The 266,825-nt window shown below is 39.5% G+C and overlaps 3 protein-coding genes across 6 annotated transcripts; all 3 read left to right on the forward strand.

The window, feature by feature from the left end:
* The first annotated feature begins 16,456 nt into the window (after nucleotides 1-16,456).
* NUP93 (nucleoporin 93) lies at nucleotides 16,457-149,282 on the forward strand. Of its 2 annotated transcripts, XM_036750817.1 has the most exons (23): nucleotides 16,457-16,565; nucleotides 36,423-36,641; nucleotides 45,640-45,757; nucleotides 108,564-108,626; nucleotides 114,758-114,886; nucleotides 119,662-119,700; nucleotides 121,198-121,272; nucleotides 123,268-123,357; nucleotides 124,792-124,931; nucleotides 127,553-127,685; nucleotides 130,002-130,159; nucleotides 131,595-131,760; nucleotides 132,193-132,286; nucleotides 133,021-133,212; nucleotides 134,357-134,483; nucleotides 134,603-134,675; nucleotides 135,049-135,093; nucleotides 136,186-136,302; nucleotides 136,953-137,071; nucleotides 143,720-143,837; nucleotides 144,320-144,403; nucleotides 145,959-146,087; nucleotides 149,053-149,282. In XM_036750817.1, the coding sequence occupies exons 2-23, from the start codon at nucleotides 36,463-36,465 to the stop codon at nucleotides 149,161-149,163; spliced, it is 2,499 nt and encodes an 832-aa protein (XP_036606712.1). In that variant the 5' UTR covers nucleotides 16,457-16,565; nucleotides 36,423-36,462; the 3' UTR covers nucleotides 149,164-149,282. The 2 variants fall into 2 exon arrangements, with proteins under 2 accessions (XP_036606712.1, XP_036606713.1); XM_036750818.1 differs by lacking the exon at nucleotides 119,662-119,700.
* Nucleotides 149,283-162,787: 13,505 nt separating this feature from the next.
* Nucleotides 162,788-208,167, forward strand: SLC12A3 (solute carrier family 12 member 3). Of its 3 annotated transcripts, none has more exons than XM_036750934.1 (26): nucleotides 162,788-163,078; nucleotides 164,237-164,383; nucleotides 169,491-169,566; nucleotides 170,157-170,252; nucleotides 171,608-171,747; nucleotides 172,203-172,313; nucleotides 173,209-173,320; nucleotides 173,828-173,958; nucleotides 181,073-181,157; nucleotides 181,747-181,901; nucleotides 182,386-182,493; nucleotides 182,944-183,067; nucleotides 183,778-183,879; nucleotides 184,242-184,397; nucleotides 186,416-186,515; nucleotides 187,867-187,978; nucleotides 188,702-188,842; nucleotides 189,738-189,844; nucleotides 192,504-192,586; nucleotides 192,673-192,750; nucleotides 193,128-193,229; nucleotides 194,404-194,515; nucleotides 197,161-197,247; nucleotides 200,293-200,428; nucleotides 201,626-201,693; nucleotides 207,562-208,167. In XM_036750934.1, the coding sequence occupies exons 1-26, from the start codon at nucleotides 162,788-162,790 to the stop codon at nucleotides 207,701-207,703; spliced, it is 3,102 nt and encodes a 1,033-aa protein (XP_036606829.1). In that variant the 3' UTR covers nucleotides 207,704-208,167. The 3 variants fall into 3 exon arrangements, with proteins under 3 accessions (XP_036606829.1, XP_036606831.1, XP_036606830.1); XM_036750936.1 differs by having other exon boundaries at nucleotides 192,673-192,744; XM_036750935.1 differs by having other exon boundaries at nucleotides 164,240-164,383.
* Nucleotides 208,168-229,356: 21,189 nt separating this feature from the next.
* On the forward strand, nucleotides 229,357-241,895 carry HERPUD1 (homocysteine inducible ER protein with ubiquitin like domain 1). Its single transcript, XM_036753141.1, has 8 exons — nucleotides 229,357-229,669; nucleotides 233,527-233,604; nucleotides 233,704-233,769; nucleotides 234,832-234,965; nucleotides 236,850-236,972; nucleotides 238,291-238,641; nucleotides 239,691-239,796; nucleotides 241,106-241,895. Exons 1-8 carry the CDS (start codon nucleotides 229,535-229,537, stop codon nucleotides 241,268-241,270), a joined length of 1,158 nt encoding a protein of 385 aa, XP_036609036.1. The 5' UTR covers nucleotides 229,357-229,534; the 3' UTR covers nucleotides 241,271-241,895.
* The last annotated feature ends 24,930 nt before the right edge of the window (nucleotides 241,896-266,825 follow it).

The raw sequence follows: 266,825 nt of genomic DNA on the forward strand, positions 1-266,825 counted from the left end.
AGATGATTAAGGGAAGCCTTGGGGAACAGGTAGGATTGAGGTAAGTAGAGAGTAGAGGAGTGGATATTATAGTTGGGTAAACAATTGGATCATAGGCTTTGATATCTGAATGAGCATGGGGCATAGGGAGGAATTTTGAGGGCACCTTTGCAGTTCTTGAGAAGGAAGATGAAAAACTGAGAGGAAGAAAAGAGAAAGAGGAAGGTAACAAAAGAAAGAAGAGGAAGGAAGCTCAAGAGGATGAGAAAGAGGTAGAAAGGTACTTTGAAGTAAGAGAGCAGGCAAAAGCTGTCAACAAAATTGGTATGCCCTTTCCAATAGCTTCCTCAGCTCATCTCCATCCTTGTCAAAATCTTCAGTTCGGATTTATTAACTCTTCATCTTGAAGTCCCTAGCATGTTCCAGAACATTCATTCTGAGGATTTTATCCAATCTCAGGGTGGTATGTTGGTCAGTTTCATTTGTGGTGCCACAGACAACTCATCAGACAAGATCAAGGTGGCACATATTCAGAATGACTTGAGGTCTACTAGGAAGGCCTCCCTGTTTCTAAATACATCCCTAACTCAGGTACCATTATGCTGAAATTCCTCTATTTGAGATCCATTCCTCTGGGCTAAGTATTGCCCTCTGAGTGGATCCTCTTATGCATACCATTAAACCAATAACATAATGATATGTGTAGGAACTTCCATTTGCATAGTGTTTTGCAAACAAAACATTTATCACAAATCACAATAACTTTCTGAAGTGTGTAGTGAAAGCATTATTATCTCCATTTTATTGACAAGGAAACTAAAGCTCTGAGATATTAAGTGACTTGCCCATGGTCACAAAATATTGAGTCAAAAGACCTGTATTCAAATCCCTCCTTTGCTATTGTGTGACCTTAGGCATGTCACTTCTCCTCCTCTGCTTTAGACAAAATGATTTTGAAAATTGCTTCCAGTTCTAAGTTCTTATGATCCTACCACAATCTTTTGACCTGGGAGAGCAGGAGAACCGTGGTTGCCACTACAGGGAGAAGGTGTTCAGAACGGGAGGAAAGAATAGAAAAAGGCACTGAAGAACATCGAAGGCAAACATGACCAACTGTGCAGTTTCCTGATAGCCACTTCTTCAGATAAGTCAAAAAACTGATCATGATTTCATATGGCATCAGTGAAAAATCACTTGGAGGAGAGCCAGGCTGGTGGACCGGTCATTAGGGGTTGTTTCATTGTGACCTTCCAACTCATCTTTGGAGAGGAAGCAGGACAGACTCTGGATTTGCCAGCTGTATAAAGATGAGTGTTGAGAAACAGAGTGATTTCCTTCCTGGCAGACAGGCATAAGTGACTTTGGCAGCCCACATAGGAGCCTTGGAAACTGCTCAATGTCTATTGCTTATTCATGTCAGATCTTGCAGACGCAGAGAAGCTCAGTCTGGACAGCTGTTGGCTAAAGGGGAAGGAGAGGAAAAGAAAGAAGGATACAAAAGAAAGAAACAAATGCAGGATCATTGAGATTGAGTTACAGGTGACATTTAGGGGAGGGCTGGTGAGAGAGAAGGGAAATTAGGATACCTCCTTATTCATCTTTTGGTTCCCTCAACTCAATCATGTAATGATGATGATGACGACAACAACAACAAGAAGAACTCATCTAATAAACTATATTGTAGCCAGGATCACAGGCCAAACTATTGCCTGTAATTATCTGGACGTGATAATGGTTTATAACAACTTAAGGACATTTTAAATAGATGTTGCCATATCAAATACTCATAATCTCTGATCTGGTAGAATGAAAAAATTTCAAAATGTAGAGACCTAGAGAAAGAAATCAAAATAATGTGAAATAGAATTAGTTTCATGTCATTCCTATTGATCTGCTACTGGAGTTGTACCAAGAATGCTTTAAATGAGACTACAGAAGAGGAGATTACATCCTAACAATTTCATTCAACTCTGAAAAGCCATTATTCTTGTAATAGTTTATAGAGCATAAAATGTAAAAAAGCCAAAGAGCAATTTATCCCAAGACCATTTCTTCCTGAACGTCATTAAACAGGATGATTTTTTTAAATATTAATAGTAATAATACATTAATAAAAACAGCACTGACAACTCCCATTCCTACAGAAATGTAAGGTTTGCAATTGATTTTATTCAAAACAATCCCACAAGGTAGATAGTCCAATAATTGTTATCCGCATTTTAAAAATGAGGAAACTGAAAAAAAGAGTGGTCATGTGCCCAGGGTCATAAGAGTTGAGCCTCAAACCCAGGTCTTCTGACTCCATGTCAATTAATTAATTAACTTAAAAATATGTATAATTATTAAGATAGCTTGGAGTTTAAGCCCTCCTTTTGACACACACTGACTGAATGATCTGCCTTAAGTCATTTAACTTCTCAGTACCTCAGGCAACTCTCTAAGATTTTAAAATTGCAGAACATGAGCTATTCTATATTAGCAGAGGGAGTTTTTTTTTTCATCAGGTATTCCCTAGAGCAATGAAATCATAAGTCTGGTCCCCTCAAAGAAAAAAAAATGATTGAGAAATTACTACATGTTCAGTGCTGTGGCAGATGCAAGAGAAATGGAGACATGTAAACTCCTCAAGGAGTTTACATTCTAGTTGGAGAAATGAAACAAACACCTGTTAATTAGTGAACATTTACCACATCATTCTGGAATTCAGTGCCTAGGTAAGATACCCATGTGGTACCACCAAAAAAGGAGATGAGTCCTAGCACCAAGCAGAGGATACTCAACCATAGTCCTATGAGACTACCTTTCTGATTCAGCTTTATACCTTGAACAAGGATTAGATTATATTTAAGTATCCTCTAATGCGCTAAGTTTGAATCTTAGAATCAGATCTATGAGGCAATTTGCTTTTGTGTGACTTTTAAAATATACATACAACACAGGAAAGTTCTTTCAGTTCTGCAGGAACTGGACATGAAAGAGAGCAAATATACAGTTGCTCTGTAGTGCTTAGTACAGAATCCTGTAAAGAAAAGTAAATGGGCATGCATCTTTCCTTCTCCAAACTCATAGATCTTTTTGTGTTCTATGTTGGTTTACAGTTTTTGAATTTAGGTGGTTTGTTCTGGTGGTGGTAGTTGGGATGTTTGAGAGTGGGAAGGAATTTAAGAGTAGTTCAAAAGTCATTCTTGCTTGATAAAAAAAAAATTAACTGCAAATAGTTCTGATAGCAGCATACCTTGCTAGTATATAGAATAGTTAACATTTAGAACAGAAAAGTATTTGGATTATTGTAGAAAGGTCAGTGAAGTGAAATCTCTGGTTCAGAACCCCAAGCTCTGAGTTTCCACAGAGAAGGTTCAATCTTGGGAGCTTATTTGTCTAACTCCTCTACCTAGGCTTTTCCCTGGAAACATCAGATTATAGCTCAAGTCTAGGGTTTTATAAATGCAGACAAAAGGGTCTTCAATGCAAGCAGTTAAGATAGTAATATATTTCAAAGCTAGCAATATATTTCAAAACTTTTATTTCATGTCATAGAAAGAACACAAAAAGTGCAGAAGACTCAAAGGACATCATAAGGGCTCAAGACAATTATCCTTCACTCTCTCGTGAGTCTCACCATCCCTCAGGTAAAACTTACTAGTTGTATGACCATTGGCAAATCACTTAACATCTCAGAATCTGTTTCCTCATTGAAAAAATGGGGGTAATAATACTTATATGACCTACATCATAGAGTTGTGTGGAAAATGTTTTAGTAATGTCTGAAGTGAGATATTATTGTTAAGCCCACATATTTATAAGAGCAGTTATAAATCCATTTTCATGTTCACTACTAAAGACAAGTTTCTTATTTTTCAGATTTTCCTGAATATCCAGCTGTATGTATATTTAATAATCACTCCCAACATATGAGGCTTCAGAACAGATGGTTTCTTTGGAAATTTAGCAATTAAAAATGGAGGGCATTTGGAGAAAACAACCAAATTCGGTCTTTCAGAGGCAAACTTTCAGCAGATACCAAAACTACAGACTACCATCTCTTTTTAATTTTTCAATAAGTCTTTTTGGGGATAGGGCCAACTTCTGTCAACATCTGAATCACCAAGAAAGAATACAGATAAACCCCAGGGCATTGTCAATCAAGTTGAGTTTTTCTTTTGGCTAATTCTTCGCCAGCAGCAATTTGTACAATTTGACATAAACAAAGTTGATAGACGTCTGCAGAGCTGTTTTGAAACAACAGCAATGAAGTGATGAATGAGATGCTTTCTCCCCCTCTCAACAGACAGTATGTTTAATAACAAATCAACTAAACAAACAGATGTTTCAAAAAAAAAAAACCCTTCAAAATGTCATTAGAAAGTTAGCTGCCTGGGATGATGACTAATTAAAATGTAGGATTCAGTCCTAATGTTACTTCAAAGATTTGGCACTAACCTCCACTGATGGAAGAATAAACATTTTTTACACCAGAGTGGGCCAATAGACAGCTCATTATTATGGCCACTTAACAGGTTCCAAACAGAGGGCCGGTTAATCTTACAGATCACATGGTACAGAGGAAAGAGTACCTGATTGAGAGATGGAAAACCTAAGTCCTGGCTCTATCGTTTGCAAACAGCTATTGTGATTTGGGGTAAATCACTTGTCCTTTTTGAATCTCTGTTTCTTCATCTGCAAGGAGATATTAATACTTGCAATTATTGTTCAAACAAGTCTGCTATGAGGATCAAATAAAAATCATAGATGTTTGGTAAAATGCTTTGTTAACTGTAAGGTGCAATGCAAGTGTGAGCTATTGTAAATCTCCTGCAATTTCTTCGAGGCAACTAGGAGGTGCAGTAGAAGGGGTGCAGGCCTTGGCAGAAGACCAGAAATCAAATCCAGCCTCACTTACTAGCTTTGTAACACTAGGCAAGTCACTTACTCTCTCTCAGACTCAGTTTTCTTATCTATAAAATGGGGATATTCATTGCACCTGCATCCCAGCGTTGTTGTAAGGATGATATGAGATTTTTGTAAAGAGCTTTGCAAATCTTAACAGGCTTTATAAATGATAATACTAAAATAGTATTCACACAGTGCCTACTATGTGTCAAGCACTGTGCTAAGTGCTTTACAGATATTATTTCATTTTATCCTCACAATAACCTTGTGAGGTACATGCCATTATTATTCCTATTCATAAATTAAGACAATTAATTTATATTAATATAAATATATATTTAAATATATATAAATTTATAAATTAAGACAGAGTTTAAATATATATAAATTTACAATTTAAGATGATTAATTTATATTAATATATATATACATATATATATATATATATAAATTTATAAATTAAGACAGACAGAGTTTAAGTGATTTGCTCAGGGTCAAATAGGTAGGAAGTTCTGAGGCAGAATTTGAATTCACATCTTCCTGACTTCAGGCTCAGCATTTTATCCACTGGGCCACCTAATCACTTTGTTGCTGTTGTTTGTTGTTGTCGTTACCTAGGACTTTGTTGATATTAGAGTGTCCCTTTGATTAAATTAGATACTCATGACAATAACCTCTTGCTAATTCTGAGAAAAGTGGGAGAGATTGAGCCTAATTCTCCCTAAATTAGTAACAATTTCAAATTGTAGGATATTTTAACAATGAACTACTACATTCATGTCTTCTCAGGTACTTTACCTCATATAATCTAAGAAACAGAAGCTTAGGGTTTAGGGCTGGAGGTTACCTTAGAGATCCTCTTATTCAATGCCCTTCTCTACCCTCCCCACTTCCCATTTTAAAAGAAGGAAGGTGAGGCCGAAGAAAGGGAGTAACACAATTAGGAGATGGCAGAGTAGGGATTGAACCCTGAATCTAGCTGATAGGACTTAGAGCTAGAAGAGATCTTTTAGAGATCAACTAGGTCAACTTACTCATTTTATAGATAAATGCCGAGGTCCATAGAGGTTAAATGATTTATCTAAGGTCACACATGTCCCCAGACTCCCAGAATTTTCTGGCAGCAAAAAAACTGAATTTTAAATGAAAAATTGTAATTCATAACAAGCATGCATTACATAATAAACTATTATAAACCAGAGGCCTTTAACTTGCTAGAATTAACTGCTTAATTAAGTACTTAAGTATCTTTTTACTCAATAAAAACCAAGTACATTGTGTCCATATTATCGCAAATTTCAAATTAGTGGGATTAAAGTAATTGTCATTTCCGGATCACTACAAATCATCTGTGAGCCCTGGTCCCTGAGAAATTAGCAAAAGAAATGTACTAATCAGTATTGGATTCAGTTGAAACCGAAGGCATAATCTAGAGAAGTGGATATAAATCATTAAACTGGTAATTTGACTTACTCGGCTGATGAGCACATTAACTCTGCTGCTGTAAAAAGACCACAGGATCACTGTCAGCAAGAAGAAAATTATCAAAAGCCCTGAATAAACAACAATTTATTTGGATTTCTAGATTACATTTTACCTGAAGAGCTACTTCAAAGACTGATTTTTAGTAGATTTCCAAATGCTTTGTTATCAGGTAATATTTTCATTTTGTAAAGGGGTAGCGTCTGTTAAGAATTCTGCTTTTTTGGCTTCCCCATTCTATCCCAAGTGTAGGTTATGTTTCTTTCTAAAATAATATTCTAAATCTTTGCTATTTTATTTTGAATAACTACTTTTATTGTTCAGTCATTTAGGTCATTCCCGACTCTTTGTTACCCCATTTGGGGTTTTCTTGGCAATGATACTCAAGTGGTTAACAATTTCCTTCTCTGGTTCATTTTATAGGTGACGAAACCAAGGCAAACTGGATTAAGTGACTTCCCTAGGGTCACACAGTAAGCATCTGAGTACAGATTTGAATTCAGGAAACCTGAATTCAGTGGCCTGACTCTAGGCCTGGCACTCTATACACTGCACCACCTTGCTGGAGACCCAGATAGAAATGTGCTGATAAATGTTTAACAACCAGTTTTCAGGGTGGGGTACGAAGGACCCATTTCTTCAGTTTAATCTACAGCATTAACATTTTCTCTATCACTTGCTTAAGTCTAAACATAACAAAAAAAAATTAATTAATCAAGCCCTGATTTGTAGCATTTGCTCATTTTCATGGCGTAAATACTCACATTGAATACTCACCGGCTTTAAAACACATTACTTTATCAAAAGAAAAAATCTACCATTCAGAATATATTCAATCAGTCAATTAACCAGCATTTATTTAGTGCCTACTAGGTGTCAGACACTGTACTAGGCCCTAGGGATTCAAAGAAATGTTATTCCTAACATTCCTCCAGTTGATTGACTAATTCTGCTTTAAATAAGTGGTTCATTACTTTCCAACAAATGTATTATCAGTTCTGGACATAAAAGTCCCTAATAAGTTATCAGACACTCCTATGTGTCCCCTTCAAGCTTTTTCTGTTTGTCCATTTATCTTCTGTAAAATTTTCTTTTTGCATAGTTACAGCTGGCATAGACTACTTTTGTTTCACATTTTATACTTTGTATTGTTTCAAGTCATCTTAAGAAACTTGAAAATAGAATATAATCAAGCCAGAATGTAAATCAAATTAGGAAGAAGAGAAGAGCTGTCAAAGGAGGTATGAAAAAGAGGGTTTCCCCCTTAATCAGAGATTTCAGAAAGCCTGACTTTTTTCAAGGGCAGATGATGCATCAGTGTTCCTTTCATTTTCAGTGTCAATGAAAAAGAATTATGAAATGGGGGTGGTGGTAAAGATACTAAGATCCACCAAAAGCCCTCAGTTTCCTCCACTCTAAAAGGAAGGGGTTAGATTTCACCTCAATGGTCTTTTCCAGTTCTAAAATCCTATGATTCCTCCCTGTAAGCTTCAGTACATCATCAAGAACACACACTCACAAGCCAGGTCGCTGTATCTCCAGTGTCCTTGAAAGTTACCACCATGAGATGGTAGCATTATGAATGTCAGACACCAGACAATCACGCAGCTACATGTCACCAATGGGGCAGTCTGAATGAAACATATCCAGATGGCAAGGTAAGAAAAGACCACACAGGATTGGGAGATGGGGGAGGGAGGAACTGGAGGAAACATGGATAGATTTGATGCTCTCTGAATGCCTTTTTAAGAGTATTGTAAATCCCTTCAGTTACAGCACAGGAAGGATTATTAAGAATTGCTTTCCACATGTTTCCCTGAAAGCCCCACACCTGGCATGGAAGCAGCTTAACATAGTCAGGAATTATCAGTTCTTGCTCACAAGGACTTTTACGAAGTGCAAGTGATATGATGACAGCATTCAGACAAATGGTATTTCTAAGCTCTTTCATAGAGAAGCGGCGTTTCTCCATTGTTTCATGCAGGCCGAATCAGCATTAATAATGGCAATGCACCGTGCAGGGAAGATTTCCAGTCATAACATCCTAGGTTTAAAATGCTCATACAGAATGGAAAAAAAAAACCCATGGCATTCAGAAGGTTGGCCAACCCGCTCGAGCTTTCAGATCCGCTGTGTAGTTTATTTATTGACATTGAGACATTTCAGTTCAATTCAGTAAGTATTTATCAGGTGCCTAACATGTGCAAGGCATTATGTCAGGAGCTGGGGATACAAAGACAGTCTCTACCCTCAGGAACCTTGCTTTCTCCTGGGAGAGCATGACATGCGCATAAATAAATATAAAAATACATAATGTAATACAGTGTAGTTTTAAGGGGACAAGTTCCAATAATTGGGGAGGAAGGGGACACTAAGGAAGAGAAGAGAAGGTTGTCAAGAAATGCCTCTGAGAGGAGCTAGTGCTTGAGGGATCCCATGAGAGGGTAGGACTGAGGATGGAGTACATTCCAGGGGGCACCATTTGTGCAAATAGATGGATATTGAAGAGGGACTGTTGTGTGTGGGGATTACCTTTCTGGACAAAAAATGAAGCAGAACAAAAAGGAGAGGGAGAGAGAGAGAAAGAGAGAGAGAGAGAGAGAGAGAGAGAGAGAGAGAGAGAGAGAGAGAGAGAGAGAGAGAGAGAGAGAGAGAGAACTGTTCTCCAGTTCTTCTGGGGCATAAAGTCTTTTGCACATGTCCCCTCCTCTTCACTCACATAGTCACTTCCACAGGTTAGGTCCTTAGCTCTCCTTGACTGAACTACTGCAATAGCATCTTCTCTGGCCTGTTTGCTTCTAGTTCCTCTCTTCTCCAAGTCATCCTTTGCAGAGATGTCAGAAATGATTCTGTTAAAGCACATGTCCTGCCCCAAACAAGAATGTTTAGGGGCTCCCTGTAGTCTATAGGATAAAATGCAAACACCATCACTTAGCATTTAAGGCCCTCCATCATCTGCCTCAAACCTGAATTCCTTGCCTCATTTCTCATTACTCCCTTTAATGTATTCTATGTTTTGGCTAAATAGGTCAACTAGCTATTTTTCAAGCTTGACCTGGGTCTCCTGTCTCCATGTATTCTCAGAGCCCTGTAAAGATGCAAAATCTGTGCTGCCTTGATTATACCAATTGTAGGGTGGCAGACCCTCCAAGACAATACTGAGATCCCTGAAGAAAGAAGGACATTCCTTGCCAGCATGGGTATTTATATCTGTATATATAAATGCATGGAAGATATATATATATGTGTACATATATATGAAAACACACACATATATATACACATATGTGTGTATATTTATACACACATGCATATGTATATACACACATGTATATATGTACACATGTGTGTATATATGTATAGCTTTATTAAGGTTTATTGGGGGAGTTTAGGAAGCTTACTCATGAGACCTGTCCTTGGCACCAGGAAAACTGAATAGTGGCTCCCCACTCCTGCCCTTAGGCCTGGTCAGATATTATACAGAAATAGAACAAAGAAGGCATAGTGCCAGGGATGGCTCAGGGTCATGTGCAGTTTTTCCCATGATATAGTTAGAACTTCTTTTGCCATTTACGTTCATTCAAAGTAACTGACATTAACTATGGAGTCATAGGTCATTTCTTACACTTTAGCTCCCACCATACAAGGCCAAGAATGCCTCCCATTTTATTTTTGCCCGTTTGAAATATTTCTTTTCCTTTAAGACTCAGCTTAGGCTCTGTCTCCTCTGTAAAGCCTTCTCTGATCCATCCAGCTGAAAGTGTTCTCTCCCTCCTTAAATTTTCTTAGCATATTTTTCTGTGGCTCCTTCCCTTGCTTTTATCATATTCTATAAAGCAGGATACCTATTTCTGAGTCATATGACCTTCCCTCAATAGATAGTAAATTCCTTGAATGCAAGGGCTGTGCTATTTCTCATCTTTGTACCTTGAAGGTGTGGCGTAGTACCTGTATATAATAACTACTTAATAAATGTCTGTTGAGAGAAGCATGGGAAGACTTATATAAGCTGGTGCAGAGTGAAGTAAGCAGAACCAGAAAAAAATATACACAATGACTAAAAGAATATGAATTTAAAGAACAGCAATAATAATAATAATAACAATAATAAATCCACTTGAATTCCGTGTAATTATAATGACCAAGCTTATCCCCAAGGAAAAGATGTACCTCACTCCATCCCCTTTAAGGACAGGGGAATTAAAAAGAGATGGAACGAATTGTCAGACCTGGTTGATGTATTGCTTTGTTTTGCTAAACTGCTATTTTTTTTTCCTTTTCCTTTTACTATTTTGTAATAAAAGGGATGGATTGCTGGGTATGGTAATGGAGAAGGATTCATGCAGAAATGGAGATGTTATGAAATTAAAATACAGGAATGGAAATACAATTATTCTAAAAATAAAAGTGTTGGATTGAATTCTACAGAGTATTCTTCTAGAGACTGTAGAAGATACCAACTACTTTTCATCCTATGTCATTTGATCTTTACAACATTCTGATATAAGTATTAAAAGTATTATTAGTCCTATTTTACAAATATGAGGAAAATGAGACCTCGAGGAATAAAGAAACTTATCCATCATCATGGAGATAGCAGGTGGAAAACCAGGACATAAACATAGTGCTATGATCTTTCTACCACATCATCTTGGCATTCAGTCAACATGAAAAAATTAAATAATGATACAAAATAGTTTTCTCTCCCTTATTCAACTTAATACTTATTAAGCATCTATTATGAGCAAAGCCTCCACTAAAGTCTCCCTCCAAGTTCTTATGGGTAATCCCTGGGTTCTTTAAGGCATTGACATCTGAAAGCTTAAGCAATTCCTAACAATCTAGAAAGGCTTCAGATAGTAGCTGAGCTAACTTTTTATATTTTAAAAACCATTTTTATTGATTTTTTTCCAGCACCTTGATTTTATTTTTTTTAATCAGCAAAAATCAGCCCACAGTATTTCCCTCCTTCCCAAATGAAAATGAAAGAAAAACAAAACCTAAAAGCCAAATATTTTTAAATGTATTTTAAATATATATATTTATTTAATATTTTTCCCAATTACATGTATAAAGTATGTTTAACATTTATTTTTTAAATTTTTGAATTCCAAATTCTCTCTTTTCTTCCCTTCCCTCCACCCTCATTAAGAGGACAAGCAATTTTATATAGGTTATACATGTGCAGTCATGTAAAACATATTTCCATATTAGCCATGTAATAAATATAATCAAACAAATCAAATTTCTGCACTGGCCACATCTAAAAGAAATATATATATGCCTATTTATGTGTATGGATGTATATATATGTATAACTCTGCACTCTTGATTCTTTCACCTCTATCAAGAGATGGATAGTATGTTTCATCATTATTCCTTTGGAATCATGGCTGATTGTTGTGCTGATCAGAGTTTCTAAGTCTTTCAAAGTTGTTTGTCTTTATAATATTGTTGCCACGGTATGAATTTTTCTTCTGGTTCTTTTCACTTCACTCTATATCAGTTCATATAAATCTCCTCAGGTTTCTCCCCTGTCATCATATCTGACAGCACAATAGTGTTCCATCACACAATTTGTTCAGCCATTCCCCATTTGATGGGTACTCCCTTAGGTTTCCATTTTTCATACCTCAAATAAAAGAATTAGAAATATTTTTGGATATCTTTAGAGTTTGTTTTGCTTCAGACTAATCCCTCCCTTAATCTACTCTCTCTAATTCCTCCTTCTCCCTTCTTCCCTTTTCTCTCTATTTCCCAGTTGAGTGAAATGTATTTCTGTTCTCAATTGTATACATTCTTCCTTCCTTTGACCAGTTCAATGAGAATGAGGTTCAAGTGCCAGCTGCTTTCCTCCTTGTTTGTGTAGACCAAATATGTGAGATAGTTTCCCCTAATCTTCCTTTCCCTTCCTCATCCTAATATCATTCTCCCTTCCTTTTCCATTCTTCTTTTAAGATAATCAGAACATAACATAACAATATCATTTCCAGACCTTCTGTTTAATTAGACTCCTTCTATGAACCCTGATAGGGTACGGTTCAGAGAAAACACCAGTCTCATCTCTCCATATTAGAATGTAAGCAGAGACAAATGGTTGAGATGTATGAGTTAATAGGTCTTACAGCCATCTGAAGGGCCCTTTCATATGTAAGCTTGGCAAAGATTTTATGTCTTACCAAGAAAAAAAAATGGAAATTACTTATATAACCCAGAGGACCCGAGGATCTCATTCTGGGAGAGCTTTATCACTTTCCTGGGAAGAGATACCAAGAAGTGGATGACAGGTGGAAGCAGAATGGCAATAGAATCTGGATGTCTTAATAGGACTAAGAGACGGGAGTGATGCTGAGCATTACTGTGTGGAGCTGGAGGCAGCAGTAATAGAGTGAATATTGCAGAATTCAAGTGTTAAGCAGGGAACCTCAGAATCAAGAACTGGAGGAGGGACCAATTGCAACGAGAGCTACACTGGGAAGAAGCAAATCTGGACCTTTCCTTTCACTGGTATTGTGAGTCATAAGGACAGTGCAGTGCCAGGTGGAGGGAGTGTGTGTGTGTGTGTGTGTGTGTGTGTGTGTGTGTGTGTGACAGAGAGAGAGAGGGAGAGAGAGAGAGAGAGACAGAGAGAGAGAAAGAGAGAGAGAGAGAGAGAGACTGTCAGCTACCTAAATTTTTTCCCTACTTGAGGTAGCTCTATATCAGAGTAATTGTATAGAACTCTTGGGGAAGATGGGAAAGTGGGGCCTAGCTTAGAAGAAACTTTCCTAGACTGGGCTTGAGTATGAATTCTTCTTGCATTTGTCATTGTGAAAATTAACTTTTTCTGGATTCTATACCTTGCTAGCCTGGGACCTTGTAGGAAAACTGAATGTCCCTAAAAGCGAGGTAGAAATGAATCCAATCCAGATGGTCTGAAGGTTTCCCTGGGTGGGCACATGGACCAAAAAAATTGCTGAAAAGCTACTGAAAAGCTTCCAAGATTGAACTCAGTCTCTTTAAGCCCAGAGGTGTGGGTTCTGGACTATAGGTTACAAATAATAAAGATCACTATATTTTACAACTATTTGGTATTTTATATTTTCCAAAACTCATTATCATACTATGTAGTCAGGTTGAGTCAAGTTTGGGGGTAGAAGAGAGTAGGAAAGGAAGAGAAATGGAGATAGTCAAATACCTTTTCTATGCAAATCCTAGGAAGAACACTAACATAACTTCTGCATATGTACAGGGCTATGTGCAGATATAAATGGCTATTTCTCATAATGCCTGGGATACAGGGTTTGCTGGAAAAAAGAGAGGCTATACTCAGGGCTGGAAGAGCATTTTAGGGGATACAGTGAAGATTAGGATCACAGAATTGACTGGACAAGGAGATAAGTTACTCAACGTAGTGACAAAGAACAGCTGAGCCAGATACAGCATGGGTATTGCGACAATCTGTTTGTGCTGTGCAGAAACTCTAGGGCAGAACTGGCATCTGAGATAGGTGTAGACTGGAAACATGAATGCCAGAGAAAATGAGGAACAGAGCCAAGATTCCAAGCAGGCCACAAGAAGAAACACAATTGTTGCATTTCGGAGGTTCCCAACTCTGCTCACACTACTAGAATTTCCTCTATGGATGTACTGAATTTTGTTTCTGTGGTTATAGACAAATCTTTTGAAAGAGGAAAAACAGACCTGTTCTTTTGCCATCCAGACTCCGAAATGAATCCTGTTTCTGTTTTCTACATGTTTTGTAAGAAACTATTCATATTTATATATTTATTAAAAGGGTTTTTTTTTTTGTTTTTTTTTTGCTGGTAGGGAGGGTGAAAGTCGGGGCTGGGAAAGGAAGATCTGAGTATCCCAAGTAGAGAGCTTGAAATGAGTCAATTTCAGATGTTGGCAGAGAGACCTCTTGGTGGAACAAACACAAGGCATATTAATTTTTAATAGAGAGAACTTCCTCAAGATTGAACCTAATTTGCCTGTTAATAGGAAGAGAGTAGTAAGGAGCCCCACTAGGGGCCCTAGAAACCCTGATTTTGCTTCATGGGTTATATAGATAAAAGGCTTATAGATAAAAGGTTATAGATAAAAGGGATATTAAAGCTGTTTAACCGTTTTCTTAACTAAAGGAGACACCAAGAAACAAGTGACATTCATAACCTTGATCCAGGGTTTTATTGTCACCATATTTTTCTCTAAGGCCAATCTTTAATTTTTATTCATTCATTACTTTAAAACAAACTGAGGTTTCTATATAATTAGGGATAATCTCACTAATAGTGAGGAAGACCCTTGTTGGCACAGGCTCTACTCTGTTCCTCTAAATTCAGGGAAATGCTATAGACATATTTTATCTAAATTTCACAAAATTTTTAACAAAGACTCCTACCTTCTCCTTGTGAAAGAAAGATAAGGGCTAGACCAGGGGTGGGGAACCTGCAGCCTCCAGGCCACATGTAGCCTTCTAGGTCCTTGGGTGCAGCCTTTTGACTGAGTACAAGTTTTATGGAACAAATCCTTTTAATAAGGGGATTTGTTCTGTGAAGTTTGGATTCAGTCAAAAAGGCCTCACTTGAGGACCTCGAGGACCACAAGTGGCCTTGAAGTGCAGGTTCCCCACTCTTGGGCTAGATGATAGTTATGTTGGGGATTTAGAACTAGGTGAATGACTGGACCCAAAGAATAGCCATCAAATGAGTTGATGTTTACCTAGAGGGAGGTTTCTAGTGGACTGCCAAAGGCAAAGAGTTTTTCCAGTCTGTATTACTCGACATTTCTATCAATTACTTGGAAAAATGCATAGGGAAGAAAGAAAACAAGAATATATTAAGAGCCTATTATGTGCCAGGTACAGTGCTAAGAGCTTTACAAATATTATTTCATTTGATCTTCACAACAACCCTGGGAGGTAGGTGCCGTTATTGGCTCCAATTTTACCATCGAAAAAACTGAGGCAGACAGAGGTTAAGTGATTTGCCCAGGATCACACAGCTAATAAGTGACTGAGTCCAAATTCGAACACAGGTATTCATGACTCCAGTCCCAGCGCTCTAGCCACTGCTCCACCTAGTCGTTCTAATAAGCAACAATAGGATGCTTATCAAATTTGCAGATGACACAAAGCTGGGAGGGATAGCTAACGCATTTGATGATAGCCAAGAGCCAAAAAGATGGGTCTCGATGGTCCAGAATGTTAGGCTGAATCTAATAATTTGAAACATCATAGGAATGTAAAATACAGTGCAAAATTGCTTTAAAGGCACCTAGCTAGATGCGGGGTACACAGGGTGCTGAACTTGTGATCAGGAAGAATTGAGTTTAAGCTTCTCTTCAGACATTTACTATATGACCCCAAGTAAGCCATTTCATACCTTTCTGTCTCAATTCTGTCATCTGTAAAATGGGGATATTAATGGTGCCTTCCTTTCAGAGTTAAGACTATTAATTCCAGTGCCTTCCTTCTGTTATTTCCTATTAATCCTGCATATAGCTTACTCTGTACCTATTTGTTTGCATGTCATCTCCCCTACCCCCTATCCTACTCTAACTGTAAGCTCCATGAGAGCAGGGACCTCTTTTTGTATCCCCAGAGCTTAGCACAGGAGCTGGCGCATGGTAGGCACTTAATGTTTATTGAATTGAACTATTATGAAGATACAAAGAGATAACACACGTAAAGCACTTTGCAAACCTTGAAATACTGTGTAAATGCTAGCTGTTAGAATTAGTTATTTCATTATTGTTCATTAACATAGATTGTCTACATAATAGTAAAAGATCCTGGGACCTTGGGTGGACTGCAAGCTCAGGGTAAGTCAACAGCAGGGCATGACAGCCAAAAAATGCCAATGTGATCTTTGGTCGTATGGACGGGCACAAGGGCCAGACACAGATTCTCAAGAGTTAGGAGGAGTTATCTGGGCCATCCCGTCCCTGAAGGGGAGGTACCTCTACAACCGACCGGTGGCTTGGCCTTCACGAGGAGACCAGCAGGCTCGGGGCCTGTTTGCCTGCGCCTGTTCCTTGTCCCTGGGCGCCTCTTCCAATAAAGTTAATTTGGCGGAGAGTGCCGCGCGGAGGCTGCTGGGGGAGGCCCCTCTCCGCCAATCAGGAAGCTCCGGCCAGCGGCGCGAGAAGCGGCGGCTCCCTCAGGCCTCGTTCCTGCTCCTCCTCCGAGCCGGCTCCGGCGGCAGCGGCGGTGGTGGCAGCTTCAGGGCCAGGTAAGGAAGCCCTCGCCGGCCCGCCCTCCATCGCGGACTGCCCCCGGCTCCTGCCCCGGGCCGTGCCCGCCTTTACGCCCCACCGGAAATAGCGCTCCTGAGGTGTTCCACCGCCCCCGGCCCTCTTCGGGGCAGCTCCCGCTCGCGCTCTGACCTCCCCGCCCAGCCGCCCGGGGCCGGGGTCGCGCCCCACGATTCCCTCCCCCTCAGTCTCCTTTAGGGCTGCCTGTGCTTAGCTGGGGTCGCGTGCCAGCGCCCTCCCCACCCGAGGCTTGACTAGGTCCCCCGCAGAGCGCCCCAGGAGAGCGCCCGTCGCCCCAGTAAGGTGGCTCGTTGGCCCCCTCTTGTCATCCAGGCCTCAGCTGCCTGGAAGCCCCTGCCCCCTGTGCTCCTTGAGGGCTGCCTTGCCTTCCCTCCCCTACAGAGAAAGGCTCGAACACAGGAGGCTTCCAGGCTGCCAGCGACTTTGCCATCCCGTCTCTCTTCCCCCCAGACGCCTGGGTGCAAAGGCTGGGCAGCTGCTATCTGAAATGTGAACTGTTCATTCCAGGAATCATAGAAACTAAATTTGGAAACTACTTTAGAGGCAATCTAGGCATTGGGTCATAGGGCTGAAAGGGGCCTCTGAGGTCATCCAGGCTAACCACTTCATTTTACAAATGAGAACTTTGAAGCGGGGGTTCCTTGATCACACGGGGAATAAGAGGCAAGGCTGAGATTCAAAACCAATTTCCCCAGCTACAAATATGAGACTCTTTCCACTGAACCAAACTGCCTCCCCAGCACCTTTATTTTGTGGATGGAAATGCAGACTTAGTGGAGGGAAATTTTTTTGCCCATGATCTCCTAGTTAGTGGAAAGATCGTTCAGTCAGTGAAGAAGCATTTATTAAGTCCTTATGCTACAGTCAATCAGTCAGTAAACATTCGTTAAGCGTCTGCTCAGCGAAAGGCACTGGGCTGAGCCCTAGGGATGCAGTTCTTGCCCTTGAAAAGTTTATAACCTAAGGAAGGAGACAACGTACAAATACAAAGCAAACTATATACAGGATAAACAGGAAATAGGTAATAGAGGGAAGGCGCTAGAATTAAGATGAGTTGGGGGACGGCTTTCGGTAGAAGGTGGGATTTTATTCGCAACTTGAAGCCAGGGAGGTCAGTAGTTGGACAGGAGGAGGGAAAGTGTTTCAGGCATGGAGGACAGCCGGAGAAAATACCTGAAGTCAAGAGTTGCAGTGACTTTTTCATGGAATAGCCAGGAGTTCAGTGGCAATGGATCAACGAGTATGTGTAGGGGAGTACGTATAGTTGTTCTTCCTGCTTGAAGTGGACCAAAGCGACATCACAGTGTCAGGGTCAAGATACAATGTGTGGGACTATAGCCGATTAGACCAGTAGGAGCTTGGAAGGCTGTACCACAGATTGGACACAAATATTCCAGTCCATACGAACATTTGTAGTGGAGATGCCCCTAAATTTGTGCATCTCTCCTGTCTTTTGAGCTTCCGAAATTCTTCATTGCGAGCATGCTATGCTGGGCGGTCCTATGCCAGGGTCTCCCAAGCATAAGCAGGCTGAAAAGGTAGGAGAAGTCTAGTCAGGAGTGGGGAACCTGTGACTTCGAGGCCATATGTGACCCTCTAGGTCCTCAAGTGAGGCCTTTTGACTGAATCCAAACTTCACAGAACAAATCCCCTTATTAATTTGTTCTGTAAAACTTGGACTCAGTCAAAAGGCCGCAGCCAAGGACCTAGAAGGCCACAAGTTCCCCACTTGTTTAATGAATGTCAAACAGCATTTTTTTATTTGATGTTGGAGGCAAGAAGGGAGCCACTGGAGTTTATTGAGTGGGGTTGGGGGTGTGACATGATTGGACCTGTGCTTTAAGAAAATCAGTTTAGTCCTTGAATGGAGGATGGATTGGCGTGGAGAGAGACTTGAGACAGCTAAACCTACCAGCAGGCTATTGCAGTAATCCAGTCAATCCAACTGTACCAAAGTGGTGGCAGTGTTAGAACAGGGATAGAGATATTGGAATAGAGAATACGGATAGAGATAGAGATACTGGATAGATGTCGATAGGCCTTGGCGACAGATTGGTTATAGGAGGTGGGAGATAGTGATACACTGTACTAAGCACTGGGAATATATTGCAAAAACATGGTTTCTGCTTTCACAAAACTTAGATTCTAATGGGGAAAACAATTTGTAAACAACTGTAATACGTCAAGGCTCGCACTAAAAATGAAATGTAATCTCAAAAGGAAAGCAGTAGTGATGAGGGGGAACTAGAACTAGGAAAGGCCTCCTGTAGAAGTTGGGATTTGAGCTGAATCTTGAAGGAAGCCAGTAATAGGAAGTGAGGAGGAAGAACATTGCGGGCCGGGGGGTCAGCCAGTGCAAATGCATGGAGCTGAGAGAGAGAATGTCATGTGCGAAGAACAGTTAAGTAGTAACTCGATTGGATGTGAATAAAGGGTAAGAAGATTGGACAGGTAGGAAAGAAACAGACTGTGAAGGACTTTAAATACCAAACTGGATTTTATATTTTATTCACAAGGTAACAGGTTGCCATTGGCATTTATTGAGCAAAAGAGTAACACAATCAAACCTGTGTTTTAGGAAAATCACTTTGGAAACTAGAGGATGGATTAGAGTGAGGAGGCACTTGATGTAGGGATTACCAATTTGAAGGCTATTACAGTAGTCCAGTTGTAAAGTGATAAAATGCCTTCATTAGGGTGGTGGCAGTGCCAGTGGAGAGAAGAGGACATATGAGGGAAGTTATGAAAGTAGAGTCAACAGGCCTTGATGGACAGATTGGATTTGGGGAATGAGAGTGAGGAGTCACAGATGACACCTGTGTTGCAAGCCTGGGTGACTGGGAGGGGAGTGGTACCCTTGACAGTAATAGGAAGTTGGGAAGAGGGGAGGATTTTAGAGGGAAGATAATAGTTTTGTTTTAGGATCCACAGGCTTTATCAGACTGTCAAAGGGATCCCCCAAAAGTTAACATATTAACAATATTGTATTATTACTTCTTTTCCCTTACTCCTATGTCTTCCCTGACCTAGCCACACTTCTTATTGACTGTATATTGTGGTCTTAGCATCATTAGGCACTTGGAGTAGGAAGGAATACAGTTGAAATATAACAAACTCATGGTTCCTAAACTCAGATTACATCTTTTTTTAAAACGTTTAGTAGTGAGAAACTTTCATGTTCTTCTTTTAAATATACTTGTGTGCTATAAGCTCCACACAGTAAAAATCTAGATTTCCGAGGAACTAATAGTCAGTTTCATTAAATAACAAGTTCTCTTGAATTGCTGAAAACATGATTTAGCTTATAAAAATAACATTCACAGAAAACTTTTAGGAAATATCTGAGTAAAATAAAGTTCACCCATATCATTCTGGATATCAAAGAGTCAGATTAAATATCATTATATTTTACAAAAATTATATTATCTACTTAGTTTACAGTTAGAAATTTAGGTGCACCAACAATTCAGAAGGAATCACAAGCCCAGGGGGTACCTTGCAATCTTGATATTTATCAATCAATCGGTATTTTTTTTTAATCAGCCCTATCCAAAAATGACACCATGCAAAGCAATGAATATCTTGTCCTTTTTTCCCTACTTAATAGTAATTTATATTTTCCAATTACATATAAAGATAACTTTCAACATTCATTTTTATAAGATTTTGAGTTCCAATTTTTTTTCTTCCTCTCCAAGATGGCAAGCAGTCTGATACAGGCTATACATGTACATCAGATTACATCATAAGGAGACGAGACATATTCATTCGACAAATATTTATCAGTTTATTTGTGATGTAGTATTAGGTGTCATGGAGAATGCAAATAAAAAGGTAGCTCAAAGTACAAGGCAGTCGCTCAATGGGACACAGTGTAAGTGCTGTAGGTGTTTAGAAGAGGGAAAATTGTGAAGTGGCGTGGTCAAGGAAAGCTAGGTGGAGGAAACGCAACTTGAGATGGATTTTGGAAGATGTTCTTGTGTCAGAGTAGAGGTGTAGATGTGTTAGGTTCCCAAAGGGTAGATGTGAACAAAGAAGCAGAGACTGTACCAGGGGTGAGGCCTCAAAGCCTCAGGTTCTCCTCTGAATATCTTGCACCTTTTTACTGGTTGTGCTGTATGCCCAGAGTGCTTTCCTTCTTTGCCCCCTAGCTTCCCTCAAGAGTTAGCTCAAATCCCATCTTTTGCAGTATGTCTTTCCTCATACTGTTCCCTGCTCTGGTCTCTCTGCCCAGTATATATCTTGTTTGGGCAGCTAGATGGGGCAGTGGATAGAGCACTGGGCTTGGAATCAGGAAGAGTCATCTTCGTGAGATTGAGTCCAGTTTCAGACACTTACTAGCTGTGTGACCCTGGGCAAGTCACTTAACCTTCTTTGTCTCAGTTCCTCATCTGTAAAATGAGCTGGAGAAGGAAATAGCAAATCACTCCAGTACCTCGCCCAAGGAATGTCCAGTATGGGGTTAGGAAGAGTCAGACAAGACTGAAACCACTGAACAGCAGCATGTCTTGTATGTATACTTTTTTGCACATTGACTTCCCCATTAAAATGTGAATTTCTTGAGAGCAGGGACTGTGTTTTTGTATACCTATCATTTAGTACAGTGCCTGGTACGCAATAAGTGTTTAAAAGCTTATTGACTGACTGGTTAAACAGCAGTTCTGAGAACTACCTGGAACTGGTAGTCTACATCTTTCCCTCTCTCACTCCATATATTTAGTCAATTATTAAATCTTTTCTACATCTGCAGTATCTCTTATATCCATCCCTTTCTCCCCATCCTCCACTCCCTATTAGAGCCCTAATTAAGGCTGTCTTCATCTCTGTCCTAAACTATTTTAATGGCCTCCTAATTTTTCTCCCTTAGGTCTCAGCCTGCTCTAGGAGCTAATAGTACAATTCCATATCTGAGGAAAGTCAGGGTCTAGTGCCCATAGCCCAACTTTCCAATTAAATGTCTTACCTTTCTAACCTACTTCCTATTAAACAATCAACAGACGTTTATTAAACACCTACTATGTGTCAGGCATTGTGCTGGATACTTGGAACACAGAGACAAAACTAAAACAGCCCCTGCCCTCAAGGAGCTTATATTCTATCAGGGGAGATACTATGTATGTGTGTATATACACACAAAATAAATACAACGCGTATTCAGGAGGAAGTCACTCTGGGGGAACTTGGAGACATCATGGAGAAGATGGCATTTGGTTTGAATTTCTAAGAGATGGAAGTGAAGGGAGAACTCATTCCAGATGTGGGGGAGAGCCAATAGGAAGGCATCTAGACAGGGGATGGAATGTTGTGTGAGGAACAGCACAAAAGCCAATCTGGCTAGACTTTTGAGGGCAGAATGGAGAGTAATGTATACAGGAAGTCTGGAAAAGTAGATTGAGGACCAAGTTGTTTAAAAGCCAGAGGAATTCACATTTGATTCTAAAGGGAGCCACTGCAATTGTGAGCAGTTGAATCACATTCTTAAACCCATACTTGAGGAAAATGACTTTAGCTATTGGGACAGGAGCGTAGGAAAGAGACATAGGTTGGAGATATAGATTTGGGAGGTCTTTACCTAGAGTTGATAGCTGAAGCGGTGAGGATAGATGAGATCTCCTAGTGAGAGAATTAGAGAAAAGAATGGAAGGTTAAGAATTTATGCTTTATGATATTAGGGACCAGGATGTAGAAAAGGAGATATAGGCAATCAGTTAAACTATCAATCATTTATTATGTCCCAGACATTGTGCTATGTGTAAGTGAATTAGATAGAGGAGAAATTAGCCATAGGACCATAGGTTTAGAGATGAAAGGGGCCTGGGAGGGCATCAAGTCCAGTGGTTCTTTGCCTTTTTTTGTATCATAAACCCCGTTGGTTGTCTGTTGAAGTCTATGGACTCCTCAGAATGATATTTTTAATACATAAACTAGGATGCAATGGATTACAAAGGAAACTGGTTATCAGAATGTTGGGTTGTTTTTTTTTTTAATTCAGATTAAGAACCTCTGGTCTATTCCAGTGCCATCATTTTACAGCTAAGAAAACTCTGGTGCAGAGAGTTTAAATGACTTACACAGATTGACACAAATTTACATGTCAGAGCCAGGATTTGATGCCATATCCTCAGACTCCAGATTCAGTGTTCTTTCCATTATACTATACCACGCTTGTTGGATTGAATTGGAGTCAGTAAGGCTGTTGTGGAAAGAGGCTGGTTTAAACCAAGTTTCAGTTGTTAAGGATCTAGACTGAGGATTTTCAGAGATCTTTTGAAGAAAAAAAAATGGATAAGACTTAGTCATAGACTGTGTATGGGGAATGACATATAGGTCAGATCCTTATTATTACCTCCTAAGCCTATTGCAATAACCTCCTAATAGGTCTTCTCACCTCTGTTGTCTTGCTTCTAATCCATCTTATATTTTGCTCTTACGATAATCTTTCTTATTTAAAGATTGCTCAAAAATCCAAGGTAGCTTTACATCGTCCCTTGAATAAAATTTAAACTTCTGAAGTTTAGCATTCAGAGTCCTCTGTAATCTTGGAGAGTCTGCTTGGGGATCCATATACTTCAAGTTAAGAACCTCTGCTCTAAGATAAAATATAGCTTTCCCTCTTTGGCATTTGAAGTCCTTCACAATATGTCTCCATCCTGTTTTCCCAGGCTGATTACACATTGCTTTCCTTCCCTAGTCTACATTCTAACCAAACTGTCCTCTTTGCTGTTATTTACACATGACATTCCACATACCGTCAGAAGGCCTTTGAATAGGTTGTTCTCCATGCCTGGAATACTCTTTTCTCAGTTCTGCCTCTTGGAGGTCCTGGTTCCCTTCAGGCCTCAGCTTAGATGCTGTGTTGTACAGGAGGACTTTTCTGACTCTACCAGTTGTTAGTGTCTCCTCTCTCCCTCTCTTCCATTATTTTGTGTTTACTTACTTGTGTGTGTATTCCCCACCCCCAAAGAAGGGTAGGCATATTTGTTTTTTGTCTTTGTGTCCCCAGCATTACCCTAGTACCCAGCATATAATAAAAGCTTCTTGAATTGAGTTGTTCCGTGTGTCTGGAATGTTTTTCCCCCTCCTCTTCTGTTGAATTCCTATCTGACTTTTAAACGCAATCAAAACATGTGCCTCTCCTGGTTCCACCCTCCTCCCTCCCCAAAAACAACATTCCCCACCAGACCTGGCACTTAGTTTTGCAACTCCATAATGCACTTATGTAAAGTACTCAATATACATTTACTAAGTGCCTCCTATGTGCCAGGCACTGTGCTAAGTGCTGAGATTTTTAAAAAGTAGAAAAAGAAAGAGATTCCCTGCCCTAAAGAAGCTTACAATTTAATGGGGAAAGACAGCACACAAAAGGAAGCTAAAAGGGATGAAGAGAGGACCATACCCTGTGCTGGGGTCATGATGGTGACGTCTAGAAGAGGAATACAGAGGAATGTTGAAGCCAGGTGGGAAATGAAGAAATGGCTGACTTGGTGCCTTCCTTAAACAGAGATTCATTCCTTCTCCATTCTCTCTAATCAGAGGGAGGGTCATCAAGGGGCTGAGGCTACTGATGAGGTGTAAATTCCAGGGCTGAGGTGATTGTGCAGGATGCCTGAGTTTCTTGGGCGTGATGGTGAGGTGCAGAGGAATGGAGTTGGGTGGGGAAATATTGTATATTTTGTCTTTGATTTATTCCCCTCCTGGACTGTAAGCTCCTTGAAGGCATAGACTATGTCATATTAAATCCTCCAGGACTTAGCTTAGGATCTTTCAACTAATATGTCCTTAATAAATATGCCATACAAATATGCCAAAGGCAGTAAAGGAGTTAAAAATTGTTACTAAGGCTTCTTAACTTTTTTTGTGTCATGGATCCCTTTGACAGTCTGATGAACCCTACAGATTTCTTTTCAGAATGTTTTTAAATGCATACATATGTGGGTTTACAAAGGAAACCAATTACATTGAAATACATTTAAAATATTTTTAAAAGCTGGAAACTAGTTATTAAAATTATTAAGATATTAAAAACCCCACAGTTCATGGATTTCAAGTTAAGAACTCTTGTTCCAAGATGATCAAGAAGAATATGTGATTAATATAGGATCCTAGGATTCAGAATTGAAACAGGCCTTACAGCCCATGTAGTCCAAAAGAGAAGAGGACCAGGAGAAAGGGGAACTGATTTTAGTAGAAGAGAAATTTGGCTTGGGGCATGTTGAGTTGGAGGTGATACCAGGGAAGACTAGAAATACAGATTTTTTCATTATCAGCCTAGCATTTACAATGAAGGCATTGGAAAGGACAATATCTCTTATGGAGAAAGTATTACAGAACAGAACAATAGGTGAACCTTTTAAAAATACAGGATTCCAGAGGAGGTAGAAATTTATATTTATTCATATACTTATATTAGTCTGTTATAAACTGTGACCACAAAGAATCATAGAACTTACTATAGTTCTTACAACATGTTCTATAGTATACATTATTTATATATTATTATAGTTCTTTGTTTTCTTTAGACATCTACATACTGAACAATGATCAGAGCCAATTTTCTTTTGCTTTGTGTCTTAGACCATAAAGAACTGTCCAGCAGCACTTGTAATATACTGTATGGCAATAGACACTTGCAGTAGGTTGGGATCATAAAGATTATCAGATAGAATTTCCAAAGTGGGCAATACTGCCTGCTGGGGAGTGCTGGAACAATCCAGGGGAGTCAATAGTAGCCTTGAATGCAGTTTGGGGAATTGAATGAAAATAAGGAGGCGTGGAAGCATAAAGAAAGAAGAGAAGAAAATTTTGAAAAACTGTTTGCACGTGTTACATGTCTGTCATGTAACAGTTAAAGTTGTAGGGATTACATTATTTTACAAATAAACACACAAAATACAGAGTATAACCGATCAGTGGTCAAGTCTGCCCACAGGTCTTAACAAGCAAGAGTTGACAGGTGAGTGTGTCACCCATTATTGGGAAGGCCAGCATGCATCAGCAGGAATATGTGTGTGTAATGACTTCTTTTTTTTTTTAAGAATAATTTATTCATTTAATATTTTTAGTTTTCAACATTGTTTTCCACAAGATTTTTAGTTACAGATTTTCTCCCCATTTCAACCCTCCCCTCCACCCCAAGATGGCATATATTCTGATTGCCCTGTTCCCCAGTCAGCCCTCCCTTCTGTCACCCCACTCCCGTTTCTCCTTACTTCCTTGTAGGGCAAGACAGATTTCTATACCCCATTGACTGTATATCTTATTTCCCAGTTGCATGCAAAAACAACTTTTATTTTGAGCATTTGATTTTAGAACTTTGAGTTCCAAATTCTCTCCCTTCTTCCCTCCCTATCCATCTTCCCTAAAGAAGGCAAGCAATTCAACATAGGTCACACACGTATCAATATGCAAAACACTTCCAGTCCTGTCCCCCTATCTGCCCTCCCTTCTATCATCCCCCCCTTTCTTATCCCCTTCCCCCTACTTTCCTGTGGGGTAAGATACCCAACTGTGTGTGTATGTTATTCCCTCCTCAAGTCAAATCCAATGAGAGCAATATTCACTCATTCCCCCTCACCTGCCCCATCTTCCCTTCCAACAGAACTGCTTTTTCTTGCCACTTTTCTGTGAGATAATTTACTCCATTCTATCTCTCCCTTTCTCCCTCTCTCCCCCCTTAATTTTGATTTTATTTTTTAGATATCACCCCTTCAATTCAACTCACCCTGTGCCCTCTGTCTATATGTATGTATATTCCCTTCAGCTACTCAAATGCTGAGAAAGGTCTCATGAATTATACACATCATCTTTCCATGTAGGAATGTAAACAAAACAGTTCAACTTTAGTAAGACCCTTATGATTTCTCTTTCTTGTTTACCTTTTCATGCTTCTCTTGATTCTTGTATTTGAAAATCAATTTTCTTTTCGTCGAGAAAGCTTAAAAGTCCTCTATTTTATTAAAAGTCCTCTGTTTTATTGAAAGTCCATATTTTGCCTTGGAGCATGATACTCAGTTTTGCTGGGATTCTTGGTTTTAATCCTAGCTCCTTTGACCTCTGGAATATCATATTCTAAGCCCTTCTATCCCTTAATATAGAAGCTGCTAGATCTTGTGTTATCCTGATTGTGTTTCCACAATACTCAAATTGTTTCTTTCTGGCTGCTTGCAGTATTTTCTCCTTGATCTGGGAGCTCTGGAATTTGGCAACAATATTCCTAGGAGTTTCCTTTTGGGGATCTTTTTCAAGAGGGGATCAGTGGATTCTTTCAATTTCTATTTTACCCTCTGGTTGTAGAATATCAGGGCAGTTCTCCTTGACAACTTCTTGAAAGATGATGTCTAGGCTCTTTTTTGATCATGGCTTTCAGGTAGTCCAATATATTATCTCTCCTGGATCTGTTCTCCAGGTCAGTGGTTTTTCCAGTGAGATATTTCACATTGTCTTCCATTTTTTCCTTCCTTTGGTTCTGTTTTATAATATCTTGATTTCTCATAAAATCACTAGCCTCCACTTGCTCCAATCTAGTTTTTAAGGTGGTATTTTCTTCAGTGGTCTTTTGGACCTCATTTTCCATTTGGCTAATTCTGCCTTTCAAGGCATTCTTCTCTCCTCATTGGCTTTTTGGAGCTCTTTTGCCATTTGAGTTAGTCTATTTTTTAAGGTGTTGTTTTCTTCAGTATTTTTTCCTTTAGCAAGTCATTGACTTGTTTTTCATGGTTTTCTCGCATCACTCTCATTTCTCTTCCCAATTTTTCCTCTACTCCTCTTACTTGCTTTTCCAAATCCTTTTTGAGCTCTTCCATGGCCTGAGACTAGTGCATACTTTTCTCGAAGGCTTTTGATGTAGGCACTATGACTTTGTTGACTTCTTCTGGCTGTATGTTTTGGTCTTCTTTGTCACCAAAAACAGATTCTAAAGTCTTAGTCTGAATCTGCGTCCTTTTGCACTGCCTGGCCATGTTCCCAGTCAATTACTTGACCTTTGAGCTTTTTGTCAGGGTATGACTGCTTATAGAGTAGAGAGTGCTTTGTCCCAAACTTTAGGGGCTGTGCTGCTGTTTTCAGAGCTACTTCTACTCCAACATCACGGCAAGCTCTGCCACAGCAGTGCTCCTCCTCCCCCAAGAACCTCCAACCAGGACTTCGACTCAGATCCAAGCAGGACAAAGCAAGAGAACCCTGCCTCTGTGCCAGCAAAGCGCTCCCTGCACGCCTGCTCTGATCTGCTGCTTGATTCCTCCCACATGCCAGGGACTCTGGAAGCAGCCACAGGAGCTTCCTCCTGTTGCCACCACCACCACACTACCTCTGCTGCCCCAAGGGCTGGGGCTGGACCAATCTCGCCCCAATCCAGCAGTTTTCCCACTAACCTGCTCCATGGTGTTTGACGTTTGTGGGTTGAGAAGTCTGGTAACTGCTACAGCTCAGTGATTCATGGCCTGCTGTGGCCGACTCCTGGTCTGGTCTGTCTTGGCGGGGCCCATGCTGGGCTGCGCTCTGCTCCCAGCATGGTGTGATAGACCCTTCCCAGCGACCATCCAGGCTCTCCTGGGCTGGAGACCTACTTCCCTCTGTTATTTCATGGGTTCCACAGCTCTAGAATTTGTTCAGAGCCATTTTTACAGGTGTTTGCAGGGATTTGGGAAAGAGCTTAAGTGAGTCCTTGCTTTCCAGCTGCCATCTTGGCTCATTGATTATGACTTCTTTACAATATGATGCTATGTGGTTGCATGATGCAATGTTGCATCATCAAAATTTCAATGCAGAAAAAAACTACACATGTATAATAAATTATTAAATTTAAGATGCGTCATTTCAAAAATATGTATTTTTTAAATGATGCACATTTAAAAAAAACTGTTAGAGGGTTAAAGAAAGATTTCCAGGGGGACACTGAATAATTTCTTTTTGAAAAGGGGGTGGTAGGCTAAATAAGTTTGAGAACCTCTGATCTGTCCCATGTAGATATGCCAGATAACTTACCTGACTTCTAAAATTGGACTGTTTGGATGTGAATAGACATGGTTCTTTAGTTTCATAGAAATGGAATTTCCCTTATTCATAAAATGTTAGAGCCTAGCAATTAGCTAGTTCAACCCCTCTCATTTTACAAATGGGGAAATAGCCCCAAGAGAGATGATATGAATTTGATCAAGGTTCCACAGTTAGTCAGTGGTAGAACTGAGGCTAGAACCTAGGTTTCCTGACTTTTTGTCCAGTGCCCTTTTCTACTACATCGTGAACTGAAAGCATAGTATGAACTTTGGTAGGCCAGGTTTTTTTTTGTTCTGTATGATGCCACCTTTCTTGTCGTAATAGAAAAATAATTATTTGAGTTGGATTTTATGAAAGTTTAGAGTCATTTTTATCAGATATTTACTAGCGATAAGAGTTTTGAAATACCAGGTAGATCTATAAGATAGAAATTAGGGTAGTCGTGAAGCTCAGATGAGATGATAGATGCAAGCTGCTTTGCAAATCTTAAAGTGCTATTACTACTATTACTATTATATAAAAACGTTAATTGTTGTTAAATTGGCAGTTTTGTAATGACAACTAAAATATTTGCATGTGATTTTCACATTTAGAACATTTTTTAAACTGAGCAAGGGAAGAATTTTGTGAAGAAGATGAAATAGGATTTTTAGATGATATATAAAATTTACTTTTCTACTGACAGCATCCCAAACATACTGCAGATACCTATTGTGCATTTGTTGGGATGTGAAGGAGATGATTTTGGGCTGATGGAGGTGGGAAATAAGATATGGAGTAAATCCAAACAGCTAATAATAAAGCATGGTTTTTGGATATATAGGAATCCCTCAGCAAGAGGATTCTTATAGTTCACTCAATTGAGAGCAGTCTGTTCTCTTCACATACAAAAAAGAAAGATGGTCTTTTTCCTAATTTTTGATCTCTTTCTTTAGATCCTTTGCATTTCTTGAGTGATCATGTCATTTTTACTGTAGGGAGTAAGAAGGAAAAGAAATAATTATTGTGTTGCTGAAGTGCTTTCATACAATCTTAGGAACCACTTTCAGTACTTTATTATTGGAATAAAAGAAATGCCTCACCCTCTTAAACAGAAAACATTCCCTATAACAATCTACTGAATTAGGTAAGTAGATCATTTACATAACTAGTATCCAGTGAAGCCCACCTTCAAATAAATCCCATAAGTCCTCACTTTAAATACCTTTTTTTTTTTTAAAGCAAAGTAAAAAGGTAGGTTACTATTAGTATGGACGGCTGTGAAGCTCTTTAATAGTTTCTTTTGCTTTATTTCCAGGCACTGTGGTGACTGGTAACTTTCAGCGCCACCGTCTTTCTGTTAGATATAATGTGGAGAATTGCAACCTTTAGTAGTCAGGTACTGTAATCATTTATGGGTTGACATAAACCATAGTGTATTGAAAGCCTTAATTTTCAAGCTTTGGAGATCACCTGCTTGAACCTGCTTTTGTTGGCTGGGGGCTGGGCCCGAAGACTTGAACAGAATAAATCCTTTGTGCAGCTTTCCTTTAAAATAATAAAACACCAGTGAGAAGTATCCTAATTAAGTTATGAGTACAAAATATAGAAAAATTAAACTTTTTATTTAATTGCTATAAAAGACTAGCCCTCATACCACCTTGGATACCAGAGTTTTGCTAAGAATTACACTTTGGTAACTACTGATTTAAAAGATAACTGGGTGTGCTCAGCAATTTGAATATTTAAGTTTCAAGTCTATTGGCCTGATTAAATGCTGAGCATAGTTCTTTTCAGAAAGTGGAAATGATTACAGTTTTCATAATTAAATCTTGTTAATACCAAGTAATGATTTCAAATAATTTCTGATAAAGGAATTTGTCCTTTTTGTACTTTTATTTTTAATTCTGTTTATCTCACACATGAAATACGGGAATTTCTTCTATAAAAATATTGGAGTCCAGTAAAATATTGGAGTTTTGTTGGACGTGGAATGTTAACATGAAGTAGCAACCAGTGGTCTTGGTGTCATTCAACAAGGCTGGTCCCAGTGTAAAATTAGTTATGTAGAAGTCAGCATAAATTTTCTTGTATTCATCTTTACTTATCAGCTCAGAGTCTTCTAAGACAAATTCAGAAATTTAGAAACCTCAAATGCTTACCCTGCTGTTCAAAATACCCACTTTGAACAGTAACAACCTTGTACTAGTCTCTAATTCAATTTGACAAATTTTTTTTAATTGGGCTCTTGCCATGTGCAAAGCACTGTAGCTACAAAGACAAAAATGAAACAGTCCCTGCCCTCAGTATGCATAGTTGTCTTTCATGTTTGAAGATGATGCTACTGATTCTTTATAATTTTTATGTACCAGAGCACCTGAAAAGGTCAGTATAACCTGGAGTACATAGGAAATTTGCCTTTGAGCCCCTTCCTTGTCATCTCTGGTCCAACTTATTTCTCAATTTGGACAGACATAGCAATGATTTTTTTTTTTTGAAAAGCCAGAGTTTAATTTATTGGTCAAAATTGACTTTGTTTAGTCCTTGCATTTTGTTCGACTTCTTTTCCGTTTCTTATTTCATGAAGTAAATTAAAATTGTGCTTTGAATCATAGACAGGCAAGACAGCTTTGAAAGTAACAGCTTGAATTTATTTTATAATTAAAAAGAAAAGCAAGCTGTACATAATAGAGGCCTGCAGTTTCATGTGCAGTTCCTTTTTTTGTTCTACTGTGTATATGTTAATGCCCATTTTGTTCAGTATTTAAGTGCAGAATAAATTTTTTTTAATTGCCCTTCGCTAATTAATAGAATCAACTTTACCTATAGCAATGCTGGTGTTAATGCTGCAGCTTAAATGTAGATTTGGGAACTCTAATAAAATCTTCTCCCAAAGCTTTCAAAACCTCAGATTCAACTATAGTGTAGGCCAAATCATATTTTTCCTATACATAGTATTTTATAGAACTTTTTCCTCTCCGACCCCAATGCATGTTGTATCCCCAAGTGGCATGCAAGCTCATTGAGGGTAATAAGTCAGTGCCTGGCAAATAGTGGGCATTTAATAGATGCTTGTTGAATTCTAACATGGAAACAATTAATTAGTAGTTGTTATATTTTTTTATATTTTTCTCCATCACCACAGTTATGGCACAGTTCTGAACTACTTTCTCATTCTGGCCATTCATCCTTTTGGTTTTAGATTTTTTTGCAGTCTGAGAAACAAAGTATTATTTATGCAGTATGTTTATATAAATAATGTGATTAAAACTATATAGCTGTGCTATATTTATATAGTACATTTATCTAGACAATCTAAATATTTAGAAGGCGAAGAGTTGGATTCACTAGTTTGATATTGAATTCATACCCTCCAAAGAGCCAGTGCCTCAGAAATATTCAAGATGAGTTGTTCTACATGGCAAGGCAGTGGTGTATGTGTAGGGAGCCTTTGATAAAGGAAGACAGCTGATAAATAAAAGTGGAAGCTGTCCTGTGCAATGTTTTATTTTCAGTGTCCTGTTATGGTCAGAATACATCCATGATTAATTTTCCTATGATTCATTCGTATTAAATCAACTAATTACTTTTACTCAATTAAGCCAAAGTGAAGGTTTGCATAGGCTGGCTAGTTGAAAGTTTCTGGCAACTTTATGATATGAGTCTAATACAATTACCTTTTTTAGCAAAATATATTTGAAAAGTAGAATATTTTAACTTATGTTCTTCAACTTGTATATTCATGAAAACAAATGCTCCACTGTCTAGACTTTTATTATTCATTCTGGTAGTAGGAGTTAGAGACAGTTGTATAACTAAGTGTACATGCTGTTTCCTCAGAACTTTCCCTACAAAATGGAATAAATGGTACTGATATTTGCTGCATTTCTTCCCCTTTCTAAGTAAAACTTCATGCTTTTACTTTTCACTATTGAAGTTAGTAGAATATGTGTGTTGATGATGAGAATATATATATATAACTTTGCAAACCTAGCCATTACTATTGTTATTATGAAAGTGGAAATGATGACATATCCGTTAGTTACTGTTTTGTTGATTCTTTTTCCACAACATCTCTAGCATCTGTCCTCCTTTTATCCGATCACAGGGTCATCACCCTAGTTCAGACTCTTATCACCTTTTGTTTGTTCTATTGCACTTGCCTGATAATTGGTTTCTGTGCTGCAGGTTTCTCCCTTCTCCAATATGTCCTCCACACTGTTGTGGAAGTGAATTTACTAAAGCACAAGTTGGATCATGTCAGTCCTCTAAGGCCTCAGCAAACTCTAATGGCTCTATTAGTTTTAGAATCAAATGCAGACTCCTCAGAAAGCATTTAAAGGCCATTATGATAAGGCTCCAACCTACTTTTCTGGCCTTATTATACACATTACTTCCATTTCCACATGCCAAACTGGCTTTGTTGCAGTTCCTCACCCATGACACTCCATATCACATCTCATTGCCTTTGTACCAGCTTTGTCCCAGCTTATGGCCAGAGCACATTCCAGCCTTGTCTTTGCTCAGCTCAAGCTCCACTTCTACATTAGACACCTCTACATCAGGCCTTTCCTCGTCCTCCCTCCTGCTAGTGCCTCTCCCGCCCCCCGCCCCCAACTTACCTCATGTTTATGTTGAACATACTTACTTACACGTACACTTGCTCTCCTGATAGAATCTAAGCTCCTTGAGGTGGATGTAGTTTGTGTTTGGGTTTGTATTCCCAATGCATGGCATATAGTAGGCACTTAATAAGAGCTTATTGCTTGATTGATGCTGAATATCACAAAATTATGTAAGGAAAAAAATAGTTCCTTTTTCAGTCAGTAACATATATTGGGAAACTAATGGAGAGCATCATTTACTCTTGTATTTCCTTCTTTAGCTCCTCTTTCTCCTGGCCCCAGTCTTCCCCAGAACCCTACCCAGGATGGCTATGTTGCAGGAAGACTCACAGGCTTCTAGGCTGCCCGCTTTCCTCTGTAATCCAGGCTGCCTAAGTGTTCACAGGGATTAGATGAGGTGGGAGTCGACAACTCCATCACTTCTGATGAATTGGGAAGGCCTTCAAATCCTGTCCTGCCACTGCTTCTAAGGTCCTTCAGTCCATACCATCTGCCCTGCTAACATATACCCTGCAGTGTCAGCTGTGTGCCCCTTCTTTTTACCTCCTCCTTCCCTCTCATTTTTCTTTCCGGGTGGACCCAGTGGGCACTTTTATTGGGTCTATACATGTGATCTACTGCTCTAACCTGTTCACCTTTGATACTTTCAGGATTTTGCATCTACCCTGCAGCTATACTTTCTTTTACTTATGTATCCTCCAATAGGAGTGAGCTCCATAAGAGCAAGAATGGTCTCACTTTTCAGTCTGTATTGGTAACGCTTTTAGAGATGTGCTTGGCACATAGTAAACCCTTAATAAATGCTTTTTTCTTTTCATTCGTTCTGTCCCGGGAATGCTTTACTTTTGAAATCTCCCATTTTTCCATAGATACAGACTGTTTGGTCAAACATTTGAAATGATCGTTATTTAATGTTACATAGAAAATAAGTGTTTATTTGAGACTCAGTCTAGGATTAAAGTCCAACTTGGACATAAAGAACATTTTAAAGCTTCTGCTCATTTACTTTAGCTGTCTCTGAGTAGCTGTTGCTTTGCTTTGAATCATACTTCTTTACCTTCGTGCCTTTTAAGTTAATCTTTTAAAAAATCTTAACTTTTCTGCTGTGAATTTATGGCATTAAGAGTGGCTTTTTATTTTTTTTAGCATTAGTCTGTCCATATCAGAAAAATTATTACATTGCCACTAAAGATTATACCTATTCTAATCCAGTAGGACATTAATAGCAGGGGAGAAGGTAGGAAGTGAAGTAAGAAAAATAGTATGACAAAGCTCTTCTATTTAAACTATCTTGTTTGTTCACTATCTTCTAATAGGGTAATACTTAACTATATCAATGAGCTTTTTATTCTGCATGACTTAAGTGCAGTAATTGTCAAAAATAGGGTTATATGAAAAATTTTTTTTTCCAAAAACATCTTTATTGATAAATTTTGTTTCAGCATATCATACAAGTCCCCAGCATACTCTCAGATCCCTCACAGTGTACACTCTCTGAAAATGGCTAAGTAAAATAATACATAATACAGAACAGTGATTTAGAGTGATAGTACATGCTTCCTTGCACATTAGTAATTTTATGCTTGTTAAAAGAAAGTTCAGGTATTTGCTTTACTAGTAAGTTTCCATATTATTCACTATTTTTGATCTAAGATTTATTGCCACCTAAAAGGTTTCTTAATTTAAATAATTGTAGTAATTATGTATATTGTCCTTTTGGTTCTGCTTTGTTCACTCTGCGTCCTTTCATATATGTGTTTTCATATTCCTTTATATTCTCCATATTCATTGTTCCTTGTGGTTCATTAATATTCTATAATGTTTGTAAACCACAGTTTATTCGACCGTTTCCACATTTGTTACTGGAATAGGTTGTCAGATTTTTGCTTTTGGAAATAGTGCTGCTATTGATATTTTCTTGCATATTGTTCTTTTATTATTTTGCCATCATTATTATGCCATAGAATATAAACCTAATAGTGGGACAATTGGGTTAGAAGGTATGAGCAATTTCGTAAATTTTCTTGCATAATTCCAACTTTTCAGAATGGTTGGATCAGTTCACAGTTCCATCAGCAATGTATCAGTGTGTCTTTTCCTACAAGATTCAGAATTTTGCAGAGGTGGTGGTCACAAGGTCTAAAATTTCATCATAATTTGTTCGATACTGATATCAGCTTTTCTTAATCAATTGTATTTTAAAGCAAGTATTCCTGCTATCATTTGTGATCTGGAAGCCCTTCAGGATTATTACTATTATTGTTAGTAGTAGTAGTAGTAGCAGCAGCAGCAGCAGCAGTAAAAGCAATAACAACACTTACTAAGCCCTCATTGCCCTGAATGAACTTAATGTATATAGGTAGAAAATGGCTCAGGAGGCATTTATTCTAAAAGCATGATAGAGTAGTAATATCTGGATCCACATACGAGAATGGAGCTTTTGTGCTGATGAAAGAAAGACAAGATGGTACATTGCAGAGAACCTTGCTCTAACTTCTTGTCCTTACTACCACTTGGGTACCAGTTATTATGAGTCTCAACTGAGAAAATTCTTTGTAAATGGTAATGTACCATACAAGATATTCCCTTTGGACATTTTTAGAAGAATGGGGGAGCTCCCTGAGGTTGGTGCCAGAATTTCTACTACCTGTGCTATTTTAGGTCTAGGGTGGCTAGGGCAGGGGTTCTATGAACTTGGATGACCAAAGATTTGCATCTTTATTTTCACCAACCTCTACCTAAAATTTAATGTTTCCTTCGGTTATTTAAAAACATGATTCTAAGAAGAACATGATTTGCCAGACTACTAAAGGGGGGCAAGACACAGAAAAGGTAAAAAATCCTGGTCTGGGGAGAGAGGCAGGAATTCAGGTCTGCTTAATCATATCTTTGCATTTGATCTAGTTTATACATGCGCGCGCGCACACACACACACATGTTATATATGCATATATATACATAATACATGTATACATATATAATATTTTAAATGGACTTGAGTCCTCATTGTGCACACACATCCCACATATATCTACTTTTCCATTGTCTGACTCATTTCCTCTATCACTATTGTTCCTGTGCTGTGCATATAAGGGGCCCTAATACCATTTGGTGCCAGTCTCTGTTGCTTCTTTTGTTTATAAAAAACCCTAGTGATTTCTTAAGCTTTGCTGAAAACCTGCACAGTATATGAAGTTTCTCTTTTTCTTTTCTTAGGCTCCCTGTTTTCTCTTTCTGCATAATATCTGCATCAGAAATGGATACTGAAGGTTTTGGTGAGCTTCTTCAACAGGCTGAACAGCTTGCTGCTGAGACTGAGGGCATCTCCGAGCTTCCTCATGTAGAACGTAACTTACAAGAAATCCAGCAGGCAGGTGAGCGGCTGCGCTCTCGCACATTGACACGTACGTCTCAGGAGACAGCGGATGTCAAGGCGTAAGTACTTTATTGTGAAGATGTTGTTGGGCTATGTGAGTTGGGAAATAGAATACATTTTTTCTCTTACTAGTTTGATATATATTCTGTAAAAGAAGGGGAAAACCATAAATAATCATCCTAAGAACTTAAGATAGTTTTTGAAATATATAAAAAATCTTAAAATTTTGCCTACTTTACCTGTTCAAGCTGCAAGGAGATGCTGCATACAGAGATGTTCAAGGCATAGTGGAAGTAAGAGGAAAGCCACTTGGTGCTATAGTATTATAGCATTTGATGCTGTAAAATGATGTGATATTTGTAATGTGCTTTGCAAACCTTAAAGCATTATAGAAATACTAGCTATTACTATGATTACTGTTAGCCTTGTATTATGTCTTTGACTGCTGACTCAGAAATGCCTGCTGCTACAGGTTAACAAATGTGAGTCATTTGGGCAAATCATGTATTCAGAGCCCAGGAAGTACATCACAAAGGGCAATGTTTTGGAGACTACGAGGGAGAGCTTATGCTCAGTCAGTAGTAAGATAAATCATTAAAACATGATGTGATCCTGATCTGCTTAGAGTCAGTGACTGCAGAGGCCAAGACGGAAGGAAAGGAAAAGCATTGGAAGTATGGCTTCGCCTTAGGGATAGTAGAGCAGTAAAGCCAGAAAGCCCTGAAAGGGATGGAAATTGCTGACTGGCAGCTGTCCACTGTGATAATAATGTTTTACAGGTCATGGATGTGTCTACATTCAGGATTCAGTGTAAGAACAAGTAGGAAATGGTTATTGCATCTTTCCTCATTCTTCCAACCTGAGAAAAACATTTGTTTGTGTTTGATTTTGGGGACCAGCATATATGGTGCATTCAACAAATATATACTCAGTGTTAATCGTCTGGACCAAACAATACTACCCTAGGTAGTAGTAGTTTCTAGACTTGCTGAATGTCTTGACTCCAGAATAGAATCAGTAGGTACAGAATAGAGGTTTTTAAGGTAATTCCTTTTTCTTATATGTTTTAAACTCATGTTGGCTCTATCTACTTGTGCTTCTAAGCACATGCTTTTTGTCCATTTTAAAGAGAAGCTAAAGGAGCTCTGGAAAGGACCTTACCTGGGTCTTCTGAAGCCCCCTGCAAAAAAAAATATCAGCCTCAGACATTGTTGTCAAGCTTGTGTTTTCTGGATGGTACTCAGCTCGTGTTTGCAAGACTATTAGTCTGTTCTGCTAGAAAATTGTTATATAGTTCCTGAGCACGTAGGCTTTATGCCTGTAGTTATAATTTCATTTTATAAGTTCTAGAACTTAAGACCTAAAAAAATGTTTTATTAGTAACTCATGTTCTCCTTTCCTTATCTTGTTAATTCTGTTCTTCTTTCTCTACGTTACTTTAGGGAAGAGTAATCAATGCATTGAAGGAATGGGAGTATGGTAGAGTAGGGTAGGTACATATATAAAAAATAATATAAATTGATAACAGTCTTTGTGCATTGTTTTTCTGGTAGGTAGAGAAATACACCATAATTTGAATAGAATGTTCGATATAAGATGAGGCAAGAAAATGACAAGTTGAATGGGAAATTTTCTTTCTTCTTCAGATGGATAAGGAAAATCCAGGCTCTAAGATTTCAGTTTAGAGATGGGACTTAAGCTTGACATTTTCTTGATTAGGTGTAGTAGGAATAATGTTGTAGGGTTTAACTTTAAGATGTAGACTAATATGTATTTTACTACTGAGTTATCCAAAACAACCTTAAAATTTAAGCAGAAATAAAACCCCTAGCTGCCAAATTGTATTTGGGATATTCCTGAATTAACAACATAATGTAGTGTTTTAATAGTTGGAAAGTTTGAGTAATTCTTTGCTACTGCTAACGTGATTGATTAGAGTAGTGAATGAATTGAGCAAAAGAAATCTTTTCACTTCTTAACTAAATATGTGCTTTTAGGAAAAATGACTTTTAAGTATGACTAGAATGTACTCATTCCTGTCTTTGCTTCCCTGTGCTAGGGTCAAAAGTTGGTATGTTAGGCTACATTGTGTGCTAGGCTTTAGGAGGAAGATCCCACAAAAAATAAAAAGGAAGTATGACTGAATGAAAGAGCACCGGATTAGATGTTGAGAGACCTGGATTCTGATCTGCGCATCCTCAATCCTGGATCAAGCAAACTATCTTCCTTCTCTGAGGAAGTTAGAATTTATATTCAGTCTGCAGTTAATTCATGTTATCTAATCTCACCTGGACCCTTACCACTGTTTGACAGTTTAAAAAATTCATTACTGATTGATTCATTTATTATATTTCTCACATCTGTTGTTACACACTTCTCTGTGCTTAAGCCATCATCCGTTCTCACACTCTCCCCCTCTCAGCAGATGACCCCACCTTCTACTTTACTGAGCATGATTGAGGCCATCTGTTGTCAACTCCCTCATCTTTCCTCCCTCAGTCATCAGAATACCTCCATCTTCATCCATCCTCTCCTTTCTCTAGTCTCCAGGGGTAAACTCACCGTCTTTGCCAAGCCTGGCTCTTCTGTTTGTGGTCTCGACCCTACCCCTCATTCCTTCTAGCACTTGCTCTGTTGATTATTCATTCCCCTTTTCTCTCAATTTTCCCCTATCTGCTTGTTCTTTCTTTGCTTTTTAGAAGTACACTTGTATTTCTCCTATTTTAAAGTCTCTCCTATCCCCATCACCCCTTTAACCCCTTGTCTCATGGCTACTTTTCCATTCACTGCTAACTTCCTAGAAAGAGTAGTTTACAGATGCTTCTTCGCCTTCTTCTTGTTCCTACCTCCATCTCTTGCAGTACGGCTTCTGACTATCATTTCATAAATCACAATAATAATAATGACAATAAGGGTAATAGCTAGCATTCATATAGCATCTACTTTGTATCAAGCATTATACAAATATTAATCCCATTTGATCCTCACAACAACCTTAGAAAGTAGGTTCTGTTATCCACATTTTACAGGTGAGGAAACTGAGGCAAAACAGTTAAATGACTTGCCCAGGATCACATAGCTAGTAAGAGCCTGAGGTTGGATTCAAAGTCAGGCCTTTCTGACTCCAGGCCTGGCAGTCTACTGGGCCACAGCTGCTTCTACTGAAACTGCTTTCTAAGTTGGAATTGAATTAAAACTGCTTTCTAAGTTGGTTGACTTTTTCTCAAACTTCATCTGCCTTGACCTTTCTTTAGTATTTTATGCAAGCAAGCAGGCAGGCAACAAGCATTTAAGTACTTAGTATGTGCCAGGTACTCTAAGTTCTGGGGACACATAAAGCAAAACAAAAACCCAAAACCAGGCAAGGAGCTAGAAGGTCAGGGGTGGGGTATCTGCAAACATAGCCCATCACACTTACATACGGTAACATGTTCAGCCATCCCCTAATTGATTGGCACCCTCTCACACTCCCATTCTTTGCCACCTCCAGAAGAGTCATAAATACAAGTACAGCCTTAGAGTTTGTTTTGTTTAGTATCAATCTCTCCTTTAATCTACTTTGTCTAATTCTCCCTCCCCTTCCTATTTCCCTGTTGAGTGAAATGTATTTCTGTACCCAGTCCTGTGGGTGGGTGGATGTGTTTGTATATATGTATTCTTCTCTCCTTCGCCTAGTTCAAATGAGAGTTGTATTCCAGTGTCTGTCACTCCACCCCACCCCTCCTTCATTTGTATAGCTATCTGTTTGTGCACTTTGATTATGTGAGATAATTTTCCCTAACCATCCTTTTCCTTCTACGCTCTGTATTCTTCTTCCCATCTCTTTCCTTTCTTCTGTTAAGATCATCAAGAACTAACAGAGCCACTCCCAAACCTGTATAATTAGAATCCCTCTACCCTCTGAAGATTGGTTCTGAGGGGACATGAATCATCTCTCTTTATTGGAATGTAAGCGATTTATCTTTGTTTAGTCCCTTATGACTATTCATACTCACTTTTTTATATTTCTCTTAACTTCTTTATTCAAACTTCAGAATTTGAATGCATTTCTGGTCTTTTTATCAGTTGTGCTTGGGAATTCTATTTCGTTAAAGGTTTATTTTTCACTTTGTAGTATTGTAGTCAGTTTTGCCGGTAAGTTATTCTTGGTTGCAAGCCTATATCCTTTGCCTTCTGGAATATTATATTCCAAGCTCTCTATTCCTTTATTATGGTGTGTGCTTCTGATTGTGGTTCCTTGGTACTTGAATTCTTTCTTTCTGAGTGCTTGTAGTATTTTTTCTTTGCCCTGGAAGCTCTGAGTTTTGGCTATAATGTTGTCAGGAGCCTTCATTTTGGTGTTTCTTTCCAGAGGTGAGCAGGTGATTGTTTCTGTTTCTACTTTACCTTCTGGTTCTAAGAGATCTGGGAAGTTTTTCTAAGATTTCTTGAAATATGATACCCAGGCTTGTTTTTTGGGAGGGTCATAACATTCAAGTAATCCAGTGATTCTTAAATTTTTTTCTCCTTGATCTGTTTTCTAGGCCATTTGTTTTTACTGTGAGATAGCTTACATTTTCTAATATTGTTTTTATAACCAGTCTTTTGACTTTGTTTTAATATTTCTTGTTGTCTCATGGAATTATTGACTGATACTTTGTCCATTCTAATTTTCGGGGAGTTTCTTGCATGGCAAGATTTTGTACCTCTTCATAGCTCTCATTTCTTTTCCATTTTTTCCTCTATTGCTCTCATTTCAGTCACAAAAAACTAAACATTTTTACCCTTTTAAAAAAAGAATCCCCTTGCTTTGTCTGTTCCAGGAATTCTCGTTGAGTTTGTGCCCAAGCCCTAGTTTTCTTGGAGGCTTGTTTATAGATGCTTTGGAATCACTCTCTTCTCCTAGGTTTGTGTCTTGAGCATCCCTGGCACTGTAATCTTTTGTGGTGGGATTTTTTTTTCTTTGCTCATTCTTCCAGACTGCTTCCTGACTCTGAACTTTATGTTTGAGCACATTTCTGCTTACTTTTGGAGGGAAGGTCTGGGCAAGTTCTTTTGCTGCTTTCTTGTTTCTTGTGAACATTGAGTGTTATGTTCTTCCAAGATCTCAGGAACGGCTCAGTAAAGGGACGAGCAAGCTTTCAGTACTCCTAGAGTGGTCTGATCCAGGGCAAAGTAACATTGCTGCCCCTCTGGTCTGTGCTCTGCAAGTTTTTTACCTCAGCTTGGGTCTGAACAACGGTAGACTGCTGCTTGGCTTCTCTGCCAGGTGAGAAGTTCTGCTGATTCATAGTGACAGAATTGCAGGTTCCCTTTTGGTCTGGGATTCTTGCCTGGTTGTTACTTTGCTGGCTTCAGTTGGAATTAAGACCCATCGCTGTTCCTGAGGTTGGAGTCACACTGCTGCTTCTTGCTTTCTGCTCCAGAACACCACCCCTGGAAACAGGTATCCTTCTGCAGCCCGCTCTGTGACCCTGATGCTCTAGTTTGGGTTTGGGACATCCACGTGCCCTGTCACTGAAGTGCCAGTATGAGGCTCCTCCTGGACAGACCCAGTCCCCAGTGTCTATAGACTGTGTCACTGTGCTGACCTGGGCTGCAAAAATGACTCATTAATCATTTAATTTAATTAGATATATTTACATATTTGGGTCTAATGGTAGCCATCTTTAAGGTGGAGGGAGGAGGGAAGAAAAAAAATTTACATGATAACTTTTTGTATGTTTAAATGGAATAGTAAGTTGTAATAATAGATTTGCAGTTTCATGTGCAATCTTTTTCTTACTATGCTAAGTTATGGGAATGCTTGTTTTATCCCATAAATTAAAAATAAATAAAAAATTTTAAAAATAACTCACTGACTTTTTCTTGGACTTTCCCACCAATTTTCAGTCTGGTGTGTTTTTTAGATTTATTTGGAGGAGTTTTGGGGAGCAGCTCCCTGTATTGCTTTCTGCTGGTCACTCTTGGTTCTGTCCCTTATCTTGTCTTTTAAAATCTTCCTTGAAGGTTTAACTGAGTTACTACATCCTCCATGAAGTCTTTTACAAATCTCCTCTATCTCCATGTGTACATTGTTTCTCTCCTATGATTTTCCTAAAGTACTTTATCTGGATTTCTCCTTTTCCTTACCCTGATTGACACTGTGCCATACACATCTGTGCATTTGTTACACCTTCTTTGGCAGAGTGGGAGCTCCTTGAGGATGGGCACTGAGACATTCCTTAATCTTTGTGCCACCAGAATCTAGCATAGCACCTTGCACATAATCAGTACTTAATAAATATTTGTTAAATTAGCCTAACTCTGCCACTAACTAGTTGTGTGACTTTAGTCAAACTGTTTATCTCTTGGGATCTTGCGTTTCCTCATCTCTAGATGTGGGTTTTGGAATGGATGAAGTTTAAGATCTCTTCCTAGCCCTTAAAAAGTTGTCATTCTAAATCTCTACCCGTAAACTGCTTATTGGTTTGTTGGAGACAAGACTTTGGTCTTTGAAACAGCTAGAGAACAGTACCCAAAGGTGTATCATCAGGTGCTAAATTTTGGAGTACTACCTGTGAGTAGTCAAAAACAGTCCTTCCCCAAATTATTGTGGATTGGAGGTAAATACTGTCTGGCTGGAAACTTCTGGCAGAAAAACTGAATTAGAACAGAGAGGCTGATGACTATGCCAGTGTTTGTGAGGAAACAGTGACCTGGAAATGTGACTCCCTTAGAGGGAGTCTTTGGTTAAATGTTGATGCTATGGATATTAGGGCTGGATTTTAGATTAAGACAGAATGGAAGGCACAGATGAGAGAGACTGGGGTAAATATTGAAAACAGGAGCATATAGAAAAAGGAAGAGAATTATGAAAGCAGAAACTAAGGGGAGCAGAACAAGTTATCGTATATTCATGATAGATGGCAAGCTGGTTCTGGGAGTTTCATTGGGCACTGGTGGAATTGGGGTTTGGGTGTCTTCAAAGAAAATGGTTTGGATCAGAATTCAAGAGGATGGACCAGATAGAAAAAAAACATTGCTTTACCAGAGGTAAAGGAAGTTGAGAATAGCTCTGACATTTGCCTAGGAGGTGGAAATAGAGTGAATAAGAAAGGACAGTGACCCCAAAGGATTGGGGCTAGAGGAAGAATCTATGGATTGAAAGGGAGGGGTAAAATAGAGTGTCTGAACAAGATGAGTCAATGCTTTGAATGTGTTCCAAGCTAATTGAATAATGTGAGGCTTTATAACTGTAACTTACCTAATAGATGTATCATTTGTATTCTGAGATTTCACTTTACTGTTGGGAAAAAAAAAAGCAGCATACATTTGTTGTACTGTAGTAGAAGCTGTAGGAGAAGGGCTGTCATAAGAGAAGGGGAAAAGGAAGAATTTTGAATCTTTGAAAAATTTGAATGTAGTTCTTTGGAGGATCAATCTCTCCTCTATGCCACTGTGTATTGAAACTAGGAAATGACCTAAACGTGGTAGGAACCTGCTTTGAAGAGCTTTCTGCTTTTGGTTTATTTTTTTAAGGGTTTCTGTGTGTTTATGCGATTTTTTTTTTATCACAAGCATATAGGAATTCAGTGAAGGAAAAGATCCTTCACAGAGGAGATAAGACTTGAGTTGTGAAGGGCAAGAAAGAATTTATTAAAATTTTTTATGAGGATGACTCTTCTAGGTGCTATATTGTTAGCATAGTTATTAGAGCATGGTGTCATTGAGATCATGTTGGGAGTTCCATCTCATATGGGCTAGATAGTATTTATCTGTTCCACAGACTATAGACTATGGACTTTCTCCTTAATCCTTAACTGCCAACTACCTTATAAGTTTTCCATAAGAGGACTGGGAAGAGTGTACCAAACAATTCAAAATATATCCCTTGCTGGTGGTGCCTTAGTTATGCTATTTTTGTATAGGAAAGAAAGCACATCACTGAACTATTTAAATATACAAAGTTCCTGTCCTCTAATTTCATACTATGAGTCAGTGACAGCTGGAATCCTCTCTCTTAAAGTCTAATGCACTGGAATGTGCATTAATCCAGGGCTTTAGACTAAAGGGCAACAAAATTCAAGTCCATTACAAGGAACAATGTTGGTACCAAACTTTAAGTTAATAATTAAGTGAAAGGTCATGAGGCAGAATGGGTAGAGAACTGGCCTTAAAGCAAGGAAAACCTGGGTTCCAGCTTTGCCTCTAATATATACTGGCTGTGTATCTTTGGGAAAGTCACTTAAACTCTCAGTGCTCTAAGAAACTCTAAGTAAGTTGCAGAGAAAGTTGTGATCTTCATTGGCAGAGGAAATTTCCTCACCAAGAGTTTACTTTGCCAGTGAAATCAGAGATCTAGTCCTTAAGCCCCAATGAATAGTTCGCATTTATATAATGATTAAGGGTTTGCAAAACACTTTACATATATTATTTTCTTTGATCCTTACAACTTGTGAAGGAGGTGCTGTTATTATCTCTGTTTTATAGATGAGGAAACTGAGACTCAGCTTAAATGCATTCCTCAGGGTCATGAAGCTAGGAAGTGCCCTAGAAGGGATTAAAATTGGGGGTGGGGGGTGGGGTATGACTGTTAGTCAAAACAATATAACAGTACTATATACATATTCATAAACATGAGGCAGCTAGTTGGTGCGGTGGATAGAGTGCTGCATCTGGAATCAGGAAGACTAATCTTCCTGATTTCAAATATGCCCTCAGACACTATCTGTGTGAACCTGGACAAATCACTTAACCCTTTTGTCCCAGTTTCCTCATCTGTAAGATGAGATGGAAAAAGAAATGACAAACTACTCCAATGTTTCTGCCAAGAAAACCACAAATGGGGTTGCAAAGTGTCAGACATGACTAATCTACCAAAAAACAAACCCATAATATAATAAAAATAATCTAGATATTTATAAGAAGACAAGAATAGTTCATATATATGTATATATGTGTATATATATATATATATATGAAGTCTTGAATATAGAAAAAAATATTCATATTCATAATGCAGTGATCCAATTTTTTTCTCTCATTTGTGTCTTCCTACTCTTTCTCTCTTTCTCTTCTCCCTCTACAAAAAACCAGGTCAGTTCTTCTCGGGTCTAGAGGACTTGACATATCACACATCTCACAGAGGTTGGAGAGTTTGAGTGCTGCAACTACATTTGAACCTCTTGAGCCTGTTAAAGATACAGATATTCAGGTAAGAGTACTCTGGTTTATTGAAATGAAAATAAAATCCTTGGCAAATAGTTGATTGTCTGTTTCACAACAATTGGTATTCGACCAGCTATCCAAAAAACAGTATTATTATTGTTTTTCTGCTTCCTGATTAAATGAAACATCTGACACACACACAAAAAAATCCCTTCTGGTTGGGAGTATGGTGGTAGTGGTGGTGGTGGTGAAGGACAGACTTGGATATATTTAGTTACTTTTAGGGATTTTTTGCAAGACTAAATTGTGGAAAACAAGCAATTTCCATCTTAACTTGAACATTTTCATTTCTTTACATTTCCTTTTTTTTTGACTTCAGTCCAAAGGACAGCAGTCATTGCTGCAAGATCATATTTCAGAGTAGTCATGCTTTGTCTATTGAAACTCAAGTGGTGTTATGTTCCCTTTCATGTTGCTGGTTCTGAGTTGGCAAAAGTTAACAAAAAATTTGACTACTTATTAAAATGTTTTCTTTGTTGATTTCTTTTTTTCCTTGAACTTAACAAACATCTGTAAACATGAATATTTCAACATACAAAGATTGGAAAAGAGTAGACATTCTTGTGAACCTCTGTTACGTAGTGGTTTTTTTTTTAAAGGTATATATTATATTTAGCACAGTAAATTTAAAACTGCTCTGCTTGTTACCTTCTGAACTTTGCTCTCTTCTACACATTTAAATGTTTCATTGACATTTTAGTGCTAACTTCCTTCCCTAGTTTCTTCCCTCTAATACAGGCCTTCTCTTATAGCAAATAAGTATAGTTGAGCAAAAGAGATCAACAACATATTGAACAGGTCTGAAATTGTGTGTCTCATTTTACATCTATGGTCCGTCATGTCTCTGACAAGAGCTGAGAAAAATGCTTCATCGTCATTCAGTCTTCTGAAGTCATAATTGGCTGCTATATTAATCAGAGGTCTTAAACCTTTGAAGGATATTTTCATTTACATTATTCTAGACATTGTACAAATTATTCTCCTAGTTCTGTTCACTTCACTCTGTGTCAGTTCATACAAGTCTTCTCAAGTTTTTCTGAATCTGGTCCTTTAGTAATGTCTTGCAGCACAATAAAATTTCATTGCTTTTTTGCCATAATTTTCAACACTTTCACCAATTGATGGGCAGCCACTTTGTTTCTGGTTCTTTGCTACTTCTTGATTTCTAAGGAGTTTTTTTATTGCCTTTGTATTAGGCACAAAGAAATAATGTAAAAATGCTTCAACACTAGTGTATTGTTGGTAGAGTTGTGAACTGATACAACCATTCTGGAGAGCAATTTGGAACTATGCCCAAAAGGTTACAAAATTGTGCATACCCTTTGACCCAGCAATACCACTTCTAGATCTGTATCCCAAAAAGATCATAAAAAAGGGAAAAGGACCCACATGTACATAAATATTAATAGCTGTTCTTTTTGTTGTAGCCAAGAATTGGAAATTGAGGGGATGCCCATCAATTGGGAAATGGCTGAACAAGTTGTGATATATGAATGTAGTGGAATACTATTGTGCTATAAGAAATGATGAGCAGGCAGACTTCAGAAAAGCCTGGAAAGACTTATATAAACTGATGCTGAGTGAAGTAAGCAGAACTAGAACAACATGGTACACAGTAACAGCCACATTGTGTCAGGACTAACTTTGCTAGACTTAGCTCTTCTCCGCAGTGCAAGGATCTAAGACAACTCCAAAATGCCATCCACATCCAGAGAAAGAACTTTGGAGTTTGAATGCGGATGGAAGCATATTACCTGCTCTCTTTTTTTTTTTTGTTTTTGTTTTGTTTCTTCTTTTTTCATAGTTCCTCCCATTGGTTCTAATTCTTCTTCACACCATGAATAATGTGAAAATATGTTTAATATGAATATATATGTAGCTAAACACTGAGGATACAAAGAAAGGTATAAGACGGTTCTTGTTCTCAAGGATCTCATAGTGTAACGAGGAACACATTATACTCAACTATCTACAAACAAGCTATGTACGAGATAAACTGGAAATAGGCACAGAGGGAAGGAATAAGGAAATCTTCCTATAGATTTTAGCTTCTTGGATTTTAGCTGGGACTTGAAGCTAGGGAATTTAGGTTATGGAGATAAGGAAAAAGAGGTATGGGTGACAGCCAATGAAAATGCAAAGAACTGAGAAATAGAATGTCTTGTGGAGGGAACAATATATGGATCAAATGATATAGGTGGAGGGGGAATAAGGTGTAAAACTGGAAAGGGAGGCAGGGGCCAGGTTAAGAAGGCATTCAGTACTAGTGAATTTTATATTTGATTCTGGAGGTGATAGGGAGTTGATTGAATAGGGGGTGGTAGTGATACAGTCAGATCTGTGGTTTTGGAAGATTTGACAGTTGAGTGGAAGACAGATTAGAGTGGTAAAAGACTTGGTACAGGAAAACCAACCAGCGGGCTATTTAGTAGTCCAGGCATGAACTGATGAGTACCTGTACTAGGTTAGTGGCAGTGTCACAGGAGAGAAGGAGGCATATATCTGAGATGTTGGGAAAGTAGAGTCAGTAGGCCGTGGTAATGGATTGGAATTGAGGGGTAAGAGTGAGGAGTCAAAGAAGACACCTAGGTTGCAAATAGTGGGTGACTGGGAGGTTAGTGGTGCCCTCGGTAGTAATAGAGAAGTTAGCAAGAAGGGAAGGTTTGAGAAGGAAGATAATGAGTTCAGTTTGTGCCATGTTGAATTTATGATGTCTACAAGCTATAAAGTTAGTGGGCATGACCTGGTTGAAGCTCCAGCAAAGGAGATTGAGAAGGAACAGTCAGGAGAAGAGAACCATGAGAGAAGAGTGTCATAAAAACTTGGAAGAGATATCAAGGAGAAGGAGGCTGATTGACAATGTCAGAGGGTTACAGAAAGTCAAGAAAAATGAGGATTTCAAAAAGGCCATGAGATTTGGCAGCTAAGATAGTCATTGTTCATGACTAATGTAGAAATAGTGTTTAACATGATTGTACATGTATGACCAGTATCAAACTGCTTGCTGTCTTGGGGAAGAAAAATTTGGAACTCAAATTTTACGAAAATGAATGTTGAAAACTATCTTTACATGTAATTGGAAAAAAAATAAAATACTATTAAGGAAAAAAAAAGATACAATAGTTAACTTTGGAGACAGCAATTTCAGTTGAATGAAGTCAGAAGTCAGACTACAGAGTTGCAAAGGAGAGGAGAGGAAGTGGAGGGACCAGTTGTATATGGCTTTCTCAAGGAGTTTAGCCAGAAGAGGGCGAAGAAATATAGGATGATAGCTAGTGGGGAGGGGCAGCACAGTGGTTAGAATGTTGGACCTGAAGTCAGAAAGACTCATCTTCCTGAGCTCAGATCTGGCCTCAGACACTTACTAACTGTGTGACCTTGGGATCATTGTAAAATGAGCCAGAGAAGGAAATTACAAACCACTCCAAGTATCTCTGCCAAGAACGTGACTGAAAAACCACCCAACAACAACAACAAAGCTAGTGGGACTATATGGATCAAGTGAAGGTTTTTTGAGGATGGAGGAGATGTGGGCATGTTTGTAGATAGTAAAAGAAGCAGCCAGTAGATAAGGACATGTTGAAGATTAATGAGAGAGTGGAGTTGATAGATGGCACAATATGCTGGAGAAGACAGAATGGAATGGTATCATTTGTACATGTGGAGGATTAGCCTTAGCAAGGAGAAGGGCTACCTTTTTATTTGAGACAGAAGTGTAGGAGGAGATAGTGGTATAAGGCATCTTAGTGATGTGAGATGAAGATGAATAGAGGAGGGACCTCCTGGTAAATTACTTCAATTCTTAAAGTAAAATATGAGGCAAAGTTCTCAGCTGAGAGAGTAATGGGAAAGGGAGCCATGGTAGATTTAAGAAGGGATGAAAAGGTTTGGAAAAACACTAAGGCGAATGGGCTATAGTGAATTGATTTGGATGACATAAAAGGATTGCCTTGCTGCAGTGAGGGTCCATTTGAGATTATTTAATATAACTTTGTAGCAGACCTAGTCAGCATGGTATTGTGGTTTTCTCCAGGTTTGTTTAGCAGCACGTTGAGTTGGAGAGAAGGCAGTGGATGGTGGGAGTAATCTAGGGCTGAGGCTTGGCAGGGCAAGATCTTTGATAGGATGAAGGGGCAAAGGATTAAAGGTAAGAGGACTGTGAAGAGTTGAATTGGTTCACCAAGGAGTCAGAAGGGAGGAGGGTGTAGCTTGTGGAGAGGTTTTGGCCTGGGAAAGAAATGAGAGGAGAGGGATAGTTTGCATGAAGACAGTAGGATTTGGGGTTGCAAGGCAGAAAGGGAACTGCCATGACAACAGATTGTTATCAGATAAGGGAATTTTAGAGTTCATGGACATGGAAATAGAACATGTGGGGATGCTGGCAAGATCAATATGTGTAGGAGAGGTAAGGTGGAGGAGGAAATCAATTACTTAAGGAAATTATTTAGTTGGGGTGTATGTTGAAATCCCCTTCTGAAGGCAAGAATTTGGAGGAAAGAAAGACCAAGCCAGACACTGAATTCGTTGAGGAAAAGAGAATAGTCACTGGATAACAGCTACTAGAATTTTGACCAAATGATAAGTATGATTGAATGAACCTCAGAGGAACAGAGATGATGGTGGTAGAGGGAGAGTGTGGAAGTGACTTATTTTAATTCCCATTGTTTCTTTGTCTTCTTTGGCTTTAATTCTCTTGAAGTGAAACAAGAAAACATCAAGAGCTAAGCAATATTTCTTTAACTGTGATCACCTACTTTAGATTATTTTGTCTTTCATTTTACTTTTCAGTCTTAATCCAAGGCTGAGGTTTTGTAGTTAGTGATGTTTATTCTTCAACATCAAAGTGAACTCTTTTCTTATGTATTAGAGCAATTCAATGCCTCTAGTACTCTATTGGGAAACTTCAAACTTTGAGACTAAGGATGCTTCAGTTTTGAATTGATGAAATTACTTCTCTTGGTTGTATTTTTCCACAAGTAGCCTTAACAATGCAAAATATTTTCTTTTTCTTCCAGTTAGACTCAGGCTGGCTTTAAAAACAATACCACACATTTGATATTTGAAACCATAAGAAGAGAATATCACCTTCTAATTTAGATTGCCAGTAATCTAAGTCCCAAGAAATGATTAAGAGGGAATATTAATATTGAAATAAGACCTTAGTGGAATTTATTTTTCTTACAAAGATCTAAAGGAAGAAAACTTAGAGATGACAACCTTCTTTGCAGGGATTGTCATTATTTTTACTTAACAATTTGAGGCTGTAGGTTTTGACCAAACTTAAAATTTCTTTTTTCTCATTTTACTGGTTCCTAAACTGATTACATGTGCTGTAACATTATGTCTGTCAAAAATGAAGTTTTTCACACTTTTTATGCCATTGAGTTTAGCAGCTAGCCATTATTACTAGAGATAGGGCCTGAGATAGCCCTCAACTTTCAATCGTTTAAAAATGTTGTAGTAGTTAAATTTATATAATCAATTATATATTAAATCAGAAGTTATTTTACTTTCAAGTTTTTATTTTCTAGAATTATAAAGACAGCTGTGTCACTTGATGGACTTATTGTGTGTGAAATGATATTTTCCAGACAGTGCATTTTTTTTAAGATAAGGGGTATAGCAAAATTCTCTGTGCTGAACATAAGTCAGAGTGAATTTATGTCAATTTATAATACTCTTAAAGCATAGTTTATAAGTGGAAATGCTGATGCATACTTAAAAGGATGCTGCCAAGTACTTTGCAAACCCTAGCCATTGTTTGCACTACTTACAAGCTTGAAAAGGCATTTTTCCTTGCACAGATCGCCCTTTTCTATCTGGTAAACATTGATTGTTGTTTTTTCTCTGTTTCTAATGGAGCTTGAAATTAATATGTTTATTCTTGTTTGTTTCCTTGTTTGTCATAATCAGTGATGTTGGCATGTTTTGGAACCACATTTCTGAAAGTTGCCATGACTAGTAAAGGTAACATTTTAAAAAAAATTCATTTATACATGTATGAATGGTGTGAGTGAATTTTTTAAAAATGTTAGTTAATTGCTTTTTAAGAAAAACATAGCTATGAGAAGTCACTGCAAAATTGTAACAGAAGCTGAGCAATAGCTGTTAACTAGACATGATAATAAAGAGCTTGTTTTGAGGCACCTGTGACTGAATTGTTGCGGGAACTAAAATCCCTCTATAGTTTTAATATGTGGTTGAAAAGAAAGTGTAAGTCAGAGTTGTATAGGGCTTTAAATGCTAAACAAAGGAATTCATATTTTTTTCTGGAGACCATAGGAAGACACTACAGTTAATTGAGTGGGGGGATCACATCTTCAGATTCCTAGTGTATAGCGTGGCCTGGAATGGGGAGAGTCTTTTGAGGTGGTGAGATCAGTTAGGAGACTGTTGTCATTAATAGTCTAGGAAAGAAGTGATGGCAACCTAAACTAAAGTAGTAAATGTTTGAATGGAGAGAGGGGGTAAATGTAAGAGATATTGTGGAGGTAGAAACAGGAAATTTTGGCATATGATTGTATATGTGGGAGGAGGGAAAATCAGGTTATTGAGATTAAATGATCTAGACTGTTAACAAACCATTCAGCCATTTGAAGTCCTGGCAAAGTATCTGATGCTACATCTTGATCTCTGAAGTAGCTGTGATATAATGAACAAGAGCACAGGATTTGAAAGGAGAGGACTTGGGATTCACATCCCAGATCTGCTACTTATTAACAGTGTGACCTTGGGCAATTTAGTTAACTTCTCTAGGCCTCTTATGAGAGCTCACTTTTTAAAAATGTTTGCATAATCTGCCTTCGTCTCTGAATTAGAATCCAGCCTGTTAATGAAGGGGGTTGGGGTGGTCCATGGGCGAGAAGCATTTTTAAGCAATTAGGGTAAGGAAAATCTGAGTGTCATTTATAAGAATAGATCCTCAATAATTGATTTTTACTTCACTATACAGTAACTATAATGAAATATTCATGATTTCCTTCCCTTTTCTGCTCATAGGCTTGTAAATGAAAAAGAACATACTCAGACCTCTTTTTAGCCTATCTTTTAAATAGTTATAAGAAGCTAAAAGGCATTGACAGTCATAAAACTAATTCAGTAGTGAAGTAATTCCATATACTTCTTTAAAAAGACAAGTCAGTAACTTTAAAATAGCAAAAAGCTACACAGTACAACGAATTCTATTTTAGGAAAACTTAAATTTCTGCTTTTTTGCCATTGGCTTTGTCTTTATTATTAATGATATATTTGCATGGTTAAAGTTTCCAAATTTTTTTTCCTTTGTTTTCCTTCTAATTTTATACCTTCAAATTAAATCAGCAGATTTTTAAATAAATAAAGATAAGGAGAAAGATGATTTCTAAGTGTAAAATACCCTAGTGCTGTTAATTACCTTTTATCATCTTCATATCATTTCCATTGTTTAACAAGAGCTTAACTGGTATTTAGTATGGGATTTTTTTCAGGCCAGTAAAATAGAAAATTGAATTAGACATAAGTAGTTTGGAGAATTTATGTTGTTTCTTTGCTTCCTTTTGAGTAAATCCCACTGGATAAACATCCTATCCCTCCTCTTTCTTTGAAGTTCTTTGTTGTCTATACCTGCCTCAGTGTCATCATTTATTTATCTTATTTTCTGAGGTCAGTATCTACATGAATTCTTTGCCCAAAATAATAATTTTATACAGAACTTTAAGGTTTGTAAAGTGCTTTACCTATTCAGTTTTCTTTACTTCCTCCCTCAATCCTTTCTTTCTCTCCTACAGCCCCTCTCCCAACCCCTATCCAGTGACACTGACCTCCTTACTGTTCTTCATGCACCACATTCTGTCTCCCAACTCTGGATGTTTTCACTGGCTTGTCCCTATTCCTGAACTCTCCGTTCTCATCTCTGCCCCTTGGCTTCCCTGGTTTCTTTCAGATCTCCCTTAAAGTCTGAGGTTTGCTTCTCCTTAATCTTAGCATCTTCCCTCTGAGATTATCTCCAATTTACTCTGAATATATCCTGGATAGATATCGTGGAGGTTGAAATGACAAATTTTGGCAATTGATTGGATATATGGGAGAAGAAGGAGAGTGAGGAGTTGAGGATAATGCTGAACTTTGGAGCCTAGAAGGATGGTGGTGAAACATAAAATAGGTGAAACTTGGAAGGGAGGGAGGATGATAATGAGTTCAGTAGTTCAATTTGGGACATGTTGAATTTGAGGTTTCTTCAGGACATCCAGTTTGTGCAAGTCTAGCTCTCTTTATACTGTGCCTTGCTTGCTTCTCTACATTGTAATAATGGTGCCTATTTTGGGGGAGAATTTTATCATTTGGGCTGTGTTTGTATGTTTATATAGCATGTTTATGTAGCACTTCAAAATTTACACATTCCTTTTTTCACCACAGTCTTACGAAGACAGTAGTGCAAATATTATCATCTCTATTTTACAGGTGAGGAAACCAAAGCTCAGAGAAGTAACCTGATTTGCTTTCATGGCTAGTGTCAGAGCAGAATTTGAACCTAGGAATCTTAAGACTAGTGTTGTTGTTTTTTTAAATTTCACTGTATTGTCTATGTTAAAAGTAAAAAGGAAGGTGAGGAAGCTAAAGTTTGTTGCTGATGACAGAACTGTATCATTCTTTTTCTTTTGAAGAGATCCAATTTGTTCTTACCTTGGACCTGAAGGACAAACATCAAGTTGAGACAGATTGAGGTGTATTCCTCAGTGATTGTTGGAATTACAGTATTATAATGTGCCTGGGATGTTTTAAAGACTGACATTTTACCAAAAAAAAAAAATAGCATTCAGATCTCTGTAGAGCAAATACAAGTGGCAAGATTATAGTCCTTTGTGGCTTTTTTCCAACCACATCATCTTCACATTGTCATTTAGACGAAACATGATTGTCAGCAACTGCATGCTTATGGGTCTTACCAAAATGATATCATTAGATATTCTTATCTTGGCTATGATGAGGAATATGGCTTATTTCAGTAAATAAATTGTTTTCTGCCCTAGGACAATTTTGTTTTGTAAGTAAGAACATCTATTTCGCTTGCTTTCATTTACCACTTTAAAAATCTACTTTGGATAAGATATTTTTGAAGACTATAACAAGTAAAATTTTTCTATCAGGAAAAAATTACAGTCAGTTTGGTTTGGGAGGCTGTGTTAGTCTGGTTAAGACTTTCAAAGAATAAAAACACAGCCATGCCTGCCTCTGACTACAAAGTTTAATGATTACGTACTGACAACACACACACACACACACACACACACGCACACGCACACGCACACGCACACGCACATGCACATAGATAAGGAGACAAAGGCTTCCACCTCACTTTTACCCTTAGGTCTCATTGTTGACCTCGTTCTAGGAAATGAAGCCCACAGGTAAGTGCACTCCAGGGAGTTAGTAATATCCAGACTGTAGACTAGTACAGAGTGGCCTGAGGCAGGGAAAGTCTGTATAGTTTTATGTTGAGGTAGATAGGAACCTGGCGTCTTTTACAGATGTACCAATCTAAGGTAAGGAAACCCTAAGCATACGCTACTTTGAATACACCACTCATGAATAGACTAGATATGGATAAATACAAGGATTGTTAGCATTCCTTTTGTTTGATGTCTGGGCTTAACTTAATGGTTCAAAATCAGTTATTACAACTGTTTCTATTTACCTGTTTCCCCCTTCCTTTGAGAGAAAGCACCCAAGTCTGATCAGCTTGTTAAAGGAAGACGAATCAGAAATATTGATGAGACTATAATAAATGCAGCTTTGCTATTTTCATATAATCAAGATGAACATCTACTTGGCCACAAGTTCAGTATGGACCAATAGTGTGACAATACAGCCAAAAAAAAGCAAGCAAAATATGGAATCATATTTAGTAGAAGAATAGTATCTCAGTTATAAGATGTAATAGTTCTGCTATAATCCAATTGTAGTGTGACCACAATGACTATAGTATTTATTTCTGGGTGCAAAATATTGCAGGACACCGATAGATCATAGCACATAAAGAAGAGGGTGGCCAGAATAGTGAGAGGTCTGAAAGCTATGTTGTTTAAAGAACAGTTAAGGACCTAAGGATATGAATCTAGAAGATAGATGATTAAGGGAGATATGATAGAGAGCTATCTTTATACATTGAAGGGCTGTCATGTGAATTATAGACATAATCTATGTAATACCAGAGACCAGAACATACACCAAACAGGTGGAAATTATAGGAAGATATATTTCAGCTTAATATTATCAAGAACTTGATAATTAGAACAGTTGAGCAGTGGAAAGGCTTGCTTCAAGTAGTACTGAGCTCCCCATTTCTGGAAATACTTAAACAACTTAAGAATGAAAACTGAGTGTCAGAGATGCTATGGAAGGGATTCCTGTTGGAGAAAAAGGGGCCTCTAAAGTCCCTTCTTACTCATGAGAAATCTGTAACTCAGGCTAGGTACCAAGTAGAAGTCCTATCTAAGCAGGATTCTTGTGAAACAAATGAATTTCATCTATAAGTGCTTACATACACAAACAATTCGTTCAGGTTCTCAAAAGTTTTTTTTAAAGTAGGTGAAGAGTTTGCACTTACATTAGAAACCACTTTTGTAAATTGTGCTGTCCTCTTATCCTGAAGTAGAATAGTAGTTAAGTTCATGGTAGTCTTTGTGTTGTAACTTTGCATATTTGATCTTTTGGCATTTGCATGGTTAAGTGAGTTGTTGTGGCCTTTCCTTTATGACAACCTACATTCTTTTTTCTCCTGTGTTCATAGACAGACACCAGTGTTTTTCTCAGTGGGTCTTAAACTCTGCTTAATTCAACACAACTGGTTTGGGAGAAGCCCTTTCCTAGCTTATAGCAGGTTTATTTTAGGTCAAAATTTAGCTATATAGACTGAGCTACATCTGGAAAATTCACAAACACTATTTACCTGCCCTGTATATTCTATTTTCATACTACATGGTAAATAGAGAAACAGAGACCCCTAGAGCTGGAAGTGAACTTGGAGAATATTAGTTTTGTGGGCATCTTTGTCCCTTGCAAAAAAAAAAAAATCGCAGAGTTCACACTCTATACTTGTAAATGTTTTTGCTGTTCATTGTCATTGAACCCTGACATGGTGTGAAACTCAAAACCAGTAAACCTGAGATAAAATATTTACATAGATTTGCTTATGGCAGTCTGCTAGACTGGAAGCCCCTTAAAGATGGGACCATTTCTTATCTAAGCTTTGTGTCTGTCTCTGTGAGTACCTAGCACAAGTCTCTAAAGAGAGGTGGAGTTTATTGAATATTACTGGTCAGGTTAATGGACTGACCTGTTTTGTTTCCACAGCTAACCTAATGATGATTGTTTTGGTCTGCATTGCATTGATTTACTTTCCCTGTTTTACTGTGATAAGAAAAGGTAGATTAGGTGCTACGTTCAGTCTAATGACAAAGGAGGCAATTAACCATAGGTATGCTGTGAATCAAATTAAAAACAGTAATTTTATTTATTTTTAAAATTTTTTTTTATTTTAGATAAATACTAAAACTTAAATATATAATAAGAAAAGAAAAAGAAACATTAAATATAAATGAGGAAAAAACATGTCATGTGCACAGCAGAACATAGGAGAGGATTCAGAATATATAGCAATAACTTATCATTTCAAGAAAGCCTATATAGTAAATACTGTGCCTTATGTTGAAAGTTGTCCATCTTATCTTTGCTTCTTTATAGGTTTTTTTTTGTTCTCTGCTGTATACTTTTTACTTTGTTCTTTTTTCCTTCTTCTTCCCCCTTGCCTACCACCCCAAGGCTATAATTGAGCATGGATATATTTATATATAGGTTGAAAAACAGTAATTTTAGAATAACAATGGATATTGCAGGCATCTTTTAAGAAGAATTTTGAAAAACTGCATTTATGGTAAGCCAAGAATATAAGATTTCAGTTCTCTTCATCCATTCACAGTTTCTTTCTGAAGGCCGTGCATTCTAAACAAGCAAGTAAATGGATGTTGAATGCATTTTGAACAAGCAGGAAATGACAGGCCTTTTTGTTTTCTCAGAGGTTTCTTATATCCTGTAGTGAGCAAGGGAATATCAATTACTGACTTAAAAAAGAAGTAAGTTGAAGTAGGTTCAGTGAGAGTATTTTGGAATAACCCTTAACTAAAATATTTACCTCACATTTTAGCATTACCCTTTAAATATCAGCTAGCCAGTGGTGTCTTTGAACTGGAGCCCAAGTAGAACCTGCATTTAGCTTGCAGTTCTCTTAACCTGCCAATATCTGTTGATATCTACACCCCTTTGAATCATAGATCATCATATTCTAGTTTATTGAATTCTACTACTTTAAGCTGCTTGTTTTCAGGAACTGAAAATGCGCATACAGTTTTATCTTTTAGAATGTTTGACATACAAGTGGGTAGGATTTAAAATAAAAATAACCTTACAGAATAATAAATGTATTTGTCCATTGTCGTAGAGCTGTGATAACACATGTGGCTTTTTCGTGTTAAACCTGCAGCTCTTTGAGACAACTAATTTCAGTACGTGGGTGGTAATATCATACTGATTTTGGACTCCCAAGTTTCCTTTCACTGCCAACATTCTGGTTCTTGACTCTATAGGACAAGAGTCCTGGAATAAGGGTCTTCATTAATAATGATTGTAGATGTGGCTTCAGACTTACAGAAACTATGAGAGTTACTGTTATAGGACAGCATCTGATAAATCACATGAAGACAATGAAAGGAGTTCTTAAGTAGTATGTTCATAGTATCTTACCTCAGGTTTTGTTCATGGTTTTCTTAAAAATCTATTTTGTTGTTTTTTGTTGTGTGTGTGTGGACAAGAGAAAAGGGGTTGGGTGGGAGTACCTTTGTGGGGTTGTTGGGGGAGGAGAAAGCCATCACTCCTCACTCCCCAGTGTATTGTGATTTTATTGCTTTTTGTTTAAATGCTTTTTGCTCATGTTTCCATTTTGTATTTTGGCTATAGAGAGGTTAAGTGATTTCCTCAAAGCAGAGAGAGTTGGTGACAGAGCTGGGACCAAGTTCTCAATACCGTCGTCCACTAGTCTGAAACAGTAGTGATTAGACTTTGCAGACCCACTCCAATTATGTTGGATGACAGCAGGGTGAGTCCTTTCTCTTAATGGAGTGACTGTGAAGCTGAGACGTGATAAAGAAAACCTTGCCTGTGCCTTCTTGAGACTGCAGCTTTTTAAGCACTGCAGCAGATTCCTCTGAGAGTAGCTGGGTGTAACACAGTTTCCAAGAAACTATATAAAAAGAGCCCTCATCTTGTAAAAATATACTTCCGACTAGGCATAATTCATTCGTTTTCTGAAACAAAGGGGCAGATTGTACCAATGGCTCGGCAGTATGTAGGTGGGAGTTCAGAATTTACACTCTCAGTTAAAATGATTTGGCTTATTTCTTTACTTTTGTGGTGTGAGATGGAGGATTCTGAGATAGGCAGTCCTCTCACCTTTTTCATTTGTTTATTTTTAAATGCTACTGCTTCCTTGGAAGCTGCTATAGGACTCTTCATATCTATAAACTGTTTTTTGCTCTTGGTGCCTATTGTCTAGATGATAAAGGTTTCTGTGGATGTTGTATACTCTTTGCGGCGGTGGGGTGGGGTATTCCTATTTGATTATCTCTTATTCCAAGATACAGTTTAGACTAGTAAAAAACTTGTGGTTTGTTCGTAGCAGATGGACGTCAGCCAAATTATGGATACTTTGCCTGGACATAGTCTATAAATGATGACTTCCCATAGTAAGCATTCTTCTAAAGAGTAGGGAACACCTGAAGGTTTAAAAGTATTTCAAGGAATGGTGTTGATAGCATTCTCTATTTCTCCAGATGTCATACATAGAGCAGAGCAAATGGAATGTACTTACCCCATCACTAGAGGTGTTATGCACAGAATGGATAGCTACACCATGGGTCTTGAAAGCTCTTTCTTTGTTTTTGATAACTTTAGTGTATATTCCCTACGATGGAATTAATGGGTCAAAAAGTATATTTTCTGTGGTAATAATGATGATAACTGACATTCATATAGTGCTTTATGTACATTTTCTGCACGTAGCCACATTGCTCTCCAAAAGAATTCTGCAAATTTTCAATTTCACTAGCAATGAATGGTTGTGCCTATTTCTATACGTTCCTATCATCACTGAATTTCGTTGCATTATCTTTTCCTTTTGGTGAATTTGATGGATGTGAGGTGATGCCTCAAAATAGTTTTTATTTGTATCTTTGGTTATTAATAAAATTGAATGTTATTTTAAATTATTTTGTTTTTTCTTCTTTTGAAAATTATCTCTTCCTCTTACCATTTATCTGCCATAATTTATAGATATATGGGAGGCTACCTAGTCTAACTCTAATTTTTTTCCCCTTTAGATTAGAGATTGCTTTTGAAGGGAATTTTTTTTCTTTTTTTGCACTTAATAGTATTTTATCTTTTTCCAATTACATGTAAAAATAGTTTTCAACATTCATTTTTGTAAGATTTTGAGTTCCAAATTTTTCTACCTCCCTCCCTTCTTTCTCCCCTCTGTATTAGGAGGGCAGAGTTTATAATCTCAAAGAGGATCATAAACATGTCTGAAACGTTCGGAACCGCCGGATATAAGAAACTCTCAAAGTAGAAGGCAGAAGAATCAAAACATTTATTTAGGCTCCACAGTAACCAACCCATGAACCAGCAACCCCATTTTGATATATTGATCAAAAGCTTCCAGGCCCAATAAGTACGCCTTGAAAGAGTAACCAGGAGGCTACAGAGAAGCATGATTGCGTAAAGCAAAATCATGTTTCCCCCTCTATGGTAATAAGATTACCCACTGGCCTGAAGTCTTTGTTCAGCTTTCTCCCGTAGGTCAGCTCTGCTACTGGCAGCTCCTGCTTCAGCTGTGTCTGTGGCTGTGGCTGTGACTGCAACTGTAACTGTCGCTGTAACTGTCGCTGTAACTGTCTCTGGCTCCAACCGGAAAAGGAAAAGAGGATCTTCAAGCTGTCCTCTCCCCTCTTATAGAGTTTTTGACATCATCAAGCACCGCCTGAACGACCAGGGCCGATTGGTTCTTGACTTGGCCCCTCCCCCTAGCGTAGCCGTTAACACCTCCCCTCAGCCAGCCCCATGACTCATCACACAGGAAGTTGTCTGCTTCCTGGAATGCTCTTTGGGCTTCCTGCCCCGGAAGAGCAAGCCACAGTGTCCAGAGGCTCAATGAGGTAAGCTGAGTCATTCAAAGAAAACAAAGGCCATTCTGGCTACACTCCACCCCTTGTTATAGGATACATAATCTAATCAGCCATGTATCCTAGAACATACATTGTGATCCAATTACAAAGGAAACTAAAACATATCATTCATTATAAAGCAAAACATATCATTTGGTGACATTCCTAAATATTGGTTTACGATTCAAATGTGATCCACCCCTAGGTCCCAGCAAGATAATCTCTTCAATCAATTATCCCCAAAATAATTATTAATAATTCAAATGTCCACCCCTAAATCCTTGTATCCATTACATAGGATCAATAATATCATAACAATAAAACAACACAGCAAGGATAACACAAAATAAGTAAACAGAACACTATCATTATTTCCACCCCCCTTGAACGATTGGGGCTCAAAATCTTGGGATGAGGGGTGAAGGTCTCATTTTCCATAGCTTCTTCATGCTGAAATTGGATGTAGAGATGGCCCTGCCCCCAAAAAGTCCCATTCCAGAGGTCATTTCTTTAACAAGCTGGCAGGAATTCCAAGAATGCTACATGCTTAGGCAGTCACCGGAAAGTGCAGGGTGCTTAAGCCTGAAGGAAACAAAACTAGCAACAAGGTTAGCCAAAACAAAGGACAAAAAGAATAGACAAGTATGGACTATAATTCTTCAAATAAAATCATCTCAAGTTTGGTTGAGATTTCAGTTATGCAAAGATCCAACATCAGAGCCAAACTCAGGTGGGAAATGTTTCTTTTCAAAAGGAACATAATGAGGAAGCCAAGAGGATCCCACCCTAGATAGAGACTAAGATTGTCCTCCCATCCTTTCCCCAAATGTACAAGTTTTCATCCATTAATCACACAAAGTTACCTTTCCTCTGAGTGGCTTATGGCATTTACCAGCATCAGCCATACCTGTGGAGTCTATGAATCTATTATTATAACCTATTCACGGTAAAATATATGGTTCAGGGGTACGATTTGGTAATTATTTTCCCCTGAATAGACAACTGTTACAGTGTTGTCCTTCCCATGGGCTATAACTTCTGCAGCCTTTGGAATATCATCTGGCTTCTGTTTTACCCATACCTTAGCTCCTGACTTTATTCTATCAATGGAGCAAGACCCTTTTGCCCCTCTAGTAGTTATTTTGGGAGGAGGGTCAGTTTTCACAAAGGGTATTTTTTCACAGGGGATAATAATGACTTGAACCATCCTATCATTTCTACAAAATTGTACAGGTTTTTTACCCATATTCTGGAGTGTCACAACAATTTCTTTTTGATAATTAGAATCTATCACTCCAGCCAATACATGTATTCCTTGAGCCGCTAATCCTGGTTTAGGTAATATCCGTCCAAGATGATTCTTGGGGATTCTCATACATACTCCAGTAGGGGTTTTTCTTATCTCTTTCCTATTTAACCTAAAATTCTCTATACAATGTAAATCATATCCTGCTGAACCAGGTGTTCCTGGACTTGGTAGTGGGACATCTTCCCTCACAGTCCAAAATTCAATGTTTTGGATCTCACATGTTTGCTGTTCTCTGATCTGCAGATTTGGGGTCATCATTCTGGCTAGAGGTGTACTCCCCCCTAAGGGCCTATTATTCAAATTACGTAAGGCAATAGACAAATTATCCTTCCAATGTCGATATGAATTATTTGAGCTTAATTTTCTCAGCTGTTCTTTCAACAATCCATTCATTCTTTCAATTAGCCCAGATGCTTGTGGGTAATATGGAATATGATATATCCATTCTATATTATTCAACACACAATATCTTTTCACTTCTTTGCCCTTGAAATGTGACCCATTGTCACTTTGAATCTGCATTGGGGTTCCATAATATAAACTTACAATATCTAAAGTTTTACAGGTGTTTTTCTGAGTTGCGTCTTTATAAGGACAAGCCACTAGTACACCTGAATAGGTGTCAACACACGTACATACATATTTACATCCTTTATCCTGGGGTAGTGGGCCAATATAATCTATCTGCCAAATTTGGGCTGGAACTTTTCCCCTTGCTATTTCTCCAGTAACTATCCTAGGAAGAGTTCGTTCTTTTTCTAATTGGCATATACAACACTCCTCTGTTATTTGTTTTAACAACGCATGAGAAATACTGATACCTCGATCCTGTGCCCATCGATGGGTGGCCTGGACCCCTAAATGGCCAGCAGTCTGGTGGACCCATCTTGCTAAGGCTGGGTCATCAGTTGGAGTCGGAGTAGGGACAATACATTCAGTAGCAATCTTTGCTAGTCGATCCGCATGTGCATTGTACTCACGTTCTGGTGTGGTCAGGGTTGCATGAGCATCAACATGAAAAACTGACAGATCTGTAACCAAAGACATGTCCCATATATTTTCCCATAACTCTTTACCCCAAACTTGTTTGCCATGAATCTCCCAATTCTGATTCCTCCATATAGGCATCCACGTAGCTAATCCATTAGCTACCGCCCACGAGTCAGTAAATATATGACACTGTCCTCCTTTCTCTGCTCTGATGGCCTGATGCACTGCCATCAGTTCAGCATATTGGCTACTTCCACCTATCCCAGAACTTTCCAGAGTTCTCCTTGTACAGGGGTTATAGGCTACTGCTTTCCAATGTCTCTTCTGTCCTAAATATTTTGCTGTCCCATCAGTAAACCAAGCATGTTTCTTCTGTTCTTCATTTAGTCCGTCATATCCATTATTCCATTTCACTAAGGATGGTACCATCTGTTGCTTAGATTCAAGGGGCTTTTCATTGCTCTCAGTATCAATGTTCGCCACAGATTCATGTAGAGCAGAAACTCCATTTTTGCCTGCTCTGGACCTATTCTGAATATACCACTTCCATTTGATTATGCTTGCCTCTTGTGCATGTCCAATTCTGTGAGAAGCTGGGGTACTCATTACCCAAGTCATAATTGGAATTCCAGGCCTTAATACCACTTCATGACCCAGAGTTAGTTGCTCAGTTTCTACTAAAGCCCAATATGCAGCTAACAGCTGCTTCTCAAAAGGTGTATATTGCACTCCAGATGAGGGCAGTTTCCTTGACCAAAAGCCTAAAGGTACACTTCGGCTTTGTTGTTTTTGCCACAGACTCCAATTTGCATAGTCATCTTGTACAGTCACTTGTAACTCCACTGGCCCATTTTGCATAGGCCATAAGTCTAGAGCTAATTGAATAGCAGCCTTTGCTTCCTCAAAAGCTCTACTTTGTTCAAGTCCCCAGTCAAATTCATATTTCTTTCTGGTGACTTTATACAAGGGTTTTAAAATCTGTCCCAAATGTGGGATGTGGTGTCTCCAATAACCAAAGAGCCCTATGAACTTTTGGGCCTCTTTCTTATTGGTAGGGGTGGGAAAATCCTGGATTTTTTGTCGAGCTTGTGGGAGAATTTCTCGCAGTCCTCTATTCCACTGTATCCCCAAGAATTTTACAGTTTGAGCTGGCCCTTGAACCTTTGCGGGGTTGATTTCCCATCCTTTGCTTTTCATATGGTCAATTAATAATGCTAAACTCTCCTCCACCTCCTTTATATTCTTTCCCTGTATCATGATGTCATCTATGTAATGTGTAAGCTGTACACCAGGTAACTTTAATTCATCCAAATGTTCAGCTACAATCCTGTGGCAAATAGTTGGGCTATGAATATATCCTTGCGGCAGGCGTGTAAATGTATACTGTCGGCCTTGCCAAGTAAAAGCAAACTGATTCCATTGCTTGGGGTCTATTGGGATTGTAAAGAAGGCATTGGCCAAATCAATAACTGCATACCAAGTCCCTTCACGTTTTTGTATTCTCTCTATTAAAGTAACCGTGTCTGGGACAGCAGCATACAAGGGAGGAGTCACTTTGTTCAGCTGTCTATAATCTACTGTCATCCTCCATGTTCCATCTGACTTTCGGACTGGCCAGACAGGGTTGTTCCATTGAGTAGTTGTAGGGACTAACACTCCTGCCTCAACACATTCTCTTATAGTGTTGGCAATTTCATCTTGCCCACCTGGCACACGATATTGCCTCAAAGTAATTATTTTAGAAGGTTCGGGCAAAGTGATTGGATCCATCTTGATTTTCCCCACTAAGACTGCATTAATGCCCATTTTCCTCACAGCAAATTGGTATTTCCCTTCGGGTAAATTTAAGGTCATACCCTTCAATATGTCTATTCCAATGATGTATTCGGGAATAGGCACAATAACCACACTATATTCTTTCTTGGGCAACTGTCCAATTTTCATCATTAATTTAACTTGCCTGGCTGATATTTCAGTCCCTCCTAGTCCTGTAATGGTAATAGGAGTTCCATGGCTGAACTTGTCTGGATTTCCATAAATAAGGGTGGCCTCGGCCCCAGTATCTATTAATGCCTCAGTTACCGTACTTGACCCATTTTTCCAATATATGGTCAAGTTAATGTGAGGTCTACAATCCAGCCTGTGTATTTCCTTAATTTGGACTGGGGCTCGGCCTGTTCCCTAGTATTCCCTTTCATATGATTCACTTGGGTTTGAAGGTTCAACATCTGTAGTATTTGCAGGAGCAGTTCTTATTTCCCTATCTCTCCTGTTATCAAGGCCTTTATCTCTGTACATTCTATATAATTCATTGGTTGGAATTCCATCTATCATTTCAAAACCTACCCCTGCTCTCAATAAAGCAGTAAACATTTCTTTCCTTGTTACTCTCCTTTGGCGCCAAGTTTGCTGGTTATTCACCCTTCTCTCTCGAGGAGATCTATCCCTTCCCCAGTCACCTAAGTCATGTAACTGTAAAATCTTATTTATCACTGTTGTAAGACGGCTCCCTACTTCTCCAAGTAATAAATTCAAAATTAGTTGTTTATAAGCAGGGGGAGCTGTCCTAATTATTAAATTCCTATGAGGCAGTCCCATTGGATCGTTGTAATATTTGTCTGCAGTTCCTATCATAATGGCAGTCTTCATTACCTCCTCCTTTAGTCTCATGATACAATCTCTAAGTGAATACCAGGGTCTGTGCTCAGTGGGCCACATAGAATCAGTAGCATATCTCTTATTGCATCCCACAGCGGCTAATGCCAACAGAGTAGTCCTGCTATCACCATCTCCTTGCTGATGATGTTCCCTAAAAGCTTGTTGAACTAGAGGATCATGGCTGATACCTATGAATCTCATGCAGTCTGTCCTATCTACTGATATTCCACTGGCCCCTTGATCACTGAGTCTTACCATCCAAGATATCAATGGTTCTCCTATTCTTTGGCTGAATCTACTCAAAATATCTGTGACCTCTTGCGGTGAGAAATCTTCCTGAATTTCCCTTGTAACTGAATCTTCACCTCGGGTTTCTGTCTTCCTCCTTTGTATGGGTCGAGCCCTTGTCTGATCATTTAACCATCTCCTATTCTCTGTGTGAGGCACATCCTGAACCCCAGTAGTGTTTTGTGCCTCAGCCCCTAACATTGTCTCATTCTCTCCCCACTCACTTCCTCTGCCACCATGGCTAGGACGAAGCAGGCAGTCAGGCTCTTTCTGGGCTGGGTTGAAATGCACTCTGGGCTTTTTTGGTCTCCTGTTGCTCTTAGCCACATTAATAGAAAAGTTCTCATTTGAGTCAGTTTGGTCTCCTGCTATCTGAGATTCCCCTTCTTCCTGTGGGGTAGGAGTGCCCCCATGTCTTTCACTTAATCTCAATCTTTCGTATACTAGCCGGTAGGCTGATAACACCATCCAGCTTTGCCTAGATAGTGATGCCCCTGACTGAATCCCAACTTCTCGTAAACACTTTTCCAAATCCCTAGGATCTCCTCTCCGTAGCCTTGGTTCCCAGTTTTCACAGGGTCCAGCTTTTTTAGCCAATTCTTTTGCTAGGGAGGAATAAAATGGATCCTCCCATCCTGGGATATTCATCTCTTCCTCTGGAATTGTTCTGCTTCTAAATAGAGATCTTATACCTAGCGATCCCATCCTGGTCGCCAAATGTATTAGGAGGGCAGAGTTTATAATCTCAAAGAGGATCATAAACATGTCTGAAACGTTCGGAACCGCCGGATATAAGAAACTCTCAAGTAGAAGGCAGAAGAATCAAAACATTTATTTAGGCTCCACAGTAACCAACCCATGAACCAGCAACCCCATTTTGATATATTGATCAAAAGCTTCCAGGCCCAATAAGTACGCCTTGAAAGAGTAACCAGGAGGCTACAGAGAAGCATGATTGCGTAAAGCAAAATCATGTTTCCCCCTCTATGGTAATAAGATTACCCACTGGCCTGAAGTCTTTGTTCAGCTTTCTCCCGTAGGTCAGCTCTGCTACTGGCAGCTCCTGCTTCAGCTGTGTCTGTGGCTGTGGCTGTGACTGCAACTGTAACTGCAGCTGTAACTGTCGCTGTAACTGTCGCTGTAACTGTCTCTGGCTCCAACCGGAAAAGGAAAAGAGGATCTTCAAGCTGTCCTCTCCCCTCTTATAGAGTTTTTGACATCATCAAGCACCGCCTGAACGACCAGGGCCGATTGGTTCTTGACTTGGCCCCTCCCCCTAGCGTAGCCGTTAACACCTCCCCTCAGCCAGCCCCATGACTCATCACACAGGAAGTTGTCTGCTTCCTGGAATGCTCTTTGGGCTTCCTGCCCCGGAAGAGCAAGCCACAGTGTCCAGAGGCTCAATGAGGTAAGCTGAGTCATTCAAAGAAAACAAAGGCCATTCTGGCTACACCCTCCCCAAGACAGCAAGCAATCTGGTATAGGTTATACATGTATAATCATGTTAAACATATTTCCACATTAGTTATGTTGTGAAAGAAGAATAAGAACAAAAGGGAAAAACCATGAGAAAGAAAAAAAACAGAAAACAAAAAGAAGGTGAAAATAGTATGCTTCTGTCTGCATTCAGACTCCATATTTCTTTCTTTGGATGTAGATAGCATTTTTTATCACTAGCCTTTTGGATTTGTCTTGAATCATTGTATTGCTGAGAAGGGCTAAGTCTATCATAGTTGATCATTGCACAGTGTTGTTGTTACTGTGTAAAATGCACTGGTTTTCCTCACTTTACTCAGCATCCTAACTCTCTCATTTTACAATTGAGGTTAAGAGACTTGCCTAAAGTCATACAGCAAGCAAGCATCAGGGGCAGGATTTGGACACAGGTACTCTTATTGCATAGTCAGTATTCCTTCCCTTGAACCATATTCCTTCCCCAGTTGTACCATGTTGCCTCTCATATTTACCATCAATAATTTCCCAATACACTTTTTCTTTTATACACACACACACATCATATATTTGTACATATATATTTGTACTTTTAAAATGTGGCGCATTTAATATTAGATTTTCTAAAGGATGATTGATGATTGCTGTTCCAGGTAGGAGTTGGACTACATTATCTCTAAGGTCCTCTCCGATTCTAACATTCTTTGGTTCTGTACCTTATGGAAGGCTAATAGATTTTGACTTGAAAAGGTACTTAAAAGTATTTGAAGATCAAAAAGCTTTTTTTCTCTCTCTAGTATAAAAAATGATATCAAAGAAGAGATAGTAAAGGCCCAATTTGCATCTTCCTTTTTCCTGTTCCTAACGTTGGAAAAATTCCAGTTGCAGCCTAGACTGTTTTAGAAAAGTAGTAAATTATGAGGAATTATTTGAAACTTAAAAGTTAACAGTAAAATAAAGGCAGAGTGACTCAGTAAGCCAGTGAAATAACATGGGGAATGGGAAGGAAGTAAATCTGGAAAAATTCTGGCACAGATAAAATCTTTGAGGCCACAAAAGGTTTGGAACTGGTTGTGGAAGGTATAGTATCCATACTTATGTACTTAGTAGTAAAATGGTTTAATTCATGGAGAAACTATAATGTACCTTTATAAACATTGATGCAAACTTCTTTCCTGGGGAGATGAGTTCTCCAGGAAGATCAAGCATAGTTTAGCCTTTAATCTTCAGGTGCTTGCTTCTTGACCAGTTTGTACTTCCCTGAGCTGTCAGCTAAATTTACAACCTGAAGCTTAGCCTATTATTTCTTGGTGTTTGCTGCCCTACAGGTACAGTGTAAAAGATTTCTGTAAAATCTTGGAGCAGTATTTGGCTTAGAAACACTAAAAGTCCTGTGCTTGTGAAAATAGGTTGTATTTCAACCTCTGCTTGATTATCTTCATTTTGTTTTGCTTCTGAAGCTGAATCTGAACATCTGACAAAGAGAAGGATGATGCTAGAAGCAATTTTAAAGGGCACATCACGTTTTACTGTAAAACTGAACTATTGATTGTTGACTTATTTGTAGGCTTAATGCAGACCCATTTCCTTCCTTAGTGTCTCAATGGCCATTAAGATTCTGGCATTGCGCCGGAATGTTGAAATCTGACATTATATAATATGATTTGGCTCTCCAACAGTATTAATGTGGATTTGTTTTTAAAGACATAGACAAGGCCTAACTTCCTTTCTAGTTATTTGTGTGCTTTCAAATTTTGGAAGGAACTTCTATAAAATAAAATTATTCTCATTTTCCAGAGGTGATTTTAAAAGTGCAAACCTGGCATTCAGTGTAGCAGTGACACACACACACACACACACACACACACACACCCCATATATGAAAGCATCTTTGAGTTATAAACTTGAACATAGATACATACATACATTCAAATTTGTACCAACTGGGCTCCCTGGTACTTTATATTAGATTGTTGTAATGACAGGGGAGAATTGAAATACAGGTTCTGTCACACTAGAGAGAACAGTAATAAGTATGGTAGTTCTGAATAGTATAAGCTTACCTATAATTATCCTAAAATACCTGTCTGGAAAGGATATGTATTTGAGCCACATGTTAGGTTTTATAGCACAGATTTGAAACCACTATTTCTGGACTTTGGTTCTGTTTCTTGGGAGACCAGTACCACAAATTAGAGAGGAAAAACAGGTACTAGTTATCATAGATAATAACATAATTTTTCCTCCCTTTGCCTTCATACTGCTGACCTCAGTGTTTGTCACTGTAACTAAAGATGACTTGGGTGACAAGGGAGCATTAAAGTCCATGATTAGAAGTTTTTAAGTGAGTGAGTGGTACCAAGGTGATTGGGTTGTGATGGTGTCCCAAGTTTAGGGCTCTAAAGGAGGTATTAGACAAAGGCAAGCTTATTTTTAGACAAAAATAAAAGTCTTGGGATATAAACTTGAACCTTTAGACTTTGAATAAGAAAATAAGCACTGATTTCTTGTTCCAAATAGCATCCTATGTAAAAAATCTGACAAGATAGCCACCATTTTTTTTCCCCAAGGATATTAAACTGGTTTGACAGTAAGGGAATACTTGAGAAAATGTACCATTACCTATCTTAACAAAGAAAGTGTATAACATGGAAATGCAGGTATCATCTCCAGAATAAAAGGACTATGATAGTGATTAAGATATAGTAGAGGTAGCATGATATAGTAGGAAGAAGATTCTTGGACTTGAAGTCAGAGGGCCTAGGTTCCATTTCCAGCACTAACACTTAATACCTGTTCGACATTGAGGAAATCATGACTCCTCTGAGCCTCAGTTTCTTCATTAATAATAAGAGGATAATGTTATCTGAGCAACTTGCCTTATTGGAGTGATTTCAGGAAAAGTCTTATGTAACCTTTAAAACATTATGAGTATGGACTCCTGTTATTATTGCAAGCTATTATCTAGAAATAGTTAATCTTTCAAAATTAATCAACTCTTAAAATGTTGGGAAGCTTTTTCCAAATGAAAATAATTACTTAATTTTAGAAAGAATTTTGATATTTAAATTTATTTAGCAATCATAGACTGTTTAAAAATCAATAATTATTTTTATCATGCTATTTATCATCATTTTTAACTTTTTAACGGCTGAACATGGAGCATAAAATTACTTTTACATTATTTTTTTTGGAGGTGGAAAGGCAGGGCAATTGGAGTTAAGTGACTTTGCCCAAGGTCACACAGCTAGTAAGTGTGTCAAGTGTCTAAGGCTGGATTTGAACTCAGTTCCTCCTGATTCCAGGGGTGGTACTCTACTCACTGCACCACCTAGCTGCCCCACTCTTACGTTACTTAGAATGAAATAATAGGTCAAAAATTATCATCTAGCCCTACATAGATATGAAATGATAATACCCTTTTATATCACTTTATCTTTTCATTGTTCTTTCACACTTGATTATCACAGCAGCTGGGCCCCCCATTTTATAGATGAGAAAAATGAAACACCATTCTTTGTCTTCAGATCACACTGCTAGTTAAGCTGGAACCCTGGATTTCTTGACTCCACTTTTCCACCAACACTGCTAAAGTTCTTACATTTCTAAGGGAGGCAGCAAAGCTTAGAATACCTGGGTAGCTTGTCCAGTATCTAGGACTTTACTACACTTTATTCTTGGTTCTTTGAAGAAACCCAAAGCTCATTCTATTGCTGGATAAATTACTTAACTTTGTAGTCTTTCCTTAAATTTGCTTTCTCTAGAAAACTTTTTTGACCTGCCTCTTTCTCTGTAATGGTGTTTTCTATTTCCCCAGCTCATTGAGAAGAAAAAGACCAAAAAAAAAAAAAAAACCAGGCTTATTTTGATGCCTCTTATGGTACAGAAGTATCCTAGAATTCTAAACTGGAAGCTTTTCCTGTTGGACCCCAGAAACACATTATTTGTCACTTCACTCAAGGACCGCCTCCCTAAATTTAGAGAGGTTCATCAGGAGATGGTAGTTTAACCAAATGGTAATTTTCTTTCAAAAACAGCATCTCAGAAAGATTATTTACTGAGGTGGATAAGGGTTACAGTTTATGTCAGTGGAGAGAGTTTGGTCACCAGCAAAATAGTGGATCCTTGAAGGTGTTGAAGTAGCATCATGACTGTTAATACAATTAATGGCAGAAATACTGCTATTTATTATTGCTGTCCTGGTTTACATATGAACTAGTTCGACTGTATTTGACAAGATTTGTATGCTTTTGCTAGTTTCCTGAATCGCATGCCCTCTTTCCTCCCTACCTTTCTTTCCTCTGAGAGAAATTTTCTTTACCTTAAATTGTGAGAATCTATCCTTTTTGAATCATGCTACCTAAAATGATTTTGGAGACAATACTTAGTACTTTTCACTGAAATTCTTCTATTTAAAAAACTTTCGGGGACAGCGAGGTGGCACAGTGGATAAAGCACAGGCCCTGGAGTCAGGAGGACCTGAGTTCAAATCTTGCCTCAGACACTAATCCTGATTCCCCAATCCCTCCCTGACAGCTGCCAAAAAACAAAACAAAAAAACTTGCACATCTGCTTGCCCCACATTACATTTTGAAGGTTTGTACCTTGGATTTAAGTTTCCTTCTGTTCTTGTAATTCCTTCAAATTTGCAGATTCCAGTGGAGTGGCTGGTTTTTAATAGAACATCCCTGCTAATTGAATGCTGGATCCAAACCATAACATATTTCGTACTTTCAGCGTGAGTAACATCCTCCTACCCAGGATTTTAGAGTATGTTTCTTTTGTCCACGTTAGAGATTGACTGTCAGAGGCATTAGAATTGTCTCATAGGCAGACCTTTGTATGCTATTATTGTTGGCTTTCTTAGTGGAAGATAACCAATTTATATATTGGAATCAGAGGGACCTAGGTGCTTACTACTCTTTTGGACATGCCACTTCACCTTTCTCGGCCTCATTTTCCATGTCTGTAAAGGAAGGTATTTGGACTAGATCTCTGCAGTCCCCTCTAGCTCTAAGTTCTCTGAGAATATACTCACACTCATTTAGTTTACCTTGGACTAGTGTTGATAGATCCCAGTTGACAGAATTCTTTTGACTTGTTTCATCACTTTTCTAAACCTTATATGTTGTCTACTAGTATTTGAAAGATGAAATTAATAGAATTTGGTTCCCCATTTAGCAACCTTGTTCTTATTTAGCTATTTGAATGATTACTCATAAGTGAATTTCCTTTGTCATTTTTGTGGCTCTTGTCCAAATGCTCAGAAAATTTTTTGTATCTTATTCTGAGCAGCTAGACTCAGATTGTCAGTAAAGGTAGATAAGCATTCTATGGAGTGGTACATTGAGTTCGCAATCTAAAAGTTAGATTACATACTTTTTTAAATTTAAAAAAGGAGATATTTACTTTGGATAAAATAACTTTTTTCTTAATGTTTATCATGCTATTAAACTTAAAAGTTGCTCATCGCAAATCAGATACATCTACCTATTAGCTACTCTTCACTATCACAGAAAATTTGCACTAGAACAGACCTCAAAAGCAGCCTAGTCCAGTATTTCAGTGGGACTCATTCCTACAACAACCTCAGCAAGTGATCATCCAACCTTCTCTTGAAGACTGTGAGGGAAAAACCACTACCCGTAGAGGCAACTCAATCCACATTTAGACAGCTCTAATTGTCAGGAAGTATTTGTTTTTAACGTTTCATTACTGGCTTTTGCTTTATCACATTCTTCCCCTCACCTATCTAACAAGCCTTCTCTTGTAACAAAGATTTTTAAAAAACCCAATAACTCAACAAAATTAAATGGCATCCTCTGACACTATATAACATTCCACACCCATAATCCCTCACCCCTATAATGAAAGGAAGAAGGTACATTTTAGGAAGATTTCCTTACATTGTGCCTAAATTTTCCTCTCTGCAACTGCTGGCTGTTGCTTCCAGTTCTGTACCCCTGAAAACAAGCATAGTAAATTTAATCTCTCTTCTGTACAGCAGCCCTTGAAATATTTGAAGACAGCTCTCATGTCTTCTCTCCCTCCCACCCCCACCTCCAGGTCTTCTCTAAACATTCTAAACTAGTATTTTTAAGTATATTTAGTATATTTCCTTCAACTAATCCTCATATATGTTCCTTCTTCTACCTACCAGCTCCTGTTAATTGAGGAAAAATTGTAGTCTGGCAAGGTTTGGTGAGGAGAAGCAAATATATATAATTTAAAACTTGGGCATTCTTTTGGACTTTTATATTTTGGTAAATAAGGAAACATGAAGATACTGGCCTTTTCTATTGAGGCTGCTTCTGTCATATAAGCATGTTGGAAAACACTGCACTATATGTCAAGAAAAAGTAAGTTATAGGCATCTTGGTCTCTTGTATTACTTTGCTAATTTAAGTTGAATTGAATTTAAGTTAATTCGTATTTTCTTTACTTAATGACAGTTGAAACCTAAAGGAAGTTTTGGTCCTTTTTTAAGTGGTTATAGGAATTAAGTGTGAGTAACTGCTTTACTGGGGAGGTAGGGAGAGAGGAGGCAATAAGCATTTATATAGTTTCTAATATGTACCAGGCACTAGGCTAAGCGCTTTATGCAAATATTATTACATTTGGGGAGCCTTCTGACTTTGGAATCCATCCTCAGGCCAACACTTCTGTGAACTTTCAATATACAAATTCTAGGCCTTTTCTAAGAAGCAAGGTATTTTCTGAAATGTTAGACTAGACTGCAAAGAATCTCCAACCACTCCACTTTTGAAATATATTTAATTGTATAAGTGAATGGTAACATTTGTATTTTTAAGCCTCTGAATTTTGAAGTGTGCTTTTTAGCTATTGATATATTCCTGATGCTTGGGCAGGGACATAGGGGAAGGAAGCATTCAAGAGAGGAGGGAGACAGAGAGAAATAGGAAGCAAGTGGATTCATAATCCGTTTTAGTTAATCATTATTATCTTCTATGATTACTAGTAACTGATATGCTAATACTACCACAAAAGTTAGTAATTTATAGCTGGACTATGCCAAGGGGAGGCCTGAAATCTTGTTCCTCAGCAGTTTTAAATTTGCTAGTATTCTATCACTAGGAGTTGGTAGAGATTAAAGATTGTTTTTAGTCATTTACCTATTTTTTCTGGGTTTCCTTTTTTCTCTCACTGATACCTTTTTTGTTATTATTTTATTGATGCCTTTTATACATAAAAACCACAGTCATTTCTCTTATCTCTCCCCTTTGAGTTCTTTCTCAACAACAAAAAAAAACCAGTTGAGCAAAACTGACAGCACATGGGCCATCTGACATCAGTAGTCCTCCACTTTTTTTTTAATCAGGAAATATTTAATTTTATAGAAAATATATTACAAATAAATCCATTGACCAATCAGTTTAAAACAGAATTTTACTAATCACCTAACTAAAATAGGGAGATACAAGTAGAAAAAAATCAGTATTCAAAAGTTATATCAGAGGTAAGATTTCCTATCCCTACCCCCTAGACTCCATGGAGCCAGCAGCAACTTCCCATAGGTACATAAAAGATTAAATATTACGAAGGCTACAGGTGGAGCAGACCCTCTACTTTTCTACTAAGAAGAAGGAAGTATGTTTCTTTTTTTTTTTTTTAGGAAGTATGTTTCAATTATCATTTTATTAGATTGTACCTCTCTGCATTTCTCTCTATTCCCCTTTCTTCTCTTTCTCAGTCAAGGTCTGTGGTGCTTTGACACATTGTAATATTAGACATTAGTTTTAATGAACTATAATAGTTGCAGTAGTGATAGAACTCAGATTAGTGGATTGAGCTTTTCAAAAAATTTTGATAGCTTTTATTTTTATATCACTTTAATTTTTGAATTTCCCTCTCTTCTCTGTTCTTCAGAGAATCTTTCTCTTCTAACAGGGATAGGGAGAGGGAAATTTGGAAATGTGATATAAAACAAAGAAAAAAAGAAAGAAAAGTAATTTAATAAAACTCATAACATATATGATCATAGCTCTATAGCTGGAAAAGCCCTTAGAGGTCATCTAGTCTAACATCCTCATTTTACAGTTAAGAGAACTGAGGCCTAGAGAGGTAAATGACTTAACCAAAGTCACCCAGGCAGTAAGTGGTATTCATAGAGTCCAACTGTATGTGCATGTTCCATACCCTTGGTTTCCCATCTCTGCAAAGGAGAGAAGCAGTGCTCTTTTCTTCATGGCCTAACTTATTCATTATAATTGCACAGCGTTCAGTTTTGTCGTTCTTTTCATTTATATTGTTGTAGTCATTGTATATATATTTTTTTCTGATTCTGCTTGACTTTACATTAGGTGAATTAAATAATTATGTAAATTAAAACTTTCTTTACTTTTTCCCCTTTTTGTATTCGTTGTTCAGATGCCTGAAACATAGTAGATGTTTAATAAATATTTGATTTTAGCTAGCAATAAAATCTCTGGGTTAAAGGGTGTGTGGGCATTTTAGTCACTTTCTTAGCCTAATTCCACTTTGGAAATGTACAAATCTAGTCTGAATACATATAAAACTTTAAGTGATCTGTTTTAGAAATTCAACTTTAAATGAGTTCTCCTCATTTCAGAAATAGTGTTTAGAGGGCTTCAGATGAAAGTTTCAGATGAAAATCTCATTTTGGTTGTACTAAAATGTGTCATTTGAAAAGACAGTTAATTTATAGTTTTAGACCCTGAAGCTTTAACATTACTAAAATAGTACAAGGGGCTAACCTTCCTTTTCTAGAATGTAGCCTTTTTGAGATATGCAAGGAAAATTCTGCTAACCTTGGGATAGTCACATATTGGGATTAGAAAAACTATGAACATGGATACTTATTTTTGACAGTTTGTTTTGCTCTTGGAAGCTGTGTAGCTCATGAGTTTGACTTTTAACTGCTAGCAAAATTATTCTACTTTCTAAAAAATTTTCTTTAAAATTTTTATTTTCAGTTCTGAATTTCTCTCCCTCCAGTCCCTTCCCTATCTATTGAGAAGGCAAGAAATGTGATACATATTTCCACATTAGCCATGTTGTGGAAAGGAAGGGGTGGGGGGAGCAAGAAAAATAAGGTGAAAGAAAATATGCTTCACTCAGCACTTAGAATTCATCAGTTCTCACTCTGGAGTTGGATAACATTTTCATCATGAGTCCTTTGGAATTGTTGTGGATCATTGTATTGATCTGAGTAGTTAAGTCTTTTACAATTTGTTCGGTTATTTCCTAATTGATAGGCATCCCCTCAGTTTCCAATTCTTTGCATCACAAAAAGAGCTGCAATAAATATGGGGGGGGGCGCGGAATAGAAAGATAGATCCTTTTCCTTTTTCTTTGATCTCTTTAGGATACAGACTTAATAGTGGTTTTTTTTTTTAAGTTTTGATTTTTAAAAAACCCTCATTTATTATTTTTAGCATTCTTTTCTTTTTTTAAATTTTGAGTCCCAAATTCCCTCCCTCCCTCCCAACCCTTTTCTCACCCACTGGGAAGGCAAACAATATGATATCAAACATACATATGAAATCATGCAAAACATTTCTTTATTAGCCATGTTTTTTAAAGGCAAGAAAAATAAAGTGAAAAATTTTAGCCATCAATTTGCACTCAGAGTTCATCAATTCTGTCTCTAGAAGTAAGATAGCATTTTTTCAACATGAATCTTTTAGAATTGTATTAGATCATTGTATTGATCAGAGTAGCCAAGTCTTTCACAGTTGATCATCATTATAACATGGCTGTTACTGTGCACAATGATTTCCCTGTTCTCATTTCACTTTGAATCAGTTCATATAGCTTTTGCCATGCTTTTCTGAAAGTATCCCCCTTGTCATTTCTTATAGCACAATAGTACTCCATCACAATCATATACCACAATTTGTTCAGCTGTTCCCTAACTCCTCTTGACTTCCAATTCTTTACCGCCACAAAAAGAGCTGCTATAAATATTTTTGTACATATAGGTCCTTTTCCTTTTCCTTTGATCTCTTTAGGATATAGACTTGGTAGAGGTATTGCTGGATCAAAGAATATACCCAGTGTTATAGCCCTTTTGACATAGTTCCAACTTGTTCTCCAGAATAATTGGACCAGTTCACAGCTTCACCAGTAGTACATATGTCCCTACTTTTACACATCCTCTCTAGCATTTGTCATTTTCCTTTTCTGTCATCTTAGTCAATTTGATAGGTGTGAAGTGGTTCCTTAGAGTTTTTTTAAATTTGTATTTTTTTAGTAATTAATGATTTAGAGCATTTTTTTCATATGACTGTTGATAACTTTGATTTCTTCTTCTGAAAACTGCCTGTTCATGTCCCTTGACCATTTATCATTTGGAGAAATTTTTTTTTTAAATGATTTGGCATAGTTCCACATATAGTTGGGAAATGAGGCTTCAGAGAAACTTGTTGTAAATCCACCCCCAGCTTCTTGCTTTCCTTCTAATTTTGGCTGCATTGCTTTTGTTTTGTGCAAAAACTTTTAAATTTTATTAATCAAAAATATAAGTTTTACCTCCCACGTTCCTTTCTGTTCACGAACTCTTCCCTACTCCATATATCTTACAGGTAATTTTTTTTCATGCTTCCCTAATTTGCTTAGGGTATCTATCACCCTTAATGTCTAAATCATGAACTCATTTTGAGCTTATCTTAGGATATGGTGGGAGTATATTGGTAAGTTTCTGTCAAACAGTTTTCCCAGCAATTTTTGTTAACTAGTGAGTTCTTGCCCCAGTAGCTTGGATATTTGGGTTTATCAAACATTAGGTAACTATGGTCATTTACTTCTGTATATTGTGTGCTTAATCTCTTCAAAAGATCAGCCATTCTATTTCTTATCCAGCACCAGATTGCTTTGATGATTACCACTTTGTAGTATGGTTTGAGATTTGGTAGTTCTAGGCTACCTTCCCTTAACTTTTTTTTTTCATTGATTCCCTTGATGTTCTTGACCTTTTGTCTGCCAGATGAATTTTGTTATTATTTTCTAGCTCTATAAAATAATTTTTAGTAGTTTGATTGGTATGGCACTGAATAAATTAATTTAGGTAATGATATGGTTTTGAAGGGTTCAGGAACCCCTCAAGGACCAGGGAGGAGGACAGGATCATTAGGAAAGAATTCATGGACTCAAGGGATCTTCAAGTTAAGTTGGCAAAGGTTTATTTTTACTTTATCCGGAGGGCAAAAGTTTTTAAGGAACCTGTGACCTAAGAGGGGTACAGTTAAAATTTACATAGGAAAAGTTATTGTAAAACATGTACTGAGTATACTAATTAGGTAGTTCAGGGTGAGATTAGGGAATGGTTAAGGAGTGGTCAGTTTTTAAAGGAATATGTATTCTTTGTATCTACTATGCAGGTGTTTTTTTCCCAGAGTTTATCAGGAAAAGCCCATGGAGGAGGCCACAGAGAGGTGTGGTTTTTACATCTGCTACATTACTAAGTTAAGTAGTGGTCAGAGTCAACTGAGGATTGTCCGGTCTGCTACCAGTCAAAGTCTTGTTTGACAAGATGGATGTCGGGAATGTATATATGTCTTAAGTCTAGGCTACACATAATGAGGAGTCCAGGATGCATATAATAAGGTAGGGAGTTGGTATAGATCGTTCAGTGGGTACGAATATCTTTATGAGCCAGTACAAACCAGTAATTCCTACAGATGTGGTTTGTTGCTGTACCAGGAAGAGAGAGAAGTGTTTTGCTGAGGCCCACTCGAGTAATTGCTAGGCATAATGTACCTGGACTGGGGAGAAACTACCAGGGATAGTGTTTTTGAGGCTAAAGAGAAATATGGCGTTGGAATTGGGGTCCAAGTGCAAGCACCCGATCAGGTAATAGTGACATTTTTTGTTATTATCGTTAATCTAGAAATGAGCAATTAATATTTCTCCAGTTGTTTAGCTCTGTCTCTGTTTATGTGAAAAATGTTTTGTAATTGTGTTTATGTAGTTCCTGTGTGTATCTTGGCAGGTAGACTCCCAAGTATTTTTTACTGTCTACAGTTATTTTTAAATGGGGTTTCTCTTTCTGTTTCTTCCTGGTATGTTTTGTTGGTAATATATAGAAATACTAATGATTTGTGTGGGTCTGTCTTATATCCTGCAACTTTTCTAAAGTTGTTCATTGATTCTCTTGGGTTCGTTCTCTAAGTATAAAGTCATATCATCTATAAAAGGTGATAAAATTTTGTTTCCTCTTTGCCTATCCTTGTTCCTTCCATTCTTTTTTCTTATTTTATTACGTATAGCTAATTGATGGCAAAATTCTAGAATATATGATTAAAATGACAGTTGTTAATACTTAGAAAGGGAAGTGATAGTCCCTAAGAACCAGCATGGGTCTTATCAAGGTCCAGGCCCAGCTAACCTCATTTCCACTGATAGACCAGGGGAATTGAAATGGGAAGAAAGAAGGAGGGAGGGTATATCATTAAGGCAGAATTCATGACTTCAGAGATAACCATGAATATGCCTGAATGGTCCAGAATCCCAGGATATAAGGAATTCTCTAAGTAGAAGGCAGAGGAGTTAAAGCATTTATTGAAACTCAAAAGTAGCAGACCCACAGACCAGTGTCCCCAGTCCTGGCAAGAACCTTCCAAAACCAGTATGCCCATCTTACAATAGTGACCAGGAGGCCACAGAAAAACATTATGGCAGCAAGCCAAGCCATACTGGTGCTTCTCCCCCAATGCCAGGGCCCTCCAGCAAGAAGACCACCCACCGGCCTCAAGCCCCTGCTCAGCACTCTCTGGTCTCCACGAGGGTCAGTCCTGCTTTTTTGTAGCACCTGCCGCCACTTCCACTGCAATCTCCAAGCTGTGTTCCAGCTAGTTGACTGCTTCCTCTCTCCTTCAACTCTTAACTGCTCTCACCAGCTGCCTCTTAGCCCTGCTCCAACCATTCAGCAAGCTCTTCCCACCACAGGCTTCATGTCATCATGTGGACCAGAACTCAGGCACCTACCATTGGCTCCAGTCCTGGCCACTCCCCCCAGGACCCTGAGAGCCCCACCCCCAAAGCCCACTCAAATGGACGGGAAAGATCTTCCCATTCACTGATTGCCTTTACAGAGGGGTAGCAAATATGCTCATTGCAAGACTTTGGGGTTAAGTAAAAGCTCAGGGCACTGTAAAGAGAGAGTCTAAACTAATAAAATTATGCTTAATATGGACATATGTGAAGTCCTGCATTGGTTTTCATTAAATCATGTAGGATGATATAGGGAAGGTTTAGTTGGACAACAGTTGGTGGGGAAATAACATTCCCTTTGGGCAGGGCCCTAGCAGGTAAGAGTGTGATGCCGAATGTGGAGAGAGAAGAAAAAGAGAAAGAAAAGAAAGTCGCGTTGCCCAACTAGAAGTTTGGTCCCTAGTGAGCAGTGACTTCTCTATTCACAGAGGTTGCTGTTTATGCTTCATTCTGGAAGAGAACCATGACATCAGGAAGGTGATGCCATGACATGCAAGTGAATAGGATTTAAGTGAGGGAGGGCTGTGCAAAGCCACCAGCAGGTGGGGAAATACGATGTTCTAGTGGACTATAAGCTCAATGAGAGTCACACATGTGGAATAGGCTTAAAAGCTAATTTGATTTTAGGCTCATTAATGGAAGCTTAGTGTTGTGAACTTCACAAGGCAGGTGAAAACACCACCACACTCACTCTGCCCTAACCAGCCATATCTGGAGCATTCTGTCCAGTTTAGGTAGTCTATTTTAGGAAAGACTTGAATAAGCTAGAATAGGTCCATAAAAGAATTGGAGATGTTTAGCCTGGAGAAGGAAAGACTTAGAAGAGAATGTGATAACTGTCTTCAAAGATTAGAAATGCTTTTGTGGGAAAGAGGGATTAGGTTCATTTTTCTTAACTCTATTAGCCAAACTGGATAAAACTGGGAGCAGTGAGTAGAAGTTGGAAAGAGGGAGATTTAGACTTTCAACATGAGGAAAAATTGGCAAATAATTAGAACTGTCCAAAAATATAATGAGCTAGCTTATAAGGTTCTAATTAATATAGGTCTTCAAGCAAAGAGCAGGATAACTCTTTCTTGGCGATATTGTAGAGGAGATTCCTCTTCAAGTATGAATTAAACTAGGTGACCTTCAAGGCTCCTTCTGACTCTTAAGATTCCATTAAGTGCTGACAGTAGATTCTTTACTTTGGAAGTAGAGTCAAATATGAAATAGAGGTATATTTTTCCCTCATTACTTAAGATAAAAACCAACCTAAAATACCATAGATCAGAACTGTCCAAAATGCGGCCCGCAGTGTGATTTTATGCAGCCCGCCTGTGGGTTTTAATTTTCATGAGTGAAAAAGTAAAATAATAATTTGCATGGAATGTGTATTAGATTTTTTAATTCCATCACTAATAAATATATCATTGATGTTAATTTTCATTGGTGTTTTTCAGCAGTATTATCGATGGAACATATTACATGGAATTTTCAATCGATCTGTGGGATGTGTTCCATCTATATGATGCAGACTAGTCAGTATGCACCTACCTTTATATTGTTGTGTTGTTGCTTTGTTGTTTTGTGTTTGCTTTCGCGCTTTTGCCTGTCATATTGATGACGCACCTTCCCCCACTTTCTATTAGTGTACTGTATTTTTTATTCTGGGTGTGGCCCTCAAATAATTATTTCATTTTAATGTGGCTCTAAGATAACCTAAGGTTAGACAGCCCTGCCCTAAATCAAACATGGAGTTCATTAGATGAATGATTGCTTGTGCCTGTACAGTTGATTTAAGCATACTGTACAGTATCAGTTTGAGAGGCATGTAGGGGTATACAAGAATGTTATCCTTGAAATTAGGAGAATCTGAGTTGTGGCCTTGGCTTTGATATTAACCTCAGGCAGGCACCTCAGTTTCTAAGCTGTTAAATGAAAAGCTTGGGCTAGATTTTGTTTTAGGCCCTTCTGGCTCTAGAGTTGCAAGATTGTATGAAACTGCCAATTCATTCCAAATATTTTTGAAAACTGTTTGCCAAAAAGTTGCACTACTTCTTTCTTCCCATTCTGTCCTAAAGAAGAACAGATTTGTCTTTGTAGAGGCTTAATGTCCGCTATCTGTGCACCCAGGCATGAGTGTGTGTGTAAACTAGACAAAGACAATAGACTCACTAAAATTTGGAGAACTTTTTTTAAAATTTATTTTTTATTTTTAGTTTACAACACTAAGTTCGACAAGTTTTTGAGTTCAAAATTTTCTCGCCTTCCCTCCCCAAGATGGCATGTAATCTGACATAGGTTCTACATATACCTTCACATTAAACTTATTTACACAGTAGTCAAGTTGTAAAGAAAAATTATAATCAATGGAATGAATGATGAGAAAGAAGAAACAAAACCAAAAAAGAAGGGGGAAAAAAGAGCAAGTAGTTTGCCTCAATCTGCATTCAGACTCCATAATTCTTTGTCTGGATGTGGACAGCTTTTTCCATCATGAGTCTTTTGGAGCTGTCTTTGACCCTTGTATTGCTGAGAAGCGCCAAGTCTATCAAAGTTAGTCATCCCAGATACTGTGTGTCTGCAATCATGTATAATGTTCTCCTGGTTCTGCTTCTCTCACTCAGCATCAGCCCATATAAGTCTTTCCAGGTTATTATGAAGTCCATCTGCTCCTCATTTCTTATAGCACAATAGTATTCCATTACATTCATGTACCACAACTTGTTTAGCCATTCTCCAATTGATGGGCATCACTTTGATTTCTAATTCTTTGCCACCACAGAAAGAGCCGCTATGAATATTTTTGTACTTGCAGGTTGGAGAACTTCTTAAAGAGCATTGTATTACACTGCAGAAATATTTAGAGGACAGATGCTACCTACTGTTTTTTAACTTACTACCATCAACAGCTGCTTTTATTGGAGATCACTTATTGATAATGTATTTAATTCGAAAAGAACACTTATAAAATCTCATTTCATCCCCTTGAATTAATTGTCTTGTTCATCTCAAACCCTGTTTCTGTCCTCATTCTGTTATAAGCCTCTCAAAGGAAGCTGTTTCTTTCTTTTGCTGAGGGAATGATTTCTTCTCTGTAGTCTGGCATCTAGATATAGAAAGATCTTCTCTCAGTTGTGTCCAGACCCCTCAGCAAATAAACAGGTCGGCACATAAATTAAAGAAGCAACTGAAATTGCACAATAATTTATTTTGCTGCCAAGTAAAGAACTGCAAAAATCATTTCTATGTTATCAACTGCTCAAACCTGGAATCACCTTCTTAAAAATATTTTTTTAAAGTACACCAGGTATAACTTCATTGGCAAATCATCACATTACTTTCATTTTCCAGTAATTTGTCCACATATCACCAACATTATCATCATTGTCGTCATCGTTGTCATCACTAATGTAGTGCTTTAAAATTTGCAAGTTGCTTAATATATGTTCTCTATTTATCTTTACCACCGCTCCATAAAGTAGGTACTACAGACTTTATCATCCCTATCCTATAGAAGAGGAAACAGATTCAGAGAGAATAAGTGACTTGCCTGTGGTTACAAAATTTGCTAGTTTGCCTGTTTCCAACTCAGCTCTCACTGGACCTCAAGCACAGTGTTCTTTTCACTCTGTGGTATTGTCTTGCTGCCTTTTCTTGTTGGCCCTGAATTCATTTCTGCTAAATTTGTTTGCCATTATGTGTCTGTCATCACTTGAGAGGACATTGGTCTGGTGAGTGGAAGCCATTGTTAACCACAAAGAAGTGCTAGGTAACTGTGTATGCTAACAAATAACCTAGCTGCAGAATCTTCTCTGGAAAATAGAAATGTCAGACACATTTGCCAACTTTTGAGTATATTTGGTTCCATATTAAGTAATATGAAATCTACTTAGGCTATGCCTGGTGAGTGACAATCGGTCATTCTGTGTTCTCTAGGTTGCTACTCTTTCCCTTCCCTCCCCCAAAGAGAAAATGGTCTTCTTTTGGCTAACATTCCATCTGTTCACCTTTATAGTTTAGCTAGACTGATCCATCACTAGTGCCACACTCAGAGCTTGTGAGGACATGACAATTTTTTTCACTAGCACCTACAAAAAGGCTGGCAAGGGAAAGAATGCTGGAGTTGGAGTCAGAGGACTTGGGTTTGAATGTCAGTTCTGCTCCTTACTACCTGTGTGACCTTGGGCAAGTTGCTTAAGCTCTCTGGGCCTCAGTTTACTCATCTGCAAAACATAGGGGTTGGATGAATTAATCTCAGAGATCTCTTAGCTCACAATCTATGTTCCTTGAAGAACTCAGTCATCAGAGAAAGACTTTAATGTAATAATGACTAATTTTTTCTTAGGTGTTTAGCACTATGTTATACACTATGGATATGTGAAAGAGGGAAGTAGATGTAGTGGAGGCAGGGTTGAAGATAGAGCACATGGAAACAGGGAAAATTCAAGAAGAGAGAATATTCACATCACTGTTAAAGGGAACAGCATGCAAAAGCCCACAATAGAGCAGCAAGTACTTGGTCTGTAAAGATCTCCCTTCGATCTCACATAGTACTTCTGTTTTTATAATTTCTAATATGCTAACAATGTCATTTGTATTTTAATTATCTAGGGTTATGTCTTTCCCTTTCTAGACTTATGCTCCATGAGGATAGGTACCAATCATGTTTTATCTAAACTTTGTTTAGTTTCATTTTGGTTCAGTAGGATATATAGGTTTTTGACCAGGGGAATGACATGATAAAACTGAGTATTTAAGTACTATTACTCTGTCAGCAGTGTGCAGGATATATTAGAAGGCAGAGAGACTGGCATCAAGAAACTCAGCTGTTGGCTTTTGTGGTAATCAAAGTGTAAATTGATGAGGACTTGGACTAGTTAGGATGATGGCAGTGGGAATGGAAGAAGGGATGAATTACAAGATATTTTGAAGAAAAAAATCTCTAGGACTTGATGAGTGACTAGAGATAGGTGATGAAAGGTGGGGATAAGTAAGAGGTAACAGTGTTTTGAGCATGCATGGGAAATAGTAGTGCCATTGATGGCATCTGTGAAGTTTGGTTGGATAGCTGTTTGCGGAATGGGATGATGATTTCTGTTTGAATATGTTGGGTTTGAGATAACACAGAAACATGTAAGAATAAATGTCCGGTAAGCACTTGGAGGTACGGTATTGAACCTTAAATGTAAGAACAGGACTGCAGATAGAGATTTCAGTCATCGGTGTAGAGATGATGATTAGTTGAAGCAAAGCGAATAGGTGAGCTCTCTGAAGGAGAAAATGACGAGAAAAGAGCAGTGAGCCAAGGACTTTGTCTGCCTATAATAGGAAAGAGAAGGCGGGGAAGGGAGCATGGAGAGTAGTCATCCAAGAAAACAGTAGCACAAGAATCAAGTGTGCTACTACCAAGTTGAAGGAAGAGTGAGTTATAGTAATATACTTCATATTGGTGTAGTGCTTTTAACTCTAACATCTGTTATCTCATTTGGTCCTCACAACAATGCTGTAAGGCAGGTCAAATGCAGAGCATGACTTAGGAGACTGCCTAAAAGCTTTGATTTATGGTGAGGTTCAGTATATATGCCAGCTGTAAGCTTCAGGATTTGTAAGCCTGAATATTATTTCAATTGAACATCGTCATTTCAATAGTTTCCCTACTCCTTTTACTTTTTTGCCCCTACCATAGTCCTAGTATTAATTAAGGGCAAATGGGGAAAATAAAGTAGCAGTAATACTAGCTAACATTTATGTAGTGCTTACTATGTGCCAGACACTATGCAAAGCACTTTACAGTTATATCATTTGATAAAAGTTGGTATCTTACCCTGAAAATTGCTCCCTAGTGTTCTAAATTTTGAGTTGTACCCTGTCTCTCATTTTCTTCCATTTAGTGGTTATATCTGTATTAAAAACATGGTATAAACTTAAATAGTGAGTCTCCCTGAACAAAAAAATAAGCATGAGCCTCCTTACCTTAAATTAATTACAACATAAATTTCTCTCCAGTAGAAATAGGGCATTCATTGTAAGTGGGTTGCTTGGATGGTGTTTATAAATGTGTACATATTTAAGTGTTTATATGACCTTGGATAAGTGAGTTAACTTCTGGGTAGTTTTCTCTTTTGCAAAATGAGGGCATTGAACTAAATGATCTAAGGTCTTTTTCAGCTCTGATGTATAATTCCAAACAGATTATTGATTTTATTTCCTTGGTATTCTTTGAGATGGGAGCAAATCTGAGTTTTCCTAGTATATTTTCATGGCACAGAAAATATTTCCTCTTTGATAACAATGAGGGAGAAAATATCTGAACAAGGCTATGTGTGCATCTGAATAATTGTGTATCTTATTCCTTCTCTCTCAGTTGTGGACTCTTTCAGGGATAGCTTGTAATCATCAGTGTTTCTAACCATCAGTGTTTGACTTTAATTACACTTGGGTGATAGGGCCTATTTTTGTCACAATTCAATTCCGCTTTTCATACTTAGACTCCTATTGCTACATACCTGCTATCTTTCAATACTTTATTTTTTGGTCAAAAACAAAAACAAGTTTGCTTCTTGCACTGGTACAGAGAAAGGTTCCCTAGGATGACCTTTTGTCTTAGTAATTGGAGCATAAGCTGAAGTTGGTTAGTGTCAAAGCATGGTTACACACACAGAGGCGCACACATGTACATGCACTCTTATGCTTGTGCTTTCTTGCTCTCGCTCTCTCTCTCTCTCCCCCTCCCTCTCTCTCCCTCCCTCACTCCCACCCTCTCCCTCCCACCCCATCTCTCTCTCTTCCCCTCTCACTCTCTCTCTCCCTTTCTTTCTCCCTCTATCACTTGCGAAGCTTCCCCAGTCTTCAGTAATGTCTAATATTGGGTCTGAAACCAGTAAACTTGATTTCTTGAATGCTTTTACAGATAGGTTGACATCTGCTATAGCACCACGTAGAACTGTTGGTAAGGTTAATTTTAAACAGCAAATTAAAGTAAAAAGCAAAACAAAACTAGAAGCTCTTTAGTTTTACAGTGCTTGTTAACACATGCTTCAGTATTAAACATTTAGTGCTATCACAATGAATAAAACAATAGAAATAATGAATTGATTTTATGTTGCTAACAAATATTTGGCATTTAGACACATTCATGTGCTGCTCTGTTCATTCTTTAAGAGTTTGGTTTTTTTTTTTTAAATGAAACACAAACACCTGAAATAGTAGGCACTAATTGGTAAATGTTCTGGTCCATAAAATCTGAGTTAATGGAGTTACTTTAAAAGATTTTTTTCCTTACTTAAAAAAAATCAAAATCCGTAAATCAGTTTTGCCTTGTTAGATAGGAAATTGATAAAGACAGAAAGAAAAACACCTATTTTAAATACAGCATTTCTATATGTTAGACATGTAGCTTAATATTTCAGTGGGACTAAATTATGGAATTAGTTGTAAAATAACCATCTTTACAATAGTCTTCAAAGTAATGTTTATTTGACATATGTGAAAACTTATTCTATATTCTTTTAGAGTTTCTGGTTTTTCTTTTTGAAGATGAGGTGGTCTGTTTCTCGATTTTTCTCTAGCTTTCTGCACTGTAATGATGGCACCATCACCTGACTGCTGGAATATACTGGCCTGACTTTAATCACAGGGTGACTGGCTCTTACCATGGTTTCATCTCTGCTGTTTTACATCCCTTCCTGTAATTGCACGATTGTTTACTGCATTGAATTTCTATTGGTGATAATGAAAAACACAAGTTGGTATTTTAATGTAATCTTAAGTTTTCAGATGTATGTGTAACCCTTTTTTAAAAGTCCATTTCTAAGGAACAAATTTTTAATCATTGAGAGAGAATAGGAATATTCATGACTTACACATCATATATTTTTGCCTAAATGTCATACAGGGAAGTGGCAGTTGAGCGGAGCATATGTTAATAAAGAGTCTGCATTTTCATGTGTCACTGACAGTTTCATTGGCTGTATATTCCTGAAATGCAAATAACCTCTGTTCAAAGCTATAATTAATCTGAGTAGTTATTTAAACAGTATCTAAATCTTTTAACCACTAAGAAGCCAAACATTTAAAATATCAAATTAAGTGCTTTCTTTTAAGAACAGTGAAACTGACACAAACACTGTGATGAGTGATTGTTCTATATGTTACATCTATGCTTTCTGTAAGTCTAAAATGGCAGGATCTGTCTGCTGCTGCTGCTGCTGTATAAAATCTTTTAACTACCATTTATTTTAGCACCATGGCATGTGCAAATTCCTGCTGCTCAGTTAAGGGAATAGCTTCACAACTGGTGTTACAATCTGTGGCCATAGCATTGCATCACAATGCACCAAATGCATTTTCCACATTAACCAAACATGACAGCTGAAACGATTATTAACCATGCAAGATGTCGGAAGTCATCAAAAATTCACATCAGAGTAATTGCAGTGGCTTGGGGTGGGGGGAAGTAGCATATCTTTCCTTGCCTACATGTTGTCTCTCCCCCTCTTAAATCTTAACTTGGTACAGTCCGTTAACAATAAAATACCCTTCTGTAACCTATAAACTGTTACTCCCATCAGTTACTGCTTTCAAACTGATGGTTGACTTCTCAGAATTTGTATACAGCAACCTGAAAAATGATCAAAATCCTTCATAAGCAGTAGTGGTCAGCTTTTCAAGGGGGATCCTGCAATCTCATTGTCTTTCTAGACTCTTCACTGCCTCAGCCACATCCAGACTTGCAGGGTATTTTTCTTTTCCTTTTCTTCCTGTTCTCCTCTCTTTTCCATCCTCTTCTTTCCTTTTCCTTCCTTCTCCTCTTTTTCTTTCCTTCTTTTCTCTCTCTTTCTCTTTCTTCTTCAATTAAGGGGGGAGGGGGGACAGACTTGAGCACTGATAAGAGCTTTATAAGCCCAGAGAGAAGGCTCCGAAGAGTTGCAGTGACAAACAGCATCGACAGGTTTGTAACTCCTCAATTTTGTTATCTACAGGTAGGATTGTCTTCATTTTGTAAAGAAATTCATATAAATTCTCCCTGGTAAATAGGTTGACAGTTTTATTATTGTATCTACTCTCAAAGACAAGGTCGTGCTTGAATTTATAAGATAAATTCTGGTAACAGTTGGCTCATTTGATAGTAGAAGCACTTAGCTCTCTAGAGAAATGTTCAGATTTGTGTCTTTCAATTCTAATATTCTTTTATTTTTGAATCATTATAGGGTGGGGCAATATGGTGTATGCTTTAGGATTATAACATTTTTTTTAAAAAAAATCCATTGATTTCATCTTTGAGTTTTAATTATGAACAGTATGAACTTTATTTAGGCTTTTAGTTGTATATGTGGAAATGTACAAAATTCTTGCATGAGGTGAAACATGAAATTAAATTTTCTTCTTGGCCAAAACCAGATACTTCTTTAAGATACAATATCTGCATCATGTAGATTTTTTCCCAAGAAACCCTGTTATTTATAATTATGATTTTATTGTGGTGATTCTAAGAAAATAAAAGTGTTAAAGAGGTTAAGCATTATTTCTCAGTAAACATTTTAGTATCAGCCTTTAAATGATTTATGAATAACAGGAGACGTGTATCTTAATTGTTATTGAATTTAACAAAACTCAGATGATTACTTTTCATTTAGTTAAATATCAAGAGAAAATGAGATGAGTTCTTTAAGTATAGTTTATGTCTTTGATTTAGAGAGTGTGATTATTATAAATAAATTGAAAACTTTTAAAGTCATGCAAGCGTCAATGAGTATTAATATAATAAATATAAAGTTCTGAATCACATTAAATAGCACAATCCATAGCTTACATGAAATAAATTGACATGAAATGAACCTTATAATAGGCAGTAGAAGTATAGCTTTTTATCCTGATGAATGTATTTGTAATTTGGAGACTTGTGGGTGTGGACTTTTTACTCTTTCAAAAGTATGGACTACAGAATCACTAACCTAGTTTAGAGATTCATTCAACTCTCAGTTCATAGGTGTGACTTTGCCTACTAATAACAATAGAAAGTCTGGAGGAGATGTCAAGTGGGAAATGGATGAACCGAACAGGAAACAGAGTAACTGTTGAGCCTTTGGCTTATCTTGATACTCTAGTTCATATTTGAACAGCAGTAAGGTTCTTTAAAAAACTCTCACCCAGCACAGCTTTGAAAAGAATTGATTTCCTGGAGGAGACAATGAGCTGTGGTTTACATTTGTGTAAAGATGGAGGAAACCTCTAACACTGACCCTGTGTGGGAGATAGCTCAATTATCCATGCGTTGGTACAGTTGCAAATTATTTTCCTTTGTCTGAAGTGGGTGGATGCCAGAGCCTTCTACTGAGCTCTCTAATTTAATGTATGGAAAATGTCTAAGCCACCATTTTTAACAATTAGCTGTACCACTGTCACAGTAAGATGGTTACTGAAAGCAGCTGTGGTGCCATTTCATTTACATTAAGTCCTTTGGCACAAGAGCTTTGTTACTGTAAAAGTCAGAAAATGGAATTCTACTCTAGAAAGAGTTCCTTAGTAGGGTGGAGTACATTCACAGGAAGAAAATGGAATCCTTTTGTCTACAGTAAGTATTTATCATAGTAGTATAGCGGTGAAACTGTATAAGTTTAAAATCTCTTGGTTTTTTGTTTTGTTTTGTTTTTTGCAATAGACAGGATAAGATTTTTAAATGGACTGTGCAAATATTAATGATATGATATAGGAGCTATCAAATGCATTTGTGTTACAAAGCATCATGTATGTTAAGAAGTCTGAATTACATGTTTGTACTATAAATTTAAGTAAATAATTTCCATACTTTTAAATTTAATCAATTATTCATTAATAATTTTAGTAATGAAATGGATGGATTTATCACCCACTGATTTAGCTGTAGCAGGGGAAAATATGAGTATTTAAAGGTGTCCAATCTTTTTACCACCACTTTTATGTTTTCTCTTTCTGAAAGGAATTTCTCTATGTCCTTAGAAAAAGCTGCCATATTAGAGATGCACAATCGGTTGCTAAAATATACATGAAAATTATTTTGAGAAATATGTTGAGGTAGAGAGCAACAGATCCGGGCTTTTTCCTCCCACTTCTGGGGGTGATTATCAGTGTCTTGTGTTTAATTAATAGTATGCAACTTCAAAGCTACTTGTTTAAAACTCTTATTTGTGATCATGTGCTTATAAATCTTGTTATTCTTAAAAATAATTGGATTTGACACTTGCTGTTCCTTTGTTCTCTTATGAAAAAACTCATTGGAGAGAACAAATGGATTTCCATTTTTGATTTGTGTGTTTATCTTTTAAAGGGACTGAATTACTGAAATTACTGTGAATAAATTTTATAGTAAGCCATGTCATAAAGAATTTACTGTCAAAAGCATTGTAGTACTGCTTCAGTAGTTCTTGTCTCCCACTGCATTAGTTGCCTGTGAATTCTGGCTTAACTTGATCTCTAGTTTAAAATACCAGCTATCATTCTCTCCTTCCTTATATCATCCATTGCCCATCTTAGTTGTTAGATGTTGCTTAGTCTGATTGATGAGGATTTAAAAATGAGAAGGTGGGAAGATTTTACACATCTACTTTTATAGCATCCCTCGTATTGTTTAGGTTAAGAAATACAACTATTAACATGGCCCTGAAAGTACCTTAGACCTTAACTAGCAAAATATACAACTTGCCAGATAGACTATCTAATCATAAAGACGTTGTTTCTTGTAATTTTTGCAAGGCAAATTTATTTTGCCTGTAAAAACATAATAGGTCAAGTATTAAAATTATTTGACAAATTAGAAGTAGATACAAGATCTTAGATTTTAAATGTAGTTATTTTCTTTAATAATGTGCATTCTTTGGTTTGGCAGCTTGTTAATATGAATGTAAAGTGATATGAAACTACTTTTGAAATTTTCTTGTGAAACTTTAAGGTTGTATTTATTATATTTCTTTTTTTTAAATACTCATGCTATAATAAGTTTTTTAATGCTACTTTTACAAATACTTGGAAAAGTAGAAATAAATACTATATATATATATATGTGTGTATACACACACACACACACACACACACACACACACACACACTTTCTTCCCTTCTTCCTTTCTCCTTGGCTTTTACCCTTTATCCTCTCTCCTCTCCCTATTTTGTGATGCACTGAGCCTTTTTGTCAGCTTCGGTGCTATGAAGCTCTTCAGCAGACTTGTTCCAGTATTCTCCCAACATTACTGATCTGCATGTTAGTGTGAAGAGCCAAGGTGCTTCTCATCACTGAGCAAACGAATTATACTTTTGTGCTACCAAAGTGTCACAGCATCAGGCTGACAAGGAAGACTTTACTTTGCCATAATTTAGATACCCACTAGCTTATTAGCCAGTGTGCTACTAAGATGGCAGTAGAGACGTAATGAAATGGCGTCATCAGTAGAATTGAGTTAGGAAGTTGATCTCATGATCTTTCTTGAAGAGTTGGAAGATAGCATTACTCTGCCACTCTGTAATGCCTTTTTTTTTCCTGCTGTAGAATTGATATTTTACTGAGAAGAGAAAATAATTTAAAGTTTTAAACAAGATATTTCTAGTGTCTCACTAAAGGCATTAGAGTTGAATATGGCTAGACTACTAGGTTACCATAAGAATAGTATTTAGTTTAGTACTTACCACAATATCTGCTTTGTGCTTTTTAACTTAGATTGCCTTTTGTTCAGTGTCCATTGCTTTCCATAGTTGTTCTATGCATAGTATAAGCTTTCCCTCTGTTAAATTAAAATGAAGATTCCTCAATCAACAAAGGGTTCTTTGATGCTAGATTTCTCTCTAGTTTATTGTGATTTGGTCTTACATAATAATAAAGACTTTTAAAAAACAAAACAATATTTATATTCCTGTTTGGTTTCAAGGTGTGGGTGATTTAAGAAACATCAAAAAGGCAGTCTCTGATTGAGTATTAAATAGAAATCTATAACCATGAAAGCCCTAATTTCTTGATATACAAAAGCAGACCAGTTCCCGCTTCATCTGGATCTGAATTTTGTTCAGTTTCTATTTCCTTGGTTTAAGTTTCTTGGTTATTAATGAAGAGAAAAGGCAACAGCTCACTTATGGTTTGAAGAATCTGAGCAGCCCAACTTCATGAGTCATTCCTTATCAAACTCTGTTTAACCAGTTATCTTTATTAAGCCATGCTTGGCCTTATGTTATAATCAGTGTTACTGCTATTGTTTGTATTTAGTACATTAAGATTTTTCAGATTGTGTGTTCTCTCTGGTGCGTTACCAGCTCAGGGAGGAAGCTAGATCTGCCCTGGCAAAGAATAAGGGTGTTAACCATTTGGTATAAGGAGGGCCAGGAATGAGAATTCGTAGGCCTTATCACTGTTCCACAGAACCCTAAGAGGTCCCCAAATCTATCATTTCCATTTCTACTGCTGGTTAGAGCAGTGTCAAAAGATTTCAAGCCCCAGCTCACCTCCCACCCTCCATCTCTAATAGCTTGTACTAGAAAAGCAGCCTTGGCCCTTTGCTTACGTTACTTGTAATTGTCACTCTGGTTAAGCAGTGTTTTACGTGATCTGTACCTGTGGTGAATTGTACCTTCTGCAGCATTTCCTCAGCTCAGACAGGGTAAAGTTAAAATGTTTTCTAACTTAATTAGGGCTAAGAAAAGGGGAAGAACATTGTAACCAGTTCTGTTTGGGGAAAGTGCCCTTAGAAGGATTAATCTAAAATAATACAAAAATATAAAAGGGAAGATGTTGCTTTTTTTTTTTTAAAAGAAAGAAAACTGCCAGGAAAAAACCAAACATGAACATATATGAAACTAATACTGAATTAGAGGAAACCCAAATCAAGCTGGGGCTCACTTTTCTGTGACAACAGTAATGATCTTCTGCTTGCACACTATCAGCATGAGCATTGCTGCATAGCAGGAAGAGTTGTATTTTTTGACTGCGGTGTAAATGACTGACACCGTGCACCGGCAGGGAATAAATATGAGAAGTAGTTCCTAAATAGTATCTTGGATAATAAAGCTGGTTTTACCATTTCTTGTGCTTGGTAAATAACACTACAAGATCTGATTAGGCTCCCTCCAGAAGCCAGCCTGGCACACCTGATGCAAATGGGAACTTTCTTGACACTTCTATTTACTTTCTTTCCTTCCTTATCACCTCCCCTTTCTTCTATTCCTCTTTTCCACTGGAAGAGAGGTACAGTTGATCAGACATTTTTTTTTTAAATGTAAAGTCGCTTTGGTTAAGGAAAGAGTTATGGAAGGGGTACTTCTTTTTGATATAATGCCATTTTAAACTGCAGTGCTGATGATTTTAATGCTCATATGTTATAGAGTTGGACTAATCCATCTTAAAACTGGGAAACATTTCTGTTAAAAGGTCCTTGAATTTATAGTAGTTTAATTGTTCTACTTGCCTACCATTACATTGCTTATCTTACTAATATATTTAGTAATAATCATATTAGTAGAGCTAGGCCAATTCATTCTTGTTTACTGAGGAATCCTTTCTGGTCCCTTCTGAATTGGAACACAGAACAATTCACCACTGTATTTTATTTCCAAAGCCAGGTTGGAACTTTTTTTCCTTTTCTCTCCATAACCTTCTCTTTCTATTGTCTCTGAAAACTGATCCTAGTAAAGCATGCTTGCTTTTTTTCTTTCCCTTCCCTTTTCTAAAGACATTCTCATTAACATAGACGTAGGAATAGATTGACTAAAATTCCCTGAGTTGCTGTCCTAAGTTTTTCTTTTGGGGCCACATCAGCAGTCTTAAACCAGTTGGCAGGTTGCTGCCTCTTCCTAAGCTTCCTCATCTCCTACTTTCCTTACTCATTGGTGTGACAAAGGAAGATGGATAGCAAATTTCTTGAACACTGCAGTGTGTACGGGAATAATATGTCCTTCTATTCAAAGATGATGCCATTGATCTGCCATTAGTAGGCTGGGAGATTGGTAGTGGGTGATAGAATTGCATGACCAATCCATTTACATTCTCATCTGATTCTGATCCTGAGACCAGTAGCATGAATTTGTCACCATATCTCACTAGGGTTGGAACAGGAAGAGTTTTATTTAAGTGAAATTATGAGGAATTACAAAATGGCTTCATTAAAAAAATGTATTTCCTATTGATGTCTAAAATTCTGTGATCAAGTTGTTCATTTGGTTTACTCAATTACTCCCTAGTGTCATTTTAAAATATAGACACTTGTGAAAGCTAACACATTAAGTTCCTAATCTAAACATAAATTGCTTGAATGGGTGGTGAAGCAGCAGAGAAGGAAGCAATGAGACTATTCCAGAATTTCGGTTTAAGGGGTTGTTAAAGACAGGCTTCATCTGTACTATATTTTATGTTTGCCAAAAGTTGACCCTCATTAGGTGTGCAGTCTGTTGCCTTGGAACAGAGCAGAACTAAATGGCCCATGCAAGGATTGAACCCATTACCTTGGCCTTGTTACCAAAGTGTTCTAATTAACTAAGGCAATCAACCACAGTTCTAGTCCTTGCTGTGGGGGTAAGTGGAAGTCAGATGGTCATCTTCTTATAAGTTATCAAAGAGAGAGATGCCAGGTGCTCTGTGGGGTTGCTTTACATTGATGACACTTCCCCTGCTTTGACAATAAGTTTTCCCAGGTACCTCTTAGCAAAACACACAGCTTTGCAATCTGTACTAAGGTGATTCTCACCTCTTATTTCTTTATTCAGTACTAAAAGACATGGAAGCCATAGGGAGGAAAAACTTGCAGAAATGGTAAGTAAAACTATATTAGCACCCCTCTGGAGGTATTGTGCTTTTTATGCAAGAAATAAAGCTGGATCATGGTGATGAAAAGGTGATGCTGAAGCTCTCTTATAGATATTAAATAAGCCAAAATGCTCTTAGCAAGAACCACTGTAGGATGGAAGCACTGGATTGATGTTTGTTTTTATCTTGTGTATGTAGCCATCTAGACCCTTGCGAAGAGGCTGTGTTTTGTAAAGGTGTCCAGTGAATCTGAGATTATCCTAACAACCAGCCTACCCAGTTGGCTCCTTCAGGTCAATTGGGTCTAGTCACAAGAATCCCTAAGCTGAAAGAGACATGAGAAGGGTACTCTCTGAGGTCTGAACTCCAGAGATAGCCTGGACCATTTTGGGACAGTTCTCATTAAAAAGGGGTTCCCTCCCTTCTATCAAACCTAAATATAGCCTCCAAGAAAATCTGGAACTCAAAATTATGTAGAACTGAGTGTTGTAAACTAAAAATTAAAAAAAATAAAAATTATAAATAAAAATAAATAAATGTAGCCTCCATATGTTGAATTCAATTCAGCAGATACTGGTTAGGTCTCTGCTATGTGCTAGGACACTGCAAGGCACAGATGGACTTGTATGGCCATCCTCAATAAGTTCAATCCTTCTTCCACGTGACAAATACTTGAAGACAGTTTTCATATTTCCCCTTCCCATTACTCATCCCATCTTTACTCTTCATCCCTAATACCTTTGTACAAGTTATGACCTGTTCTGTGTCATCTACCCCTTTGGCAATCCAGTGCAGCCCATCAGTCCCTTCCTAGAATAATATTTTTTAATGCATAAGATATAATACAGAATATTACAAAGGAAACCAGTTGTATTGAAATATAGTTATAAATTTTTTCCCAAGTTCATAGACCCCAGATTAAGAATCCTTGTTCTATACAATCCTTTTGGGGCATTGTGTTCACTCCCCTCACTGTCTTAGTCACTTTCTTCTAGACCATTTATTTATTGTTTTGTTTATTTGAATTTCAGAACTTCATCTAAAATAGAGTGTAATACACTCATTATAGTAGAATGGTGGTATTTCCTGGTCTAGATCAGCACCATACTGTAACATAACAAAAGGCCTATAACCTGTGGCTCCAAAGCTGCCTGCAGTGATGATAGATTTGCCGAGCAAGCAAATGGCGGAACACCACATTGATTCTTGCCGTGTCTGCTGCCACCTGCTGAAGAGGAGCTGTTAGGTTTCTGCATATCTGCACAGCAAGAAACCATACCACAACATTAAAAATATATTATATTTGGCACATGTCACCTTAACTAGCATAGCACTGATTAATGTAGGGATTTTAAAAAACATTTTCTAAAATTAATTAGGAACAAATTAATAGAATTTTTAAAGATTTTTTTTTGAAAAATAGGCCATTGGGGGCAGAGATACACAATAAAATATTTTAAATATCTGAGAAAAGTGTAGGTAAAATAGTCTGATGATTAATATCATATGTTTCACTTGAAGAAAGGATTTCTGATTACTGTTATATGAAAGGTAACTGCCAGCAGTAAGGCAGTAGAACATTTTGACTTGATATATTTCACATAATCTACTTTTATTTTTGTTTTTAAAGCATTAAACTTTAATGGACTTGCATAATTAATATTCTTTAAAGCCAACCAGGGGAAACTCCAGAAACCTTAGAAATATTCATAGTTTTTAGCTTCTTCTGATATCTTTCAGTTTTTATCAGTAATGAGAATCTCTTTGCACTTGAAAAGTTCCAAGAGGATTTACAGTGTTAATACAACAAAAGAGGCTAATGAAAACTGGATCTATGATCTCCGATAAACCCAGTAACCTTTCTTGTTCCTGACCAGATTTCCATTGTGCTTATCTGAAAACAGTATCTTACTTCATTTTCTTTACTTTCTCCTTGAATAGGAATTTTTCCTTTTCAGATTCCACCAAAGTTAAGGTTTTGGACTAAGCTATGCATTCAGACCTTATGCTCTCATGCCTGGGGCTGAACAATAGGTAGGGAAAGGAGATATTTTCCGCAATGACCAGGTTTGTAGGATGACCTGTACTCACATCATGAATTCAGTTCTCTCTACTATCTTTATAGAAATCAACCCATTCCACATTTCTTCTCTCTCTCTGAACTAATAAGTTCCAGTAAGTATTTAGAGCTTTTTGAAACACTATTCAGATTAAGACCCTAAAGTTCTTATTTCAGTTCTTTTCAATTTAACCACTTTTGTTTTCCTTTTATTATACAAAGGAGATCCTTCTTAGCCATAACTAAAGTTGAAGAAATTTTTTTCCTATTCTAATCATTTTACTCAACATTAGTATAGTAACTGGCACTCACTTTGTATTGACTTGAATATGTTTTTCTTAGTGGTTGTAAGGTCTGTATCCTAAACTAGATTGCTAGCTTCTAGAAGATGAGGATTCTGTCTTTGTCATCAAGTGTGCTTATTGTGGGTGCTTGGCAAATATTGCAGATGGATTGATTGCCATTAATCAGGCCGAGAAAACACTTATTTCATGATAAAGGGAAGAGAGTGTAGATGTCAATCATTGTAGGTTCTTTCTTGCCTTTTTTCTTGCCTGGGTTAAAAATAAGCTTATTATAGAGGTGTGCTTTGGGCTATGACTATAATTTGTTTTCATTTACTTCTTTTGCCAGCATATAATCTGAATTTTTTATTGTTAAATATTAAAGGAAGAGATAGTCTTAGCAAATAGAAGTTAACTATCTAATGATGATTACATATGTTTCCTTCCTACCCCCACCACCTTCATGCCATGCCCAAAGTATTGGGTTGCTTCATCTTTTCTGAGATTTGAATACACCTTTTCCAGCCAGTTTGCTTTTTTACCCTAATTAGTGTCCAACATGTTGGACAAACATCCATAGTTTTCTGACTAGATGAAAACAAACAAAGTATAGACCTTGGAGAAGATAAATGTTGTGTGTATAGAAATAGAAAATCCACAAACGGATATCTCCATTTGTTTTGTTGTGTTATGTGTATTGTTTTCCTGACACTGCTTACACAGTTCACATAAATCTTTCCATTCTTGTTGGCATTCATCATATTTGTTTCTTGCTGTTGTTGTTCAGTTACGTCTAATTCTTTGTGACCCCTTGGACCATCACAACACTAATTCTGTCCATGGGGTTTTCTTGGCAAAGATGTGGGAGTGGTTTGTCATTTCCTTCTCCAGTGGATTAAACAGATCAAACAGAGGTTAAGTGACTAACCCAGGATCACACAGCTAGTATCTAAGGCCACTTTGAACTCGGGTCTTCCCAACTCCTGGCCCTAGCCACCTCGCTGTGCCTCCTGTTTGTTTCTTACAACAATGTAATATTCCATTACATTCATATACAATAGTTTGTTTGACTATTCCCCAATTGATGGGCATCTACTTTGTTTCCAGTTTTTGCTGGAAACACAAAAAGTTTAGGTCTTCTTCTAAAGAGTAATGTTAACCTTTAATTTAGAGTCAGAGCACATCAGAATGAGTCATGTCTTCAGTCCGTAACATTTAGATGGGGGGAAAAGGAAAACTAGGATCTGTTTAACTATGTTCATGGTAGTTGAATAACTAAGGCCAAAGACCTTCCAAACATACTTCCTGAAAAGCTCCTCTCATGTGTGATATTTCAGGGTTCTTGCCTACAGCTCATTCCTTCAGGTGTGCTTCCTTAAGTTGTTATTAGAGGGATACCAACTACCAAATATGTTTATTATATGTGGTGTTTTTAAGTCAGTAAGCCCGTTTTAGGAGTCTGAAATATGCAAGGCACTGAAGATGGAAAAGCAAAGCCTAAAAACTATGCTTCAAGGCACCGACTTTCTATTGATACTCCATTTACATAGATAAGTAAACTGGAAATATTTTTGAGGCACCAAGAGAGCATTAACATCTAAGGGAATTGGGAAATCCCAGATAGGAAAGAAATCAAGGTTTCTGTTAGGCAGGAGTGAGGAGGGACTTCATTCCAGGCAGAGGAGTAGATTGTGAATGGAGGTAAGAGATAGAAGTCAAGGGAGATCCAATTTAACTTATTAGCTAGGTAACACTGGGCAAGTTACTGCTCTGAGCCCATTCCTTCTTCTGTAAAATGAGGATAATATGCTTAGTTTGCTGGGTAAGAGCCTCATGAGACCTTTATGTATGCAAAAAAACCTTTCAAACTTTAAGCACTATGAAAATGCCAGCTATTATTGTTGTTGTTGTTGTAGATAACAATAATCGCAAACATTTATATGGCACTTACTGTGTGCCAGGCACTGTGCTAAGCACTTTACAGTTATTTTCTCATTTGATCCTCACAACAATCCTGAGAGGCAGATGCTGTTATTATCCTTGTTTACAGATAGGAAACTGAGGCAAACAGAGGTTGTTAATTGCCCAGGGTTACAAAACTTAGTGTCTGAGGCCATATTTGAACTCAGGTCATCCTGATTCTGGCCCTGGCTCTCTGAATCCACTGTGCCACCTCGCTTCCTTATTATTGATTAGGTAAATATAATTAATTGTTATCAAGTAGGTAAATTGCCTTTTTAAAAAAATCTTTATTTTAGTTCTATAAACATTAGTTGCCTTGTCCACTGGTTAGGTGAGGCATGGTAGTAGCAATAATCCAGGATCAGATGGCCTTGCTCTCAGTCTTCATACTTCTTTACCTCTCTGGAGTACTAGATACTGTTGACCACTGAATACTTTCTCTTCTCTTGGTTTTCATCCTAGCTGTCAAACTATTCTTCAGTGTCTTTTGCTGGATCATTATTATTATTCTTATCCTACTCTTTTAACTGTAGGTGTTTGTCCTGAGCCCTCTTTTCAGTTCTCACTCTCTCTTGATAGCCTTTTTTTCCCTGAGAATATTTTATTTTTATTTATTTAATTTTAGTTTTCAACATTCACTTTTATAAGATTTTGAGTTCTAAATTTCCAACTTTCCCTCATCTCCCCCCTCCCCAAGACAGCATGCAATCTGATACAGGCTATACACGTATGATCATATTAAACACATTTCCACATTAGTCATGTTATGAAAGAAGAATCAAAACAAAAAGGAAAAACCATGAGAAAGAAAAAAAAAACAACAGAAGAAAGAGAAAATCAATGAATCTGTATTCAGACTCCATAGTTCTTTCTCTGGATGTGGATAGCATTCGCCATCTTGAATCTTTTGGAATTGTCTTAGATCATTGCATTGCTCAGAAGAGTTGAGTCTAACAAAGTCAGTCATCGCACACTGTTGCTGTTACTGGTTCTGCTCACTCAGCATCAGTCCATGCAAGTCTTTCCAGGTTTTTCTGAAGTCCACCTGCTCACCATTTCTTATGGAACAATAGTGTTCCATTCCATTCTTATACCACAACTTGTTCAGCCATTCCTCAGTTGATAGGCATCTCCTCAATTTCCAGTTCTTTGCCACCACAAAAAGAGCTGCTATAAGTATTTCTGTATACATGGGTCCTTTTCCCTTTTTTATGATCTCTTTGGGATATAGACCTAGTAGTGGCATTGTTGGATCAAAGGGTATGCACAGTTTTATAGCCCTTTGGGCATAGTTCCAAATTGTTCTCCAGAATGGTTGGCTCAGTTCACAACTCCACCAACAATGCATTAGTCTTCCAATTTTCCCACATCTTCTCCAACATTTATCGTTTGCCTGTTTTGTCATGCTAGCCAATCTGATAGGTGTGATGTGGTTGGTAACCTTCTTAGTTCCCATGAGTTTAATGATTATTTCTGCACAGATTACTTTCAGATCTATATATTCATCTCTAAGCTCTCTCCTGAGCCTCAACTGCTTCTTGGATGTTTCAAAGTTAACATCCTAGGAACATCTCAAACTTTGCATGTCACAATGCAGAATTCATTACCTTTCTCCCCAAATGCATGCCTCTTCCTAATTTTTCTTTCTTTCAAAGGTACCATCATTCTTCTAGTAACCCAGGTTTACAGCCTCTGCTTTTCGTTCTGCCTTACTTCACATATCTAATCAGTTGCAAAGTGCTTTTTCATTACTACCTCTACATCTCTCAAATCTGTCCCCAATTTGACCATGTCACATTCCCCTCTCAACCCTCCCTTCCCAACTAAACTCCATTAACTTCCTATTTACCTCCAGGAACAATACTAACTCCTGTTAAAGCCCTTCGTAACCTGGCCCCTGCTTACTTTTCTAGCTTTTCCATTTGTCCCTTCTGTAATATAAAGTCTAGCCGAATTCATCTTCTTGCTGTTAATCTGACACCACCTTCCATCTCTCCTATCTCTGTGCTACCTGTGTTCCAGTGCATGGAATGTGCTCTCTCCTTCTCCTTTTTAGAATCCCTAGCGTCCTTCAAAGCTCACCTCAGGTATCGTCTTCGTGAAGCCTTTGTTGATTTCCACAGCTCCTAGAGTACAAATTATTTTCCATTGTTATTGTTGTTCAGTCATTCAGTCATGTTTGACTCTTTGTGACCCTGTGGACCATTCTGTCTATGATGGGTTTTTTTTTGGCAAAGATACTGGAATGGTTTGTCATTTCCTTCTCTAGTGGATTAAGGCAAACAGAGGTTAAATGATTTGCCCAAGGTCACACAGTTAGTAAGTATCCAAAGCCAGATTGAACTCGGGTCTTCCTAACTCCAGGCCCAGAGATCTATCCACTGAGCTGTCTAGCTGCCTCTCTTATTTTGCATATATTTTGTATATACTTATAAAAGAGAGACAAGATGGTAATGGATAGAAAGCTGGTGTTGGAGCCTGGAAGTCTTGCCTCCTCCACATGTTATCCGTGTGTCCTTGGGCAAGTCACTCAACCTCAGTGTTCTAAGCAGTTCTTCTCTAGGCAGCAGAAAAAGTGCCAACTCATATTGCTGGAAGAAGTTTTCTGTATTAATGAAATCATAAGACTAGCCCCTATCTCAATCTTTTTCCTCCCCAGTTGTAAGCTCCTTAAGGACAGGGGATTTTTTTCATTTTTGCCTTTGTATTCCCAGCGCCTATCACAGTAGCTGACATGTAGGAGGCATTTGATAAATGCTTGTTGATTGTTTGATAGCAGAAGCCTTCTTCCTAGTTTTAAAGATGACATTCAGAACTTGTGTTTATATACCTATACATGTGTATAAAACCATCCCTGCCACTCCACTTCAGCCATCTTGTTTGAAATGAGTTCAACATGAGCAGCAAAAGGAAGGGCACCAAGTATGTGGGTGAATAGAAGCATTAGTAATATTGGAAACAGCTCATTTCAAAAAAGGGTTCATATTGTATGGTAAGGCAATAAGCCTTCCCTGCTCAAAATGGTAACATTTGGTAGTTATCACTTCCCTGACTATGTATACTATGTTTCTTAATTACAGTAATACCTTAGAGTTATATGTAGCCTTTGTTCTAAGGAATTCTAGTCATTTTTCACATTGTCCTCAACTCCCAAAAGTTTATAAATTTCGGGAGTAGTATACAAAAGCACAATAATTCACTTGTCCCACCTTGGGATATAGTGTTATTAATTCAATCAGTAATTAAAGTAATTCTTGCACTGCACCTGGACTTTGTTCTTTTTGACAGAAGAGGAGTTCTTCTTGACTTCTTTGCTGTCACCTAAGCATTTAGAACTTCAGTAGAACCTTCTGAACTAGAAAGAAAGGGAAGGAAACTGCTTCCATTGACCATTAGTATAGATGAAAATGGTAACTAGAACAAGGCATTTTGTGAACTAGTCATAGACCTAGAAAAGTGAGAATAATGAAAAATGAATTTTTTTAGAGTTGACATTAGAATAATAGTGACAAGAGATAGGAGGTATTGAAATTAGGAGTTTTAAGAGTGAAAACCAGTCAGTGACTACTGAAAAGGATGAATTAAGTGATGTGGGAGGAAAATATTTTATGGAACTGTTCATGGCCTAGCCTTATCGGCAGTCATACATTTGGCCTCAGATGAGCTAAGTGATTTAAGACAGGAAGTTGCTGTGCAGTGCTGGAGATGTGAATCCTGCCGCAGTCACATGTTGCCTTGTTGATCTCACTTCTGTGCGTATAAAGTTGCTTGTATAGACTTATTGTGGCACCTACATGATTTACAATTATTTTCTTTCTACTGAGAAATCGCGTGGCATAATAGGAAGGGTGCTAAGGTTCAAATCCTAGATTTAATCCTGACTTTGGGAAACTTACTCATATGACTGAAAACAAGTAACTCTCTCTGTTTCCTTATCTATAAATTGGGAATGATAATACTCTATTTCCTTAGTGGGTGTTTATAACTTAAAGTGCTATGTAAATATGACTTTTGGGGAAAAAAACAACTAGGAATTCTAAGAGGCAGAGATGAGAAGGGAGTGTTGTCTCACCTCAGGGGCCAGCCAGTACAGAGGCAGATGGAGGATGGAATGTTGGAGTATGAAAAGGCAGAAGACCAATTGGCTGGACTGCGGAGTACATGAATGGGAGTCAGAGAGAATAAGGTTCAGTTTATTGAACTGAAGAGTGTGCTCTAGGAGAGTGACTAGTAGCTTTGTGGAGGATGGGTTGGAGGAAAAAAATAGATGAGGAAAGGAAAGGGAAAAGGAAAAAGTTGAGAAAGAAAATGGAAGGAAAGAAATTCATAAGGAAGGGTAGGGGGAGCAAAGACTAAATGAAGTCTAGGCAGAGAATATGCCCAAACCATTTACTTTGGCCAAGTTTTTTTTTTAAATTGAATTCTTAATTTCATTTGTGGTAGCAGTGATTTTTCTCAAAAGCAATTTTTGTGATTTGTACAGAAATTATTGTTTGTATGTATGCTTAAAAAGAAGCCTGTAGGTGGCACAGTGTCTTATCTTAAATTCCAACTATTACAGTTCTATTACATGCATGCAAAAAATACTTTTGGAAGAACAGTTTGCTAGCATGTGGTTTTAAAAATACATATACAAAATGTGAATTGTAATCTGTTACACCAGAATACAAGGTAGGAGAAAGGAAAGGAAAGAAACAAAACTCAATATGTGCATTTTCACACTTTGGACCCTTGAAAAAACTGGGTGTTATGATGCACAATGGTAAATGGACCTATTTACATTGTGGATGAGACAGAATATTTGTTTCTCATACACAAATGTCTCATTTGGTTGATTTTTATATCTTTTTGAACTGAGAAGTACTTTTTAAAGCTATTTTTATGATGAAGTTAACAAACATCAACAAATGTTTTAAAATAATGAATAGAAAGAGAAGTGCATGTACGAAACTGAACTTTTGTTGCATATTAACATGCTAGTAATGAAAGCATCTTGCCCATCTGTATCCTTTTTTAAACTTTCTTTTGCTGTCTTCTGTATAATTATTTTTTTTAATTTTGACTAAAAGCTATTCTAAAGAGAGGAATACTCTGCCCAAAGTTGGAAACTATATTAGCAGTAATTATTTCTGAGCGTGTACAATTTTTCCTTTAAGAAATTTGAAAACTGGGGCAGCTAGGTGGCGCAGTGAGTAGAGCACTGGCCCTGGAGTCAGGAGGACCTGAGTTCAAATATGGCCTCAGACACTTGACACATGTACTAGCTGTGTGACCTTGGGCAAGTCACTTAATCCCAATTGCCCTGCCAAAAACAAAAAAAAAAATTGAAAACTGCTTAAGTGATGCAGAATATTGGGCTGCTTTTAGATGAGTACCTCAAAACCTCATTTTCAGACTTTGTGTCTCAATTTTGCTTGTTTGGGGGTATTTTCTACATTGAGTTTAGATTAACAATGCTAGTAATTGGCCAAGGGTCTGGCTGAAGGTCTGGGTTAGGGGGTGAGTTGTGTATAGCATGTATAATGGGATTATATACACATAAACAGAGAAATGTGCAAGTTAGTCTCATCTAACTCAGATACATCTAACTGAAATCTGGAGTGACAATAGCTCTCATCCTTTACTTTCAGCGAAGGTCAGACTAGGTATCAAATACAAAGTTCACCATGTCAACCATGTACACATCCACTATCTGAAGGGCTTGTTTAGATCATCATCTTCTAGTGGCAGAGCCAGGAAAGTGTGCCCTGAGCTGCCAAATAAAGTATCTGCCTGCATTTTGTTTATAAATAGCAATTAATGATAATAGTTTATTAGCTTTACTAATGAGCTGGCCTCTGTGGTACTAACTTCCTTGGTTTTGGGTAATTGGATACCTGTCTCATCAGAGTTACAAAGATGATACCGAATTCATGCTTGAATAAAAACTTAGTTGGACGTAATCATTGGTTTTGAAGAGTATAAATGAACGCTATTAGATTTTTTTCCATTGTTCCAATTCTAGCTCATATAGTACCAAGCACCTGTTATTTAAATTACGCATATGCGGTAGTTGTGATTTTATTTGCTGTCTTGAGTTTTTGAGGTAATTTTGTTATTGTAAGTCAGCACTATTTAAAAAAACAAAACCACACATATTCTTTATTCCCCAGGTGTTCTTCTCCATGCCCCCATTAATTTATGTTTATTTTTTCTTTTACTTTTTGCTTCTCTGTGGACATGTTATATATCACCACCATCACCACTACCACCTCCTCGCAGTGGAATGTAAAGTCCTTGAGGGCAAGAACAGTCTCTTTTTTTTTTTAATGCCTGTATCTACAACTATTGGCACAGTGCAAGGTACATACCTTGGGCTTAATAACTGTTTGCTGATTGATTGAGTGTGTGAAAAGCATTCCATCACACACTGAAGTCTGAACCTTTCATCTCCCTCCTCCCCTTCCACTTCTCCTTTGATAAATTCATGGGAGCTTTATTGTCCTCAGGGTTCATGTTATGAGACTGCTTTATAGGAGAAACCACCTTTTTATGAAGTCCTTTGATTTGGCAACATCTAAGCTCATTTAAGAACCAGAATGGATCTCCTTGCATTAAATTCCCTCCAATGTCAAATCGTGTCATGTGGTGTTTTAGTGTAGAACTTGATTGATGTGGTGATTGTTAAAAATGCCTTTTGTATGTAAACAAGGTACACAGGCAATTTCTTAAGGTAGGTGAAAGTTGAATAAACTTTTTAGGATTTTTTTTAAGAGCAGAGATGTGCCTGGAAACTGTTCTAACAAAGGATATACTAAAATATTTCATTAAAAAATACACTGAATGACTTAATTCTCAGATAAGTGTAGGAAACTTTTTAAAAAAGACATCTTTTGATTTAACACGACCATTTTAAAACACTTCAGCCTAGGGCTACTTTACCTGTGTGTAATGTTCCATGGCAAAAAGTTTTTGCTTTGGGGTTGTTTTTTTCCAAGTTAAGGTTTCAGGAAACATGGATGTATGTTATTGTTCTTCACATTTCTTGATGTATCTATGATATCCTTAACAGATACATATACTTTATGTATTTTGCAATATGCCACCTCCATTTTAAAGTCCTAACTGAATTTTTCTCTATCAGCTTTCAATCTATAGTCGATCTATAGCAGGAATTCTTAACCTTGGGATTCCAGGAGTCCACAAACTTGGAAGGGAGGAAAAAATATATTTTATTTTCACTAACCTTTGGTTTCTTTTGTAATCCTATGTGTTTTATGCATTTTAAAACATTATTCTAAGAAAGATTCATAAGTTTCATCAGACTGTCGAAGGAGTCTGTGATGGTTAAGGTTAAGGTTAAGGACCCCTGTTCTATAAACTGGTCTTTTTCCCCTTACTGTTTCTTATTAACCCAATAGCAGCTGCATAGGCTTTTGTTGGACAGGAACAGCTCTGCTCCTAGAACAATCAGGATAGAGACAGTTCTTTGCTGGTGTATCCATCAAATAAGTCAACAAGAATTTCGCTGAAGATTTTTAGAAAGTGTATGCTATATAGTGAACCTTTACAATTACGGAAATTATCCATCCTTCTTTGTTACTAAGTCTAACCTAATCAGTTCTAATAAGCTTTATAGGGGCTTTCTACTCTACCAATGTCCTTTCCAGTTTCTTAGTAAATATTTGTTAGGGTATAAAAAGGAATGAAAGGTTTCAAAACATATTTTGAAGATTTAGTACTTTTTAAAGAAAAAGTGGGCAAGTGTGTCAAAGGTTTTACGAGGTGCTGTGATATAGTTTTTGATCAGACTCATTTCAATATATACAGTTTGTCCCCTTTTTAGGGCTTTCTGAAGAATGAAAAGGACAATGCATTGCTGTCTGCCATTGAGGAGTCCAGAAAGCGGGTAAGTAAAAAAGCAGAACCTCAAATGGAAGCTGTTTTGAGAGACTCAGCATATACTGTCAGTAAAGGAATTTGGGGAGTCAGTGACCTTCAACTCAGTTATTTTCTGCTAATGGAATTTGATCCAACCACAAAAGTTCTGTGTATGTAAGGAAGCATGTTGATTCCACCATGGTTTGGATAAATTTTGTTAGTTAACTAGCTGTAGATAATGACTGAAATGGAAATAAAGCCCTGTTAAATTATTTGCTAATTGAAAAAAAATAAGTAAATTATTTGCTAATTGGAAAGACCAAAAAGACCTTTGAATTAAATATCTACTACTGGCTATATTTCTATAGTCAAGGGAATGATTGAATTCCTGTTAAAACTCTAGCTCCTGAAAAGGTCTAGTACTATTTAAGGGGTTCTTTATCTTTATCTGTTTGGTGTCATGGACCTCTTTTGCAGAATAAATGCATGAAATTAAATGCTTAGAATTTCAAAGGAAGACAATTATAGTGAAGTACAGATATCAAAATATTTTTTAAAAACAAGTACATGGACCTCAGGTTAAGAACCCCTGATTTAAAGGGTTTTCTTAGGATCTCTTCCTATTAAACAATTTATTTTTTTTATTACCACTTTTTAAACTTCAAGTACTTCAGAAATAGGCTTGGTACTGAATTCAGTGTAACTCACAATAGACAGTTATGACTATTAAAATTATCTAATGAAAGTGGGGAAGAGAGAATATTTATCACATGTGAGTTATCTCTAGTTATTTCCAATACACATATTATTTGTATCTGTTAGGGATCAAAGCAAGATGAGTGGAGGAATGTCACATATCACTTCTGAACATTATATTTACAAGTAAAATGATACTTAAAGATTCCCAATAAAGTATCCCTTGTTTCTTTCTTAGTGGCCTGTCTTCCTTTTTTCCTAAATGTAAATGTATTTGGTTTGAAAAGTCCATATTAAGATGATTTTTGTGGTGCTGAAAATACGTTGTATTGCAGCATTAACAGATAATATTTATTTGAGGTGGCTCTACATAGACCTATAGCTGGGTTTAGTTTTAAATCATAGTTTCTAAAAAGTGTCATAAAATATTAACTTAATAACAAAATTAATTACCAACAAGTTCTTTAAAACTTTGTACTTTGTTATTGCTAGAATGTAGATTCTAACTGGATTCGTGCATGCCTCCAAAATAGGAAAAATAATTCATACTTTGAATCAGATTTCACCAGAATCTGATAGAATTAAATTATGATTGTTAAATGCCACCAAGCCTTATTAATTCATTTACCCTGCTGAATGTTTTTTCTGCGTTTGGCAGTCTCCAAACATTGTGCCATACTGAGACTAAATGTGCAGCCAACCAAAACATTTAGTGACATGCTACAGTGCATAACATGTGCATATGTGTTTGTGTGAGACACATTCCAGTGTTGTAAGTTGGCCTTGAGGGAGAACTTTTGACTTGTGTAGAAGATATTAAGATGCTGAAAAGCAAAAATTCTGTCCAAACCAGAGGTGAATATATGTCTGGCATTGCAGCAAGTGGGTAGAGGGGAATTTCATGCTACAGTAACTTGCCAATATCATGTTGAAATGCCAAGAAAGCAGACACACAAATTACAGAAATGTACTGTATCTTTTTCCATTTGATGTATCCCAGCAAAAACAGAACAACATTACCAGAACATATGCAAAGTTCCCAGAAGTCAGCAATATCATAATAATAATTTGGCATTAAGCCAAAACAGGTTACCCTTTTCCTTGAGAAAAATGGGGGCCTAAGTACCTACCACTTGTTCTTTACTAAGTTGTCCAATATGCCAGATCTCTTTCTTTACTGTATGTAACATAAAATTCTTTTTTTTTAATCAAAACTTGAAAGCATCCTGTTTCCCTTAACTTTAGTTCAGCTTACATGTTCAGCTTAAAATTTTTTATAATTCCCTTTGCTTCTTTTTATCTGTGGCACCTTATTTTCCTACTCTTACGTTACTTCCCTCATCCCTTTTAATTTGTATTCCTATGGCAGCTTTCCAATTTCTCTTTCTCTCTTCTGTCCTGGGCTTTTTTTCCACTTGTTTCTGCTAGTCCAACCCTCCTCCACCTCATGCTTGTGTTTCCCCCATCTCCTCTCCTGTTAATGATGTTATCAGTGAAACTTCTCGAGCTCTCTCATTATCACCTCTTGTTGATATTCTTCTTTATACGTAATAAGGATTCACAGAGGCTATAAAAGATAGGTTAGATTAAGGCACGTATGTGAGTGATCTTCCGTGGTTATCCCCTGAATTATATATACTATTATCTTTTGATGTAACTAGAATTAGGGGGTTGGGAAAAACATGGACAGGCAGGGAAGCAAAAGATAATAGAATTTATTTTATTGATAGTTGAAAGTTTCTTGTCGTTTTCACAGAAATTGCTTAGTGGAACATTGCATCTAAGTTGTAAGATTCTATAACAAACCGTCTTTCTTAGTCATGCATTAAGGATCTGGAAAGTTCAGTGACCTGTTTTTGAAATTTTAGGGAATTTTAGTTGTTTTAGGAAAAGCAAAAGATTTTGACGTTTGGGGTCAGTTTTCCACAGCCTCTGTCCCTTATATGACCTAAGGTTTCTCATTTTCTTCTAGGTAGATTTCTCTTTGGACTAGTAGATTCCCTTCATTATCAATGTGTGTTTTCTACTTAATCAAGATTCACAGTTTGGATACAAAAGAAATTGCTTAAATTAGATAACTTTGGCATTTTTTTAATTAGCCAAAAAGCTTTTACTTTAATAATCTCTTAAATTGCCTTTTCTGCTCTCTCCTGGCTCTCCTCCAACCAATCCAATTGTTCCTTCTCAGTTTCTTTTGCTGAATCTTCATCGAGATTATGCTCCCTAAAGGTAGTTGTCTCCCACCTTCTCCCTCTTCTCTTCTCCCTCTAAACTGTTTTGTGTGGTGATCTCATCAGCGCCTGTGCGTTTAATTATCATCTCTATGCTGATGATTCTCAGATTTACTTTTCTAGTCCTAACCTCCAGTCTTTAATCTCCAAATTGTTTATTTATTAGACATCTCAAACTAGATGTTTTCTACATATCTCAACTTAAGCTTGCCTAAGATAGAATTCACTATCTTCCCCACCCCCACCCCCCAACCCTCCTCTCTTCTCAGTTTCCCTTTTACAGTATAGGGCTCTCCCATTTTTCCATTCACCTAGACTTAAAACCTAGGTGTTATCCTCAGCTCCTTGCCTTTTGTCATTTCTCCCTTCACAACAGCTCTCATCCATGTCCCTTCTCTCTTCTCATGTCGCTGCCCCAAGTGTAGGCCCTCATCCACTCACACCTGAACTGTTACAATAGCCTACTGTGGGGTGTGGGAGGTGGTGCCCCTGCCTTAAAGCTCACCCCACTTGGGTCTTTCTCCCCTCCGTTGTCAAGTTAATCTTCCTGATGCTCAGGTTTGATCATATGTTTCTCTCGCTCTTGCGTAGTCAATAAATTCCATTGGCTCCCTATTTTCTCCAGGATCAAATATAAATCTTATGGGTTTTGTCTTTTAAAGCCCTTCATAACCTGGTCCTTTCCAGAGCTTTCCAGTCTCTTTTGTTTTAATCCCTTCCATGTCCTCTACAAAGCAGTGACACTGACTGTTCCTCATATAGCACACTCCAGCTCCTAACTCTGTACCTTTTCATTGGTTGCTCTTCATTCCCAAAATATTCTCCCTCCTCACCTCCGCCTCCTAGCTAGGTGTCCCAAGGATAGAGTGCTGGGCCTGGAATCAGGAAGATCTAAGTTCAGATCCTGCCCCAAACACTTACTAGATATATGACTCTGGACAGGTCACTTAACCTCTGTCTACCTCAGTTTCCTCAACTGTAAAAAGAGTATAATAATAACAACCTTATCTCCCAGGGTTGTTGTGAGATCCAAATGAGATATATCCGTAAAGTGCTTAGCACATAGCAGGCACTTAAAGAATGTGTGCTTCCTTCACCTCTTTCTACGTTTTCTGATATCCTTTAAGACTTAGCTAAAATCCTACAAATTTTTAAGAGGACTTTATCTTGTCCTCCCTCCTTCGTACTGCACTGCTAGTGCCTTCACCATGAGATGGCTTCCCATTTACACTGTATATAGCTTATGTGTACATATTTATTTATAAATTGTCTCCCCCGTTAGAATGACAGCTTCTTGAGGGCAGGGACTGTGTTTTTGCTCTTTTTTTTTTTTTACTCCTCTGGCACATGGTAAGCACTTAATAAACTCTTATTGACTGGCTAATTGAAGAATTCTTGTTGACCAGCAGACTTTTAATGAGCTGGATATCCACCCAAGCCCAGAAGTGCCACATCATTAGCTATTTTTTGCGAATGCTAATAACAGGTTTCAAAAACTGTATAGCATGCTTCCTCCTGTTAAGGCACACCCAACACCACTCCAACACCACTCCACTTTACTGGAGATCTGCTCAAATTGAGGTTCAGAGTCAGGGATGCTTTGGGCTTGGTTCCTACATTGATTGACAGGGACCTCCTATGAATCAAGTGGGAATTGTCCAGTCTTACAGACTGAATCCAGGACAAATGCTCATGCTTCAAAAGTCTCTCCATTCAAACTACTGTGCTTCCTCACTAGCTGTACTCGTTTGGGCAAAAATCCTGATGGGGAATGTTCAGTATTTGGAATGATTCCATTCTGTCTTTCTCTTAGTGTACAAACAACTAAATAGGAGCCTGATTTTTCAGTTTGTGATGATAGTTTTTTCTTTGTCCGTAGCAGACTGATTTGAAGTCATATTCACTATTTCTTACATAAGTAGATCAAAATCAAACTTGCAACATCCCCCAAGCTTCCTCTTCTTTAGTTTTGGTTGTCTTTCTCCTTTTCACATTTTGACAAATATTGAACCAAAACTAAACTTCATAGTAAAGGTAGGACAATCAGTATGCCTGATAGCCTCACAAAAGCTCATGTATAAATATATTATCAGTATAAATTATCTATGTTGCCAAAAATTAAAGCAGGCGTTACTAACAATCATTCCCTTGGTGCTGCCTAATTAGATGCCAATCTGATTCTAAATGAAATAGCTTTTTGAAAAGTGTATTTAAGCTGATAGGAAACCTGGTCTGCCAATTAGAAAATAATAGGTTGAATGCTCATGGTACAGTATGTTTCTCTATAAGTGCTTTAATTTCCCCTTAGTGTTTATGTTTTCCTTCTGTGTGCCTGTGCTTTTTGGCAGGAGAGTTTGCAGTGACACCAACATACAGAGGTATGGTTTGCCAGACACACAGTAGTGAATCTGAGTAGAACATTTAGTAACCTAATTACAGAATAGTCTTTATTTTCTGTCATGGGTTCACTTCTTCCTATGAAAATGTTACAATGTGCCTTAGAAAATCACTATAAATTTTTTTAGGTTCAGGTTTTACCACCTGGCATTCTTAGAATTAGAGGTTATCTAGCTCAGCATCTTCATTTTACAGATGAAGAATTGAGGCACAGAGAGGTAAAGTAACTTACTTCTTCGTGGACACATAGGGACCAAGGGGCAGAGTTGAGATTTAAACCTAGATCATCTGTGATCTAGCTGCGTAGGATATAAATGGATGGAATGGATAGTGAAGGAAGGAAGGAGGGAAGGAAGAAAAGGAGAGAGGGAGGGAAAAAAGGAAAACAGTTGAGAAAACAGAGAGAAATGTTAAGGTCAGGTGAAACATGCCTTCCCATCTTTTGGCAGAACAGTGGTGAACTATGGTTGTGGAACAAGGCATATGTTTTCTGATACAGTGTGTGTGTTATGTTCACTTAGTGGCAAAACTAGAACTATATTATGGCTTCCAGCCCAGTGCTTCTAATGATTTTCATATCATACAACTGCCTTCATTGCTAATTATGTAAATATGATTATATCCTTCCATTTCATTTGAATTTTTTCTCTTAAAACCTTCCTTTATGATCATATTTGAAAGCAAATCCTTTTAAGATTTTTTAAAAGGAGGTTATCTTCCCTTTACTCATGGAGAGACAGTAGCCTGTTTCTGTTTTTTTAATTTCTTTTGTGCTTTAGAGAAAATTCTTTTGTTCTTTGTATGCCAGTTTCATTAGCATCTGTTTCTTTTATAGACCTTTGGTATGGCTGAAGAATATCATCGAGAATCAATGTTGGTGGAATGGGAACAGGTTAAGCAAAGGATTCTCCATACACTGCTTGCTTCAGGAGAAGATCCTCTTGACTTTACGCAAGAGAATGAAGTAAGTCTAGTCCACAAGAAATGTGTATGATAGCATCTTATATCAACAACATTATAGCTAAAATCAAAGGAATATTTAGTTCAAGGTCATTTAGCATTTAGTTGCTGTGTGTGTGTGTGTGTGTGTGTGTGTGTGTGTGTGTGTGTGTGTGTGTGTGTAAGTGAATGCACCTCAGGAGTTTTGAATAATAGCTAAAAATTATTACAGAAGTTTTCATTTTAGGCCTTTAAGAGTTCCTTGTTTATCTATTTCAAACAGACTTGTGGGAAGACCAGTGTTCTTATCTGCACATTTTTGGGGAAGCAGATACATAGTAGAGGCTGTATAGTCAGTATGACTCAGAAATGCTGACTTCCATTTTGTAATTCTGACCACTAGAGTCTAGGTCAGGGATGCCCAAATGACAGGTCATTTCATGGTAACTAGCTTGCAGAGTAATTTTGTGCAGCAAATAAAGACAAGTAATATTTACAAATTCCTTCCTATTTAAAATTTTTTACTTTCATATGAACCAGTCTCTCAGTAAAAAGACGAAAAAGCTAAGGACATTAGAGAATGGTCCATATACAATCTTAGACCTTGTTTCCTTGTCAAATGATGTTCCAGCCAGAACCTTCAAGGAGAAAAAAAAAATGTATTAAGTTCTACACCAGCCCAATTTTTCAGTTTTAACTTCTTCATGAAGCTGGGCAAATAACTAGAGCAGTTTACTGCATCATGGACTTCATTTTTAAAAATGGTGTTAATAGGCTGTGGTCTGTAGTGGGATTTGGAAATAATTAAAAGTTGTTAATGAGATGTTCTTTTCTGGTAGCTGATCTCTTAAAAATAGACTAGTCTACTTAGCAGACTGTTCTTTAACAACTTAAGGAGTCCCCTTGGACAGTAGTTTATTGATGCTGGTGATATACTATATTGTGACCTTCCAGCACAGTGGATAACATTGCTGTCATCCTAGCACATCACACAAAGTGGTACTTATTCCAGACTAGCCAAAATAATAACACTTTCTGCCAACATGGACCTCTGGTCACTCTGCTAATGTAATGAAATCCTTCTGGATTGTAAGAAGGGTAATGTAGCATATAAGCAAAATGTTGTATAGGCCTTCTTTACAGCAACATTTTCCATCTTATTTAAAAAGTCTAGCTGTAGACCCACTTGGAGACACAGATGCTGTTTGCCCCTTTATGTTTAAAATATCATTAGGCACAGAGAGAAAAAAGAAAGCAAACATAATTTGATAGCTGAAATAATTCTTCCTCAGTCACATTGTTCTTAGGAAAGGGGTAACTGAGATAAGAGCAGTTTTCAATCAGAAACAGAAATTATTCTTATTTGGGACGGACCTGATCATTGAAGGAAAATATCAAAATTTGAGTACTTTAATAAAAGAGGATGGTGTATACAAAAAGTGGGAGAGGGGGAGGAAGAGATATGTGATAGAATTTGAAACATCCCTCCCTACTAAGCTATTGTATAATTGAAGAGCAAGAAGCCATTCAGTCATATCAGAGGCTGGCAAGTTTTAATAAAGGAAGCTTCAGTAGCATAACGTTAATTTGGGAAATTAATTTCCTCAGGATGTCATCAAGAAAAATGGTATAATATGATTGTTAAAGGAAGTTCAGTAATTTTACTCTCATTAACAACTTTTATAGGGTGGTCTGAATAAAAATCCCATGCTTCAGAATTAAAAAAAGATAGCACCTGGTTAAGCACCTCATATGCTTCTTGATTTCAGTATTTGATAATGACAAACTGATTATCTGGAGTGAGCAAAGAAGGGGCATGTCAGACATCACATTGGCTAGCTGACTCTATCTAAATTGTTTTTATCGTATATAATATATGTCTTTTTTTCTTGAACACCCAGTTAATTAGCTCTTCTCGATTTAGGTTCATTCCTATAGCTCAGCATTTGCTTTTGCTTTTATAGTCAATGATGAAGACAATAAAATTCCTTCCTCTTCCAAGTTATGAAAAAGCCAAAGAGCAGGTTTCTTACTATTATCCTATGATAGACCTCTTTTAAATCCTTAAATAATATCAGTGTATCTTTTCAAGAATGTTTTAGATCCTTGAGATATTTTTTCTAACCTTCCAAAGTACATTAATTGTTAAAATGTTCTTTACCTAATCTTAGGCCTGTAGGTGATTCTCTAGAAATCTGTTTCATTTAAATGGCATGTACACTATGAATTGGAGAAAGAATCACAGAGCCTTGGATTTGGGAAGGACCACAGAGACCATCTAGTCTAACCTATACCAAAAATGACTTCTACCACAATATGTTTGAGACGTGGTCATCCAACCTTTCTTTATAGAACAGATACTCCTTGTTCCTGAAGTAGTCAGTTCCACTTTGAGATAGCTAATTGTTAAAAAAAATTTCATTATATATAATGAATTTCATTATATATAATGTAGTAACACTGGACTTTGAGGCAGAGGACCTGGGTTAAATACTAGCTCTTTTACTGTCTGTGGGACTTCAGGCAAGACATTTAACTTCTCTGTGCCTCAGTTTTTTTAATATGTAAAATTAAGTGGTTGGACTAGATGACCTCTAAGTCCTCTTCCAGCTCCAGACTTGTGTTCCTATGATCCACTACTGCTCATACTTTTGCCCTTTGGGACTAGATAGAACAAAATTAAGCCCTTATCCATATTACAGCCCTTCAAATATTTGGAAACCACTATCTTCAGACTAAAGAGCAAAATTGGTTCATAAAGCCAGTCCTTATATGGCATAATCTCAGTTAGAAGCCAAATCCCCTGATTCCCAGTCCAAAATGGCATTGTAAAAATGGTATTGCTAAGATTTTTTTAAAGGAAGCTGTCTCCTATAGGTTTTATAGATAATTATCTCTTACAACTTAACCTGTCTTATTTTGTTTCCTATTTTGTTTATTAGTATTTTGTTTCTTGGGGGATAGGAGGTAGAAAAGGATAAAAAAAAAAAGACTACTCTCTCCGACTACTCTCTCCCACCTTCAATTCCTCACTATATTCTGTATATTTCTGAGCTCTTTCTTCCTTAAGTTAGATGTTTTGGTAATTAGGTCAGCTTTGATAGTTTATACCCATTTTTATATAACCTGAAGATTCCATTTTCAGCTTTGACCTCAAGCTTTCCATTTATCTCATAGTTTGCCATTTTCCTTCTATCTTCACTAAATAATATAGCCTCTGCCTGTCATTTCTAGTATATGTCTCCCTTCTCCTATCATTCTCTTCTGTGCCTCATTCAGGCACCACTGCCATGAAATCCAACATCACTGATGGTGTTTGGAGCCATTATTTCTGGGCAGTATGTTAGCACTCACCACCAAAGCACCAAGCAGCCCCTTTCTTTGGAATTCTGACAAAAGTTTGCCCCGTTCCACTGCTCAGGAATATTCTTCTACGTGTCCTGTGGATGAATAATGCATTTTATGTGTATGGAGCCTGGTACACAAGTGGAAAGGAAAGCTTATCTAAGGGCAAATGAAGGAGAAATACTTTGGAAAACAAGAACATTAGGCAAAATTAATTTAAATGGAAATGTGAAGCCAGAAACACAACTACTTTTTTTAAATGAGTAATTTCTTAAATTAGATTTTTTTTTTAGTACCAGAAAACGTTTTTCATTGCTATTCAGCAATATTTAACTAAAATAGACACATATGTTTTAGCAGATAATAATCACAAACCAAATAAATACCATTCTCTTTGCATGCTTCCCTCCCACCCTCCAACCTCCATCCCATTTTGTTTTTTGCTAGCACTCACTACTTTGGGAGATGCTATCACCTTTTGAGTATAACTCTCAGATACTTTTTCACATTCCGTTTTGTAGCAGAGCATCTGGCCTTGATCTAACATACATTACATTTGTCTTTGACCCCTTTTTCCTCTACCCCCCACCATGTTTTAGTCTTGTTTATGTAATATGTAGTTAATACCAGTTGTTCAAAGCATCCATCCCCCATTGTTATTGAATTGCAAACATTATCAACAGATTCCTCAGTTGAAATTCATAATCTCTAGATTCTAACAGATTGGGACTAACCTAGAAAATTTCACATTGTTTATAGAACAATTTTGAAAATCAGTGTAACTTAAAATTACTCAAGGTAGACATGAAATTGAATTCCAGAGAGAGTAAAAAATGTAGGGACCAAGTTTTCTGTTATTGGGCATTTTTGTGGTGGGAAAATGAGGTAAGATGGACATTTCTAGCATGTAAAGGTCATAAGGCTGTGTAGGCCATGTCTTTACAATATTATTCTCTCCATTTTTCAGTGCAAGACTCATTTCTAAGGAACATTTTTTTTTCTACTCTAAATTTTTTTTCAGTTTTCGGTGCCCTGTGATAATATTTCTTGGACACTTACCATATATGATTATCATCTTGAAACATCTTGAATTTTATCTCAAATGAATCCTCATTCTGTAAAATAAATAATTTAAAATTCTACGATTTGCTAGAATTAGAGGATTTTAGAGTTGGAAGGGGAAATAAAGGTTTAGAGGGATGCACTGACCATGGTCACACAGCTAGTTAGGGGAAAAGCCAGGCCTAGAACATAGATTTCCATTACATAATGTTGCCTTTGAATTTAATCTTTTTGTGACCCCAGAGTCATATGTTCACCCTTGTTTTCTTTAAGTAAAATTACCATGGTTTTTGGGTTTTTAAAAAAAATAATTTTTCATGAGGCCATTCTTTCCACAATAAAATCATTATTAATCATTTTCTTCAAATCTCTTAATTGTATTTTCGTTCTTAGTTTGCCTTTGAGGTACTTCCTTCAGTCAGCACTTCTATGGTAGGTCTGGGTTTTTAACTGCATAGCAAATTGCATATAAATTAATGTCCACTATGACTCTTCCATCTCATGTATTTGTTTCTCAGCATTAAATTCTACTTAATTTTTTACTCCATTTTCTGACTTTTCGTTTATCTGTTTCTTTACTCTATTAGCAAAGATAATTTACTTGAAGTATTTACTGTCTATGTGTTCTTGGTTGTAGCACGACCTTGCTGAAATAATTTTCAATATAAAAACAGTCCAATTCAGGTGGGGGTGGGGGTGGGAAAGGGAGGAAGAATTGTATAGTGCAGGAGTTTTTTGTTTGTCTGTTTGCCAGAAATATACTTTTTAATTACAGATTCTAGTATGTACTTTTCAACTAGTCAGACACTCATTATTACCACGGTGACATTTTAAAAATCCTTAAAATGGCAAAGGGGAAAAATATTGTGATTCACAGATGGAAGCTTTGTTTATTTAACAATCTCAAATCACACAACTTCCTGTGACTTCCGTGTCCAAGTAAAACTCCAGTAAACGATGATAGTTGTCTAAATCTAGAATTACCTGGGATAGCGGTGTAGTTTGTCTACAGCAGTCCAGGGAGAGGTTTCGTAGTAGTAGTTCTTCCTTCACATCTGTTTCCCAGGAAACCTGCCTCAGCAGCTGCTTTGTTCTCAAGAACAAAGCATTTGTCATTTTTGAAGAGGGCTCAAGGAATTTTGCTTTTGCTTTTGCTTTTGCTTTTGCTTTTTGTTCACTGTGGAAATTATTATATTTAAAATATATAAATAGCAATTCTAATAGGCATCATTTTGATAATGGTTCATATGAAGAGTCATATATAATGTTTAATAAATTAAGCTTTTTATAGTTAAGAAAAATGACTTCTATGTGTTTAACTTTTCACACGTCTTAGTCTCCTGTCTGACTAGTTTGTAAGATTCCTGAAGGCAATTTCTTTGTGTTCCCCACAATGACCAACACAGTGCTGTGGATATATAGTAGATATTCAGTACCCAAATTGGAAATCGATCATAATTTTTTTAATCATCTGAGTGCCAAAAAATGAACCAGCAACTGCTGTCTTATGTAGTGCATAGATTAAAAATATGTCTGTGAACATTGCTGTTTCATAAACCTTATTTGCCAGACTATCTTGACATGATTAATGATGTTAGCATATACAGAAAGACTTAAGCTTTATTATAGTCACAAGTGAAAAGATGGCTACTGAGGGAAGATTGCTTGAGGTCTAAACAGAAAGTTTGAAATAGTCTTATTTCAGAAATACCAGTGGAGATAAGGCTGACAGAGCTTTCTGTCCTTTTCAAGACAATCAAGTGCCATATAACTTTATAATGTAGGCAAGAAGAGTTATCTTTTATCTAAACTCCTTAAAGCCATCTTTGGGGAGAAGGAGGGAACCAAAAAAAACACAAATATGTACTTTTTAATGTCATATTTTAACTTGGTGTCCTTAACTGATTATTAATGTGTTTTGACCTATAGCCAAGTTACATCAGTGATTTGGGACCCCCGGGCCGAAGCTCTCTAGATAGCATTGAGATGGCTTATGCCCGACAGGTAAGTCTGATGGCAGTTGTTTTCATTGGCAAACAAATTATTTTAAAATATCATATCTGGGAAAGGTAGGCTGGAATAGGGAGCTGGCTTTGTGTGAGGATGCTAACTATCCAGCTGGCTGGGGTGACCCTGCTTGGTGCCACACATAACATAGCAGGTGCCAGCATACATTGGTGAGTGGTTTTCTTCACCGAATGTTTTACCAGTTAAAAAATAGTTCTAGGTCCCTCCCAGCCCCCCAATTTTTTTTAAATCCAGGAAAACAAAGTTTGAAACCTAAGGGGTGTGTAAAAGATGATGTTACATGTTAAATACATTGGAGAAATACAGGGAGAAAATAGAGTTAAGAAAAATGACTCTGGCTGTTGTTTTTTGTTTTTAAATCAGAAAATGGCCTTTTATTAAATAATTGAGAATCTTACCAAACTTTCAAGGTCTAGCTCAGATAATAATAGTAATAATAGCTAACATTTATATAGCTCCTACTATCTCCTAGGCATTGTGTTAAGGGCTTTACAAATATTATTTCCTTTGCTCCTTACAACCTTGGAAGATAGATGCTATTATTATCCCCATTTTGCACTTGAAGAAATTGAGGTAAACAGGTTAAGTTGCCAACAGTCATTTGGCTAGTAAGTGTCTGAGGCTAAATTTGAATTTAGGTCTTCCTGACTTCAGACTCGACACTGTACTGCTCAACCACCTAGCTGCCCATTAAGTCCTTCTTGCCTATTATAGGTCACAGTGATCTCTCCTTCTGCTGAACTCATAGCCATTCATTTAGCTAAATAATTATATCAAATATAGTTTTAAAAGAATGTCTTGATTTTCATTGCCCAGAAAGTTAGATTGATGATGTAAACTTGACAAAGTGAATGTGGTTACTAAGTCTATATTCAATAAAAATATTAATTAGCCAAGATGCTTGAGGAATTTGGGGGCTTTGCTTAATAGAATTTTCTGAACAGATAACCAGAAATTCTCTTTTATTTCAGTAAAGGCTGTCAGTAAATATTTGTGTAACTTGCTATTCAAAATGAAAACTTTCCCAAAATTCTGGTTACGGTCAAGAGAATAGATTCAGTTACTTGATTATCATCGCTGACTTGGAAAAACCTCTAAATCAACGGTGGCATTGTTATATTTTAAAATTTTTTCATTAGTTGTTTGATTTACCTTCCATTTTTTTCACTTCCAAGTTTATTTCCAAGAACATGTAAAAACGATTTTTGAAGAATTAAGAAAACATTCAAAGAATATTTTTTTAAAGATAATCCTTGTCATTGTTGCTTGAGATCTCTGGTCTTTTTGATGACGTCCCTAGGAACCAAGTTCTCACACTTACTCAGCATGAGATATTCTCCATTCCCAGACAGTTTCATTTTAAAACATAAGGATTGCCTGCAGAATAAGTCTGTGTTCCAAGTTTAGAGCAATGATCACTGTAACATAACAGGATGGTCCGTGTCACATTGCCCATTTGGCTTGGGCTTGTTAACAACATTACGTATCTCTGGCCTAGGAGAAAGCTAAAAGATTTTTGCTGCTGCTTTCTGGATAAGCCTCCCTTCTGGTTAGCAGATGGTAGCAGTAGGACACATTTCTCCGATCCCTATCCTCTCCTTTGATTCCTATCATCTGGGACCAAAGGATGGCTGAGCACAGGAGCCATGGGGTTGTCCATTATACTCCTGTCCCTTATTTCCTCTTTCCTCTGTGCTCCCACTGTTCAGTTGGTGGGTGGTGGCGTGATGTCAGGTGGCCTTGGTGTGTCTCAGTGCTGCTGCTTATCAGCTCAGACATGAAGCTGGGAAACTGGCCATGAGAAACCCTTCTTTAAGCTGTATTTAACTTGGCTGCCCTGAATTAGAAAACTTGAATGAAGCTTCCTTTGGCCATTATTTGAAAACTAACTATAGATTTGGTTTGGAAGATTTTTTTAACAAGCAAAAAATATAGAAATGGTTCTGCTTACTTTGCTTTTGATAATTTCAGATTTATATTTATAATGAGAAGATAGTGAATGGACATCTGCAGCCTAACCTGGTAGACCTCTGTGCTGCTGTTGCAGAAATGGATGATAAGGTACTGACAAAGTGTTAGCATAAGTAGAAATGTATAATCTTGGTTTTTAGATATGATTAGTAACTTGCCGACTTGGCTGAAATCTACTGATGATACATTATATTTCTTGGGTTTGAAAATAGCTTTCAGAGGTTTTCTTTAGCATTTCATAGTGAAGATTAGTTTGTGTGGTTCTGTTTTTGCTTTTCTTTTAAGCAGTTTAGAGATAACCTGCATGGATTCTCCACTGCAATTGTTGCATTTTTTCTTGAAGTCAGCTAGTACTTTCTGTTTTGCCTTATAGCTTCCTGACACTTGTATTAGGCTATTTGACGTGGAGATATCACGGTTCTTAGTTTTTGGTTGTTTTACTGAACTTGATTCAAGTGATAGATGGCCTGGTAAACGTTTTCTCAGCTTAATGATCATTTCTCTCTGCCTTTATTCTCCTCTGTATTCTACCTTCCTTTCCCTACCTACCTTAACCCTTCCCTTTTCTCTCAGGCATCTCCTTCATCCCCTTCTTTGTGCCCCCTCTTTCTTCTCTCCCCTCCACAAAAAAAAGACTGGGGGATCAGCTCAAACCAAATATACATCTACAGTATTTATATATATATACACACACTTAAAGATGAAATGTGATTTCCTCTTTCTTTCCTTCCTTTGAAACAAAGTGTTTGATTTTATCATAAAGTATGTATCCTTAACTTTAAAATTCCACTAAACTTTTTTACAGTGGAAATTTGCCAAATGCTGAAGGAGATGTTTTAAGGAAAGGCTTAAAGACTCAGGGAGAAGGAATGTGTGGGTAGCACAAAGGAAAGAATGACAGGCCTCTTTTAATTGTAGGTCGTCAGGGGAAGAATCTTTGGGAAGGGGGTGACTGAGTAGGGGGAAGAGGTTGCTCTGTAGTCCAAAAAGTGTAGTTAGAGCAACAGCCCATGGTGACTCCCTAGGAGGACAAAATACATATCATTTAAGTTAAACTCTTATTTTAGCCCTTGCAAAATCTAAATGACCTTGTAAGGACTGAATCGTAGCTACCTGAATTTTCAAACTCCTAGAGCTTTGAACAATTAAAAATTTATTCACACTCTCTTAATAAATAACCCACTGAGATTCAGTGTTCTTGTTTCTTTTAAGGCCTCTTAATTATGGAGGTGGGCATGTCAGATAAGGAGAATAATTGATCCCAAAACTAGTTCTATTTGTTAGCTCATTGGAGAATTGAGCCCAAAAGCCCTTAAAACCGGACAAAGGTGAATGTTACCCATTAGAACAAGCCAGGATAAGAACCTGTGGCTCTTCAGCAGCCTAAATTAACCTCTATATTTCTCATTTCTTTAAAATTATATTCAAGTAATTTTTTTCTAAGACAAAAAAAATGCCATTTAAACCTTAATGAGTTCTTTAGTACTTGCAGCATTTCCTTCTGATTTTGTTGTTTTTGTGTAGAATATTTCAGATATGTGGGCAATGGTGAAACAAATGACAGATGTGTTGTTGGCCCCTGCAACAGATGCACTGAAAAGTCGAAGAAGCATGGAGGTACGAATGGAATTTGTAAGACAGGCTTTACGTTACCTCGAGCAAAGGTAAGCTGGAGCCAACCAAATGAGCTAAAAGGCTCATTTGATCCTTTGTAATTGAAAGTTTTAAATGTAAATGTAATCTTCATATGGAATGCTTTATAGATGTGACTGGTTGTAATTTGGAGTAAATGAGACTGAAAGACATTATGTTGTTGTCAGAAGTGGCTATTTACTTGGGCATCACTCCATGGTATGAAATTGCACTAGTAAAATCATATGGTAAACAGAGAAGCTGTTGGAACACACCTGTTTCTTTCTCATTTCTTTTCTTTGCCTTTGCTTTTCTCTCTCTCTCAATCCTCCGCCCCTCTCACCCCCCCCCCCCCCGCCCCCACCCACCCACCCCCACCCCCACAGTAGAGAGATACTACAATTGTTAGATTGTAATGCCTTGGATCAAAGTCCCATTTCCTAGTATGGTTCCACCTGCCCTCTTTATGCCTGCTTGTGCTCTTACAGCATTTTAATTAGACTGCTAACCCCAGCAATTTTACTGCCTTCAAACCATCGACAGGCCTGTGTACCCCTATTAAATCCCTTTTTAATCTTAATTTTCCTTTTGGCTACATCCAGTTAATCCCTGTGAGTCCACGCTCCACATTTGATGTGCTGATTTCTTCCCTGCTGTTAATGCCAGTGGTTTGCACTAAGGTTCCTGTGCCACCTCCACAGCAACTTGAGTCAGTCATTTAGGGGGATTACGGTTGTGCTTTTGTCCCTTTACAATTGTCCACTCCATTAATAGGAGGTTGTGCCATTCATCCTTCATTGAGGACATTCAATTCAGCTCTGAATTAGCCAGCAGGGGTTGCCATAAGTGTTGCAACAAATCCTCTTTATTTCAGAGAGAGAGAGCACTGTGCCTCTCCCTGCTGGCTCAAGAAGAGAAGGCTGCTGAGTTGAATATCCTTGCAAAATTGCAACACTTTGCCACCAGGCCATGTAAGCTGGTGGCTGCTGCCTTATAATATTGTTTTCAGTGCATCCACTCTGTATAAAATGATATCCTATTAAGAAGTCATAATATTTTCCTGTGTAGAGCTGTGCATTAATTCAGAGCCATTATAGCATCATACTGGTTTTTAAAACTAATAATTTATTTGTTAATGCCATAGATAAATAAGATAAGCACATCCAGTGCATTTGAAAAAAATAGCTATATTATGGAGTAGCAAATTCATCTAAAATTCCATATGGCTTTTTGTGTTACAAAGGGTTTATACTTCAGTCCGAAATCCTTCATTAAGTTGTAGTTGAATTTTTTTTTGAAATATCAGTTTGTTCTATGTGTATTTTTTCTCTTTTCCCCTACAATGCTCAGCACAGTAATAATGGCTAATGATTGTTTAGATTTCATACCAATTTCCTACCTAAAATGTGTAACTATTGAAATACTCTTTCCATAGTGACAGATTCAATAATAAGCAAGGTTTTGAATGGGGGCCGGGGGATTAAGTTAAATTTCAAATGCTGCAATATATTTGTCCTTGAGTCGTATATCTTAATGAGTGCTCATAGTATTTGTTTTCTGTGAACTTACAAAAGATAGTACTAAAGGATTTTACACCAGGCTTATGTACAAAGCCTGAAAACTTCTTTCAGGGAGTCTCTCAGTGTGTTTGGTGAAGCATCTGGCCAGTTGGTCTCTGCCTTTTTACATAGAACCCAAGCTCTATACTAGGATTCTCTCATCACATCTCTTCTATTTGCTTAAAAGCTTCTAAAATGGTACCAGTCTGTTTATGTAACTTTAAATAATGAGATCAGTTCCTTTGCTTGTTTCCCCCCTTTGCTTTATTAATCTCTTTAATTGAACTTCTCGAGGATACCTGGGAACTGTCCATTCACAATTTCTTTTAAAACCATACCTTGTTTTACCTAGTAGTTGTTTGATTGTGATCTTGTAAGGAATTTATTCTTATTTCATTATAACCTTTGCACGACTAATCAAGGCCAAATGAAATATTTAGGATGATTGTACTTTAAAATCAAATACCTAAAAGAAAATAGTATGAGTATAATTTTTTGAAATTTTTTTTTTCAGTAAATGGCAAAGTATTTGATTTTTTTGGTCAGGTGTCTTCCAGTAACTAGCTATATGCTGTTTATTACCCCTACAGAAATTAAGCATTTTCTTCAACATTGGTCCTCTGCAAAGCATTTGGGGGTATCCTAGAATTTCAGCATAAGAAGGAATCCTAGAAATCATCCAGTTAAACTTTCTACCCAGAACAGAAACCTCTTCTATAACATTGCTAACAAAAGTGGCCTTTCAGCCTTTATCTAGGTATTTTCAGTGGTTGGAGGAGGGAGAGTTAATTATTTTATAATGCAGCCCATTTCATGTTGCACAGTTCTAATTTTAGAAATTCTTCCTTATTTTGAGCCAGAATCTATCTTCTTATTATAATTTGTCCTAGTTCTACCCTTTGGAGCAATATAGAACAATTCTATTCTGTCTTTAAGCATTTAAAGGCAGCAGTTGCATCATTCGCTTCTCCCCCCTTCCCGGCGTGATCCATTGTCCTTGATAGTGCCGTATCTTCAGTGACATTTCATTATTTAACATATTTTTTAAAAGGAGTATCTTTAACTTTGGTCTATTTCTAATGACTTTTTCCTAGTTACAAAAATTATACACTTGTTACTGTTTTCGGCAATCTTCATCAAGCCCAGTTGGGTGGTGTGCCTGGAACTTACCAGCTGGTTCGAAGTTTTCTTAATATCAAACTCCCAGCACCTCTTCCAGGACTTCAGGTACCTTAAATTTATTTTATTCCTTTATTCCTTCCCCACTGTATTATGTAGTGACCTGTTTTTATCTTTTCTGTTGTTACCTTAGTAAGACTGAAGGGGAAAACAAGAGAATACCTGCTGAGAGAAGTTTTTTTAAAAACGTGTCTTAAAGTTCACAAAATAGATTTTAACATATTTAACTTTTTCATAAAGTTATTCATTTAAGTTTATTTTCTTAAAAAGTTAATTTAGATGTTAGACCTCCTAAACACCCAAGAAATTCATGCCTCTCTCTATCTTACACATTTCAACCAAGTTTGGAATTTTAGATTTGACATGGACCTAAGATATTCCACAAAATGCTCATATTTCACCATGCTACCCCAGATCCAAAAAGAAACAGTTTAGCTCAGAATGCTTTGGTTTCCAAGTAGGTGATTGTAATCCCCACTGTAGTTCAGCATAAGATTTTAGAACTGGAAAGAAGATTAAGGGCATTTAACCTAAGCTCTTCCCCTTTCCCCACCTCCCGTGTTACCGTTGAAGAAAATGAGGCCTTAAAAAATTAGACAATAGTTTGTGCAGAATGCCAGTAGTAGAATGTAGCCAGAAGCACATGCAGTGATAGAGGTTACCAGTGTGATTTAACCAGCCACCCATTCCACTTTTTCGTGATTCACCCAGTAGTACTTCTTGTCAGTGCCCCTCACCTAATAGCCGTGCACTTGCCTGTTAGCACATACCAGATCTCTCCCCCTGATCATCAGTTACCAAATCTAGATCTACAGGTATTGTAATTTACCAGTTCTCTTTCTCTCTCTCTCTTTCTCTCTCTCTCTCTCTCTCTCTCTCCATATATATATATATATATATATATATATATATATATATATATCTCTATCTCTCTCTCTCTTTTTCCCTTCCTCTTCCTCTTCTACTGCTATCCTCCCTCAGTTTAGTTCTCAGCCTGGTTTTCCCAAATGTTGTAGTTATATAACTCTGGGATGACATTTATAATAACCACTATCCAAAAGAGCAAACAAATACTTTTTTCCAGCCTTACATAATATCAGACCATTTGAAGAACCACTGGATATTAATTTGCAATTATACACCCAAAGTGATTAAACTGTACATAGCCTTTGACTCAGTGATCCCACTGAGTATTTCTCCCCAAGGAGGCCAAACATAGAAGTATAGGTTTAATATATACCAAAATATTCATAGCAGCACCCTTTGTAGTAATGAAGAACTAGAAGCAAAATGAATGTCCATTAATTGGAGAATGGCCCAAAAACATTTAGTAGATGAATGTAATGAAATATTTTAGTGCAGTAAAAATGATGAGTATGAGTAATTCAGAAAAGCATGGGAAGATTTGTGTGGACTGATGTAGAGGGTAATAACAGAACCAAAAGAACAACATACTTAATGACTGCTGCAGTGTAAATGGAAAGATTCCTGAGTCACTGAAATACCAGGGATGGTCTAAAGAACACTGTTCCTCCTTGTCACGACAGAGAGGTGGGGAACTTTAAAGGCAGAACGTTTTATGCATTGGCAGATCTTGCTATATTGGGCCTTTTGGTTTAATTGCTTTATTGTATTAGGGGATGGGGGGTAGTTCAGTCTGAAGATGGGTGAGGGGATTTCTAGGAATGACAGTGAGAGAAAAACAAATGACATCAATAAATGTTTTGTAAAGAAAGAAATAATCCATGGGCTGTTGGTATAGGGTTATCTGCCTCATGGATTTAAATAATGCTGTAAGAGTAATCTTTACTAACCACTCACACGGGCACTGTGCTTTAAAAAGCCTGTTGCTCGAATCTACCCATTGAATTGGCAGTGCAAGTAGTGCATCTTCATTTTAGAGATGAGGAAACTGAGGCTGAAACAAGTAGCCTGTGGTCACAAACCTTGGATATTTAAGTCAGAACTCAAACCCAGGTCTTTTGAATCATTGGTCAGTGGACTTTAGAGATTTTGTTTGTTCTGCATTTAACACAGGGAAAAATTTTCATTTCCAGTTAACGTAGTTATATTTATAAATAGAAAGATGTTAAGATTGGATATCCCCAATTAGACTATATCGTATATAGATATATAGACTATCTATCTTTCCATCTATCTATATATCTATGTACGTGTGCATGCATGTGTGTGTGTACATATCACATATGAGGTTATATCCCTCATTAGGATGTTAGCTCCTTGAGAGCAGAGATTGTTTCTACCTTTTTTGTATGTCCAGCACATGGTAAGTACATAAGAAATGCTTTTTAACCAACTAGATGCTTTGTGAGTTTCTGTTTTTAAAATATTTTCCTTCATTAGGACGGAGAAGTGGAAGGACATCCTGTTTGGGCATTAATTTATTACTGCATGCGCTGTGGGGATTTAGTTGCAGCTTCACAAGTGGTTAATCGAGCCCAGCATCAGCTGGGAGAATTTAAAACTTGGTTCCAAGAGTATATGCACAGCAAGGATAGAAGGTATGTTGAGCAAGATAAAGGGTATCCAGAAGGAATTAGGTTGTAGAAATACAAAGTCCTAGCTGTGACTGGAGCCTCCTTTGCCTTTATGTGACTAGAAATAAGCTTCTGGTTTGTTTTTTTTTTTTAATTTTGAATGTATTAAAAAAAATAAAAATTTTTAATTTGTATAAAATAGCAATTGAGAATGTTAAATCTGGTTATAACATTAATGTTGAAGAACAGACTCTACTCCAATCCCCTGCTACTGATTGTGGCTTGGAGGTGACACCCTGGTTCTCAGACTGTACCAGTAGAGAGCTTTGGCAGGTCCTGCAGAGTCTCTGTGTGCCTAGCACCAGCCTGTATATTTGTGATCCTGGGATCAGTCTAGTTAAATTCATTAGGTGATTGGCTCCCAGGTGCTAAATTTTTTTTTAACCTTAGCAGTTCTTGAGGACCAACTTCCAACGCATGCAGGCCTTGTGATTCTGCATCATTATGGGGGAATACCTCCTTTCTGTAGGCTTTGTGTATGGTAGTGGAAGAGATGTTGCAGAGGAGCATGGTTCACTCTCACCATTAACCCATGGTTAAAAAAGGCACTTTACAAAGAAATTTGTATTCTATCAAATTTTATTGATTGTCTAGTCTCCTGCTACATTGTTTGCTACATTGGTAAGTTGGAGACTAGATAATAAATGATGTTCAATAGTGCAGTCAAATCAGTTCAATAGTTAATTGATAAATTCTGGTATTTTGCTAAATTTTGGTATTTATGTTGGTTTTATTAGTGTTTGGTATATTATTAGTACCTACCTACCAAAGAATGTTGCCTCTGTGAGAGCAAGAAGTTTGATTTTTTCCCTTTGTTTCCCTATCAGCTAGCTCAGAGCCTGCTGTAACATAGATTCTTAATAAAGGCTTGTTCAACTGAATACTGCAGGCCTTCAAGGATTTGTGATTTATGGTCTGAGTACTCAGTAGACTAATGCAGATTACACCCCCTCCCTGACTTGGAAGACCATTTAATGAGTTGCTGTGATTTTTGTTGTTGTTATTGTCAGATGTGTTACATCATGGCCAGCCTTCTAGTGAGAGCCAACTTTAGCAAGGCTGGTCCCGGGACAGTAAATATGCACACCATCACCAGTCCCATAATTGAAACTGTTTCCACTTTGAAAAGATGAACAAGAAATTGTGCTTCCCTAGTGTAGAATTAGACACCCTTCTAGGACTCCATGTGCTTGTACATTTGTGGGAGCCTAAAAGCACTTTCTCAGAGGTTTTCATTAGCTGGCCATGTAAAAAGTTGTTCAAACATTCTTTTAGATTCTCAAAAGCCCCACTTTATTCTTATTAAAGTACTCAAGTTGGATTAATTTAGGGTGTTCTCAAATACTCTCAGGTATTTTCTCATGAGTTTATATGAATTTGTCCATTTTTAAATCTTTAGATTGTCCCCTGCCACTGAAAATAAGCTTCGTCTCCATTATCGACGTGCCCTTAGAAACAACACTGACCCTTACAAAAGAGCTGTTTATTGCATCCTTGGCAGATGTGATGTCACTGATAATCAGAGTGAAGTGGCTGATAAAACAGAAGATTACCTTTGGTTAAAGGTAGGTTGCTACATTTGGTGGGGGGAGAGGGAGGGTGCCTGCGTGCATGTGCACAAAAATATGCAGACGAGACTACAAGCACACATTATGGCCCTAGGAAACTACTTAAAAGCTGGAGGTCATTTAATTTGTTGTGTCTACTTTGTGCCTCTTTTTGAGACAGTTAGCTCATTGATGGGGGGGGGGGGGGGGCAGGGTAGAGGAAGGGACAGGGTGGTGAGATAATCAGAAAGCTGTGGTGTGCATGCTCAGCAGGGACAGCAAATCTGTCTCTTGGTCCATTTTTTGTTGCATAACTCCTGACCAACCACAACCATCAGAGCAATGGCCAGTTTTTCAATATAGACATAATTGCATAACATCCATTTTCATGGTATGCCCTGGTTTGAGAAGAAGTTTATAAAAATGTGTGTGTTTCTTTTGGGGATTTAGTTGAATCAAGTGTGTTTTGAGGATGATGGCACCAGCTCTCCACAAGACAGGCTCACTTTATCACAGTTCCAGAAGCAGTTGTTAGAAGACTATGGTAAGAGTCTTTGAACCCAAACCTTTGAACTGCCTTCCTGGGCATTTTCCATATTTTCTGTAGCTCAGCTTTTGAAGTCTAAAAAAATTTTTCCTCCAAGTTCAGTAGCCTTCCCAGTCACTTTCATAGGCCTCAAGGACTTAACTCTGTAATTACAATATGAGTGACATCGTTGTTCTATAGACTTGTAGCCAAATAGTAAGAATCTTACATCCTGAATGATTATTTCTTTGAGCTACATTGGTCATGGTGTTACTTATAGGACACGATATAGAGTACACTTAGGTGGTCCTCTCTCCTACATCTCACTCACAACTTGAGAGAGAGAGATCTGCCCTGAATGAGTCTAAAGGTAACACTGGGGCCTCTTTGAACCTTCGTCTTCCCTCTTTGCTAAACAAGTCTTGTTGGGCGAGAAAACACTCCTGATTCCTTTTGGGGGCATTTGGAAGGCATATCAGGAGGGGAAGTTTTTTCTCTGTGCTCATTCATGGATAGTTTCTGTGACTCTAATGCCAGCCCCATGTGCTTGTCACTTCCCAAGGTACAAAAAACACTGTTAATATCCCAGCTCTCATCAACTCATTGTAGCAAGGCCATCTTGTTAAGTGAGGTATTCTCCAGCAAACTGAATTAGAAAGAACACTTTGTCATAATTATTTGCAGTTACGTGGGGTAAAATTCTTTGAATAAGCAACTTCTTTAAGACTGGTTCTAACTCCATGTCTTTCCAGGGGAATCCCACTTTGCTGTCAACCAGCAGCCTTTTCTCTACTTCCAAGTGCTCTTCCTGACAGCACAGTTTGAAGCTGCAATTGCTTTTCTCTTCCGTGTGGAGCGCCTGCGCTGCCATGCTGTTCATGTAGCACTGGTGCTCTTTGAGCTAAAGCTTCTCTTGAAATCATCTGGCCAGAGTGCACAGCTCTGTAAGTACCATTGCATTGGGATGTGAAGGGAAGAGAAGCAGTTTCTGGATCATTGTTAACCCCCATTGGTGTCACTAATTAGAATATCACTGTACCCACCCTCTCTTTTTTATGGGAATGGGAAATAAAAGTCACTTTGAAGTGACTGTATTCCCAGTGGGTCCCTTGAATGATTTTAATTTGATTGTTTCCCCTAGCATTCATATAACATTTTATTCTTACAAACTTTTTTACGTATTAATACCACTAAACATGGGAGTTTATGCTCCTCTTATTCATGTACCACATTATGATATAAATTGTTCATCTGTTTATACCTTATCTTACCTTCTAGTGTACAAGCCCTTTGAGAGCAAGGGCCATATCTGAGGTATCTTTGTAGGTTCCTGAGTAACTGTCAGCTGTGGCACATTGCACATAATAGACATCATATGTTTGAGTGGACAAATTCTGTGCTAGCCAGTTAGGGCACGGTGCTAATGAGGTCATGAACTTCTTCCTTTATGAGCCAGCCACTTTTTCAGTGACTTCAGACTGCTAACCAGACCCTGGTTAGACATATCTTATCCATGCTATCTGTGTCCAGAGTGTTGAGTGTGGAGATGAAGGACTCTAGGTAGTTCATACAGCCTCTTACACTGTTGGAAAAGTAAATTAACACTTGGGTCATCTTCATATATGAAGTATAGCTCATCATGATTTTTATTACCAAAATAGTCTTTGTTATCCCTGTTTTATACCAGAAAAAACTGGAATCCTTGCTCCTCTTTTTAAAACTTCATGTCACTTTATTTTCTAAAAAATCTCTTGTGATCAAGCAGTACATTTTTTTCTTGCCACCTAAAAGAAAGAAAACACAGAATTAAGTAGACACATAGAAAAGCCATTCATTCACTTAGCTTCTAGTATTCAAATTTGCCAAGGTATCGAACAAGGAATTAAGATCACCGAGGAGCAAGTTCAGTAACAGGGTAAAGATAAGGCCCCAAAATGATGACTGACTTTGAAGTCGAGCATCTTTTTATTGAATTTTGTTTCATAAAATACGTGATCCATTGAGTTTTTAGTTTCCATTTATGTGACTCAGTGGTTCTGTATAGATATTCATTAAGGAATATGGTTTGACCTGTTTTATTTCTTATAGTAAGTCATGAGGCTGGCGACCCTCCCTGTGTAAGGCGTCTTAATTTTGTTCGCCTTTTAATGCTCTATACCCGGAAATTTGAGTCAACAGACCCAAGAGAAGCGTTACAGTACTTTTACTTTCTCAGGTAAGAAATTGAAGTTATTTTGAGTGGCTTTCATTCCATAGTTCTTCGAATAACAATGAAAGGCTTCAAATTCATGAAGCATGAATTTAAGAATATTGTTTGTATTTGTTCTCTTACAGGGATGAAAAAGATAGTCAAGGAGAAAACATGTTTTTGCGCTGTGTTAGTGAACTTGTAATAGAAAGTCGAGAGGTATGAGCCTTTTTTATCCCATTATGCTCAAAAACATGTTAGCATGTGTGTATTTTATATTTCCATATGATTGACATTTACATTTGATGTACACTAAGTAATTTTTTTGTATATATTTCATTTGAATCGTAGAATCTGAGAGTTAGAAAGGACCTTGGGGTCATCTAATCAAACCCTATATGAATTCCCTCCAGAATATCTTTGACAGTGGAATATTTACTGTTGCCTTCAAATAGTAATGACATAGAATTTAGTTGTGGTGTTTTGGACATTTTCCCCTACTTTCCTCTCATTTTTACCTATTTTTGTTCTTCACATAATGATATTATTATTAAGTGGATTGAATCGTTTACATTATTTTTTGTTTCTCTAGTTTGATATGATTCTTGGGAAACTGGAGAATGATGGAAGTAGAAAGGTGAGTGAGTAAAAAAAAAAATCCTTCTGATTTTTAAAAAATTGTCAGAGATATACATTTGAAAGACAGTTTCTAAACCTACTCAGGCATCTCAGATGTCAAGCAGAAGCAAAGAAAAGGATTAAGCAAAAAGTAACCAGCTCAAAATGATGACCTTGATATTCATACTTTTATATCAAATATACAGATTCACCTTTATAATATTCTTTTGAAGTGAGTAGGATACTTTTAATCTCTTCACGCCTGCAATTTTTTGAGATGACAAGACTTTGACTAGGACATATGCTGGAAGAAGAGATTGGATATATCAATACCTGCTCTTCTAAATGGAAAAGTTTAGCTTTCTTCTTAAAATTAACTTTCATAAAGAGATCTTAGAAGGCCCAAAAATTCATTCTTGTCCAGAAAAAATTAGATCGATAAGCTTTATAGATTCCTAAGTCATTTATTCAGATATCAAGACCTAGCATAATATTGTACAGATAAACAAACTGTATTTATCCAGAGTAAATAGAGGAACAAAGCTTTTTGATGTAATCTTTAATAAAACACTAACATTGATTTGGAATCAACCTGAATTTTCTAGAAAAGAAAAATCTCTTCTAGAAAAAATTTATGGAGTACCTTTCCTGAGGTCTTTTCTATAATCATATTTGGTTGTTTATGTGAAGGCACTGATTTTTCAGCACCAAATTTCATTTGCCATTTGTTTTGTAAAAGCAGATTCAAAATCCTTGAGAGATCGCTCTCCTAAATGTTTTGATTTCCTTTGTTCCCCAGGGTCCTGGCATCAGCAGGTACTTCTTACCTGCTATCTGGGTCATTTTGAAATACTAGAAACCACTAATATTTTTCTGCTGATTTCTGCATGCTATTTAGGTTACAGCAGTTTTCATAAACATCTTTCATATTTTTAACGTGGCCTCCAGCATATATTCCTGTAGAAATCTATACTCTTCAGTGTAACCAAACTGTATTCATTGCCATGGGTAAAACATTTTTAGTTTAACTCTTTCCTCATCCTAGATGCCTCTCTATGTTGAAAACAATAGCTCTGTGTGTGCTCTTCCTCTCCCCTGTTTTTCTTGTCAGCCTGGAGTTATAGATAAGTTTACTAGTGACACAAAGCCCATTATCAACAAAGTTGCTTCAGTGGCAGAAAATAAAGGATTATTTGAAGAAGCTGCAAAACTTTATGACCTTGCAAAGGTAAAATGTGTTCTTTTCTTTTCACTTAATACATCTGTTGCCCTTTTCGAATAAGATGCACAGACATTTTCACTAGGCTTTCATCTTGATCTTTTAGGAATTGTACCACCACCAGAGTGTTAATGCTGTCTCCCCATTGAGCTGTTTTCTCATAGTACTTAGGCAGTTAATGATCCCAGTCACGGTGAAATTCCCATTTTACAGAATTGTTTTTGCCCATAAGATGTTTCCAGTTGACAAAGCAAGTTATTGAAAGTATGTCCTTCAAGCATCTAATGGTAGTATCATTTGACAGCAAGTTAAATATTTGTCATATTTAGACCGTGAAGTTTCTCAGTGAGAAATATAGCAAGCTCTTACATTCTCTGTAGCAACTAACATGGTACTCAATGCATGTTATATAATAACAAGAAGAGGCTTTGGAGGAATGTGTGAGAAATATTTCCATGTGAAAACATATGATGACTCAATGGTTAAGTGTAAATTTTAGGAATTAAATTCTATCTTTAAGGTAATTCAAGAAGGGATGAATGAGGGTGGGGGTAGTAGCATACTGAGTCATTTGGCAGATTCTTATAAATCCATTATGTGCATTTTTGGTTATACAGCATACTTTTGGGGGTCTCTTTTTAAAAATGTGTATTTGACAGAATGCAGACAAGGTTCTAGAGCTGATGAACAAGTTGCTCAGTCCAGTCGTTCCCCAGATCAGTACTCCTCAGTCCAATAAAGAGAGGCTGAAGAACATGGCACTTTCCATCGCAGAACGGTAATACAATAACAAAAATAATGATGGTGATGATGATGATGATGATGATGATGATGATGATGATGATGATGATGATAGCAACTTTTGATATCACTTTATATTATCCAAAGCACTTTCCTCACAGGAGACGAATAAAAAAAATAATAATAGTTCACTTTTACATACTATACAACTAGTGTTTGTGTGGGATTCAAACCCAGGTCTTCCTGATTCCAGATGCAATTTTCTCTCCACTTTTCCCTGCTGTCTTTCTGATAGGTAGTACAACTGTTATTATCCTTATTTCACAAGTGAGGCAATGTAGGCTTTCAGAGATGAAATGACTTGTTCAAGATAACCTGGCAGCTGATAGCTGACGTGGGACTTGAAACTGACTTCTAGTCTATCACTCTCTCTACTATAATTCTAGGCTTTCTAAGTTCTAAATAAACGACTAGAAGAGTTCTACTCTTCTAGCCCAAGTCTTTGAAGCTCGATGACCTTGCATAGATCGGTTTGGGACAACAGAAATGTAATTAGCTCTAATCTGGGTAAAATCTTTGCTGTTTCACAAAGGGCACCAAGTCTGTGCAAGTTAAAATTTGGCACAGGTAAGAACCAGATCTGCAGGACCTTTTTTATTTGTTTTTTGTTTGTTTTTGGCAGGGCAATTGGGGTTAAGTGGTTTGCCCAAGGTCACACAGTTAGTACATGTGTCAAGTGTCTGAGGCTGGATTTGAACTCAGGACCTCCTGACTCCAGGGCCGGTGCTCTACTCACTGCACCACCTAGCTGCCCCTTTATGTTCTTTTAAAGACAGGTTTTTTTTCCTTCAGTTGACACCTATCATCAAATCACAGAATTTTAAACTTGGTAAAGGGATTTTGGCAGAATTCTAGTCCAGTCCTCATCTGAAAGGAATCTCTACATAATATGCCGGACCAATGGCCATCCAACCGCTACTTGAAGACCTCTAATGAAACAGAACCCACTACCTTTCAAGGGAGCTCATTCCATTTTTGAGCAGCTCTAATTAAGAAATTTTTTTCTAACAGCAAGCCCAGATTTGCCTCTTTGTAACTTCTCTCTATTGCTTCTGGTTCTAGTATCCAACAGAACTTCTCCATTATAGGCTTTCAGATAGTTAATAACAGTTATGTCTCTTCTGAGTATTCTCCTCTGTAGGCTAAATGTCCCCACTTTCCTCAGCTCCTCCTCAGATAACATGGACTCAAGGCCTTTAACAGTCTTGGTCTGTGTCCCCCTTAAACTCTGGCCTCTAGAACTGAACACAATACTCAATATATGGTCTGATTAGGGTAGAACACTAAGTTACTGTTACCTCCTTGTTCCTGGAAGTTATGCCAGTCTGAATGCTATACAAGACTATTTTAGTTTTTGTGGCTATCGCACTATACTGTTGACTTATATTGAGCTTATAGTCCAGTAAAATCCCCAGATCTTTTTTTCAGAAAAGCTGCTGACTGAATGTGCCTTTACCATCTTATACTTACGAAGTTAATTTTTTTTAACCCAAGTGTAAGACTTTACATTTATTTTCCTATTGAATTTCTTTTCATTAAATTCAATCCAATGTTGTAGTCTGTCAGAATCTTTTTGAATCCTGACTCTGCCTTTAATTGTGTCCCAGCATTTGTGTCATGTGCAAACTTGATTGAGCATGCCATCTATGCTTTTAGCCACATTATTTATAAAAACATTAAACGGTACAGGACCAATCACAGATCCCTGGGACACCCCATTGGAGACCTCTTGCCAAGTTGACATTGAACGATTTGAGTCCAGCCATTCTAAGATGTATTATCTTTTAGTCCACATCTTTTTGTCTCCTATTAAAAGGTAGTATGACAGAATTTTTCATTAAAATCTGGGTAAACTACATCAGTAGAATTCCTGTTATCTACTAGTTTAGGAAGCCTGTCAAAAAGGGAAATGTGGTCATAAGGTTAGTTTGGCATGACCTTCTTGAGGCAGCTATGCTGGCTTTTTGTGATTATTTTTTTTTTCTGGAGGTTCATTAACCATCTCTTTAATCTATTTTGGAATTTTAACAGGAATTAAAGTCAAACTTACAGGCTTATAATTTCATGAACTCTTTTCTCTTTTAAAAAAAGAATCAGAACATTTGCTTTCCTCTGGTCCTTCAGAATCTCTACTGTTTTCTACTACCTTTCAGATACTTCTGACAGTGGCTTAACAATCATTTTTGCCTGTTTTTTCAGTACCTAAGGCTCTAGCTAGCTCATCTGGCTAGAGCTCATCAAAGGCAACTTAAGTGCTTTCTTACTTTTTTCCTTCTTTATCTTGACAGTCAACTCAATATTAGCCATTTCTGTTCTGTCATTCTGTGCCACAGTCAGTCTTCTTGACAGAGTCGACAGGAGCAAAATAAGGATTAAAGAGTTCCGCCTTCCCTCTGTTGTCACTTATCATCACTGTATACCCCAAAAAAAGAGGTCTTTTTTTTCTTTGATCCTCCGCTTTCCCTCAATGTAGATTTTTTTTTACATCCTTGTTATTGTTCTTCACTTCCTTCTCCAGCTTGTGCTCACTCTGAGCTTTAGTCCTCCCAGAACTGTTTTTAAAGGATTGTACCATGATCTTATACTCATCCTCTCTTCCTTACCCTTTCTTCCATCTTGTGTACACATATATTTAAAAATTGAAATTGGTTGTTTAATTTCCTATATATCTACATTAAACTTTTCAGACATCTCCAGTTTTTCTTCCTTGTTGAATTGTTTTCCTTTTTGTGTCTTCAGAATGCTATTGCTGAGAATTTTATATCCCTCCTAAGCTGACTTTCTTTTTGAATTATTTTTTATTCAGTTTGATTTTCAGTTCTAAATTCTCTCTCTCCCTGTTGTTCCTCCCTTACCTATTGAGAAGGCAAGAAAAACAACTCATTACAAATACATATAGTCATGCAAAATATATTCTATATTAGCTATGTCCAAAAGAAAATATGCTTCAATCTGCACTCTTGAATCCATTAACTCTCTACCTGGAAGTAGGTAGCATGTTTCATAATTAGTCTTTTGGAATTATGGCCGGTCATTGCGTTGGTCAGAGTTCTACGTCTTTCAGAGTTGATAATATTGTTATTATTATATAAAGTATTCTCCTGATGCTACTCGCTTTACTTTTCATCAGTTCCTACAAGTCTTTTCAGGTTTTCCTTCCATCCCATCTTACATCACGTTCATACACCATAACTTGTTTAGCCCTTCCCCAATTGATGAGTATTTCATCAAATTCCAATTCTTTGCCACCACGAAAAGAGCTACTACACATATTTTTGTACATACGGGTTCTGTTTTTCTTTTTTTGTCCTCTTTGGGATGTACACTTAATAGTAGTATTGCTGGGTCAAAGGATATGCACAATTTAATATCCTTGTGGGCATAATTGTAAATTAGTTTCCAAAAATGGTTGGACCAGTTCATAGCGCCACTAACAATTATCATTTTCCTTTTCTGTCGTACTAGTCAATCTGATAGGTGTGGGGTGGTATCTCAGAGTTGTTTTAAGTTGCATTTCTCTAATCAGTAGTGATTTAGAGCAGGGCTTCTAAGAGTTTTTTCACTCATGACCCCTTCAGTGCTTCCATGGGGTCATGTAGAGTTGGACACAACAACAACAAAGTTGTGGTATGTAAACATAATGGAATATTGTGTTGTAAGAAATAATGAATATGATAAAAACAGAGAAAATACACTAACTAATGGAAAGTAAACAGAAACAGGAAAGGAACATTCACAATGACCAAAATAAATAGAATAAACAAAACAATCGCAGCTAAATAGTGTGAAATTATAATAATCAAGGTTTACCCCCAAAGAAGATATATGAGAAAATAGAAGCCCAAAATAATTATTTTTAATCAAGCTGCCACTGTCCATTATCATTGTCCCTTTCACCCCACATGGATAACTATTATCCTTCCTTTGATCTTGTTTCTTTCACCAATATAACCAAACTCCCTGGTCCCCTCATATCGTCTTTGTTAGCCTTGGCATCCCTTGCCAGTTTCAGCTCATTGTGAGTTTTAACATGCCTGACACTTTTACCATACCTCTTTGTATTAATTCTCTTATACCTTTTCTGGGCTCCTTCTTTCACTGGAATTTTGCTGTATTAATTATTGACCGACCCCACCCTGAAAAAGATCCAATGATTAGGACTTGGAAATATTTCCATTATAGCAGAGCTTTCTTTGTTATAAAAGTTCTTGAGCTAGGATTATTGAATAATTGACAAAAACGCCTTTCATTTGCCAGACTTTAAAACTACTTAAGAAACACAGTGTTATCACAGCAGTGTATCTCTCATTTGATGGAGCATTTCATCTTTTTAATTCCAAACATGAAAGCTACACTAATTTTAACCCAATAAATTTGACATTTTTATTGGCTATTGGGAATAAGCATTGGGCCTTGCACTGATGTGTCTAGCAGAGGTTTTTTCTGTAGTACCTGTAATGAGTAATTTGGTTTTTCAGGATTTCTAAATATCTCATTGGTATCATGCCATCACACTTAATGCAGAAAACTCCAAGACCTGGAGTCTTTCCTTGACTTTCTCAATTAAAATGCTTAGCCATGTAACATGAAGAGTTGTGTGTATATGTGTATACTTGTGTGTGTGTGTGTGTGTGTATGTATGTATGTATGTATGTATGTATGTATGTATGTATGTATGTATGTCTATGCCTGTCTCTCCCTCTCTCTCAGACAGAAAGTAGTAATTTGGGAAAGGGAGAGTGTTATGATTAAATTGAGTTGAATTGGCTTGGAAAAACTAGATTGAGATATGAAGTAGAACCAGTTGTTTTGATATTGAATGATTCATTCTTAATGCTTCTTTTAGTTTTGGCCTTTGCAGTTGTCTGTTACGTTGTCCTTCCAACTGGCTAGGACATGACCAAATCTAATCTCTTATTTTGTGCTTTCCCCTATGACTTCTGCTGTATTGTGGGTATACTATCAAAAAAGTATGTCAAGAAATGCCCAACCTCCTGCTCTTGTAACAGTGAGCTGCAGTTAAACTGTGTGCTGTGTGTGTGCACTCGAGTGCATGGGTGTGACACGTCTTAATGGCCATCCATTCCTTTGCCCTCCAAAGCAGACTCGAGCGAATTGGCCCTGAGGGTTCTGCAGCCTCTTCTACTCGCTTCAGCGCTTGGTCTGGGACATGGCTATAGTCCCAAAACAAAACCTACTTGTTTGAAGGTGATCCCATACTTACTGGGTCTAAACTGTATTCTTACACCCCATCCCATCCCTGAAAGTCTTCCTAATATTGATCATGCAGACCAGGCATTGATTATAGCAACTGGATCTCCAGTGAACTCAGACATATAGCAGTATATAATAATTTGTTCATGTATTGGGAAGGTCTAGTATCCCTGAGTTGCAATAGCTGGCAAAAGTATTATATTTAAGAAGTATTTTTGATATTTAATTGTCCTTGTCTAAATTTTACTTTCAGGCATTATGCTTATAGTTTCCATATTAAAGAACATAAAAATTGTTGCACAGGGTCAGTCTCATAAAATATTTCTAGTTTCCCCTGGTCACGTGGTCCCCTAGTGTAATAACAAAGAAATTGGACTAGATGAACTCTAAGGTCTCTGCCATCTCTAAAATTCTATATTTTATCATCTATGAACATATCTAAGTCTTTTTTAAACTTGGTTTTATTTTCAGTCTATACCATGCCTTGGAATAGAGTTCCATTAGTATATTCCCTGCTGGTTAAAGTACGAATATTTTTATATGCCCTAAATTTAAGTCTGAGAAGTTTCTATCTCATTTTGGAAATGTGGAATATCCCTCTGATGTTCTAGAATTGGATATTCACCTTATAGATCTTCTTTATAGACTTCAGCCATAGCTCCTCTACTCCTTTGTCTTTTGAGATTGAAGAGTTATTAATATGTTTAGACTTTATTATATATGAACTATCCTCTGGCAACGGTCACCTTATCAACTTAGTCTTTTTAGTTTCTGTATTTGGAGCTTTTCCAATATTTGCCCTGATGTGTGGTAGCCAGTGTTTCAGGTGCAGATACACCATGGTTTTTATACATGGGTGGAAGACCACTTTGCTATTTTATTTCTCTTTTTAGCATTTTCTCATTGTGCCTTAACCTTCAGACTAACTGTAAGCCTAGAAAGGCAGGGTCTGATTTTTCTGACTTGAGTATCCCTCATAGCACCTGTTCAAGTACCCCATAAATTGGATGTTTAATAAATACATGCTGACTGGCTGAACTAAGAGAGAATGTTTCATTTTTATTTTTACTTAAGACCTAATGGGAAATATATTTATGAAACTTGGCTAGGTAGTAAATTTGCTTCTTAGCCATGCACGTTTTAGAAAAAAAGAAATGAGAGTCCACCAAAGAGCTTCCACTGACTTTTTAGACCATTCAGTAAACTGAGCATGTTTTGTTCCTTAAGTATTTGTCACCAGAACAATGGCCGTTATTTGCAGAGCCATGCATAAAATGTGCTGGGTTCAAACTAAATGTATCATCAAACTCCCACCATAGAGGCTAGTTGTTTCTTTGCTATTTAAAATGTTAGACAGTTTTTCTATTGCTTATTTACCACTAAAATTATAAACATTTTTCTTGTCTTTCAGGTACAGATCTCAGGGAATAAGTGCAAACAAATTCGTTGACTCCACGTTCTACCTTCTGTTAGACTTGATTACGTTTTTTGACGAGTATCATAGTGGTCACATTGACAGGGCCTTTGATGTAAGTTTGAGGAGCTTTGTTTGAAGTAGAGATTAGTAAATGCCTTTGAAAATTCAAAACAGTTCACCATTTAAAAACAAAGGAAATGTTACCAAATCGCATGTTTGGGACATAAAAAGAGACAAATGTGGGATCCACGAATTTTTGGGTGGGGCAGAGCAGGGCAGTTGGGGTTAAGTGATTTGTCCAAGAGGTCACACAGCTAATAAATGTAAAATGTCTGAGGCCCTATTTGAACTCGGGTCCTCCTGACTCCAGGGCCAGTGCTCTACTCATTGCACCACCTAGCTGCCCCATGGGATCTGGGAATTTTTTAAGCATTTCATTTTTTTCTGTCTCATAATCAAGAGAGATAATTTTAAATCTCCAAATCAAATTTTCATTTTGTTTCAGTAAGATAAAATAAGAAGAAGAAAAGGGAGATTCTTTATGCACATTTTAGAATTATTTCCATAGTTTCATCCACATTCTGTTTTTCACAGATAATTGATCGCCTGAAGCTTGTGCCCCTGAATCAAGAAAGTGTGGAAGAAAGAGTGGCTGCCTTCAGAAACTTCAGTGATGAAGTGAGCACTTCTCTCTCTCATCTGACATTTCTCCCAATTTAAAATTTGTTTTTTTGATGAAATTAGCAGTACCATGTATAGTACATGTTCTCCTAGAGTAAATGAGATCTGTGTTGATCTAGTTGGGTTTAAGTTGTTAGTTGTTTGATTTAAGTACTCTGGTGTTAAAGGCAGTTAGATGGCATAGTAAAGGGAGTTGAGGGCTTAGAGTCAGGAAGACCTGAGTTGAGATCCTGCCTCAGACACTTATTAACTGTATAACCCCAAACAAGTCACTTAAAGTTTCTCAGCTTCAGTTTCCTCATGTGTAGAGCAGGGATGATAATATCACCTGCCTCCCAGGATTGTTGAGAGGATCAAATGAGATAATATATGTAAAGCACTTTGCAAGCCTTATTAAGGCAAGCTGTTTTTCTTAGAATCAGATGTTACCATATTTCTGGCCACCTGAAGATATTCCAGTCCAGTAGGAAGGACAGAAATAGAGTATGCAATTTATTGTCATTTCTCCCATAGACCTAGAAAACCTCTGTAGCCCAGGAGTACTGTCTTAGGAATGCAGGCAGTAAATATTGACTTTATTTGCTGGCAAGAACACTACTAATACTTTGCACAGCTTTAGCACCTTTGTTTACTTTGCTTATTAGGGCTAGTGTATGAAAAATTGACTGTGTGAAAAATTAGGTACACATAAGAAACAGTTCTACTTGTGTTGCAGGTTTTTCCCCATCCTAGCTTTCTTTCTTTCTTTAAAAAAAAAAATACATAAAATATCAGTTCTCTTTTTATAGAAGGGGCCATGGGCGGCCTATGATATTACTAGCATAGGCAGTCACCTACCTTGATATGAGTGTCCCCAGCCATGTATTCTAAAAATTCCCCATTAATGGCTAAAATGTAGAGAATTTAAAGATTGAAAGATCATCTAGTCTAACCCCTTTATTTTATAGATAAGGAAACTTAGGCCAGGAGAAGTTAAATGATTTGCTTAAGGTCACACATTTAATCATTCAATGAATCAGGTATTTTATTAAGCATTTATTATATGCCAGCCTTGGAGGATACAAAGAAAAGCAAAAACAATCTTTACATTCAAAGAGCTTACACATTAATGGGGGAGACAAGATGCAAATAAATAGATACATACAAGATACATGCAATTGAAGGAAAGACTCACATGTATGAGAAGACTGGGAAAATGCAAATAATCCTGGGATGGGGTAACAGCTATCAGTGCATTAGTGAAGATCATGTTGTTTTCTTGTTAGAGCAAACTACTTTCATGACTGGAGGTAAAGGGGCAAAAATGGCAGGCAGAATAAAGACAGAATTTACCTACTTAATAATTCTGCCTGATACCTGGTAAGTGTGGAAGATTGTCATGACGGGGAGCTTAGTTTGGTATCTCATTCTTAAGGCATTATAACACTCTGATTGATGGTATATGTCTGCAAAAAATGCATCTTGAGCATACTGCTTAGTTGAGGACATTCCCACAATGAATGCCATGTGCCATTTTCCTTCCTCAGTTTGTTTTTCTGTTGTTCTTATGCAGGTCAGACATAACTTATCAGAAGTGCTTCTGGCCACCATGAACATCTTGTTCACCCAGTTCAAGAGACTAAAAGGCACGAGTCCATCTTCAGCATCCAGACCCCAACGAGTTATAGAAGACAGAGATTCTGTAAGATCCTATTTTCCTCCAGAAATGATTCTGAGAAGATCATTTCTGGTTCTGCTATAAATGTGTAACTCTAGCAGGTTCTCCACACTCCAGTTTTCCTATAATTTCTAAGCATCAACAGTTGACATATGATAAGGATACTAATTAACCTAGTCTGTAGGATGAATCTTTGCATTAATATTGTTAACTATTTTATGCCCACTGAGAATCAACTAGTTGTTGTTCGTTTTTATACAGCAAAGCAAGGACCTTTCTTCTTAAGTTAAGAAAGAAGATGCCCTAATTTAAAAAAAAAAAGTTTCGACCTAGTATCTCAAGCACTTTCATTTCAATGAAATGCAGTTTCATTACGGAGAATTTTCTCTCTCAGTGCCGATTGCAACCCCATAGTAAACAGTTCTTCAGAGTTGCAGTAACTAAAATTATTTGTTACCTTATGACTAGCCTCTGGTGATGAACTCTACATTTACCTAGGCTCATCCTCACATATCATCTATTGTCTCTTGTTGGGCCTTTCCCAATTTAGTAGAATATACAAGAACTTGAATTCCACTAGCACTGACCATTGAAACACCTGCCCATCATTACGTCCACATTATGACAAGGCATCAGAGTTGGACTTTGGAAGAGATATTGTCCCTAACCATAAAGTTAATTTGTATTTGGAGCTTGCAGACTTCCAGGTCACCTGAGCAGTCTCCTGATGCTGATTTGTACAGTTCTGCTTCATAGAAAGGAAACTACATCTGAAAAACAATGGTAGAACAGTCTTAGCCCTAGTAACAACATTTCAAGCTGTTGTGGCTTATGTTCTTATGTGAACAGTTGAATAAAGCCTGTTTGTTTAGTAAGAATAAAGTGTTTCACTGAGTAAAACTTTAGGAAAGCATAGTAAGGCATTAGATTATTCTATCCATTTTTTTTCTTCAGGTTACTTTTATAGAAAAAGTTTCCTCATGCTGTATAATATTCAAACCTGACTATCACTGGACAAAACAATAGCAGACTTAGCTTCATTGAAAATCCTAACCATTTGTGTTCTAAAATGTTTGCTGTTTAATACTTCTGTATAATCAGATTTTCAGTTACAAAACATGTAATATTTTAATGGGTGATGGGAAATTTTTCATCTCTAAAAACACTGGGGACATTACCCAAAAACCCCTTCGTTTAAGTTTTACATCTAGGGAGTCATACAGAATAAACCTCTTCTGAAGTCATCTGTAGCCCTTTTCCCTTAAGCCAAGGTCAAAGGCAATAGGAGCTAAAAGTGTAGGCACGTCTTACGTGTTTTATATCATATCCCAGCATTTGTTACAAGGTGTCCCACCTTGCCTGCATCTTTATACAAATCTAATTTTATGTTGATTTGAACATACATCATTCTTGACCAACTTCCAGGAGACTTCAGAGATTATCCTGAAGACCCTTTTCTTAGATGTATGAGCTTGAGAGTGGAAATACTTAAAGAGAGGAGGGAATGTATATTAGTTAGCTACTAGATATGTCTAGGCCATTTTTTCACATCTGAAGCGCATCATTTGAAAACCAGTTAAATTGACTGTAGCCCTGGGGCACCTTAAAAAAAAAAAAGCCTAAACATGTCCTCTTTACCACCACAAAAGATAGCTTTGAGGATGACACTACCTACCCATAAAGTGGCCATCTGAATTTAAAGTGAAAGTACCATCTAATAAGGTAATCCATTTGCCAGATGCCAAATACATTTTGTATTGTATTGAAACAGCTGGGAACACATTTCGCTCCAACTTCAACTGTAGCCTAATTACACCTTAAAAATAGAGTCCATGTATTTTTAATAAGCCTTTAAAGAACAAATAGTGAGCACTCTTTTGGCATCTTAAATTTCCTTGTTGAGGCAGCTTACCTATAGTTACCTTCTCACCTCTCTATTCTCCCTACAACCCTCCACTTCACTTTCAAGCAGAAGTATTTCTTCGTCCTCAGTGTTCATCAATTAATTGTAGTAAATGTTCCATATCTGTAGACTTTTAATTTTCTGTCACTGTCTTGTTACCATTCCAGAGTGGATGTAATTTTAGTGTCTTCCTTTCCATTCCAATTAATGTTTTTCTTTTCTGTTTCCATAGGGCTCTGGGGTAGGCATCAGACATTCATTCATATGGGACATTTGCAATTCCACAACTCTAAACTTAACACATTTGTTATTCTGTGCAGAAGTTACCATCCTAAGTTTCTTTGTTCCATATTTCATACTATACTTTTTATAGAGAGTAAGCATTGCCCTGTTTTTAATTGCTAATGGATGCACTTTCATTTAAACTCATAGAACAGTCTCATCTTCCCTGTGATATTCTCCTGAGAATATCATATAAACATCTGCTTTATTCTGAAAAAGGAAGCCTCTTTCCTTGAGTACCCTAAGAGGGTGCTCAGCTGGCCCCTTATAAAAGGGAGAGGAGGAACAGAAGGATAGAGAAAAGAGAATGCAAAAGAATAGGAAAAAACAGCCCAGATTAGTCTTTCTGGGATGGGACGGTAAAAAGCCATGAGAAATCACCTTGTTTGTTACAGAGAAGCTCACATCCACTTTGGAAACTCAGTTCAAAATGAAAATCCCATAGGAAAAAGATGAAAAATTATAGTAGATTTGACCAGAAGAGAGTTGTTCTGTGGTGTTAAAGCAATGGTACATTTTAAGGAGTGTGACTTGTTACTTTGTGAGTAATTTGGGACCTCCATCTTTGACAAATTTAGCTAGTCCTGATTGCTAAATAACCCTTCTTTCAACTAGGAGAGCTAATTCATCAACCCAATTAAACTTTACTTACTGGGCACCAGAAGTGATAGCCATAAACTAAGAACATAAGAAATGCTATCCATGCTTAGCCAGCTCAGAAGATGGTGGTAGCTCTCTGCAACGCATTGATGCCATGTGTGAAAACTAACTTGGAGGGTTTTTTTCCCCCCCTCTTTCTCATAGCAACTCCGAAGTCAAGCACGAGCATTGATTACGTTTGCTGGGATGATCCCCTATAGGACATCAGGAGACACAAATGCAAGACTGGTGCAAATGGAGGTCCTTATGAATTAAGAGAGTATTCACATGTTGTTACTAGCATATCAAAGGGATGGGCCCCATTTATTTTTTTTTTTATTTTATTTTTTCTATTCTGTATTTTTGTCAACATAAATAAATTTCTTTGATTTGTATTTCCTTTTAAACATCCTTTTATTTTCATTGTTTTGTCTTTAAATTTTTTTAAGTTATTATTTGTGTCTTGTAGAAGACTCATTAGTAGTTCTAGGCCATTGAGAGAAAAGAAAATGGATTTTATTTGGCAAAGTTAAAAGTACAAAAATGTACTCAAAATGAGCAAACAGTGTTTGAGAAAGCACCGTTATTAATATTGAGCGTTCAGTGATGAGGACACATGACACTCATCACTACTGATAGCTTACATTTATATAGTAAGTGCTTTGAAGTCTCCAAAACTACTCTCATTATCTCATCTCTACATCATCACAGCTCAATGAGGTAGGGAGGGAAGTATGATCACTACTTTTTATAGATGAGGAAACAGGCCAAGAGAAGTTAAATTGCTGAATAGAGGTTGAGATCCTCTGTTTGCTCACAAATGGCTGTAGAAAGTGAAAAGGAGAAAAAAAGTCCTTAGAGTTGCAGGGTTAAGTTGATTGTGATGGGATGAGGAAGAACCCTCTGACCCCTTGGTGGAAAGATTCAGGACTTAGAGATAAAGTGGAGTTTTGTTAACAAAGGAGATACTTTGGATAAGCCACCTAATGTTAGTACTTCAGTATACATAGCCTGGAGATTCTAGAGCTACTGAAAATATGTTGTGAGGTCAGCTGGGAATGAGGCTTTGCTGAGTTATAACTCATTTGCCTTTAAGACTCCCTAAAAACATATCACTGTCACTAAGTCATCGTAATAATACTTGTTAAGGGAATTAAATCTCATTCTTAGAAGATGGACCACACTGTCATAATTTACCCACTGAAAATGTAAGGCAATGACCCTGAAGTCCCCATGTCTCCAGGGGAAAATGTGCCTTCTAATGTAATCAAACAAGAAACCTTTGGTAGGTGACCAGTTCTGGCCTTACCAGGATCCAGTCTATAATAAATTATCTTCCTTAGTAAAAGACTAAAAGAGAAGAGTGATTATAGATCATTGTTCAAAGGCCTAGGGATCGGATTTCAAGGCAGATGTTACATTCCTTTGCTTTTCTTAAACCGGCCCTGGCTGCCCATCTTCAAAGTGAAATCTGAATTAGAACCTATGAACTCTCTCCAAGTTGAGCCTTCAGTTTTATCAAACTTACAGACATGCTGAAAGAATGAAGTGCCTGTTCACATGGAATGCTTTACAAAATAGATTTGATGTGGGCATGATCCTCTTCATGTTCTAAGGTATACTTTGAGGCTGTGAGCAGTCACCTTGTGTCATTCATTGAGTGAGCCTTCATTTAAGTATGTAGTGCTTTAGGATGCACTGGTGGTATCCATCAGATCAATGCTCAGAGTAGCCATTAGTTTGTATTACAGGATCAGAGATTTAGACCTGTACAGGACAATTTAGGTGTTAGAATCCAAAACTTTAATTTCACAGGTCAGAAAAGTGAGGCTCAGAGAGGTGGTGTGATTTACCCCTGGTCACACAAGTGGTCAGCAGCAGACTGAGAGTTTGAATGCAAGTCCCCCGACTCTCAAGTCCAGCGCTCTTGCCACTGTGCTAAGTTGGTGACTCTTCTTTATTTAGCCCTTGAAGAACTTCACACACATTCTCTCTTTTAAGTCTTAGTCCTGTGAGGTAAGTATTGTTGTTTCCCTCTTATAGAGAAAGAATCAGGCTCAGAGAGATAACATTTACTCATGGACATAGAGATATCACATGTGGCATTTGAACCCAGCTTTTCCTGTTGCCAAGCTCCGAACTCAACTATGCCACATTGCCTCTAAGGCCTTTAAGGATTCTTAACCTTTGGTAGTTAGGTGAAGCCTGTGGACTCCTTCTCAAAATAATGTTTTTAAATGCACAAAATAAAATATGTAGGATTATGAAGGAAACCAATTATATTGAAATATAGTTATCAAAATATTTTTAAAAACACAAATTCAGAGATTTCAGCTTAAGAACCCCCGCTCTAGGGTTTCTACTTTTTATTTGAGTAGAATTGTATCACATTCTGAATTTCCCAGTGACAGACTCATAAGAGGATATGTACAGATAAACCAATAGCCTGCTTATTACTTTAAAGCTTTATATATGTGTGATCATTGTGTTTTTCCATTAAGCATCCAAATCTGTCTCTGCCTCATTAAATGTCTGATGTGACCTGCCAGATTTTCTTTTAGCCACAACTTCATATCATCTGGGAGACAGCTCATTTAATGCCAAGGTAGAAAAGAGAAAACTAGGCTCATGTTGTCATCATTGTAGTCTTGCCAAAACACTGATAGATGAGGGTTTTTAAATGTATGACTGTTTTCTAATGAAGAAAGCTCTGGAGGTCAGTTAAACTCTGTGGTCAACAAATTGGAAGCACTTGGTAATTTGCAGAATTTGTGGTGGAAATGTACATTTTATTATCCATGGAACTTGATTTTATAGCTCATGAACTAACCAGGGCGTTTTCCTCCTGAGGAACCCTGAGAACATGTAATGTCACTTGTGTATTTTTAGGTATACACACTGAGTTCCTGCCTTCTGACTTGTATTCCAGTTTTTACTTGAATATCAGTGCATGTGGCTAATTTGCAAAGCTCTAAAGCAGCCAACTTTCAATTCTCCCACACTAATTACTCACTTTCTAGATGATGAAGGCCCTTTGTTTTACCCCCTGGGCCACTTTTTCATCAGTTTTACTACTTAACATTCCCCCTGGGGAGAAGTAGAACTGAGCTATTATTCTTACTTATTTAAAGCTCAGGTGAAAGGATTGAAGGAAAAAGATATTAAAATTGTACCCTGAAATGAAAGTTCAGGATATACTTTGTTTCATTTGTCTATACTGCCATCTGTTTTCTTCCTACTGTGTGTAATTGAGAGTTGGCTGTAGTCCCAGGTGTCCACACAAAACAAAGCACTGTATTTATTTGTCAACCTGTGTATAATACAGCTTTATTTGACAGACTGCCAAATATCCTGTGCCAAGGTCACTTGTATTAGAATACTTCCTGTCCTATGCTGGGGATAGGTAAACCACTTTGTCTCAAGGCCAAGCTTTTGGAGCCTTCTCCTACTTCTTTGCCTCTCAGCCACAGTATTCTGTCCCAGTACCAGCTGTGCAGTGATTACTTGGGAAAATGTATTTGCTTGGTTCATGGTTTATTTCTGTTGCAGCTATTGGATTTGAAAGGCAGAGGCAGAGAGGTCCCACCAGGACAAGAACATGATACTTTGGCTTAAAAGCAGCCATCAGGGCTGGGTCATTTTAAGAGGAGAAAGTACAGGCTGCCCGAACAGGGGAAAGAAACTGTAGATATGTTTAAATTTTGCTTTAGTAATAGGCATACCGTTTTTCTGCAAAAAAAAAAAAAAAAAGAAAGAAAGAAAAAAGAATCCTAATGGAACTCTCGCATTGGGCTTAAAAGCAATTAAATATGCATTGTGTCTCATTTTTATTGCCTTTCACTTTGGTTTCCTTGAGCCTCCAGGTCTCTCTGGTGGGGAGGGCGGTTCTGGTTTCTGTTCTCTTACCCCAGTTAAAGGACAGCAGCAGGACCCAAGGTGAAGGGACACAATGTGACAGGCACAGTCAATTCACATTGGGTGGCCTGAATAGAACTGCAGCTTCATTTGGGGAAGCTCTTTGCAAGGCCAAGTTATTTGTGAGCCATTTGGATGGTGTGTGCTGGTCCCATTCCAGCTGTCTCTCTGCTGGCACATGCTGCACTGCCAAGAGGCCTTTGGCCATGTGGCACCAGATGATTGGAAGCACTCTTGCTAAAGTGGATTCCTGTGATTTGTTGCAGCCTCTGTGGTTTTATAGACGATGGAAATTATAGTGCAAGATGGATTCACTTTAGTGGGAAAGGAGGCACTAAATGGAATTAGGCATTGAAATACATCGGAGAAAAACCATGCTGTCTAGCCCATGCTGTATGATTTTGTACCCAGCAGTGACCTTGGCTATAATGAACAGCATAAGACTTCTGCATCAAGAATTTCAAATTAAGTGAAATTTGTAAGTGGGGGGAGGGAAGGAAGATGAGACATGCAAGGTCCTCTTAATTTGTGCCCTTTTTTTTTTTGAGGAGAGAAACAAAAGAGCTTTTGCTCTATTCAGCTTGCCTTATTTCCATATGTCCTGCTTTCCTGATTTTTTTTAATGGTTGTCACTATGGTATATTTGCAGACATTGCTATGGGAAGCTGTAATCTGAATGTCCTTTTCCATAAAATTATTCCTTTGTTTAGTATGCTCCCTTCACTACAGATCCTATCTTTAATCTGAAAATTCCTAGTTCCTACTTGTTCTTTGAAATGAAATATCCGGTGAAAAGGTTAATGCTTTGGGAGTTGAAAGACACAGATTTTGATGACATCTCTGCTAGCAACAAGTTATGTGGTTTGAGCAAGTCATTTCACTCCACTGAGCCCCAGATTTCTTATTTCTAAAGTGAAAATGGTGAAGTAGAATCATCTGTGGGCCTTTGTAGCTCCAAGATTTGAAGTTTCTAAACTAGAAACAACCTGAAAATTGATCAAGGAAAATCCCTTTCTGACCTATTAGTGTTACCAAAAGGAAATCTCCAGGCCTCAAGTTAACTTCCCAGAACCATTCCTAATACTATTCCGTTTTCTAGCTAAATAAATGTTTATTAGTTCATTAAGTCTTAGAAATGAAAGGGACCTCAGAAGTCATCTAATTCAAGCTTCTGGACCAATTTAGGTATCCATCCAGCCTCTACTTGAACACTCAGAAGTGACTACTTCGTTAGACACTTCTAATCATTCTTCCATATTTTGAGTCTATATCTGCCACCTGTTGGTACTTGCTTTGTACTCCAGTGTAACACAGAAAATCTCACCACAGCCTTTCTAATATTAGAAATCAGCTACCATGAACTCACTAAGTCTTCAGGCTTAAAAATCCCATTCCATCAACTAATATCTGACATGGTTTCCAGATGAACCATTCACACATGTTAGAATGGAGAAGACTGGATTGGTGTCAGAGGGCTAGGGTTCAAATCTCTCCCCTGTCTTTATCTATTTGACCTTGGTCAAGTCACCTTAACCCTTTTGAGCCTCAGTGTCCTCCTCTGTAAAGTGAGTTAGACTAGATGACCTCTAAGGTCCTCCCCAGCTCAATCCGTCCTAGTTTGTCAGTGCCTCCTAAAATGAGCGCCCTGGAAACAAATACAGTAGTTGAGGTTTATTCTGGCTTTTTTTTAGGGGGGAAGGCAGGGTAATTGGGGTTAAGTGACTTGCCCAAGGTCACGCAGCTAGTATGTCAAGTATCTGAGGCCAGATTTGAACTCAGGTCCTCCTGGCTCCAGGGCTGGTCTCTACTCACTGTACCACCTAGCTGCCCTAGTTGAGGCTTATTCTGACCGGGGTAGGATATATGGTAAGGCTACCAGCTCCCTTGTTCTGGACAAGCTATAATTAGAAAAGCAGCCTAAGATGACATTACCTTTTCTCTTGTCTCATCACACTGGTAGCTCATATTGAATTTGTTACTAAGGAAAGCCCCTGCATACATACACTTATGCAAAGCAGTTATTTTGAAGCGAGATCCTGAAACCTAAATGAATGGCTCAATACTAGTAGAACTCAAGGCACCATGGCATCTGTCTGACAGGAGGGATTAGGAGAGGATCCTTCCCAGCACATTTCAAATGGCACCCTGTCCACTGTGATATTTCACATTTTAGCCCTTCACAGTTTCACATTTAGATGTTTCACACTTAGAGAAAATCAGGACTGCCTTCTTTGGCCATGGGACAGGGTTGAGAAACCAGGGGGAGGTGTTTTCAGTGGCCACACGGCACCATCTGATTTTAGAAAAGTGCTTTTATGTATATAAGTTCATATTGCTAGGAAACAGCTTTTTCATTCTGACCTCTTGACTACTCGCAGTAACTGACAGAAGAGTAGACATAAAGAAGAAGCTAGAACAGTAGTACCTTTAAGCAACTCCGTTTAGAATCAGGATTATAGATTTAGAACTGGAAGGGAGGTCATTTAGTCTGACTCCAACATAGGAAGAAATTAAAGCCCAGAAAGGCTCATGCGGGTGGTAAATAGGAAGATTTGAGCTCGTGAGGATGAGTCTTCCTGACTCTAGGCCAGGACCCTTTCCACTTTATCACCAAGCTGCCCTGGTTGAGAGACTGCAGCACTGTGTCCTCCAGTAAGTTCTTGCTTTTTCTCATCACAGCCCCGGTGGCAGTCATATTTCTGGCCATAGCAAAGTTAGGTCTAGGTTGTGAGACCTGTGGGAGGTCACAACATTGGATGGGAAACATTTGGTTCTGCTGATAAATACAAGTTAGGCAGGCCCCTTCGTGGAGAAGTTGGGCACCTCTCTCTAGAGAAAGGATTCATTCTACCTGTGTGGTACTTACAAGGGAGAGTGGACATTGGGTGCTAGCTAATGATATGCTACCTATGTGGCCAGTATTAGGACCACTGTCTTTTTTTTTAATGGAAGATGCCATTGTGCAATCATGTTATTCCATTAGCATTTTCTTGTCCTATCAGCCAAGTCCCAAGAGCTCAACTGAGCTGCCATTTCAGAGTGAAGCAAATTAATGCTTGTCTCTTATCTTTTCCAGTTTCAGTCTAGCCTAGTTAAATACAACCTGTGAGTGTCATTTGGTATTTCACCCTTTGGTATTAGTTCTACTTGCCAGTGAAAAACAGAGGGCCAATCATGTGGCTTTCGGGGACCCAGAAGGCAGTTTTTTGCCAAATAGAGTCCTCCAAGCAAAGGCTCAGTCACCACTTGTTGGCTCTATGGAAGCGACTTTCTTCTTTCTTTGGGGTAGGAGATTGGATTAGATGACCAGTAAGGATCCTCCCACTTGTAAGATTATATGATTCCTCATTCTATTCCTTGCTCCAGGAGAGCAGAATCTTTTCCCCTGTCCATACCACGGTGTTGTTATTGGTGAAATAGGAATGTTGGATTAGATTATCAAAAGTTCTTCCCAATGGCTGGTCTGCTACTCTGCCCTTGCCACAATCAACGTAGGAGGAATTGACGGGGGATCAGTCTTTTCCTTATTATTTTCTGGTATAGGCAGAGTGCTATCAGTTTTTTAAAGCCTTTCTAATTTTTTATCCCTCTTCAGCCTCAGAACCTTTTTTTTATTCTTGAAGTTGTATAGGACAGGTCGCATCCCTGTTCGATAAATAAGAAAACAAGCACAGAGAGGCAAAGGAATCTACCCAAGTGTCTAACTGTACTGAAGTTAGTAGCAGAGTTGGGTTTAGGACCCAAATCTCCTCTCTCCACTGGACCACACTGAAACAATAGCTTGTCTCCTCAGCCATACACTCTGTCATGGAACCATAGGGATTTAAAGTTAGAGAGGAGAGGTCATCTAGTCCAAGCCCTTTACCATATTCCCAGCAAAGAGCTGCCTCTTAGAGGGGCCTCCGCTAATGAGGATCTTCCTACTTCCTCATAGGATCACAGATTTAGATCTTGAAGACCTAAGAGGTCATGATATTCAATTCCCTCATTTTACAGATGAGGAAACCAAAAGACTAGAAACCTAGTGAAGGGGTTTGCCTGAAATAACACAGCTAGTAATAATATCAGAGCCAGGATTTGAGCCCAAGCCCTCTGGATTCCAAATCCTGGTGTGCTTTCTACCACACCTTGCAGCCTTCTCACTTGCCCTCTACATTGGAAGATTGCCCTAGGGAAAAGAAGCAGAGGCTAGGCTAGTAACAGTTGGTATCCCAGACGCTGGCCACTCCTGCAGTGCTAGGTCAGAGGCCTTTGTCCCCTATAGGCATCTAGTCTTTAATTGCCATCCTGGGGGAGATGAAAATGAGCCCATTGAAAGATCATTCTGATAAGAAATGTCCCATTGAAATACACAAGTCTAGAAGAATGACTACATTTCCCAAATTGCTTTAGGAGGGAGGGTATAGTAAAGCTGCAGGACATGTTTAAAAATTAAAAAGCTATAAAGCATAGCGAGATTAGCTTGACTCATTGGCAACTAGAATAGAGCAAAGCTAGCTGGCACGGTCATGAGCTGATTGCTTAGCACATGTTTTCTCCCATTACTGAGGATACTTCCTGCCACTGCTCCTTAAATTCATTTTGGTACAATGGGTTTATGACCCTGGTCAGGACCCTTAACTGAAAATTTCTCCAGCTAAGTTTGGGTCCTGGGGAAGACAATGCACACCTGTCACTGGCATGCTCTGTGGAAAGACATCAGCCATATGGCCCAAGGCCAGAGCTAAAATGACTAAAGCCACTAGTGACAGGGAAAAAAGGAACCCCACTTCTTTGTGAGTAGTTATAGGCGGGCATGAAAAGGATGTGTGCTTCCCTACCTGTCTGTCTCTAAAGATTTGCCTTGCTGCTGACCACCTCACCACGCCTGGAAGGGGCAGGAGCCCCAGAGCCTCAGCCCCGCAGATTCTGGTATTGTTGCTGCAGCTGGTGTTGTGAATCAGGCCGACAAGCAGCTCATCCTATTACCCGGCTATTTCACCACACCAGGGTTGCATCATACCGCTCTCCTTCAGAAGGCTGAGAAGACGCATGGAATCCAGCCCCAGACATCCTATGTATCGCTGCACGAGTCTGCCATCTGTTGAATATTGCTACCGTTGAGTGTTCCATTCTGAGTGCTGCTCTTTCTCCTCTCCCAGCCTCCTAATAAATGGCCAATCTGCAGAAGTCAGGGGGTTGTATGTGTGTGTGATTTCTTGGATACTCTAGCTACGGGGTTATAAGTGGTCTATGATTTGGGGTGGTAGAGTAAGGAATGGATTTCCTGAGTTCTCTAGAAGAGAGAGCATCGTCTTTATCTGTGATCTTGGGATCAGGGACACCCAACCTCTCCTACCCAGGAGTTCTAATCTTTTTATGAGTTTGTCACCAGTGGTGTGTTGACAAATTAAGCTGACATCATTTTGTCGTCCCCCACCCCACCCCCACCAAAGGTAGAGATCAAAAAAGAAATAATGGCCCTACAGAGGTCACAGTCTCTGTATCCAGCCCCCCAAAAAACGCTTGCCCACCCTGGATCTGAGTTGGGGCAGAGGAAAGATTGACTAATTCCACCCAAATGTCTGCTGGGACTCCTTCCTTTATCATCATTCCATAAATTAGATTAGCCCTTTCTTGTGGCATCCCATACAGAGAGGTATATTTGATGAGACTGAAGTTACCAAAAAGGTGAGTTAACCCATTCTGGATTTTAAACATTAGGAAGTACCAATCAGCAAGCAGTTGTTACAAGCCTACTGTGTTAGGTACTGGCTACGAAGACTAAAGTGAAATAATACCTGCTCATAAGGGGCTCACAGTGTAGCCTAGGTAACAGATTTCTAGGTACAAAATGGAGACGAGAAAATTGGAGAGGGGGTGGAGGGTGGAGTCAGAAGAGACTTCGTGAAGAAGCTAAGCCTTGAGGAACTAAGGATTCTACAACATGGAAACTTACCTTTCTCCTCCAATGTTCTTAATCAGGATTTTTTTTCTCCTTCAAACCTAGATTGAGGTTCATGTGAGGTGGTTACAAAATTACCCAGTCACATGGGAATTTCAGAGCAGCAAGAGATAACATCTGCAGAAAGACACCAATGGGAGTAAATTAATAACTTCCCTCCCCCACACTCAAGTCACTGGGGAGTGAAGTGAATGGAAAATTGCTGAGTGGGTGGGAGAAATTGGGCTGCTCTTTAATGGGGCGTGAGCCCCTTGACTTTGAGAGCCCTAGAGGCACACTTGAGAGCTCTCTTGCTACTGGTGGTTCTCACCCTGCTTTGCTTGGCTGGCAGATGCCATGTTGAGGGAAACTGGCAAGGCTGAGGTTGTCAGCTCTTGGATTTCCCTTCTCAGGACAAAGAAAGGGTGTTGGGGAACTCCCTTCACTGTACAAAGTGGCTTATTGGGCTTGTGACCCAGTGAGGGGCTCAAACCTCTCCAGGTGCTCTCATTCCAAAATCTGCAGCTAGGACAGAAACAAAGGCCAGGCAAGGGAGGTTTGGGAAAGCCCCCCACCTCCAATAAACCCACTATTTACACATTCCTCTCTCCTGAAGTGAGAGAAAGTTACCTCAGATCATCTGATAGAAGGTAAAGGGACCATTTCAAACCTACATTGGAGAGATGAGGTGAGGAACAAGTTAGTCAAACGCCCATAACTCTCATGCATCTTCAATCAGCTGTAGAGGTGCCATTCCCTTTGCCAGCTAGTTTCCCTTCTTTCTGCTAACCACATATGCCCAGTCGTTTTTTTTAAATAAATTTGTTTTGTTCTCTTGTTTTACATTCCCAAATGCATCAATCCCTCCTTCCCCTCCCAGAAAGCTATCCATTATCACAAAGCATTAAAAAACCAAGAAAAACCATTCAGAAAAGCCAATCCTCACAACTGTAGAGTTGCACACCCACAGTATCACTTGGTAAAGGGGTGGAGGTGCCTTCTCATGCTTGGTCATTTTACTATCACAAATTTCAGTTTTGTTCTTAAATTGTTACAGTCATTGTTTATATTATTTTCCTGATCACTTGACTTTGCATCAGTTCTTCCCATGATTATCTGTATTCCTTTTATTCATCATTTCTTTAAGTACAATACTATTCTATTGCATTCAGGTACCTCAACTTATTTTGCTGTTCTCCTATCAATGGGCATTTTTTTTTTATTCCAGCTCATTGCTATTACAAAAAAAGTACTCCTGAAAATATTTCAGTCTTTACGGGGACTTTCTTATTATCAATGAACTCTTTGGGGATAGAGGCAGCCTTGAAGCCAGGAAAACTTGGGTCTTCCTCTATCTGACAAATCCTGGGTTTGTGAGCCTCAGCAAATAATGTAACTTCAACACAACTCTAAAGGATGACAAGTCACAGGAAAGGTACCATGCTACAGTGGTGTTTCCTGTGCCAGTGAAATTCCAGATTCAATTCCTATCCTTTATCCCTTTTTCCATTATAAGCCCAACAGAGAGATCTCAATCCAAGTGTATGGTCATTTTAGTCATTTCCTTTAATTTTGAGTTGCTTCTCTTTAGGGTTGGACCAATCCATGGTCCTACCAACAGTGCATGAATGTGACTGCCTTTGTACAACCTATGGGCATTTTCAAAACTAGTTAATCTCATTTCTGCCATAAACTATTTTCAGACTTGAGCTACTTAGTTCTGTCTTCCCAGTCAAAATGTGGCAAGGTGAAAAGAAGGCTCTCCAAAGTTGTTAAGTTCTCTGACTTCAAATCCCAATTCTCCTACTATCAATGTGACTTTGGGCAAGTCAATTAACTTTTTACTATTTTGAAGTTAGACTTAAATTTGCCTAAGTTCTGACTCCTCTCTATATCCGTGCTCCACATATGGCTCATGTGCTATGATCCTGGGCAGGTCACAGAACCTCTCAGAGCCTGAGGCAGCTAAAAGGTTAAAGAAGGTTGGCAGGTATAGGTTAAAGAAGAGTGGCAGATCTGTACCGGTAGAGGGAATTTCCATATCAGGAGTTTTCTCTGTCGATGGAATCACAGGACTGGACCCCCCAATAAAGGAATTCTGTTGTTGGCAAACTCCAGCCCCTACTTTCTGGTCATCCAGCAGGTGAGGAATGGGGAAGGGGGAACCTTCCTAAAATTTTTTAGCAAGAAAGTCTTTAATTGACTAGGTCTACATGAACTAGGAGGGACCTAACCTTGTGAAGCTTCTGGCTCTGTGGACAAACTTCACAATGCTTGGGTCTATTGACCTGACTCGGTGAAAGCACATTCTCCTTCACGAAGCTACTGAAATCAAGCTCCATGCAGCCCCCATGTAGGAATTTCTAACGTGGGGTCCGTTGCTGAAAGAAATGTTGGCTCTCCCTGGCTCAGTAGCCGCAGCCATTTCCATCTTAGCCATCCAGATTTTCAATTAGCGTCATTCAGTTGTTTCAGTTGTGTCTGACTTCATGAACCCATCTGGGGTTTTCTTGGCAAAGATAATGGAGTGGTTTGCCATTTCCTTCTCCAGCCCATTTTAACAGATGAGGAAACTGGGTTTAGTGACTTGTCCAGGGTCACACAGCTAATAAGTGTCTCAGGCCAGATTTCAATTCAAGAAGATGAGCCTCCCTGACTCCATTCCCAGCACTCTATCACGGCACTACCTGCTTTAGTGGAAACTTCACTTTTTCACATTGAGAAGCTGCATGGTATCATGAATAACACATCAGGAAGACTTAGTTTCAAATCCTAATTCAGACATTTACTTAGCTATGTGACCTTGGGCAAGTCACAAACTCTCTGGGCTTCAAATTTCTCATTTGTTAACTGAGGGGGTTGGACTTAATGATTTCCAAGGCCCCTACCATACTTAACGCTGCTTTCCTTAGAAGTTGATGTGAAACTTCTGGGTTGCCCCAGGCCCAACTGTGCTGTGTTCAGTTTCCCACTGAAGGATCTAAAATTCTCTGAGGGTTCCTAAATTGTGTGTGTGTGTGTGTGTGTGATCCCTTTGACAGTCTGATGAAGCCTATGTCTTTAAATACTAAAAAAATAATGTACAGATTGCAAAGAAATCAATCATATTGGAATACAGTCATCAAAATACTTTTTTAAGAAAAGTTCATGGATTCCAGATTAAGAACCCTTGGAATAAAGCCACTTAGGCAAGGAACCTAAAAGCACGGCAGGAAAGGCAACTAGAGGAAGAAGGTAGGAGTAAGGCTGAAGCCACACTCAAGAAAAAGGGAGGAAAGTGGAGGGAAAGGAGGGAAGGGGTTGCTGAAGCTGCAGGGAGTTTTACAAAATGAACATATGAGTAGACTTTTCTACAAATCTGCAGCACCAGCCCTCCCCACAAAGCTGAAACACCCTCCCCTGAACATCAGCAAGTCAGTTGGGCTGGATGCCAGGCTCCAGGACGAGATCAAAAGCACCTATCCCTGAGGGGAGCATCTATTCCCTGGAGAGTCTTTCTGTGCCCCAATCCTACTTTGGCTCTCCCACCTGGGGAATGGCAGAGTGAGCTGAAAGTTTGGATAGCTGATGTGCCACTCTGCCCAGAGAGGTTATCAGGAAGCTGTTCTGTCTTTGCCTGGGGACTGTAACCTCATGCTTTAAAAGTCCTTGACTCAAAAGATATGCCCAGAGTCCCTAGTGGTGGCCAAGTCCAAGCGTAGGGTCCTAGGGAATAAGCTGAGATCTTTTCTCCATGATCCAATAGGGAGGCCGGTGTGGGGAGGAGGGAAGTACATAGAATGCTCTACAATTCTGTCCTCAGGTCACAGTTCCAGCCTCTCTTATCTCCAAGCCAGTCAGGTGGAAAGGGGCACATTATTTTTTCTCTCCTCCTCTCACCCCTGGGGGACCATTCACCAGCTCTGGGTGGTTGGGGCTAGCTGGTCCACTCTGGTTCCTCAGGATATAAAGCTGCCCCTAACATCTTCAGCCTCCCCACTGCACACACATATATACATACACACAAACACTCCTCAACAAACTCCCTGCTCCTCCCCTCCTCCACCTCTTGGGAGGATCTCAATGGCTGAACTGCCGGCTTCTGAGATCCCTGGGGATCCTGCTCTGTGCAGTGGCCGGTTCACTATCAGCACCCTGTTAGGCAGTGAGGATGGGGGGCGACCCCACTATGGGCAGCCTGAACCACCACCTGCTGCCTATGACACCACCCACAGTAGTACCTTCTACATGCGGACCTTTGGCTACAACACCATCGATGTCGTACCTGCCTATGAACACTATGCCAATAGTGCCATGCCTGGCGAAGTCAAGAAGATGAGGCCCACGCTGGCCGACCTCCACTCTTTCCTGAAGGTAAGAGTAAAGCCTTTACTGCCCCTCACCTTCCTGTCCTGACCTCATCCACCTCACCCCCAATCCTTCAACGGCAGAATCAAGTTGGGGGTGGGAAGGGCCTTTTTCCTCTCTTCATTTTAGGTTTGTATCGACCCATATGTCTCTACCAACCAGGAGTTGAGCAGCCCAAAGTAGAGGCAGAGGCTAGAAGCCAAAATCCTCATCTCTATCTCCATCCCTGGTATAACTTGGTGTGCCTCCCTTTCTCCGTCTATAAAATGGGAAGAGTGAATGCTGGGGCTGGGTCAAGACAGTCTCCAAGCCTTTCTTCTAACCTTCTTTATCAGTGGTCCTTGAGCTGTTTCCACTCCACAGACTAGTGTGGTTTAAAAAAAAAAAAGTCTATTCCCTCAGACCACCTGGCAGTGCAAAGACAAACCAAAAAACTTTTCTCACACAGAAAGGGGAGAATGATCCTGCTTTAGTTAAGATAGCAATGAGGGGTGTCAGCAGAAAATCACCAATTCAGGTGCCAAGCCAACACAGACCTGGGGGCAATGCAATCAAATAGAGAGTCAAGAGACTAGAGTTCAATCCCAGCTCCACAAATTATTAGCTGCGTGACCTTAGGCTCCTTAGTTCTAGCCTTAATTTACCCATCCGTAAAATGGGGATGATACTATCTACCTCATAGGATTATTGTTTAGACCAGTAAGACAATATGTATGAAGTCTGAGTTATTAGACATTGCCATGATACAGACGCCAAAAGGGTCCAGCCCTTAGGCCTCACACCAAGAACTATACTGGACCCAAGCCCTTGGCTTTCTGTGCCTGGTACTCAGCCCCAGCTCTGGAACTGAAGACATTCTGAAGGGTTTTCAGAATAGCATGTGAAGATGCCTAATTCAGCTGTCTGTTTTTAAAGCTCTCTGCCCCATGTCAGCTCTCCTGCTGCGGCCACATCAGTCGTACCTTCGGCACACTTTTTAAATCCTTTTCCTCCCTGTGCTCCTATCAGGGCTCTTTCCTGGACCTACTTTCCTCCCAGTCTACCTAACTTCCCATCTTGGGGAAGATGAGGATTCCCAAAAACACACTCTCCACTCTTCTCCCCTCCTCACCCCCTATACTCCCTGGAGGTGGACGCTGAGCCACCAATCCCTGGCATTTCCAGCAGGAAGGCAGTCACCTCCACTCCCTGGCCTTTGAGAGACAGTCCAGCCACGAGCTGTCCGATGGGCTGGTGGAAGTTGCCAGCAGTGCAGCCGGGGAGAAACCACCAGGGGAGCCAGTGCGATTCGGATGGGTCAAGGGGGTGATGGTAAGTGGACAAATTCTCCAGGGGCTCTGAATTCTGAGATCCTGTAAAATGTGAGGGGCTCAGGTTATTCTGATTATAAGCATGTGTCCTGCTACACTTTGAGAACACAATATCCTCCCTACCTAAGAAAGGTAGTGTGGTTCAGTGGCCAGAACCCTGAATTAGGCACCAGGAGATCCACCTTCTAGTCTCATCCCAATTCAATTCAACTAATATTGATTAAATCTGTATTAGGTGCAAGGCATGGTTCTTGGTACAAGGGATATACATCAGGGGTTCTTGGGCTCTGTGAATTTTTTTAATACTTTGATAACTCAATGTCAACATAGTTGTTGCCTTTTTAATCTTTGATACTTTATTTATGCATTTAAGAAAGGGTCCATAGGCTTCACCAGGCTGCCAAAGGGGCCTATGACATAAAAAAGGGTGAGGCTCTGGGATATGTGAAAACAGCAACAACATGAATACAAAACAGGAGCTTAAAATCTCTGGGAGAAAATGATATCCCTGCCCCAGACTCTGCAAGACCGAGGGTCAGTCACTTCCCTTCTTGGCCTCACAGGGAGAGGTCGAACTGGGTCACCTCTAAGTGTCCTTCCAGCTCTGGCACTTTGTGGTTCTGTAATTCTTGGATGATGGGAAGGGCCATGGATTAAAACTCTCTTCTGATGCTTCTGTGTACCAGGAGGTGGCCTTGACTTCTCAAAGACTCTGGTCTAGCAGATTAATTAATGAATATTTGTAATAATGTCTATACAAATAATCTATTATTATGATTTAATTTTATGTCCGTATGTCATTCATATGTCATATCACCACCTGATACATGTGAGCTGCTAACAATTGCACTGAGATATCTTGCTTAAATGTTTTATGTCCTAGCAAAACACTTTTTGTTAGTCATTTTTCAGTCATTGTCTGACTCTTCATAACCCCATTTGGGGTTTTATTATCAAAGATACAGGTGTGGTTTGCCATTTTCTTCTCCAGCTCATTTTACAGATGAGGAAACTGAGGCAAACAGGTTTAAGCGACTTGCCCGGGCTCATACAGCTAGTAAGTGTCTGAGGCCATATTTGAACTCAGGTCTTCCTGACTCCTGGTCCAGCACTCCATCCCCTGCACAACCTAGTTGCCCTGCTAGGTCTGGCAATTCTTACCCAACCTAGGGCAGATTCTAAATGTGTCATCAGAGACCTAGCTAAGGCTAGGGAGGCTTATCAACACAAAGTTGGCCACTGGGAGATGATTTTGGGGGGCAGGGGGAAGTTTGGCCACTGGAGCTCATGGAGGTCACTCACGGAGGCACAGAGAGGGTATGCCAGGGGAGAAAGTGACCACACTGATGGGATCCTAGATCTTTTGAAGTATTGAAGGAAAAATTGCAGGATCACAGGTTAGGGGACCTCCTGGCCCAGCTCATACCTGGAAAGAATCCTCAGAACACACTCCAAAGCCTTGTCCATCTAGCCTCTGCCTGAAGACCTTCGAGAGTGGAAAAGTTGGATCAGATGAGCTCTAAGATCCTTTTGGTCTGACATTCACTATTCTGTATTTTATATTCCAGAGTCTCATAGTACAGAGAGAGGCACAGATTAGAATCCTAACTCAGTTTGCTCATCTATAAAATGGGGTACTCTTACCTCCCGTGTACACCACAGAGATCTTGTGTTTCTCTAGTTTGCACATTATTTCTGCCATTAAAGAGTGAGCTCTTCGAAGGCAGGGACTGTTTTTGCCTTTGAATCCTCAATACTTAGCATCAGGCCTGGCACAAATAAATGCTTGTTGAGTGACTGACAGAATGAGAGCTGGATCTAGCGCCTGAAGACCTGGGTTCAGATCCTGACTTTGCAGCTTTTATCTGCATGTTCTGCCTTGGGCAAGTTGCTTCTCCTTTAGACTTGTTTCTTTACCTCTAAGATGAATGAATTGGACTGGATCATCTCTCCTTTAACCCTAAATCTAGGAGCCTATAATGATGTGATTCTGAAAGAGTGTGTAAGGCTATAGAGAAGTCATCATCATCACCATCACCATCATTGAAAAGCTTTCATTCAGCACCTAATCGTGAGCCAGGGACTCGTCTATGAAAGACCTAGTCTCAGCCTAGAGAGGTTCGCTTTAGGACAGAGCCTCAACTAGGAATTCAGAGACTCGGCTTCTGGTCTCATCCCAATGCAAATCAACAAGAATTTATTAAGTGCTGAGAATGTGCAAGGAAGTGGGCTTGGTGCCGGGGGCATACATCAGAGGAGCTTCTCCAAATCTCCAGGCTGGGACATAAAACATTTAAGATATCTGAGTGCATTTGTTAGCAGCTCACACGTATCAAGTGGGGATATTAAATGAATGACATACAGACATAAAATTAAATTATAATGATAGATTATTTGTGTAGGCATTATTACAAATATACATTAATTAATTGACTATTAAATCAATGCTCTTTAGACATATTTATAATAGTAATATTAGATAAATATATTTTATACTCTTAACATACTATATATCCCATCCCCTACATGCTACAGGTGAATAAAAAAACTATAATTTAAAATGAAATAAGTGACAAAATATAAACATTCATTAAGCTCCCTACCTCCTTACTAAAACTATATCACATTCTGTCAAACCCCAAAACCAGAGTTGCCCTCCCCTTTGCCGTTTCTAGGGATTCCCTGTGAGACTTAACTGCCTGACAGAATTCCTCATACCTTTCCTGCAAAGTTCTCCCTCCACCCAAGGTTTCACAGAATGGCTAAATCTTGTCATTCCCCCAACGGGTTCTTTTAATCCAATGGGAAGCCAATGTGGGAAATTCAGAGACTGTAGTTATTTCTGGGACCACCAGATGGCAGCCTTGTTTCACAGAATCTTGGCATCCTAGTCAACATAGTCAAGAGGTCATTTAACAAGCCTTTCTTGTTAAGCCCCTACTTTATCGGGTACCAGGTATTGTACTCAAACTGGGAATACCGAGAAAGGGGGATACTAAAAGTGAAGATACAAAGAAAGGCAAAAACATGCTCTGTGCCCTTAAAGAGCTCATTTGTCTAACGGGGGAGACAACATGCAAAAAACAAAACAAAACAAAAAAACCCCTATACATTCAAGGTCTATAGAGTGTAAAGGGAAAGAAATTGTAGAGGGAAGGTACTGTCAGTGGGGGAACTCCTGGCAGAAGGCGGGATTGGAGCTGAGTCTTGAAGGAAGCTCAGAAAGGCAGGACGCAGAGGGGAGGAGTGAGCGCCTTTGAGGCTTCAGGGATAGCACAGAAAAGAACCCTAGAACATAGAATGTAAGAGTTGGAAGGGGAACCTCAGAGATCACTGAATCCATTTTATGGAGGAGCAAACTGAGGCCTGCAGAAGCCAAAAATGTTAATACCATCTTGGGCCGCATGAAGACAGACATATTGCTTCCCAGAATAAGGACATCATAGGATCATGGGTGTAGAGTCAGAAGGGAGGTCAGAACTCATCTTGTCCAACCTCATTTTATAGATAAGTGACCTGAAGGCAAAGGAGGTAAAGCGATTTGCACAGTCTCCCAGGGAGTAAATGTTAGAAGCTGAATTTGAATCCAGATCCTCTGACTTCAGGGCCTCTTGTAAAATAGTCCCTCTCTTCTCTGCCCTGGTCAGACCCCATCTGGGGTATTGTGTTCAGTTGTGGGCATCAGAGTTCAGGAGGCACATGGATAAGCTGGGCAGTATCTGGAGGAGGGCAACCAGGATGGGGAGGGGCCTTGAGTCCATATCATGAGGGAATTGGCTGCAGGAATTGGGAGTGTGTAGACGAGAGAAGAGATGACTCATGGGGGACGTGAGAGTTGTCTTCTAACTGTCCTGTGGGAGGGGGATTTGACTCATTCCGTTTGGTTCTGAGGAGCAGAACCAGGAGCAATGGTCGATGCCAAGAAAAATGTCCTAACAGCATTGCAGAGAAGGAGGGGTCTGCCTTGGGAGGTCATGGGCTCCCCCTCACTGGGGAGAGTCTGGATCAATAGTCGTCTGGAATGTTATAAATAGGGATTCTTTTTGGGTTGGAATCAGATGAGATAATCACTAAGGGTTCCTCCTAGTCCTCAAATCATATGATTCTATGATTTTGACAAAGACCACCCAGTAAGTCCAGTATGGAAAAAGAACTTGAAACCAAGTCTCCCAACCACTAGCCCAGAGTTCTTTCCACAACCACTACCCCATAGAGGTGGCCTCCCATTCACACAGGGCTAACCAGCATCCTCTTCAGTTCTCTGCTACGAGGGAAAGTAGGGCTAAAAAAATGTTTTTAATTAAATATTTTTTCCCAAAAGGGCAGTCCAAAAGACTTCTGCAGGATGTTTTATGGGTTTTGAAAGGGCAACAGATCTCCTATCCTAAGTATGGTGGGCTGAGGCCAGTGTCAATAGGAGTTTCCCCAAGATCCCACTTCCTGGGCCTGCTTAGTGTCATACCACTTCTTCCAGTTTAGATCACCAAGATATTTTTCTGGGTAACTGAAATAAAGACATTCTTTTAAAACTATATTTGATATGATTACTTAGCCAAATGAATGGCTAGGAGAGGGAGAGATCTCTGTGGCCTATAGTGGACAAGAAGGATTGAATGGGTAGCTAGCCAGTGCAATGGACCAAGCACTAGGCCTTGAATTAGGAAAGCTTGAGTTCAAATCCAGCCTAAGACACTTACTAGCTGTACAACCCTGAGCAAGTCACTTAACCTCTGTTTGCCTTAGTTTCCTCAACTCGAAGATGAGAACAATAATAGAATCCCGGGTTGTGGTGAGCATCAAATTTCATTTAGAACTTTGCTTTTGCTCTTCAATTCACTTACAATATATCTTTGTTTATGTCCTATCCCCTTACTAAACTCTTATGTGTATGAGGTCAGCAATTATCTTTGCTTAATACTGTATCTCTTTCTGCACCTTCCATGATGCCCTGCACACAATGACACACAGTAGACCCTTGAGAAATGTCTATTGAATTGAGGTGAGGGCCCATTCCCCCATGCCCCAGGTCCCTGGACAGAGAATCCATGGCCCCCTTGGGGTCTCCTTGCTTGCTTTTGGCTCAGGGTAATTCTGCCCTCTCTTCTCAGATCCGATGCATGCTCAACATATGGGGAGTGATCCTGTACCTGCGTCTGCCCTGGATCACAGCCCAAGCTGGCATTGGTAAGCAGGGCTTCCCCAGGCTGATGGAAGGACAGAGAATGGGGCTGCCAGGGGAGGGACAGAGCCCTTCACTCGTCCCCATATTTTGGCTGCTTCTCTCGTGAGAGGAAGGAAAGGCCATGGAGCATCCAGGCTGCAGAAGGAAACAACCCCCAATGGACTTAGGGAGGACCCTGGAAGACACAGCTAGGGTGGGTAGTTGAGCATGGTCAGTCTTTAAAACACAGGGTGGTGACTTCAGAGAGGATGAGTGGAGGAATCCAGGGAAGGAGCTAGAGCCCTGGGCTCTCATGTTAGAGGTCAGCATAGGGAAGTGCAAAGAGCCCCAAACTGGGAATTTAGGCCTGCCTGCATCACCAACTTCCTTTGTGATTTTGGCAAGTTACTTTATTTCTCTGGGCCGCATTTTCCCCATCTGTCAGGTGGAAATGATAAGCTCCATCTTGCCTAGTTCATAAAGGTGATGATGACAATCAAATAAGGAAATGGGCCTCAGAGAATGTTGCGGTTATGCAGTCCTTTACAAGGAGGAAGCATTAGGGAAGGGGTACTTAGACCTTCCCTTTCACACACCAATACTCTCTCCACAGTCTTGACATGGGTCATCATCCTCCTCTCAGTGACAGTGACCACCATCACTGGCCTCTCCATCTCTGCCATCTCCACCAATGGCAAAGTCAAGTCAGGTTTGCTGCCTTGTTAGACTGCTAACTGTTCCCCTGCCATTTCTTTTCTCCCTGCTCCCCCAGGTCCCCAAATATTGTTGGTTCCCTGGAGGGACCATCCAGCTTTGAAATCTCTTGTTGCCTTCTGGCACCCTTCAACTCCTCTCCATCATCAAGAAGGGAAGGAACCACAGTACTAAGGGAGCCGTCATGGGAAATGCTTGAATTTCTCTAATTCCCAAGTTCTAATTCCTCGTCAACTCTCAGTCATCCCCATTATGGATTGTCTGTGCATATATAATGCGGAATGCCCTATGGATTTCCCCAGCGTCCATCATGTACCTGCACTTCGTTCTCCTGCCACTAGGGAGTATGTTTGGCCAATGGAGACAATTTCAGTGTTAGCCTGAGCCAGAGAACCCTAGGAAGGTCAGTTTGCTGCTTCCAAATGCAAATAATGTCGTGCATCCCCAGAACTAATGGAATGTTAGCACAGGGCCAAGAATCTAGAACCCAGGTCTCTTGATTCTTAATCTCATGCCCTTTTTTCCATCAGTCAATAAGTAAAAATGTATCAAACACTTGCTATGTGCCAGGTGCAGTGCTACATTTTGGGAATATAAAGAAAAAAAAACCCAATTTGTTCTTGCTCTCAGGGAGTTTACATTCCATCAGGTGAGACAACCAACCAATCAACGTACATTTACTAAGTACCTTCTGTGTGTTAGGCACTGGGGACGCAAAATCCTTGTCATCAAGGAGCTTTCATTCCTTTGGGGGAGAGAACATGAACCTATGTAAGCATATACAATATAAATACAAGATAATTTTAGGGGGAAGGTACATTTGTGTATCACTTTAAGGTATGAAACACTTTCCTCACGACTTAATTCTGAAGGAGACAAGGAAAATATTTTTATTCCTAATTCATTGGTGAGCAAGCTGAGGTTCAGAGAGATTAATTGACTTACCTAAGGGTACACAGCTAATAAGCATCAAATCCAGAGTACTTTCTACCATGTTAGGCTGCCATCATTTACCAGCTAGCTATTTTTAGCTATTTAGATTGTCCAAAAGACCCAAGTGAGTTGCAATGCCGAGGACTAATCTGGGAGTCTGGAGTCCTGAGTCCTAGAGCTGCCTCCATCCTAACTCTCTGTGCCACCTGAGCCAAATCACTGCCCCTTTCTGTTATAGTTTCCCTGTCTATGAAAGGAGAGGGATGGAGTAAACACTCTCTGAGGAGTAAAGGACTCTGGGCACTGTCTTGCCTTCTCAGCCTTTTCTTTTTTACACCCTCACGTCCCCATCCCCACCACTCTCAAGCCTTCCGGCATCTCACCTGGAGTGGGGGTGGGGGACTGGGTCTCTGTTAGGTGGCACCTACTTCCTCATCTCAAGGAGCCTGGGCCCAGAGCTGGGCGGCTCCATCGGCCTCATCTTCGCCTTTGCCAATGCCGTCGCTGTGGCCATGCACACCGTGGGCTTTGCTGAGACCGTACGCGATCTGCTCCAGGTAAGCTGTGGCTTCTGGGGACAGAAAGGAAGACTTTGGGAGCCTCTTCCATATCTGGGGTTCAGCTAAGTCATTTTTATAATAGCTAGTAAGATGACATAATTACTGGTAAATGAAAAGGGAAATTCATCTAAAGAAAACTGATTGGAGTCCCTAGTTTCACTACTTTGGGGAATATTGTTGCCCTTAGGTCAAATTCACAAAGCAGCAGCCTTTAGGGGAATGAGAGCTTGGACTAAATGATCTCTAAACTTCCCTGTAACTCTAAGATTCTATAAGTCCCTTCTTTCTTCTGCATCAGTAAATATAGTAACTCTAACCCTAGAATTCTATGGCCAAGTACAGTTGTCTGTTTCTAAAGAGGGAGGGGTACTGATGCACTGAGGAAGGAGCTGGCTGGAGGAGCCTGATGGAAGTATCTCCCCATCCTGTTGGTCCTGGGTTCCCCCCTGCAGGAATATGGCTCTCCCATAGTGGACCCCACCAACGACATAAGAATCATCGGCGTGGTCACTGTCACGGTGCTGTTGGCCATTTCCTTGGCTGGGATGGAATGGGAGTCTAAGGTAAAGTAGTGTTGTGGGGAGAGGGGGGAAAGGCTGCTGCAGGTTGGGAGAAAGCACTCTCCTAGTATTAAGCAAACCATGTAGTTCAGGTTTGCTCAGTTCAGTTCTCTGCCTCGAAGGAAGGCCAGCTGGACTCCAAATAATGACTAACCAAGAGGAAGCTCCCAGGTAAATGGGAGTGGTGACTTTGTTGAGGAGGGGCAAGCAGAGCTCTGTCAAGGATGTGGTCAGTGTGGCGGAGCCAGTGGCTCATCTGGTAAAAATGGGAGCTTCACCCGTGCATGGATTTCATCTTAGCTCTACTGGAGCTTTTTAAAATGCCATGGTCCCTCTGCTGGGAGAAGTGAGTGCAGGGATGGGGGTGGAGTACTCGGGGCAGTAGGAGAGCTCCATGGCACCCTTCTGCTCCTAGGTCAGGGCCCTCCCCTAAGTGATCCCCATCCCCTCCCCAGCCCTGGTTCAGTCTCTCCCCTTTTCCAGGCTGATAGCATATGTGTCTCCCTAGGAAGCTTTAAGCCTCTCCCCTCCCCTAATATACAATCTCTCAATAAGCATTTATTAAGCGCCTTCTGTGTGCCAAACACTGTGCTAGGGACTGGACATTGAGAGACAAAAATGAGCATTCCTGTCCTCAAGGTGGATACATGCTATCTGGAGAGATGAGATGTACATGTGGAAGTACATATAACACTGCCAAAATAAAAAGGCACTACTTGTTAACCTATCAGGGAAAAGGTTTGATTCAGATCAATGATTTAACTCTATGTAAGTTGCTAAGAGTGGGGTATTGTCTGAGTTGGAAGTGGACAGATGATCACTCCTGGGGGGGTGGGGGGGTGTCTACACTAGCCACTCCTACTAGCAGGTTTTCAGCCCAAGGGTCTGGCTTCTCTAGGCCCAGGTACTCTTCTTCCTGGTCATCATGATCTCCTTTGCCAACTACTTCGTGGGAACACTGATTCCTCCATCTGAGGAGAAGGCATCAAAAGGCTTTTTCAGCTACAGGGGTATGTCTGAGGGCAGTGGAGAGAAGGGTTGAGACTTCCTTCTGCCCTGGCCCTGGTGATAAAATCTGTGCTGAACAAAGCCTGGCCCAGTCCTTGGGAGATGGAGGTGAGGAGGTGGGGTGGTGTTGAGGTTGGCTAGGTCAGGGAGACGATTGAAGTCTCTAGATCTCTCCCTACACAGAGGCAATGTCAGGACCTGGAGTCAGGAAGACCTGGGTAATCACTACATGACCTTGGGCAAAATCACTTCACCTCTCTGGAGCTCATTTTTTTTGTCTGTGAAATGATGAGAGTGAATTTACTGACTTCCTCCCAGCTCTGTGACTCTATTCTCCTGCACCCTGTGTTGGAAATCTATTCCTTTGGGTACCCTTTTGATGGCCTCCCTAGTATAATGTCCCACCTCCAGTGGCTGTGGAAAAGCCAACCTTCTCTATGGCCTGGGCATAGGAGAAAAGGAGTTTAGTCATAAAGGGAAAGGGACTGACCTGGCATGAATTTTCCCAGGGGACATTTTTGCCCAGAATTTAGTGCCAGACTGGAGAGGTATAGATGGCAGCTTCTTTGGAATGTTCTCGATCTTCTTCCCATCGGCCACTGGGATCCTCGCAGGTGCCAACATCTCCGGGGACTTAAAGGTGAGTTGTGACCATAAAGCAGAGATCTAGAACCCCCTTTCTACCCTCATTCCTAGAAACAGTGAATGAGAAGTTCTTTATTGAGCACTTACTGCATGCAAGGGGTGGCCCTGTCAGCGATATAAGAGAAAAATCATTGCCTCAATTAGAATGAGAGCTTAAAGATCATTTAGTATAAAGCCTGTCAGTTTTACAGCCAAGAAAACTGATGCCCAGAAAGCAGAAATGATTTGCTTGAACTCGCATAGGTAGAAAGGAACAAAGCTGCTATGCAAAGGATCACGGGAAACATGATCATAGATCTTGAGAAGGCAGGGACCTATCCAGTCCAACAATTTCATTTTACAGATGAAGAGACTGAGATGAAATGACTTATTCAAGGACACACGGTTAATAAATGGCAGAGTCAGGATTTGAACTTGGATCCTCTGATTCCAGAGTCATCATTCTTTTCCCCTGCACCAGACTGACTCTCTGATTCCAACTCCAGTGGCCTTCCTACTGCTCCATCCTGCTTCCCACCATTGGAGGAAAAGGCTTAGGTCCCTGCCTCCAGGGAGATTATCTGGAGACATAGAAGTATGAGAGAGGTAGGATGGAGCACTGAATATGGGATTGGCAGCCTTAACTCTCTTTTTGATAGTGTTTCGGGAACAATATTTTGATTCTGACAGATCTGTGCCTCCCTGAGCCCCAAGTCCCCGGACCAGAAAGGTCCAAATGTTTGGGGTTGTAGCATGATAATTAGTATCAATTTAAATTCATGCCACAATCCCACTCCAACCACATGTTCAGACATTTATTTAGCCTTTTTTCAATCAAAACCCAACGAGTACTTATTAAATGCCTACCATGTGCCAGATACTATGCTAGGATCTGGGGATACAAATACAAAAAATTAAGCAATACCTGCCCCTCAGGGAGCTCACATTCTATCTAGGGAAAAATGTGCATCTAATGGTAACAACAGTAATAATAGCTAAAGTTGATATAGCCCTTTAAGGTGGACAAAGACCTGTGTGTGTATACATATATATGTGCATATATACATATGCACATGTATAATGGGCATAGTGGATAGAGTGCCAGGCCTGGATTCAGGGAGACTCATCTTCCTGAGTTCAAATCCAGCCTTAGACACTTACTACTACGTAATCCTGGATGAGTCACTTAACCCTGTTTGCCTCAGTTTCTTTATCTGTAAAATGATCTGGAGAAGGAAGTGGCAAACCGCTCCAGTATCTTTGCCAAGAAAATCCCAAATGGGGTCACAAAGAATCAGACACAACTGAAACAACATAATAACACATTTATATATGATATATATTTATATGTTATATAATATATATATAAATGTGTAGTTATGTGCATATATGTATATAAACTATCTCATCTGATAGTCTATAAGTTTGTATAGAATAAATACAAAATAAATATAAAATAGTTAAATACAAGAACAGAGAAGAAGGGCACCAGCTGTCAAGGAATCAGGAAAGGTATTGTATAGAAGGCAGTGTTTGAGTCCGAGGTGGAATCTAGGCATGTGGGACTGCCATTGCAAAGCCATAGTGATAGGAGATGAAGGGTCACATGTAAAGAACAGCATGAAGGCCAGCTTGACCCCTCATCTCCCAAGAGGAGTGATGTACAATCAGTCTGGGAAGGAGTGATGTACAATCAGTCTGGGAAACTCAGATGAGGCCAGGTTGTAAAGGGCTTTAAGAGTAAGACAAAGGACTTTCTACTTTATCCTCCAATATTTTTGCTTATTCTTCCACTAAAGTGGACCATTAAGAGAACTAAGGAGGAAAGTGAAAGTCTTCCTCCAGTGCCCCATGTTGGCATCAACATGACTATGGGCTCTTAAAGACTTTGATGCGAGAACACAAATTCTGGGAAGTCCAGAAGGGCTTCTTCTGAAAGACCCTTCTTCTGATGGACTCTGTGTGTGTGGCATCCAAGACCCAGCCTAGTTAAGTTCAGAAGGACTCCTTACCTAGTTGGTCACGGATGGTGAAGTTTTTGGCTATGACAACTCTCAGAAATAATCTACTCTATCAGAGAGGGAGTCCTTGCCATGAGAAGTCAGAGGAGCATTATAAACCTTTAAGAGCCATATAGACTAGAGATGCTAGTCTACTGGTCATGACCTGTGATTCCACTGACTCAGGGAACTTAGAGGGAAACTCCCTCCACCAAGGCAGATCAGCAAGTCTCCTGCCATTTATAGGTTCACAGGCTGATAGAGTTGGAATTGGAAGTGGTCATCCAGCCTAACTCCCTCATTTTGACATTTTGACCAAGGGTCCAAGAGATTAAAAGTGGTTTGTCCATGATCGCAGAGGTAGTAAGCAACACAGCTGGAATTTGAACCCCAATCCTCCAGCTCCAAAGCCAGTGCTCTTTCCACTGTACCAGAGTTGCCTGGGGGCACTGACAGATAGTGGCATTATTATAAAAATTGCATGTTCAGTTGTTTTTCAGTTGTATTCGACTCTTCACGATCCCATTTGGGGTTTTCTTGGCAAAGATACTGAAGTGGTCTGCCATTTCCTTCTCCAACTCATTTGACAGATGAGGAAACTGAGGCAAATGAGGTTAAGTGACTCACCCAGGGTCACAAAGCTAGTGAGTATCTGAGGGTCTGATTTGAACTCAAGATGAATCTTCCTGATTCCCAGCCCAGTGCTCTATCCAGTGCGCCACCTAGCTGCCATTATAAAAATTAAATTAATCTAAAATAATTTTATTTTTGAAAAATACTAAGAAATTGTTGGCCTTTCCTTCCCTTAGAAGATGTAAGATCATAGATCTAGAGCTGGAAGGGATGTTAGAGGTCATCTAGTTCAACCTCTTCCTTTTTCAGATAAGGAAACTGAGGCCCAGGGGTGTTAAATGACTTTTGAATCCACTGTTGTACATTGCCTCTCATTTGGGGGGGTGGCAAAAATGGCAACAGGAACCAGTGCTCCAGGGGCAGGGACCATGTCTGTTCATATTAACAAGAAGATTGTCTATGTTGGCCTCTCAGAGTTAGAAGGGACCTCAGTGGCCCTCTAAGACCAGATTATCTCTGGAAATAAAATCCCTTCTATAGCCTACCAAGTGGTTATCCAGCCGTTGCTTATCAAGCTCGAATCTGGATGATGCCCGCCACCCTTTAAGGCAGAGCAAAGCTCTGTTAGGGATTTTCTCCTGATCAAGCTGAAACTTCCTCTTTGTCATTTCCACTCTTTGCTCCTAACTGTGCCCTCTGGGACCAAACAGAACAAGTCGCAACCTTCTCCTACACACCTCTACAAATACTTGAAGATGGTTGACATGTTCCTGCATCTCAAGCCGTGGCTTCTCCAGATAAACAACCCCAGGTTCTTCATCCAGTCTTCTTAGAGGCAGCTAGCTGGTGTAGAGTCCTAGGCCTAAAATCAGGAAGACCCAAATTCAAGTCCAGCCTCAGACACTTACTAACTGTGTGATCCTGGGTATGTCGCTTAACGTCTGTCCACCTCAGTTTCCTCAACTATAAAACAGGGACAATAACAGCACCTACCCCCGGGTTGGCGTGAGGTTCAAAAATAATATTTATCAAGTGCTTGGCACAGTGCCTGAAGCATAACAGACATTTAATAAATGCTCGTTTCCTGCCTTCCCAATATTTGAGCCCGTCAAGATATTTTTGGCCATGACTCTGGTTCCTGATTCTGTCAACCAGTGTTTGAGCTAACTCTCCCAGATCTGTCTCATCTGCACTCTGGGCCAGGGCCCGGAGTGATGGACACTGAGGGACCGGTTGGAGAAGCCTGGAACATGATCCAAACATTCTACTTTCCTATAATAATCCCATAAGAAACTTGGGAATTTCTTCCAGAATGTGCTGGTAATCACAGTGTGGGCTGCCTCCCTACTGACTTGTTGTCTTAAAAGTTCCTCCTTCAAGCTTCAAGAGACTGTGCTGTTTCTAGTGTCTGGTGCTCAGTGACTGTCAGTGTGGGGCATCATGGGACAGTGAAAAGTGCAAAGAGTTTAGTTTTGAAGACAGGGTTTCAATTCCTCAGCTGTAGGTGGGGAGCTTACGGCCTCAAGGCCATATGTGGCCTTCTAGGTCCTTAAGTGCAGCCTTTGATTGAATCCAAACTTCACAGAACAAATCCCCTTAATAAAAGGATTAGTTTTGTAAAACTTGGACTTGGTCAAAAGGCCGCACCCAAGGACCTAGAAGACCATACATGGCAGCTTCCTCATCCTTGAGGTGATCCTTTTAGAGGTTCCTTTTAGTTATAAATCTACAATCCTATGTTCCTACCTTTCCTCTCCATCCCCTTCCTGATTGGGTAGAGGTCAGTTCTGTTGCATCCAGGCTAAAGTTTGACCTTGTATGGCTGTCTTTCCCCAAAGCCCTGGCCCAGTCTACCACCTAGCTTAGAGTTTTAGGACCCTCACAACTTCCTTCCATCCTTCCTTCCTTCCTTCCTTCCTTTTTCTTCTTCTTCTTCTTCTTCTTCTTCTCCTTCTTCTTCTTCTTCTTCTTCTTCTTCTTCTTCTTCTTCTTCTTCTTCTTCTTCTTCTTCTTCTTCTTCTTCTTCTTCTTCTTTCTCTTCTCCTTCTTCTCCTCCTCCTCCTCTTTTTCCTCCTTCTCCTTCTCCTCCTTCTCCTTTTCCTTCTTCCTCTTTCTCCCTCCTTCTTTCAGCAGCCATGGAGGTCAAGGGGAGTGCATCATATTTACCAAGTCAGCTACTTATACCAGATGGATTACATATGCAAAACTAAAAATTTCAAAACTACAGGACAGCAACACCCCCTCTGCCACTTCCTTCCAATAGCCCCAAGATACTTGATATGCCAGGCAGGTGGCCACAGGGCATGAGGGTGGCATGGAGAGTGATGCATGGACAGAGAAAAGTCATAAGCCACGAAAATCAACAAAGAAATCCAACACACATGCTCTCAGACACTTGATGGACTCCAGGGTGGTCACCAGGGGTGTGCTGGAAATGTTTTACAACCATTTGGGGTGGAGACTGTATGAAGGTCACACTTTCAAGTTTAACCTGCATTACCAACATTTTCTCCATCCCTTTCTTAAGTCTTGACAATCAACAAAACAATAAATCAAGTCCTGAGTTGTAGCATTTGCTGATTTCTGAGGTGTAAATGCTCATAATGAAAATTTAACAAGTGGTTCTCTCCAGCAGGTTTGAGCTGGTTCCAACACACCCCTGGGTCTAACTAAGATGGGGGAAATCCCCAAAGCTTGTTACTATAGAAAGGGAAGGGAGAGAGGCCTGGGGAACTCCTAACCCACAGTTAAAGAGCAGCAAGTCTCCTTTCCCCAAAAGGAAAGAAGTAGTTCCCCAAAGTTCCCCACCGGGCCACACTCCTCCCAGAACCCACAGGAGTGAGCTATGCCCCTGGGGCTTTCATGATGATGATGATGATGATGATGATGATGATGATGATATGATGGAAGCAGAGTTTCCTTTGTAGGGGTGGGCAGGACAGTCTGGCCATTGATCACCATGAGAAATGGGTGTGCGGTCTTTACTGATGGGTTCAGGGCAGGGAACTCAGTATTGTACACGCATAAGCTGAATGGAGTAAAGATAGCAATGGCCACGGGGGCTAGGAAGGGTCTGAGAGCTGGGGATCCCTGCCTGGGTTCACTTTCTCAACTAGTAACCCACCTGTAAAGATGAACCTTTGCTTTGAGCTCCTCTATCACTGTAGCTCTTTCATGGGGTAGGGGGTGGAGATGGGGGTAGAGGAAGGGAAGTGATTAGGAAAAAGGACATATCACGCTGAAAAGATTTGTAAGTACCATGAAAATCACAAGATTGTACTGCCAGAGTTTGTCTCTATGAAAAGCCATGAGCAAAGCAGTTCTTGGAACATGTGCTGGTCCTGTTGCAAAAACTGCCCAGCAATGCTTCTGTTCCAAGATGTGGCCCGGCCTACAGTCTGAACCCAACAGGATTTCAAAGCTCTACTTTCTAGAGAGACCTTGGGCCCTGATGGAAAGAGAACAGGGCTCAGAGTCAGCAGGGCTGGGCTCTAGTCTCAGGTCTGCCACTGACCACAGCTGGTCACTTAAACCTTCTCAAAACCTTCATTTCTTTATCTGAAAAATTGGGACAATAACCTGGTTCATAGGAGACGATGTATACTAAAGTACCTGGATGTCATAGGATCTCGAGTTCAGAGCTGGAAGGGGTAATCTAGTCTAAACCTGTGAGTCACACAAGTGTCAGCGATTGTTATTGGAAAGAGCAAGAGGAAAAGGGATGGCAGGGCGAAGGGGAGCTCTTCACACTCACAGAGGACGTCTTCTGGTCCTTTACGGGGTGACGCTACATTGGTGGGAAACTAAGAGAATCGATCAACCAACAGGCAGTTATTAAGCACCCACTGAGCACCAGGTGACAATGTACTCAGTCTGTTCTCCCATGTAGGAGGACTTGGCGTTTGGAGGATGAGTTGGCCGTAGGTCTTCCTAAGCATGGCTGCAGCTGAGGGCCCTAGCAACAGAGTCCAGTACTCAGTGCCCAGTGCTTGGACCCCGGGAACACAACAGACTTCAACCTTGGGGCTGGAACTCCTTTATTTACTCAAGGCATTAGACAAGAGGGCTTTATAGGCTGGATAGAAGGAAGCTAAGGAAGAATTTTCCCCTTAATATGTTTCTATTTATTTCATTAAATATTTCCCAGTTATATGTAAAAAAAATTTAACTTTTATTTAAAAATTTTTTGAGTTCCAAATTCTCACCCTGTCTCCTGTCCCTCCCACCTCCTTGAGAAGGCAAGCAATTTGATATCAATGATATGTGTGAAGTCATGCAAAACATATTTCCATATTGGCCATGTTACAAAACAATACAGACCAAAAAAGGAGAAAAATAAAGAAAGTTTTTTTAAAAGTATGCTTCGATCTGCACTCAGAATTCAGAAATCCTCTCTCTGGAGGTAGCTAGCATTTTTCATCATGGGTCCTCTGGAATTGTCTTGGATCACGTCTTAATCAGAGCACCTAAGTCTTTCACAGCTGATCATCCTCACAATATAACTGTTACTGTATTCAGTTCCTCCAAGGAGGAATTGTTAAAAACTTTCTCCTGCAGGATCCTGCTGTGGCGATACCCAAAGGTACCTTAATGGCCATATTCTGGACTACAGTTTCCTACCTGGCCATCTCTGCTACCATTGGTGAGTAGTAAGGGACTAAATGTTGTCAGAGATGGATAAAGGGCTGGGGCTGTGCTAAAAGCTGGGTCTGATGGAATATATTACAACTAAGCTCATGATTACATTTATTTTTGTGGGGAGGCATGGGGGTCTAAATCTATGATTTTATTGGTGTAGAAAACTCTATTGATGCAGATGCATCTGCTTTGCAAATTATAGAGGGATGCTTGGAGCACTGAGAGGTTAAGTTACTTGTCCAGGATCATGCAGCAGGAACTGTTAGAAGACTTCTTGAACCTCAATCTTCCTGACTCTAAGACTTTCTCTCTCTCCACTAAGCCTCACATCATTAGATAGATTTGGGTACCAAGGGGAAAATCCCATTCCCTATCCTATGCCTGTCTAGGAAGCCAAACTATTCCATCCAGGTGGAGTGGGATCTAACTTGGTGATCCTATACATTGGGTGCAGTCCTGGCCCCAACACTACCAGGGTGATACAGGCACATGAATACGAAGGAGCCACACACTCCAATAACTTCTGTTGGAAGAGTACCAAGGCAGAGATTCAGGGCCATTTGTCCCTCTCCTCACATCACTCTTCCTTGCAGGCTCTTGTGTAGTTCGAGATGCCTCTGGAGGCCTCAATGACACAGTGGTCCCTGGTTCCCCTGACTGTGAGGGGCTGGCGTGTGGCTATGGCTGGAACTTCACTGAGTGTACCCAGAAGCGTAGCTGTCACTATGGGCTCATTAATTACTACCAGGTATCCCAACTCTAGAGGGCTTCAAGGAGAGTCATCAGAGTGTGGGGAGCCCCTGTCCTCATCTCCAGACCCTGACTTTAAGGTTTTTGTCAAAGCCATTGCCAAAGTCCTGGTCAGACCATGGGGAGGGGCACAAGGGGAAGGAAGCCTCCTTCAGGAGAGACTGTAATAGGGGTCATTGGACTAGGCCTTCCAAGATCAGACTGGCTGCCCAGATACAAGATGGACCTGCCATCCCACCGAAGGCCAGGCAATAGACCAGTGTGGACAGCTGCTCCCAATCTGTCTCCAAAAGTCAAGTGATTAATTTACCAGAGTTGGTACCCATGAATGAGAGGTGCAGGACCTAGGTTTAAAGAGAACAGTACCCAGGAGTGAGGGAGCTTAGTCCTCAAGGATGGAGGGACTCAGCATCCAGAAGTAAGGGGCTCTGAAGCAAAGCTTGAGCAATGAGCAAGCACTAAACCCTATGCCCCTCCTGCAGAGTATGAGTATGGTATCTGGCTTTGCACCCCTGATCACTGCAGGCATCTTTGGGGCCACCCTCTCTTCTGCCCTGGCCTGCCTTGTCTCTGCAGCCAAAGTCTTCCAGGTAAGAAAGTGGTACCCTACCTAGTGGTGAATTCCAGATGCCACCCCACCTATAACACTCAGTGGGTTGGATGGGCCTCTGATTAGTGCAAACCTACAGCAAAGGGGCTCAGGAAAGGTTTGGGATGGATGAGGGTACCAAGAGAGAATGGGGACATAAAATGTCAACATCAGTAACTTCATTATGTCTTCTTCTGGAGAGATAAGGCCAGGATTGGGGAGGGGGAGGGAAAAGGAAAAGAAAGGGGAGGCAGTAGAGATGGAAGAAGCATAGAGGCCAGGTGAGAAAGGTTGCCAAGGAAGACACTTAAATGTAGCTCACAGTCTATTCTAGGGGGAAAAAAGACAAACAAACAAATCTAGAATGGGGAGAATAAATTCTGAGACCCCAGGATAAAACTTTGCTGTCTTTCTTCCCTGCTTCTCACTCTCACCATCCCTCACTCCCCAGTGCCTATGTGAAGACCAACTCTACCCCCTCATTGGCTTCTTTGGAAAGGGCTATGGAAAAAACAATGAGCCTGTCCGGGGTTACCTGCTGGCTTATGTCATTGCGGTGGCCTTCATTCTCATTGGTGAGGCTGGACCTTGGTCCCTGAGAGGCAGCAGGCATTGGGGCTGGAGATTGAGGGGATGGGAAGGAGAGCACTTACTTGGCTTAAAACGAGAGGAAAGAAATCTAGATTTCCTTCTGACCTTCTCTAGGGATGAGAGTGAAGAATTAACTAAATTCAGATGCAATCCCATAGCACGTGAACTGGATTTGACATGAATTGAAGAATGATTTAATAAGAGGCCTAATGACTAGTATTACACACCAGGAGACCTGGCTGGCCTAAGCAGGGCACTTCATCTCTCCGGGTCAGAGTTATCTGTAAAGCGCAGATAATATTACCTGACTGCAGGGCGAAGGCTGGACCAGATGATCTTTTGAGTTCTCTTTCAGTCAAAAGATATATTATTCCATGACACCATGACTATGTGCCATATCTCCTCTGAGCTTTTTCCAAATCAAGGGGCAGACAGTGGGGGTGGGGGGGGGGAAGAAGAAGAGGACAAAAGGGGAGAGAGAGAGAGATGAAGGGAGGGAGAGAGGAATCAGAGACAGAGACAGACGACTAACCCACCCCCAATCCCAGTCTCCAAGGCTCCTGATACTCTAATCATGTCTCTCTTACCCCCTTCTCCTCCCTCTTCCTATTTGAGGAGGTCCACTCAAATACATGATGGACCAGTATAGTCAGGATTGTTCATAAATGTTTACCTCCCTCCCTGGTCCTTGCAGCTGAGCTCAACACCATTGCCCCCATCATCTCCAACTTCTTCTTGTGCTCCTATGCACTCATCAACTTCAGCTGCTTCCATGCCTCCATCACCAATTCTCCAGGTAGGCGCTGATAGGAAAACAGAAGCCTCCTAGTCTAACAGGACCCCTGTGTCCCAACTCTCCCTCCTCAACACCTTCTCCCCAAAGGCTGAGCTACAGCAGGAGCTCTGCACCCATGCAAAGACTAGGTCAGGCCCTTCAGGTATATCTACCCAAATGGAAGACAAGACCCTGAGGTATTCAGAGGACAGATATCCAGTGGGCAAGACCCCACATTGACAATCTGGATTCCCTGCTTCTTGACAAAATCAGAGTCCTCTTCATTCACTTCCCCCTAGGAACTGGGGCTATTACCCATCGAGTCCTGGGAGAGGGTCTGCCCACTGTCTTCTGTACCAACTGAACCTTCCTCTCTGTCCCAGGGTGGAGACCCTCCTTCCACTACTACAACAAATGGATAGCCCTGTTTGGGGCCGTCATCTCTGTGGTCATCATGTTCCTCCTCACCTGGTGGGCGGCCCTCATCGCCATTGCTGTGGTCATCTTCTTGCTACTATATGTCCTCTACAAGAAGCCAGGTGTGGAGAACTTGGTGGAATCTGGGGGGCTTTGGTTATTCATTTGTCTCTCTGCCAAGAGGAAGTTAGAGTATAACACAAGGTATTACCGCTCATGATCTCTCACATTTCTATTGCAATTTACAGTTTATAACATGACATTCACATGGCTCTTCCTGGTTATAAAATGCTTTACATAGATGGCTTCATTTTCTCTTCGTCACAGCCACATGGGGTGCGTGCTTTGCTCTCAGTCCTTCCATGACTTTCTATCTCATGGGATTCTTTTCTTCTTTTCCAAGAATCTCCCATTGAAGAGCTACGCCCATGTGCTCAAGATCTTTTTTTGATTCTCTTAGCATCTCAGGGGCACCAAGGCTGACATTGAGCTATCCGCCCCCTTTGTGTCTAACAGACAATATCCATGCTAGAAGGTCCTTAGACATCAACTGGTTTATTCCCCCCATTTTACAGTTGGGGAGACTGAGTCCATGAGGAGCTAAAAGATGTTGCTCAAACCACACAACTAGTATATGGCAGAACTAGGATTTGAATTCGGATCATAATTCATCATAGATTTAGAGACAGAAGGGACCTTAGAGGTCATTTAGTCCAAGCCCTCCATTTAAAAAGAAACTGAAACTCACTGGGACAAAATAATAGGGTCAAGATTTGAACTCAGGTCTTCTGACTTCAGATCCAGTGTTCTCTGTACTGTGCCACACTGCCTCATTTCTAAGGTTATTGTACTTTCTAGTATTCCTCATTATCCTCCTTATTTACTAACTCACCTCTCTTCCTGGTTAGATAGGTAGGCAGACATATGTATATGTACACACACATATGTATATATATAATATACATATTTGTGTGTGTGTATTTGTGATAATATATTTTACACATAAGCCACCTTTGACACCAAGCTGCAGCCTGCTGGCCCCTCTCCTGCCATCTTTCCCTTACTCATTGAATGACTGACTTTTTGCACGTGATTTCAAAGAACCCAGAGGTAGGTAGGGGAAGTATTTTAGTATCTCCATTTTACAGACAAAGAAATTGAGGCTCAGAGATCTCGAGTAATTTATCCAAGGTCATACACTACTTAGATGGCAGAAACCAGCTCTCCCCACTCCTGGTCCAGACTCCTTCGCCTTGCCACTTACAAAACCTTTTCAGGGCCACTATTTAAATTTCTCTGCCCTTCCACTAGTCTCTTCCAGGAAGCCTGAAAAAGAGGAGGACAGGGATGGTCACTCCCATGATACAAATGAGGACATTTTTAGACACCGACTGAAACCTAATGACCTGTGCAGGTGTCCAGTGGGCAGCCATGCCTGCCGCAGGGTGGGATCAAGCCAATGTTTGCTCCATTCACTGTTTTCTTTTCTTAAGCTGGCCTTGTAGATACTCCCTTGCTGGCCAATCAAAAAGACAGCTCTTTTTGCTAAGATGATGTATGCAAAGTAGTTTGTAAACCTTAAAATCCCATATCAATGTCACCTACACTGAAAGTGTGCATGTTTTAATGAAGATGTCACTGCCCCTGGAGCCAGGTGAGACCTGGGTTCAAACCGTTGTTCTTTCTCTATGCTACCTGTGTAACTAGGACAAGTCATTTAAACCCTCTGGGCCTCCCTTTTCTTATCTGAAAATGAGGAGGTTGGACCAGATGCTTTCTGAGCTCCCTTCCAGCCCTAAACCCACATTTCCGAGTCCGATACATACCAGCTGAGTGACCCTGGGCATGTCCTTTTAAATTCTCTGAGCCACAATTCCCCATCTATAAAATCGGCATAATAATATTTATACTACTTACCTAAGGCTTGTGGTAAGGAAAATGGTTTGTGGACCTTAGAGCACAATAGCTTTATTAGGAGCTGTTTCCGTTATTCACTATAGCTTGGCTTCACCTTTTGGGCTGCCAGCCAGATCTTCTGACACCGTCCCTACCTCTAAGGTGAATGTGATGTTTGGTTTCTTCTTTCAAAGCTGGAAAATTCTTCTTCCTTCCTCCCCTCCCCATTTTGTTCTCTCCCCAGAGGTGAACTGGGGCTCTTCAGTCCAGGCCGGCTCCTACAACATGGCCCTGAGCTACTCAGTAGGACTCAATGAGGTTGAAGAGCACATAAAGAATTACAGGTGAACAGGTCACTCTTTCATCCTGGTGACTAGCCATTTGACAACACACATATCCTTGCCTTGAGAACCATCAAGCAGTCAGTCAACAAATGAGTATTAAGCACTTACCTTGTGACAGACGCCATGCTAGGGGCTGAGCATGTGCAGAACATGCCGCCTCCTGAGCACTTCTGAAGTGAAATACTGACCAATGGGAAGATGATGGCACCAACGTTGAGCAAGTGCACTGATAAAAAAGAAAAGTTGAAACCACTCATAGCATTTTATAATTAATCAGTGTTTTATGATTCCTATGACTAGTCCATGAATGCTGTCCTCTGCTGCCTCATTAGAGCACAAAGTTACCCTGGCTTCCTGAAGACCACACCGAGCTCTCAGGTCCTAGCTCCTGGCAGGCTGCATGTGTCCATGGGCTGAGGACCAGCCTAGCCAAGTGCAGAGAGGCTCATGACCACACTGGCCTTAGGATGAATGCAGCTTCAAGGCCACATGTGGCCTTCTGGGTCCTTGGGTGCAGCCTTTAGACTGAGTCCAAGTTTTACAGAACAAATCCTTTTATTAAGGGGATTTGTTCTATGAAGTTTGGATTCAGTCAAAGGGCCGCACTTGAGGACCTAGAGGGCCACAAGTGGCCTTGAGGCCGCAGGTTCCCCGCCCCTGGTAGACCACGGCAACTCTCAGAAACTATGTATTCAGCTGGAGAGGGGGTAGTAGAAGTATTCACACTGACGAAATGGCAGGGCCTTGAATTTTTAAAATATTTGCATTCCTAGTGCTTAGAAGGCTCATTTTGTTGTTGTTCAGTTGCTCCAGTTGTGTCCAATTCTTTGTGACCCCATTTGGGATTTTCTTGGCAAAGATACTGGAGCGATTTGCCCTTTCCTCCTCCAGCCCATTTTATACATGAGGAAACTGAGGCAAACAGGGTTAAGTGACTTGCCCAGGGTCACACAGCTAGTAAGCATCTGAGGCTGGATTGGAAGTCAGGAAGATGAGTCTTCCTGACTTCAGGCTCAGCACTCCATCCACTGCACCACATAGCTGCCCAAGGATGCTCATAGTAGGTGCTTAATAAAGGCTTGATTGGCTGCCTGATTGTTTCCTAATAATAATGATCCTGTCCATTTGTACAATGACGTATTTTCCACAAAACTTGTATGTAATCATTTCATTTTGATTCATTCTCTTACTGTGCCTGTGATAGAGGTCAGATTTTTGCAAATGAAGAAACAGATGCAGGGCATAGAAGAGGGAGAGAGCACAGCTGGGACACAGAGATCCAACTTCAGTCTCCAAGCAGGGGCTCCATCCTTCATGACATTGACATTCTTCCTTTTTTTTTTTTTCTCAGACCCCAGTGCCTGGTTCTTACTGGGCCTCCAAATTTCCGGCCAGCCTTGGTGGACTTTGTGGGCACATTCACTAGGAACCTCAGCCTGATGATTTGTGGCCACGTGATCATTGTGAGTGTCTGCCTCCTCTTCTTCTCCAGGTTTGGTGTGGGAACAACCCCGGGATGGGATAGTCATTTGCTTGGCTGTTTTCCGCAAATCACTCCAGCCCCAGGCTGCCGGATATGAGGGACTTTCCATGCAGCACATGGGAACACACATTTATGAGGATGTCACTCTTCTGCTCAAGAAACTCTAGTGGCTCCTTATTGATTCTAGTTAAAAATATAAACTAATTTGCTTGGCATTTAAAGCCCTTCACAATCTGACTACATCCTCCATTTCTGGACTTAATGTAACATCGCTGGTTGACTTCATGTTTTTTCCTCTTTCCTGGTCACCTCTTTCTCTCCATCTTTTACTTTCTGCCCTTTCTCTCTTCCTCCTCCTTCAAAGATCTCTGCATTTGAGAGCATGGATCCAAATTCCAGCTTTGTCCTCTGTGTGACCTTCCCCACTTGGGCCTCATTTTCCCTACAATAAAATAAAGGAGGGGGAGGATGGAGGATTAGACACTCCCTAAGATCCCTTCAGACACTAAAGCCTTTTCTCTGGCCTCCTCTTCTTTCCCTTTTCTTCTCTCCTCTCTGTTCACTAGGCCTGCCAGGCCTGTGGCCTGTAGGTGGCCTGTAGGCTGTAGATGTTGCCTAGCCCTCAGCTAGTGTGGAGCTCTCCAACACAGTAGCCCCTGATTCTCTGGGGGTGGGGGGACTCTCTCTTGCACTCCCATGGCAGGGACCTCGAAAACAGAGGATGCCAGAGCTCCAGCTCATCTCCAATGGACACACAAAGTGGCTGAACAAAAGGAAGATCAAGGCTTTCTACTCAGACGTGATCGCAGAGGACTTGAGGAGTGGAGTCCAGATTCTGATTCAGGTGAAGTGATTGCCTGGGAAAAGCCCAGGGCCCAAGTGTGCCTAACCCAGGTGGACAGCTGAGGGTCTGGCCTGCTCTGAACGACCTTCTCCGCAGATTCCATAGCTACCCCTCACCGGCCCTCACAGTCTTTCCGGTGAGGAAGTTCTTCCGGGACTCTAATTTCAAGCCAGAAGGGACTTTGGAGGTCCTCAAGTCCAACCTCTTCATTCTACGGATGAGGGAACTGAGGCTCAGAGAGATTAGGTGATTTATTCAGGGTCACACAGCTAGCAAATGCCTGAGACAAATTCAAACTGCCTCTTGTCCCTGTCCCATTTAGCAATGTTTGGTTTCAGACAGCCTCCCCAAGAATTTCAGGAGAGGCAGGAAAGCTCAGTATGGGGAACAGTGGAGCTGAATGTTTGGGGAGTGAAGAGCTTGACTCTTTTTATTAGAATCAACTTTTATTGTGCCAAGCACATAGAGCTTGGTGCTGGGTGCAATTTAAAGATGAATATGACACAGATGGTCCCTGCCTTCAAGGACCTTACAGTCTAGTAGGAGAGAGAATTATCTGCCTTAATTTAGGGGAGCAGGCCAAGGATCATAGGCTTTAGAGCTGGAAGAGATCTTAGAGATCATCTAAAATCTCATTTTACAGATGAGAAAACTGAGGCTCAGAGAGAATTCAAAAGTCTTTGGGCCTGGCTCTGGGATTCATGTGTGATAACTTGTATGACTTTTTCATTATGTGCAAGGCTTACACTCATGTAAACCTGTGGCCACATCCAGAGCTTCCAGGGATTAGGAAGTGTAGGCATGGCCAACTCAGTGTTACCCAATGTGTCTCCAGTAATCCACATGTGAATGATGGAGAGCTGGCTAGATTTCTCTAGCTATTCCTTGAATACAGGGAGCCGGTCTTGGGAAGATGAAGCCCAACATTCTGGTGGTCGGATACAAAAAGAACTGGCAGTCAGCTCACCCAGCAACGGTGGAGGATTACATCGGGATCCTGCAGTGAGTTTAAGTGCCTCGGGCTTTAACTATCCCTTGGGTCTTCAGGGGAAGCAGACCCCTCTCTCCACCAGCTCTTAGATCCAGGCCATAGTAGGGAGGGAGGATGACCAGCATAGGTCAAGAGAAGATGAGAGATTCTGAAGGCTCCTTAGGCAGGGGCAGAGAAAGGGAGAAAACTCCTCCACTATCTCCCCTACTCCCACCTTGACATTAAGTCACTCTGCAGTTAAACCTCGGAGAATGGCATGTTTGACAAATGGGTCACATCTAAGATTTTAATTCAGGAGCTATCTCAGGGTTAATGCATGGATCTGTTCTCTCAACTACAACATCCAAATCATTTTCCTGCCTTAATGGCACAGGGAGCCAGGGTGGCACAGTGAGTAAAGACTATTGTGCTGGGAGCCAAGAGACCTGGATTCTTGCCCTCCCACTGTCCCTAATTAGCCGTGGGACTCTGGATCCATCACTCTCACTCAGAGCCTGTTTCCTCTGTGAAATGATCTGGCTAGACTAAGTGATTTCCAAGGCCCTTCCCAGCTCTGACACTCTAAAATTCTAGTGTAAATCGGTCTTTAGTGATGGGGCTATCCTGATCATTGATGCTTTTTGACCAGGCTCACAGACAGAGACCCGGAAACCACAGAAAGTTGGTCTCTGTCTATTGACCTTGTGAACTAAAACAAAACAAAACAAAAAAATCCTTTGATATCAACTTTTTTTTCCTCCTTGTTTTAAGAGAGGCAGTAGGGACTGGTGGAAAGAGAACAAGATTAGATGGCGAGAGACCAGAGATCTTGTTTTGATTCCTCAACTTGGGCAAGTCACTTACCTCCTCATCCTCAGTTTCCAATGCTATAAAATGGGAGTAACATATTGGCTCTGCCTACCTCACAGGGGAATGACAGGATGAAGTGTTGTGTGTGGAAGCACTTTGCAATTGGGAAGGGATAAGGACTGGCCTATGAAGTCCCAATTATCATCTCCTCCAGGAAACCTTTCCCAAACCCTCTTACTTGTAGTACCTTCCCTATGTTGACTCTTTCCTATTTACCCTGTATATACTTGGTACATAAGACGTTTGTCCATCATCTCCCTGTTAGATTGTGAGCTCCTTTAGGGCAGGGACCCCAGCGCTTAGCATAGTGCCTGGCACATAGTAGGTGCTCAATAAGTGTCTAATGATTGACTCATGTAGAGAGCTCCCAGTGAAGAACGTCTTCCACCAGTGTAGGAATAGCTCCTCTATAAGTTACGGTCTTGGAGGGTCACCCAGAGCACTGAGGGGTTAAGGAACTCATCTGGGGTCACACAGCCAGTCTGGGTCAGAGGCAGGACTTGATCCCAACCAAGGTCAGTTTTCTCTGTACTGGGCCATGCTGTCTCTTGTAGAGGATATAAATTTGAGCGAGTTAATTGCGGATAGCAGTGAGTTGGGTCTTGGACAGTCAAGGTTGTTCTGTACATACCAGGACAATTTGATAAAAATGTGGTCATCATCAAGTTGTCTTTATTAGGCATTTGCTGTGGGGTGACTGAGTGGCTCAGTGAATAGCCACCTGAAGTCAGGAAGAACTGAGTTCAAATCTTCTCTAAGACATTTTCTTAAGTATGTGACCCAGGGCAGTCACTTGCCCTCTTTGTGTCTCGATTTCCTCCTCTATAAAATAGGGATAATATTTAGCATTTATCTCTTAGGGCTGTTGTAAGGATCAACTGAGTTAACATATGTAAAGCATTTTGCAAACCTTAAGGTGCTATACAGCTGCTAGTTGTATTATGGTTGTTGCTGTTGCTATTGTGGTAGGGGACAAACCCCTGCCCTTTGAGAATTGTTAGAAAGAATATTGGACTTCGAGTCAGGGGCTGTTGTTCAGTTGCTCAGTTGTATCTGACTCTTCATGACTCCATGGGCCATATCATGTCAATACTGTCCATGAGATTTTCTTGGCAGAGAGACTGGAATGGTTTGCTATTTCCTTTTTCAGGTCATTTTGTAAATGAGGAAACTGAGGCAAACAGGGCTAAGTGACTTGCCCAGGGTCACAGAGTTAGAAAGTATCTGAGGCCAGATTGGAGCTCAGGCAGATGAGTCTGCTGACTCCAGGCCCAGCACTCTAACTGCTGTGCTTCTCACCTAGCTGTCCCCAAACCAGGATCTTTCTGACTCCAAAACCAGCACTCTTTCCACTGTACCACCCCCTCTTTTATTTCCTTTCCTCCCTCTTCAGCATCCCCTTACCTCCCAAATGTTATGGCTCCATGTTACCCCAGCTCCTCTTGTACAGAGAGGAAAGCAGATCTGATCAACTCAATCATAATAAAGCTCTGGGGACTTCCTATGTTTTTCTCCTCTCAATGACACCTGCGTTTTTGAAGAGGAGCTTAGAAATCCATTAGCTCAGCCCCGAGTAGTCTCTAGGGGGAGAATTTTCAACAGAGCAGCAGTCAGATAGGGAGGATATTTGGGAACAAGTACCCTTCTAATGATACTAGTAGGCCATCATCCATGATGCCAAGGCATAAGGCCTTCCCTGTGTATGACACTGGTCTCTAGATAATTACATTCTCAACTAGTGTTAGAAGGCTGTGCTGATTTCCTGATTCATGGAACTAAAAGTACAGACAGTGGGCAGGACTATGTTTATTCTTTTCCCAGTGATGCTTTTGATTTCAACTATGGTGTGTGTGTGATGAGGATGAGAGAAGGTCTCAACGTCTCTGAAGTGATGCAAGCCCACAGTAAGTGCTGTCCCCTGCATCTCAGCCACTCCCAGGCTACCACAGACAGTCTGTATTCAAGGATGCCTCTTTCCTCTTTCTTGTAGTCAATCCTGTATTTGACCCGGCTGAAGACCAGAAAGAAGCCAGAGCCAATGGAGCTAGACCATCTGTCAGTGGTACATATCCGTCCCCTCTAAGCTTCAGCCAACAGTGTTCTGTCAAGCTGTGGGGCAGTTAGCTGACTGGCCTGGGCCATATTCTCACATATGCTCCCTCCTTTAGAGTCATGGTTGAAAAAAGGTCACTGAAAAGGCTGGAAACAGACTTGTCTATGACATAATATATCTGGCTTTGGGACAGCCTCAGGGTGTCCCCACAGTTCCCCAGGCCTACAATAAAGTCATGCTCAAGGAGCAGAGAACGGGGGCACTTTTTGGTCTGCCAAAGGGAAAGGGGAAAGGGTTTATGGATAAGGGTGAGTGAGCCACCTGTCCCCCAGCCATAGAGTCATAGGGGAGTATGTCTCTTGTCTCATGGATGATTCATTATCTTTTTCTAGTGAACCCAGAAGTTCTGGTGGCTGAAGAACAAGCAAGCACCATATTCCAGTCTGAACAGGGCAAGAAGACCATTGATATCTACTGGCTCTTTGATGATGGAGGTCAGTTACCCCCAAAGTACCAGGAGATTTCTGAGGTATGAGTCTAAAAAGGAGCCCCTATGCCTCTCTCTTTGCCATTCCCCATCCCCTAATAGGTTGGTGGGGGGTTTTTTGCCATCTTTTAGGGCCATTTTCACCATTCCTTGACGTGATCAGTCATGAGACACAGTAGTTTCTAGCAAAAAGGGTACTGATCTGGGAATCCTGTCCTGGGAATTATCAATTGAGATTCCTGAGTCCTATTGGTTCTTCCTGTTTTGATTCGTCCAATAACATGCTATGAAATTTTGGATGGATCTCCTTCTCTGTACATCTTGGTCCTATGCTGTGAAAATAGGAACAAGTAGATGACCATAACTCTTAAGTCCTGGGACGCTGAAGATCTTGTCCATTCTCTTTCCTCTCAGAAATATGCTGATAATAAAACAACATAGAATCGTAGGATTTTGGAGATGAAAGGAACCTGCTAATCCACAAACCACCCCCATCCCTTATTTTTACAGATAAAGGAACTGAAATCTAGGGATTGAAAGTGGTGAAGTAGCTAAGATCTTTTCCAGATCTAATACTAATAATAGCTAGCATTTACATAACACTAATATTATCTCATTTGATCCTCACAACTATCCTGGGAGGCAAATGTTATTATTATCCCCATTTTACAGACAAGGAAACTGAGACAGAGGTTAATTGACTTGCCCAAGGTCACATAGCTAGTGTCTGAGGCTGGATTTGAATTCAGATCTTCCTGACTCCAAGCCCAATGCTCTATCCACTGCACTACCTACCTGCCTACATTCTATGATTCTATACTTCTATTAATTTAATTGCTCCCTGCCAAGACTGATTTAGTATCAAGACCTGAGACCAGAGCCCAGCTCTCCTGACTCTGAGGCCAATGCCTGGGGATTCCATTAATCATGTTTCTTCCTGTGACCTTGTAAGACAAACTGCAAATGCCTTTCTTTCGTTGAGGCACCTAGTCCAGTCCCTTGAACAGAGTAGTTGGTATTTCATAAAAAGTTATTGATTTAGTGATAAAATCTACATGGAATATCCACAGGAGGCAGTAAAAGCCTGTGACTCAGCAGAGGCGGGTAGGCAATGGGGCTGCTTGTGCCACCGGCTCTGATGTGCTTTTTGACTTCTCTGATATATCGTTTATTTTGGCAAGGTCTCACCCTCCTGATTCCCTACCTCCTCAGCCGAAAGAAGAGGTGGAACAAATGTAAGATCCGAGTGTTCGTTGGGGGCCAGATCAACAGGATGGATGAAGAGAGAAAGGCGTAAGTGGGTGTGGATGAAGACGTATCTCTCTTGCCATAGGCCAGTATCCTCTAAGCTTGGGGCATTCAAAGATACTTGGGGATCTGGTTATGATACTATCTGATGGAGCTGATAAATGTTCAACAATTGGCTCTCAGAAAAAAAACTATGCATCAGTTTCTTACGACTAGATAATCAACAAAACAATAAATCAAGTCCTGACCTGCAGCATTTCCCAGCTTCCAAGGTGGAAATACTCACCGAAAATTGAACAGTGGAGCTGGCCCCAGCACGTCCTTGACTGTAAGGCAGGTCAGGCTGAGGCTGTTCAAGTCGATTCAAGTCAACAAGCATTTGTTAAGCACCTACTACGTGCTGGGCACTGTGCTGAGCACTAGAGTTACAAATCAAATGGAGGAATAACATATGAACAACTCTGGATAATATGTATAAACAAGATATAGACACGATAAATTGGAGATAATTTCAGAGGCAAGGCACTAAGATTTAGGAGGGCTGGGAAAGACTTCTTGCAGAAAGTGGGGCTTTAGCTGAGACTTGAAAGCCAAGGACACCAGAAGGCAGAGATTAAGAGGGAGAGAGTTGCAGGCACAGAGAACAGCCAGAGAAAATACCTGGAGCCAAGAGATAAGAGTGTCTCATGCAAGGGACAGCAAGAGGCCAGTATCACTGCATCACCAGAGTTCTTTGATGGGAGTAAAGTAGAAAAAGACTGAAAAAATAGGAAAGGGCCAAATTACGAAGGGTTTTAAAAGCCAGAGGACTTTATATTTGATCCTCAAAGTAAAAGGGAGCCAATGAAATTTATTAAATAGGGAGTGGCATGGTCAGATCTGTGCTTTAGGAAGATGAATTTGACAGCTGAGAGGAGGATGGCCTGGGGTAGAGAGACACTCAGGGCAGAGAGGCCAATCAGAAGGTGAGGAGGCTATTGCAGTGGCAACCCAGTCACCCAAATAATCACACAGCAGGGAGTCTCACCTGGGAAGCAGTCCCACAGCAAAGACCCAAGCTCCGGTGCTCAGTGTTTGATTATTTTGAGACTCCAGTTGCTCCAATTAGAGAAACATTTGAGAAATTGTTTTTGGTTTCATATCCCCTTTTCATACTTCTGAAAACGCCAGGTGCCCAGGACAATCATATACCACCTCCACTGTGAGATAAAGGGCATAAGAAGATGGGGAGGGTGAAATTTGCTTTTAAAATCAGATCGGATATCGCATTGCTTGCCTTGTCAATGGGTAGAGGAAGGGAGGGACAGAGGGAGAGAATTTGGAACACAAAACTAGACAAAAATGAATGTTAAAATAGATAATAAATTTATTTTTAAAAAAGAAAATAAATCATATCAGAGTGGGGGCCATTCATGTGTGAGGGAGAGGGTCACACCTGGATAGAGAACTTCCTTCCCTTCTGGTAAAAAGCCAGTAAACAATGACGGGGAGGGGGTGAAGAATATAATCCTTCAGGGAAAGTGATAAGCAACTTAAACAGCTTCTCAGGGACCTGTCATTCTGGCAGTTTTCACCCTTAACCCCTATTCCCTCCTCTACCTACTATCTTCATTGGCACTCGCTAGCCTGTCTCTTCTGTAGACTGTCTGCTTGCTCTCCCCCTCTTTGTAGATAATTGTCCTTAAATGAACGAATTAAACAATGTGGAATCACCTGTGTGAATGATTTGAACGCCTTCTCTGATCCAAGGCTCCCATCCATACCTGTGCATGTAAACATATCTCCTTCCACTCTCAAGCACACAACCTCCATCCAAACCAGGACAGTGTCTTTCACAGAAATCAGCTGCACCTGTCTGGGCCTTTCCTTCCATCTGGGATGGTCTTCCTAGTCTTTCCCCTTCATCTCCAAATCTTGCCCACCCTTCAAGGCCCAGCTCAAGCTCTCCATCTCTTTTGTGATTCCTTCCTGACTCAGATAGATCCCTCCCTCCTCTAAATATCCGTACGACAAAAAGTCAGAGCCTCCTAGCCAGAAAATTGAATGTTTTCTGTTTCATGGGGAGGAGTCTCCTCTCCCCATCAAGACTTTAAGTCACTTGAGGACAGGAACTATTTCGTGGTGTCCTTCACAGTGCTGGGTACATCAGGAGCATTCAGGGAGGTAGTTCTTTAGCAACCTAAGCACCCCAAAAATCACACCGTAGGGAGGTCTCAGCTCTGAGTAAGCCCCACATCTCAAACCCCTAGATCTGTATTTAGTGTTTGCTTATCTTGAAACCCAAGTGTGTTTCTATTAAAAGAACATTAGAGAATTTTTTTTTGGTTTTGTGTCCCCTTTTGATGCTTTTGAAAATGCCAGGTGCCAAGAACAAACATTTACAACCCCTATTGTGAGATAAAGACATAAGAAGATGGGGAGGGTAAAATTTGCTCTTAAAATCACATCAGAAGAGATGCAAGGGGTTTAGAATCAGACCTACACTAACTCCTATTAGCTATGACCATGTCTCTTTCTGAAAAACTGTGAGAATAATACATGGGATAATCAAACCTGCCTCACAGGGTTCTTAGGGGAAAAGCTCTTTGTAAACTTTAACGCACTATAGAAATGAGAGTTATTTTTATTACTTGATAAGTGATTGGGAGAAAATAACAACAGTAACAAAGCTATCTTTGCCTTCCTTTCAGGATCATTTCACTTCTGAGCAAGTTCCGTCTAGGATTCCATGAAGTTCATGTCCTTCCTGACATCAATCAGAAGCCTCGGCCAGAACAGTAATTCTCTGTATTTTGGAGCTTTGGGGCTCAAGGGCATAGTGGATGTGGGTAGGGGCAACTAATTTACTTTACAGATGGTCTCAAATGGGATTCTACTGTTTTATATATGTCCCAGGAAGAGACGGTAGATCTCCCCTCAGTGGGGAGATTCAACTTCTTAGCATCCTGGACAAGTGACCAAGTAGAAGATAAAAGGTTTGACTTAGGGAAAAACTACCTAACAGAGCTATCCAAAAGAGAAATAGGCTCTCTAGTAGGATTCCTCCTTCTAGAGGTCTTCAAGCTAAGGTGGGTTGACCACTTGTTAGAAGTGTGGTACACTGGATTCTTTTTCAGGTCCTTATTGGATTAGAAGACCTCTGAGGTCCCTTCCAACTCAGCCATTTTATGATTCTGAGAGAAAAGAAGGGAAAACAAGCATCTGAAGCCACTTATTATAGTGGTGGCGGTGATGGTGAAAGGTGGTTTCTTCTGGCTTTGTGAACATTACTGCCTGGGCCCTTCTCCAAAGCACACCTGGTGGTGAGGCCTAGCAGAGGGTCTAAATCAGCGGTGCAGCCTCCAGGCCACAGGTTCCCCACCCCTGGTCTAAGTATTCATCCAGGATCTTTTGGTTTAACGAGAAAGGCACTAGATTTAGCATCAGAGAGCCTGGGTTTGATTCTTGACTTCACTACTGTACAATCTTGATCAAATCCCTTTCTTTCCCTCTCTGGGTCTTGATTTCCTCTGTTGTAAAAGGAGGACATCAACCAGATGATCTTTAAATGCCTTTTCCATCTCTAAATCTGCTGATCCTGACATGTGCCAGGTCACAGATGAGTTTCTGCCCTTCAGAAGCCTTCCTGCCAGGTTTAGCAAGCATTTATTAAACACCTACTATGGGCCAGCCACTGTGCTAAGCCCCAGGGGTGCAGACAAATGTGAAGTACTTCCCTGCCCTCAAGGACCTTACATTCTAGTGGGGGAAACAACATGAACTTAATAAATACATACAGAAAAAAAATGTATATATAATGAGCACAAAGTAATTTGAATAATGAGGGCACAAACTGGGAAGGAGGGGAAGGGTAGGAAGGACAGGAAAGCCAGGTTTTCCAAAGACAGAGTTTACCCACAAAGAAACCCTTCAGGCTGTGGGATGCTTCAAACTCCAAGACTCAGTCAATCCCTGAGCTTGCTATTAGGGCTGCCTTTGAGGGGCCAAATCTGTCCATAGAATTGAATGGCTTCCTAGGCTCACTAACTCCCAAGCTTTCTCCAGCCCTGGAGCTACTTCTTGTTATGGGATGCTCTTAGCCATCTCGGTAATGGGAGGTCCCTATCCCTATATTTCAGGGTGATCTGGCTTCATATTTATTCTTCACTTTCCCTACCAGTGCTTGGAAGCTGGAAAAAGGAGGAACTGGGTTGATTTGGTCAAGGATCATGCCCCTCTCTATGTAGTAACAAGTGTACTCCCCACATGAAGCAAGTATGAAATCAATCAGCAAGCATTTATTAAAGCACCAACTATGTGCCAAACACTGTGCTAGTATTTATTTTCACTCTTTGCTAGGAGGGCAGGGACCTATTGTCCAACCTATGAGCTCCGGAGTGAGGGAGTCTATGCTAGGTCTCCCACCGATATGTTGAATCCTTAGGGAATGAGGGGCCACCAGGCTGCTTGAGAAGGGGAGAGCTAGCCCAGGGCAGAAATAGAGGTCAAAGCTTCCATGCTGATCAGCAGTAGCATTGAGCCTGTGATTGGTTCCTGGACTTCCAGCCTGGGAAAGATAGGAGACCATGGAGAAACTGGCATTACTGACAGTCTAGATCTATACAGAAGATCTGATACACAGGAATTATTGTTGATGGGAAACTTTTCACTGTGATTCCTTTAAGTGGCACTCTACCCCCACCCCCACACCACCTTCTCTGCCCCTCCATTTAAAATAAGATTCAGTTTAGAAAACTTTGATTTAAATAGTTTTTCAGAAACGTGCCTGCTGTATAAAGCAATGCCTTCCTGTACCTACTCCCCCCTTCTACTTCCTCCTCTTCTGTATTCCTCCCACCCTTGGACACTGACCTGACAGGAAGAGGAAAGGGGTGGGGGTGGGGGGAACAAAGAAGGGAGGTAGCTGTAGTCTATTATAAAAAGCCCTAAAATTGGCACCAGAAGATGTGGGCTCAAGTCCCAGCTGAACCGTAGAAGCTGTGTAACCTTGAACAACTTAGTTCACGTCTATAAAATGAGAAGAATAATACTTGCATGGCTCATATTACAGGGTTCTTAGGAAGAGCAAATGAGACAATAAATGTAAGGTCCTTGGAGATCTCATGCCAGCTACTATCATTCAGGGAAGAAGAGGGAAGAGAAGAGTGAAAGGAACATTTCAAGATCTGTTGGGGATGGGTGAATGTGGAGGGGTGGCACTGAGTTTTCTCAGAGGCTGCTAGATGGCACAGTGATTAGAGCGCTAGACCTGGAGACAGGAGGTTGTTGTTCAGTCATTTCAGTCGTGTCTGACTCTTCATGACCCCATTTGGGGTTTTCTTGGCAAAGATACTGGAGTGGTTTCCTTCTCCAGGTCCTTTTATAGATGAGCAACAGAGACAAATAGGGTTAAGTGACTTGCCCAAGGTCACACAGCTAGTGAGTGCTTGGGGCCAGATTTGAACTCAAGAAGACTCATCTTCCTGATCCAAGTCAAGCATTTTATCCACTGCACCGTCTAGCTGCCCTAGGAATGCAAGAAGACCTGAGTTCAAATCCAGCCTCAGACACTTACTAGTTATGTGACTGTGGTCATCACTTAACTTCTATCTGCCTCAGTTTCCTAAACTGTAAAATGAGGATAATAATGGCATTTACCTTTGTAAGATTGTAAGGTTTGGATGAAATTGTAAATCACCTGGCACATTGTAAGTGTCATAGAAATGTTTGTTCTCTTTCTCTTCCCTTCCCCTCTCCTTATCACACCCCACCCCACCTCCATCCTCCTAGTACCTGGTACTCAGTAAAGGCAGAGTTTCTCATATTCCCTCTTCTGTCCTCAGCACTAAGCGGTTTGAGGACATGATTGCCCCCTTTCGGCTGAATGATGGCTTCAAGGATGAAGTTACTGTTAATGAGATGCGACGTGACTGCCCCTGGAAGATCTCAGATGAGGAGATTAATAAGAACAAAATGAAGGTATAGTTGGCAAGGACATTTCTGAATTGGTGCCCTTGGGGAAGGGGAGAGGGAAGAGGGCAAGCGTAGAATTGGGAACCTCCCCACCTTCCTGTTACCAGGGCATCTGGAGCAAATTAGCTAGACTAGTTTTATTTATAGTGTAAATCAGGCCATGCTGCCATTTTTGTTGCTCACATGGGTTGCTGACTTTCATTTGACCCCTGCATATCTTCTCTATCTCTTCTTCTCCAGGAAAAAAGATAGGATGGGGTGGAATCAAACTGAATTGAATCTTGGAGCTGAATAAGATGTTAGATATCACCTAGACCAACCCCTCATTTTACAGTGGTTCCTTAGCCCGGGGAAGAGAAAGCAATTTGCCCCAGGACCCAAAGGAAGTTAACAGCATGGCTAGGAAAAGGATTTGGGCTTCCTAGGTTCAAATCCAATGCTTTCGCTCTTTACCATGCTGCCTTCTCTACTTTTTAGTGGTTTCACTAAGATGATGGCTCGTCATCCCACCCCCACCTCCCACCCTTTGCAAATCTTCCCTCTAGACAGTTGATCAACCAGATTTATTGATTACCCTTGGTGTCCAGAGACCTTTCCTAGGTACCAGGGGAAGGGGGAAATGAGAGAAATTTTAAAAATTCTATCACTGACCAAGCTTGTAATCCCACTGGGGACTCAGGATCCCCACTCAAAATTTTTAACTGTTTAAATATACATGCAAAGCAACATGTAAGAATTGCACACTAATACATTTCACCAATCATATCAATGTTGAGTAAGGGTCAACTGGAATCAATCAGGGAAAGCTTCCTGAAGGAGGTGAGTTTGACAATTAAATTCCAAGTAGTCCTGAAACTTCTCTACCTCTCCAGGAGATCAGAGAATGCATAGTCAGTTAGACAAGCGTTTCTTAACCTTTTTTGTGTCATGGACCCCTCTGGAAATCTGGCAAAGACTACAAACCTCTTTTTAGAATGCTATATTTAAATGCACAAAATACTATAAATTATTTTCATAAAATATTTTTATGAAAATAAAATACATAAACCACAAAAACAGTTCTATTGAAATATCATTATCAAAATATTTAAAAAATTAATGGACCCCAGGTGAAGAACCTGTTATTTAAAATTAAGACAGAGACACACCTAGGTGGGCTGCTGTCCATGCCATGGGTTCTGATGGATTTTGTTCTCCCCTCAGTCCCTTCGGCAGGTGAGGCTGAACGAGGTTCTGTTGGATTACTCCCGAGATGCTGCTCTCATAGTCATGTAAGTCAAGTCTGACCAGGTTGAGAAGCTTGTCTCAAGCCAGGGAAGAAAGACTTGCCTCCCTGGCTGAAAGGCATAAAGGGCCACGTTCAGGTGGTGATTCCAATATATTGCTGGAGAGATTATCTATCCCAACTCTCATCACAGAGCACTAGAACTGGATTTGCTGATCCATAAGCCCCTCACTGGGGACTGCAGAATCACTGACTCCAGCATGTTTACTTCTTCTCCCTCTTTTCTCTTTTCACACTAGGTCAACTTCTTAAGTAGAACCTGAGGTACCCTAGTGTGTTCTAGCAGTACATCCCACTCAGGAAGAGGTACATTTTGCCGAGCCACCTCCCCTATCACTTTTTTCCTGTCTCATATTAGCTGAAAGTCAAGGACTTGCATCCAGCTCAATTGTTCTAAATCTCTTCAATTCAATTTATTTCACACATATTGCACACCCATTCTATGCAAACACTGTATTAGGTATTGAGGGAGTTGCAAAGATGAATAAGACATGGAATTTCCCTCCCTTCAAGGAGCTTCCAGTCTAGTAGGAGACATATTAAAACTACTCATAATTCAAAGCAGAATGAGATCCATAAGTGCACAAAAGCTTAAGGCACAAAGCATGATGGGAGTTTGGAGGTGGGATAAACCACTTTTAGATGGGACTGAGAGAAAGACAGGAGATGGATACGTGGGAAGATCCATCAGGACCACCAGAGTTGTCCAGTTGTACACTGCTGGCTTGAGTCCTCTGTCCTGTTTGGACAGGTGCCTCTTCTGTATTTTTTTCCCTTGAGCTAAAGTTTGGAAAGAACCATCAAGCAACACATGACCTGTATGTTTCAACAGCTGTGTGGCTCAACTTCTGAGTCATTTCTCCTTGATTCTGGGAAGGGTGGCATTAATAATTAGATAGGTGTTAATAACTACATAGAGTCAACCAGGTGTTCATACCCTATTGTTCATGTATCTGGCCTCGACTTGATTTGACCATTTATTACCTGTGACTTTAGGAGAGTTATTTAAATTCTCTGTGCTTCAGTTTCTTCATCTGTAAAACTGAATTATGTGGAATAGATAATCTGCAAGGCCCCTTCCAGTTTTAAAACCTATGACCTTATGACATCTGTTCTCTTAGAAGTGGGGAGGACATAATATTGGAAAGTATTGGGTTCTCTCAATATATGTAGCACTATTCCTGAGCTCAGAATGAAGTATAGCTCTTGGGAGGGGGTTAGGGGAATGGAGCAGGAGTATTTATCAGGCAATACAGAGGCATTGTGGGGCACAGGGCTGTAAAGGGAAGGAAACACTTTATCTGTGGCCCCTGTGATTGGAGTCAGTAACAGACCCTTGCTATCTCAGATCTTGGACCCACCCTAATGGCTCCCTAATTCAGCATATCTTTACCAAATCAGAGCTAATGAATGTGAAGTACTTTGCAAACTTCAAAGTGCTATCTACATGTCAAGGGCGTGGAGAGAAGATAGATCCTGCACTATCCCCTGGTTATTTGGTAGTGGTGGTGGTGGTGGGATCTAAGAAGAAACTAAAGCAGAATTTGAGGTGTCAAACATTTAGAACCAGAAGAAACCTTAGAGGCATCGAATCCAATCCAGATGAGGAAAATGAAGCATCTAATCCAACTCAATTTCTTGATTTTATAGATGAGAAAACTGAAAACTATGCCTAAGGTCACACAGGTACGGATAGAAGTAGGATTTGATTCAGGGCAGCTAGTTGGAACAGTGGACAGTGATTGACTTAGAGTTGGGAAGGCCTGAGTTCAAATCATGTTTCAGCCGCTCCTTAGCTATGTGACCCTGGGCAAATCACTACACCTCTGTGTGCCTCAGCTTCCTCACCTGTAAAATGGGGATGATAATTGCACCTACCTCTGAAGATTGTTGAGAGGATAAAATTAGATAATATCTGTAAAATTCTTTGTAAACCTTAAACCTCTATAAATGCTGGCTATCATTATTATTATTGCTACCAGGGCTCAGAAGAGACAGAGGTAGACTGTGTTTGGTAGAAACGTGAAGGCATGGTTAGAGAGGCTGAAGAGTTTGGTGGGAAGTAAGCCTTCTCTGTCATGGAAAAAGCACTGGATTTAGGGTCAGAAGATCTAGATTCTAATCCTAGCTCTTGCTGATTTACTATACGGCCTCCAGCAAATCATGTCACATCTGGGGGCCTCAGTTTTATCCTATATAAGGAGGTGGTTAGACTGGATGTTATCTGAGATCCCTTTCAGTTCTAAATTCTGTGAATCTATGAGCCCCAGAGAGAAACTAGGTATTTCCCCAGTAGGCTAATTAACACTGTATATTTCTTGGGGAGAGAGGGGCAAAGGTGACAGGAATACTGTGCTTCCTAGCCTCCCAGAATAGATTGTGCCCAGCCTCTTTCCTAAAAATTGCATGAAATGAATGATGAATTCTTAGTGACTACTATAAAGACATCCCTACTCCAATTTTCCTCCTGGCTACTCCATTTGGTGTGGTCCTGTGGAAATTACACCTAGGGAAACAGGCAGAGGATTTGAGGCTTAGCTACAAGTCTTTAGCAAGTCTAGAGTACATGAGTCACCCCAGAAGGAGTTTGGTCAGAGGTGGTAGGTTCACCTACATTTCAGAAACAGTGAATATCCATTTTGGGAAGAAAGCATAAGTTATGAACTGAGACAGCTATTCAGGCAGCACGTGTATGGATGTAGGTGTGCAAAAGTGTAGCCTAATGTATTTTGCTTTTACTTAATCTTGTTTGCTCTCCAAAACTGGAGCCAGTCACTCAAGCCAAGAGCCATAAATCTTTATCCCAAAGACCAATAGCCCAGAGGTCTCGAGCTCCAATCCAAGGACCTCTCTTTTTCCAGGGTCTGACTTGGAAACCCAAACAATCAATCCCAATGACTCCCTGAGCAGAGGATGTGAGTGTCCAAAAGCTAGTAGAACAAATTACTCCTGGGAGGACAGAACTCCCCATGGCAGCAGGCTCAGGAGGTCACAAAGGACAGTTGAGTCACGTAATGTAGGACTATCTTTTTGGCCATCAGCACCAGCAATGGCTGATGAACCCTTCAGCAAGAAGCTCTATGAGCCTCTCCTGCTCCTAAACAGGCCCATATAAAACTGTTTTTAGCCTTTCCTTTAAAATCTCTAGGGAGGGAAATTCCAGTTTCCCTTTGTGACTCTGGTTCATTTCCCATAAGGAATCTAATTTACCAGAGTCCAGTGACACAACTAATCAATCAGCTGGTTTTTTTGCACTTAATAGTCTTTTATTTTTTTCCAATTATATGTACAATCAACTGATGGATAAATCAACAAGCATTTATTAAGTGCCTACTATGTCCTAGGCTAAGTACTGGGGATACAAAGACAAAAGTAAAACGGCCCCTGGCTTCCAAGAGCTTATATTCTAATGGGAGACATATATACATAAATAAATAAGTATATTCAGGATGTATATGAAGTGGATACAATACAATGTTGGGAGGGAGAGTAGTAGTTGCAGGTGGGATACAGAAATGCTTCATTAGAAGGGGCTACTTGAGCTGAGTATTGAAGGATACTTGTTATTTGGGACTTCCATCATACTTTATGGTTCAAAAATAAATTCTGATCATTAGTTCATCCATTTAGTAAGAAAGGTGAATTTCCCTCTCCCTATTTTACAGGCAAGAAAACTGAGGCCCAAGGTATAATAGAGAATCTTGATTCTCAGTTCGTAAGATCTATTTCCTTAATTTTTGGAAATAACCAAGAGGAATTTTTTTCACATGGCCCTAATAAGAGACTTCAGAGCTGGGAAATTGTCCCTGAGGTTATATTTCATTGTCCCATGTCCCAAATTCTTTTCTGCTAACTATATAAGCAAGACATTCCTCCTCTCGGGGGTGAGGGGGAAGAGAGGGGAGGGAATTCCATTCTAGGGATCAGCCCCCCCTCCACTTTGGTCGCATTCCTGGGCAAGAACATAAAGATTTCCTGGCTGATGCGTGGATTGGATCCTAGGATTTCAAGATTATAGACTTAGAACTGGAAGGTGCCTCAATGGGTACATAGAACAACCCCTCACAGAAGTTCCCACTTTTGACGAAGGCAATTTCAGCCAGTTACCTGGGGTAGAGGGAAAGGAGTTATCAAAGCGATCAGAAGTTCTCTACTCACCACTGCTACATATAGCTGAAGAAATGGGGGCCCAGAGAGCCTAAATTACTTGTCTGGCACATAGTGGACCTTTAATAAATGCTCATTTGTTGGTTAATTGATTACGACCCAAGGTCACAAGGTGGCAGAGTCCAGATCTGAACCTAGCTCCTTTGTCTTCCAAATGAATTTCTATCTATATGCCTCACAAGCAAATGAAAGAAAGCAGTTTAGAAATTTGCCATCTGGCAAGAGAAGAGCATCTCCTCTTCCCCGCCTCATTTGCTGATAATTTAGAAGTACACTGCATTGGATTCAGTCTGAAGATCCGCATTCAAATTTCAGTTTCATCACTTGTGTGATCTTGGGCAAGTCACTAAATCCTTCTGTGCCTCAGTTTCTGACATCCCTTACAACTCCATAGCTACAATCCTCTGATCTCTAGCAGCTTCTGTTTCCTCATCTGTAAAATGAAGGGGTTCACCTAAGTGACCTCTAAGCTACCTTCTGGCTCTAAATCTATGCTCCCATGATGCTTCACCCTGTTGATGCCCTCTGGTCAAAGAGATGTGATCGGAGAGGATGAAGCTTATTCCAGTGAAGAATCTTTAACAACAGAATTTCAAGCATTGTGGCACCTGGGTAAGGGGAGATTTAGGGACAGAATATACAAAATATCCTGACCTGCTCAAATAACACTAGGTAGGTGGCCCCTGATTTCTTCCTCCATATTAGATCAATCCTATCTATGGCAATGCTGACATTTTCCCAAGAGCTTAAATGATTACTCTATTTTCTGGAACAATTCATCAGGGCCATGGTGCTGCTATGACATCACTGCATTAAAAAAGTTAAACCTTTGGCTGAATATTCTATATTGAAGTTAAAGGCAAGAAGGATAGTTAAAATGAAAGAAATTTTAAAACTCTACCAGCTAATAATTTCAACCATTTACCCGGGGTGGAGGGCAATTTTCCCTGGCAATTTTCAAATGGTCATCGAGAGGAATTACAGGCAAGCACAAAAGAACCAGCAGAGCAGACAGGACCTGGGTTTTCTCTCAGAAGTTAACAGCCTACCTGTAGTTTGCAGAGCACCATATGATGCTAAGTAGACAATAGACTCAGTTCTTGTGCTAAAGGGCCTTACATTTAATGTCGGGGGTGGGATGGAGCAGGGATGGGGAACCTTCACATCGAACCCTCTAGGTCCTCAAGAGTGGCCCTTTGACTGAATCCAAACTTCACAGAACAAATCCCCTTAATAAAAGGATTTGTTCTGTTCTGTAAAACCTCCTCTCAGTCAAAAGGCCAAACCCAAGGATCTAGAAGGCCACATATGGCCTTGAGGCAAGTTCCCCTCCCAGGAGGGAATGAGGAACAGGACAAACTACATAAGAACCACTGAACTGAAACATAGCCCCAGCTCATCACAGCTCTTCTGAGCTACGTATGTGGGTGCCTGGAAAGGGATGCTGAAGTGATCCCAGCAACTCGCAGTTAGGATTTATCTAGAAAGGCTTCGCAAAAGGAGGTAAGTTTTGATCATATTGTTGAAGAAGTGGGAAAGCCATGAAGAGGAGAGGGGGAGATCTTTCCAGGGATGGGCAGCAGTGTATGGGAAGGCCAATTGCCAGACTAAAAGACAAAGTAGGAAGCAGGGTACAGATAGGAAAAAGTCAATAATTCCCCTCCTGCTGCTTTCTCTTGCCTTACAGAACCTTGCCAATAGGAAGGAAGGGAAAATGCCCAAGTTCCCTATACATGGCTTGGCTGGAGATACTATCTCAGGATCTGAGACCTCCTGTCATCCTGACCAGAGGAAATCAAGAAAACGTTCTGACATTTTACTGCCAATAAGGCCAGGATTGGGCCTCAACTCTTGCTGCAACTGTCTATGTGTGGGAACTGGCTGGTCCTTTTTCTCAGGCACTGACGATTCATGGTTATACTGCAGGTTAAGCAGAGACCAATGATACCATAACAAGCAGATTTCCAACACTAACCCAACTTTATTTCCCTTAGCCAGTGGATCTCTTAGATCTCATCTTAGGTCAATGCTTCTAAACCTTTTCTGGGCCATGGACATCTTTTGTAGTCTGGTGAGCCCACAGACAAAGGAAGCAAATTATATTGAGATGTAGTCATCAAAATACAAAAACCTAAGTTCACAGACCCTGTGTCAAGACCCCCTACTTTATGGTCATCATGGATTAGGGAACCATTAGAAGGGATTGAATAAGGGGGGAAATATCTTGATCCACATTTTCTTTTTGAAGTTTTTTTTTGGTCATCATCATAAACGTGTAACTTAATTTCAGCGCTAAGCTCCTGGGTCAAAGTCACATAAGTGTTTGTTGGTATCTTTTGTAAAGTACCCTTCATTTATTCCTTTTACTTTGGCATCAGGAAAATATCATCTGGGCCACTCCCCATTACCAAAGGCTCCTAGAAGTTGGTGTTGTGTCAAGAGTGGTGGTCTTAATGTCAAGAGAACTTGGGTTCTAATCCCAAACCTGTCACTTACTACTTGAATGGACATTTAACCTCTCTTGGTTTCAGTCTCTAGACCTCTGAGGGGAGGTAGACTAGGTGACCTTTAAGAGGCCTTTCAGCTCTGGCAATTAGGTGGCGCAGTGAGTAGAGCACTGGCCCTAGAGTCAGGAGGACCTGAGTTCAAAACTAGCCTCAGACACTTGACACACTAGTGTGTGGCCTTGGGCAAGTCACTTAATCCTAATTTCCTTGTCTTTCCCCCCCCCCCCCAAAAAAGAGGCCTCTCAGTTCTACACCAATATCCTGGGCAATCCTGTGATATTTTCTCTAGTGACCTTTCATCCAATGGGTTCTCACTTGAGTTTGCTCCCTGACCTTGATTTATTTTGGGAAAACACCCCAGTTCAGCAGAGTAGCTTAATTATCTCAAAGAAAGGGGGGAAGCTGCCCGTGAAACCTTGGTGATTATCAAGAAATAGAACAGTTGGGTTAACAGGGTAAAAAGGGGAAGTAGCCTAAAAATTATGTGGCAAGATATATAAGGAGCTAATGGAAGGATATGTTGGAGGTGGGGAATGAGAAAACTGGAGGAGGTGAGAGATCTGGGGCAAGGCTGGAGTGTCCATATGGCAGAGGTGACAAAGTGGAAAGGAAGAGAAGAAAGTGGCAAGACTAAAAGCGCAATGATGACGGGAGACCAAAGCTGGCCCCAAGCAAGACTGAGTGAAAGACGAATGGGTGAAAGGGCAAAGAAGCACCACCAAACCCAAATGAATGAGAAAGGAATCAACAGCAGGGTGAGAAAGGGGTATAGTATAGGGGTCGGAGGCAGCAAAGAGGTTTGGAAAGATGAAAAGAAGCAGGTGGAGCAAAGTAAGGCCATTGAATCTGGCTCAGAGAGGCTTGGTAGAATCAGTATAGCTGCCTTCAAGCATGCATTCATCTAACACCATAGTCAAGTATATATAAGGCAAAGAATATGTGGCATACAGTAGAAAGAGCCCTGAATTGGGAGTCAGGGTGTCTGGCATCTACCAATGGCTCTGCCATTAAATAGCGGTATGATATTGGCCAAGCCACTTTTCTGTCCTTCAGTTTCCTTGTCTAAAAAATAAGGGGATTAAGCTATAAGTTCTGTCAGGGTCCTGCCAGCTCTAAGATTTCATAATTCTGTAATCTAATCAAATAATAAAAAAGGCAGCATGGGATAGGGCTTAGCGTCTGGAAGATCTGGGTTCAAGTCCTACTTTGGGCACATACTAGCTATGTGATCATGACCAAATCCCTCAACCCCTCAATGTCCAAGGTTCATCTCTAAGGCATCAGTTCTCAAACTTTCAGGTCTCAGGGCCCCTTTACACTTTTTAAAATTATTGAGGACCCCCAGAGAGTTTTTGTTTATGTGAGCTATACCTATTGGTATTTACTTTATTAGAAATTAAAATACCTTAGTGCTATTATTAAGACAGTTTTGACTTCAAATACTCCCTGTAAATGTGTTGGGGACCCCAAAGGATCCCTGCACCACACTCTGAGAACCACTACTGTAAGGATATGCTAAAAAAAAAAGTTGCCACTCTACATCACTGGAGGAAATTCCCACACTGGGAATCCCCTTCCTCAGGTAAAGTCCAGATGTTAATCACAAAAGATATAATGAGGCTGAATCATTTAGTTGACTATATTAGTGAATTAGTTGATGTATCCAGACAACATGAAAAAGAAGTAGGGTGATATGATTAGGGCCAAGTATGAGCCTAAGCCCCAAATCCCTTCCAGCTTTAGATAATGATCCTGTAATCCTCCCTCCTTCTTACCTGCTCAGTGAGAGAATAAGAAATTTGGCAAGACAGACTAATGGTGTAGAAACTGCATGATTACCACCATAGCACCTGCCCTGTGGAGGCACTCAGCTGTGCAGAGTCAGATCTCCCCTATCTGAGTTGAGGACTTGAATTACATTAATTAGATCCAGCCAGGGCCTCTTACTGCACAGGTCAACATTGTCTGAGAATGTAGATTCTGTTATAAAATCCCAGTGGCCTCATAGGAAAGAACCATGCAGCACCAGCTGCTGGGTTTTGTGGGTCTCCTAGGAAGGAATTTCAGAGAGACAGGGGCAAGAACCAGCAGATGTGGAAGCTGTCCTCATTCTTCCTCTGAACAGTTCCAAACCTTTCTGAGCTTCCACAAGGTTACTCGTGAAGCTGGATTTGAATCACAGCTCTACCACTTACTATCTGTGATCTTGGAAAAAGTATTTAGCCTCCCTGGGTCTCGGATTCCTCATGTTTAAAATGAGGGCATTGGCCTCAGAAGTTCCTTCCAGTTCTAAATTTATAATCTTATGATCTATGATTTTGTTGGTAGATGACCCCTCCTTTGTGAGTAGGCATGGAGAACGTACATAGCCATCATTCTGTAAGGACAGGAGTTCTCATTTAGTTCATTTCGTTGCTTAAGAATAGGGTAGGAGTAAACATAGTGAGCAGAGGATACCCCTTTAGAACAGGAAAGGTTATCTTTTGAGGTGTGTGGACAGAAACCAGACCATTAGCAAATGCATTAATTCAAATGCTGAATGGATCTAATAGCATGCAAATAAAAACTTGATTTCAGAATGAAAAACCAACATGATATAAAACCACATAAAGTTTTTAATTTTTTTTGACCATTTAAAAGCTGAATTTTTTTAAAAAAGTAATCATCATCTTCATTGAATTTACAATGAAATGGTCAGGTTGATGTGAGGGGAACCCTGGATTTAGAAACAGAAGACTTGGGTTCAAATCCCACCTCTGAATTGTGACTAAGTTGCCTGACTGTAGGCAAATCAACCAAACCTCCCTGTATCCCAGTTTCCCAATCTGTAAAATAAAGGGGCTTGTCTAGAAGACTTTTTCCAACTTTATTATCTATGATCCTATTAAGAAAAACACTTTCATTGATTTTTCTTAAGCCAGCAAGACTTGCATTAACTTAATTGCTTCATAACTCACTGTTTTCCAATTTTGTAGAGGTGATTTTAAAAAATTAACTTCGTTATTTAAGCCCTAGAGTTTTTCTTTGTACTTGGGTTGTTGCCATTTGTCAACTGGCCTGTTTCTGTGCATGGTTTCTGTGCAGTTGCTTGCTATGTTCATAGGTCTGGCCCCCTTACCACTTGCTCCTCCTGATCTGGTGTTTTTCAAGAGTTATCAGGGAGCAGACTTCAGTATTGCACAAAAGTCTGCCAATGTGCTCTGTCTTCTGGCTCCCCTTACTTCAAATGGGTTTACTCTTGTGTGGTGAAAGAAACAAGAAACTATCTATCCTTGGTTCTAATGAGTGTCTCTATGTGTCTGACGGTGTGAATCATACTAGCTATGACTCTCAGAAACCTAGCTAGTGGAGGTAATTATGTATGCATTTCTTCCAACCCCTCCAAACTAGCTTCAATTTTTTTCATACCACAAATTGAAACGATTGCCTTATCCAAGGTCAAACAGTCTCTAACAGAAAGACTTAAAATTTCAGGCTTAACAATCAACATTATAAAAACAAAAAAAATGTTTAAATGATTATTGATCTACAAGTTATGTGGTGTTTTTTTTTTAAATTAATCACCTTTACTGAGTTATCCAAATGAATAAAAATGTATTAAATTGAGTTGGTTTTCTTTTGAACCAGCAAGACTTTCTATGACAGATCCTATTTGCTCTCCTTCCTCTAGGCTTTGCTACCTGGTTATAGCCTGTTTTCTCACTCTTTTACCCTAAATCTTTATCCAGGATGTAGAATCCAGCTTCAGTTCCTTCCCAAACCTGTTTTCAACTTTGCAAATCCAGCCCTTGCTCCATATCTTTCGCGATGGGCAGATTTTCTGCCCAACAGGTTCAATGAGTACTAACTCCTGGAGGAGAAACAGAGCTGGCCTGCTTGAGAGGCAGCCCGTAGCCTGGAAGGGCACTGTTTGCTGTGAAGGAAGGAATGGGGCTGGCCTAATTCACTAGAGATGTGGATACCCTCCCACCTGGAGAGAGAGAAATTCAGGGGAAATAAGGGAGACTCAGGGCAGGCCAGGCTGAAAAATGCTTTAGAAAAAAACACCTCTCATGGAAACACTGAAGTAAGGGCCCAAACAAAACAAAGCAAAACAAAAAAAAGGCTTATTCAGTGCTGTCTGGGTATGGCTAAAGACAACAAAAAAATTCTGCCAGCTTCTGGAGTATAAGCAAGAGCAGTAGTTCAGGGAAAAGCCAGCCACCAGATGCAGTCATCTGTAATTTGCCAATCTGGACGGAAATTCCATACTCTGACTGAAAGCATGAATACAGTTTAAAGAGCTCATTTTGCTGAAGAGAAACCCACACCCTGCACAGCTGCTAAAAATACCCTATGGGCTCCAGCTACAGTAACCAGACATCTATTGAAGGACAGGGTGGGAAAATGGAGGGTAAAAAGGGACAAATTTATCATGGGCAGGCTATACTGATAATTCCAATTTTTTTAAAGTAGAAAAAGGGGTCATTTTGTAAACTACTAGAAACTTTCAAAACCAAAAATTCTACTTGTAAACAAAGCAGCACATCTTCTGATCCTAAGAATTGAAGGAAGAAGGAAACGTAAACTGACAACATGAAGCAATATTTGTACTTTGGGGTGAAAAGTCAAGCATTGGCAAGGCTATTGAAACTGCTGGTGAGCCAGAGGAGTTAAGGAAGAGGAGAGCAGGAGGGAGAGGGTACTTTCTGCTGGACATCTGGGAACAAGGTTCAGCTGAGCTGGCCCCTGAATGACTGGCCAGAGAACAAAGTACAGCCCTTGTTTACATACTAGAAGGGAACAGAAAGTTAAAGTTGAGTGTAACTATGCAGTAAGCCAAGCACCATCACGTGTATCTCATTGTGATCTGAGGGTGCCAAGTGTTTACTTTGGGTTAAAAATTTAAGTCTAATAGACTTTCCCTCTACCCCCAGGATCTCAGTTCCCTTTGATTTTTGGAAGTCTAGTAAAGATTGAGGGAATGTCATTATTTTGTTTAATTAAAGTTGGGGGATATTTTCTTGGAAAAGAAGGCAAGGGCTGGGAAATACACCACCCACTCACCCCACCCCACCCCCTTCTACCCTTACTCTGCTTACCAGTATAAGGAGAATTCCTAAGATATTTAAAAAAACACAAAACTTCTTGGGGCATTTTGTTGTTACCAATTACTACTTGTACATAGATTTGATGAAGTAGAAAAAAGCAAGACACCAACTCTCAGAAAGCCTTACTTTGGTTCAGTTGGGTCTGACTCTTCATGACCTCATAAGGAATTCTCTTGGCAAAGATCCGTTTGCCATTTCCTTCTCCAGCTCATTTTACAGATGAGGAAACTGAGGCAAACAGGGTTAAGTGACTTGCCCAGGGTCTTCCAGCTAGTAAGTGTCTGAGGTCACATTTGAACTTGGGTCTTCCTGACTCAAGGCCCAGCACTCTATCCACTGCATCACCTACCTTCCCCATGGCTTTACGACCTCCTTGTATTTAGAGCAAATATCCCCAGCCCTACCTTATAATTCCCCAAGACATCTCTCCTTGTCCTCTGAGTACTTGAAAATTAAAAAAAATATATATTTAAATTCACTTGCATTTAGGCAGAGCCACAAGTATCAAAAGTCACCATTTTTTAGGGAAAGCCCTTAGCCTCTCTAATCCTTTCTCAGCATTTGTCTTGTCCTTGGCCTGAGAGAAGATTCCATAGGTGGGTGGGTGCATCCCTAGACATAGATCCATAGATCTTGATGTAGATCTTGATTTTAAGTTTGGTTTCCTGCATTCAAGAAAATATGTTCCTTTGCTATGCTAGATGACAGTGACCATTCTTTTAAAGAGATAGATTATGGCCAATTATGGAAATTAAAGCTATAAAGAATTATAGAGCTTCTCTTTACTTGACCAAATCAAGATTTCAGAAATAAACACAAAAGAGTTTGATTTATCTTTGGCAACCCTAGAAACCAAATGAAAACATTGTCTGTATTACAAAAAAAAAAAAAGAAAGAAACCAACCAGTTTCCTCTTTCATTTGGCACTCAGGATGCAGAAGGGTTAGAGATACAAGAACAAAAAACAAAGCCTGGGATGAGTGACCTTTTATACAGACAGGAAGGCTGAATGGTTCCTTTCTTCAACACAAAATCAACTCTTTCTGGATAAGTCCCTTTCTTTTCTTGGCCTTCCTTCATCGTACAGCTAAAAAATGGAGATAGCCTCTTTGCCATTCCTGTCCATAGCTTCTTTTTTTTGCTCTAAATTTCAGGATTCATTAGCACAGGTCACAGATTTCCCCTATGTCAGTTAGCTTCGTTAACTCAAGTGCTATATTTATATTTATCCTTCAGTGTTTCAGGGAACCCATGATCTCATAGGATTATGGGATTTGGAAGGGGACTTAAAGATCCCATATTCCATTTTACAAATAAGGAAACTGAGATCCACTGAAGCTTAGCAACTTACCCAGTACAAGTTCCTAGAGGGAAGGGGCCATGTAATTTTTTCATGTTCACATATAATGATTGAGGGGTTTTACTGGTCAAAAATGCAAGGGCAAAGCTTAATGTCTGGGTACTATACTTTTGGTCAAAGGGGAAAAAACTTCAGTTTCTCCCTATGCATGATACCTGTTTGTGCTCACTCTCCCTGTTAATGGTATATATATTTGTTGAAGAGTGTGCCCTGGATTTATAGGAGAAATGTTTTGTTATGCAATCTCCTCCTCCTCCTCCTCCTCCTCTTCCTCTTCCTCTTCCTCCTTATCCCTTGCTTTGGACTAATTGTGTCCTCTAGTTGATTAAAGAAAAAGTAAACATAACAGAGGGGTCTAGTGAACTGGGGTTTTGAGGGGATATAGGCCTCTAGAGTACCTTGAATCTGGAGGAGCTATTCTGGGACGCCAAGTACGAAAGCCGGGTACCCTGGGTGCTACATTTATATCCCCAGGACATAGTACAGTACCTGATACATGTGTTGTCCACCACCTCTATACAATTCTTCCTCCAACCGGTAAGAAGGACTTAGAGGAGGGGTGGGGAACCTGTGGCCTCAAGGCCACATGTGACCCTCTAGGTCATCAAGTGCAGCCCTTTGACTGAATCCAAACTCCACAGAACAAATCCCCTTAATAAAAGGATTTGTTCTGTAAAACTTGGACTCAGTCAAAAGGCCACACCCAAGGACCTAAGAGGCCACATGTAGCCTCAAGGCTGCAGGTTCCCCACCCCTGGCTTAGATCAAATAAGCCGGTTTTTTCCAAAATAAGAACAACCTTTTAGTAAGTGAATGACCTCAGTGAAAACTGATGATTTGTCTCAGGAGATACTAAGGTCCTGACAGCTTGCCCCTGCAAACCAGTGTGGGTTACAAAGAGTTGACACAACTGAAAATGACAAAACAACAACTACCATGTTGGGTTATGGTAGAAATCATGGTTATTGAGGATCTTGACAAGCTGGAAAGCTAGTGTGTTCAAAGGAAGAGGGATTGGGGTGGGAAAGAAAACTATGAACCATAGTCTGAACTTATTTGGAAGAGGAGCGCGACCTGGAAGTCTATGATTACAGCAACAATGTGGAGATGGAATGAACTTTAAAGAAGGAGAGGGGCTGCTGAGTCATGATGGCAGAGGAAGGGTCTAAAAGTAGGTTGGGAGAGGAGGGGCGAGAAAGAACAGATAGCACTGGGTATGCTGCCAAGAGATGTATCTTTGGGAGAAAACTAGGGTTCAATGAGCGCCAGAATATGGAAGTAATGTGAGGGAAAGAGCTCATCCGTCATGGGATTACAGATTTACAACAGAAGGGGGCCTTAGAGGTCATCTACATCCCCTTCATTTTCCAGATGAGTAAAGTGATTTGCCCAAGGTCACACAGAGAATAAATGTCAGAAGTAGGACTTGAATCTCTCCTCTTGGAATGGAGAACCAATGCTCCTTCCACTATATGGAGATTCTCAGAGAAATTTCAAGAGCTAAGGCCTTTGCCCCAAAGTCCTAGGGACTTTGTTCTAGGGAGGTCAACTGATAGACCAGGTGGACTGTCTATTGGCTTATCATGATTGGGACAACAGGCATTCTTTATTCTCTTTGTTTTTCCGGAGTATTTAAGCCAAACTCTTTTGAGGAATTCTGTATCTTGTTCAAGAAACTCTGAAATGTTCTAGGCTGCAGGTTCTCCACCCCTGTTCTAGGACCTGTTAAATCAGCATAATGTCATCTGTACATAGGAACATCTGGAGGGCCTTATCCCTGAGAAGAGCCTCTCTTCCATTTGGACTCTAGGCCATAATATCCTCCATGACTTTGAAAAACGCTTTTGGTCAGTATACACCTCCCTGTTTCATGTCTCAGTTATAATAAGTTTATAAGATCATAGATGCAGAGTTGGAAGGAAGATTAGAGGTCATCTAATCCAAAGTCCTCTGAAGCCCAGAAAGGTTAGGTAATTTACTAAAGGCCACCCAGGTGTGAACAACCAGATGACTATGAACAAAGTTATGCCTGTTTTATCTTTCAAGGAACCTTGTATGATTTTGACAGATACCTAGGAGATCTTACTACAGGAGAGACTTTTAGGTGACGTATTACTCTAATATATCAAATGTTTTTTTATGTCCAAGAAATAATAAATACAGAAACAACAAATATGAAGATCTTGTATGCTTGGCACCTTTCAGTCAGCTATAAAGATGTAGGCTGCCGTGGACAATAGTTAGCAATAGTTAGCAAAAACTTTCTTTTTTTTTTTAATTTATTTAATATATTTAGTTTTCAGCATTGATTTTCACAAAAGTTTGAATTACAAATTTTTTCCCCGTTTCTAACGTTTCCCCACTCCAAGATGGCGTATATTCTGGTTGCCCCAATCCCCAGTCAGCCCTCCCATCTGTCACCCCACTCCCCTCCCATCCCTCTTTCCCTTCTTCTCTTGTAGGGCAAGATAAATTTCTATGCCCCATTGCCTGTGTATCTTATTTCCTAGTTGCATGCAAAAACATTTTTTTGTTGTTGTTGTTTTTGAACGTCTGTTTTTAAAACTTTGAGTTCCAAATTCTCTCCCCTCTTCCCTCCCCACCCACCCTCCCTAAGAAGGCAAGCAATTCAACATAGGCCACATGCGTATCATTGTGTATAACCCTTCCACAATACTCATGTTGTGAAAGATTAACTATATTTTGCTCCTTCCTAACCTATCCCCCTTTATTGAATTTTCTCCCTTGACCCTGTCCCTTTTCGAAAATGTTTGTTATTACCTCCTCCCCCTGTCTGCCCTCCCTTCTTTCATCCCTCCTTTTTTATCTTCTTCTTCCTTCTTTCCTGTAGGGTAAGATACCCAATTGAGTATGTATGGTATTCCCTCCTCAGGTCAAATCCGATGACAACAAGACTTTCAATAACTCCTTCAATATGTATGTAGCTTAATTTCATAAAGAAGGAAAGGAGGTTTGGTAGTTATTGTCATATTCTCATAGCAAGACTCTGGACTTATTTTCTCAACCCATACTCACACTAGCAGTTTAGGTCCCTAGATTGTCTATATTCCTCCATCAGGGTTCTGGGAGTACCTCTGAGGGGCAATGAGGTTCTTTATAATGCTATGGCCTTGAGTCCCCTTTCTAATGTGTTCCTCCCATTATCAATTGCCAGTGATTAGTACCCCTGTATCATTTTCCTAATTGATATCTCCTCCAAATCATAGATAAAAATTGACATTTATTAGATTTTACAAAAGGATATTTACTGAGAAACTATTGCAAGAACAGAAGTACAAATGCATCCTCCCAAAACTGGGGGCACCCTCTTCCCTCTTGGTTCCTAGGGAAGGGAATAAGCATTTCTATAGTGTCTATTAGGTGCTGGGCACTGTGCTAAGCACTTTATAAATTTTATCTCATTTGATCATCGCAACAATGCTGCAAGGTAGGTACTATTATTATCCCCATTTTACAGTTGAGGAAATTGAGGCTAACAGAGGTAACATGACTTGCCCAGGATCACAGAACTAGTAAGCGAGAATGGACTTGAACTCAGATCTTCTTGACTCCAGGCCCAGCTCACCAATCTTACTTCCAAACACAGTATAGCTACTCCCTTGCATTTAGGAAGAGACATCTCAGCTAGGACTGCTTGGGTGATCTGCTAATGGGCTGGGTCTAGCATATATCATTCTTCAACACTGTGCTCCCTAACAGGCATGGGAGAGAGAAAAAAAATAAATGCTTAATAATAGAGAGTGGGCCTTTCTACACTTGGTTCAGTGGATCCTCAGAAAGCTAATACAACTTGTTACTAGGGCTCTGCTCCAATCTAAGCCTTTCTAGCATGGTAGAGCCTGCCAGAGCTGACCCCTACGACTATTGTCATAGTGTTCAAGAATCTAGGGTTACCATCATATTTTGATGAAGCATCAAAGTTGGACTTTGTAAACTGAAGGTTCATTTTAATATTTCTCTATGCCCATGTCTTCATGGATGTTAGCACTTCCTCTGCTGGAGCAAATTTCAACCCACCCTGGCCTTCTTATCCTATGTGACTTTTGTCCATGTCCTTTCATAAATCTTCCATAGAGGATTTACCCTGTGCCCTTTTTTTAACAGGTTGTTTTTTTTTTAAACATTTCTTGGCACATGGTGGGTGCTTAATAAATGTTTATTGACTGATTGATTTCTATGTAACAGTGCCACATTTTGTCCATATGTTCTCTCTCAATCTTGCTACAGGACTGGCCTCTTTTCATTCACATATAGGACCTTAGATTGACAGCTGGAAGTAACCTTAGAAGTCATCAATTCTACCCCTTCTTTTTTATAGAGAAGAAAACAGAGGTTCCAAGGGCCACACCTAGGGTACACAGGTAATAAGTGGAAGAGCCAGGGCCTTGAGTCCAGGCCTTCTAACTCCAAATCCAGTCCTCATCCTAATCTTCAATTATTTTTTTAGGCCACTTCTCATGGGCAAGCCATTTTTGGTCATGCACTGAACCTATGTACAACAGAGAGGCTTGCCATTTCTTTTTGGGAGGCAACATGATACACTGGAAAGGGCACTAGATTTGGAGTTAGAAGACCTAGAGTCAAATCTTGACTCTGACACTTATTACCTGCTTGGCCTTCCTTGGACTTAAGCTCTCTGGGTCTCTATTTCCTTACCTATAAGATGAGGAGGTGAAATTCCATAGTCTCTAAGATCCTTTCCAACTCAGTGTATGATCCTATTGACCTAAAATAGGACACAACAACTAATGACCCATTGTGTTAATGGATCTGATGGGAGGGAGGGGCCAGAAGATGGTGATGTTGATATCTACCTTCTGGGAGCCTGGGAAGCATAACCCCACTCCCAGGGAAAGGTCAAATAAGAGGTATAGAAAAGAGATTTAGAAAAGAGAGCAAAGAGTTGATTTAATTCCATTAAATATTTATCAAGCATCTACTGTGTGCAGAGCACTGTCCTGGTTATTACAGGGTATTTCAAAGTTTAGGCAAGACTTCTTTCCTGCTGTTATGGAACTTACAGCATCCTAGAGGGTCATGTTGCAAGAATCAAGGAGTAGAAGTCAAAGTTGGGCTTAATATAATGATATAACTCCTAATAGTTAGAGCTGGCCACAAGAGCAATGGGATACTTCAAAGGGCAATGGCTGCCCCTTAACTAGGAGCCTTCAAGCAAAGACTGGAATACCTTTGTGGGTGTGCTGTGAAGAGGACTTTTTGGAGAGGTTTGAGTTGAACTTAGTGGCTGCTGGAGAGAGTACTAACAACTAGGGGAATCAGAAACAGCTTCCTGTTGGGGGTGGCCCCTGAGCTGGCCCCTAAAGGAAATGAAGGATTTCAAGAGATAGAGGTGAAGGGGAAGTGTACAATCTTAGTCCACTCTCACTTTCCATACTTATTTCACATTGCTTCAGCTAGCAGTTCCACTAATTCAATATTCATGTAGAAAAAGTACATTATTGGGATTCAGAGGATCTGATTTCCAATTTAGGGCTTTCCAATTTACTATCTTGGACAAGTTATTTAGCCTCTCTGAGCCTCGATTTACTAATCTGCAAAATGAGGGAGCTGTGGGCAGCTAGTTAATGCAGTAGATAGAGTGCCAGACCTGGAGTCAAGAAGACTCCTCTTCCTGAGTTCAAATCTGGCTTCAGACACTTCCTAGATGTGTGACCCTGGGGAAGTCCCTTCACCCCGTCTGCCTCAGTTTCTTCATCTATAAAATGAGCTGGAGAAGAAAATGGCAAATCATCCAGTATCTTTGCCAAGAAGACCCCCAATGGAGTCATGAAGAGTCATACAGGATTGAAACAACTGAACAACACCAAAAATAAGGGAGTTAGACTAGGTAACCTTTAAAGCTTCTTCTGTCACTAAATCTATAAACCTATAACTTCCCAGGCAGAATTCTTGGCTACCTTCAAAAATCTGCACGAGCACCACTTCCTACCTGAAGACTTCTTTAGTGCTCTCCTAGCACGTTATTATTGAAATTCTTTCTCTATTTATATTCATTTATGCTTACTTGTTGGTGTACATTTTGTCTTCACAGTGGAAGATAAGATCCTTGGGGGAAGGGACTCTTTTTTTTTGTCTTGTATTACCAGTGTCTAATGCTGGGCACATAGTAGGTATTTAATAAATGCTTGTCGAATTGAACTAAAGAAGATACTTCTGGTTGTCACAGACAAGGACAGAATTGGTAGCAACATGGGGGGGGGCGGTATCCATACTCATAGGATCACAGAAGCATAGGATTTGGAGTCAGATGGGGTTTTAGAAATCAATTAACCCAACTCTTTCATCTTGCAGTGGAAGAAAACAAGCAAGCCTACAGAAGTGAAATGATTTAGCTGAGGTCACACAGCTAGTAATGGTGAAGCTAGGATTTGAAGACTGGGCATAGAATTTACAAATTTAGAGCTGGGAGGAACCTCCTGGGCCATTTAGTAACCTCTTTATTTTTACAGATAAGGAAACTGAGGCCCAGGGAGATTAAGTAGTTTGCCCAAGGTGAGAGAGATAGTCATCATCAGAAGTGGGATTGGATCCTAGGTCTTCTGACTTTAGAGTCAGTGTTCTTTCCAGCACAAATTCGTTTAGAGTTCATGACCTGGGTAAGTGTGAGATACTGCCCTTTCATACAGAGCCATTTGTTGCTAAGTTTAGTCTCCTCTGAATTCTAAGAGTTACAGCTTCTCTGATTCAGAGTTCTAAGAGAGTGGTTTATTTTTTAATGTAACAAGTTATAGCATACTGGGAAGATGGATATCAGAACTGTTCTATAATTAAAGGACAAATATGATTTATCTAGGTGGCACAGTAGTTACAGTCAGTAAGACCTGAGTTCATTTCTGGCATCACACACTTACTACTTGTATGACCCTGGGCAAGTCACTTAACCCTGTTTGCGTCAGTTTCCTCATCTGTAAAATAAACTGGAGAAGGAAATGACAAACCAAGAAAACACCAAATGGGTATATGTGTTTTGTATCACTCATATGCCTCCTTATGTAGCTCCTTTCCCTCACAGATACTGAGTATATTGGAAGAGTGATGCGGATTTATGTGTGGATTATGATGTACCTCTTATTCTTGAATTTACTTTAATATATAAGCACCTGTGATGTTGCTATTGTTTCTTTTGCATTATTATTAAGTAAATGATGTTAAACATCTAATGGTGTCATTGTTGTGAATGGTTGGTTTTGGTTTTTTTTTTTTTAGTAAATAGAAGCACACCAACGGGAGCTCACGAGCTAGAATGGTGAGTAGAGCTCTGAGAGAGTTTGTGTGCAGTCACGTAATGTGGGTTCCTTCTCTGGGAACCTAGACCTGACAGTGTGAGAACAGGTTGGAGTGAGCAAGACAACCCAGAGAGTGAGAAGATGCCCATATGTTCTACATGAGATTGTAAAGTGCTACAGTGTGGATGGCCACCACATGAACTCATTATATAAGTAAAGATTAGAGTCAAGAAAGAGCAGGTCTGAGAACTAGGGGGTGGGACTTTTCCTTGATATAACTAATAGGTTTGAGCCTTTACACTCAGCACTCAGCTTCAAATAACACAGAAAGACATCTAGACTATTGATCCTTTCTTATAGGATATAAGAACACAGAGAAGAAACATCACCAATGCCGTTGAGGAATTTGCCTTTTAAGACTTCATATAAACCACATAGTCTCTCTCTCTCTCTTGCTCTCTCTCTCTCTTTTGTTCTCTCGTGCTCTCTCTCTCACTCTCTCTCTCATCTCTCTCTCTCTCTTGCTCTCTCTCTCTCTCTTGCTCTCTCTCTCTTGCTCTCTCTCTTTTTCTCTCTCTCTCTCTCTCTCTCTCTCTCTCGTTCTCTCCCCCAAGACCTCACCTCTCTATAGCCTTAATGTTCATAAAGCAATTTTCTCACAACAACCCTATAACATAGGTAGTACAAGCATTTGTGGTTTCTGAATCATGTTGACATTCATAGATTAGGAAGAATGAAGCTTAAGAAGTCATCCAGTCCATATCCCCTTATTTTACAGATGAGGAACAGGTCCAGAGAAGTTAAGTGATTTACCCAAGGTGATATAGTGAGTAACTATCTGAAGCAGGATTTGAATCCAGGACTCCCTGACCCCAAATCCAGTGCTCTATCAACTATACTATTTTGCTTCATATCTCTCATTTTGCAGATGATGAAACTCTGACTCAGAGATGTGAAGTGACTTGCCCAAGATAACACAGTTAGGGGCTCAAATCAAAGTCTTCTGATTTCCCAGTTTTGTGTTCTTTCCATTATATTACAAGCCAAGAAAGAAAACACAATCTTCTTATCTAAACTAAAACTGGTTATCTAAGCCAGCTTGTTGTCTGAGACAGTTTATACCGGCTGCTTCCCATCAAAATAGCACTAGATCTGGAATGAGAGGACCTGGATTTTAATCCCAGAACTTCTACTTACTATCTGTGTGAATTGAATAGGCTGCTTTATCTCTATGGACCTCAATTCGCTCAGCAGTAAGATGAGGGGACTAGACTAGGTGAGCTCAAAATGAATGAAAAAATAAATGAACTAATGAATGAATAAATGAAAAAGCATTTAATAAGCACTTATTATGTATAAAGTACTAGAGGTACACATAGAAAAATGAAACAATCCCTCTTCTCAAGGACTTCAAATTCTAATTGGAGGAAACAGATAGGAAGGTTTCAGCTGCAAGTCAGATGGAAAGTCCCGGTAGTCCTTAGGGTGCAGCAGCAAAGCAGATGTAAATGCGTCTTCTTTAGTGGACATTTCCTTGAATAAAACCACATTCATTTGTAGCAACCTCTCCAAGTCTACTTCCTCCAAACTCTACTGACATTGGCAGACAAAGTCCCCAGAGGGAAACTCAAAAGTGGGGTGGGGGGATGGGATGAGGAAGAGAAGGTCTTCTTTTACCATTGCTCATAAATCCCTATTTGGTGTGTTCCCAGCGATTATCAATTAGCTAGCCAGAGTTAATTAGCTTTTAGAAATGGATATTTATGAAGGCTATAAAGTAAGAATAGCTCATACTAAATATTCCACCAAACCAGGGTATAACATGCCACATGCAAGGTGCTTAGGGAATATAAGCTCAAAATTAGAGAACATATGTAGCCAAAGGCTAACTCACAGCTCCTGGTTGTTTGAAGAGCTTTTCTCATGAAAGTGCCCCTTACATGTAGCTCTATGATGGGCCCAAAGAATTGGTGCTCTTGTAGAGTCTTGGATGCCATTCAATTCAGTTTACATTTATTCAGCACCTACTATGTGCCATTCACTGTGATAAGTGGTGGGGATAAATGAATAAAAAGAAAGACAGTTTCTGCCTTCAAGGCGCTGACAATCTAATGGAGGGAGACAGCACACAAAAAGAGGCAGGAAAATGGTGGTACCTGACACAGGTACATCTTCTTCTGTGGAGGTGAAGCCAGGCAGAGGAGCAAAGGTTAAGTGGAGTGAACTGAGTTCAGTTTCTGCTTTCTTTAAAAGAAGGTATTAGTAATCCACCTCCTGCCCTCCAATCAGAGCCAAATCTTCTGACCTTTCAAAGTTCATACAATTGTCTAATAATCAGAGGTTGATGGGAAAAGAGGAGAACTCTGTTCCCCCAAACTCCAGGTTAATTCCTCCAACTAGCACTAGACTGTCTTGTTTCTAGAATCTCTTGCCAGAAAAATCTAGGGTCTAAAAGGCTCTTTTGCTAGAATTATAATAAACCCAAAAGTGTCTCATTCTTTCAATGAAAACCATACCTCTTTCTTTTGTGGTATCATCTGATTTTACCCAATGATACCTTTGACTGACTGTTCAAACTGAAAAGTCCAAGGCCCCCACTTTCATATTAAATAGGGCAAAGGCCTATACCCCACACCCTTGCACTTTTTGGAAACTGAGTCTTGTGATAACCTCAAAGACTTGGGTGGAGGGAACTTTCATTTCTAGTTATTCAGGAGCTTTAGATGCTGAGGAGGTAGGGGCTATACCACCTAGAAGCAGTTTCTGGGTTGTATCTCCACAATGGTTGCTTCCCTTAATGGTGGCTGCTAGGTCAAGGCTGGAAGCAGTCTCACTTGCAGTGGTCCAGAGGGTGGTCCAGGGAACATTGCTGTGCCTGGGACTCTTGGGAACCTGGCTGAACGGAATGTTTCTTTAGGATCAACTACTGTGGGTAAAGTGTATCTGTACCATGCCCACTGAAAATCTTTCCATCTCTAAATCTATGATCCTAAGATTCTAGGGCCAGGGATGGGGAACCTGTGGCCTCAAGGCCACATATGGCCTTCTAGGTCCTTAGGTGCAGCCTTTTGACTGAGTCCAAGTTTTACAAAACAGGTCCTTTTATTAAGGGGATTTGTTTTGTGAAGTTTGGATTCAGTCAAAGGGCTGGACTTGAGGACCTAGAGGGCCACATAAGGCCTCAAGACAGCAGGTTTCCCACCCCTACAAGCCATTGTTCTTTCTTTCTTATTCACTTTCTCACTGCCTTTCTCCTACCCTATTTTCTACATTTCCCCAATGCCTGGCACATACGTGCTTCATAAGTGTTTGTTGACTGACTCAACTGATTTACCACTGGCAGTACTCTTGGCAAAGCAGATGTTGATATTGGAAGCAAGGACTTCAGGAATTGGATAAAGAATTTTGAAAATTACTATGGTTATTTGTGGTCATTTTGATCTTTGTCAATGTATTCTGAGAAATAAATTAGAGGACTTTGCCCATATTTTCAAGGAAACAGTAAAACCTTATGTGATAGGAAAAAGTATTTGTGTGTTATTAAGCGGAAGGTGGGGATAAGGGTGAAGTCCTGGGGCCCACTTGAGAAGTGAGTGTGATCAACATGATTAGCTACAAATTATTCCATCATTTAATTTATCATTTAATTTAATTTAATTTATCATTTAATCATTAAATTTATCATTAAATCATTTAATTTAATTTATCATTTAATTGGCTCAAGAAAGAGCATTTTACTTGGGGTACAAAGACCTCAGTTTGAATCCTGCCTCTGCTACTTATTACCTGTGGGATCTGTGGAAAGACATAACCTTTATGGTGTTCGAATTCCTCATCTTTGTGTGGTACATAGCCCAGAACCCAAACTCTGGGTTTACATACACTGGGTTTGATCTCAGGGTTGTGTTTCAGAAATCACTCTTATGCTCCCACCCAGCGTTTCCCCTCTGAACACCAGAATATAGCCCGTGTGTGTGTGTGTGTGTGTGTGTGTGTGTGTATACATATATACATATGTATATACACATATATATACACATATACACGCACACACATATACACATACATGTACACACATATGCATATATATACATAAATATATGTATATAATGTTGTTTGTCCAATGGCCCTCAGAGAGGACCAATGACATAAGGAGGGTAATGTGGTTGCAAGTGAATTGGGTTTGCAAGTGAATTAGATTAAGTGAGGCAGGGCTGTGCAAAGTCATCAGCCTTACTCTTTCCTCCGGAGTCATTTGGAGTCCAGTGGCAAAACATATAGGTCAGGACAATTGGCGATGGCCCCGGATGCAGTGGAGGACGTTGGCCTTTTTAAGCAAAGTTCTTTCCCAGGTCTCCATTCAATGATTAAGGCTAGGTAAGAAATGAGGCAAAAGATAGCCTAGTTTGACTTCCCAAAAGAATCAGTCTGGGAGAGAAGACCCTCAGAGTTTCTGGCCAGAACAGAAAAAAATTACTATTTACACTCATTCTGAGCCATCAAAACCCAGTTTGATATAACAATGGGAGTTGAAATAAATAATCTCCAAGTCTCCTTTCAGCTCTAAATCCTATGACCGTATGATTCTGGGTCCTTCATCTTGCTCTCCTGCTGCTACCTCTTTATCCATTCTCCTGCCCACATACCTCTGTTTCTATTGATAAAGTTGCTATCAATTTTCCTGGAAAACCATGTGCTGAGATTGGAGCTTTGAAGACTAAATGTACTAGAGATTTTACTTTTTTTTGGTGGGGTTTTGAGACTTTATTCTGACATTCTAGGTCCCTTCTAGTTCTAAAAATTATGAAACTATTTTTAGTAACTAAAAATGAATGAATTTTCCCCTAATATTTTCCCATTTTCCTTTCTCCTATCCTAGAAGATTATATCAGGACTCCTAGAGAATACTCATAGCACTACATTGACTCTAGCATTTTAGTCATTCATCAAATGCTAGGTACCATGCCCTATTATGGGACCTCACAGTACTTAGAGCATTAGGAAGGGAATCAGGAGGACTCATCTGGCCTCAGACACTTACTAGCTGTGTGATCCTGGATAAGTCACTTAACCCTATTTGCCTGTTTCCTCATCTGTGAAATGAGCTGGAGAAAGAAATGGCAAACCACTCCAGTAAATTCCAAATGAGGTCAACGACAATGCCCTATTATTGGGATACAAAGATAAAACGAAAGTCTTTGTCCCCAAAGAACTTAAGTGAGATGGGGCGGGAACAATGTTGAGTAATAAATATAAAATGCAAAGTAATTAGAGAGAGTATGGTGTATTGGATGGTGAGGCAGCCTCTCAATCAGGAAGTCTTGGCTTAAGTGGCCACCTCTGACACACACTAGCTGTGTGACCCTGAGCAAAGCAGATACTCTGATACTCTTGAAGACCATAAGTTATAGAGAAGGTGCAGATCTGTGTTAACAGAAGGATTTTCCTTATCTGGGTTTCTTAATATCAAAATCACAGGTCTGACAAAAAGAAGAGTAAAAATTAACACGGGAGCAGGGAACTTAAATTGGGGGTGTGATCAGGAAAAATCTCTTTTAGAAGGTGGCATTTGAAGTGAGCCTTGCAAGAAGTTAAAAGATTCAGAAAGGTAGAGGTAAGGAGAGAGTGCATTCCAAGCAAGAGGAAAAGCTGTTCAAAGGCACTAAATCAAGAGATGGAATGTTGAGGACAGGCCAGTTTGACTGGAATGTTGAATACTTGATGGGGAGTCAAGAGAAATAAGGTCAGAAAGGTGGACTGTGTCCATATTGTGAAGAGCTTTAAACTCCAAACACAGGGGTCTCTATTTTGTACCAGTGTCTTGAGCAAGGGAGTAACATCCTCAGACCTGTGCTTTAGGAATATCCATTTGGCAACTGTTTGGAGGAAAAAACCTTGTCAGGCAATCTTTAAAATCAAGTGGTCTTACCCCAAGGATAGTGAATTTGTTTCTTAAATATTTTGATAACTGTATTTCCATATAATTTATTTTCATTGTGATCTTATGTATTTTATTTTATGCATTTAAAAACATGATTCTGAGAAGAGATCTATAGGGTTTACAAGACTGCCAAGGAGGTCCATAACACGCATGCACAAAAGGTTAAGAATCCCTGCTTCTAAGAATGGTATTCCTAGGATAAAACCATTCAGACATAGTGGAAAGCACCCATTAATTTGGGATTTGGAACCTGGGCTTGAATCACACCTCTGCCATAAGAACCTCAGAGATCATCTAGTCCAATGCACTAGTTTTACAGGTGAGAAAGCTGTGAAGCCCAGGAAGGCTGCGTGATCTGATGAGGTCACACATGTAACATTTAAGAGGCAAAGGCTGGGTTTGCAACTAAATACCAAGGGCTCCAAGGTCACCCTACTTAACTACCTGTGCAGTTTTGGTCAAATTACTTCCCTTCCCTGACCTCTCAGTTTCTGCCTCTTTGAAATGAGGTGATTCCTAAGATCCTTCCAAGGTCTAAATTACCTATTCTATGAACTTCGGGTTTCTTAACCAGGCACATACCCTTTATCTTTTCTGACACACTAGCCTTTGAAGGCCTGTGGGCTGCACCACCAAGTTCAATCTGACGTCATAAACGTTTGTCAGGCACCAACTATGTGTAAAGCACCGCAAGGCTCTGGTATTACAAAGACAACGAAGAGACGAGGAGCTAACATCTATCTACACAGATAACATATACTAGAAGGTAGGAAGTAATAGTGTCAAAGGACGAATCCAGATAAAAATGCTTTAGGAATATTGGAGGAAGCTTGCCAAAAATCAGAAAGAAGGGGTTTGCAACAAAGGGTAAAGTTACCATCTAAGGGGCTGGCCCGGGGTGTCTGTGGTCAGGAGACTGGCAGGGCCAGGGATGTGCATTATGACTAAACAATTTAAAGAGATTTCGAGGCTGCGGATGCAGGATGGGACACTGGCCACGGTCACTTCAGAGCTCGGCCACCTGGTGAGACGGGGTTCAAGGAAAACCCGCCCCAACGCCCGGGAGCCCCAAGTCCCAGTCCTAAGCCTCACTGTGCTCCAGGGTGACGCAACTCCAGTCTCTTGCATCAGTCTGTCCTCAGAGTTTGTCTCGGCCCCGCCCTACTTGGTCCAGCGGCTATGCACAGCAGTCCAGCTTCTCTTCCCCATTCGTGGATCTAGGCTCCGATTGGGCCACGTTGGGGCTGACCCTCGGCTTTAGCCAATAGGCGTCAGCCACAGTGTATCCAGAGTATTCGTTCGCGGAGGTGGGGAGGGGCTGCCCATAAAAGGCGGCTGGGTTGGGGTCGCGCGCACCAGATCAGGAAACTGTCGTTCCGTCGGCTGTTTGTGTCCCCAGCAAGGGTGGGAGCAGAGGCAGGGGCACCGCCCTCTAGTCTGTCTGGTCTGGTCAGGCCGCTGCGGGCGGAGCCGAACCTTGGGAACCCAGAAGACATGGAGCCCGAGCCTGTGACCCTCTTGGTGAAGAGCCCCAACCAGCGGCACCGGGACCTGGAGCTGAGCGGGGACCTGAACTGGAGCGTGGGCCGCCTCAAGGCTCACCTGAGCCGCGTCTACCCGGAGCGACCGGTGAGGCCAAGGGAAGTGGCCCTGCTTCCTTCCCTGCGCTCTCGGCCGGCCAGGCTGGCCTCTGCGCCGCTCCCAAGGGGCGATTTAGAGCTGAGGGGGGGAGGGGGAACCTTAGAGATCGGCTAGGCCTCTCCCCGATTCTCCAGCAGCTGTCACCTGTTTTCTGCTGTCCCTCTTCCCCATCGCCGTCCTCCCCCACCCCAGTCTTTCTCCTCCCCCTCGTCCACTTGTCACCAACTGCCCCTCTGCCCCGCCTTGCCACCAATTCTCTTTCCTCCTCTCTACTGCTCCTTAACTCCCTTCCTATCCGTCACCCCACTCCCTGCCTCCAGGTGTCCCGTCTTCCATGTGTATCCACTCCACAATTCCCTCACCTCCAAGGATCTGTGTTTTCTCACCACGTCTCCTTGCTGTCCACCTCTACCGCCTCCTCTTCCTCTCCTCCATCTCCCCGCTCCAGTCCACTTCCTTTAATTTCTCTTCCATTCCCTTCCCCCCACAATTCTCATCCACTTCCCTCTAATTCCCTCAGTTCCCCATTCTCCAGAAGTCTGCCCTCCTCCCCAGTTTCTTCTCCACCCAGGAGTCCTCCAGTCTTTCTGCTCCCTCCCTCCCATCCACCCAATCCACCTCTCACCCTCCCATCTGCCTCAGCCCACTTGTCCGCCTTACTCCAGCCCAATTCTTTCCCTGTTCCACCCCCACGGAGCGGAATCCGTACTAGAGGGGGTGGGGGTGGGGGAGGAGAGCAAGGAGTCAAGGAACCTGGGTTTCATGACTCTGTGACCTTGAGCTTCACCCTTCTCTGACCTCAGTTTCTTCCCCAGTAAAGAGGTGGCTAGATTAGATGTTCTCGAACGCGCTCAACATAGTTCTTTAAAAAATTATAAAGTTTCTTAATATTCCTTGTGTCATCTGTTACATACTGTGTCTGCAAATTTATAGACACACCGTGGGCAGGTCTCCAAATCTTTTTCAGTGTTAACACTGACTTGTCTTGATCCTTCTCAGTGTTGATACTGTGACAGTCCTGAGTTTATCCTTACTAGGAAAGACTTGGCTTAAGAGGTCTGCTTTCCTCTTTCCCACCTTCCTTTCTCCTAACTCCTTGCTTCAGGCACAGTGTACCTAGATCAGTGTTCTTTCTGGTACAGAGGCATTTTATTGTTTGAGTGGTCATGAGATGAACTTTTTTTGAGGTAATGAGACTTTGTGCCATGAAGGCAGTGTCATCTGTTGTTTGGGTGTATTGTCAACCTTTCCTTTTATCTGAAGCCCTTCCTCCCCCATGTGATCATGTATGAGTTGTTGGAGCCGTCATTTATTTACCCCGTGGCCTTATGTAATAGGCAACAGTAGTGTTTGCTTCCAATTATATAATTCTTAATTATAGGGAGCAAAAAGAACCAAGGTGGCAGGAAAGGATTACAGAATATCTCTTTTAGAAATTGTTACAGCACAATACATTCAATTTTATTTAAAGTTAAGAAGAACAAAGTAAAACCTCCTGAAACTATCTGGGTAGTTATTTTTTACTTTGCTTTAATGCAGTTACTTTCTTTCCAGCCTTCAAGATTTAGTTTGGTTTATTGTTCAATCTATTTTTTGCCATATTGCATTTTGTAAGAAAACATTCGATTTGGTGATTTTCTTAAGTATGTAAATTGGTGACAGAGTAATAGGAGGCAAAGCAAGGCCACAAGCCTTTATTAAATAGCCCATACTCGGTGCCAGGTACTGTGTTAAGCTGGTATTTATGAAACTTTAAAGTTTACAAATGCCTGAAACTCCTACTGCACTGCTTAGGTGACTCTGGGTTCTTGAAGGCTTAGTCAACAAAGCTTGGAGGAGAGTCCCAGCAACAGATTATGTCAGCTTTCTGGCCCAGCTCAGCCACTCAAGAGACTCATTTCATCCCCAGAAGGCTGACTCCTTGATGAGAAATTCTTTGGCCATAGTAGCCTGTAAACATAAAAATCCAAAATGGTGCTCAGTTTTCTGAGACCCACTTTCATACTTGGAGTGGCAGGGAAAAAAAGAGGAGGGGGAAAAAGAATCCTAAGAAGTATATATATATATTTTAGTATATTTATAGGTTTTAACGTAGCTGTTGATATTTTAAATGAGAGAAAATCCTTATTTGGTGACTAAAGAAAAGCGCTTACCACTAGAAAAGAATCGTATCAACGTTGACATTCTCCTTAAAAATGAAACCAGAGGACAAAAGGAAGTTGCAGTTAAATAGAAGAATGGCTTTTATTGGAGAAATAAATGAAGGAACTGATGGAGTTGGTTTTAGTGCTCATCTAAAGACAACAAAAACACCATTATTTCATGGAACATTGGTCATCTAATATCACAGCGTTTATGATAAACATTTACAAGGGGCCTCCATGAAGATAACTCCAACTTATGCACTAACATCTATTAAAGGGGCTGAGAAGGTAGAAATTCAATGAACTTGATGGAGTTCTCCCTCCAAATTCAGAATATAAATTATATTATCTCAGTAGTATAAATGCAAAGGTTGGGACACAGCAAAAAAAAAAAGTTGGAAAATATGGTTTTGAAAGAAAGAGAGAGCTCAAACAAAGGTTTGCAGACTATATAGAAGCTTCACAATCAGTAATACTCTATGAGAAGAGAGTCAGGAGGCACCGGACATAGCAAGCACAAAAAGCATTATCAGAAAAATGAAATTGACTATATTTTAACAAACAAGAAACTGGTTCCTTAAAGTAGAGTCATTTCGAAATTAGTGGTTTATTTAAGAGTCAGACAATCAAATTGTTAGAGCAAATATCAAAATCAATACCAGATAAGAAGAAAGAATAAAATGCAAATTCATGATCCTATGGATTTAGAGTGGTAAAGGACTATACTAGGCCAATCGTTTTATTTTGCAAATGAGGAAATTGAGACCCAGAGAGGTCAAATAACTGATAAGATGAGATCTGAACTAAGACCTTTTCTGATTCTACTCTACTATACTGCCTTTCTAAGGATATTACAACTTTTTTGGGGTAAGATATTTAATTAGAATTTGGGGAAGATATTTTCCTTCTTTAAGGGTTTTATATCCATCAGGTATTAAACATTACATTTTAAATACTATAACTCATACTTTTATTTTGTTAAATATTACATGACCTTCTACCTTTACATAAGGGCTAATAGTTATTTAAGAGCAAGATTTATTTACATGGGGCCAGTTCAGGAAACTTTAATAAATTTAATTTTAATAATATTTTAAAATAATTTTAATAAATAAATTTAAGCCATTGGTCGACAAGTGTCCTTGTGTGTGTATATGTGTATCTATCTATCTCTCTGACATATTTCGGTGGACTAACTTCAGGAATCTCTTAAGTGTCATTTGGAAATTTCCTCTTCCTGGGGGTAAAATGATAAAAGAGACCCGTGTTATATAGTCCTACTTGGTTTTTGTGAAGACTAAAGTTTAAAAGCATAGTCTCAGAAACTCAATTCAGAGTCTGTTTAACTGAATGAAAAGTACAAGCTGAATAATTTCTGGGACAAGTTCCAAATTCAACTGTACTTTATCAGTGGTAGGAATTGAAAAGCCATCTTTCCTATGAATTTTAGGAGTAGAAAGAATTTTGCATTACTAAATGTCAGGTATCAGTGAGAAGTGCTGGTTAGCTGAGTATGCTTCCTAAATTTAATATTTTTATGGATATTAAAGCAGTACTTTTTAAAGGATTTTTTATGGAGAGACTTGAGGAAAATGAACATATCCAATACCTTTATGCAAGAGGAGGTTGCTCAGTATATAGGGAGTTGACCTACCACAGTTAAAGACTGAATTGTGATTTCCATTTTGTTCCCTCAATAAGCGAGAAGAGGACCAGAGATTAATTTATTCAGGAAAACTGCTGTTAGATCACCTTTATCTCAGAGATATACTACCTAAGGTATGTTACTTATAAATTAACTTTTGAATTTACTCAAAATATTTACTGAGTTCAATTCAGCTTATTAAAGGACCTTATATATATTTTTTTAAATTTTAGCATGAAAAACGGCATGTTCTTCATTTGGTTTGCAGTATAAGAAATCCTTCAAAAATGCCAGAAAAGGTAAGTCTAGCTTTTGGTATTGCTTCGAAAGATGTCACCCAGACTCTTCAGCAAAAAAGGGGTTGCGTTTACACTCTCAAGTTATCAATTTTTTAGTTGTAATATGTTATTTTTTCTCTTTTCCCAGGAAGGATCAGAAATTAGAAATAGTACCTTAAAAATAAAGTGAAAGTATATAAATATTAATACACAAGTATCAGCAGGAAAGAAAACAGTTAATGCGAACAAGAACATGATTTGATCTACATATACTTGCATAACCAAATTCATGGACTAGCAGGGATTTTATAATATATTTTTATTGCATTTAGACCATTTTAAGGTATGATATAGCATAGTGTTCAACTTTTGATAGAAGGTAAATGAGTGACTGTATATCTTTTGCAAATTATTTTCCTTGATATTAGCATGTGAACATGGAATATTCAGTTGGGTATCAAAAAAACAAGATGTTTATAGATTATAGAACCCCTAAATATGTTAGACTCAGAAGTAGGCATTCAGCATTGTTTCCCAAGGGATGTCACTATATTTGCACTTCAAAAATAATTGTTCCTGGAAATAGAAATCTTAAATTTTTTATTATCTAATTAAAAAGCACAATGATACATAAGACCCTAGTATTCTAGGACTTTTGGCTGTGTTGTATAGATGAACCCAATAGGTTAAATACAAGCAAGATTGTTTGGAATTTCATTTGGCTTTGTCATTTATCTTACACAATTGTACTGAAGATGCATTGTATTATCGGGAAATGTTCTCACCAATAGACCTGAGTTTTCATACCTGTAAAACAAAAGAATTGAAAGAAGATGTCCAAGGTTTTTCCCCCACATCATTTTCAAAGATTTTTTTATGACCATCTAATTTAAAGCCTTCTGTTAGACTGAGTGGAACCAAAAGAAAGTTTACATTTGCAAGTCCTTCCTCTCTCCCCATCAAAAAAAAAACCCAAACCACTTTAAGCTTTATTTCTTTCTTTTTTGTAAGCTCTGTTTCTTAAAATTGCATCAGCTACATTGTTCTGAATTAAACCTACAATTTCTTATTGGTATTACTTAGATTTCTGAATCCAATGAGCAGCCTACTGGACTGAATCAAGACCAACATTCTTCTGTGGACTCTTCAAGTGGTGGATTAAGGCAAAGAGATGTTCTTCATAATCCTTCTTCACTTACATGGGAAAATAATTCAAGGTAAGTATATACTTTAAACGCTGAGGTTTTTGCAAACACCAAGTATAGTTTCTAATTTAAGAAAACTCTACAAATGGGTAAATGTTGTTGCCTATATTCATACCTGAAGAAAATGCTAAATTTCAGTTATAGGTTAATGAAAATAAATATGCAGTTTTTTTTCTGCCCAAGTTAGGAGCTCCTGCAGTGATCTTTTCTACTTAAAAATATTCCGCAAATATTTTATTTGCATATAACTTTTCAGGAGTGCATTTGCCGTATAAGTGAGGTACACACATATTTGGATCGATTTTTTACCAGCAAGTCATCATTTATCAATTATGCTTTGTTTGGTTGTTGGGTCCCCACTTTTAAACCTTTGGGGAAAATTGAGCTGTTAATTCATCATTTTCAATGCATTATTGAATTTAAGTGTAGAAATAATTTGAGCAGCCTGCAAGTTCTATTCTTTTCAAATTATCCTTAAAGTAGATTCTGTAATTTGCCTTTAGATTCTGTTCTGAAACCACATTTCAGAGGAATAAAGTGACTAGATTATTTTTCAAGATAATTTAGGTAATAAATGAATTATTAGACTGAAATATTGGGAAGCCACTGTGGCACCCTGATTTGTGCAGTGCATACTATATCCCACCAGAGAGTGATAGATTAATGCAAAGGTGAAAAATTATATATCGTGCTTAAGTTCTTTGAAACAGGAGAATGGTAAAGTACAAAAGTATAAGAGGATAAATGATGTGTCCGTTTCCCTAGTTAAGTGTGTACAACTGTAATGGAACTGGATATATATCTGTTAAAAGTGGGAGAAAGGAAATAAAGTAGGTTTACAAATCTGTGGGTTCTGGAAGATTAAAAAAAGTAACTTACTGGATAAGTCTGATTTTATTATACATTTACATGAAAAACCTCTTCTGTCCAGTTTATTTCATCCTTTCAAATTTAAATGATATCAAAGCTCTTCTCATATTATCATACACTGTATTACCCAATGTGATAGGGATGATTTGGATTTTTAGTAGAGTTGGCATTTTTTTATACACTGTGCGTGCTCTCTCTCGAGGATAGCTGGGTGGGCGAGCATGTGACCAAGCTCTTTGCATAGAGTAGGGAGGCTTGATGGTTTTTGTGCTTTGTTAGTTATTTATACAAGATCTATAAATAAGCTTAAAGGCCATTTTGGTTCAAATGGAATTACAGAGCAGTCCTCTAAATGTTCAATAATTATCCTGAAAATCTAGAAAGGGGGACAAAATTTTCAGTGTTGGTCATTCGTTTATCTTTCAACTTGAATTAAGCAGAGGACTGCCATTCCACTAATAAGGCTGAAATGGAGCTTCTTTTGTCATTTTCTGGATAGCTTTAAACAAACAAAAATGATCACTTTCTAGAAACATTCAAAAACAAAGTGTAGATCCCTCCAGTAGCCTCTGCCTATTAAATGTCTGTGTGGGTATAAATACAGAGAATTAGCTATTGAATATAGATATTTATTAAACGTGAATTTGAGACTTTTTGGATGGTAGATGTTCTGTCCACATAGCTTCTGCCTATTTTCTACAATGAAAACGTGAAAGTGGGAAAGGAGTTAATCTGTTATGTCAATGTAGTAGAATCCATAATCATGATACATAGAGATTTTTAAAGAGATGGAACCCTGGAAGATAATCTTGTCAGTTCTTTCCTCTGATTCTTGCCAGTTTATTCCATTTTCAAGTTTTAATTAATTCGCCCATCCCTTAAATGTGTGGATAGATCCTACTATGTATAAGTTACCAAGATAGACTCTTTAATCTACCTTGAATTCTCCTAGCTATAGTGTAAGCCTTAGTTTTATTCATTCATAATAAGTAAAACCTAAATTATCTTTTCTTATTTCTAAATAAGAATGGAAGCAATTCAACAGACTTTCCAAGGTGTGGGTCCTGGCTTTTCAGGCTATACTACCTATGGCTGGCTACAGCTCTCCTGGTTCCAACAGATTTATGCCAGGCAATATTACATGCAATAGTAAGTATTTTCACCTATTTCTTCACCTCAATAAGAACTAATGGAATTATGTAGTGATACTGTCTCTGAGTTCACATTGTAGACCTAAGTTTTGCATTGTTCCAAAGAAGAATGTTTCTGGATGGACTATAAATAATATCTTATGCTGTGATATGGAGATACATGTGGACATGTATGTGAGAGGAGTGTATTTAGTGTAATGTGAGAAAAAGATAATGTCTTGAATGTTTAGTTGTTTAATCAAAGATCTTATATGACTTTTTTAATCAGTCAGTATTAAATATTGAAATGTGCATGTTAGGTGTTAGGATGTTTTAATCTTTAAAAGCATCATGTAGCCTCACAATGTCAACAAATCAGTGACCTTTGGTTTTTTTCATTGTGGGACCTCCATATACCAACATAGATCATTACAGCCTGTCTGTAATGTTTATTAAAGAGTTGCCTGAGATTCAGTGACTTGCTGTGGACACACAGCTAGGAAGAATCAGAGGTGAGCTTTGAAATCACATCTCGTGTCTGGATTCCATGTCCTAACCTGTCCACCATGCTGTGCTGCCTCAGTATCGTGAAATGCCCTTCAGGCTGGGTAAAATTTGGTTGTGTCAAAATAGACACACGATATCGTGTGAAAAGTGTTGGGCTTGAATTCTGGAGTGACCCAGTGAGGTTCATCTTCTGCTTCTGACACAATTAGCAATTTACCTTCATCTGTATGAAAATCCAAACAAATGAATATAAAGTGCAGTACGAACCTTAAAGGATAAAGATAGAAACTGGACCTGTGATTTCATTGGCTAAGTAAGAGTTATTTATGTATGTAAGTGAATTCTGTGTCTTGAAATTAGTTCCACAAATATTTGGGTTCTTTTATATCAATGGAGTCAAAGTCAAATAGAGATGATCTCTGCAGGCCACATATTGACATAGAAAACCACGAATTAACATCTGTGTTGCATTGTATTTTTATTTATTTTGTTAAACATTTCCAAATTACATTTTCATCAGATTCCTCCACACTCAGGAACAGGCTCAAGTTTGAAACTGCTGGTTTACCAAAAAGAGAGTGAGAGTGTGTGTGTGCGTGCGTGTGTGTGTGTGTATCTCAAACTGACTACTCTAGTTTCTGTTTCGATCAGCATCAAGCTTATTATTAAACATATGGCTTATTAGCAAAGATGTTAATTATAAAAAACTGAAGTATGTTTCTTATAAAATTCTTAGCAAGAACAGGAGTTTCATTCAACAAATGTCTGAGTGACCTTTATGGGAAAAATAACCTACTGGTCTTTTAAAAAATTTTTTTTTTAAATTTCAGTTTAGCAGCTACTGCTGCTTCAGGGGCCTTCACATCATCACCAAGTGCACAAGAAATACCTGTAGTCTCCACAGCAACTCCAGCACCTATTCACAATCAGTTTCCTGCTGAAAACCAGCCTGGCAATCAGAATGCTGCTGCTCAAGTGGTCGTTAATCCAGGAGCCAATCAGAACTTGCGGATGAATGCACAAGGCGGTCCTTTTGTAGAAGAGGATGATGAGATGAATCGTGACTGGTTGGATTGGATATATTCAGCAACTACATTCTCTGTCTTCCTCAGCATCCTCTATTTCTACTCCTCTCTGAGCAGATTCCTCATGGTCATGGGTGCCACACTTGTCATGTACCTGTAAGTAGACAATTTTCTCTTTTCCTGATACAAAATATTTTTTAAACCCCCCCCCCCACCAAACTACACAACAGAGTGATTCAAGCCAATTGAAGTTTTTGTTCCTTGCAGGCTGGTCTCAGTCATTTTCTAGGGGCTGTTTTGAATAATGTTTTTAATTGTCCATCATTCTGGTGCTCAGGCATAGACTGTATGAGAGGAAGAATATCGGGCTGAGAATAGGTTACTTGGGTTCATATCATTGGCTCCAACACACTAGCGAGCTGTTTGACCCATGGGCAGGTTCTTAACCTTGCTGAGCCTTAGTTTGTCTCATCTGTAAAATGGATACAGTAATGCTGATACTGCCTACCTCACAGAGGTATTATGAAGAAACCACTTGGTTAACCTTAAGGAAATTTATAAATATGAGTAGGCTATTGTTACAAGACAAGTGTGCAATGAGGAAATGTATAGCTTGGTTGTGAAGATGAAATTTATTTTCCATTTTTGATATTTTGAATATTTTATGTGAATATGTGAATAATTTAAAATATTTATGAATATTTTAAATGTGTTAATAAAACTGATAAAACTTTTTATGTTTTTATGACAAGGTGCCCATGGTTTATAGGCCACAAGAATATAATCATATTGAAAAATACAGAGACGGTGTTAATTTTGAATTAACAGCATATTTGTGAGTCCACTTTTTTGCCAACAAAGCTAGCCAAATGACAGGGATTAAGTTAGTGCTGGCTTCTCTAGTTATCAAGGTTGCTTGTCTATCTCTGCCTACGTATCCGTTAAAGAAGCATGAAGCTATCCTAGTCCCTTCCTGGGTGATTGTCAGGAGTTAAGAAGCCACTACTTGACCAAGTTTGTGTCTTGGAGTGATGTGGACTTCCCAAGGACTATTTTGCTCAGTTCTCTTGCTTGCTTGTCAGGACTCACTCTTTTAAGACATTGCCTGCCTCATTTCCTTCTTTTGAAGGAAGAAATTCAAAATGCGCCTCAGCGTTTGTACGGGACATTTCATCTAACGTTATTTTAATGTTCTTTCTTTTAAGGCATCATGTTGGGTGGTTTCCATTTAGACAAAGGCCAGCCCCACATATCCCAAATAACGTGCCTCCTCGAGCAGCCGTTAATCAAGACCCAAACAATAATTTACAGGTATGTTTTCTCATGTATTGAGACAAATAACTAGCAATGACACTTTCTGTCATGAAACCTCTTAACCTTTTGTTTCCAATAGCTTAGCCATATAGGGAGATATAATCAGCTTGAAGCAAAATGCTCGTTTTCTTCAAAACTAGTACGTCCATTATCTGTTTCTCAGGCTGTAAACTATCCTTGAGGGAGGGAGGAGTGATTGTCAGACACATGACTCCTTGGAAGCCTTAAAGGACTATGCTAACTATGAGCTGCTGTTAGTATTGCCACACTGCTTTATGTGTACAGGAGAGGAACTCAGTAAATATTTGATGAGCAATTTAATGAATTACCAGTGATTAATTTAAAACAATGAATGTCAGAAGATCCAGCATTTATTTTTGGCAAATGACAATTTGCATTTTTACGTAAATAAAAATATATCCCCTGTTTTGAGCTTTCTAAGTGCTGTGGTAGCATACAGGGCAGCTAGGTGGTACAGTGGGTAGAGTACTGGGCTTGGAATCAGGAAGACTCATCTTCATGAGTTCAAATCTGGGCTCAAACACATACTAGCTGTGTGACCCTGGGCAAGTCATTTAATCCTGTTTGCCTCAGTTTCCTCATTGTAAAATGATCTGGAAAAGGAAATGGCAAACCACTCTAAAATCTTTGCCAAGAAACCACCAAAATGGAGTCACAAAGTCAGACAAGACCGAAACAACTGAGCAACGTGATAGTGTGCTATGTCACAGATACTAGTAGTATAGAATGATTCTGTTAATTTAAGAATTTCAGATACATGAACTATCTCACTATTAATAGATATGTTTGGGGGAAAATCTTTGGAAATTGATTTTTTTCTGTTTAATTTGTATCGTTTTAAATGTATGGCAAAGGGAGCTTGTTACTTAAATATGAGTGATCACCTCCCAATTTTATTCATTTATGTAATTGTGGACTTTCATATATTTGAGTTTCTTAAAAGGGGGGAGTATATCTAACTCGAGGTAGGTTTGCAAATTAGCATGCTATTCAGGACCTAAAATAAACCAGTCTTTAAACAAGCTGGCAATTTGGTAACTTAGTTATAGTTTAACTATAAATTGTAGGATTGTAGGTCTTGTCTTTATGTTCCTGATGGGTACTGCCATCAAAACATTATCGTCTTGAGATCAGTTACGGTGAGAAGGCAGGAAGAAAGCTCCAGGTCATAAATTCTCGACAAGACCTTTCCTGCAGTGGCTACTTTAAATGTGGAGGGAAGTATGGCTGACTTTTATTATACGGTCAATTCTAATGGTTTGCTTTATGTATTGCCACTTCATAGGAGGAAAATGCTGATGGAGATGGAGAACCTGGATTAGTTCCTCCCCAGCAGGATTTATTGGAAGGTCAACAAGGCAGTCCTTCAATTATGAGCACCGCATGGCTTGTCTTCAAAACATTCTTTGCCTCTCTCCTACCAGAAGGCCCTCCAGCGGTAGTGAACTAACCAGTTTGGTTGCCTACCTGTTAGATAGTTTTCCAAGTGTGGACTGACTGGGTCGTGTAACTCCAACTTATGACTTATTTGTCTTCTCAGCTGGACAGGTCTATGACTCCAAATAATTAAAAGAACCAGCAGGGATGTTCTTTTGTGACCAAGCAAATACAAAAAGCAGGATCCCGAATCCATGTTACGAGTTTATGGACTTCATGAAGTACATCGTGCTTACTATGTCTTTATTCCAAAGAGCTTAATATATGCTGAATTTAGTTTAATAAGCGTTCAAAGTAGAAGGCACTAGTGTCGCACTGTTATGCCTGAAGAGCACTTAAGGTTGTGTGTGTTTGCATGTGTTTGTACATAGATGTAATAGGAGCAGAATGCTTGGTTCTGCCCATGTGATTTGATTCCTGTTGGAATGTTTAAATGTGGTTTAAATTACACTAAGTGTAGTACTTTGTATAATCAATGAAATTGCTAGACATGTTTTAGCAAGATTTTTCTAGGGAAGATATATGTCTAAATTGCTTTTTTAAATGCAGTGCTTTATTTTAAACCAAGGGAAAATTTGTAGAGGTGGAAACCTTTTCTGGGTTTTCTGTACAATAAAGTTTTCCTACAAATGAGGTTAGCGCAGACTCCTTTCGTCTTAACAGCTTAGAATATGCCCACTGTGATCACAGCTGAGATTCTGACTGAATTTTTAGGTAGCTTCAATTTATATTTGGCTGTTTATGAGTCTTGTTTCTGCAGATGAAACATTGTACACATGCATGAAAGGTTTTTGCACCCTGTTAAGACCATTACCTGCATTTTGGTCCTTTTTGTATTCAAGCAGCAATATTGTATTGGTAATTCCTACTGAAGCTGGGTCAGACGCTGAAAAGAGTTTTCAGAAAGCACTGCTCTCCAACGCAACTATATATGTGTGTGTATATGTTATATAAATATATATATACACACATGCAATTCTTTTGCAGCAGTGTTCTGGGCTTACAAAGGAAAAAATGGAAAAATGATTACTGGAGAGAAGAGGATCTTTACATGGGGGAGGGTGACCACTTGCAATGCAGTTCATTTATTAAATAGCTATTATATGTTAGGAATGGGAACACTAAGAAAAGTGAAGCACAGTCCTTTTGCCCTCAAGGAGTTTATAATCTATCCACATAAATAAAGATAAGTTGAGGAGGGAAAATAGAGTCAGTAGATGGTGGGGGAGTAGCCCAGGCAGTATGGACAGTGGCAGTATGATAAGGGGGTGAGGGACTCAAGTAGAGCATGGCATAGCTGTACTTGATTAACTTTATAGGATCACTACTGTGAGAATGAAGAAAGAGGTGATAGATTCAGAAAGCAGGAAGTGACTGGAGGTCTGAAAGTTTCAGTCTTGGAACTTGAATCCTTCCGAGAAGGAAAGAAGGCTGAGTTTTGGCTCACGTTCCTCATACGATGTAGGAGATCCTAACAGCAGGGTAAAAGTTATTTCCAGTAAAAGTAAGTCAGCTATTGACTCAAGTATGGTGGTAAATAAAATCAGGTCTTAAATGGCAATTTCCTGATTTTTAAAAAAAAATCCTAAGTATTGATTAAGTGCATGGTACTGTACTAAATACTAGAGGAATTCACAAAATCTAAAATATGGCCCTTGCTGCCTTCAAGGACTTTATAATCCAATTGAAATGATGCATGAAAATGTAAATAAGAGACAATTCTCTCAGTTCCAGCCTACATTCCTGCAATCACAGACACATTAACTTAATCACTGAGTCAGCAATACAAAACAATGGCGGAGGAAATATAAAATGCATTGCAGAGCTAGTTCTCAAATAGATTGCACAAACTTGGCTATAGAAGTCGAGAAAGAGCTCTCCATGGGCTGGGCTAATCAGAGAAAATGTATGGAGGAGTCAGGATTGGAGCTGAGTTTCAGACAGCAGGTAGGGCTTTGAAAAATGGTGAGGAACAGGGAAGGGCATCTCAAACCCTTCCAAGCATAAATGAAAGTCTTGGTGTATTTTGTAATTCTTAGTAACACCCTGAAAGTTGTGGTTACAATTAGGCCTTTATAAAAATGTTGAAAAAATCTTACGGCTTTTTTTTTTCTTCCATATAATATATAAGCATTTGGCTGGAAGTATAAAGCTCAAAACGGCTGTTCCTATGACTTGTTTTTAAACATCTAAATGTTGTAGGTGTACTGTTTTCTTTGATATAAAGAAGTTATAGCTGTGAAATTCCAAATTTCAGTGGCAGCAGAAGTTTTTTTAAAGGAAAAATCTTTGGGAAAATTGGAAGAGGCTGATCAATCAATGCTCAGCCTATAGGAATCATGGGACCATACATTTAGAGCTGAAATGGACCTTAGGGACTATTTAGAGACATTTTAGAGACAAGGAAACTAGATCCACAAGGTTAATTCAAGGTGACAAAATATAGCTGACGAATTGGGAAAGTGGCATGTTCTTTAACCATATTCTTTAAAACAAATGCTAGAAGCTGAAGAAATGCCTCCATTGGGATTCTAAGCAGAAGTGAAAATCTGGGTATGTGATCTTTCAGAGATATTGTGGATATAGAAATATTATAGAAGAGAATAGGGGCTTAATGTTAGAACTATAGTCAAAGTGAAGCACGAAAGGATGAATGGTTAAAAAGCATTAAATGCCTACAATATGCTCAGCACTGGGGATAAAAAAAGAAAGCAGTTCCTACTTACAAGGAGAAGACAACAGACATTGGAACGGCCAGGAAGTCCTTAGAGAGTAGTAGCAGATGATAGAAACTTAGACCATTCACAGGTCAGAGGGCAGTGCCCAGTACCTAGTAATAGGATTGATGAGGTAAGGCCCAGAGGACCTTAGTAAGGCAAGTGGTAAGGCCTGGGGATCCTCCATCTCATCCTTTGAAGAAAGATTGTAGCTAGTAATTTCAGTTCATCCAAGGAGTGTGAGAAGCCACATTTGCTCTGCAGCATAGTGGGGCCTGAGGGGGCCCACCAACATAGAGAAGTGGGGGATGGGTCTGAGGGTCTGAGTAGAGCTAGGATTCTGTATTCTTTCCCACAGGAGAGGAGATTGAGATTTGGGGGAAGTCAGCATCCAGCCAGCAATGGGGAAGGGGATGGGTGGAAGCAAGAAGGTTGAGGAAGGGCCTCCACTGGCAGATGTTCCTTTTTGGCCCACTGTGGGATCTGAGGTGGCTGGGGTAGAGGAGGGGGAAAAGGGTACCCCAAATTATGTACCAATGAATTCTATGCTAGGTACCCCTCAGAACTTTAATAGGTTTTGCCCAAAATTCTGGCATCCAATGGGACATACTTCCCCAAAGCAGTCCAGCTTTGTATTTTTACATTAATGTCCTCTTCTGGCATTCAGCCAAGCAGGGTAGCCCTACCTCCAGGCTTCCTTCACCTAAGGGCTCCTCTCCCAGAGGCCTGCCTTCCCCTTCCACAAACCCCTACAAGAACATAAATAGGTCTCTCTGAAACTACCCCTTCTCCCAGGGCAACTACACTGTTCTGTCTGCATGCCCATCGTCCCTTTCTAGCTTCCCACATTGTAAGATGAGTCCTGGAAAGTTCAAATGGGGGCCTTCAGTTAGCCATACCTTGATGGGTGGGATACTGCCTGAGGAGGATCAGATGTCCCATTGACTCCCATTAACACTGTGTTAATTTTAATATACTTTTGTTCTTTGGGAATTATCCATGGCTGGCCATGCTTCCCACTGAGGATGGACTGGGTCTCTTAGGTCCTCTCCAGTTCTTTAAGTTAAGGGTCTATGAACTAATATGTAGTCATGTTCACAGCACAATTATAGTAAATGTAACATTCTGGCAGGAAAGAAAAAGCTTTTATTATGATGCCAAGAACCAATATGAATTTAATCTATTTTAGAAAATTGGAACCATTTCAAAATGTAGATTGAGGGGAAAAGTGAAAAGGAAGGGTTAACTAACCTTGAAAAATGTTTAAATATATTTTATGGAAAGCAGGGAAAAACATGGATTAGAAGTCAACAATACTAGGTATTTGAAGCAAAGCACTTAGCTAACTGGAAAAAGGTAGCAGTAGTGAGGAAAGCTTGTTTTAATTGAATGAAAATAATATGTAAGTGAGGAAGAGGGACAGCAAGGCAACAGTCCAGTCCAGACTAGACTGAGAAAAGACTTGGAAGAATTCCAGCTCTACCATTAATTTGTTATGTGACCTTGGGCAAGTCACTTGCCCTCAGTGCCTTAGTTTCTGCTAAGATTATATCCAGTTTATTCCACACATATTTTGTTTTTAGATAATTGTTGGCTCCCCCATTAGTCTGTGAGAACCTTGAACTCAAGGACTATTAGGGCATTTTGGCGGGGGGGTCGGGGGGAGGAGGAGGATTTAATAAACATTTGACTGAATAGTAGGCATTTAATAAACATTTCACTGACTGTTATGATGGCTTTTGACCACAAGGTGGCAGAAGGTGAGAAGGCCCCAGTTCTGCTCTTGAACAAGGAAGAGGCTCCCTTGAGCAGAGAATCTAAGTTTGGGCAAAAATGCTTAAAGACAATTTTTACTCCATCACCCACCAAGTTTTCTCTTCCTCAAGGCCTTCATTGTCATTTTGAGGTATGCTAATGCCCCAAGGCTAGTGAGTCCTCCCTATTAACTCAGAAATGATGGGCTGAACCAAATGATGTGATTGCAAAACTTCACCCAGGCTCCAGACAATGCAACAAAAGAAGAAGAGAATGCATTTCCTGTCTCTAGGATCATGATCAGTCCTTACAATAACAGGGTCTTTGGCTTCACCTCATCATTCTTTCATTTATAGCTCTAGGGCTACTTGCATCATCCTCCCACCTTCCCAACCAAAAAGGAATAAACCTCCCCACTTCCTGGGACAGCTGAGATCTGATCTCCTGTGGTCCCTTCTCGTCCCTCTGCTTGTTCTCCTTTCTCTCCCTCCCTCCAGGTCTCTGTCTTTCTATTTCTATCTCTCCACTCCCACTCTTTGTGGGGGTAGGATAGGGGAAGAGAGGTAGAGGAGGAGTAGAAAGGAAATGCTTACCTTCTTTCTTTTCAAGTAAACTAATCACACCTGGTGATTAGACCCAATCCAAATGGGATATAACCTCATGGTCTAAGAAGGGCAAACAGAAAGAAAGCCCTAGGTTCCATCTGAATTCTGCACTTGAGTTTAGTTAGGAAACATTCAGAATAGATGGCTCAGAAAAATGTGCCCCTAGGTAGTCTCCTTGACCGAAAAACCAGGAGTGGAGTCCTGGCTAATGATATATTCTGTGAAACGGTGGGAAATTCATTCTTCATCTAAATGAAACAACATTAACAATAACAGAAACAGAAACAAGTGAAAGACAGTCAATCACAGCAAAAAAATAGTCAATAGTCAATAAACTTTAATTAAATGCCTACTATATGCCAGGGGAGATATAAATGAGAAAAAGAAAGATAGTTCCTGCCCTCAGGACATTTACAATCTAATGGATAAAGGCAAGACACAAAAGGAAAATTAAGGAAATGGGGCACTAGAGGAGACACAGTATGGGGGCATTGTGATGATGGTGGAGGCAAAACTAAGCAGAGCAGCTGAAATGAAGAGATAGTTGGAAATTCTAAGCACTTTATAAAGGGAGGCTTTGCAAGGAGTCCTCCCATCAGAGGGGACGGGCAACTGAAGGTACTGAGGGGGTGTTGATTACCAAAGATCCACTCATTCATGTAAAGGGAGTAGAAAACTCTAAGGGAAAAAATTCTCTGCCCTCAGCTGCTTAACCTTTGCAGCCTATGAGGGAGATGTCCACTATCAATATTTTATTCTATGGCTCTATTTACTAATACCCTCTTTACCTTCTGTGGACATCTGGTTTCACTTGCATAGTTTACCTGTTCTCTCCATCTGTCACCTGATTTTCTCCAAACTTCACATGGCTGCAAGATCTACTCTCATCCCCATGTCCCCACAATTGCGATTGTGAATTCCAGTCTTCCCACCCCAGGGAGCTCTCTCAGTCCCTGGAAGCAGTCATTGTGTAAATTGTTTTCTGGTTCCATTTCCTTCACTCTGCATCATTTCATACAAGGTCAAGTTTATTTTCTGAACTCAAGTGTAAGATTTTGCATTCATCCATATAAAATTTCATCTTATTAAATTCAGCCCCATGCTCTAGCCTGTCAAGATCTTTTTGAATACCGTCACCAGTATATCAGCTCTCTCTTTCTTTGTCGTCTGAAAATTTGCCTAGGATTCTTATTTATGTCTTTGTCCATTGAGAAAAATTTACAGTACCAATCCAAGCATGAATCCCTGGAGCATTCCACTCCACTTGACCTTCCAAGTTAAAACAGAACTATTAATCACTCCTCTTTGGGGCTAGCCATGCATGAACCTACCTAACTATACTAATGTTAAGACTCTCTTTTTCCCTTTCAAAAATAACATGAGAGACTTTTATCAGATACTTTGCTAAAATCTAGGAAAAATAGATTAACAGTATCCTTCTGATCTATTTGTTCAGTAACCTTGTCAAAAAGCATGACTTCTTCCTGGTGAAATCTAGCTTCATCTGTTATCACCACTTCCTTTTCTAGATATTTACTAACCATCCCGCTAACAATATGTTCTGGAATTTTTATAGACTTCCTTCCCTTCCTGTTTTTGCAAATCAGAACATGTGCTCTTCTCCAATCTTGTGGTACTCCTCCTGTTCACCACAAACTTTAAATATACATATATATACATATAAATATATGTGTGTATATATATATATATATATATATATATATATAAAGTTAACAATATGCAGCATGAACATTTCAATATATGTAGAGCAGAAAGTAGGCTTCTGTCTGAAACCATCACAGCAAAGATTCAGTCATCACTAACTGACAGTGGCTCAACAATCATTTCTCCCAGTTCTTTTGTCACCCATGGGATGTAGTTCATTTGGACCTCATGACTTGAACTCACAAAAAAGCAGCTAGATGCTTTCTTACCATTTCGATTATCTCACTTATCAATGCTATCCATTCTCCTTTGGTATCAGCCACTTTTGTGTTATTTTTCTCTGGATAAAAAAAAATTCTCCTTGGAAAGAAAACAGAAGCAAAATAAAAATGGGGGGGGGGCGGGGAGAGAGAGAGAGAGAGAAAGAGAGAGAGAGAGAGAGAGAGAGAGAGAGAGAGAGAGAGAGAGAGAGAGAGAGAGAGAGAGATGGAAGAAAGGAAGAAAACAAACTCTGGTTTCTCTGTCATCAATTATTATCATCCTGTCATTCCAAGCAGCGGTTCTTCTCTTCCTTGATCCTCCTTTTTTCTTTTCTGTAGTATTCTCTCCCACCCCCCCAATAATCTCTTAATGCACCTTTTCTGTTGTCCTAGACTTTGCTCACCAGCCTGAGCTCATCCTGCACTTCGGTACCATTCATTCCTACAGCATCATGCCATATTTGTCCTCTGTCACTTACCTTTGCTTCCAGTTTCTATGTATGACTTGTTAAAATCTAGATTGGTTCCTGTGTATCTGAAAAGTCTTTTTAGACAACACTCCTTTTTCTTCCTCGTTGAAATTATTTTTGTGTCTTCAGTTTCACTCTTGACAGCTTCCCATTCCTTCTGAACTGACTTTCCCTGTAGAATTTTAGTCCATGAGATCCTATCTTGTCTTTCTCTAAACTCTCTGAATTCTGCTCTTCCAAAATCTGGGGTTCATGTCAGACTATTTTTAGCTTCCTTTTCCTTCTTGATTCCAAATTCTAAACTGAAGCAGCTGCTTCCTCCTAAGGTTTTCATCAAGGCCATTTCAGCAGCCACTTTTTGCTTGTTGGTAAGAATCATGTCCAGAATAGAATTTGCCCTTTTTTCTTGCACCTTTTGAAGGATGTGCCCCTCCCCATCCCCACCCTCCAGTCAAAGGGAATTTAGCCAGAAGAAGCCTATTGTCCTGACCAATGTTCCCTGGAGTAGGCAGGAGATAAGGTCTGAACCCCTTAGCCCTATTAGGATGGGAATCAGACCTATGGTTTTGGAGAGTAGGGTGGTTGTTCCACCACTCTAAAAGAAAATAGAGCCTGGTTTGTAACAGGAAGGACTCTGCCAAAGAAAAGACATCTTGACAGCTTCACACCCTCACAGTGCAAGCACCAGGTTAGAGCTTTCAGGCTCTGGGGGACCGAGGGCCAGAAGGGCTGCCCCAATCAGCAGGAGAGTCAGCCATGCCTGCTGGTGGAACGCTTCCTGCTTCACCAGTATGGAGCCTGTTCACTGGCCATCAACAGCTATTTTTCTGCTTCTCCATGCCAATGTCTCTGGTCTCTTGAAAATGTCTAATCTCTGTCTCACCCTCTCTATTGTGTGAAGAGGCAGAATGGTTGGCAAATCTGCCAATAAGGCTGAGTTTGCTCTGAATAGAGACTGGACAGGGAGGCTCAATGTGTTGGAGTACAATGCCAATGATGCGCTGTTTGTGGGTTCAAACCGTGTGGGGGTCAGTCAGCTTCACTCACAGAAATTTCACCTTTGAAAATCAGCCCCTCAGTATGTGTACTCGATAGAGTGTGGCTGCCTCAGTGTACTCTCTCTGCCAATGGAGATGTAACTTATAGTACATACCCTGATAATGAATGGTAGGGAGAGACTTCATTGGGGGCCCCAGAACCCTAAAGAATACAGATTTCAGGAGGTCCTAGAACTTGGATGGGCAAAAAAACCACATCTTTATTTTCATGAACTGAAAATTAGTATATCTTTTAATTATGAATGTAGGCAACAAACAGAAAGGGTCCACAGGCTTCACTAGACGGACAAAAGATCCATGAGAAATGCAGAAAAGGTTAAGAACTCCTGTCCTATACAGAATCCCGCAATCACTGTGAAGTGATTCTGGGTGTCTCTCAGATAGAAAGAAGGATGACTGTTTTTTGCCCTCCAGTCTGTGATAAACCCAGAACAGGGGCGGTGGAGGGAGGAGGGTGGGACTAGGGGATCCTTTGCCATAGGTGTCAATCAAGAGGTTTGGAGCAGCCCCACCTTGAGGTAGGAGGATAAACAGGATGGCTCCTTAGGGCCTCATCCAACCCAAAGTGCCTATGGTAAATAAACATGGGGATGTAGATTTAGAGCTGGAAGGGATGTTGGCAGCTAGATAGTTTGGCCTCTTCATTTTTTAAATAATTTTTTTTCAAATTACGTGTAAAGAAAGTTTTCAACACTCACTTTTATAAGATTCTGAGTTGCAAACTTTGTTTCTCCCTCCCTCCCCTCCCTCCTCCCTAAGCAATCTGATACATAACCCCTTCATCTGACAAGTGAGGAAAATGAAGCTTACTCAACTTCAAGTGACTTTTCCAAGGCTACACAGTCCATATATCAAAAGTACTGTTTGGGGCAGCTAGGTGGTGCGGTAGATAGAGCACTGGGCTTAGAATCGGGAAGACTCCCCTTCCTGAGTTTAAATCTGGCCTGGCCAAGTCACTTAACCCTGTTTGCCTCAGTTTCCTCACCCATAAAATGAGCTGGAGAAGAAAATGGGAAACCAGTCCAGTATCTTTGCCAAGAAAACCCCCAAAGGGGTCACACATAACTGAAAAAAAAAGACTAAACAAAAGCGGTGTTTGAATCTGGGTCTTCCTGACTCCAGGTCCAACACTTTAACCACTATGGTGCTCTGCCTCTTGGGAGCCCCCAAACGCTGACTCACCTTGGCCTGAAGTGTCTGTGAATATAAAGGGAATTTTAAAGGTTTCTCAACAAAAGGGTGAAATCAGGACAGAGGGTCAGCCAACTAGGACAGGATGGCCGCAGAGACTTGACACACCCTCTCCAGAACAGTGGGATTTTTCCCTCCTTTGGAAAGGAGTTTGTGCCAAGACTTTTGTTTGTAACCCTTTGGGGGTATGCCGAGCAGCATTCCTGCTTTAGGTCAATGACCAGGAGCAACTCTTGGCCTCAAGTTCCCAGACTGAAGTCCTTTAAATAGGCTTCTCCCCCGTGGTCTCCAGGGGCAAACCTGAGGTCATATATCTAGGCCAGGAGTTCCTCTGGGTAGGATTAATCTAGATTAGAAATTTCTCTGGATAAGACTAAGTAGGCAACAAAACATAGGGGAAAAAAACCCAGCCTGGGAGTTCAGAGACCTGTGTTCTATGCTCAGCTTTAGTACTAACTAGCTACATGACCTTAGATAACTTACTTCCCCTCTCTAGGTCTCATAATATTATTGGGTCATTGATCAAGAACTGGAATTAATCTTAAAGATCATCTAATCCATCCCTTCATTTTACAGATGAAGAAAATGAAGGCCAGAGAGGTTAATAGCCTTGCCTAGAGTCACACAACTAGCATGGGGTTGAGCTGAGATTTGAACTCAGGTCCTCAGACTCTAAATTAAGTGGTCTTTTTTTTTAAATTCTGATGTTCACCATTCAGCATCCTTCTCTAGGGATGAAGAACTCAGGAGCTGGCTCAGTTGATGCTCTTCAGAGAAATAGCTCTAAGCTGGATCTAACCATTAATTCATTCCAAATCTGATATACTCACTGTGGTTTTCAGGAGCAACAGAGTCTTCCCTGAAGTGATCCAGGCAACTGTAACTACTGCCACTTATCATGGCAACTATACAAGGGCAGGTGAGCCAGAACAAGTCAAGGTAGGTACTCAGGTTTCCCCACCTCCTGATCCTCCCATTCCCGTTCTTAAAAATTAAAAAAAAAATTTTTTCACCTAACAAGAATTTATTTTCTCTCGGTCCCCAATTGAATAATAAAAAAGAAAACCCTAACAACCCTTATACATAGGCATAGTCAAGCAAAGTAAATTCCCATATTGGCCAAGTCCAAAAATGTATGTCTCATTCTGCATTTGGTTTCTATCTCTGCCCTGTCAGTCATCTGGAATCATTCAGTTTGTTGCTGAAATTCTTTCAAAGATGGTTTCCTTTATACTGCTGTTTTACTAAATAAATTGTCCTCTCTTCAACTGTCTGCACTCTTCCTCACTTCATAAAATTCTTCCCAGGTTTCTCTAAAACTGGCCGTTTTGTAAATTCTTATAGCCCCAAATTCCATTACATTCATGTAGCATAATTTGTTTAGCCTTTCTCAATAGATGGATGCCCTTTTGTTTCCAATTTTTCACTACTACAAAAATATGGGTCTTTTTTCTTTGCTGTCCTTGGGATATAGGACTGGTAGTTCCCTGGGTACCCATTGGTTAGTGACTCTTGGGGCATAGTTCAAATTACTTTTCAGAATGGTTGGACCAATTCACAGTTCTATCAACAGTGTATTAGTGTGCCTGTTTTCCTGTAGCCCCTCTAACATTTGTCATTTTCCTTATTTTTATCTTTTATAATCTGATGGGTGGGAGGTAGAACCTCAGAGTTTATGTAATTTGCATTTCTTTAATTTATTTGGACCATTTTTATAGATTATCAGTAGCTTGAATTTCTTTTTTTGAAAATGCCTTTTGATATCATCTGACCATTTATCTATTACCCCTGCTACTACATTATACTGCCTTAGTGATGGGTGTTCTGGGTCATGTGATCAACAAGATGGTAGACTAGACATTTTTTCTAATCTCTTAGACCTTTCAAACTTCTCTAAAACAGAAATTACGTGCCAAAGATAAAGCAGTTCCAACTGTTTTCATGGTCTAGGACAACTTGAATTTAAAGGAAGATTTAAAACAAACATTTAGGAACTGACACCTACCTTGAGTTCACTCAGGACCCTCTTACCCACCATCCACTATGGTACCAGCCATGAGGCTATACTAGCCAACTCAAAGACTTGACACATAGGCTTAAAATAAAACCTAACCCCACACCCTGTCCCCACTTATGCTTTCTAACACCATGGACATCCTTCAGGCTACACAAGCTAGCTGGGGCCAGGACAGACAGATGCTCATGGTGGCAACATGCTGTGCTTCAAAAGATCTCTGCAGGGGAACTGAGGAACAGAGGGGAAAAGGTAGGACACATGTCTGGGCTTGAAACAGAGCTCAACCCACTTCCTCCCAGAGCCTCAAAGACCCTGAATATAGAAATTGACCGTGTAGCATCAGTGCTACACCACTGAAGCAGGATAGGAGGGACAGAGAGAATAAGCATTTATGTAACTTTTATTTAGCACATACTACGTACCAGGCTCTGTTTTGATCCTCACAACAACTTCATGAGGTAGGTGGTTTTATTATCCATTTTACATTTGAGAAAACAGAGGCAAAGAGAGATTAAGTGACTTGCCCAGGGGGGTCACACAGCTAGTAAATGTCTAAGGCTGAATCTGGACACAGGACTTTCTGCCTCTGAGCCCAATACTCTGTCTACTGGATTACCTAGTTGCCTCTGTACCACCTGGCTGCCTTGGATATTAGAACAGATCACTGTGCAAGAGTGCGACACTCTCTAAGCCTAAGGAAAAGAGTTCAGCATTCAGCTAGGACTTATCCATACAGATAGTTCTGTTGTCCCCAAAGGCACTTGGGGCAGAGACTTTGGTTGCTAAACTATGAATTACCCAACACGGGAGGAAGCTGAGATGCAGCCCCTAAGGATACCACCATCAGTGGGGCAGGAGTCAGAACATGAGCAATATGGGAAAAAAAAGGGGGGGAGAAAAAGACTGAAATTACTAACAAGCTCAGGAAGAAGAAAACTCAAAGACCTTAAACATAAGCAGACAAATCAATAGGGAAAACATTAACAGCAAAATGGAATATGGCCTCCAGAATTAGTAAATGAGTTCAGGCATCTATAAATAAATAATACAAAACAAAGAAAAATGATCTAGCACTTAATGAATCAGAGAACGCTCTGTATTCTGAAAAGAATGTGGAATATGCGATTCCTGAATGGTTTGAAAGCAAAATGAGAATTATCAGAGCAGAATTAATGACCTGCACAGCAAAAATAACAGGCAGATTAGAAGAACTGGAATCTACCATGACAAGACAAACCAAAGAAACAAAACAAAGAACAATATTTTGTGAATACAAATATACAGAAGTGAAGGACAATCTATAAGAAAAGAAGCAAAAAACTAATAATATTAAAAGAAAAGATGCTCGCTAGGTAAAATGATGGGACCAAGCTAACTAATCTCTAAGGTACTTGCAAATCTAATCTTTGATTCTAAGTGTTTGTGGACAAAAGGGACCATTACTTCTTGTCATTTATTTTACTCTTTCCTTCCACAGCTGTGAGATTTGATTGATCCTTCCCTGAACTGGTAGAGCATTCGCCAGAGGGCTAGACCCTAGGAACATGTCCATGATTCAGATCAAAATTGCTTCTTCTCCCTACTCAGGGAAAACAGGGAACATATACTACCAAGCAATATAGGTAAGATCAATGCTGTTTTGAGCTTATTCTCTCAAAGGTTGAGGTGGTAGGGGGGAATATGTCCTTGAGGTATTAGGGGAAATGTCTGTCCATTTGTTTTTACTATATCTTTAAAGAAAATATCCCTTGATAAGAGCTAATTGAGGTAAAGTAGTCAAATGAAATTGGATCACCACTGGTCACCACTGGTCCCCAAAGTGAAGGAAACACAACTGACGGGAACTCAAGCCAATGGCATTAAAGATAAGAAAACCCTAAAACTCCATCAGGGGACCCTGGAATCCTGAGGGGGAGATGTAACCTGCCTATAGGCTACAGGGAAAGTGAACTGGGGCATATATGCTACATATGGTTATAAAAAATTTTTTTATGTTTATTGAACTTAAGTAACTTAATGGACCATATGATTTTTTTTTAAAGGTGTTTTATTTATTTTTAGTTTACCACACACGGTTCTACATAGTTTTGAGTTCCAGTTTTTCTCCCCTCCCTCCCCCCTCCCTCCCCAAGACGGCATGAAGTCTCATATAACTGTCATGTATAACTTCGCATTGAATTAATTTATGTTCTAGTCAAGTCGTGGAGAAGAATTTTGACCAATGGAATGAATCACGAGAAAGAAGAAACAGAACCAAAAAAAAAAAAAAAACAAAACAAACAAGAAAAAAAAAAACCCAAAAACAAAAACAAAAGAGAAGCAGAAAAGGCGAGCATGTAGTGTGCCTCAGTCTGTATTCAAACTTCTCAGTTCTTTCTCTGAATGAAGATAGCATTCTCCATCGTGAGTCCCCTGGAGTTGTCCTTGCCCCTTAGGTTGCTGAGAAAAGCACAGTTTGTCAGGGTTGGTCCTCACGGAATCCATATATCTGTGGCTGTGCACAACGTTCTCCTGGCTCTGCTCCGCTCACTCAGCATTATGTCGTGTAGGTTTTTCCAGGTTGTTATGAAGTCTGCATCATCCCCATTTCTTATGGCACAATAGTATTCCATCACCTTCATATACCACAGCTTGTTCAGCCATTCCCCAATTGATGGGCATCCCTTTGCTTTCCAATTCTTGGCTACCACAAAGAGAGCTGCTATAAATATTCTTGTACATATGGGTCCTTTTCCCGCTTGCATGATTTCTTTGGGATACAACCCTAGAAGTGGTATTACTGGGTCAAAGGGTATGAACATTTCTATAGCCCTTTGGGCATAGTTCCACACCGCCCTCCAAAATGGCTGGATCAGCTCGCAACTCCACCAGCAATGCAACAATGTTCCAATTTCCCCACATCCTTTCCAGCATTTATCATTCTCCTGATTTGTTATTTTAGCCAATCTGACAGGAGAGATGTGGTATCTAAGAGTTGTTTTGATTTGCATTTCTCTAATCAGCAGCGATCCAGAGCATTTTTTCATATGCCTGTAGATAGCTTTAATTTCTTCCTCTGAAAACTGCCTGTTCATATCCTTTGACCATTTCTCAATTGGGGAATGGCTTGTATTCCTATATATTTGGCTTAGCTCCCTGTATATTTTAGAGATGAGGCCTTTATCAGAGATACTAGTTGCAAAGATTTTCTCCCAATTTTCTGCTTCCCTCCTAATTCTTGTTGCATTGGCTTTTTTTGTACAAAAACATTTCAATTTGACATAATCAAAATTATCCATTTTGCATTTTGTAATGCTCTCTATCTCTTGTTGGGTCATGAATTCTTTACTTTTCCACAAATCTGATAAGTAAACTATTCCTTGCTTTCCCAAATTATTTAGAGTATCAACTTTTACTCCTAAATCATGAACCCATTTTGACTTTATTTTGGTATATGGTGTAAGATATTGGTCTATGCCCAGTTTTTTCCCTACCATTTTCCAATTTTCCCAACAGTTTTTGTGAAATAGTGAATTATTAGCCCAGAGATAAGGAAGGACATTATATCCTGCTAAAAGGCACCATAAACAATGAAGCAATATCATTGCTTAACATATATGCACCAAGTGGTAAGGCATACAAATTCTTAGAGGAGAGGTTAAGGGAGTTACAGGAAGAAATAGACAGCAAAACTATAATATTGGGAGACCTCAACCTCCCCCTTTCTGAACTTGATAAATCTAACCTCAAAATAAATAAGAAAAAAGTTAAGGAGGTAAACAGAATTTTAGAAAAGGCACATATGATAGACCTCTGGAGAAAACTGAATGGGGATAAAAAGGAATATACTTTCTTCTCAAAAGTACATGGCACATACTCAAAAATTGACCATGTACTAGGGCATAAAAACCTCACAATCCAGTGCAGAAAAGCAGAAGTAGTCAATGCATCCTTTTCAGATCATGATGCAATAAGAATCATTTTTAATAAAGTACCATGGAAAAATAAGCTAAAAACTAATTGGAAACTAAATAATTTAATTCTAAAGAGTGAGTGGGCCAAAGATCAAATCAGAGAAACAATTAATAATTTCATTCAAGAGAATGACAATAATGAAACAACATACCAAAACTTATGGGATGCAGCAAAAGCAGTTCTTAGGGGAAGTTTTATATCTCTAAATGCCTACATGAATAAAATAGCGAAAGAGGAGATCAATGATCTGGGCAGACAGCTGAAAAAGCTAGAAAAAGAGCAAATTGAAAACCCCCAATTAAATACCAAATTAGAAATACTGAAAATCAAAGGAGAGATTAATAAAATTGAAACCAAGAAAACTATCGAATTAATAAATAAAACAAAGAGCTGGTTTTATGAAAAAACCAATAAAATTGACAAACCTTTGGCCAATTTGATTAAAAAAAAGAAAGAAGAAAATCAAATTACCAGTATCAAAAATGAAAAGGGTGAGGTCACCTCTAATGAAGAGGAAATCAAAACAATAATTAGGAATTATTTTGCCCAACTGTATGCCCATAAATTTGACAACCTTAGAGATATGGATGAATATCTACAAAAACATAAACTGCCCAGACTAACAGAGAAGGAAGTGAAATTTCTTAATGACCCCATATCAGAAAAAGAAATTGAGCAGGCCATCAACGAACTCCCTAGGAAAAAATCTCCAGGGCCAGATGGTTTTACATGTGAATTCTATCAAACATTTAAAGAACAACTAATTCCAATACTTTGTAGACTATTTGGGAAAATAGGTGAAGAAGGAGTCCTACCAAATTCTTTTTATGACACAAATATGGTACTAATACCCAAACCAGGTAGAGTTAAAACAGAGAAAGAAAATTATAGACCAATTTCTCTAATGAATATTGATGCAAAAATTTTAAATAAAATATTAGCAAAAAGATTGCAGCAACTCATTACGAGAATAATACACCATGACCAGGTAGGATTTATTCCAGGAATGCAAGGCTGGTTCAATATTAGGAAAACTATTAGCATAATTGACCATATCAACAACAAAACTAGCAGAAACCATATGATCATCTCAATAGACGCAGAAAAAGCCTTTGACAAAGTACAACACCCATTCCTATTAAAAACACTAGAAAGCATAGGAATAAGGGGAACCTTCCTCAAAATTATAAATAGCATCTACCTAAAACCATCAACAAGCATTATTTGTAATGGGGATAAACTAGATGCATTCCCAATAAGATCAGGGGTGAAACAAGGATGTCCATTATCACCCCTATTATTCAATTTGGTTCTAGAAACATCAGCTGTAGCAATAAGAGAAGAAAAAGAAATTGAAGGAATTAGAATAGGAAAAGAAGAAACTAAATTATCACTGTTTGCAGATGATATGATGATTTATCTAGAGAATCCTAGAGAATCAAGTAAAAAACTACTTGAAATAATAAACAGCTTTAGCAAAGTTGCAGGATATAAAATAAACCCACATAAATCCTCAGCATTCCTATACATTACTGACAAAGCCCAACAGCAAGAGATAGAAAGAGAAATTCCATTCAAAGTTACTGAAGGCACTATAAAATATTTGGGAGTCTATTTGCCAAGGCAAACCCAGGGCCTATATGAACATAACTATGAAACACTTTTCACGCGAATAAAATCAGATCTAAATAAATGGAGAAATATCACTTGCTCATGGTTAGGCCGAGCTAATATAATAAAAATGACAATTCTACCTAAATTAATCTATCTATTCAGTGCCATACCAATCGAACTACCAAAAAATTTTTTTACCGAGCTGGACAAAATAATAACAAAATTCATTTGGAAAAACAAGAGGTCTAGAGTATCTAGGATATTAATGAAAAGACATGCTAGAGATGGTGGTTTAGCCACACCAGATATTAAACTGTACTACACAGCAGCAGTCATCAAAACTGCCTGGTACTGGTTAAGAAACAGGGGTGTGGATCAGTGGAATAGGATAGGTACACAAGTAGGTGAAATCAACAAGTTTAGCATTCTACTCTTTGATAAACCCAAAGAAGACCATATGATTTTTAAGGTTGCTTCCAGCTCTAAGATTCTATGAGAGACACAGAAGGGGCAAGTCAGGAAAACTAATGTGAACTGGAAGACAGCAGCTAGAGGAAACTTTAAGTGACAACTCCTCCTGCCCTCCCCCATTCCTTTGCAGAAGTGAGGGATCCATGTGTGTGGAACATTGCATATATTGTCCATTTCTTTCAGTGTCAGCTTCCCCAATTTTTTTCCCTCTTCTTCCTCATTTTCTTTCTTTCTTTCTTTTCTTTTCCTTTTTTTTTAAACATTCTTTATTATAAGGAATGGTCCTATGGGAAGGGGAGGGGAAGAGATAAAAGGGAAAATCAAGCAATGCAAAAACAAGAGATATCAATTAAAATTTATTTTTAAAAAAAGAGGGGACCTCAAAGTAAGGTAGGTGTGCCCCTCCCCCTTTGCAGGGCTTTGCCTGAGGCATGCCTTACCACCACACTTGGTCCTTGCCACACACCCAAGGTGACCACCACCACTACCATCATCATTATCACTTCATTCCAGTTCAACAAACATCGATTAAATACATCTTCTAACCATTTTACCATGGCAGGTATTGGGAATCCAATGATGAAAAACTACACAGTTCTGCATGAAGAAACTTACAATCTAGAAAGGAAGAAGTGTATATACCTCTAACTCTTCTACTTAGAGTGAAATTCAGGGAGAGAGGAAGTGGCCCCCTCTAGCTGGAGGGAATTGGGGAAGGTAGGGCCCAAGAAGAGCATACTAGCTGATTAATCCATAATTTATATCCCTTCCCAGTCATTATCCCCTGCAGTCTTTCATAACCCTTCCAGGAACAGGGAGCTTCATCAGCTTATTAGCTGTGGGTGCTCAGCCCTATGCAGAGAGAGCCAGCCTCCCCACTGCTCTCACCTCCTCCCCACTAAGCAGTGACCGACAGTACCCTCTCTGGGTATTCACTGGGGTCAATGACAGTCTCAGCCACAGAACAAAGCATAAACAACCAGTGTATGTACCACTGGCCCTGTGCCTATACATACCCCACCCCCTCCAGTGACCAGGAAGGACAATACCCATCAGGAAATCCCTGTGCAGCTGGGGAAAGACACTGGCTATTATGTGAAGATACCTCTCAGAGTGTTGAAGCTCCCAGAGTCAGGAGTCAGGGTGAAATTATGACTTATTGTACTCCAGGTAATTTCATGAACTAATACCAATAAGGCCAACATCCCTCTATCAATCAAGCAATCAACAAATATTTATTAAAATGGCTTGTGACAGGCACTCTGCCAGGTGCCAGAAGTACAAGTACAAAAAAGGAAACAATGCCTACATGCAAGAGGCTTACATTCCAATGAGGAAGAAAAGAACATGTATGTGTACACAGAATAAATATAAAGAGAAGTAAGGCAAATAAACTACAAAGTAGGTCAATACAAGGTAGTTTGGAAGGGAGGGCATGCGCAGGTGAGTAGGAGATCAATAAAGGCTTCATTTAGATAGTGATACTTGAGCTGTATCTTGGAAGGAAGAAAGATATTCTCTGAAGCAGAGATGAGGAGGGAGTGCATTCCAGGCATGGCCAGCGCAAAGGTCTGCAAATGGGAGAGGAAGTATTGTGTTTGAGGGCTAGAGAAGCAAGTTTGGCAAATCATCATGTGCAAAGGGAGAGTAATGTCCAATGAGGCTGGGGTCAGGTTGTGAAGGACTTTTATTGTATTAGCTCAGGCTACCCATGAGCAACTGATGTTTTTCCAATTATTTAGATCTGACTTTATTTGTGTGATAAATGTTTTGTAATTGTGTTCATATAGTTCCTGGGTTTGTTTTAGCAGGTAGATTCCCAAATATTTTATGTCTATAGTAACTTTAAATGGAATTTCTCCATCTCTTGCTGTTGGGCTTTGTAGTAATATATAGAAGTGCCGATGGTTTAGGTGGGTTTATTTTATATCTTGCAACTTTGCTGAAGTTGTTTATTATTTCAAGTGGTTTTTAACTTGATTTTCTAAGTATACTGTCATATCATCTGCAAAGAGTGATAGCTTTGTTTCTTCTCTGCTTATTCTAATTCCTTCAATTTCTTTTTCTTCTCTTAATGCTAAAGCTATCATTTCTAGTACCCTATTGAATAACAGTGGTGATAATGGACTTTCTTGTTTCACCCCCAATCTTATTTGAAATGCTTCTAGCTTATCCCCATTAAATATGATACTTGCTGATGGTTTTAGGTAGATGCTACTTATCATTTTAAGGAAAACTCCGTTTATTCCTATGCTCTCTAGTGGTTTTAATAGGAATGGATGTTGTATTTTGTCAAAAGCTTTTTCTGCATCTATTGAGATAATCATGTGGTTACTGTTGGTTTTGTTGTTGATATTGTCAATTATGCTGATAGTTTCCTAATATTAAACCAGTCCTGCATTCCTGGTATAAATCCTCCCTGATCATAGTGTATTATTCTCATGATAAGTTGCTGTAATCTTTTTGCTAATATTCTATTTAAAATTTTTACATCTACATTCATTAGGGAAATCAGTTTATAATTTTCTTTCTCTGTTTTGGCTCTTACAAGTTTAGGTATCAGTACCATATCTGTATCATGTGAAGGACTTTAAAAGCTAAACAAAGGGGATTAGATTTTGTCCTGGAAGCAATAAGTAGCTTGTTGAGTAGAAGAGTGACATGGTCAGATCAGTGATTAAGGATAATTGTTTTGGCAGCAGCATGAGGATGTACTAGAGCAGAGAGAGACTTGACTCAGGGAGATCAATTAGGAAGCTGCTGGAATAACCTTGTTTTTGAGTCATTTCAGTAGTGTCTGACTGTCTGTGACTCTGCTTGGGGTTTTCTTGGCAAAGATATTGAAGTGGTCTGCCATTTCTTTTTCCAGCTCATTTGACAGATGAAGAAACTGAGGCAAACTGGGGTAAGTGCCTTGCCCAGGGTCACACAGCTAGTAAGGGTCTGAGGTCATATTAGAACTCAGGTCTTACTGACTTCAGGCCCAGCACTCTACCCACTGCACCACTTAGCTGCCTGAAATAACCTATGTGAGCTAAGGAGAACCTTAACTAAAGTTATAGCTGTATCAGGAGACATAAGCGTTGCAAGAGATATTGCCAAAGTCAAAACGGTAAGTTTGGGCAACTACTTAGGTATGAGAATGAAGACTTGAGGAAAAGGTTACAATTATGAACCTGAGGGATTGAAGGATGGTGATACCTTCAACATATTAAATAGTGAAGTTTGGAAGAGAGAAGACTTTTGGAGAAAAGATGAGTTAAATTTTGAATATGTTGGGTTTAATATGTTCCTGGAGTATTTGAAATGCCCATCAGGCAACTAGTGATGTAGAAGGGAAGCCCAGGAGAGAGGCTGGGGCTGGATATAGAGATCTCTGAGTTGTCTCCTTAGAGATGATAGTTAAACCTATGTGAACTAATGAAGTTAGAAAATCAGAGAGGAGAGACAGACACAGACAGACAGAGAGGTAAAAGAACCTTGAGGAGCATCCATAGTTAGGAAGCATGATGTAAATGATGGGCCAGCAAAGGAGACTGAGAAGAAGTAGTAAAACAGAGAGGAGAAGAAGGAGAGGGAAGACCAGAGAAAAGAAAGTTTTGGGGGTGGGAGTGGGGGTAGTAGAGGTTGAGAAAGATGAAGAATGAGGGGGAAAATCAGATTTGGCAACTTTGGAGAAAGTAGCTTCAGTTAAATCATGAGGTCAGAAGCCAATTGCAAAGAATTGAAGAGTGAATGAGGGAGAAATGGAAGCAATGAATATAGAGAGTTTTTCTGCCCCTAGGAGTTTGAGAAAGTGAAGAGAGATATAGGATAATAACTTAAGGGGATAGTTGGGTCTAGTGAAGTTTTTTAAGAATGGAGGAAACTTGGACATGTTTGAATTATATGTGAAGTGTTTTGCAAACCTTAAAGAGTGACATAAATGCTATTATGAAGGCAGTAGGAAAGGAACTAGTAACTAGGGAGAAGTTGAAGAGTTGAAGAAGTGTGTGTGTATGTGTGTGTGTGTGTGTGTGTGTGTGTGTGTGTGTGTGTGAAAGAGACAGAGAGAGAGAGAGAGAGAGACAAAGACCGAAAGAGGCACACACAGAGAGAGATGGAGACAGAAAGAGACAGAGACAGAGAGGAACAGAGACAGAGACAGAGGATGATTGAAGTTTTAATCTATTCAAAAAGATGGGAAAGGAGGGGATCAAACTTACAGGTCTAGAGGAGATGACCTTGTCAAGAAGAGCCATCTCTTTGTCATCAACATGGGGAAAGAAGAGAGAAAGGGTATGATGTCAAGGGATTTTGAGAAGAAGAAAGTTGGAGAAGAGGGAGCTCAATGTGTATCATCTCAGTTTTTTTCAGTGAAGTAAGAGGCATTGTCTTCAGCTGAAAGAGGGGGGAAAGAGAAAGTTTGGAATGGTTTCCATGGGGAGTAAGACAAGGAATCATTTAGGAGAGGAATAAAAGGACTGCCTTGCTTCAGTGAGTATCCTCTTGAGTAATATGAATTTATAATATACCTAGTTAAGAAACTTCCTCCAGATCCACTTAGCATCTGATGAGTAGAAGTGGAGGAAATAGATGGTGGGAATAATTCAAGGCTGAATATTGGCAAGAAGTGAGTGATAATAGAACAGTGTAGAGTTGAAATGGCTAACTATAGGGTTGGTATTGGAAGAGGAAGAAAGTAAAATCAGGGTCAGGGTAATGGTCTGAGAATGTATTGAGGGGTGGAGAGATTGGAGATCTAGATGAGAATAATGACTAGGTTAGGCGCGTTGAGGTATAGAGAGAGATGGAATGACAAAAGATTGTAGTCAGATAAAGGAATGTGTGACTCTAAATTTAGTTAAGTATGTGAGCTTAGGAAGGCTAGATTTAAAGGGGTATTCTTTTGTTTTAGAAATCACACATGGAGAATTTCAGAGGAAGATTTCATGATGACGAAAATCCAAATGTGGATTTACTAAAATATGTCATTGCTTGAAAAGGCAGTTGATAGTCTCCAATTGTGTTAGAAACTGCCACCTTAGTATAATATACCCAAAGTAGTACAGGGCACTAACACACACACACACACACGTTTTATATATTTTATGTCTATATAGATATCTATATCTATATAATAAGCACACAAAAATATTTTATATATTTATATATTTTACATCTACTGATGTTGATATATGTGTTTATATAATATTTTATGTAAATATATTTATTTATATGAAAAATTGTGCATATAATAATACATACAAACTATGTATTGTAAACATAAAGATACAAGTGTGTTATGTAAATATTATGTAAATCATAACTAAATCTATTATATAAACATGTGCATATAGACGTGTGCATTTGTGTATATTTACAAAGAAATTGCTACCCAATTTGGAGCAGCTGGACATCAGGGTTAGAAAGAAATTAGTGGCTTGGATACCTATTTTCGACAGTATACTTTACTGTTTTAAGGTTGTTGCCCATGAGGTCAACTTCAGTTGTTGGCAGAATTCTAGAACAAGTGACTAAAAGTGACAGTTGTAAATATTTTGAGAAAGAAGGGATCATCACAAATAGCCAGTCTGTGTTTATCATGGCACAGGCCAGCCTAGCCTCATCTCCCTGGGCAGATCAGGGGAATGCCATGGAATGAAGAAAGAGAACAATTATGATCACTGACACAACTAGTATCCTACCAACTTTCAGTAGTCTAGAGCAGGAGGACTAAGCTTATTATGGATAAAGAAGTTTATTGTAGATAAATGTACAACTCTACACTCGAGTTTACTAGAGCAACTGTAGAGGATGGGGGAGGCTTAGCTTAGCTAGACTGTGGTTAACGTCTTGGGGTTTAAATAGACTACAAACTCAATGTCAATGATAAATGTGATATGGAGCTTGAAAAAACTCATTTGATCCTAGGCCACATTAGTTATATATAAGGGAGGTGAAAATATTGCTGTATTCCCTCCGGTTCAGAGCATATCTGAATATTTTGTTTAGTTTGGTGTATCATATTATAGGAAAGAAGACACGGTCAGGCCAGGAAAGACAGCTAGCCTTGAGGCCAAGAAGACTACATCCTGCTTCTGACACAGACTGGCTGCATGACCCTGGGTAAGTCACTTAGCTTCTCACAGTTCTAGGCTACTCTCTATGACTACAAGTTGCAGAGAAGCACAATGAGAGTTTATCCTGCCTGGAGTTCCCTTCACCAAATGAAATCATAGATCTCGTCCCCTATTCCTTTCCTATGGACAAGCTAGAGTGATTCCTGAGGAGGACAACCAGGAGGGCAAGGAAATTGGAGACCATGTCCTCCTATAAGGGGTCATCAAAGGAACTGGAGATTTTTAGCATGGGGAAGACCAGACTTAAGAACGCTACTAGCTGTCTTCAAATGTTTGAAATGTTGGGAAGAGGGATTTGACCCATTTTATTTAGCCTCTGGGCAGAACTAAGAAAAGTTAGTGGTAGGTATAAATTTAGATTCAGTAGTAGAAAATTTGGGGCAGCTAGATGGTACAGTGGATAGATTGCTGGGCCTGCAGTCAGGAAGACTCATCGTCCTGAGTTCAAATCTGGCCTCAGATACTTAGTGACCCTGGGCAAGTCCCTTAACCCTTTTGCTTCAGTTTCTTCATCTCTAAAGAGAGATGGAGAAGGAAATGACAAACTAATCTAGTGTCTTTGTGAAGAAAGCCCCAAATGGGGTCACAAAGAGTGAAGACAAGACAGAAACAACTGAACAACATGGGGAAAACATACCTTAGAATTTAGCCATACAAAAGTGCAGTTGGCTGCCTCAAGTAGTAGTGAGTTCCCTGTTTCTAGAGATCTTCGAGTACTGAAAGCTGGAAAGGACCTTGGAAGCCACCCATCCCAACCCCCTCATTTTGTAGATGTGGCAACTAAGGCCAAGTAGGTCAAATTACTTGCCCTAGATCACATAAGTAGTAATGGTCAAAAGTAGCATTTGAAACCAGGCCTTTATCCCACTGTCGTGGATAATACAGAAGAGATTCTTGTTCAATATGGCTGATGACTTTTGAGGTCCCTGCCAATTGATGAGATACTAACAGGGCTTCATAGGGTGGTCTGCACAAAATAGGCACTTAGTAAATATGCATCAGATATTCGTATTGTATGGTGGCTGTTTAGGGCCGCTAGGTGGTGCAGTGGACAGAGTGCTGGGCCTGGAATCTAGAAGCCTCCTCTTCCTGAATTCAAATCTGGCCTCAGACACTTATTAGTTGTGTGAACCTGGGCAAGTCACTTGACCCTGTTTGCCTCAGTTTCCTCATCTGTAATATAAGCTGGAGAAGGAAATGGCAAAACACTCTAGTGTCTTTACCAAGAAAACCCCAAAGGGGATCACAAAGAGCTGGACATGACTGAAATGACTGAAAAACAACAACAGACAACAACAAAAAATAGTGAAATAGTGGCTGGTCAGTCTCCAGCTCAGAGGAGGTAGAGAGAGCAAAACACAAGCTAGAGGCTTGTCCAGGGAAGGCTTGGAGCTCGCTCGGGCTTTGAACTGGGCCTTGAGAGGCCAGGTCAGAATCTTGGGTATTGGTAAGCCATTATTATAATATGTTCTTCCACCCAAGGTTAGAGCTAAGGAAACCCAAGGCCAGATCACATCAGAAAGGAAGGAACAATCTCCAGGGTCTGATAAGGAAGACTGAGGGAATAATAGACCTAAAAAGAGGATAGGAATGTCCTGGAAGGCCAAGCATTGTACCAGGGATAAAATGGCCTTGGGAACAATGAGGGGAAAGGGGAAGTGATTAGATA

The sequence above is a fragment of the Trichosurus vulpecula genome, chromosome 3 (assembly GCF_011100635.1).
Source record: "Trichosurus vulpecula isolate mTriVul1 chromosome 3, mTriVul1.pri, whole genome shotgun sequence".
Classification (NCBI taxonomy): domain Eukaryota; kingdom Metazoa; phylum Chordata; class Mammalia; order Diprotodontia; family Phalangeridae; genus Trichosurus; species Trichosurus vulpecula.

Coding starts and splice junctions, on each gene's coding strand:
- NUP93 (XM_036750817.1), top strand. CDS start 36,463: ATGGATACTGAAGGTTTTGGTGAGCTTCTTCAACAGGCTGAACAGCTT. Junction 134,676..135,048: donor TTGTAATAGAAAGTCGAGAG/GTATGAGCCTTT, acceptor TTGTTTCTCTAG/TTTGATATGATTCTTGGGAA. Junction 146,088..149,052: donor TTATAGAAGACAGAGATTCT/GTAAGATCCTAT, acceptor TCTTTCTCATAG/CAACTCCGAAGTCAAGCACG.
- SLC12A3 (XM_036750934.1), top strand. CDS start 162,788: ATGGCTGAACTGCCGGCTTCTGAGATCCCTGGGGATCCTGCTCTGTGC. Junction 169,567..170,156: donor CACAGCCCAAGCTGGCATTG/GTAAGCAGGGCT, acceptor CTCTCTCCACAG/TCTTGACATGGGTCATCATC. Junction 183,880..184,241: donor CTCCATCACCAATTCTCCAG/GTAGGCGCTGAT, acceptor TCTCTGTCCCAG/GGTGGAGACCCTCCTTCCAC.
- HERPUD1 (XM_036753141.1), top strand. CDS start 229,535: ATGGAGCCCGAGCCTGTGACCCTCTTGGTGAAGAGCCCCAACCAGCGG. Junction 229,670..233,526: donor GCGTCTACCCGGAGCGACCG/GTGAGGCCAAGG, acceptor TCCCTCAATAAG/CGAGAAGAGGACCAGAGATT. Junction 239,797..241,105: donor ACCCAAACAATAATTTACAG/GTATGTTTTCTC, acceptor GCCACTTCATAG/GAGGAAAATGCTGATGGAGA.